Below are 288358 nucleotides of genomic sequence, written 5' to 3'. Positions count from 1 at the left end.
ATTTATTTTATAATTTCAATGAGAAAAATAGATTGTAATACAATGGGGCCTATTTATCAAGCCGTCAACTGTGCTGCATTCGCCAGCACCAATAAGCTCGCCTAACATCGCTGCCGCGGACCCGAATACGTTCTCCATATTTAACAAAAAAGCTGTCAAAAAGCCGCGCACCAAGTACGGGGCGATGAGCATTGGACTGTTGATAACTAACAGTCATCGATCTCGCTGCTCTTCGGCTTTTTCCCAGCTTTATTTGTATACTGTCACTAAACACCCACACTATACTAAACTGTTTAACCCCTATCCCGCCGCTCCCAGACCCCGCCGCAACTAAATAAAGTTATTAACTCCTAAACCGCCGCTCCCGGAGCCCACCGCCACCTACGTTATACTTAATAACCCCTAATCTGCCGCCCCCTACTCCGCCGTCACCTACATTATACTTATTAACCCCTAATCTGCCACCCCCTATACCACCGCCACCTACATAAATTTATTAACCCCTATCCTGCAGCTCCCGGAGCCCACCGCAACTAAATAAATGTATTAACCCCTAAACCGCCAGCCCCCCACATCGCCATAAACTAAATTAACCTAATTATCCCTAAACCTAACAACCGGCTAACTGCACATTAAATATTAACTCAACCCCATCTTATAATAAATTTAAACTTACCTTTATATTTAAATTAAACTATATTAAACTAATAATTAAACTATTCTATTATAATAAAATTACATTAAACTATATTAAACTAATAATTAACCTAATCTAACTATTATAATAAAATTACATTAAACTATATTAAAATAATAACCTGTTCTAACTATTATAATAAAATTACATTAAACTATATTAAATTAATAATTAACCTAACCTAACTTTTATAATAATATTACATTAAACTATATTAAATTAATAATTACTCTAACCTAACTTTTATAATAAAATTGGCTCAGCCATAAGGATGAAAGCTCAATCCTATTGGCTGATTGCAACAGCCAATAGGATTTTTTCAACCTTAATTCCGATTGGCTGATAGAATTCTATCAGCCAATCGGAATCTAAGGGACGCCATCTTGGATGACGTCATTTAAAGGAACCTTCATTCGTCGGTAGTCGTCGGAAGGAAGAGGATGCTCCACGTCGGATGTCTTGAAGATGGAGCCTCTCCGCGCCGGATGGATGAAGACAGAAGATGCCGTTTGGGTGAAGACTTCTGTGGGCTTGGATAAAGACTTCAGCTGCTTCGTTGAGGACTTCTTCCGGCTTCTTGGAGGATGGATGTCAGATCTTCAAAGCTGTAAGTAAATCTTCTGGGGTTAGTGTTAGGATTTTTTTAAGGGTTTATTGGGTGGGTTTTAGATTAGGACTTGGGCCTGCAATAGAGCTAAATGCCCTTTAAAGGGCAATGCCCATCCAAATGCCCTTTTCAGGGCAATGGGGAGCTTAGGTTTTTTGAGTTAGCTTTTTATTTGGGGGGTTGGTTGTGTGGGTGGTGGGTTTTACTGCTGAGGGGGTATTTGTATTTGTTATTTCAGGTAAAAGAGCTGATTACTTTGGGGCAATGCCCCGCAAAAGGCCCTTTTAAGGGCTATTTGTAGTTTATTGTAGGCTAGGGTTTTTTTTATTTTGGGGGGGGGGGGTTTATTTTCATAGGGCCCTTAGATTAGGTGTAATTAGTTTAAAGCTTTGATAATTTATTTTTTATTTTTTGTAACTTAGTGTTTATTTTTTTGTGTAACTTAGTGTTTGTTATTTTTTGTAACTTTGTAATTTTTTTAATGTAGATTTAAATTGTTTGAGTAGGGTTAGGTGTTTAAATATATATAATATAGTTAATTTAATTTGTAGTTTAATGTAATTTTAGTTTAAAAGTTAGGTTAGATTAATTATTAATTTAATATAGTTTAAAGTAATTTTAGTATAATAGTTAGAATAGGTTAATTAGTAGTTTAATACAGTTTAATGTAATTTTATTATAATAGTTACAATAGGTTAATTATTAGTTTGATATAGTTTAATTTAAATCTAAAGGTAAGTTTAAATTTATTATAAGATAGGGATGAGTTAATATTTAATATAAAGTTAGCGAGTTGTTAGGTTTAGGGGTTAATAGCTTAATTTAGTTTATGGCGATGTGGGGGGCTGGCGGTTTAGGGGTTAATACATTTATTTAGTTGCGGTGGGCTCCGGGAGCAGCGGGATAGGGGTTAATATTTTTATGTAGGTGGCGGCGGTGGCGGGGCGGCAGATTAGGGTTTATTAAGTATAATGTAGGTGGTAGCGGGGCAGCAGATTAGGGGTTAATAAGTATAATGTAGGTTGCGGCGGTGTAGGGGCAGCAGATTAGAGGTTAATAAGTATATTGTAGGTGGCGGCGGTGTCCGGGCGGCAGATTAGGGGTTATTAAGTATAATGTAGATGGCGGCGGTGTCGGGGTGGCAGATTAGGGGTGTTTAGACTCGGGGTACATGTTAGGGTGTTAGGTGTAAACATAACTTTTATTCTCCCATAGGAATCAATGGGCTATTGGGCAGCAGCGAACATAAGCTTTCGCTGCTTTCAGACTCCCATTGATTCCTATGGCATCCGCCTCCTCCAGGGCGGCGGATTGAAAACCAGGTACGCTGGGCCGGAATATTGCCAAACGTCCCTGCTAGTTATTTGTTAAGTAGCAAAAGTAGTCACATCTGTAGTGACGCAAGCATCGATCTGTGTTGTACTGAGACCGGCGGATCGTATTTTACGTCACAAAATTCTATTTTTGCCAGTCTGTAGCCTTTGATAAATAAGGCGAATCAGGCTTGCCACAATTACGCTGTGGAATTCCAGCGTATTTGTGGTTGGCAGCTTGATAAATAGGCCCCAATCTGTGGCCTTGTATTGTGAAATAATAGATTAATACCAAAGGCAAGAAGAAAAGTCAATGTATTGCAAATGGATGCTCAACTTAAATCACATACTGTATTATTAAGGAAATACACATTTTAAACCTTTAAGTATGGAGGTTGAAATGTAATAGTCATCTGTACAATGCCTTTAGTGTGATTATTGTCTATGTGTTGTCTTCCTGGGGGTGTTTCCAAGCTTATTGCCCTCCCTAGGCAAACCAGGCTGTTACAAGGTGGTCAAGTGTGTTTGACATTGCTGGGGTAATCCGATGATGCTACTGATGTTGCTACACATGGGAGTGGTTACGTCACCAAGCTCCAGAAACCCAACATGTTTCACAGGGGCAATAGATTCTTTATAAATCCTACATGTTGGAATCCTCTGAAATACACATTTTTGTTTAAGCTGAAATAAAAACTAATTACATAGATATACATATTTATAAAGTTATTAATGATGAGTTGCAAATCATCTGCTTACAAAATACACAATAAAGAAACTTTTTGGGCACTAAATTGGATCTCTTAGAATTCTGTGATGAATCATTAACAAATACCCTAATTCATTCCAATGGTTATTTTGGTTTGTAGACTGTAACGTGTCAAGGAACTCTTTTTAATACAAACGGCTAGATTACGAGTTTTGCGGTATGAGTGAAAAAGCAGCGTTATGGGTTATAACGCTGCTTTTTCACTCCCGCTGTTATTACGAGTCTTGCAGGTTTAGGGGCACCGCACACTTTTTTGGCCGTACCGCAAATTAACTTATGCAATTTGCGTAAAGTCTCTTTTCAATGGGACTTCCATAGTGCCGGCATTACAAGCTTTTTCTGGGAGGGCAAAAAGTGAGCGGTACAGCCTATCCCGTAAAATTTGTAACGCAATCTAAAGTCAGTAGTTATGAGTTTTACGCTACAAAGCTGTAGCATAAAACTCAAAACTAAAGTGCTAAAAAGTACACTAACACCCATAAACTACCTATTAACCCCTAAACCGAGGCCCTCCCACATTGCAAACACTAAAATAAAATTATTAACCCCTAATCTGCCGCTCCGGACATCGCCGCCACTATAATAAACATATTAACCCCTAAACCGCCGCACTCCGCCTCGCAAACACTAGTCAAATATTATTAACCCCTAATCTGCCGCCCCTAACATCGCCGCCACCTACCTACATTTATTAACCCCTAATCTGCCGCCCCTAACGTCGCCACAACTATACTAAATTTATTAACCCCTAAACCTAAGTCTAACCCTAACCCTAACACCTCCTAACTTTAATATAATTAAAATAAATCTAAATAAAACCTACTATTAATAACTAAATAATTCCTATTTTAAACTAAATACCTGTAAAATAAACCCTAAGCTAGCTACAATATAACTAATAGTTACATTGTAGCTAGCTTAGGGTTTATTTTTATTTTACAGGCAAGTTTGTATTTATTTTAACTAGGTAGAATAGTTACTGAATAGTTATTAACTATTTACTAACTACCTAGCTAAAATAAATACAAATTTACCTGTAAAATAAAACCTAACCTATCTTACACTAACACCTAACATTATACTACAATTAAATACATACAATTACCTAAATTACAAAACAAAACAAAACACTAAATTACACAAAATAAAAAAATAAATTATCAGATATTTAAACTAATTACACCTAATCTAATAGCCCTATCAAAATAAAAAAGCCCCCCCCCCAAAAAAAAAAAAAACCTAGTCTAAACTAAACTAATAATAGCCCTTAAAAGGTCAGCTGTTTTACCTGTAAAAAAATAGAAACAACCCCCAACAGTAAAACCCACCACCCACACAACCAACCCCCCAAATAAAATCCTAACTAAAAAAACCTAAGCTCCCCATTGCCCTGAAAATGGCATTTGTATGGGCATTGCCCTTAAAATGGCATTTAGCTCTTTTTCAGCCCAAAAGCCCTAAACTAAAAATAAAACCCACCCAAAAAACCCTTAAAAAAACCTAACACTAACCCCCGAAGATCCACTTACAGTTTTGAAGACCGGACATCCATCCTCAAGAAAGCCGGGAGAAGTCTTCATCCAAGCGGCAAGAAGTCCTCAACGAAGCCGGGAGAAGTCTTCATCCAAGCCGGCAGAAGTGGTCCTCCAAATGGTCAGAAGTCTTCATCCAGACGGCATGTTCTATCTTCATCCATCCGGCGCGGAGCAGCTTCATCTTTAAGACATCCGGCGTGGAGCATCCTCTTCTTCCGACGACTAACAACGAATGAAGGTTCCTTTAAATGACGCCATCCAAGATGGCGTCCCTTGAATTCCGATTGGCTGATAGAATCAGCCAAATGGAATTAAAGGAATAACAGGTGATTAAAGGTGAAATAATCCTATTGGCTGATGCAATCAGCCAATAGGATTGAGCTTCAATCCTATTGGCTGATCCAATCAGCCAATAGAATGTGAGCTCAATCCTATTGGATGAAGATAAAAGATGCCGTCTGGATGAAGACTTCTGCTGTCTGGAGGACCACTTCTGCCGGCTTGGATGAAGACTTCTCCCGACTTTGTTGAGGACTTCTTGCCGCTTGGATGAAGACTTCACCCGGCTTCATTGAGGATGGATGTCCGGTCTTCAAAACTGTAAGTGGATCTTCGGGGGTTAGTGTTAGATTTTATTAGGGGTTTTTTGGTGGGTTTTATGAAAACCTGTAATACCAGCGCTGTAGGAAAGTGAGCGGTGACAATAACATGCAAGTTATTACCGTACCCCTCAATCCACAAAACTCATAATCTAGCTGACTATAAACTATTAAATGTCAAAACATTACAAAAAATATACAAATCAAAATGAATAAACAAACATCTGCCCTTTATAGAACAGTTCACTCTAACAGTCTTGGAATTGTAAGACACAACTGTGACACTAGATACTTCACAAAGGTGATGGGGAATTTCTAAATTCATCAGGAAGCGTTAAGGCTTAGTCGAAATATTCAAATCATACCTCAAAAACCATCATGCAAATCCCTAAATGCCAAAGGATAGCTCTTTGTTTGCCTCTGTTGTTAAGACAAGCTGTTCTAACCAGTGTTCAGTATCCACTCTTTATGACATGAATTACTAAAGTCCATTGCATATTGATTCTCACAGAATAAGGGGCCTATTTATCAAGCTCCGTATGCCCCTGAAGGCTCGCCAGAGACACAAGTTATGAAGCAGCAGTCTAAAGACCGCTGCTCCATAACCTGACTGCCTGCTCTGAGGCGGCGGACAGACATTGCCAAAAATCAACCCGATTCAATACAATCGGGTTTATTGGCACCCCCTGCTCGCGGCCGATTGACTGCGAATCTGCAGGGGGCGGTATTGCCCCTGGTGAACTGCTGGTGCAATGATAAATGCAGAGAGCATATGCTGTCGGCATTTATCGATGTGCGGCGGACATGATCCGCAATATCGGATCATGTTCACTCGCACCTTCTTAAATATGCCCCTAAATATTATAGTGGCATAAAACCACACATTTTTATTTCATGATTCAGAAAGAGCATAAACAATTAATCAATTTTCCAATTTTCTTCTATTAGCAAATTTTATTTATTCTCTTGGTATCCTTTGTTGAAAAGCAGGGAGGTAAGCTCAGGAGCGTGCACGTGCCTGCAGCACTATTACATAGTAACATAGTAGAAGAGGTTGAAAAAAGACAGAAGTCCATTGAGTTACCTATACAAATCTAAAATACTTACAAAAAGCTCCAGTTAAGGTTAAATTTCCCACTAAAAGGTGACCCATTTAATACTAGCAATCATATCCATGAAATTTGTTTCTAGACAGAAATGTATCCAAACAATTTTTAAATGTATCTAGGGTATTGGCATTCACTACCTTCTTTGGTAATGAGTTCCACAATTTTATTGCTCTTACAGTGAAAAAATGTTTCCGTTGTAGGAGATTAAATCTCCTTTCCTTCAACCTTAAATTGTGACCTCTTGTCACAAACAATTTTCTTGGAATAAACAGAGCTTCTGCCATCTCTGTATATGGGCCTTGAATATATTTATATAAAGTAATCATGTCACCTCTCAAGCGCCTTTTTTCTAAAGAAAACAGACTCAGTTTGGCTAACCTCTCCTCATATCTTAAATTCTCCATACTCAAGGTTAGGTCTTACCAGGGATTTATATAGTGACAGAATTATGCTTTCCTCCCTTGAATCAAAGCCTCTTTTAATACATCCTAGTATCTTATTAGCCTTTGTAGCCACTGCCCTGCATTGTGCACCCATCTTTAGCTTATCTATTACTACTCCCAAATCCCTTTCCTCCTCTGTTTGGCTAAGTCTTGTCCTATTTAAATAATATTTTACTTCAAAAATATAGAATCTTGCATTTTGCTGTATTAAATCTCATTTTCCTCTTACCTGCCCATACTTCAAATTTTTGCAGATACCTTTGTAACGATAGTTCATCCTGCTCTGACCTAATGACCTTACTTAACTGTCTATTAGAGATGTTGCTATTTATTCCTTGCTCCAAGTCATTTATAAAAATATTAAAAAGATCCCTGGGGGACTCCACTGATTACCTTTGTCCAATCTGAGTATGATCCATTCACTACTACTCGTTGCTCCCTAACTTTTTTTTTTTTTTTAAAGTATATTTATTAGACATAGCCAACAACAAAACACAAGAAATAAATCAGAACAATTAACGTCACACAGGACCGAAATATATTTAAAACTTTACAGTAATATATATATATATATAAAAGAAAAAGGAAGAACCCTAAATGGTGTATATGTCTGTGACGTTGTTGGCTACATATATTTTTTTTTTTAACCTAGCACTAATATCAAACAAAAAAGGAAGGGGAAGGAAAGAGAGAAAAAAAGGGGGGGGGGGAGAAAAAGGGAAAAGAAAAAGGGGATATAAACCGGGGGGGAAAGATGGAAAGGTCCTCCCAGGAGCTGGACAGGAGAGTAATCTGCCCCCCAAAAGGGAGAAAAAAAATCACACTACGGTTTAATCAGTTTCCCTAAAGTTTCTGATCCAGGTATGAGGAAATACCTGGAGCAACACCATTTCAGCAAAGCTAATGGAGGACACGAAAGGGGATATAATCTGTCCCTGTAATTGGATAGGATATGTTTTAATAATAGGTGCCCATCCTATCAAGAACTTTTTGATTATTTTCTCTGATATCTGGTGGAGATGAAAAGATTCATATATAATCTGGGCTTGAATATCCTTAAAGATTTGAGCCAAAGTAGGGGGATGCTTGGCAATCCATTTTTTTAAAATGTTATATCTCACTATCAATATAATGGCGTTTAAAATTCATATTTTGGGACAGGCCCTAAGGTTAGAGATTAGAAAAAAATATATCTTCCAGAGAAAGAGAGAAAGCCCCTTCATGAACTCTATTAAACCAATATAAAATTTTCTGCCAAAGTTGGTATATTTTAGGACAAAACCAAAGCATGTGCGGAAGATCTGCTCTGGCATATGAGCAACGAGAACACACAAACACTTTATTCGGGTAAAATTTAGACAATTTAGAAGGAGGTAAATAATAATTATTTAATAATTTGAAATGTGATTCTCTCCAGCTAACCGAGATAAGGTAACTAGCCACAGAGGAGAGACTATAAGATATCTTTTCTCGATCTACTGTAGGAATATAGGATAGCCAAAAATTAACCAATTTATCACCCACTAATATACCTTGTTTAGTGAGCATGATATCATAGATTAAAGAAATCGAAGCATCCCCAGCTATATATTTTTGAATGCATGTTTTAACCTCGGACCACTCAGATCTAAGAGACACATGCCACTTTTGGGAGCAGATTAAGTGACGTATTTGGAAATACGCATACCGATTCATTCTAGGTAGGGAAAATTGTTGGAAAATACTCTCCCATGAGTGCACCGGATATTCACTGTCCAACATTTGAAAAATATCTCTGAGACCTTTATTCTGCCATTCTAAAAAAATGTTTTGGTCTATTCCGGGTAAGAAGAGAGGATTACCCATGATAGGCAAAAATTCGGAAAAAGAGAAATCCACTCTTAGAAGCTGGCAAAACTTTTGCCATACCTGGATTATATTTCTAAATGTATTAAGAGCAGAGACTTTCAGAGGAAGCGAATGCATAGGACAATGTAACAATGCCTTCAGCGACCAAGGAGAGACCCAATGTGAGTCCATCTCAAAGGAAGTGACCACATTAGTCTAGGCAATCCAATCAAGAGCCAATTTAAGCAGTGTGGCCCAATTTTATTGGAATAAACAGAGCTTCTGCCATCTCTGTATATGGGCCTTGAATATATTTATATAAAGTAATCATGTCACCTCTCAAACACCTTTTTTCTAAAGAAAACAGAATCAGTTTGGCTAACCTCTCCTCATATCTTAAATTCTCCATACTCAAGGTTAGGTCTTACCAGGGATTTATATAGTGACAGAATTATACTTTCCTCCCTTGAATCAAAGCCTCTTTTAATACATGCTAGTATCTTATTAGCCTCTGTAGCCGCTGCCCTGCATTGTGCACCCATCTTTAGCTTATCTATTACTACTCCCAAATCCATTTCCTCCTCTGTTTGGCTAAGTCTTGTCCTATTTAAATAATATTTTACTTCCAAAATGTAGAACCTTGCATTTTCCCATATTAAATCTCATTTTCCTCTTACCTGCCCATCCTGCTCTGACCTAATGACCTTACTTAACTGTCTATTAGAGAGAGATGTTGCTATTTAATCCTTGCTCCAAGTTATTTATAAAAATATTAAAAAGAACAGGGCCCAGTACTGATCCCTGGGGGACTCCACTGATTACCTTTGTCCAATCTGAGTATGATCCATTCACTACTATTTGTTGCTCCCTATCTTTTATCCAATTATTTATCCATGAGCTAACATTTTTAGCTATTCCAAGTTCCTTAATTGTGTGCATTAATCTTTCATTTGGCACTGTATCAAATGTCTTTGCAAAATCTAAATATATCACATCAACTGATTCCCCTTTATCTATATTTTTACTTACTTCCTCATAGAATCTAATTGGATTAGTTTGACATGATCTACTTCTCATAAAACCATGCTGATTAGAACTCATAATCTTGTTTACACAAATCTGCTCATCAATATGATCTCTTATAATCCCTTCAAATACCTTCCCCACTATTGATGTCAGACTAACTGGACTATAGCTTCCTGATCATCCCTGCTTCCCTTTTTGAAGAGTGGAACCACATCAGCTTTACGCCAATCCTTGGGTACCATGCCTGAGAATAATGAGTCTTGAAAATTAAGAGAAGAGGTTTGTCTATAACAGTACTAAGTTCCCTTAACACCGTTGCGTGTATTCCATCTGGGCCTGGAGTTTTATTTACCTTAATATTATCCATTTTTTTCCTGATATCCTCTATACATAACCTACTTAATGGTATGGGCTGGCATGTTCTAGTTTGTTCCAAAGTATTGTCCATTGGTTCCTCTCTTGTGTATACTGAAGAAAAAAACTGGTTTAGTACCTCAGCCTTCTCCCTGTCACTGTTAACCATGCTACCCTCCACGCATTTTAATGTACCTATATTGTCCTTCTTAGATTTGTTGCTATTTAAGTACTTAAAGAACCTTTTAGGGTTAGACTTAGGGGTAGATTTATCATAGTGCGAGTGGTCATAATACGATGTAGCGTATAATGTCCGCCGCACATCGATAAATGGCGACAGTATACGCTGTCGGCATTTATCATTGCACCAGCAGTTCTTGTGAACTGCTGGTGCAATGCTGCCCCCTGTAGATTTGCGGCCAATCGGCCACTAGCAGGGGGTGTCAATCAACCTGATTGTATTCGATCGGGTTGATTTCTGTCCACTGCCTCAGAGCAGGCAGACAAGTTATGGAGCAGCGGTCTTTAGATTCAAAGGAAACTGCCAGTAATTCTACGTAGAATGATTCACAATCACGCAGTATCCACAAATATGTGGGGTGAATAGCATATACTCACACGAAAGAGTTGGGTGTTCGGCACCTAATATAATCAAGCGTATCACTTGAAAGGCTAAAAGATTTTTTATTGTTCAATGCGTTTCAATGGCAACAGTCGGCCTTTCTCAAGAGCGATTAAAATCAGTAAAAGTATGTTGACAAAGTGCATATACATTTCCGCTAACACAGGCAGTTTAAATATCAATAATTTTCGCGCTATCCATGACGTCAAATTACGTAACTGGATTTACACCTGTATCTCTATCCTTGTTTCTGGTTAGCAACAAAATTCAAATAAATCAGCATCCAATATACTTACATATGCTTACCTAAAATTATGAATCAATATTGCTAGGCAGAAAACTTTATACGATCATTTAGATACTTTAAAATAACAATGTTAAACATGTATATTAACAATTGCATTACTATATAACAAGAACCAATCATATTGCTGGAAATTCATTCAGAAAAAACATTGGGCCAATCAAAACTTGAAGGCGTGTTGGTCTTACGTCGACTGTGTTCTCAATCAGGTACTAAGCAGAATTCAGTTCCCAAAAAGGTCCGTTATGACAGTTACAACACGTGTTTGGAAATATCCAATCATAACGATGAAGTCTTTTTTGTGTGAACGATGTCAAGTTATAGTCACTTATATAACCAAACACTAGATGTATAAAGAAGAGAAAACGTAAATAGCATGATATGTACAGATGTTCTAAAAAATGCTATATAAAATCCAAAGTTATGGTGCAATTACATATATATATATATTATTCTGGACATTAATATAGTGATACATCGATTAAGACTAGAGATTACTGTTATATGTTAGCTATATAAATGCTGCAATTTTAATGTCCTTATTTAGACCCAATGAGCATTTGTTTTTAGGGTGTGTATCTCCCAAAGTTCTCTTTGGTCTAGATTTTTTCCTATTTTCCCTCCCCTCCAGTGTGTAGATACTTTGAGGCCCATTTATCAAGCTCTGTATGGAGCTTGAAGGGCCGTGTTTCTGGCGAGTCTTCAGACTCGCCAGAAACACCAGTTATGAAGCAGCGGTCTAAAGACCGCTGCTCCATAACCCTGTCCGCCTGCTCTGAGTAGGCGGACAGGAATCGCCACAATTCAACCCAATCAAGTACAGTTGGGTTGATTGGCACCTCCCTGCTGGCGGCCAATTGGCAGCGAGTCAGCAGGGGGCGGCGTTGCACCAGCAGCTCTTGTGAGCTGCTGGTGCAATGCTGAATACGGAGAGCGTATTGCTCTCCACATTCAGCGATGTCTTGCGGACCTGATCCGCACTGTCAGATCAGGTCCGCAAGACCTTTCATAAATAGGCCTCTTTTTCTATTCCTAGCCATAAAAAGGATTCTTTCTTATATTATTTACCTACCTAGGTATCTCTTCAACAAAAGAATATCGTAGGACTAAAGCAAATTTAATAAAAGAAGTAAATTGGAAACTTTAAAAAAATGTTATGTTCTGTCTGAATCACAAAAGAAACGTTTTGGGTTTAATTACCCCTTTAAATTAAAACATTGATACATTACGTTTAACACCTGATTACATTTATGTGCGCTTGTAAAACAGAGTGAGGACCTATGTGCACCTGTAGCCAAACTGAAGCCCTGAATACTCTAAACTAGTGACATTTAATCAACCTTTTCCTGCTCCATTTTTGCATTTGCAAAGTAAACTCTCTCTAAGTAAAATGTTTTATTGTATTAAACTAAATTGGTCCAGTAAAATGTGCATAACTACTTGCTTTTCATATAAAATCTTTTGTGGTCTATATCCATATTTGATTGTCATTTTATTCCAGTCATTATGAGTTTTCTAAATGACATGATCTCCTTTAACAGAACACATGCGTTATTAATCTTTAGTGATGCATATGATCATCTATAAATTTGAACAATAATAAAGTCTTTTGAAATAACTAAACTGATCTTATCTAACTTCATTTAAACAATGTCACCAAATGGAACAGATCACTATCAAGCCTGTCATGCTTGTCATAATAGCGCACTTACAGAGATGACATCTCTTCCCAAGAGATATTTCTGCAAGGAACTATTCTTTTCAATGGTTTTTAACAGATCCATCCATATTTTCTAGCGCTCACTTTTATGGTGAGGACAACTGACACCTTTTGCCAGGATTCGCCATTAAGATTGAGAAGCGTTTATTCATTTCACACTTCTGTTCCTTTATTTCTTCCATATGCAAATGAATATAATGAACTGAACGCCAATGGAGGGAAAATTATTTAAATGGCGCTGTCTTTATGCTTCACATTTGTTACATATGATGCAAATATTTGTAGATTAATGCAGTAAAAAACATTGTAGCTGAAGAATGAACAAAGAAATACAGTGAAAGTTTATTTGGTGTCAAGGTCTTTACAGATACATGAAGTATCAATTTTTTTTCATGATTCAGATACAGCGTATCATTTTAAATAACTTTCCAATTTACTTCTTTCATCTAATTTGTTGTGTTCTCTTGGTATACTTTGTTGAAAAGCATACCTAGGTAATATTAGGAGCTGGGAGCTAGTTGCTGATTGGTGGATGCACAGATATGCCTCTTGTCATTGGCTTATCAATGTATTAAACTTGCTCCTAGTTGTGTATTGCTGCTCCTTTAATAAAGGATACCAAATGAATGAAGCAAAATTGATAAAAGAAGTGAATTGGAAATGTATTTATAGGATAGTCTACTCCAGAATTGTTATTGTTTAAAAAGATAGATGATTTCTTTATTACCCAATCCCCTGTTTTGCATAACAAACACAGTTATATTAATATACTTTTTACCTCTGTGATTACCTTGTATCTAAACCTCTGCAGACTGCCCCTTATCTCAGTTATATCAATATAATTTTTACCTCTGTGATTACCTTGTATCTAAACCTTTGCAGACTGCCCCTTTTCTCAGTTATATTAATATACATTTTACCTCTGTGATTACCTTGTATCTAAGCCTCTGCAGACTGTCCCTTATCTTAGTTATATTAATATACTTTTTACCTCTGTGATTACCTTGTATATAAGCCTCTGCAGACTGCCCCTTATCTCAGTTATATTAATATACTTTTTACCTCTGTGATTGCCCTGTATCTAAGCCTCTGCAGACTGCTCCTTATCTCAATTATATTAATATACTTTTTACCTCTTTGATTACCTTGTATCTAAGCCTCTGCAGACTTTTCCTTATCTCAGTTATATTAATATACTTTTTACCTCTGTGATTACCTTGTATCTAAGCCTCTGCAGACTGCCCACTTATCTCAGTTATATTAATATACTTTTTACCTCTGTGATTACAACTGTATCTAACCCTCTGGAGACTGCTCCTTATCTCAGTTATATTAATATACTTTTTACCTCTGTGATTACCTTTTATCTAAGCCTCTGCAGACTGCCCCTTATCTCAGTTATATTAATATACCTTTTACCTCTGTGATTACCCTGTATCTAAGCCTCTGCAGACTGTCCCTTATCTCAGTTATATTAATATAATTTTTACCTCTGTGATTACCTTGTATCTAAGCCTCTGAAGACTGCTCCTTATCTCAGTTATAATAATACACTTTTTACTTCTGTAATTACCTTGTATCTAACCCTCTGCAGACTGCCCCCTTATTTCAGTCCTTTTGACAGGCTTGCATTTAGCAAATCAGTGCCCTCTCACTTGTAAATCCACAGGCGTGGTCACAATGTTATCTGTATGGCACTCATGAACGTATGCCCTCTAGCTGTGAAAAACTGCCAAATGCATTGAAATAAGGGGTGGCCTTCAAGGTTTTAGAAATTAGCATATGAGCCTACCTAGTTTTAGCTTTCAACAAAGAATACCAAGAGAACAAAACAACTTTGATGATACAAGGGAATTGGAAAGTTTTTTTAAATTGACTAGACTGTCCCTTTAATATTATATGATCTATCTCAATCATAAAGAAAATGTTTGGGTTCCATTTAAAAGACTGGTGGTTTTATTCATATGGAGAGTTTTTTCACTATTGTTAGGATTATTCCCTCAGTAATCAGTTTATTCAGAGCTAAAACAAACACAAACATAGTATATGCATTAGTTCTTAGTTAAGATAAGTGATGAACCTAGATTACTTTCTAAGATGTACTGCAGTAATTTTTTACTGCTACAGTATGTGATAAAGTCAATACAAAGAAAAGAAACACAATTAAAGGGAAAGTCTAGTCAAAATTAAATTTTCATGATTCAGATAGGGCAGCGATAGGGCAGCAATTTTACACCACTTTCCAATTTACTTTTATTATCAAATTTTCTTTGTTCTCATGGTTTTCTTCGTTGAAAGCTAAACCTAGGTAGGTTCATGCTAATCTCTTAACCTTTGAATGTCGCCTCTTATCTCAGTGCATTTTGACAGTTTTTCCCAGCTAGACATTGCTAGTTCATGTTTGCCATATAGATAAGATTGTGCTCACTCCCGTGGAGTTATTTAGTCAGCGCTGATTGGCTAAAATACAAGTCTGTAAAAAGCACTGAAATACAGGGGCAGTCTGCAGAGACTTAGATACAAGGTAATTTCAGAGGTAAAACGTATATTAATATAAATGAGATAAGGGGGCAGTCTGCAGAGGCTTAGATACAAGGTAATCACAGAGGTAAAAAGTATATTATTATAACTGAGATAAGGGGCAGTCTGTAGAGGCTTAGATACAAGGTAATCACAGAGGTAAAAAGTATATTGATATAACTGTGTTGGTTATGCAAAACTGGGGGATGGGTAAATAAAGGGATTATCTATCTTTTAAACAATAACAATTCTGGAGTAGACTGACCCTTTACATAATAAAATAGAATAGACAAGGTATGGGTAGAGAGTTATAAAATGATTTGAGTGAATGTGCCTCGTTTGCTGATTTTATTATGGACATACTCCATATAACTATACACAACTAAACAGGGTGAGATCAAACATTTGCATTGTTGGTACAAGCCTTGAACAAGAGGAGTGTTAAAAATTTTTCATAAACTGTAAAGTGGAATGTGAATAATGATTCAACAATAGCTGATCCTGGCAGGAAACATTTTCATTATCTGATACAGAGAGGAAAAAAAGAAGCGTTCAATAAAAATAAAGAGGTTGCCAAAGCAGACAAATGTCAGTGAAATATAAGCTCTCGGCACATTTTTGAGAATAAAAGATACATATGGAGACTTGCAACTGTATCTAAACTGAAAGAGGTTAGTAAATGTATTTTATGTGACATTGCTAAACTAACAGAATGCAGATTTATCTGGATCATTATTTATAGGGTCTTTATTTTTTTTTTTAAAAAAGAATGTAGTCCTTGGCCCCTGTATTTTAAGGAATAGACAAACAATGATATTAACTGGGGGACCTGTATAGGCGGTGAGGGGGCGGCAGATGGTGTTGTCCACTGCCCACAGTTAAGAAATGTACAAGCATTTCCTTGTGCAACTGCCCCTGTTCTCCCCTGGCCAATTGCATGAGAGCAGGGCCTGCCAATCACCTTAAAAGAACAATCTTGGGGTGATTTATCTCCTCCACCTCAAAGGTAGTGGAGTAGTTAAAGGGATAGAAAGGTAAAAATTAAAACCTGTAAGGGTGCATTTTAATTTTTAATAGCAGAATGTTTGCAATACACTTCTATTAGCAAAAATTATTCTGGTAAAATGTATTAGTGTTTTTCCAGCGGCATACACTGTGAGGGCCTATGCACCAGTATACAAACACTATGGGGTATATTTAACAATGTGCAAGCGGACATGATACGAAGTAGCATATCATGTCCTCTGTACATCGCTGCACATCAATAAATGCCGACAGCATAGGCATCTTGTGAACTGCTGGTGCAATGCCGCACCCTGCAGATTCACAATTGGCAGGGGGTGTCAATCAACACAATCGTATTCGATCGGGTTGATTTCTGTCCGCCGCCTTAGAACAGGCGGACAAGTTATGGAGCAGTGGTCTGAAGGCTCGCCGGAAACAAGGGGCCTCAAGCTGCATACGGAGCTTGATAAATATGCCCCTATGCCTGCTCAGAGAGTCAGCATTAGCTTGTGTGACACAAATTAAGGGCCCTATGTATTAAGTGACGTGCAGACAAGGTTCTAAAACCTGCCCACAATACCTTCAAGTTCAGCCACAGCGTAACATCACAGTCTTAACAAATATGTGCAAGAAATTCAACATCACAATTCTTAAGTTGCAGAATACAAGAAGATTTATAGAACTCATATTTTCTGTTACAGGAGATCGTGACACACTTATCTAAAGGTCTCTGGTCTTGTGGGATTCTGTAAAATAATTTGTCGGTTCTATTTAGCCCATATTGTAATTATCTTAAGGATGTTTTAACCATGAAAACTGTGTCTTGAAAAAAGGGGATCCCTGCATTTATGTATGGGAAGGACATACATTACGGCTCACAAACAAAATAGAATCACCATTTAAAAAACTGTATAAAATGAATACATGAATTATTGAAATAAAAACATACAATAAAAATGGAAATCACATTTAGATTTATATAAAAAATGTCATGGAAAAAGTAAAATTTATATTGAAATTTCATAGGAAAACCATATTTCATGTACACAATAAAAATCATACTGAAACTACATGGCACATGCACAAAAAACATACTTTAAATGTGAAATTCTAAATACATTGTTTTCCTTATTGTAAAAAGAGTATCCATGCCTCAGATATTGCACTGAGCAGGGGCATTCTATGGCTGAATTTATGGCACATTCTATAAACATTTTTCCCTCTGCAGTTCTCACTATTTTATCCTGCAGACCAAAGGGTGGCTAGATTCACAAAACACTTATTCTAATAGATAACACATCCGTACTAAAATAAATGGTAATTATAAGATACTATACACTGATACTATGCACAAGATGTATTCTATTAGAAAACTCAAGTTTAATAAACTAGAGGTGATTGTAAGATACTATAAACTGGTACTATACACAGAACACTTATTCTAATAGATAACACATCCGTACTAAAATAAAGGTAATTGTAAGATACTATACACAAGACGTATTCTATTAGAAAACTCAAGTTTAATAAACTAGAGGTGATTGTAAGATACTATAAACTGGTACTATACACAGAACACTTATTCTAATAGATAACACATCCGTACTAAAATAAAGGTAATTGTAAGATACTATACACTGATACTATGCACAAGACGTATTCTATTAGAAAACTCAAGTTTAATAAACTAGAGGTGATTGTAAGATACTATATACTGATACTATATGCAAAACACTTATTCTAACAGATAACATAGGCGTACTAAAATAAAGGTGATTGTAAGATACTATACTCTGATACTATCCACAAAACACTTATTCTAATAGAAATACAAAATAAAAATGTATAAACAAAAAACACAGTGCATCAAATAAACAAAAATACGATCACCAAAAAGCCTATTATTCAGACCAAAGTCAGATTTATTCTCTATCATCTTCAAAGTTGTAACATTTTGCCAAAAGAAGAAAAGAAATAAAAACATAATGCAATAATATGGGAATGGCAACAGGTACTCACATTAGTCAGAGCCACTATAGCTCTGAGTTAAACCTTTGAACAACCTAACTGCCAATCCGGATCTCTTCTGAATTTATTTATTAAAACATGTAGCATTAAAAGAGGTATTATAGACACTAAAGGATTTAAAACCAGTAGCACAAATGTACAAAACTCTGTTATCACAATATACATCTAAAGAACCGTAATCACAAGTTCCAAGTGTAATGCAGAGTTTCTATTGTGCTTAATGCTTAACCGGTATCCTCCATTCCAAATTCCGCCCATAGCAGTGAAACACACATCGGATAGCTATGCACAGAGGAACATCGCGAGGAAGGGAGGATGAATAGAACAGTGATTTTGTGCATTACATTGAACACAGACAAGGCCATATTACATGAATCTATGATATTAGAGTATAAATAATTAATCCTCTCTTCATCTATCTTTTATAGTCCTTTACGTCTGGGCATTCCTGTCATTTGCGTATTTTATGGTTTTATTGGTTAAATACATATCTCGGAAAGCAAGCGAAAACCTCTAAAATTACAACAACAAAAAACCTGTTTGGTAAACTCATTCTTAAGAAGTTTGTGGATTAAGACTCACAATTCTGTTAAATTGCAATACTTTTGTTTTTGAAAATGCAATCACAATGATTTTGTCTTCCATGTCTTCAGTTCCAGGGTCGTCAGTCTTCAGCTCCGCCCTCTGCTCTGTGCCGGCTTGTTCCTGGAAGGAGAAAGAAGAGGTCTCCGCTTGGAAGAAGACTTCACCTCCTAGAACAGGACCTTCTCCGCCAGACTTCACCAACAGTGAGTACCAACCTGGGGGTTAGATTTATTTTATTTTTTTAATTTTTGGGGGGTTTGTTTTATTTAGATTAGGGATGGGCAATTCTTAAAAGAGCTAAATGTTCTTTTAAGGGCGTCAAAAGAGCTAAATGCCCTTTTAAGGGCAATGCCCTGCAAAAAAAAAACATTTTAAGGACTATTGGTAGTTTAGCATTAGATTAGGGGGTGTTTTTATTTTGGGGAGACTTTTTTATTTTCATAGGGATTAGGTTTAATTTTTTAATTTTTAATAATTTGTTTATTATTTTCTGTAATATTAGATTTTTTATTTTCTGTAATTGTAGCTTAATTTAAATATAGTTTTTTTAAAGTAATGTTTTTTTATCGTTAGTAATTTTAGTATTTTTTAATTTAGGTAATTTGGGTTAATTTAGGGGGTGTTAGGTTAGGGGGCTTAGTAATTCAATTATTTATTTGCGTTGTGGGCTTTGGCGGTTTAGGGGTTAATAGATTTATTAGCATTGCTTTGTGGGCTTTTGCGGTTTAGGGGTTAATATATTTATTAGCGTTGTGTAGGTTTGACGGGTTAGGGGTTAATACTTTAATAGGTTTATTGCGTTGTGGGTTAATGGCAGATTAGGGGTTAATAGTTTTATTAGGTAGTTTGCGATGTTGGGGTTGGCAGATTTAGGGGGTTAATATTTTAATTATTAGTTGTGATGTGGGTTTGATGGCGGACATAGGGGTTAATACTTTAATTATTAGTTGCGATGTGCGTTTGATGGCGGATATAGGGGTTAATATACTTTATAAGTGATTGCGGTTGGGGATTGCGGTTGACAGGTAGATAGATATTGCGCATACGTTAGGTGTTAGTTTATATTTTCAGGCAGTTACGGGAGTTACAGTGCTCACATACTCAGTGCAAGGCTTGCTGTGGCTGCTTTCGTTTGGCGAGGGGAAAATAGAGTAAAATTTCTCCATTCTCTCCACATAAGTCCTTGCGCTGAATATGTGATACTGATTTGTGACGCGGTTCTATGTTAGCTTATAGGAGTAAAAATTGCGGGCGATGGGTGAAATATACGTGCCACATTTATATGCGGCACTGTATATTGGATACCAAAACCATGTTAAAACTGGCGTCACCGGCTTTTGCGGGTGACACCGCATATGTAATGAAGCCCTCAGAGTTTTTTAAAAGATGCCATTTTCCTTCTAAAGTATCTTGTTTTGCAATCTGGTTTAACTAATTTATAGAAATCTATCATGATTGTGAAATTCATGACATTCCTTTAAAAAAAAAAAAAAAAAAATTAATAAGACTGTTTTAAAGAGGTTGTGGTATTTTTTTATTAATGTTTTTTTTTAATTTTATATATACAGGGAGTGCAGAATTATTAGGCAAATGAGTATTTTGACCACATCATCCTCTTTATGCATGTTGTCTTACTCCAAGCTGTATAGGCTCGAAAGCCTACTACCAATTAAGCATATTAGGTGATGTGCATCTCTGTAATGAGAAGGGGTGTGGTCTAATGACATCACCACCCTATATCAGGTGTGCAAAATTATTAGGCAACTTCCTTTCCTTTGGCAAAATGGGTCAAAAGAAGGACTTGACAGGCTCAGAAAAGTCAAAAATAGTGAGATATCTTGCAGAGGGATGCAGCACTCTTAAAATTGCAAAGCTTTTGAAGCGTGATCATCGAACAATCAAGCATTTCATTCAAAATAGTCAACAGGGTCGCAAGAAGCGTGTGGAAAAACCAAGGCACAAAATAACTGCCCATGAACTGAGAAAAGTCAAGCGTGCAGCTGCCAAGATGCCACTTGCCACCAGTTTGGCCATATTTCAGAGCTGCAACATCACTGGAGTGCCCAAAAGCACAAGGTGTGCAATACTCAGAGACATGACCAAGGTAAGAAAGGCTGAAAGACGACCACCACTGAACAAGACACACAAGCTGAAACGTCAAGACTGGGCCAAGAAATATCTCAAGACTGATTTTTCTAAGGTTTTATGGACTGATGAAATGGGAGTGAGTCTTGATGGGCCAGATGGATGGGCCCGTGGCTGGATTGGTAAAGGGCAGAGAGCTCCAGTCCGACTCAGACGCAAGCAAGGTGGAGGTGGAGTACTGGTTTGGGCTGGTATCATCAAAGATGAGCTTGTGGGGCCTTTTCGGGTTGAGGATGGAGTCAAGCTCAACTCCCAGTCCTACTGCCAGTTTCTGGAAGACACCTTCTTCAAGCAGTGGTACAGGAAGAAGTCTGCATCCTTCAAGAAAAACATGATTTTCATGCAGGACAATGCTCCATCACACGCGTCCAAGTACTCCACAGCGTGGCTGGCAAGAAAGGGTATAAAAGAAGAAAATCTAATGACATGGCCTCCTTGTTCACCTGATCTGAACCCCATTGAGAACCTGTGGTCCATCATCAAATGTGAGATTTACAAGGAGGGAAAACAGTACACCTCTCTGAACAGTGTCTGGGAGGCTGTGGTTGCTGCTGCACGCAATGTTGATGGTGAACAGATCAAAACACTGACAGAATCCATGGATGGCAGGCTTTTGAGTGTCCTTGCAAAGAAAGGTGGCTATATTGGTCACTGATTTGTTTTTGTTTTGTTTTTGAATGTCAGAAATGTATATTTGTGAATGTTGAGATGTTATATTGGTTTCACTGGTAAAAATAAATAATCAAAATGGGTATATATTTGTTTTTTGTTAAGTTGCCTAATAATTATGCACAGTAATAGTCACCTGCACACACAGATATCCCCCTAAAATAGCTATAACTAAAAACAAACTAAAAACTACTTCCAAAACTATATATATATATATATATGGAACAAAGAAAGGTCCAGACAGGGAGCTCAAAGCAAAAGTGAGTATTTATTTACAAAGTCAGATTAAAAGCTCCTATGAAAGTGTGCAGTAGGCAAATGGCTATGATTTACGGCAATGTGAGGGGCTGGGGTGGGCGTCTGACGCGTTTCAGCTCCTGGGGAGCCTTAATCATAGACAGAATACTGCCCTAATGCCCTGTTCTAGCTAATATAGACTATGCTGACTTGCTATTGGTTATTCTGACCTACCTGTGTTACTAGTGGACATGTTCCTATATGGGAAAACTGCCTGTGTAAATTGGGTACCAATCTCTGTTATATGCCACAAAGTAATAGTTTGTCTATAATTTACCCTACTGTTTCCTATTTATTTTGAACAAATAAATAAATAAATAAATAAATAAATAAGTGGATAGTTGAATTTCCATGCTCATGTACTCTAATAGTTGCTGCTAATCCTATCTGATCAGGTTGTATGATATATGCTGAAGAACTCAGTTAGTAATCATAAATGTTTAACCCTGTATGGGTAAATGCAACTAAATCTCTGGTACTGCTATGGACTAATGCTTATTTATTAATCAATAAACAGTGGGTTTTGTACTAAATCCATAGTACTCAATTCAGTGACAAAAATGTATTATTAATTTGAAGAGACTTTATATGCTGGTAAGCAAATGCTTAGATAAACTATTTAATAGAGGAATAAGTGGGTAAATTAAAATAAATGAATAAATAAATGGATCGTTAAATGCTTAATTTGGTCCTTTGCTGATGTGTGGGAGGGCATGTCACAAATCATAACGACAGATAATATTATAAACTGTTTTCCCTTTGACTATCCATACTTAGTTTTTGGAAATTTGGATATTATAATGTCAGTTAGTTGTTATGCCCTCTGACTAATAAACTCATGTCCCAAGTTAAATAAGCTAAATGGGTGTGCTTGAAAAATACGTGTATTTACATTTGTGTATTTGCACAGATATTGACTTCGCTCAGCTTTATTTGGGGAACAGATAAGAAGAGGAAGAAGAAGTCCTTTACCAGTGGTTGATCAGATCCGTATCAATATTGAGACCGGACGGTTGCCGGCTACCTAGGGTAAAGATCCAAAACACCACCTTTTCAAGGAGGTCCTTTGATCTATCTCCACCTCTTGGCTTTTTTCTTATCTGATCAATCACCATCCAGGTGAATCCGCTTACATCCTTGTTTTGCTCTTCCACAAAGTGTTTAGAAGCTCCAGTAGGTGTAATACCTCTTTCTATGTCATTAAGGTGAGCACGAATCCTCTCCCTGGCCTCACGGGAAGTGCACCCTACATTAAAACTGTCGCCGCCGGCTTTGCGGGTGACGCTGCATATGTAATGAAGCCCTCAGAGTTTTTTAAAAGATGCCATTTTCCTTCTAAAGTATCTTGTTTTGCAATCTGGTTTAACTAATTTTTAGAAATCTATCATGATTGTGAAATTCATGACATTCCTTTAAAAAGAAAAAAAATAATAAGACTGTTTTAAAGAGGTTGTGGTATTTTTTTATTAATGTTTTTTTTTAATTTATATATATATATATATATATATATATATATATATATATATATATATATATACCAAAAAGATGCACTCACAGGACTTTTTAAGGTGAAGTAAACAAATTTGTTTACTTTACCTTAAAAAGTCCTGTGAGTGCATCTTTTTGGTTGGTATATTGCTTGCAAGTCTGCACCCAGGCGGTTGTCTATTGTGGGAGAAGCTGGTGTTTGGATGCCTAAACAAAACAGTACACAACATGTCTGAAGTTGGGCCCCCCTTCATCACTGGTAGTTCCGCCCCTGCTTGTAACTCACTGGCTGCAGGCTACCTCCCTTGCCCTCTCTTACCTCCTGCGTGCACTGCTACACTGGGAGGAAGTGGTGGGGGAGGGGGAACCAGGAGTTCACATTTTGCCACATGTTCTCCTTTTTCAGTTCCTCCCAGCCAGCAAGGCCAGCCCTCCCAGCACAGATCTCGGAGGCCCCTGCTGCTCCTCCCACCCTCAGCCACATCAGACAGTAGCAGCCAGCATGTCTTTTGCATACAGCGACTGTGAGACAAACTTGCCAGTATGTAGATGCTCAGTCTCACAGTCACTGTATGCAAGTGTGTATCGGTCCCTGCCTCCTCACTAACAGTCAGTCCAGGCCTGCCCACTACTGTAGATTATAAATGCTGTTACAACTTTTTTCTGCAACATAATTATTTCCAACAAAAATCTTCTTGATTCAAGGCCCAAATTGCACAAAACTGAAAAACATTTAAAATGTATAATAAGCACTTTTACAGTATTATATTATCAATATATAATGTTAATGTAAAATAGACATCTCTACATATATATATGGGAAAAGATATACAGATATATATAGATATATATAGAAATATGTATTACATTGTTATTTAAGTGAAGAACATTGGAGTATGAAATATTCCTGCCAGGGAAGCGCACAAATGAGGGGTGTTAGTTGTTTTTTTTTTTTTTTCTGCACTCACCATTGACTTCTATGGCAAGAATACGTTAACACGGTCATGCATAAACCTTTTACATTCAACTCGTAATATGTGTGCTACCCGATATGTGCAAAAAGCTTCTGTCTAGCAAAGTTTATGCTCCAGAGGGAGAACTAAATAGTGCTCCACTTGTAATCTAGCCCAATATCAGAAAACGTTCAAAAGTATTTAACGCTCCCACACACTTGCTAACTCCACTAGAAGTAAGCTGTTTGCGCATGTCAAATAAAACTTGTATTACAAATTGAAAATGATCGCTTGTGCGCTAACCCTATATGTACAAAAAGCCGAACTTCAAATATCGTATTCCCCTATAGAAGTCAATGGAGCAAAAAAAGTGGAATAAATACCTAACACTCTATTCACATGACATTACAATATTAATATTTCACATTCCAATGTTCTTCACATAGCAGAATATGTTCTATGTATTCATAAATACATATTTCTACATATATCTGATAGTAGTTTGGTGCAATATATATCTATACCTATATATATATATATATATATATATATATATATATATATATATATAAAAATATAGATGATTATATATAGATATAGATCTATACAGACATATAGGAATATCTATTTTAAAATACTTAGAACATACTCTGCTATGTGCAGAACTTAAAGGGACATGGAACCCAAAACATTTGTTTGATGATTCAGATAGAGAATACAATTTTAAACAACTTTCTACTTTATTTCTATTATCTAATTTGTTTCATTCTCTTGGTATTATTTGTTGAAGGAGCAGCAATGCACTACTGGTTTCTAACTGAACACATGGGTGAGCCAATGACATCGGTATATATATGAAGCCACTAATCATTAGCGAGAACCTAGGTTATTTGATGCTCCGAGCTTATCTAGATAAACCTTTCAGCAAAGGATAACAAGAGAAGGAAGCAAAATAAATAATAGAAAGAAATTGGAAAGTTGTTTAAAATTGTATTCTCTATCGGAATCATGAAATACAAATTTTGGGTTTCATGTCCCTTTAAGAATATAAAATATTTACAGTAAATAGAAACTATAACACTTTATTAAATATGAATATAGGCATATATACATAGATATACATATTTAGACATGTGCATGTATTTATCTCAATATAAAAGCCCTTTTCCTGCCTTCTTTTTTCTAATACCTGAGACCTCATATCTTTGACCGCTTATAACTTTTTTTGTGCAATATCTGTAATAATTTTATTAGATGGTGTTATTATGAGTGTGACTGTACTTTGTATTTTTGATGTGTTTTATGAGCCCTGAAGTCACACTAACCTGACACCTGTTAACTTCAATTACGCTCAAGCGATTACGTTTACTTTTAACTTATACTAGCGCTACACCCAACGTGCACAAACAGCCATGAGATAAACCCCTTTTCACTTACGTGTAACTGTTAGTGCCCCACTGGTAAATATCGGAAGAAAATATTGTCAAAATTTAAATTAGCGCAATTATTTTGTACCACCCATATCCTTCTCTTGTTATTCACACTAGTCAAACCTCATCAAAACCTTCATCAGAAATTTTGATGACGGATCTGTAAAAATAACAAAGACAATAATTAATGGAAATAAATTATTGGTACTTATCATAATAAATGTATAAATTGCATAATAACTACATCCCTTAATTTTCTGACTTAAAATGACTGGGCAAGTTGAAAATCCACAAGAAGAACACAGTATAGACCTATATTGACAGAGTGAAATATTTTTCAAATTGGCACTTGTAATGATTAGACTGGCAATAGTTATATATTTTATTCCAGTTTGATAATAAAGGACACTTTGTATCCTGTGAATATCAGCTTCTCCTTACTTTTTTTTTTTTTTAAATTATACAAGATAATGGCAATTTCTGCAGTTTCCTGCAAGTCTACAAAAATTGAGGAGCCTTAGGAATAGATAGGTCTACTGATTTATTATGGCAAAGTCAAACTTTTATAAGATGACAGCAAGAAAACTTTCTGAAAATGAAACGCTGGCCTCTCGACACTAATGTTACAGGAATTATTTTACCGGCAGATTTTCCAGGGTTGACAATAATATTCATACAAAAGTTGCGTGCTAAGCTCAGGGAGTCATTTGCAGCAATGAAAAAGATGCTGGTATAATGATATTTGCATTTTGTGAGTTGCTTATTGATAGACAGCATATTTCTAGTGAGTATAGAATTCAGGAAGGATGTTCTGAATCCCAAAACTGATCAGTTATCAGTAGCTAGAAAACCAAAACATTCAATAGCATTGTTCAACATATTACACAGCCCCGGGAAGCTGTAATCAGCCCATAAACATGATTAATAGTCAATATGATAGTGCTCCTATCTGAAAAACGTAGCGTTAAGAATCTCAAAGGCCTCTTCTTTTGAACGTAAACCAGTTTCGTGGAGAATTGGGTTATTTAATAAAATCTAGATTCTTATTCTCTTGATCAAAGAGTGCTTACAGGATAGTATGCATCACAAATAGAGATTTATAAAAAAAAACAAGTCAAATGATGACTTGTCAAATTCAGGAATATACAATGTTACAATTTTACAGGATATTTTTACAACATTTTGTTGACTTTTTAAAATTCAACAACTTTGACAATGTGGAGTTTTTTTTAATGTTTTATTTTCAATTCATAAGTTAATAAAAACAATCATTTTTTAGTTTAAAGGACCAGTCAACACATTAGATTTGCATAATCAACAAATGCAAGATAACAAGACAATGCAATAGCACTTAGTCTGAACTGCAAATGAGTAGTAGATTTTTTATAACAAATTTCAAAGTTATGTATATTTCCACTCCCCTTGTACCATGTGATAGCAATCAGCCAATCACAAATGCATATACGTATATTCTGTGAATTCTTGCACATGCTCAGTAGGATCTGGTGACTCAAAAAGTGTAAATATAAAAGACTGTGCACATTTTTTTTAATGGAAGTAAATTGGAAAGTTGTTTAAAATTACATGCTGTATCTGAATCATGAAAATTTAATTTAACCTGAGTGTCCCTTTTTTTTTTATTTCTCAGATCACTTTTTTACATTTAGAAACTTCGTCCAAATTTAAACACACTCATCAGCATGTTATTTTTACACTTCAATGTTTAGCTAATAAAAATTTGTTAATTATAAAATTTCATAAAATTATATATAATTAGTAAAAGCTTCTTTAGTAGTAATAAATACTATTAATTATAAAAAAAATAAAATGTTAAAATATTATACTATTATAAGTAAACATAAAACAAAACAGGTGAATTAGAAGAAATACCAATGGCACTGCATATGTATACAAGACCTGTCTTATCTTTATTTGGCCTGTGTGTACGCCTTAATGTGGGTGCTATGTGTATAGAATTGACTACAAGCTAGAGAAAAAAGAATACACTTGTTAAGCACTCCCAGGTCGATTACAGAAAGTATCTGTATAAATTGTGATAACTCTATTCAATCCAAGAATAGAAATAGGGAAACAAGATAATTGACTAAAATTAAAACATAGCTTTTATTGGGGTCCAAAATAAAATAGGAAAAATAATTAAAAACACTCATAAGCGCCGACTGTAGTAGGAAGAGATTGGCGTAATATGATATTAATCAACAGTAGTGCACCCAAGAAATAATTCTATTCAAGGGTATCACCAATGTTGGCTACATATATATGGGTCAGCAGTTAGTTACTGACCCAGAAATTATCAATTATTATTAGTTTATGACCACTTTGTAGCAAATGATAGCTCAGTGAGCAAAAGAGCGGAGTATTACTCGTGTGTGAAAGCGTGCACAGAGAAAATTGGTTGTAATGGGTCAAATATAAATGTGATTAAATACTACCCATATATTGTTGGTAAATAACAAAAAAAGTTATACTAATAGAGAATAAGACTGGGTTAAGCACTGAGTTTAGACAGTAATGCCAAATACGTCCCTAAAAATGATTGAATCACTAGATAGGGTAAGGAGGTGAAATTGTGTTACTTACACCTCTAATTACTGATAGGTTACCTGAGTATAGAAGGTACCTGAGCGGGTTAGTTGGCACTTATGGTAGTGATGTGTTCTAGGGTCCTATATCATGCCCAATGAAAGTAAGGTAATATCAGTAACCATATAATACTAGTAATGCTGCTAAGCATCCCGTATATATCACGATGTAGCTTGCTTGGGTTTAATGGATAACACTGGAGTTATATTATACCATTAACACGGTGATCCTGGATAAGGTTAAATTTTTCAGACAGCTCAACAAACGTTATGAGTAATGGTTGTATCATATGACTCTGATGATAATATAGTGCACTATTAAACAGTGGTCGAGTGTTGTTATTGGAACTTCTTGCTAGCCCTTGTGTCCCACAGGATAATTCAAAGGGGTTTAATAAATCACACCTAATAATCTTGTTCGTTAATAAAAGTAATCATAGATAAAAAGAAATTCCCCAGGCAGATCACCATACGATCTAAATAACAATGATCAAATATAAAACTGTTTATAGTAAGGTGCACTAGGGTCCTGTATCGTGCCGAATGGGAGTGGATTAGTAAAAGTGATTCAGTGTTACCGTTAAATCTTCGTGATAGCTTATGTATATTGTAAGATAACTGGATGGGATTCAGCAGATAACACTTATATGGTATGGTTCGTTTGTTAAGGTGATATTTAAATGACATGAGATTCCCTCGACAGGACACCAAACGATCTAAGTGACGGTTCTATAATGTGACTGACAGTCATATAGTCACTTCAACAAAACTCGATTTGTGAGTCAGATAACCTCTCGTAAAAATGTAATATTTATGTATTTAACCTTGTATTTATAGTTGCTACTATGTTTTATCGGTAATGGTTTAGTGCCTAAGTAAGAATATTATCTCCCAGCTTCGGTGGCTTTTTATAAATTATTCATAATAGGTTATCACTTGCGATTACTAGAATGTATTTAGCTGTGTCTTAACACCAGAGTAACGATTGTGGAGTGTAGTATATCTCTCCTTGCATTCGGACATTAAATTCAGATAGATACCCTTGTATGATTAGCATGCCAGGTGCTTACATATCAAGTAACCTATGTGTCTTTAATAACAGATACAATTGTTACTGAATTCAATTGCTGAGAATCATTAGCATAGTATCAACAACCTGAGTTAAAGGGCCACTAAACCCAAAATCTTTCTTTCATGATTCAGATAGAGAATAGAAATTTAAACAACATTACAATTTACTTCCATAATTTATTTTGCTTCATTTTGTAAATATCCTTATTTGAAGAAAAAGCAATGCACATGGTGAGCCAATCACACGATGCTTCTATGTGCAGCAACCAATCAGCAGCTAGTGAGCATATCTAGATATGCTTTTCATCAAAGAATATCAAGAGAATAAAACAAATTAGATAATATAAGTAAATTAGAAAGATGTTTAAAATTGCATTCTCTTTCTAAATCATAAAAGAAAAAATGTGGGTGGCATGCACCTTTAAGTATAGTAAGTATTGCTCTCAACCCTATTACACCCAGTTAAATAGGGAGCTAAGTAGACCAACGGCTTGGATATTAATAATCTCTGATTGTGCAGCACATATAGATTTGTTTATATTAGCTTCTTAAGTTTGAGAAAAAGTGCAGTAAATTTACTTAAACAATGCCAACGGGTTTTAAGCTCTCTGTCAGCGCACTGTTAAGTGCTAGCGAGTACAAGGTGATTATTAATTATGTATTGTCACAATCGTGTTGTATAACATTAACACCTTTATACTACTCTGTAACTTTACTTAATTGCACCCTACTCCAGGCACGTTTGAAATCAACATTAGAAGGCTTTAAGCCGTCTGTGTTCCCACTCTCTCAAGTCCCAACTCATACACGGTAGTTACTAGCTATATACTGTTGCGATCGTACTGTTTAGTCATTGACACGTATGTATTCGTGTCTGGCTATGTGCCATAATATACGGGCACACGTTACCCGTTGTACATATCTTGAGAAATGACTTGAGTTTGGTCGGATTTACTGAATAAGATATATGGTGTACTTAGGATCCTTACACAACCAAAGTCATTCACGCTAAGTAATCAGGTTAAATAAATATCATATTCCATACACGCTTATGGGGGGGGGGAATTTAGTGTCATTCACACGCTTGCTCTAAATTATTCAGGGTTAAATACTGAGTACCGGTAGTTTGTAATTTGCCAATCATAATGTATTAGGCTATGTAATTAGTTACTGTTTGACAGGCATAGCCAGGAAAAATGTTAGACTACAGTAAATTGTTCGGCAGCTTAAGGCTTTCTAAAAACACAGGAGCTCCTAGGACTCCTCACCATTGCCCTAACGTCCCTAACATGTTTCGCCACTTAGCATGGCATTTATATTTGACCCATTACAACCAATTGTCTCTGTGCACGCTTTCACACACGAGTAATACTCCGCTCTTTTGCTCACTGAGCTATCATTTGCTACAAAGTGGTCATAAACTAATAATAATTGACAATTTCTGGGTCAGTAACTAACTGCTGACCCATATATATGTAGCCAACATTGGTGATACCCTTGAATAGAATTATTTATTGGGTGCACTACTGTTGATTAATATCATATTACGCCAATCTCTTCCTACTACAGTCGGCGCTTATGAGTGTTTTTAATTATGTTTCCTATTTTATTTTGGACCCCAATAAAAGCTATGTTTTAATTTTAGTCAATTATCTTGTTTCCCTATTTCTATTCTTGGATTGAATAGAGTTATCACAATTTATACAGATACTTTCTGTGCTTAACAAGTGTATTCTTTTTTCTCTAGCTTATAAAACAAAACAGATTTTGTAAAACAGCAAATAACCAACTTATTTCTTTGCTAAATGAGCACTCATTTCTCATTATAGCCCCTGCCCTCAGGAAGATGAGAGTGGAGACATCTTTTGAACTTAGGTTGCATTCTGCCTCATTTGAGCATTAGCAAAACAGACTTATTGTTTATCTAGTATTATCTGAACAGTAAACCAGCTCAAGGTACTCTAGAAGAGTTATGCTATCAAGCTAGATATGCCTTCCTGTAGAGACCCCGGCCCTTTGGCTGTAACTGAAAGTAATTGGCACTACACAGGTTCAGTTAAAAATAAAATTAAAAGGCAAAATACTTTTAAAATTATGAATAATACAAATTGCAGTGATTTATTTTAAGTATTACCCAGGGCTTATTGTTGTTTTTTAAATTATTATTATTACTACAACAATGAAACAGGCTATCCCTGTTGGACAGTCAAGTCCAACATAAACTTTCATGATTCAAATAGGGCATGTAATTTTAAACAACTTTCCAATTTAATTTTATCACCAATTTTGCTTTGTTCTCTTGGTATTCTTAGTTGAAAGCTAAACCTAGTAAGGCTCATATGCTAATTTCTTAGACCTTGAAGGCCGCCTCTTATGTGAATGCATTTTGACAGTTTTTCACCACTATAGGGCGTAAGTTCATGTGTGTCCTATAGATAACATTAAGTTCACGCACGTGAAATTACATATTAGTCAGCACTGATTGGCTAAAATGCAAGTCTGTCAAAAGAACTAAAATAAGGGGGCAGTCTGCAGAGGCTTAGATACAAGGTAATCACAGAGGTAAAAAGTATATTAATATAACTGAGATAAGGGGCAGTCTGCAGAAGCTTAGATACAAGGTAATCACAGAGGTAAAAAGTATATTAATATAACTGAGATAAGGAGCAGTCTGCAGAGGATTAGATACAAGGTAATCACAGAGGTAAAAAGTATATTAATATAACTGAGATAAGGGGCAGTCTGCAGAGGCTTAGACACAAGGTAATCACAGAGGTAAAAAGTATATTAATATAATTGAGATAAGGGGCAGTCTGCAGAGGCTTAGATACAGGGTAATCACAGAGGTAAACGTATATTAATATAACTGAGATAAGGAGCAGTTTGCAGAGGCTTAGATACAGGGTAATCACAGAGGTAAAAAGTATATTAATATAGCTGAGATAAGGGACAGTCTGCAGAAGGTTAGATGCAAGGTAATCACAGAGGTAAAAAGTATATTAATATAACTGAGATAAGGGGCAGTCTGCAGAGGCTTAGATACAAGGTAATCACAGAGGTAAAAAGTATATTAATATAACTGAGATAAGGGGCAGTCTGCAGAAGCTTAGATACAAGGTAATCACAGAGGTAAAAAGTATATTAATATAACTGAGATAAGGAGCAGTCTGCAGAGGATTAGATACAAGGTAATCACAGAGGTAAAAAGTATATTAATATAACTGAGATAAGGGGCAGTCTGCAGAGGCTTAGACACAAGGTAATCACAGAGGTAAAAAGTATATTAATATAATTGAGATAAGGGGCAGTCTGCAGAGGCTTAGATACAAGGTAATCACAGAGGTAAAAAATTTATTATTATAAAAGTGTTGGTTATGCAAAACTGGGGATTGGTAATAAAGGGATTATCTGTAATATCCCTTTAATGTCTTTTTGTATGCACTATTTATAGGACCACTCAATGCAGTATAATTACATTATTAACAAGTGCATAATAAAAAGACAATGATTTAACACCTACTCTGAATTTCACATAAGCAGAAGATTTTTTTCTGACAAATTAATTTTTTCTCCCATTTTGCCGGGCCCCCTGTATCATGTGACAGTCAGCAGCCAATTTCATACTAATTTACGCATACCCTGTGAGCTTCTCAGTAGGATCTTGTTCCCAACAAAGTGTGAATATAAAAAGATTGGGCAAAATGTGATAATGGCAGTAAATTGGAAAGTGTCTTAAAATCGCCTCCTCTTTCCGAATCATAAAGGTTTATTTTGACTTGAGTGTCCCTTTAACTTCCAAACTCATCTCAAAATAAAATGATATTTTCCCATAAACATTCTTATAAAAATGAATGTTACATTTCAAGTAAAAAAAAATAAATAAAATTAATAAAATTCTACCTTACTGGAATATATTCAGTGTCTGATATTATGCACTTGTATTATAATGGTTTCTTGCTACATTAAATTGTGATAATAGATGTATTATGATGTTTTGTTCTGGAAAAGTAATGAATTACAGACAGACAATATAGCACCTTTGTTTTATTATGTTCATGAGACATGCAGGTAAACTATTCTTCCTATCAATATTAAATCACCTTCATTTTAACTGATGTTAATATACAAAATAAAATGTCAGATTTATATTATGGTTTATTCCTCTCATAGCTAAAGCTGTTAATTATGTGAAACAGTGAGATGTTCTCCTGACTTTTACATGAATATAATGACTAGTTGGAAAACACCTAATTATTTTTTTACTGACAATATATAATTAGCTTTCGTATCATACCAGGCAATTAGTGCTTATAACATTATGGAACTTAAAATAAAATCCATTGACAGTTAAATTCAGACAAACATATTCAGTGAAGACGAAGCGTTAACATCAGGATTGACTTGGGTTGTTTTATATATATTCTTAGATATGCATGTACGTTGTCAAGGTGACATTTGTTGTCATTTTACTGTTAAATGTTGAGACAGAAGAGAGAGTTAATAACTAGTCATACATTCAGAAGGTTTACATGATGAGAATAACGGGCGATGAATCTACAGATTGCTCTTCCAATCAATATGCATAGAGAAGCTACTCTTGCGGAGCGAAGATATCCTATTAAAGTCATACCTACCTGCACATTTCTGGGCATATTGTGAAATCACAATTTCTTCTCACATTCCTGACATAATAATTGGCCTCATGTGTTATATTTATTGTAATTAGATGGTTTTGTCTAGGCAGGAGGGATAATAATGCATTTTGACTCTTTCCATCCTGACTATGCTAGGATTTGAATTTAGTATATTTCAGAAATATCTTATCGTCTAATTTACAACAGAAGTAAGGGACCGATAAGATCCATAAGTGTCATCAAACTGCATTTTAGTATTATTATTTTAATCTGGGCTGACGAAAGTATGATAATGCTGCCATCCCTTTGCCCAACTTCCAAGGGCACTTACGTGCTCATTCTTTCTTTTACATTTGTAAGCACATACACTATGCATCAAAGTTTGTAAGATACTGTATAGGGCACCTACCAGTCTGGAATTCTCCTTGGGTAGTGTAGGCAACTGCCTATTGTGCTTTTCAAAGATAGGAGCCTTCCTTGTTTATCAGATAAAAAAACTTTGCAATACTCTCCTTACAGTCTTGCATTATGCTCTACACAGTTGAAACTTTATTTCACATTCCAACGTTCTTAACATACAAGAATATGTTCTATTTATTCATAAATGCATATTTCTATATACAGTTTATATGATTTTTTTTGGTACACAATATGGCCCCTATTTATCAAGGTCTGGCAGACCTGATCCGACAGTGCGGATCAGGTCCGCCAGACCTCGCTGAATATGGCGAGCAATACGCTCGCAGTATTCAGCATTGCACCAGCAGCTCACAAGAGCTGCTGGTGCAACGCCGCCCCCTGCTGACTCGCGGCCAATCGGCCAACAGCAGGGGGGTGTCAATCAACCCGATCGTACTCGATTGGGTTGATTTCCGGCGATGTGTGTCCGCCTGCTCAGAGCTGGCGGACAGGTTATGGAGCAGCGGTCTTTGTGACCACTGCTTCATAACTGCTGTTTCTGGCGAGCCTGAAGACTCGCCAGAAACAGGGGCCATCAAGCTCCATACGGAGCTTGATACATATGCCCCTATATCTATACCTATATATAGATGATTACATATAGATATATACAGATATATATATATAGGAATATCTATTTAAAAATACATGGAACATATTCTGCTACGTGCAGAACATTGGAATGTGAAATACAGTAAATACACAGTATAACACTTTATTAAATATGAATATTGCATAAATATGTTTTTACATGTTTTCATCTACTTAACTGCAAAGGGCTCCAATGCACTTATGTATATGTCTACATGTGTCTAAATGTGTGTAAATATGTATTTATGTGTTTATATGTGTATATACATATGTACACAAATATATACATACTAGTCCTAAAGCCCGTTCACACGGGCCGTGTGGTTTATTTTTATTTTTATATTCTCTCTCTCTCTGTGCCCTATCTCTCTCTCTCCCCTCTTTCTCCCCCCTGTCTCTCTCACTCTCTCCCCCCTGTCTCTCTCACTCTATCCCCCCTGTCTCTCTCACTCTCACTCCCCTGTCTCACTCTCACTCCCCTGTCTCACTCTCACTCCCCTGTCTCTCTCTCACTCCCCTGCCTCTCTCTCCTCCCCCCTTTCTCTCTCTCTCTCCCCTGTCTCTCTCTCCCCTCTCTCTCTCTTTCCCCCCCTATCTCTCTCTCTTTCCCCCCCTGTCTCTCTCTCTCCCCCCCTGTCTCTCTCACCCTCTCCCCTGTCTCCCTCTCCCCTGTCTCTCTCACCCTCTCCCCTGTCTCCCTCTCCCCTGTCTCCCTCTCCCCTGTCTCTCTCACCCTCTCCCCTGTCTCCCTCTCCCCTGTCTCCCTCTCCCCTGTCTCCCTCTCCCCTGTCTCCCTCTCCCTCTCCCCTGTCTCTCTCTCCCTCTCCCTTGTCCCCCTGTCTCCCTCTCCCCTGTCTCCCTCTCCCCTCTCTCCCTCTCCCCTCTCTCCCTCTCCCCTGTCTCCCTCTCCCCTGTCTCCCTCTCCCCTGTCTCCCTCTCCCCTCTCTCCCTCTCCCCTCTCTCCCTCTCCCCTCTCTCCCTCTCCCCTCTCTCCCTCGTCCCCCTCTCTCCCTCGTCTCCCTCTCCCCTCTCTCCCTCTCCCCTCTCTCCCTCGTCTCCCTCTCCCCTCTCTCCCTCTCCCCTCTCTCCCTCTCCCCTCTCTCCCTCTCCCCTCTCTCCCTCTCCCCTCTCTCCCTGTCTCCCTCTCCCCTGTCTCCCTCTCCCCTGTCTCCCTCTCCCCTGCCTGTCTCCCTCTCCCCTGCCTGTCTCCCTCTCCCCTGTCTCCCTCTCCCCTGTCTCCCTCTCCCCTGTCTCCCTCTCCCCTGTCTCCCTCTCCCCTGTCTCCCCTCTCTCCCTCTCTCCCTCTCTCCTGTCTCCCTCTCCCCTGTCTCCCTCTCTCCTGTCTCCCTCTCCCCCTCTCCCCTCTCTCCCTCTCTCCCTCTCTCCCTCTCCCCTGTCTCCCTCTCCCCTGTCTCCCTCTCCCCTCTCTCCCTCTCTCCCTCTCTCTCTCTCCCCTGTCTCCCTCTCCCCTGTCTCCCTCTCCCCTGTCTCTCTCACCCTCTCCCCTGTCTCCCTCTCCCCTGTCTCTCTCTCCCTCTCCCCTGTCTCCCTCTCCCCTGTCTCCCTCTCCCCTGTCTCCCTCTCCCCTGTCTCCCTCTCTCCCTCTCTCCCTCTCCCCTGTCTCTGATCAGCTGCTTTCAACGGCTATTTGCTAAGTGGGTTGTCAACGGCTAGTGCGAGGGTGTGATAGGCGGCTAGGCTAGTTGCGTGCGCGTGGGTTCGCGTGCGCGTGCTCATTGTGTGATAGGCTAGTAGGCTAAGTGGGTTGTCAACGGCTAGTGCGAGGGTGTGATAGGCGGCTAGGGTTCGCGTGCGCGTGTGCGTTGGCTCAAATCAGTTTTGTGAGTGTGCGTGCGCAGCAAAGGGGGTCAAAGTGCTAACAAACATGCTAAGTGGGTTGCGCGTGCGATCAACAGCTGGCCAAGGGTGCGCGTGCGATCAGCGGCAACAGTTTGTCTGAACTGCGCATGACGGCTTCAGACAAACTCTTGTCTTTTATAATATAGGATATACATATCATTCTGTAGAAATATGTATGTATGTATCTCTATGTTAAAGCCCCTTTTTTTTTAGATCTCATTATCTTTGAGCCTTTATAACTTTTTTGTGCAATATTTTTATTAGACAGTGTTATTATCAGTTTAACTACTTTTAAAGTATTTTTGAAGTGTTTTGTGGCACATTTTTGTTTCGTGAAATAGCTAACTAGAGCTCTAACCCAACGCACGTTAACTTCAATTGCGCTCAATTGTTCGCGTTAACTTTCAACTAATAATATGGGTGAAAAAACCTGGTGTGCACAAATAGCCATAATAAACCCTTATTGTTCGCTCTGAACTTTTAATGCACCACTGAGAATCTGACCCACAGTGGGCTGATCTTGTAAGAAGAGAATACCTAATTATCAGCAAGATTACAAGCAGCGCGTTTTGACTTTTCCATGCCTGATGTGGTCTTTACCCAATCAATTTCCATTGCGCAGGTACTACAAGTCTTGAACAGCTGTAGTTAACATCTTTGTGCAACAAAAAAGTTTCAAAAAATACTTCCAAAATAATTTACAAAGTACAGTTACACTCAGATTAACACTGTCTAATAAAAAAATATTAAAAAAATATTGCACACAAAAGTAATATGGGCTCAAATATACGAGAAAACACATTCTTAAAAATAAAAAAACACCCCATAAAAGGCCTAACTAACCTCAAAAGTGGTACCTGTATGGGGATGATGTAGGTGATTATTGTTAGTTAGTATTTGTTAGGCTTTATCCCTTGGAATATTTTGCAGACTCGTAGCATTTTTGATCATTGGGCTTGTGTGAGACACTCCAGCCTTTCTGCATGCAGTGGAAAAATCACAAGGTAAATTACATGCTAAGCAGGCAAACATAAATAATGAAAATACATTTCAAAGTATATTGTATGGGAATTTATAATTTTTATTTATTGCCCCCAATCGATGTCAACCTAAACCCCGAAATTATATATTTCAAGCTATTTTTTTTTTTTATATTTGTTCATATGTTTAAATATTCTTCAATGAATAAATATGTTATATTTACAATAAAAATAAACACAAATAAATGGGTTCACCTCAAAGAATTTCTACTTTAGAATATAATATTATATTTTGTTTTACAGTTGTGGATTTGTATTATTACAAGTGGAACAGTGGAAAAAAGTTAAAGGGACGGTAAAGTTAATATTAAACTTTCATGATTACGATAGAGCATGAAGTTTTAAACAACTTTCTAATTTACTTCTGTTATCTAATTTTCTTTATTTTCTTGTTATCCTTTGTTAAAACAAATACCTAGTTAGACTCAGGAGCAGCAATGCACTACTGGGAGTTGATCGGTGGCTGCACATGTGTCTTGTCATTGGTTCACTAGATGTGCTCAGCTAGCTCCCAGTAGTGCATTGCTGCTCTATCTCACTTTCTATCTATCATTCTATCTATCTATCTATCTATCTATCTATCATCTATCCATCCATCTATCCATCTATCCCTATCTATCATCTAAAAAACACAGAGAAATGTACACACACCCAAACACACACACTTACTTTACACACACCCATATACACACTCACATTACATACACATATAAACACGCACACACATAAACACAAAAACACACACATATATACATAAACACACACACATAAATACACACTCTCATATATACTTACACACAGATAAACACACACACTTACATTACACATACATATAAACAAGCACACACATAAACACATAAAAACACACACACATATATATACATAAACACAAACACATAAACGGACACACTTACATTACACACACACACATATATAAACACACACTCTCATATACACTTACACACAGATAAACACACACTCATATACACTTACACACACATAAACACACACACATAAACACACATAAACACGCATACACATAAACACACACACACATATATACATAAACACAAACACATAAATGCACACACTTACATTACACACACACACACATATAAACACACACTCTCATATACACTTACACACACAATCATATATACTTACACACAGATAAACACACACACTTACATTACACACACATATAAATAAGCACACACATATATACATAAACACAAACACACACACACATAAATGCACACACATTACACACGCACATGCACACACATGTATACGCACACAAACACACATATACACACGCACATGTAAACACACACACATGTACACATACACACTCATATACATAAACACACACAAATATACAAATGCACACGCAAACACACACACGTATACACAGACATGTACACACACACATATACACACACACACACACCTTTTACACTTATTTTATGTTTTGTATTGTACAAATGATGCTGCTATTGAATTTATAAGCAATGATTTTACTATTTATTTGAGCTCCTTTTTGTTTATACGGTTTATTTTAAATTTTCATATTTTCAAGTACATGAGATGTAGGTAGTTCAATATGCAGCTTGCTATGCGAGTCAATCTACCCAATTTGTGTTAAGTCTCTGGTGATGGAATATTTATTTTACAGCCTGTACACAGCAAACAGCTGACCCGCTAATGCAAAGCTAACTTTGCATATATTTACAGTCCTAAAGAGTTTAAATAATCATTAAATAAATATTTTAAACACAATTGGGAACTCATTTGTAATTCAAACAATGATGCTCCAAATTCGTTATTTGCAGTTGCATAATGAGTCAGATATTCATTCCTCTAAATCACACCATTCGTTTCTGACAAAAACAATATCCTGCTGCGCAACATTTATTAACAAGAATCCTATATGGAGAAATAGGGCAATGAGGATTTTTTGAATAGATAGGATAAAGGTCTTTATAATTAGGTACTTTTCTACAAGTCTAAAGTTATGTTTGAATTAATGGCCTGTTCTTTGTTCTTAATGTCAGCAGAAACAGAATATATTGTACTCACGTCTGAGCTCTTGAGATAATGAAAATGTAGCCTGAGTACACAAGTACACAAAAATAAATAGATCCCAGTCCTTGTAATGTTATATATCTAATGATCATTCATTTAGACTAGAATGGTGTTTTCCTAAATAATTTGCATTATACAACATGATTGATAACTCTAGATTTTTATGTATATAACTTTACATCACTGCTTTCCCTAATGATGCACTTAGGACCACTTGAATTATATTTACTGTCCAAACCAAAGAAACATAAGAATCCATCTATTACTCTTGTTAGGGAGTAAAGCGACTGTTTGTTGAAGCTCTGATTGATGTGGCTGTTTGAAAAGAAAAGAAATTGGTGAATGAAATATTGTGTTACCTTTTCTTATATCTTTTCCTCTTTTGGTGTAGTTGGCACTTTATCATAAATAATTATGGCTTTGATCATTATCAACTGGGAGGTGCATTTGTTTTTCTGGCCAAAAAAGGCTACTAATCGATTTCACACAAACACAATAGCAAAATTTTGACTCTTTCTCAGACTAAAAAATGGGTTTTCTGACTTTCAAAGAAGCCCTATTTACACGATGGAGCCGATAACATCTCAGCAATCACAATCTGTTTTAAGCCCAGTTTGGACATAGCTTGAATGGAAGCTTTTCCCCTATAAAAGCTGTTCACAATTGCTCAATTTTGTTTAAGGGTTTTTACAATGATAGTAAGCAGCTGGGAAGCAAGGTTGATATTTACAAAGAAGTAAAATAAAGTTATTATAAGCCTTTTGCATAGAAACTCACAGTCGCCATTTTGTATATAGTTCTTGCCAAACCAAGGGTGCGGATGGAAACGTATTGCAATAGGTAACTCTGAAAGTCGAGATTATCGGATTTCTTTCCTGTAAAAACACACTTGTACTGTTTGTGACAATCATGACAGTGCAAGTGTGAAATACAATTATATATGACCCATTTGTAGATATTGTGGCCATGAAATGACAGCAGAAGTCTGTCCATCCTGCCAAGATACAAATGGTATTTATATGGATACTAAGTGTTTAGGATGTCTTGTGAGGACAACAGGTTAATGTCACACAATAGAGTTTTGTTCTTTGCGAGTGAACAAAGGGGTTTCATGAATAGAGCTTTGCTGTAACCTTAAGAGGTGTGAATAGGTTATTGTATGTGTCAGTTTTGGGGGATCTACCAGTTTTTATTTAGGAAACAGGCACTTAACACTGAAAAAGTCCTTTTCAAGAGCTTTTCGGATGAAAGCATGTTTATGGCCGAGGATTTTAAACTACCGATACAATATAGCATTGTGATCACTTGAGAAACTCTGCTCCAAGGTTGAATTTATTATCAAGAGCCAATAGCGGGCTAGATTACAAGTGAGCCATGAATGGTTTTTCGCTAGCGTAATCATGTTTTGGTGAACCATTTTCAATTTGCTGATATTACAAGTGAAGCAAAATCGTGATTGCATTAGCGCAATCGCCCTTTACGCTTCAATCCTTTCCACGATCTCACAGCTGTGGTTAACTGTTTTCTGAAACTAAAAACATATAAGTGCATTATATCCCTTTGCCATTAAGCAGATAAAAACATTATGAAACATATTTACGCAATAATCATATTTAATAAAGATTGTAACTATGTATTTTCTGTAAATATTTCACATTTACTAAAGTGACTATGCTATGTTGTATGCACGATGAGTGTTTATTGGTTTTTTTCAACATTTTTTTTTTCTCCATTGACTTCTATGGGGAATGCGAAAAGGCAATGGCGTTTTCAGGTGTTAGATTTTTTCTCCACTTTTTTTTCATTTTGATCATTATGGGGGAATACATTCACGCGCATACAGAAAATTAAGTTTGTTTTTCGCACTATTTGGGTTAATGCTAGCACAAAATACGTCTTTTTTGAATATTGTCATATGAAGGCAACACCGCAAGCGCAAAAATAAAAATCCAAAAATGAAAATACTGTGCCACTTGCAATCTAGCCCAGAATGTGATTGACCCCTCTGTTGGCAAAATATAATTGAAGACATTGTGGATAGTGCATTCGGCTTAAAATTGCTAAAAATACCCCCCAAAAAATACAGCACACAATAATCTGTCTCAAAAGTTAAAAAATAAATAAAACGATATCTGTTTAAGACAGAACTTATAGATAATATAATAGAAAAATAGAAAAACAAATGAATTGAAAGTCTCAGTCAGTGCTTCCAAATACCATGATAATGGAAAGAGCAGGATATTTGGTAATGATCCCCAAATGGCTGTGTGCAGCAGCGCTGCTAGTCTATACAACCAAACGCCTAGATTACGAGTTCTGTGTTAGCCTTAAAAAGCAGTGTTAAGGGGTCTTAACGCTGCTTTTTATCTAACGCTGGTATTACGAGTCTGACAGGTACAGGCTCACCGTTCACTTTTTTTCTGCGACTCGAGGCTACCGCAAATCCCCTTACGTCAATTGCATATCCTATCTTTTCTATGAGATTTGCCTAATGCTGGTATTACAAGTCTTGGAAGAAGTGAGCGGTAGACCCTCTACCGCCAAGACTCCAACCGCAAAAAAAAGTCAGTAGTTAAGAGCTTTATGGGCTAACGCCGGAACATAAAGCTCTTAACTACAGTACTAAAAGTATACTAACATCCATAAACTACCTATGAACCCCTAAACCGAGACCCCCCCACATCACAAAGCCTATAATAAAATTATTTAACCCCTAATCTGCCGACCGGACATCGCCTCTACCTACATTATGCCTATAAACCCCTAATCTGCTGCCCCTAACATCTCCGACACCTACATTATATTTATTACCCCCTAATCTGCCACCCCCAATGTCGCCGATACTATAATAAAGTTATTAACCCCTAAACCTAAGTCTAACCCTACCCTCCCTAAGTTAAATATAATTTAAATAAAACTAACTAAAATTACTATCATTAAATAAATTAATCCTATTTACAAATAAATACTTACCTGTAAAATAAACCCTAATATAGCTACAATATAACTAATAGTTACATTGTAGCTATTTTAGGATTTATTTTTATTTTACAGGCAACTTTGTATTTATTTTAACTAGGTACAATAGCTATTAAATAGTTAATAACTATTTAATAGCTACCTAGTTAAAATAATTACAAAATTACCTGTAAAATAAATCCTAACCTAAGTTACAAATACACCTAACACTACACTATCAATAAATTAATTAAATAAATTAACTACAATTAGCTAAACTAAAATACAATTAAATAAACTAAACGATAGTACAACCCCCCCCCCCACAAAATTACAAAAAATAAAAAATTATTACAATAATTTTAATCTAATTACACCTAATCTAAACCCCCTAATAAAATAAAAAAGCCCCCCAAAATAATAAAATTCCCTACCCTATACTAAATTACAAAGTAATCAGCTCTTTCATCAGCCCTTAAAAGGGCTTTTTGCGGGGCATTGCCCCAAAGTAATCAGCTCTTTAACCTGTAAAAAAAAATTCAATCCCCCCCAACATTACAACCCACCACCCACACACCCCTACTCTATAACCCACCCAATCCCCCCTTAAAAAAACCTAACTCTACCCCCCTGAAGATCACCCTACCTTGAGCCATCTTCAGCCAGCCGGAACACTGATGGAACAGAAGTGGACATCCATAGCAGCAGAAGTCTTGATCTGATCAGGGCAGAAGAAGTCCTCCAAGCGGCAGATGTCTTCATCCAAGCGGCATCTTCTATCTTCAATCAACCGGAGCGGAGCCATCTTGAATCCAGCCGACGCGGAGCCATCCTCTTCTTCCGATGTCCTAAGTCCGAATGAAGGTTCCTTTAAATGACGTCATCCAAGATGGCATTCCTCGCATTCCGATTGGCTGATAGGATTCTATCAGCCATTTGGAATTAAGGTAGGAAAAAGAAGTTCAATCCTATTGGCTGATTGGATGAGCCAATAGAAAGCAAGGTCAATTCTATTGGCTGATCCAATCAGCCAATCAAATTGAACTTCAATCCAATTGGCTGATTACATCAGCCAATAGGATTTTTCCTACCTTAATTCCGATTGGCTGATAGAATCCTATCAGCCAATCGGAATGTGAGGGACACCATCTTGGATGACGTCATTTAAAGGAACCTTCATTCGAACTTAGGACATTGGAAGAAGAGGATGGCTCTGCATCGGCTGGATTCAAGATGGCTCCGCTCCGGTTGATTGAAGATAGAAAATGCCGCTTGGATTAAGACATCTGCCGCTTGGAGAACCTCTTCTGCCCCAATCAGATCAAGACTTCTGCCGCTCCAGATGTCCACTTCTGTTCCATCGGTGGCTGGCTGGCTGAAGACGGCTCAAGGTAGGGTGATCTTCAGGGGGGTAGAGTTAGGTTTTTTTAAGGGGGGATTGGGTGGGTTTTAGAGTAGGTGTGTGTGGGTGGTGGGTTGTAATGTTGGGGGGGGATTGTTATTTTTTTTACAGGTAAAAGAGCTAATTACTTTGGGGCAATGCCCCGCAAAAAGCCCTTTTAAGGGCTGGTAAAAGAGCTGATTACTTTGTAATTTAGTATTAGGGGGTTTAGATTAGGTGTAATTAGATTAAAATTATTGTAATATTTTTAAAAAAATTTGTAATTTAGTGGGGGTTTTTTGTACTATAGGTTAGTTTATTTAATTGTATTTTAGTTTAGCTAATTATAGTTAATTTATTTAATTATTTTTTTGATAGTGTAGTGTTAGGTGTATTTGTAACTTAGGTTAGGATTTATTTTACAGGTAATTTTGTAATTATTTTAACTAGGTAGCTATTAAATAGTTATTAACTATTTAATAGCTATTGTACCTAGTTAAAATAAATACTAAGTTGACTGTAAAATAAATATAAATCCAAAATAGCTATAATGTAACTATTAGTTATATTGTAGCTATATTAGGATTTATTTTACAGGTAAGTATTTAGTTTTAAATAGGATTAATTTATTTAATAATAGTAATTTTAGTTTGTTTTATTTAAATTATATTTAACTTAGGGGGGTGTTAGGGTTAGACTTAGGTTTAGGGGTTAATAACTTTATTATAGTATCAGCGACATTGGGGGCGTCAGATTAGGGGTTAATAATTGTAGGTAGGTGGCGGCGATGTTAGGGAGGGCAGATTAGGGGTTCATAGCTATAATGTAGGTGGCAACGGTGTTCGGAGCGGCAGATTAGGGGTTAATAATATAATGCAGGTGTCAGCGATAGCGGGGGCAGCAGATTAGGGGTTAATAAGTGTAAGATTAGGGGTGTTTAGACTCGGGGTTCATGTTAGGGTGTTAGGTGCAGACATAGAAAGTGTTTCCCCATAGGAAACAATGGGGCTGCGCTAGGAGCTGGACGCTGCTTTTTTGCAGGTGTTAGGTTTTTTTTCAGACAGCTCAGCCCCATTGTTTCCTATGGGGAAATCGTGCATGAGCACGTTTAGCCAGCTTACCGCTACCGTAGGCAACGCTGGTATTGAGAGTTGAAGTGGAGCTAAATTTGCTCAACGCTCCCTTTTCTGAGGCTAACTCAGCCATTCAGACAACTCGTAATACCAGCGTTGGCTTAAGGGTGCGCTGGAAAAAAAAGGCTCGTTAGCACCTCGGGTCTTTACCGACAAAACTCGTAATCTAGGCGTAAGTGTTTCCTATCCTCAACAATATAATAATCTGAAACAACAAATAAACAGGGCATCTCTAATTCACAGCAAAGTATTTCTTGGTTAAAAATCTCTGTTAACAAATATTCACTTATCAGATAAAAACCGGAGCTGCGAGCACAACCATATGCGCGCACAATTCAGGATTAACTTCTTCTCCCCAAAGACTTTAAAGAAACTGAATCTAAAAAAAACTAACACTTATCGCTCACGTGCTAACCCAACGCCATATTAAAGGGACAGTCAACTCAATTTGAGTTATTGTTTTAAAATACAGATAACCCCTGACTTGCATTTTATCTGTGTTGTACAGAACCCACGGGTGTGAGCACAATGGTATCTACATGGCCCACATGAACTAGCAGTCTCCTGTTGGGAAAAGCAAATAAAAAGGCATGTGATTAAGAGGCTGTCTATAGTGGCTTTGAAACAGACAGAAATTTAGAAGTTCAAATGTTATAAAGTAAATTAATATAACAAAGTTGGTTGTGCAAAGCTCGGGAATGAGTAGTAAAGGCATTAGCTATATTTTTAAAAAGAACAATTTTAGTGTTGACTGTCCCTTTAAACCCACAGAGCTATTCCCGACAGGAGTTATTAATATTTCACATTCCAAATTTCATCACATACAGGAAAAGTTTAATTTTATTTTAAATAGATATTTTTTTTTAAATCTATATATACCTGTATCTACAGTATATTCATATAAATATAGGTATAGATATATATTTTACATTAGCATAATCAGATATATAAATATATATTAAAAAGGAAAAGAAAATTTTCTTCTATGTGAAAAACATTGGAATGCAAAATATACATAATGTGCCTCGGGTTTCACACTGTGGGCGATATCTATCAAGCCGTCAACCGCAAATACGCTGGAATTCCCGCAGCGTAATTATGGCGAGCTTGATTCAACCTAGTTATTAAAGCCTACAGACCTGCAAAAGTTGAAATCTATGACGTAACATATGATCCGCCGGTCTCAATCCGACACAGATCAATGCTTACGTCTATACAGATGTTCCGAATACACATTCGGCACTATTTGACACTTTTTCAAAGTTATCAAATAGTTAACAGGTACGCTTGCGGCTATTCAGGCCCAGCGTACCCGATTTTTAATCTCCCATTGATTCCTATGGCATCCACGGCCTCCGGGGTGGCGGATTAAAAATCGGGTACGCTGGGCCTGAATAGACGCAAGCGTACCCAATTTTTAATCCGCCACCCCGGAGGCCGCGGATGCCATAGGAATCAATGGGAGTCTGAAAGCAGCGAAAGCTTATGTTCAATGCTGCCAGATATCCCATTGATTTATATGGTAGAAAACAAGTTACGTTTACACCTAACACCCTAACATAAGCCCAGATTCTAAACACCCCTAATCTGCCGCCTGACATCGCCGCAACCTAAATAAAAGTATTAACCCCTATCCCTCCGCTCCCAGACCCCGCAACCACTAAATAAATGTTTCAACCCCTATCCCGCCGCTTTCGGACCCCGCCGCCAGTAAATAAATTTATTAACCCCTATCCCGCCGCTCCTGGACCCCACCGCCACCTAAATAAACGTATTAACCTCTAATGCTCTGGCCTCCCACATCGCTACCATTAACTAAACCTATTAACCCCTAAACCGCCAACCCCCACATCGCCATAAACTAAAATTAAGCTATTAACCCCTAAACCTAACAACCCGCTAACTTTACCTTAAAATTACAACATCCCTATCTTATAATAAATTAAAACTTACCTTAGAATTAAAATAAACTATATTAAACTATTAATTAACCTACCCTAACTATAATACTAAAATTACATTAAACTTGCAAATTAACTACATTACATATTAAAAAAACATAATTCTACTCAAATTATTTAAATCTACTATTACAAATTACTAAATTGCAAAAAATAAATAAACGCTAAGTTACAAAAAAAAAAACCCCCATTAAGTTACAAAAAAATCCCCACCTAATCTAATAGCTTTATCAAAATAAAAAAGCCCCCCAAAATAAAAAAAAAACCTAGCCTACAATAAACTACCAATGGCCCTTAAAAGCGCATTTTGCGGGGCATTGCCCCAAAGAAATCAGCTCATTTACCTGTAATAAAAAATACAAACACCCCCCAACAGTAAAACCCACCACCCACCCAACCAACCCCCCCAAATAAAAAGCCTATCTAAAAAACCTAAGCTTCCCATTGCCCTGAAAAGGGCATTTGTATGGGCATTGCCCTTAAAAGGGCATTTAGCTCTTTTACCTACTCTAAAAATAAAACCCACACAAAAAACCCTTAAATAAACCTAACACTAACCCCGACGATCCACTTACAGTTTTTGAAGTCCCGCTTGAAGGATCCATCCAGCCGGCAAGAAGTCTTCATCCGGGGCGGCATGAAGTCTTCATCAGGGCGGCCTCTTCTATTTTCATCCATCCGGCGAAATCTTCATCCATGTGGCCTCTTCTATCTTCAGCCATCTGGCGCGGAATGGGTCCATCCTGAAGACATCCGGCGCAGAGCTCCTCTTCAATACGGTCACCACCATAAACTGGAACTTGAATGCAAGTGACGTCATCCAAGATGGAGTCCCTTGCATTCCTATTGGCTGAAAGGTTCCAATCAGCCAATAGGATTAGAGCTGCTAAAATCCTATTGGCTGTTCCAATCAGCCAATAGGATTTAAGCAGCTCTCATCCTATTGGCTGTTCCAATCAGCCAATAGGATGAGAGCTCAATCCTATTGGCTGGATGAAGATAGAAGAGGACACATGGATGAAGACTTTGCCGGATGGATAAAGATAGAAGAGGCCGCCCGGATGAAGACTTCTTGCTGGCTGGATGGATCCTTCAAGCGGAACTTCAAAAACTGTAAGTGAATTGTCGGGGGTAAGTGATAGGTTTATTTAAGGGTTTTTTGGGTGGGTTTTATTTTTAGAGTAGGGTTTGGGCAGGTAAAAAAGCTAAATGCCCTTTTAAGGGCAATGCCCATATAAATGCCCTTTTCAGGGCAATGGGGAGCTTAGGTTTTTTAGACAGGCTTTTTATTTGGGGGGGTTGGTTGTGTGGGTGGTGGGTTTTACTGTTGGTGGTGTTGTATTTTTTTTTTACAGGTAAAAGAGCGGATTTCTTTGGGGCAATACCCCGCAAAAGTCCCTTTTAAGGGCCATTGGTATTTTATTGTAGGTTAGGGTTTTTTTTTATTTTGGAGGGCTTTTTTATTTTGATAGGGCTATTAGATTAAGTGTAATTCGTTTTTATTTTTGATACTGTGGTTTGCTTGTTTTTGTAACTTAGTGTTTGTTTGATTTTGTAACTTAGCGTTTATTTTTTTGTAATTTAGTAATTTGTAATAGTAGATTTAAATAATTTGAGTAGGGTTAGGGTTTTTTAATATAATGTAATATAGTTAATACAATTGCTAGTTTAATGTAATTTTAGTATAATAGTAAGGGTAGGTTAATTAATAATTTAATTTAGTTTATTTTAATTCTACTGGTAAGTTTTAATTTATTATAAGATAGGGCTGTTGTAATTTTAAGGTAAAGTCAATGGGTTGTTAGGTTTAGGGGTTAATAGCTTAATTTAGTTTATGGCGATGTGGGGGGCTGGCGGTTTAGGGGTTAATAGGTTTAGATAATGGTAGTGATGTGGAAGGCCAGAGATTTAGGGGTTAATACATTTATTTAGTGGCGGCGGGGTCCGGGAGCGGCAGGCTAGGGGTTAAAAACGTTATTTAGTTGCAGCGGGGTATGGGAGCGGCAGGATAGGGGTTAAACATTTTATTATAGTGGCGGCGTTTAGTGACAGGGTATAAATAAAATTGGTAAAAAGTCGAATAGCAGCGAGATCGATGACTGTTAGTTAACAGTCCGATGCTCATCGCCCCTTACTTGGTGCGCGGCTTTTTGACAGCTTTTTTTTTTATAAATATGGAGAGCGTATTCAGGTCTGTGGCCGCAATGTTAGGCAATGTTAGGCGAGCGTATTGGTGCCGCCAAATGCAGTATAGTTGAGGCTTTGATAAATATCCCCCTGTAGGTCTAACATGGTGTGAAGTTAGTACACATGAAGAATTAGTTATCTTAAGACACGTTATGTAAATATGACATATCAATATTTAAGAGTGGACTGTTTCATATAGGGTGGACTGCTGTTTCAGATAGAGTATATAATTTTAAACAACTTTCCAATTTACTTATATTATCAAATTTGCTTCAATTTCTTGGTAACATCTAGGGATGGGAAAATGTGATGAAGGTGCAATTAATTTGGTAGAATGCTCCTGTTGACATTCCTTTTGGACAATCGAATGTTGATACGAATGAAAAGCCATTAAAATTCGGTAATTCAATGTTATATCCGGTTTTGGATATGCTATTTTTGTTTTTGAATTTTCATGATTAGATTAAATATCCACAATTGAAATTTTGAATGTAACATTAAATTTAACAAATGCTATTCAGAAGTTTCATAGTTCATGTGGTAGGGAATTTAGTAAATTGATACATAATAGATACAAATATATTGATTCAAATTTTTCTATTTCAAATATTACATAATTTTAATATTACATTTAAAGAGAGCTTTAGAAATACTATTACAAATATAATTTGAATTTTTCTAATTCAAAGATTGTATAATTCGATTCAAATTATGCAATATTTGAATGAAAAAAAATATAATTGAATATTGCATTTAAAAAGAGCATTAGAAATACTATTACATTAAACAAATGTTAGAATGTTGTACAAACAATCAAATGAACAAACAAATATGTTAAAATTTGTTTCATTTTTCAAATGTTGGAAAACATTTGCCCATCTCTAGTAATAGCTAGTGATGTTGCAAACCTAAAAATGTGGGTTTGCGAACTGCGAACGCGAACTCCCGCGTTTGTGAACCGGCGAACCGAGCGAACCCCATAGACTTCAATGGTCAGGCGAATTTTAAAACCCACAGGGACTCTTTCTGGCCACAATAGTGATGGAAAAGTTGTTTCAAGGGGACTAACACCTGGGCTGTGGCATGCCGGAGGGGCATTCATGGCAAAACTCCCACGGAAAATTACATAGTTGATGCAGAGTCTGGTTTTAATCCATAAAGGGCATAAATCACCTAACATTCGTAAAATGTTTGGAATAACGTGCTTTAAAACATCAGGTATGACAAGATATGAGTGGTGGCACTGGGCAAGTGGGCACAGTATACGCTGTGAGCCTGACACAAAAAAGCAGACTGATGTTTCACAGTCCAAAAAGTTTTTTTTTTTTTTTTAAATGTACACTTACACTACTATTAAACAAGATATGAGTGGTGGCACTGGGCAAGTGGGCACAGTATACGCTGTGAGCCTGACACAAAAAAGCAGACTGATGTTTCACAGTCAAAAATGTTTTTTTTTTTTTAAATGTACACTTACACTACTATTAAACAAGATATGAGTGGTGGCACTGGGCAAGTGGGCACAGTATACGCTGTGAGCCTGACACAAAAAAGCAGACTGATGTTTCACAGTCCAAAAAGTTTTTTTTGTTTTAAATGTACACTTACACTACTATTAAACAAGATATGAGTGGTGCCACTGGGCAAGTGGGCACAGCATACTCTGTGAGCCTGACACAAAAAAGCAGACTGATGTTTCACAGTCCAAAAAGTTTTTTTTTTTTTTAAATGTACACTTACACTACTATTAAACAAGATATGAGTGGTGGCACTGGGCAAGTGGGCCCAGTATAAGCTGTGAGCCTGACACAAAAAAGCAGACTGATGTTTCACAGTCCAAAAATTTTTTTTTTAAATGTACACTTACACTATTATTAAACAAGATATGAGTGGTGGCACTGGGCAAGTGGGCACAGTATACGCTGTGAGCCTGACACAAAAAAGCAGACTGATGTTTCACAGTCCAAAAAGTTTTTTGTTTTTAAATTTACACTACTGTTACACCAGATATGAGTGGTGGCACTGGGCAAGTGGGCACAGTATACGCTGTGAGTCTGGCACACACGCTGGCAGGCAGGCAACTGTAATTAGATTACAAAAGCAGACTGATGTTTCACAGTCAAAAAAGTTTTTTTTTTTTTAATTTACACTACTGTTACACCAGATATGAGTGGGGCCACTGGGCAAGTGGGCACATTATACGCTGTGAGCCTGGCACACATGCTGGCAGGCAGGCAACTGCAATTAGATTACACTAGCAGACTGATGTTTCAGTCAAATTTTTTTTTTTTAAAATTTACACTACTGTTACACCAGATGAGTGGTGGCACTGGGCAAGTGGGCCTGGCACACACACTGGCAGGCAGGCAACTGCAATTAGATTACACTAGCAGACTGATGTTTCACAGTCAAAAAAGTTTTTTTTTTTTTAAATTTACACTACTGTTACACCAGATATGAGTGGTGGCACTGGGCAAGTGGGCCTGCCACACACGCTGGCAGGCAGGCAACTGCAATTAGATTACACAAGCAGACTGATGTTTCACAGTCAAAAAAGTTTTTTTTTTATAAATTTACACTACTGTTACACCAGATATGAGTGGTGGCACTGGGCAAGTGGCTTGGCAGGCAGGCAGGCAACTGCACTTAGATTACACAAGGAAAAAAAAATAAAAAAAAATGATGTTCTATCTCTTAAAAGGGATTTTTGGGGTGCTGTCCTTACAGCAGAGATCAGATGAGTCCTTCAGGACTGTAGTGGACACTGAATACACTAGCCTAGCTATCAATTTCCCTATTAAATCACCAGTAGCTACACTGTCCCTCCTCTCACTAACAATGCAGCTTCCGAATGAATCTAAAATGGCTGCTGTCCAGGAGCTAGGAGGGTCTGGGAGGGAGGGTCTGCTGCTGATTGGCTGGAATGTGTCTGCAGACTGTGAGATACAGGGTCAAAGTTTACTCAATGATGACGAATAGGGGGCGAACTGCGAACGCGAACTCCCGCGGCGAACGCGAACATGCTATGTTCGCCGGGAACTATTCGCCAGCGAACTATTCGTGACATCACTAGTAATAGCGCTCACTGAGTATAGGACATGCTAAAAAAAAGTTTCAACTGCATTAAAGGGAAATTAAACCCAACACTTTTATTTCATGATTGAGACAGAGCATACCATTTTAAATGTTTTCCCAATTTACTTATATTGTCAATTTTGCTTAATTCTCTAGGTATCATTTATAGAAGGATGAGCAATTCACTGCTGGGAGCTAGCTAGACACATTGGTAAGCCAATGACAAGATGCACCTAACCTACCTGTAGGCTGCCAACATATATTAGAAATCCCCTTACATTGCTTTAGAGAGTCAAAGGAAGCAAAGTCTTGAGATCACCACCCATTGCCTTCTGGTAGCAAAATTGTAACCAACTCCTAAACCGCCACCCACCCACATCGCTACTACTATAATAAACCTATGAACCCCTAAACTGCCAAACCCCCACATCGCAAAACACTAAATTAAACTACTAACCCCTAAACCTAACACCCCCTAACTTTAAATTAAACTTACAATTTAACTATATTAAAATAAATAAAAACTTACCTGTGAAATAAAAAAACAAGATAAAACTACAAATTAACCTAACATTACTATTCCTTACTCTTCTTCACATAGTCCAGGGACGTGCTATCCTGCGCTAAAGGAGAAGGTCCTATAGCGCAGGCTCTGGGATCCGCCATGCTAAGCTTTATATTAGTGCGGCGCTGTGCTCTGTGAAGACGATTAGTGCAGCTCCCCCAGTGAACTACAGCGCTATAGGTAAGTATAAAACTGCAGGTGATACTTTGTCACCTTCTGTAAAGCAACATTTACATTTGTTTTCTTATAAACAAATTTGTTACTGAATATTCAGTATTGCTTTTGTTTTAAACTACTGAATAGTGCAGCAAATGAATATTCTGAAAAACAACATTTTTACAATATTTGTTCTGAATGATTGGTCAGAAACTAATTTTTCAGTGCTACACAAGTCTAAATTATACTTATAGTGCTCAAGATACCTCAGTTTGCTCTAATGGAAGGAAATAAGTTTCAGGATACCAAAAAAGATAAATACATTTTATAAAATGAATAAAATTGAACATTTTATAAAATGGAACGTTTTATTTGTCTTCCATATTCCTATAAAACATATAAAATTAGTAAAATAATGATAAATGCAGAGAATGTATCTAACATTCCGTATTTGTTTGTATTTAGCTACTTAACTCTTTCACTACCAGAAAGGGCAACCCAGTGTGGGCAGCTAAGGATTTAAATGCTTACACAATTTGTGCTTATTTATCTTGAACTTAAGTGGAATTGTTCAGACATTTCTAAGCCACTAACTTTACAGCTCTATTCTGTGCATTAGTGTTTGATTTCCCTGGGTGAATTCAGATTGCTAGAACAGTATAGAAGGTTAGAGCTGAAAATACAGAAGAAGTCTGATCTTTTCTGTTCATGTCTTCATCGCATATATTCTGATCACTTTCTCATTTTCTGTCTACACTGGAGACTTCAAGTGCATATTGCAAAATTCTCTGAGTACTAACAAGCACAAATCCTACTGTTACCTTCTGAAAGGTCAGTTCATGAAATCTGATTACCAAACTTTATCCTCAAATCTCTGTCCTTGTTATAAGTGTAGTCATAAATGTTCCACACCATTTAAGATGTAAATATGTAAATGAGTGATAGATGTTTTATGGTTTGTGTACGTGATCGTCATGGCAACAAAATGCAATGTCTTGATTAAACTTATGGTTACATAGCATAGATAGGACAGTTACAAAAAGAGGAAGTAATCTTATTGATTGTATCATTACAGGGATTCACTCTTAAAGGATCAATTCTTTTTTTATCTGGTAAAGATATTCCAGACCTTTTTACAGCTCCTACTGCTAGCCTGGAGTTTCTGTTCGCTGCTAGGTGTCATCAATCAATCAATCAATCAATCAAATCACTTTAATTTAACCAAAACAATGTATATTTCACACAACTTCCACAATTCCAATAGAATCCTAAGCATTTGTCAAGTTAAAATGATGATCTTAAATACCAAACTTTATTGTAAAAAAATTAACCCCCCGGGTTTAATGCATTTCGGCTTTTCTTTGCTGTAATCTTAGACCTTCTGACCCCATCCAATCTAGATTCCTTAAAAAACACATCTATTCTGGGATTGTTTAAAATAAAAATTGCACTCATTTTTTGATAATAATAAATTAACTCCTTTATGTCAATTACATAAAATTCATAGTTATATCTGTGCAGTACTTGTTTAAAAACCTAATAAATTTTTTGTCTACTTAAAGGTACAGTCTTAGTTAAAATCTAAACCTAGGTAGGCTCATATGCTAATTTCTAAGCCCTTGAAGGCCGCCTCTTTTCTCAGTGCATTTTGGCAATTTTTCATAATTAAGACACTGCTATTTTATGTGTGCTATATAGATAACATGGTGCTCACTCCCATGGAGTTACTTATGAGTCAGAACTGATTGGCTTAAATGCAAGTCTGTCAAAAAAACTGAAATAACGGAGCAGTCTGCAGAGGCTTAGATACACGGTAATCAGAGGTAAAAAGTGTATTTATATAACTGAGATAAAGAGGTAATCTCAGAGGTAAAAAGTGTATTAATATAACTGAGATAAGGAGCATTCTGCAGAGGCTTAGATACAAGGTAATTACAGAGGTAAAAAGTGTATTAATATAACTAAGATAAGGAGCAGTCTGCAGAGGGTTAGATACAAGGTAATCACAGAGGTAAAAAGTTTATTAATATAACTGAGATAAGAGGCAGTCTGCAGAGGCTAAGATACAAGATAATCACAGAGGTAAAAAGTATATTAATATAACTGAGATAAGGGGCAGTATGCAGAGGCTTAGATACAAGGTAATCACAGAGGTAAAAAGTATATTAATATAACTGAGATAAGGAGCAGTCTGCAGAGGCTTAGATGCAAGGTAATCACAGAGGTAAAAAGTATATTAATATAACTGAGATAAGGGGCAGTCTGCAGAGGATTAGTTACATGGTAATCAGAGGTAAAAAGTATATTAATAAAACTGAGATAAGGGGCAGTCTGCAGAGGCTTAGACACACGGTAATCAGAGGTAAAAAGTATATTAATATAACTGAGATAAGGGGGCAGTCTACAGATGCTTAGATACAAGGTAATCACAGAGGTAAAAAGTATATTAATATAACTGTGTTAGTTATGCAAAACTGGGGAATGAGTAATAAAGGGATTATCTGTTTAAATAATAAAAATGTTGTCGTAGACTGTCCCTTTAACAGACTTAACTTACTACCTCGTCTTGGAGGACATTGCACATCTTCTAATGCCCTCGAAACAAAGGAATTTTAATCTTGATTGTGCTTATTAATAAAATGTTTAGAGAACTGAGCATGGATTGGTATTAGTTATTTAACATAAATTCACATATATAAATCCTAACGTCTTGTACCATCCCCTGGAAAGGGAACATTCTATAAGATATATTACATATACCTAATATAGCTACAATATAACGAATAATTATATTGTATCTATTTTAGGGTTTATATTTATTTTACAGGCAACTTTGTATTTATTTTAACTAGGTACAATAGCTATTAAATAGTTAATAACTATTTAATAGCTACCTAGTTAAAATAATTACCAAATTACCTGGTAGAATCAGCCAATAGAATGCGAGCTCAAACTGATTGGCTGATTCAATCAGCCAATCAGATTTTCTTACCTTAATTCCGATTGGCTGATAGAATCCAATCAGGCAATCGGAATTCGAGGGACGCCATCTTCATTCGTCGGTAGTCGTTGGAAGGAAGAGGATGTTCCGCGCCGGAGGTCTTGAAGATGGAGCCGCTCCTCGTCGGATGGATGAAGATAGAAAATGCCGCTTGGATGAAGATGTCTGCCGGTCCGGATGTCCTCTTCTGCACAGATAGGATGAAGACTTCTGCCACTCCGGATGTCCTCTTTTGGTCCATCGGTGCCCGGCTGGGTGAACACGACTCAAGGTAGGGAGATCTTCAGGGGGGTAGTGTTAGGTTTATTTAAGGGGGGTTTGGGTTAGAGTAGGGGTATATGGGTGGTGGGTTGTAATGTTGGGGGGTGGTAACTTTTGTAATTTAGATTAGGGTAGGGATTTTTTTTTATTTTGGGGGGCTTTGATATTTTATTAGGGGGCTTAGAGTAGGTGTAATTAGCTTAAAATTCTTGTAATTTTTTTTTACTTTTTGTAATTTAGTGTTTTTTTTTTTTTGGTAATTTAGTTTAGTTTATTTAATTGTAGGTAATTGTAGGTACTTGTAGTTAATTAATTTAATTCATTTATTGATAGTGTAGTGTTAGGTTTAATTGTAACTTAGGTTAGGATTTATTTTACAGGTAATTTGGTAATTATTTTAACTAGGTAGCTATTAAATAGTTATTAACTATTTAATAGCTATTGTACCTATTTAAAATAAATACAAAGTTGCCTGTAAAATAAATATAAACCCTAAAATAGCTACAATATAATTATTCGTTATATTGTAGCTATATTAGGGTTTATTTTACAGGTAAGTATTTAGTTTTAAATAGGAAGACTTTAGTTAATAAGAGTTAAATTATTTAGTTAGATTAAAATTATATTTAATTTAGGGGGGTGTTAGGGTTAGACTTAGCTTTAGGGGTTAATACATTTATTATATTAGCGGCGAGGTCCGGTCGGTAGATTAGGGGTTAATACTTGAAGTTAGGTGGCGGCGATGTTAGGGAGGGCAGATTAGGCGTTAATACAATTTATTCTAGGGTTTGCAAGGTGGGAGTGCGGCGGTTTAGGGGTTAATACATTTATTAGAGTAGCGGGGAGGTCCGGTCGGCATATTAGGGGTTAATAAGTGTAGTTAGGTAGCGGCAACGTTGGGGGGGGCAGATTAAGAATTAATAAATATTATGTAGGTGTCGGCGATGTTAGGGCCAGCAGATTAGGGGTTCATAGGGATAATGTAGGTGGCGGCGGTGTGCGGTCGGCAGATTAGGGGTTAAAAAAAATTATTATAGTGGCGGCGATGTGGGGGGACCTCGGTTTAGGGGTACATAGGTAGTTTGTGGGTGTTAGTGTACTTTAGAGCACAGTAGTTAAGAGCTTTATTAACTGGCGTTAGCCCAGAAAGCTCTTAACTACTGACTTTTTTCTGCGGGTAGAGGGTCTAATGCTCACTTCAGCCAAGACTCTGCCATATGTGGCCAAAGCTTAATTAAATTTTAATTAAAACAACAACAAAAAAGTCCAAAAAAAATTCCCCCCCATGTAATGCTATGGAGAGGCAGGTACAGGAACGCTTCTCTCCATTGCAGTACATGGGTCAAAGGAAAAACTGTGCTGCAGCGCCACCTGTGTTCTGTCAATATATTAGCAGCAACAATTGGGACCAATAGGAGGCACCCCTCTTGATGCCTCCTAGCAAGTGAAGGATATATAGATTAATTAGAAGGAGATGCAGTGAGCAGGGTCATGTGACACAACTGGAAGCTGAGGTAAACTAAGAACAGATGACACCAAGCAGAAGAGTAAAGTAGTATTCTACATCTCTTGTGATTCACAAATTGTGTTCAGATACAGCTCATTAACAGGGGGGGCAGTAAGTGAGCATAACCCAAAACTGACAGGAAGTCAAAGGGTCAATTCAAATTTAAATCCATAATCCATAATTTAAAAACCCAGAGTTTGAAGTTAAGTGTGCAGTGTCCACATTATTAAATTAAAGTTTTTGACATTGAATATTGCTAAGCCTCCCTTTTTCATGGTTATTTGATTTAATTAGGTACAAACTCAATATATGTTATGTCTGTTCAGTCAGAGGATGCAGTATCTATTTTTATTTTTCTCTGTGTCTCCATTTATTTAAAGACTGCTGTTAACTTGTAATTCACAAATCAATTGAAAGCTGTTGCATTGTGTTTTTAATATGTGCTGCTTTTATACAAGTTTATGTTAATAAAAAGGAGATAATGAGTCATTTAAAAAATATATGTAATTATTGCAGTTAAATATTTTTAGAAATAATGTCACTGTAAAGTAACTGGTTAAACACAGTCAAAGGGAGACATTTAAAATTAAACTTTCATGATTGAGGTAGAGCTGGCCCCATGTCAGCAAATCAAATTAGTTTTTGAAAGGAACATGAATAATCATTCAGATAGAAATTGCACAAAAAAATAAATAAATAAGCTTTATATTTTACTTGTATTATTATGTACTTTATTCTTTTGGTATCCTTTGGTGTCCTTTGTTGAAGAGCATACCTAAGTGGGATGTGCACGTGTGTTTCTTGAACACCATATTGCAGCAGCTGTGTTGGCAGTATTGATAAGTTGTCCTTTGTGTAAAACTTGTATGGTAAATTATTTCTATTTTTACAATACAGTAGTGAGTAGAGAAGAGATTGTGTATCATTCTATTTGCTTAGTAACTGGCACTGTGCCACAGAATTGTGTGAGTGTGTATGTGAGCAGAGTGTGTGTGGGTGTCAGTTAGCAGAGTATGTGTGCTTTATTCTCCAGGTAATCAATACATTTCCGATGAGCTGGTGCTTTAGTGCAGTGTTTCTCAACAATGGTCCTCAAGTACCCCCAACAGGCCAGGTTTTCATTATAGCTGAATCAGTGCACAGGTTAAGTAATCAGCTAATCAGTAACTCAGTGGCTACTAACTTGCTCTCATCCATCACCTGATTATGTCACCTGTGCACTGGTTCAGCTATCATTTAAACCTGCCCTGTTTGGGGTACTTGCGGCTCTCTGTACATGTTTTTCTCCGGCGTATCATATCTAGTGCCTCACCAGCCTCTGACCTCACTGCGCGTCACTGTACACAAAACACGGAAGGGGACTGCACTTTCAAACTGGACTGGGTACACATCTCATGACCCTGCAACATGCTCAGCCCTGAGTGCTATTGCACTCTCAGGATACTGTGCTGTCTCCAGAGTCACAGGCAGTTAACCCCCAGACAAGCCTGGGTGCAAGGCCCATAGGGGAAATTACAAAATTAAATAATACAACACACAGAGAAAGTCCAGCACTCGCTTACAAGCTCTCAGCTAAGATTAAAAGCAAAACTGGAAGAGTTAGTTACCGCATCTAGCCAAATGGGACAAGCACAGGTACCACGTCAAGGTCTCTTCCAAAGCCTGGGAGCTTGTAAGGGAGTGCTGGACTTTCTCTGTGTATTGTATTATTTAATTTTGTAATTTTCCCTATGGACCTTGCACCCAGGCTTGTCTGGGGGTTAACTGCCTGTGACTTTGGAGACAGCACAGCTTCCTGAGAGTGCTATAGCACCCAGGGCTGAGCATGTTGCAGGGTTATGGGATGTGTACCCAGTCCAGTTTGAGAGTGCAGTCCCCTTCCATGTTTTGTATATGTCTAGGGAGATTACATGGGTCTGTGAACCCTAACTTGTTCCCAGTTTGTTTGGTTGAGAGCTGGCATTTGTATGGCTGTATTAGGGACCCAGGTTTTGGAAGAGACCTTGACGCTGCTTCCGACCCACTCAGCTTCAGGTCCGCTTGAAGCAGAAGTTAAGAAGCAGCGGTCATAAGACCACTGCTCCTTAACCCGCCTGCCACTCTGAGACGGCGGACAGCAATCAACGTGATCCGATACGATCGGGATTATTGACACCCCCTGCTAGTGGCCGATTGGCCGTGAATGTGCAGGGGGCAGCATTGCACAAGCATTTCACTAGAAATGCTTGTGCAATGTTAAAAGCCGACAGCGTATGCGGTCTGCATTTATCAATGTTCGGCGGACATGATCTGCTACAGCGAATATTGTCCGCTCGCACATTAGTAAATCGGCCATATAATCTAGCTGAAAATATGTCACTTCTTTTCCAGATTTATATAAAACAAATAAATCATCTAATAATCTCTTAAAGAGGAACAAAGATATGAGTTATTATCTCCTTTTCATAATTCTGAAAAAAGCAATTAATGAATTCAAATGAATAATATATTTATTATTTATTTTGCTTGATTTTGCTGTAAAATGTTTTACTGTTCCTTAGAGAGGCTATATATTAGATGTTGTACTTAAAGGGATATGAAAGTCATTTAGCCATTCCTAATTGGCTACATCCAAGGATAAAGGCTATGTGGTTGGTTCATTCAATTCACAATATTTTGCAGCTGTGGTTGGTTACAGAATTAATCCTCTTTAGAAAATGTGATCTAAACACAATTTATATAGCAAAAGGAGCGTTAGTTTAAAAAACAAAATCATCTAGATTGAGAAAAAATTGTATGCAATAACCATGTTATATGGTGTTACACTGAGCGCCTGCTACTAGGGAGACCCTTTGCTCTAATAAATTGACCCCTAGCGGTCAAATGCAAGTGGAAAATCAGAAATAAAAATATCAAAGCGCCAAATAACAATGGCAGGGTCTAGAAAATATCAAATATGCAGTCAATTTTATTCAAACAGATGCATTATATAAAAAATAACAGATAAAACAATTAAAACAAATAAAACTAATAATCAAGGATCCAAGATTTTACAAAAAGTTTAAAAGCCCAAATTCTTGGGAATCAACAGATTGGTTCTCATGTGACAAGACTTAAACTTGTAAGTAAGATGTCTAGCTGTGTGGTCAGTGAAAAATAAGTTATGTAGTTTAAGTGTGGACCTTTGGTCGTGATGAGACGGTGGTCTTACTGATTGTTTTGTTGTTAATCGAACCTTATATCTAAGTGGTTAGTTGGTATGTCTTCTCGTTATAAATTGCCAAAAGATTTGCAACAGGGATGGCCTGTGAGATAAAGTGCAAATAATTCAGTGAAAATAAACTTGTGTGTCAAAAATTACTTGTGTATCAAAGTCAATGGTGTGTCAAATAACAAAAAATGACAATAGTGAAAAAACAACACTTAAAAACGATAGGCAAAGAACAGTGTGATAACAAAAAATTCCGAATTAGTACATATTGTGTATACAATCTGTCTTAATAAACAATAAACAGTTGAAATGCAATCTTCACAGTTGTGCAAATACCATCCAGTGGTCAGATAAAAGAGATATAATCCATAGTGATAAAAGAAAAAATATCCAAGTGAAAAAAGAAACAAAAAACTTAGTTCTGAATAGGTGTGAAACAATCACACAGCCAATAGTAATGTCAGGTTGAGATATATGTGTAGTGGTTTTTCTCCCAGTATTAGGGTACCCTAGTGGTTTTTCTCTCAGTATTAGGGTACCCTAGTGGTTTTTCTCCCAGTATTAGGGTACCCTAATACTGGGAGAAAAACCACTACACATATATCTCAACCTGACATTACTATTGGCTGTGTGATTGTTTCACACCTATTCAGAACTAAGTTTCTTTTTTCACTTGGATATTTTTTCTTTTATCACTATGGATTATATCTCTTTTATCTGACCACTGGATGGTGGACAGATAAAAGACAGACATCTTACTTACAAGTTTAAGTCTTGTCACATGAGAACCAATCTGTTGATTCCCAAGAATTTAGGCTTTTAAACTTTTTGTAAAATCTTGGATCCTTGATTATTAGTTTTATTTGTTTTAATTGTTTTATCTGTTATTTTTTATATAATGCATCTGTTTGAATAAAATTGACTGCATATTTGATATTTTCTAGACCCTGCCATTGTTATTTGGCAATAACCATGTTATAAGGGTTTAGTCATTTCCTAGAACAGTTTCCTATTGGTTGCCTATATTTTCCTTTTGACCAACAAGAATAACAGATAATTTATCTACACATTCTGTTAACATAGTCTGCATGTTTCTAACAGTTTAATTTTTTCTTTCATATTTTACTTTACAGTTTTATAAAGTGATATAGACACATGTTAATTGCAATAAACTGTATTGGTTAAATATAAGCTAATAATAATAAGTTAATTTAAACCAAACATCTGAAGATGTTACCTTCCATTTAAAGCACAAGTTGAGCTTTTGGTAATTTGATTCACCGCAAGATCAGAAAGTGTATTGATTTATTGACTTTTAACAGAGAACAAATTTAAAAAAAAATAAGAAAATAGGATGATCAGTGCTTAAAGGGACATTAAAACTTTGAGATTGCAATAAAAATGATAATTTGTATATAAAAATACAATAACTTTGCAATATACTTTCATTATTTATTTTGTCCTCTTTTCCTGAAATTTCATTCTGACAACCGTGAGCTTTTCAGTTCCTGTTAGAAATAGAAGTGCAAAACACTGTTATATTTCACACAGTCATTGGCTGCACACTCTAGTGACCTATTTATAACTGACTCTAACTGACCTCAGCAGCAAAGGTAACCTAAATTAAAGCACCACTTGCTTTATAGAGGCAAAACATGTTTTATTTTGCCAATATTTAAACAACCAATTCAACTTTGAAAAATGTAATTAACATGTTACTAAAGTGTTCCATTTTCTTCACGTAGAGAAATATGTTTTATATCTTAAATATACATGTATATATATATATATATATATATATATATATATATATATATATATATATATATATATATATATATATTTATATATATATACACACACACACACACACACACAGTATATATATATATATATATATATATATATATATATATATATATATATATCTGTATATAGATAATCTCTAAAAAAAAAAAAAAAAAATGTATATATATATATATATATATATATATATATACAGTATAAAGATAGATAGATAGATAGATAGATAGATAGAGATATATAGATAAATATAGGTTTAGATATATATTTGACCAAAAAAACATCAGATATACAGTATATAGAAATATTTATTTATGAATAAATAGAACATATTCAACAATGCGAAGAACATTGGAATGAGAAATATTATTATTTTAATGTCAGGTTAGCAAACTTGAGAATATGTGATCAGGTTTGCGTGCAAGTAGGGTGTTTTTTTTCCAACTTTTTATGCTAAATTGAAGTTCATGTGAAAATATGTTAAAGTGATCGCAATATTCAAAGTTTGACTTTTTGCACGTGTTGGGTTAGTGAAAAAAATTTCTTTCAATTTCTTATATGCGCTATCCGACATTCACAAAAAATTTAGTTCTAGTGAATTTAACACAAGAGTGGGAGTGCTAAATAGTGCACAACTTGTAATCTAGCCCAAAACAGTCCTTTATTTGATCAAACAGCATCAGAATTGAATTATTTGAAAGCCTGAATGTCTGCACTATCTAACCGTCCATTAGAGCTTCCAGACCACAACTGGGCAAAAACAATTTGGGAACCCTTATGCATCATCTATGACTGACACTATCATAACTTTGCTCCAAAACAAGTCATGTTCTATATGGCACCTTTTAAGGAGAATGGTTTCTGCAGCAGAAAATAGCAGAACGTCCATCTCAAAACACAATTTTTGTGTCTGAGGACACGTCTTCTCAGTGTCAGGTGGAGTGCTGCTGTTTCAAATGTAACAAGTTGGAATCAATAGCTTAAAGGCTTAGCTCACCACAAGCCCTTACTGATGCACTGAATATTAACACAGTGTTTCAAAAGAGGCCAGGGGTAAGAGAGGAATTAATCTAAACTTAGTATTTGAGCTCAGCTCCTACAAAACCAACAACAATTATGTACTAGAAAGTCATTGTAATGTATAATTTTGAATATCAAAGAAAGACATACCTTTGTAAAAGGTTAGTCTTGCGATCCAGATTAATATAAACTTGCATAAGATACTTAAATGCAGGTCTCCTGATAGCAGAGGAATCTAGAGTAAAGGTAAACTAAGTCTGAGAGTTTGGTTCTAGGTTGAACAGGGAAAGCAGAACAAAATGATTTAAAGGGACAGTCAACACCAGAATTTTTGTTGTTTAAAAAGATAGATAATCTCTTTATTACCCATTCCCCAGGTTTGCATAACCAACACAGTTATAATAATACATGTTTCAAAGTAGAACAATTTCAATTGGTATAGTTGTATCTATTATGTATCAAATTACTAAAATCCAATCAGCCAATAGGATTGAGCTCACATTCTATTGGCTGATTGGAACAGCCAATAGAATGCGAGCTCAATCCTATTGGCTGATTGGATCAGCCAATAGGATTGAACTTCAATCCTATAGGCTGATTAGATCAGCCTATAGGATTTTTCCTACCTTAATTCTGATTGGCTGATAGAATCCTATCAGCCAATTGGAATTCAAGGGATGCCATCTTGGATGACGTCATTTAAAGGAACCGTCATTCGTCGTGTAGTCGGTCTGGATGGATGCTCCACGTCGGCTGGCTTCAAGATGGACCCGCTCCGCTCCAGATGGATGAAGATAGAAGACGCCGTCTGGATGAAGACTTCTGCCCGTCTGGAGGACCTCTTCTGCCCGGATCAGATAAAGACTTCTGTCCCGCTGGAGGACCACTTGTGCCCGGCTGGGTGAAGATGTCTCACGTTAGGGTGATCTTCAAGGGGTTAGTGTTAGGTTTTATTAAGGGGGGATTGGGTGGGTTTTAAAGTAGGGTTGGGTGTGTGGGTGGTGGGTTTTAATGTTGGGGGGGTATTGTATTTTTTTTTACAGGTAAAAGATCTTATTACTTTGGGGCAATGTCCCGCAAATAGCCATTTTAAGGGAATTTGTAATTTAGTATAGGGTAGGGATTTTTATTATCTTGGGGGGCTTTTTTATTTTATTAGGGGGATTAGATTAGGTGTAATTAGTTTAAAATTCTTGTAATTATTTTATTTTTTTCTGTAATTTAGTGTGTGTTTTTTTCGTACTTTAGTTTATTTAATTTAATTGTAATTAATTGTAGGTAATTTAGTTAATTTATTTAATGATAGTGTAGTGTTAGGTGTAATTGTAACTTAGGTTAGGGTTTATTTTACAGGTAAATTTGTACTTATTTTAACTAGGAAGTTATTAAATAGTTAATAACTATTTAATAACTATCGTACCTAGTTAAAACAAATACAAACTTGCCTGTAAAATAAAAATAAATCCTAAAATAGCTACAAATGTAACTATTAGTTATATTGTAGCTATCTTAGGGTTTATTTTATAGGTAAGTATTTAGTTTTAAATAGGAATAATTTAGTTAATGATAGTAATTGTATTTTGTTTTATTTAAATTATATTTAAGTTAGGGGGGGTTAGACTTAGGGTTAGACTTAGGTTTAGGGGTTAATAAATTTAATATAGTAGCGGCGACATTGGGGGCGGCAGATTAGGGGTTAATAAATGTAGGTAGGTGGCGGTGATGTTAGGGACGGCAGATTAGGGGTTAATACAATTTAACTAGTGTTTGCGAGGTGGGAGTGCGGCGGTTTAGGGGTTAATATATTTATTAAAGTGGCGGCGATGTCCGATGTGCGGGGGGGGGCTCGGTTTAGGGGTTAATAGGTAGTTTATGGGTGTTAGTGTACTTTTTAGCACTTTAGTTAAGAGTTTTATGTTACGGCATTAGCCCATAAAACTCTTAACTACTGACTTTTAAATTCAGTAGGAATCTTGAGAGGAGAGGGTCAGGGGCGGACTGGGCCAGGGGGCAGAGAGGCAATTGCCCCCCAGGCTGCCCTAAATCATGTTAAAACGGCTGCTGCTTTTTTTTTTTTTTTTTTAATTGTAATTTTAATAACGGCCAGCAGGGGGAGCAGCTGTACACACATAGGGGGGTAGTTATCAAGCCGTCTACTTTTCTGGCTTCGCCGGCCCAATACGCCCGCCTAAGCTCGCCTACCTTCGCCGCCGCGGACCTGAAAAAATACGCCTAAGTTATCAAATAAAGCTGTCAAAAAGCCGCGGGGCGATGAGCAGCGGACTGTGACAGTTATCACTCATCCGATCTCGCTGCCCTTCGGCTTTTTCCCAGCTTTATTGCTAGCCTGTCACTAAGCACTCACACTAAACTACACTGTTCTACCCCCTATACCGGCGCCCCCGGAGCCTCCCGCAACTCAATAAAGTTACTAACCCCTAAACCGCCGCTCCTAGACCCCGCCGCAACTCTTATAAATGTATTAACCCCTAAACCGCCGCTCCTAGACCCTGCCGCAACTCTTATAAAGGTATTAACCCCTAAACCGCCGCTCCTAGACCCTGCCGCAACTCTTATAAAGGTATTAACCCCTAAACCGCCGCTCCCGGACACCGCTGCCACCTACAGTATACCTAGTAACCCCTATCCTGCCCCCCCTATACCGTCGCCCTCTGTAATAAAATTATTAACCCCTATCCTGCTGATCCCGCACCTCTCCGCAACTAAATAAATAGTTTAACCCCTAAACCGCCGCTCCATGAACCTGCCGCAACCTATATTAAACCTATTAACCCCTATCCTGCCCCCCCCTACACCGTCGCCACCTATAATAAATTTATTAACCCCTAATCTGCCCCCCCTACACCGTCGCCACCTATAATAAATTGATTAACCCCTATCCTGCCCCCCACTACGCCGCCGCCACTGTAATAAAATTATTAACCCCTAAACCTAAGTCTAACCCTACCCCTAACGCCCCCCTAACTTAAATATTAATTAAATAAATCTAAATAAATTAACTCTTATTAAGTAAATGAATCCTATTTAAAACTAAATACTTACCTTTAAAATAAACCCTAATATAGCTACAATATAAATAATAATTATATTCTAGCTATTTTAGGATTTTTTTTAATTTTACAGGCAACTTTCAATTTATTTTAACTAGGTACAATAGCTATTAAATAGTTATTAACTATTTAATAGCTTACCTAGCTAAAATAAAGAGAAATGTACCTGTAAACTAAAAACTAACCTAAGTTACAATTACACCTAACACTACACTATACTTTAATAAATTATTCCTATTTAAAAATAAATACTTACCTGTAAAATAAACCCTAAGATAGCTACAATATAATTAATAATTATATTATAGCTATCTTAGGATTTATATTTATTTTACAGGTAACTTTGTATTTATTTTAGCTAGTTAGAATAGTTATTAAATAGTTATTAAATATTTAATAACTACATAGCTAAAAGAAATACAAAATTACCTGTAAAATAAATCCTAACTTAAGTTACAATTAAACCTAATACTACACTATCATTAAATTAATTAAATAAATTAACTACAAATAACTACAATTAAATACAATTACATAAACTAACTAAAGTACAAAAAATAAAAAAAGCTAAGTTACAAAAAATAAAAAAATAAGTTACAAACATGTTACAAATATTACAACAATTTTAAGCTACTTACACCTAATCTAAGCCCCTAATAAACAAACCCCCCCAAAATAAAAAAATGCCCAACCCTATTCTAAATTAAATAAATTTCAAAGCTCTTTTACCTTACCAGCCCTTAAAAGGGCCATTTGTGGGGGCATGCCCCAAAGAAAACAGCTCTTTTGCCTGTAAAAGAAAAATACAACCCCCCCCCAACATTAAAACCCACCACCCACATACCCCTAATCTAACCCAAACCCCCCTTACAAAAACCTAACACTAATCCCCTGAAGATCATCCTACCTTGAGTCGTCTTCACTCAGCCGAGCCACCGATGGAACTGAAGAGGACATCCGGAGCGGAAGAAGTTAATCCTCCAAGCGGTGCTGAAGAAATCTTCCATCCGATGAAGTCATCATCCAGGCGGCGCTGAAGAAAAGTCTTCGATCCGGCCGATGTCATCTTCAAAGAGGCGCTGAAGAGGTCTTCTATCCGGGCGAAGTCATCTTCCAAGCCGGGTCTTGAATCTTCCTTCCGCCGACGCGGAACCACCTTCTTCACCGACGGACTACGACGAATGACGGCTCCTTTAAGGGACGTCATCCAAGATGGCGTCCCCTCAATTCCGATTGGCTGATAGGATTCTATCAGCCAATCGGAATTAAGGTAGGAAAATCTGATTGGCTGATGGAATCAGCCAATCAGATTCAAGTTCAATCCGATTGGCTGATCCAATCAGCCAATCAGATTGAGCTCGCATTCTATTGGCTGATCGGAACAGCCAATAGAATGCGAGCTCAATCTGATTGGCTGATTCCATCAGCCAATCAGATTTTTCCTACCTTAATTCCGATTGGCTGATAGAATCCTATCAGCCAATCGGAATTGAGGGGACGCCATCTTGGATGACGTCCCTTAAAGGAGCCGTCATTCGTCGTAGTCCGTCGGTGAAGAAGGTGGTTCCGCGTCGGCGGAAGGAAGATTCAAGACCCGGCTTGGAAGATGACTTCATTGGATGGAAGATTTCTTCAGCGCCGCTTGGAGGATTAACTTCTTCCGCTCCGGATGTCCTCTTCAGTTCCATCGGTGGCTCGGCTGAGTGATGCCCCCACAAATGGCCCTTTTAAGGGCTGGTAAGGTAAAAGAGCTTTGAAATTTATTTAATTTAGAATAGGGTAGGGCATTTTTTTATTTTGGGGGGGTTTGTTATTTTATTAGGGGGCTTAGATTAGGTGTAAGTAGCTTAAAATTGTTGTAATATTTGTAACATGTTTGTAACTTATTTTTTTATTTTTTGTAACTTAGCTTTTTTTATTTTTTGTACTTTAGTTAGTTTATGTAATTGTATTTAATTGTAGTTATTTGTAGGTAGTTTATTTAATTAATTTAATGATAGTGTAGTATTAGGTTTAATTGTAACTTAAGTTAGGATTTATTTTACAGGTAATTTTGTATTTCTTTTAGCTATGTAGTTATTAAATAGTTAATAACTATTTAATAACTATTCTAACTAGCTAAAATAAATACAAAGTTACCTGTAAAATAAATATAAATCCTAAGATAGCTATAATATAATTATTAATTATATTGTAGCTATCTTAGGGTTTATTTTACAGGTAGGTATTTATTTTTAAATAGGAATAATTTATTAAAGTATAGTGTAGTGTTAGGTGTAATTGTAACTTAGGTTAGGATTTATTTCACAGGTACATTTCTCTTTATTTTAGCTAGGTAAGCTATTAAATAGTTAATAACTATTTAATAGTTATTGTACATGGTTAAAATAAATCGAAAGGTACCTGTAAAATAAATATAAATCCTAAGATAGCTAGAATATAATTATTATTTATATTGTAGCTATATTAGGGTTTATTTTAAATGTAAGTATTTAGTTTTAAATAGGATTCATTTACTTAATAAGAGTTAATTTATTTCGATTTATTTAATTAATATTTAAGTTAGGGGGGCGTTAGGGTTAGGGTTAGACTTAGGTTTAGGGGTTAATAATTTTATGACAGTGGCGGCGGCGTAGTGGGGGGCAGGATAGGGGTTAATACATTTAATATAGGTTGCGGTGGGCTCCGGGAGTGGCGGTTTAGGGGTTAATATGTATAGAGTAGCTTGCGGTGGGCTCCGGGAGCGGCGGTTTAGGGGGTAATAACTTTATTTAGTTGCGGCGGTGTAGGGGGGGTCAGATTAGTGGTGTTTAGACTCGGGGTACATGTTAGGGTGTTAGGTGTAGACAGCTCCCATAGAAATCAATGGGATGTCTGTCAGCAGAGAACTTGTACTTTCGCTATGGTCAGACTCCCATTGATTCCTATGGGATCCGCCGCCTCCAGGGGTGGCGGATTGAAAACCAGGTACGCTGGGCCGTAAAAGTGCCGAGCGTACCTGCTAGTTTTTTGATAGCTAGCAAAAGTAGTGAGAATGTGCCGCACTTGTGTGCGGAACATCTGGAGTGACGTAAGAATCGATCTGTGTCGGACTGAGTCCGGCGGATCGATGCTTACGTCACAAAATTCTACATTTGCCGGTCTCGAGCCTTTGATAACTAAGGCGAATCAGCCTCGCCACAAATACGCTGCGGAATTCCAGCGTATTTGAGGTTGACGGCTTGATAACTAGGCCCCATTAGCTGCAGTGGAGCAGCCTTTCTCTCTATGGCACTGAAACTGAAAGGCCATGTGCTGAGGGGGAAGGGCTTAGTGCAGGCTTTCCCTAGTCAAACAGAGCGCAGTCTCAATGAATGGAGGGAAAGGCATCAGTGTGAGCTGCTAGATCATGTGTGGCCACCTCTACTAAACAGTAAGTACATAAATGTGCTGTCAGCAAGTGTGTGGGGTTTCTTCAGGGGCCAGGCTGCAGTGAAATCCTCATGTAGAATACAGCTAATACTGTGGCTGTGCAGTAAGATCCTCATGTATAATACAGCAAATACTGTGCAGCTTTTATTTTAGCTGAAGCATTGGGATAAGACATTTCAGTTTATGTTGTATCCTACATGGGGAAATAATAATAATAATAATGTTTAACTGTAGGTAACAGTCCCTTGCTAGGCTGCACATTTATATACAGTTCTGCAATGGGAGTGTATTGTATGTGTACCCCAGAGCTAGTGAGCAGGGCTGCATGGAAATATGGAAGCATATTATCTTTTAAAAGCATTTTGTGTTATTGTTAATAAAGATAAACTGTGTCTATGCTGTGTTTTTTTCTAAGTTAGTAATTTCATGGTTTCTAGGAGGAATTAGCTAAAAAACAGGCTTCCTGAATCATTTTTATTAAAGGGACATGAAAACCATCATTTTACTTTCATGGTTCAGATAGAGCACACAGTTTTAAACAACTTCTTAATTTACTTTTATTATCTAATTTGCTTAGTTCTCTTGGTATCCTTTGCTGAAAAAGATAGATAGGTAAGCTTAGGATCTGGGAGCTAGCTACTTATTGGTGGCTGCACATATATATCTATTGTAATTGGCTTAACAATGTGTTCAGCTAGCTCCTAGTAGTACATTGCTGCTCCTTCAATAAAGGATACCAAGAAAATGAAGCAGCATTGATAATAAAAGTACATTGGAAAGATGTTAAAACTGTATGCTCTATCTGAATCTTAAAAGAAAAAAATGGGTTTCATGTCCCTTTAAGTTATTAAACATGTACATGCATTGTGGAGCTTTTAATTGCATTTGCATTCTTGCGGTATTATTAAAGGGACATGAAACACAAAATTTGTCTTTCATGATTCAGACAGAACATACAATTTTAAACAACTTTACAATTTACTTCTATTTTCTAATTTGCTTTATTCCTTTGAAATGATTTGTTGAAAAGCATATCTAGATAGGCTCAGGAGCTTGGAGCTAGCTGCTGATAGGTGGATGAACTTGTATGTCCATTTTAATTGGCTTACAAATGTGTTCAGCTTTCTCCCAGGAGTGCATTGTTGCTTCTTCAATAAAAGATACCAAGCAAATAAAGCAAAATTGATTAGAGAAGTAAATTGGAAAGTTGTTTAAAAATGTATAATCTATCTGAATCATGAAAGAAAATGTTTGGGTTTCATGTCCCTTTAATCTGTAACTTTAAGGGACATGAAACTCAATGTTTTTTTTCATGATTCAGATAGAGCAAACAGTTTTAAAAAATTATTCCAGTGGACTTACAGTTTTTTTTTTTATCAAATTTGCTTCATTTTCTTGGTATCTTTTCTTGAAGGGGCAGAATTTCTCTACTGGGAGCTAGATAAACACATTAGGTGAGACAATGACAAGAAGCATATATACAGCCACCAATCAGCCGCTATCTCCCAGTAGTGCATTGCTGAGCCTGAACAAGCACATAAGCATACAAGCCCAGCTGCTTTATAGATCACCTTCATGAGAGCTGAATTGCAACAGTGCAACTCTTGGTAGGCCCCCTACCCATTTGTCTCATAAAAATGAATTTTGTCTCTTAAAAATGAATATTATAGCTATGTTTATAGGGCTGCAGAATATGTTGACGCTCTACAAATAATAATAATAAAGGATACCAAGAAAACAAAGCAAATTTGACAATATAAGTAAATTGCAAAGCTGTTTAAAATTGTAAAAAAATGGGTTTCATGTCCCTTTCAGTGTATTAAGATTAAACTAAAGGACTCTTGTTTACTATATGTAAAATATATATATATATATATATATATATATATATATATATAGTAATTTAAATAGGAAAGCAACATGGCTTTAGGTGTACATGAGGGCTGCACACACTCCATGCAGCATGAAAAATAATAGGTAATGTGTGATCGCTCTAACTGTAGCTTATTTAGTTTAGAATAAATTTGAGATGTTTTTTTATTTAGTTGTTAATCTGGTGTGTACACACCTACAATTCTACCAGCCTATATGGTCACCATATTTTTAAAGAGGCAATGAATGTGCTAAAAAAAACATTTAAAAAAATCAGTGGTTTAAAGTCATTGCAGAAAAAACTGCTCAAAAGCTTTCCTTTAACCCCTGGAAAAAATCCCCATGGCTGGCACATTCCACCAGCCCACATTTTTTAAGGAATGTAAACACTTTGAGAATACAACATTTTAAATAAAGTCTAGTAAAACACCTTTGCAATAAACTTTCATTATTTTGCACCATTTTCTGCAAATACACTTTGAAAACAAAGTTTTTTTTTTCTAATTCCAAGAATTGTAAGTGATCATGCACTATCTAATCCCAGTTGGCTTCAGTAAAGGTTATTCCTGCTGGGTCCTGCTGGCTATGGGTCCTGTGGTGGGTCCTGCTGGCTGTGGCGTGCTGTGGGTCCTGTGGCTGTGAGCTGATTTGTTGGTGCAATGGGCCACTTGACTGGATTTGCCCCTCAGGCCTAAGGCTGCCAGCCCTCCCCTGGAGAGGGTCTACCGCTCACTTCTTCCAAGACTCGTAATACCGGCGTTAGGCAAGTCCCATTAAAAAGATAGGATACGCAATTTACGTAAGGGGATTTGCGGTAAGCTCGAGTCGAGGAAAAAAAGTGAGCGGTAAACCTGTACCTGCCAGACTCGTAATAACAGCGGGCATTAAAAAGCAGCGTTGGGACCTCTCAACACTGCTTTTTAAGGCTAACGCAAGACTCGTAATCTAGCCATTTAATTGAAGAGGATGCTCCGCGCCGGATGTCTTGAAGATGGAGCCGTTCCGCGCAGCATGGATGAAGATAGAAGATGCCGTCTGGATGAAGACTTCTGCGGGCTTGGATGAAGACTTTGGCCACTTGGATGAAGACTTCTGCGGGCTTCAATGAGGACTTCTGCCGCTTCATTGAGGATGGATGTCGGGTCTTCAAAACTGTAAGTGGATCTTCGGGGGTTAGTGTTAGGCTTTTTTAAGGGTTTATTGGGTGGGTTTTAGTTTTAGATTAGGGCTTTTGAGGAATTGAAGAAGAGCTAAATGCCCTTTTAAGGGCAATGCCCATCCAAATGCCCTCTTCAGGGCAATGGGGAGCTTAGGTTTTTTTAGTTAGGTTTTTTATTTGGGGGGTTGGTTGTGTGGGTGGTGGGTTTTACTGTTGGGGGGTGTTTGTATTTTTTTTTACAGGTAAAAGAGCTGATTTCTTTGGGGCAATGCCCCACAAAAGGCCCTTTTAAGGGCTATTGGTAGTTTAGTTTAGGGTAGTTTTTTTTTTATTTGGGGGGGGGGCTTTTTATTTAGATAGGGCTATTAGATTAGGTGTAATTAGTTTAAATATCTGATAATTTCTTTTTTATTTTGTGCAATTTATTTTTTTTTTTTGTAATTTAGGTAATTGTATTTAATTTAGGTAGTTTATTTAAATTTAGTGTAAGGTTAGGTGTTGGGGGGTGTTTGTATTTTTTTTTACAGGTAAAAGAGCTGATTTCTTTGGGGCAATGCCCCACAAAAGGCCCTTTTAAGGGCTATTGGTAGTTTAGTTTAGGGTAGTTTTTTTTTTATTTGGGGGGGGGGCTTTTTATTTTGATAGGGCTATTAGATTAGGTGTAATTAGTTTAAATATCTGATAATTTCTTTTTTATTTTGTGCAATTTAGTTTTTTTTGTAATTTAGGTAATTGTATTTAATTTAGGTAGTTTATTTAAATTTAGTGTAAGGTTAGGTGTTAGTGTAACTCAGGTTAGGTTTTATTTTACAGGTAAATTTGTATTTATTTTAACTAGGTAGTTAGTAAATAGTTAATAACTATTTAGTAAGTATTCTACCTTGTTAAAATAAATACAAACTTGCCTGTAAAATAAAAATAAACCCTAAGCTAGCTACAATGTAACTATTAGTTATATTGTAGCAAGCTTAGGGTTTATTTTACAGGTAAGTATTAAGTTTTAAATAGGAATTATTTAGTTATTAATAGTAATTTTTATTTAGATTTATTTTAATTATATTTAAGTGAGGGGGTGTTAGGGTTAGACCTAGGTTTAGGGGTTAATAAATATAGTATAGTGGCGGCGACGTTGGGGGTGGCAGAGTAGGGGTTAATAAATGTAGGTAGGTGGCGGCGATGTTAGGGGTGGCAGATTAGGGGTTAATATTTAACTAGAGTTTGCGATGCGGGAGTGCGGTGGTTTAGGGGTTAATATGTTTATTATAGTGGCAGTGATGTCCGGAGCGGCAGATTAGGGGTTAATAAGTATAATGTAGGTGTCGGCGATGTCGGGGGCAGCAGATTGGGGTTAATAAGTGTAAGATTAGGGGTGTTTAGACTCGAGGTTCATGTTAGGGTGTTAGTTGTAAACATACATTTTGTTTCCCCATAGGAATCAATGGGGCTGTGTTACTGAGCTTAACGCTGCTTTATTGCAGGTGTTAGGCATTTTTTCAGCCGGCTCTCCCCATTGATGTCTATGGGGAAATTGTGCACGAGCACGTACAACCAGCTCACCGCTGACTTAAGCAGCGCTGGTATTGGAGTGCGGTATGGAGCTCAATTTTGCTCTACGTTCACTTCTTGCCTGTTAACGCCGGGTTTATGAAAACCTGTAATACCAGCGCTGTAAGGAAGTGAACGGTGACAATAACTTGCAAGTTAGCACCGCACCCCTCATAACGCAAAACTTGTAATCCAGACGTATGCATCTATACAAAAAACTATGCATCTATAAAAAAATGTAGTTTTTACATTTGTTTCTTAAAAGGATATAAATCCCATTTTTTTCTTTCATGATTCAGATAGACCAGATAGACCACCAATCAGCAAGCACTACCCAAGTGTTGAACTAAAAATGGGCTGACTCCTAAGCTTAAATTTCTGCTTTTAAAATAAAGATACCAAGAGAATGAAGAATATTTGATAATAGGAGTAAATTACAAAATTGCTGCTCTTTCTGAATCATGAAAGAAAGACAAAAGTAGGTTTCATATCCCTTTAAGTTCATAAAAATGATTATAGCCTTTAACTTACCCACTTATTAGTGAAAAGACAGAAAAGTTCTATTATGCTGTCAAAAAGTAAATTATAAACAAAACAATTTGTGTTGCAGGAAACAATTCTTTACATTTCTCATCTATAAAATAAGAATTGATGAATCCTTAATGCAGGCTATTAATTACCTAATTCGTATGGGCCATAAAACTTGTTAGTGTATGAAATTTTATTTTGTCAGCAAAAAAAAGTTTTATAAATTGCATTACTCAGCAATAAAGATCAATAGAGATTAAGCTCAAATAATATTATTCAACCAGATATTAGTGTGGAAGGGATACCAATTAGTTTGTAGATAATTATATAAGGCATATAAAATGTCTCATATTTTCATATGCACACATAAATCAAATGTCTTACTAAAAAATGACCCTCCAAATGTTTCTTGGTAATAAGGATTTTTCCTACAATTGTCAAAACATAAAAATAAATCAAATAATATAAATTTGTCTACTGCAATTTTTCACATACTTCACATACTTGTAACTCCTTCTTCTGTTAGGATTAAAAATATTTAAGAACCTTGAAATTACAAGATTTTCTGTTGCTGAGTAATTGATTAACAAAGCAGAATGTGAAGAATTGTAAAACCCACCACAAATTATTTAGTGAAGCCAATCTGGGTGTGAAATGTATTAAGTCCTGGATTGTTTTATAATTTATCTAATAAATTCCACTGAGACCCATTAGGGGCAGATATGTATCAGGGTTAGGCTTGTGAGAGCTGCAGTGCACACTTCCCAGTCATAGGGGTAGATTTAGCAAGCAGCGGATGCTGCAATCTACCCCCGAAGTTTCATGTCCGTCTGAAACTTAAGTTAAGAAGCAGCGGTCGTAAGTCCGCTGCTCCTTAACTCATTGCCACCTCTAGAGGTGGCGGACAGCAATCAGCATGATCAGATACGATTGGGATAATGGACACCAGAACTGCTTGTGCAATGATAAATGGCGACAGCGTATGCATTTAGTGATGTCCGTTTGACATTTGATAAAACTACCCCATAGAATTGGGGATAGGGGACAAAATAAATAATGAAAGTCTATTGCCAAGATGTTTATAATGTGTAATTTAAAATGGTTTCAAACACAAAATACTTACTGTGCCTTTAATCAACATTTTACGTTTAAATCATTTTTATTAAAGTTTTACACAGTCTATACATATCTTTGGCATCCATATTTTGCATATTACATATTCCAACGGATAAATTATGGAGCAACAAAAAAAGAAATAAAAAAATTGTTTTCTAAAAATAAAACACTTTCCAGGTATGTAAATCTTAGAAAGACATAATCTTAACAGTAGTGCTTAGGAAATGTGATACATAATAAAAAAAAAAACATGGGTCGCTTATATAAAGAGAATGGAAGGAAAAAAACAAAACATCTCCCTTCAAACAGTAGTAAGTACATAAGGTCGGTGACTCCAAACAATTGTGTGAGGGGGAGGGGAGGAACAATTGGGGGAAAGTGACAACACATTGAATGCAATAGAGTATATTTTTCAGTATCAAGGTTTGCAGTGCCCGACTAAAGCTGGTCTAGAGCCCCTGTGGGGTAAGCCCTAACCTGGGTCCTCTCTGCCTATCCAGTAGTACCAGATCTGGAGAAATGTGTCTCTGTTGTTTAATATCCCCGATGCCAGTTCATACATATTATATGTATGTTGTATTTTGTTGTATATTTCAGTCCATGTAGCAGTACCTGTCTTCCAATGTCTTGCAATACATGTTCTCGTGATAGTGCTAAGAATGTTGAGAAAGGTGTTAAGGTGTCTGTTAAGTGTAGTATTACGGTCATGTAAAAGAGCCTGTTGGATAGTTAGATCAATCTCCTCTCCTATCAATTGGCTAATAAAGGAGGCTAGACATTTCCAGATCGCATTGACCTCGGGGCATTCCCACCACATATGTCGGTATGAGCCAACTTCACCACATCCTCAGTAGCATAATCTGCTGCCCTGTGGGTGCATATGTGCGGTTTTCACCGGTGTCAAGTACCACCTGAAAAGTGTTTTAATGACATTTTCCTTTAGGTCTACACTCAGGAGGCCACTATCGGCAGATTGAAATGTTAGGTCCCAGTCTCCTAAATCTTTAGTAATATTTAGGTCTCTTTCCAAGGCTAGCATCACCGAGGATTTTGTCTTGTGTGGGCCGGATTAAATAGTCAAGTACAGTCTGGATATAGTATGTTTGGAGCTTTGGGGGCTACTACAGATAGATTCTAAAACAGTGGGGGTCTCCCCATGGGCTCTCCTGAGAAATGACCTCACGAGGAACTGAGCTGGAGGTACAAATTCCAGTGCAATTTTAACGGGTCTATTTTCTCTTGTAACTGGCTATAGGAGAATAGTTTCCTGTTTTCTATTATATCAGCTACCCTGTATAGTCCCTTATTTTCCCACTTCTTAATCTGCGACCACAACTCACTAGGCAACAGGTACTGAATTGGGCATAGAAAGGAAAGTATTGGTAACAAAGCTCCCCTCACCACCACCCTCGACCATGTGTGAATGGTAAGCTCCAAAGTGTAAGGTAGTGTTTGAGACGCAGCAAGCCGCAACGTTTTGTTGTCCCATAAGATTGAGTCTGGCACACTCCAGCCCCCCATCTCTGCCTCCATCTTAGGCCACAGCGCATCTTTTGACCTTTGTAGAAGCATTTTATCTTGTGCTATTCTAGCTGCTCGGTAGTATTCCATTAAGTTCGGGCCTCCCATACCTCCCAATGTTTTGTGTCTGTTTATTAAGGATTTCAACACTCTTGCTGATTTGCTCCCCCTAATGAAGGATAGTAGCTCAGCCTGTAGTTTCTCTATATCTGCGTTAATGATCTTAATAGGCAGTGTTTGAAAAAGATATAGGATTCGTGGTAAGATGGACATTTTGACAGCTGCAAGTCTCCCTAGCCATGAGAAATTAAAACTCCTCCACTTCAATAAGTCTCTTCTTGTCTGTTTGAAAAGAGGGATGTAGTTGAATTTATATAGAAGATGAATTTGTGGTGGTAGGTGTATCCATAAGTATTTAAGTGTGTGTTTCATCCATTTCAAATCCAAATTAGACTCCAAGAGTTTTTGAGTCTGGGTGGGATAGCTATAGGTAGGGCTTCACATTTATCTGAGTTTATTTTAAATCCCGAAATAGTCGAGAAGGTGTCTAGGACCCCATAGAGGTTAGGGAGCGAAACCAGCGGTCTAGTTATAGTTAACAGAATGTCGTCTGTAAAAAGTGCAAGTTTATATTCTGAGTTTGCCACTCGGACTCCAGTTATATCTGGGTGCAATCTAATTCTGGCTACCAGTGGTTCGATGCATAGTGCGAACAGAAGTGGCGAAAGAGGGCACCCCTGTCTCGTACCATTCAGGATTGGGAAGCTTTTGGATCTGTAGCCCGCAGAGCTGTTATAAATGTACCGTCAAAACCCATTCTCCAGAGGGTAGTAAACATGTAACGCCAGTCTACTCTATTGAACGCCTTCTCCGCATCCAGAGACAGGAGCAGAGAAGGCGTCCGAGACCCGTCCAACCAATGTATTAGGTTGGTCACCCTTCAAATATTGTCTGGGGCCTCCCTATCTTTTATAAGTCCCACCTGATCCTGATGCACCAGGTGGGGAATAATTACTTTAAGGCAGTTCGCCAGAATCTTCGTAAAGATCTTTAGGTCTTGGTTTATTAGGGATATCGGGTGATAGTTTTGACAGAGTTTGTGGTTTCTCTCTGGTTTGGGAATAACCACAATTTTAGCATATAAAAGATCTGACGGGACAGGGTTGCCCTCCATAATATGGTTACAGAATTTTTTAAGATGGGGGACCAATGAGGATAAGAATAATTTGTAATATTCCCCTGGGAGTCCATCTGGACCCGCAACTTTACCCGGTTTAAGACCCCGGATTGCTCCCAACACCTCCGTAGCAGTGATTGGAGCATTAAGAGCCTCCCTGTGTTCCTCAGATATAATAGGTAAAGGCAAATCTGCAAAAAATTCTCTGGTGATGGTTTCGGTTGCTATATTGTGAGTGACTTTGTCTCCATTATACAAGTTCCCATAAAATGTAGCAAATGTATTGACTATTTCCTGTGGGTGTGAGGTAGTAGTGCCCTGGGAAGTTTCAATTAGAGGAATAGCAGAAGCCCTACATCTCTCCCTGATTTTGTATGCCATGAACTTGTCTGGCTTATTTGCATATATGAAATATCTAGATTTTAGTCTTTGTATAGCCCTAGTTGCTTGCGAGGTGAGTAGTGACGTCAGTGTGTTCCTTTTAGTATGGCTAGCCTGTAAGGTAGAGGTCAACTTCGTCAGCCTATGTTGTTTCTCTAGATGCTCTATTTCCCTATATAGCTGTGCTAGGTGATCCTTGTGCTGTTTATTATGGATTGCCTTTTCTTTTATAAGTAGTCCTCTAAGCACCACCTTGTGTGCCGCCCAGGTGTTGATTGTGTTCAACGTGGAGCCAGTATTAATTCTCCAGTATTCTGCCAATGCTTTCATGATGTTTGCATGTATCTGAGGGTTTTTAAGGGTAGTCGGGTCATATATCCATGTCTTACTTCTTGATGGGTCTGTCAGTCCGTTTATCTGTAGAGAGACTATAGAGTGGTCTCGCCACACACATGTATGTATATCTGACTTCCGTATCAGGGTTGAAGGATTTGGCTAACGAATATATAGTCTAGTCTTTTGTATGAGTTATGTGCTGCCGAGTAAAACGTGGTATCTGTGGTTACTCCATATAACGTTTTCCATGTTTCGATCAGGGAATGGGGTGACAGATGTTCATGAATCGATCTAACTACTCGGTTATGTCTATGTTGTTTATTTGTCAATAAATGATTAGGTTTAGGATTTACGGGGGTCATGGTGATATTAAAATCCCCTGCCAGGATGATCTTGGTTTGTGACCACTGTGTCAGTAAATGGGCTATATGTTGAAAGAAAGTGTGCTGGTTCTAATTGGGGGCGTAGGCATTACAGAGTGTGACTTCAGTATCCAAGATTCGGCCTTTAACTATAAGGTATCTCCCCTCTGGGTCCTCTATGGGGTATTCCTGTGTAAAGTTAATAGAGGAGTGGATTAAAATTGAAACTCCTCTTTTTTTAGAGTTTGCCGTAGCATGATAGTGTGTGGTAAAGTGTCTCGCCCAGTATCTCGGGATATTTGCTTTAAGGAGATGGGTCTCCTGTAAGAATAATAAATTTGCCTGTAGAGAAGTGTATTGGGACATCGCCATCTTGTGTTTAACATCATTGTTTAACCCCCTGACATTATGGGAGAGTTATATTATCTTAGGGATCATTGAGATGTATTATTGTGTGTGTTAATGATATGTGATCTGGTATCTTTTTATTCTGAATCCAAACTCTGATCTGGGGTTCCAATAGAGTAATATTAACTGTACCTTCGGGCACTGCAATGTCGTCACTAGAATGGAGGAAAGAACTGGGAAAAAAGCAACATGTTTTAACAATAAAATAAAATAAATAACAATTTCCCAACTATGGAATAATCCAACTGGGAATAACATTGAAACCATGAAACAATAGTTAGTGTTTAACATAGTGAGGGCGGAGCACCTCCTCCCCTGCCCACACGTGAAGGTAGGCCACAAATGAGTTCAGATTTGTCCCTGGTGTTGACCCCACATAGTTCAGGTTAATGTTTGGTCTCATGGTATCACACGGGGCAGCTCACCAGGGTATAGAGTATATCAGTTCAGTGGGTTCTCTGATTCTTCAGATGTCTTGGCATCTCAGAGAGGGCCTTTAGGCCCCATCCCCTGAGCCAAAAAAAAATTCACCGTGACACTCTGTCACTCTCTCCTCTTTCCTCTTTCCTAGGAGGTTAGGTTCCATTTTCTCTGGATTCTTCAGTCTTCTTCCTTTTATGATTGATTTTCTGCCATGTTTTGTGGTGTCTAGGCTGGTTAGGTGTAGAGCTGCCAGCTGAAAGAGATTCTAGGGATGGTATTGATGGAATTTCTAGATTCAAGGTGTTACATACTTCAAGGATGTCTTCCCGTTCTTTGATAATTATTGTTTTAGAGTCTTTGGTAATGATAAGAGCAAACAGGAACCCCCATTTATACGGTCTCAGGGCACTTCTGCGTTGTAAAGTCTGTAGACTTAAGTCTTGATAGAACTGGATTATGTTTCCCTGAAACTTAAAGGTGGGGTTTTTCCTAGAAGCTTGTAGTATTTTTTCTTTGCCGGGAAAAAGGTCAATTTAATCACCACATCCCTGGGAGGAAGCCCGTTTTTAGGTTTCGCCTTTAAAGCTCTGTGAGCCCTCTCCACATGAAAGACATAGTCTGCTGGAGTTCCTGTGATTTGGCTGAAAAGTTGGGATAGGTATGCTGGTAATTCTTTATTAGTTACTTCTTCTGGGATTCCCTTTAGTCTGATATTATTTCTCCTTCCTCTATTTTCAAGATCCTCTAACTTGTCTTGAAATTCCACCAAAAGTTGTTGTTGTGAGGAGATCGTCTGTGACATTTCGTCCACATTACTCACTATGGAATCCTGCTGGTCCTCTAAGGTCTTGATTCTTCCCCCCATATCTGTAAGATCTGATTTAATCTCTGATAAGCTGCTAATGACCGATGTATGGATTGAGTCAATCTTTTCCCACAACCTTTCGAAATTGTCCGCAATGTCCTTTTTAGAGACAAGTGTGCGCAGATCTGCCCTTGTTAAAGGAATGTTGTCGTCTGGTAGTTGTGGGGATTCTCCATTTGAGTCTTCCTTTATGTCTGTGTCTTTTGGGGCCTTGCAGGATTGGGAGGTTTAAAGAAGGTAGACATATTCGGGGTCTTAGATAGTTTGTCTCCCTTTACAGACCGCTGAGAGGCCATATTTTAGTTGCTGGTGTAACGTCTCTACCTTACTTTTGCCGCCTGTGAGCCCTTCAGAGAAGGGAGAAAATCCCAATTAGTTATTGAAGTTAGGTTTTTAGTCCGGTGTTAGTGCCAAGTCATACCTATATTATTAAAAGTATTATGGAACCCAAGAGTCTCTTCATATGTCTAGGGTGATAGCATTAAATAGGGAGAGAGTGTGAGGCGATGAATGGATATATAAAGAACATCTGAGACTATATTATAAAGGTTAGTGAGCCGGTAGGTCCCCCTTTTCAATTTATAGGTTTACATTATCTTTCAAGGGTCAGGGAGTGTGATTGGATGATGCCGTCCCAATCTATGGATTTTAGGGTGATCCCTAGTAGGGGAAGATGGGTCCCAGCAAACTACCCCTTCTATTGCTCTCAAGAGTTACACCTCAGCTCTCAGTGGTATCCGGATTTATATTGTTATGTCCCAGATCTATATATAGGTAGGTAAGGTGAGTAGATGTATCCAAGTCCAACTGTTTAAGTTAGTTTAAATGTCCCCAATGTGTGCAGCTCATCTGTTGCGCACTTACTTTTTGGGGCAAGATGGCATCGTCCTCCTCCTTGTACCTCGGTCCCCTGAGGTTATGTTCACTATTATATTGTAGTTTCTCAGAGCCTAAACCTCCTCTGCAGGGTGTAAAGTGCTGCCCACCTATATCAATTTAATTTCTGGCAGTTTCATTCACTTCCTGGTGGTTAAAACTGCCGGGGTAGGCCGAAGCCCCAGACTTTCCTGATGGTGCTCTGGTTCTCTATGTCCGGTATACCGGAAGTCCCCTCAGAGTTGTTCAAAAGTAAAACTGAGAACAGCAATAATGTGTGGGTATTGCTCCAGGGGCTTTTTGATCCAATGACCCCCAAATTCTGTCTCTATAAGGCACAAATTGATTATTTCTGCACGGAGCTCTGCTATAGTGCTGCTGCCTTGGTTGATGGCTAACTCTGAACCCCCTAATCAACATTTTAAAGGGACATGGAACTAAATTTTTTTTTTTCATGATCCAATAGAACATACAATATTAAACAACTTTCCAATTTAAAGGGACAGTCTAGTCAAAATTAAACTTGCATGATTCAGATAGGGCATGTCATTTGAAACAACTTTACAATCGAATTTTATTATTAAATTTGCTTTGTTTCCTTGGTGGTATTTTTGAAAAGCTAAACCTAGGTAGGATCAAACTGATTTCTACACCGTTGAAAACCTCTTCTTAGTTCAGAGCATTTTGAAAGTTTTTTACAGTTACACATTACTAGTTCATGTGTGTCATATAGATAACAGTGTGCTCACTTCCGTGGAGTTATTTAGGAGTCTGCACTGATTGGCTAAACTGCATGTCTGTCAAAAGCACTGAGATAAGGGGGCAATCTGCAGAGGCTTAGATACAAGGTAATCACAGAGGTAAAAAGTATATTAATATAACTGAGTTAAGGGGCAGTCTGCAGAGGCTTAGATACAGGGTAATCACAGAGGTGTAAAGTATATTAATATAACCGAGATAAGGGGCAGTTTGCAGAGGCGTAGATACAAGGTAATCACAGAGATAAAAAGTATATTAATATAAATGAGATAAGGGGCAGTCTGCAGAGGTTAAGATATAAGGTAATCACAGAGGTAAAAAGTGTATTAATATAACTGCGATAAGGAGCAGTCTGCAGAGGGTTAGATACAAGGTAATTACAGAGGTAAAAAGTATATTAATATAACTAAGATAAGGGGCAGTCTGCAGAGGCTTAGATACAAGGTAATCACAGAGGTAAAAAGTGTATTAATATAACTGAAATAAGGGGGCTGTCTGCAGAGGCTTAGATACAAGATAATTACAGAGGTAAAAAGTATATTAATATAACTGAGATAATGAGCAGTCTGCAGAGGCTTAAATACAAGATAATCAGAGGTAAAAAGTGTATTAATATAACTGTGTTGGCTGTGTAACCTGGGGAATGGGTAATAAAGGGATTATCTATATTTTTAAACAATAACAATTCTGGTGTAGACTGTCCCTTTAAAGGGATGGTAAACTGAAGCTCCTTACTAATCGCAACTGTATGCAGACTAAAACAATAATAGGACTTTATTTCATACATTTTCAATATTTTACACTATATCAAATAAAAATATACCCTACTTTACAGTGTTGTCCACCGTCAGCTCCGACGTTTCTGTTTCAGTTAGCGACGTCATGCTTTTTTTTTTGTTATGACTCGCATATGCACAGTTGATTCTTGAAGACACACATGCCCTCAGTTCATCCCAAAAGACACGGACCGCATAATTGGAAAAATTGCCTCGTAAATATAAGTTTTAATCACTGGATGCGATCTAAATTAGATGGATTCAAGGATTTTAACAGTGATAAAATATTGATTAATGGCAAAATATTGAATTTAATAATTATTAACTTATAAAAAAATTAATATTAGAAAAAAACAAAACAAGGAGGTTTATGGTGGGCGAAGTTTATTAGAAAAGACGGTTAGAAAATAAAATTTTAAATTAGCGACTAGCAACAACATCTATTGATAAACGTAAATTGATGCTCTGAGATGGTAAAATGTACCATCACTTTAATTATATTTTTAAATTTTGTTTGTTCTCTTAGTCTCTTTTGTTGAAAGAACATCAATGCATTCCTGAGAGATAGCTGAACACATCAGGTAAGCCAATGAAAAGCGGTATATATGTGCAGCCACCAATCAGCAGCTTACTCCCAGGATTGCTTTGCTGCTAAGCCTACCTAGGTATTCTATTCAACAAAGGATAGCACGAGAGTCAAACAAATTAGAAAATAGAAATACATTGGAAAGTTGTTTAAAATGAAATGCTCTATCTGAATCATAAAGAAACACTTTGTGTTTCCTATCCCTTTAAGAACCTATTTACTTTGTTAAAAAGACACATGAAGGACTTTCTATATCAAACAATACAAGCACAAATTTGTTATCTTTACCAATACCCATCCGAGCTTATTAAGGTCACATAGAAGAGCTTCAACACCCGCATATTCTTAAATAATGACTCATAGAAAATCAGTAGATAAACTTTTATAAAGGATTGTGATCAAACCTAATGTGTTCACCCCCCACAAAGGTTTTAACTTTATATAGGAACAATTCTCATATGGAAGCTGCAAGTACAGCAGCTCCTGAGCTGACTATTTGCATCTGGTGCTTCTGATTGGCTCAACAGTCATGTTGTGCTTTTGTGCAGCAAGACTTTACCTATGTGTTTAATCCCTCTCTGAGGCTTAAACCCATGGGCTACATTACAAGTGGCACAATAAGCAATGTTGCGACCTCACTAACCTGCGCGCATATTACAACTTGAAAGTAAATGGGTGCGCTCAAGTGCAAACCGAATTTACACTCATCAGGATAGCCCAACTGAAAATCTAGTGTAAGGGGTAAAAAATGTTTGCACCAAACGCAAGATAAATACATTTAATAAAGTGTTACACTGATATATACGGTTTCTGATAAAAAAAATATTTACATAAATATTAATAAAAATGTTAATATTTAATAATGTGTTTTAATGTGTTTTTACTGTAAATATTTAATATTCCAATGTTCTTCACTTAGAAGAAAATGTTTTTGTATTTGTAAATATATATTTCTATATACTGTAGATATCTGTATATAACTATATCTGTAAATATTCATATAGATATATTGGTATAGATATATATTTGACAAAAAATAATCATATATATATATATATATATATATATATAAATAAAAATAAAATGTTCTTCTGGAATGTAAACTATTCATAACTACCTTTCGGCCAGATTACGAGTCTTGCGTTATGAGCTGTGCGGTGCTAGCGTGCAGTTTCTCACTGCTCACTTACCTACAGCGCTGGTATTACAGGTTTTTACAAACCCGGCGTTAAAAGGCAAGAAGTGAGCGTAGAGCAAAATTGAGCTCCATACAGCACTCCAATACCAGCGCTGCTTAAGTCAGCGGTGAGCTGGTCGTACATGCTCGTACACGATTTCCCCATAGACATCAATGGAGAGAGCCGGCGGAGAAAAAGTCTAACACCTGTAAAAAAAGCAGCGTAAAACTCAGTAGCGCAGCCCCATCGATTCCTATGGGGAAACAAAATTTATGTTTACACCTAACACCCTAACATTGAACCCCGAGTCTAAACACCCCTAATCTTACACTTATTAACCCCTAACCTGCCGCCCCTAACATCGCCGACACCTACATTATACTTATTAACCCCTAATCTGCCACTCCGGACATCGCAGACACCTACATTATACTTATTAACCCCTAATCTGCTGCCCCCAACATCGCCGACACCAACATTATACTTATTAACCCCTAATCTGCTGCCCCCAACATCGCCGACACCAACATTATACTTATTAACCCCTAATCTGCTGCCCCCAACATCGCCGACACCTACATTATACTTATTAACCCCTAATCTGCTGCCCCCTACATTGCCGACACCTACATTATATTTATTAACCCCTAATCTGCCGCCCCCAATGTCGCCGCAACCTACCTACACTTATTAACCCCTAATCTGCTGCCCCCAACGTCGCTGCCACTATATTAAATGTATTAACCCCTAAATCTAAGTCTAACCCTAACCCTAACACCCCCTAACTTAAATATAAGTAAAATAAATCTAAATACAAATTCCTATCATTAACTTAATTATTCCTATTTAAAACTAAATACTTACCTGTAAAATAAACCCTAAGCTAGCTACAATATAATTAATAGTTACATTGTATCTAGCTTAGAGTTTATTTTTATTTTAAGGCAAGTTTGTATTTATTTTAACTAGGTAGAATAGTTATTAAATAGTTGTTAACTATTTACTAACTACCTAGTTAAAATAAATACAAATTTACCTGTAAAATAAAACCTAACCTAAATTACACTCACACCTAAACTTACACTATAATTAAATACATTTGCTACATTAAATACAATTAAATAAATTAAATAAAATTAGCTAAATAACAAAAAAACAAAAAACACTAAATTACAGAAAATAAAAAACAAATTACAAGATATTTAAACTAATTACACCTAATCTAATAGCCCTATCAAAATAAAAAAGCCCCCCCCCCCAAATAAGAAAACCCTAGCCTAAACTAAACTACCAATAGCCCTTAAAAGGTGCTTTTGTGGGGCATTGCCCTAAAGAAATCAGCTCTTTTTCCTGTAAAAAAAAAAAAAATACAAACACCCCCCCCCAACAGTAAAACCCACCACCCACACAACCAACCCCTCAAATAAAAGTCTAACTAAAAAAACCTAAGCTCCCCATTGCCCTGAAAAGGGCATTTGGATGGGCATTGCCCTTAAAAGGGCATTTAGCTCTATTGCTGCCCTAAGCCCTAACCTAAAAAATAAACCCGCCCAATACACCCTTAAAAAATCCTAACACTAACCCCCGAAGATTCACTTACCGGGAGAAGTCTTCATCCAAGCAGCAAGATGTCCTCAACGAAGTTGGCAGAAGTGGTCCTCCAGACGGGCAGAAGTAGTCCTCCAGATGGGCAGAAGTCTTCATACAGACGGCATCTTCTATCTTCATCCTTCTGACGCAGAGCGGCTCCATCTTCTAAACATCCGGCGTGGAGCATCCTTTTCAAACGACTTCTTCTTCGGAATGAATATCTCTTTAAGTGACGTCGTCCAAGATGGCGTCCCTTAGATTCCGATTAGCCAATCGGAATTAAGGTAGAAAAAATCCTTATGGCTGATGCAATCAGCCAATAGGATTGAGCTGGCATTCTATTGGCTGTTCCAATCAGCCAGTAGAATGCGCGCTCAATCCTATTGGCTGATTGGATAAGCCAATTGGATTGAAGTTCAATCCTATTGGCTGATTGCATTAGCAAATAGGATTTTTTCTACCTTAATTCCGATTGGCTGATAGAATCTAAGAGACACCATCTTGGATGACGTCACTTAAAGAGATATTCATTCCAAAGAAGACGTTTGAAGAGGATGCTCAGCGCCGGATGTCTTGAAGATGGATCCGCTCCGCGTCGGAAGGATGAAGATAGAAGATACCGTCTGGATGAAGACTTCTGCCGGTCTGGAGGACCACTTCTGCCCGTCTGGAGGACCACTTCTGCCTGTCTGGAGGACCACTTCTGCTGGCTTCGTTGACATCTTGCCGCTTGGATGAAGACTTCTCCCGGTAAGTGAATCTTCAGGGGTTAGTGTTAGGATTTTTTAAGGGTGTATTGGGTGGGTTTATTTTTTAGGTTAGGGCTTTGGGCAGCAATAGAGCTAAATGCCCTTTTAAGGGCAATGCCCATCCAAATGCTCTTTTCAGGGCAATGGGGAGTTTTGTTTTTTTAGTTAGGCTTTTATTTGGGGCGTTGGTTGTGTGGGTGTTACTGTTTGGGGGGTGTTGGTTTTTTTTTTACAGGTAAAAGAGCTGATTTATTTGGGGCAATGCCCCGCAAAAGGCCCTTTTAAGGGCTATTGGTAGTTTAGTTTAGGCTAGGGGGGGGGGTTATTTTTTTATTTTTTTTTATTTTGATAGGGCTATTAGATTAGGTGTAATTAGTTCAAATATCTTGTAATTTGTTTTTATTTTCTGTAATTTAGTGGGGTTTTTTTGTAATTTAGTCAATTTATTTAATTGTATTTAATGTAGGGAATTTATTTAATTATAGTGTAAGATTAGGTGTTAGTGTAACTTAGGTTAGGTTTTATTTTTACAGGTAAATTTGTATTTATTTTAGCTAGGTAGTTATTAAATAGTTAATAACTATTAAATACCTATTCTACCTAGTTAAAATAAATACAAACTTGCCTGTAAAATAAAAATAAACCCTAAGCTAGCTACAATGTAACTATTAGTTATATTGTAGCTAGCTTAGGGTTTATTTTATAGGTAAGTATTTAGTTTTAAATAGGAATAATTTAGGTAATGATAGGAATTTTATTTAGATATATTTTAATTATATTTAAGTTAGGGGGTTTTAGGGTTTTGGGTTAGACTTAGGTTTAAAGGGTTAATAAATTTAGAATAGTGGTGGCGACGTTGGGGCAGCAGATTAGGTGGTTAATAAATGTAGGTAGGTGGCGGCGATGTTGGCGGCATCAGATTAGGGGTTAATAATATTTAACGAGTGATTGCGAGGTGGGAGTGCGGCGGTTTAGGGGTTAATATGGTTATTATAGTGGCGGCGATGTCGGGAGCGGCAGATAAGGGTTTAATAATTTTATTTTAGTGTTTGCAATGCGGGAGGGCCTCGGTTTAGGGGTTAATAGGTAGCTTATGGGTGTTAGTGTACTTTTTAGCACTTTAGTTATGAGTTTTATACTACAGCGTTTTAGTGTAAAACTCATAACTACTGACTTTAGAATGCGTTACGGATCTTGTCAGTAGAGGCTGTACCGCTCACTTTTTGGCCTCCCAGGACAAACTCGTAATACCGGCGCTATGGAAGTCCCATAGAAAAAAGGCTTTACGAACTTTACATAAGTCGGTTTGCGGTAAGGCCAACAAAGTGTGCGGTACACCTATACCTGCAAGACTCGTAATAGCAGCGGGCATACCTTAACACACAACTCGTAATCTAGCCGCATAGGTTTTGCGCTGTAGGTCTTAATGAGGTGTCGCTTTACCATGTAAGCGATAAGTGTTAGTTTTGTTTTTAAAGTGTGCTCCATTGAAGTATATGGGGAGAAGAATTTGACTAGGTTGCGATATCCGAAGTCCTGACTTTAGCGTTTATCGGGTTTCGCTTGCACACAAACAATTTACTTTCAACTTGTAATACAAGCCCTAACCTACCCATGTTAAAAGATTACTTTGAGCAGTGTTTAATTGCGAACAAAAAAATTATTTAGCGCGCCACTTTTAATCTAGCCCACAGAAAGCTAGGATCAGTAATTGAAAAGACTGTCCCTTTAAGATTCATTCCTGGCAAAGGGTTGTGGGTACAATAATTAGCACAGATACATTTTTCTATATAAAGTTATTATCTCACGTTCAGTTCATTGTTAATAAGAAAGTTATAAACTTAAATAATATTCAGTTTTTTGCAACCAACTCATTATCTGTGTTTCTGTTTTGTCTTTTCCCTTTTTACAGTTGCCTTGCTCTTTATTTACTGTCATTTTTCTGTCACTTTTGTCTGCTATCTCTTTCCAAGCCTCCCTGCTACTTCCCCCTTATCATCGTACCATGTGCAACAGCCCAGCAAATCCTGCTGTTTTTATCTCCCTCACGGTGCCACTGTGACAGCTCTTGGGGTTTTATGAAGTGCTCAGAAATCCACAAGTCAGGGCAGAACAGCAGCAGAAATCCACATTGGGGACAGAAAAAAAGTGGTTATTTATAATGAACCTTATTTAGCAGAACATAACAATTACCAAGACAGATCAGACAGCTTTAATCATGCAATTATTATTATTATTATATTAATATTGTTTATTTATAAAGCACATCATATTATGCAGTGCTGTACAGTAAAACCGTTGTGGAGTAAAATCAGAAGGCGTTTACATGAATTATAAAGGGTAGAGGACATTGTCCTTGAGTCACCGTAAGCGGTAAACCATCTCTGCATTAGACGATCAACAGGACAGGTGGACTCATGGGGGCCAAATTATGAAGCAGTTATGAAGCAGCGGTCTGGCTGATTGACAGACACCCACTGCTAGCAGCCGAATGGCCGGAATCTGCAGGAGGTGGCATTGCACAAGCAGTTCTAGTGAACTGCTTGTGCAATGTTAAATGCCGACGGCGTATGCTGTCGGCATTTAGCGATGTCTGTCGGACATGATAAGCTACAGCATATCAAGTTGGACAGACATTGATAAATGGGCCCCATGCTCTTACATTCTACTTATTTATATTAAATAATTGAATACCTTAGTATTGTCTTTGTTTCAATGTGACACACATTATCTGATACAGCCCAAAGGATAGAGTAGGTCCAATTTCTTTCTACGATTCTTTATAAGCTGACATTAACTTCGGTTTAAATGAAGGTTCTGGGGCCTATATATCAAAGTGTCAACCTAAGAAATGCTGGAATTCCGCATCGTAATTGTTGCGAGATTGATCCGACCTAGTTATCAAAGCCTCAAGATCGGCAAATGTTGAAATTTGTGATGTAACATACAATCCCGCAATCTCAATCCGACACAGATCGATGCTTACGTCATTACAGATGTTCCAAATACACATTCAGCTCTATTTGATACTTTTCCCCATTTATCAAACTTGTAACAGGTACGTTTGCATCTTTTCTGACACAGCGTACCTGGTTTTCAATCCGCCACCTTTGAGAGCGCGGATGCCATAGAAATCAATGGGAGTATGAAAGCACCGAAAGCTTATGTTTAATGCTGCAAGAGAATGAAGCATACCCCATTGATTTCTATGGTAGAAAAAAAGTTACGTTTACACCTAACACCCGAACATAAACCCCGAGTCCAAAACACACCTCTTCCTCCGCACCCTGACAACGCCGCCACTAATTAAACTTATTAACCCCTAAATCTCTGGCCTCCCACATCACCACCACTAACTAAACCTATTAACCCCTAAACGGTCAGCCCCCCACATCGCAAACAACTAAATGAAGCTATTAACCCCTAAACCTAACAACCCCTTAATTATAAATTAAAATTACAACATCCCTATCTTCAAATAAATTAAAACTTACCTGTAGAATTAAAATAAACTAATTTTAAACTATTAATTAACCTACCCTAACTATTATACTAAAATTACATTAAACTATATTAAACTATTAATTAACCTACGCATACGATAGTCTGGGGAAGTCATGTTCCTTGTTCAAAGGAGAATTGCCTGGTATTTCGGGGCTGGACTAACCTTACTTGGCGGGATCAAACTGATATACTTCAGGAAAGTTTTCCTTTGTGAAAAGCACAACTGGGCTAAAAGAGGCTGCTCCTAGGTGGTAACTCGCCACAGAACAAGCTACTGAGCTGTTGTTCGTTCCTGGTAGAGTGCTTCTCTCTTTGTATGCAAATTATTATGACCCTGGGGAGGTCTCCCTAAGGGTGATGGGGGAAATCAGACGTGGACTCCTTGCCCAGTGTGCTTAGAGGAATATGGCTGCACCTCACTGACGAGGCCCACAGAAGGCCGAAACGATCATCTGGGGTTGTCATGTTCCTTGTTCAAAGAAGAATTGCCTGGTATTTCGGGGCTGGACTGACCTTACTTGGCGGGATCAGACTGATATACTTCAGGAAAGTTTTCCTTTGTGAAAAGCACAACTGGGCTAAAAGAGGCTGCTCCTAGGTGGTAACTCGCCACAGAATAAGCTACTGAGCTGTTGTTCATTCCTAGTAGGGCGCTTCTCTCTTGGTATGCATATTAACCTACCCTAACTATTATACTAAAATTACATTAAACTATATTAAACTATTAATTAACCTACCCTAACTATTATACTAAAATTACATTAAACTATATTAAACTAATAATTAACCTACCCTAACTATTATACTAAAATTACATTAAACTATATTAAACTAATAATTAACCTACCCTAACTATTATACTAAAATTACATTAAACTATATTAAACTAATAATTAACCTACCCTAACTATTATACTAAAATTACATTAACCTATATTAAACTATTAATTAATTTACCCTAACTATTATACTAAAATTACATTAAACTAAAAATTAAATTAACCATATTACATATTTAAAAACCTAACCCTACTCAAATTATTTAAATATACAATTAAATATTTCTAAATTAATTAAAAAAAAAAAACACTAAGGCCTAGATTTAGAGTTGGGCGGTAGCCATCAAAACCAGCGTTAGAGGCTCCTAAATCTGGTTTTGGGCTACCGCTGGTATTTGGAGTCAGTCAGGAAAGGGTCTAACGCTCACTTTCCATCCGCGACTTTTCCATACTGCAGATCCCCTTACGTCAATTGCGTATCCTATCTTTTCAATGGGATCTTTCTAACGCCGGTATTTAGAGTCGTGGCTGAAGTGAGCGTTAGAAATCTAACGACAAAACTCCAGCCGCAGAAAAAAGTCAGTAGTTAAGAGCTTTCTGGGCTAACGCCGGTTTATAAAGCTCTTAACTACTGTGCTATAAAGTACACTAACACCCATAAACTACCTATGTACCCCTAAACCGAGGTCCCCCCACATCGCCGACACTATATTTAAATTTTTTAACCCCTAATCTTCCGCTCCGTACACTGCCGCCAACTACGTTATCCCTATGTACCCCTAATCTGCTGCCCCTAACACCGCCGACCCCTATATTATATTTATTAACCCCTAATCTGCCCCCTCAACGTCGCCTCCACCTGCCTACACTTATTAACCCCTAATCTGCCGAGCCGACCGCGCCGCTATTATAATAAAGTTATTAACCCCTAATCCGCCTAACTCCCGCCTCAATAACCCTATAATAAATAGTATCAACCCCTAATCTGCCCTCCCTAACATCGCTGACACCTAACTTCAATTATTAACCCCTAATCTGCCGACCGAATCTCGCCGCTACTGTAATAAATGGATTAACCCCTAAAGCTAAGTCTAACCCTAACACTAACACCCCCGTAAGTTAAATATAATTTAAATCTAACGAAATAAATTAACTCTTATTAAATAAATTATTCCTATTTAAAGCTAAATACTTACCTGTAAAATAAACCCTAATATAGCTACAATATAAATTATAATTATATTATAGCTATTTTAGGATTTATATTTATTTTACAGGTAACTTTGTATTTATTTTAACCAGGTACAATAGCTATTAAATAGTTAAGAACTATTTAATAGCTAAAATAGTTAAAATAATTACAAAATTACCTGTAAAATAAATCCTAACCTAAGTTACAATTAAACCTAACACTACACTATCAATAAATTAATTAAATAAAATATCTACAATTACCTACAATTAAACCTAACACTACACTATCAATACATTAATTAAATACAATATCTACAAATAAATACAATGAAATAAACTAACTAAAGTACAAAAAATAAAAAAGAACTAAGTTACAAAAATAAAAAAATATTTACAAACATTAGAAAAATATTACAACAATTTTAAACTAATTACACCTACTCTAAGCCCCCTAATAAAATAACAAAGCCCCCCAAAATAAAAAAATGCCCTACCCTATTCTAAATTAAAAAAGTTCAAAGCTCTTTTACCTTACCAGCCCTTAAAAGGACCTTTTGTGGGGCATGCCCCAAAGAATTCAGCTCTTTTGCCTGTAAAAAAAAACATACAATACCCCCCCCAACATTACAACCCACCACCCACATCCCCTTAATCTAACCCAAACCCCCCTTAAATAAACCTAACACTAAGCCCCTGAAGATCTTCCTACCTTATCTTCACCTCGCCGAGTATCACTGATCGGTCCTGGCTCCGAAATCTTCATCCAACCCAAGCGGGGGCTGGCGATCCATAGTCCTGCGGCTGAAGAGGTCCAGAAGAGGCTCCAAAGTCTTCATCCTATCCCGGAAGAAGAGGCGATCCAGACCGGCAACCATCTTGATCCAAGCGGCATCTTCTATCTTCATCCGCTGAGGAACAGCTCCATCGTGAAGACCTCCAGCGCGGATCAATCTTCTTCCTCCGACGTCCAACTGAAGAATGACGGTTCCTTTAAGGGACGTCATCCAAGATGGCGTCCCTCGAATTCCGATTGGCTGATAGGATTCTATCAGCCAATCGGAATTAAGGTAGGAAAATTCTGATTGGCTGATGGAATCAGCCAATCAGAATCAAGTTCAATCCGATCAGCCAATAGAATGCAAGCTCAATCTGATTGGCTGATCGGATCAGCCAATCGGATTGAACTTCATTCTGATTGGCTGATTCCATCAGCCAATCACAATTTTCCTACCTTAATAAAACCCACCCAAAAAACCCTTAAAAAAACATAACACTAACCCCCGACAATCCACTTACAGTTTTTGAAGTTCCGCTTGAAGGATCCATCCAGTCGACAAGAAGTCTTCATCTGGGAGGCCTCTTCCATCTTCATCCAGCTGGTAAAGTCTTCATCCATGCGGCCTCTTCTATCTTCATTCATCCGGGAGGAGCGGGTTCATCCTGAAGACATCTGGCACGGAGCCGATCCATCCTGAAGACATCCGAAGAGGAGCTTTTCCAATCAGCCAATAGGATTTGAGCATCTCTCATCCTATTAGCTGTTCCAATCAGCCAATAGGATGAGAGTTAAATATGTTAGGGTGTTAGGTGTAAACGTTTTCTACCATAGAAATCAATGGGATATCTGGCAGCAGCAAACATAAGCTTTCGCTGCTTTCAGACTCCCATTGATTCCTATGGCATCTGCGGCCTCCAGGGTGACGGATTGAAAACCAGGTACGCTGGGCCGGAATAGCCGCGAGCGTACCGGTTAACTATTTGATAACTTTTAAAAAGTGTCAAATAGTGCCGAATGTGTATTCTGAACATCTGTTATGACGTAAGCATCGATCTGTGTCGGATTGAGACCGGCGGATCGCATGTTACGTCACAGATTTCAAATTTTGTCGGTCTGTAGGCTTTGATAACTAGGTTGAATCAAGCTCACCACAATTACGCTGCGGAATGTATTTCAGGTTGACAGCTTGATCAATATCCCCCTATGGCTTATAGTCTAATATTCATCCATACAAATTTTAATTATTACTTTTTAGAGATTTGCATTGAGTCGATGGGGCCGAATTATCAAGCTCTGAATGAAGCTTGAGGCCCCTGTTTCTGTGCGAGTCTTCAGGCTCGCCAGAAACAGAAGTTATGAAGCAGCGGTCTAAAGAACGCTGCTCCATAACTTGTCCGCCTGCTCTGAGGCTGCAGACATCAATCATCCTGATCCTATACGATTAGGCTGATTGACACCCCTGCTAGCGGCAAATCTGCAGGGGGTGGTATTGCACAAGCAGTTCACAAGAACTGCTTGTGTAATGATAAATGCTGACAGCTGTTGGCATTTATCGATGTGTGGCGGACATGATACATTAAATCGTATCATGTCCGCTCGCACATTAATAAATTGGCCCCAATTAGTACAATACTAATCTTTAAGAATCACCATTCAAATGTTACATTTGAATCTAAAAGCTGTATGTAGCACTTTCATTGAAAGCACTGATTCTGTGTAAGTCAAAGAGAATTACATTGGAATTTGAATGAAAGAACTGTAGCATTCATAATCTTATAGACTTAAAAGCACTGATTCAATGAAAGACTGAAATTAAATGAAAGAATTAAATTAACATTCAAATCCAAACTCTTTGTACACGTCTAATGCTTCCTGTAATGTTTAAAAATATTATTCAGAATTTCATTCATGTGTGAACATTCTAAATTTAGTGAAGAGTTTTGCCTACTGTGGGCCAGATTACCAATGGAGCGCAAAGGTTTGCGCACAAGCGATAAGTGGTTTATTGCGAGTGTTTCTGAATGTCAGGTTTATTGCTCGTATTACAAGTTGAAAGTAAATGTGATCGCTTGAGCACAGTTCAAGTTTATGCTCGTCGGGTTAGTTAGTGCGTCCTCAGAGCAATGGTTAACTATTTTGCAAAACAAGAAGTTTTCAAAAAACACATCAAAAATACATTACAAAGTACTCTTACACTCATAATAACAACATCTAAAAAAGTATTTAAAAAAAATATTGCACAAAAAGTTATAAGGGCTCAAAGATATGAGGTCTCAGGTGTTAGAAAAAATGCAGGAAGGGACTTTAACATAGAAATACATACATATACATTTGTAAAGATGTATATTTATGTGTGTGTATGTATATATATATATATATATATATATATATATATATATATATATATGTGTGTGTGTGTGTATATGTATTGAGCAGCTCTCATCCTATTGGCTGTTTCAATCAGCCAATAGGATGAGAGCTCAATATGTTAGGGTACATACACATATAAACACATAAATAAATATATACACGTATATTGACATAAATAGAAGAGCATTAGAACCCTTTGAAGTTAAGTAGATGAAAACGTGAAAAAACATTTATGCAATATTCATTTTTAATAAGGTTTTACTATGTATTTACTGTAAATGTGTCACATTCTAATATTCTGCACAAAGCTATTTCTAAATAGATATTCCTATATTTATCTGTATGTATCTATATATAGGAATAGATATATATTGTACCAAAATACCATCAGATATATGTAGAAATGTTATTTATGAACCAATAGAACATATTCTACTATGTGAAGAGTATTGTAATATGCAATATTCATATTTTCATGTCGGGGTAGAGCACATGAGAAAATGCAATCGGGTTTGTTTGCGCACGAGTGAGGTGTTTTTTTCCACTTTTTTTTTCCATTGACTTATGTAGGGGAATACGTCAAAGTGCACGCTTTTTGCACTCATCAGGTTAAAGCAATCAAAAACAGTTTACTTTCAACTCATAGTTTAAGCGCAACCCTACATGCGCAAAAAGATTACTTCTATCTCAGTTAACGCTGGAGCGGGGGTGTTAAATAGCGCTCCATTTGTAATCTGGCCCCGTATGTTTACTCAAAAATGACAATGCAATACAATTGCTCATTCTTTCTACATTTCTACAGAACCCCAGAGGTGTAACACAAGATTTTTTTTATAAATCGTGAGCACATTTTGCTAAATCGTGAGCACATTTTGCTAAATTGTGAGCACATTTTGCTAAATTGTGAGCACATTTTGCTAAATTGTGCGCACGATTTATAAATAATTATAATCATGCTATTCCACCTTAAACATGAATAATCCCACTAAAAGATCAGCCTGCTCAGCAGCTAATCGTACTCCAGTGTGTCATTGAGGATCATGAAAAGACATACTGGTGAGCAACTGCACCTCAGCTTCAGTCACATGGATTTCAAAAAGCCCAGTGTTAGCATTATGTTATGAGACAAACAATACATTTAGCTTTGCAATGCTCACAAAACATATTTATCCTTTCACAATACAATAACATTCTATTCAAATAATTGGAGGTGAAATAGGTGTATATAAATTATATTTTATCTAAAGTATATATTGAACAGAAATTAGTTAATTATTTAGGTTAAACAATGGTTTCTTAAAACAAAATAGTTTTGCTCCCTGTAAAAAATATGAATTGTACAATTTCAAATACATATTTTTCTTTGTCATTTCTCTATAAAATATTGTTGCATCCTTGTGTCTTTTTTTAAGCAGGGTAATGTTGGCAATTCATTTTTTATTAAAATTATGGAAACATCCAATTTGATTCCACTACCTAAAGAAAAAAATGGCAGTGTGAACTGTATACAATACATTTTCATAATGCTCTGTGCTCAGTAGAATCATGGAAGACACAATGAGGCCTATTTATCAAGCCGTCAACTATGATGCATTCGACGGCACCTATATGCTCGCTTAACATCGCCTAACATTGCGGTCGCGGTCCTGAATACGCTCTCCTTATTTATCAAAAAAGCTGTCAAAAAGACGCGCACCAAGTACGGGGCGATGAGGAGCGGACTGTTAACTAACAGTCATCAATCTCGCTGCTATTCAGCTTTTTCCCAACTTTATTTATATCCTGTCACTAAATACCGCCACTATACTAAAATGTTTAACCCCTATTCCACCGCTCCTGGACCCCGCCGCAACTAAATAAAGTTATTAACCCCATCCCGCTGCTCCTGGAGCCCACCGCAACTAAATAAAGTTATTAACCCCTATCCTGCTGCTCCCGACACCGCCACAACTAACTAAAGTTATTAACCCCTATCCCACCGATCTCTGAGCCCACCACAACAAAATAAATGTATTAACCCCTAAATTCCTGGCCTCCCACATCACTACCACTTACTAAACCTATTAACCCCTAAACTGCAAGCCCCTCACATCGCCAGAAACTAAATTAAGCTATTAACCCCTAAACCTAACAACCCGCTAACTTTACATTAAAATTACAACATTCCTATCTTATAATACATTTAAACTTACCTGTAGAATTAAAATAAATGATATTAAACTATTAATTAACCTACCCTAACTATTATACTAAAATTACATTAAATTACATGAACCTACCCTATTATACTAAAATTACATTGAACTAACAATTACATTAACTATATTACATATTTAAACACCTAACCCTACTCAAATTATTTAAATCTACTATTAAATATTACTAAGTTACAAAAAAATAACAACTAAGTTACACAAAATAAAAATGTATCAAATATTTAAACTAATTACACCTAATCTAATAGCCCTATCAAAATAAAAAAGCCCCCCAAAAATAAAAAAACCCTAGCCTACAATAAACTACCAATGACCCTTAAAAGGGCCTTTTGCTGGGCGTTGCCCCAAAGAACTCTTTTACCTGTAAAGAAAAATACAAACACCCCCCAACAGTAAAACCCACCACCTACACAACCAACCCCCAAAATAATATCCTATCTAAATAATCTAAGCTCCCTATTGCCCTGAAAAGGGCATTTGGATGGGTATTGCCCTTAAAAGGGCATTTAGCTCTTTTTCTGCCCAAAGTCCCTAACCTAAAATTAAAACCCACCCAATAAGCCCTTAAAAAAAACACTAGCCCCCGAAGATCCACTTACAGTTTTTGAAGACCCGACATCCATCCTCAATGAAGCGACAGAAGTCCTCAGCGAAGCCGGCAGTAGTCTTCATCCAAGCGGGCAGAAGTCTTCGTCTAACCGGGCAGAAGTATTCATTCAGGGAGAAGTGTGGAAAACAGCACCAAGAGATATGTGGCTTATGGGGCACGGAACCCAGGATCTGCCTTATCCTGCAAGCACTCCAAGCAATGAAATAATTTGTTCCAGCCACCAATAATTGAAAGACCTTTATTTCTTCATCAACTGGGGTCTTAGACAAACATACAACGTTTCAGACCTGCTATAGGTCCTTAGTCATGTAAGGGCCTATAGCAGGTCTGAAACGTTGTATGTTTGTCTAAGACCCCAGTTGATGAAGAAATAAAGGTCTTTTAATTATTGGTGGCTGGAACAAATTATTTCATTGCTTAGAAGTATTCATTCAGACAGCATCTTCTATCTTCATCTTCAAGACATCCGGCGCAGAGCATCCTCTTCTTCTGATGTCTTCTGAAGAATGAAGTTTCCCTTTAAATGACATCATCCAAGATGGTGTCCCTTACATTCCGATTGGCTGATAGAATTCTATCAGCCAATCAGAATTAAGGTGGAAAAAATCCTATTGGCTTTTGCAATCAGCCAATAGGATTTAACTTTCATCCTATTGACTGATCCAATCAGCCAATAGGGTTGAGCTTACATTCTATTGGCTGATTGGAATAGCCAATAGAATGCGAGCTCAATCCTATTGGCTGATTGGATCAGCCATTAGGATGAAAGCTCAATCCTATTGGCTGATTGCAACAGCCAATAGGATTTTTTCCACCTTAATTCTGATTGGCTGATAGAATTCTATCAGCCAATCGGAATGTAAGGGACACTATCTTGGATGACGTCATTTAAAGAGAAACTTCATTCTTCAGAAGACGTCGGAAGAAGAGGATGCTCCACGCTGGATGTCTTGAAGATGGAGCCGCTCTGCGCCGGATGGATGAAGATAGAAGATGCTGTCTGGATGAAGACTTCTGCCGGCTTGGATGAAGACTTCTGCCGGCGGAATAGGGGTTAATAACTTTATTTAGGTGCGGCGGTGTCGGGGAGCGGTGGAATAGGGGTTAATAACTTTATTTAGTTGCGGTGGGCTTTGGGACCAGCGGGATAGGGGTTAATAACAGTATGTAGGTGGCGGCGGGGTCCGGGAGCAGCGGAATAGGGGTTAATATATTTTATATAGGTGGCGGCGATGTCGGGGCGACAGATTAGGGTTTAGACTCGGGGTACATGTTAGGGTGTTAGGTGTAAACGTAATTTGTTTTCTACCATAGAAATCAATGGGATATCGGTGCTTTCAGACTCCCGATGATTCCTATGGCATGTGCGGCCTCCAGGGTGACGGATTGAAAACCAGGCTGGAATAGTGGCAAGCATACCTGTTAGAAGTTTGATAACTTGCAAAAGTTGTCAGATAGTGCTGAATTTGTATTCAGAACATCTGTAATGATGTAAGCATTGATCTGTGTCGGACTGAGACCGGTGGATCGTATGTTACGTCACAAATTTCAACTTTTGCCGGTCTGTAGGCTTTGAAAAATAGTACAGTGTAAAGTATAAAGGGACATTATGCACTAGATTTTTCTTTGCATAAATGTTTTGTAGATGATCCATTTATACAGCCCATCTGGGTTGGTTTTTGTAAAAATGTTTAGTTTTGCTTATTTTTAAATAACATTGTGCAGATTTTCAGACTCCTAACCAAGCCCCAAAGCTTTAGATGTATACTGATGTATACAGACTTCAGACTGCTTCTGTTTGTATTCATATACAGGGGAGGTTCTGCTATCAGCCCCTTTCAGTGGGTCTCCCAGGCTCATTAACAGTGTTAAATTGGGAGCTTCTAAGTAAGTTTTTTAAAAGTTTTACACTGGATTTTTATATCAGTATCTGTGCATCTTATTCTTTATATTACTGTCTATTACAGTGTTTCTCAACAGCTGGGCCACGGCCCACTACCGGGCCGTGGCGGCCCTACTGGTGGGCCGCGACCCGACATAGCCTCCAGACACTCGCCTTTACATATTTCCGATATTTTGGATGGGCCTTTCAGAGTGCCACTGCGCATGATATATATATATATATATATATATATATATATATATGTATATATCTATATACTGTATATATATGGTTTACAGTGGGTTAATTATATGATAATTCATTGGTGTCAGTGGGATATTTATATGGATCCCACTGACACAAATTAATTATTACATAATTAAACCATTGTAAACCATATATATATATATATATATATATATATATATATATATATATATGCATACACATACAGTATATAGATAGATAGATATATAAAAATAGATTTATATATATATATATATATTTCTTCTGAACCTACTCCAACCCACTCCCAATGCTTACTGGACATGTCATGCTAAAATTTACCGGGCCTGGAGGTCACTTAGGTTGAGAACCACTGGTCTATTACATGCAGTTGAATAAAAATTGGTGTATACTGCCCATTTAAAGAGACAGTCTACTTCAAATTTTTATTGTGTGAAAAGATAGTTAACGCCTTTAATATCTATTCCCCAGCTTCGCACAACCAACATTGTTATATTAATATAATTTATAAGAACTAAAATTCATAGAATTTTCTGTGTTTTTCACAGCAAGACAAAAGTTAGTTAATGTGTACCCTATAGATAACACCAAGCTGACTCTCGTGGAATTTTGAGTGATCACTGATTGGCTAAATTCAAGTATATACACACCTCTGAGATAAGGGGGATTGGTGCAAAGTCTTAGATAATAGGTAATCACAGATTATTTAGCATTGTTTTGTGAAAGGATAAATATTATTTTTGAGTAGTGCAAAGCTAAATGTAGTTTGTCACATGACATAATGCTAACATTGAGCTTTTAGAAATCCATGTGACTGAAGCTGAGGTGCACAGTTACACAACAGTTTGTGCTGATCCTCACTGACACATAGGGCTCGATTTATCAATCAAGGGTGGACAGGGACAAATATGTATGCCCCTGTCCAGCCTTGATTGATACCCTCTCTCCTCTGGTTGGCAGCAATCCACTTCCGGAATTTAACATTAGACACAAGTGCTATTTTGCACTCACATGCAATCCCGCTAACTGCACACACACACAGCCAATCACGTGCCGGCAGGAAGTGTCAGTCTTCCCGGTCAACGAGGGATATTGAAATGATCCATCTCTTGTGAGAGCCTGCAGTCATATGGAGAAAAAGGTCTTGATAAATCAAGCACATTGTGATGTCCAGTTCATAAACAATGCAGTAGAATTAAATAATTAACAGGTACATCATAAAAAAGCAATGCAAAAACACATACTCTGAATTTAAAATAAGCAGTAGATTTTTTTTCTGACAAATGTATTTTTGCTCTCATATTCCGGCCCCCTGTATCATGTGACAGACCTCAGCCAATCACAGACTAGTATACATATATCATGTAAGCTTGTGCACATGCTCAGTAGGATTTTGTTCCCCAGAAAGTGTGACTATGAAAAGACTGCACAATTTGGTAATGAAAGTAAATTGAAAAGTGTTTTAAAACTGCTGCTCTATCTGAATCCTAAAAGGTTATTTTGACTTGAGTGTCCCATTTAACTAACTCCTTTGCAATGAATCACTAAGTTAACAGTACACTAATTCAAATATCATATCTCAGCAGTTCTCAATAGACCCCTGCCTTTCCCCTAAATGCACCTTAAATTAACATTTACTGTTCCATACTATAAATACTCCTCACCATAACTTAACCCTAAGGACTCCTGTTAACCCTAAATTAACCCCAAGAATTGCTGTGGAGCTGACAAGCATAGCATATGTCTCACTGCACTTAAAGGGACTTGTATGCTTATATGTATGTTTGAGTGTGAGTATGTATATGTATGTGTGTATGTATGTGTGTGTATATATATGTATGTGTGTATATGTGTATGTGTACGTTTGTGTGTGTGCGTGTGTATGTATGTGTGTGTGTGCTCGTCTATGTATGTGTGTGTATGCATGTGTATGTATGTTTGTATGTGTGTGGTTATGTATGTATGTATATATTTGTGTGTGTGTGGTTATGTATGTATATGTATGTTTGTATGTGTGTGGTTATGTATGTATATGTATATATATGTGTTTGTATGTGTGTGGTTATGTATGTATATATATATATATATATATTTGTATGTGTGTGGTTATGTATGTATATATATATTTATATGTTTGTATGTGTGTGGTTATGTATGTATATATATATATATTTATATGTTTGTATGTGTGTGGTTATGTATGTATATATATATATATATATATATATATATATATATATATATATATATATATGTTTGTATGTGTGTGGTTATGTATGTATATGTATATATATATATATATATATATATGTGTTTGTATGTGTGTGGTTATGTATGTATGTATATATATATATATATTTGTATGTGTGTGGTTATGTATGTATATATATATTTATATGTTTGTATGTGTGTGGTTATGTATGTATATGTATATATATATGTGTGTTTGTATGTGTGTGGTTATGTATGTATGTATATATATATATATATATTTGTATGTGTGTGGTTATGTATGTATATATATATTTATATGTTTGTATGTTTGGGGTTATGTATGTATATATATATTTATATGTTTGTATGTGTGTGGGTATGTATATATATATATATATATATATATATACATTTATATGTTTGTATGTGTATGGTTATATATGTATATGTATGTTTGTATGTGTGTGGTTATGTATGTATATTTGTATGTGTGTGGGTATGTATGTATGTATATATGTATATATGTATATATATATATATATATATATATATATATATATATATATATATATATATATATATATTTGTATGTGTGTGGTTATGTATGTATATGTATGTTTGTATCTGTGTGGTTATTTAGGTGTTACTAGAAAATAAAAGACACTGGCCCGTCAATAATGTGCAGCATATCAACAATGAAAGAATCGGTGTGAATCTGTGTGAGTAAAAACTGTCAGTCCGTAGACTTCACTGTTCTCAACTGGATTTACAAGTAGTTCTACTGGCTGCAGATGATCTGGTGCAACTTTGTACCCACTCCTTCTCTACGTGTTTTGTCTGGGCTTAATGCAGGCTTTATCAAGAGATCCGGGTGTTGAACACACCGGATCAATCAGTCAAGCAGTTTGTAAGTGACGTTTGTAATGTGTGGTATTCAATAAATTATATGCTGCTTGGAATTAGAGGTGTGCTCTGTTTTTTTTTGCAGATTTGAATTTTGTGTGATAAGCGCCTACAACAGCGTATTGACATATAAGCAGCACCTTCTACATTATGCAGCCCTGTAGACTGACGGACACCAGTATTTTACAGCTGTTTGCAACCTCAGAAGCACTATCAGTCTAATATTTCTATCCCCAGTTCATGTAAAGGTACCCATCTGGGTTTAATGTGTTTTCAATGCAGTTTTAAGTGCTCTATTAGTTTTCATTGTTATATTTTAACTTTTTTATCACCATACTAATATTTATATTATATTTATATTTAGTGAAAAAGTGTTCTTTATTCATTTTTTAATTGTAATTCCTAACATCAACCAATATGGCACCAGGTAATTTCAGTGTGCTCTACTCATGACAAACAAAAATCAGTTATATTTGAATGTATTTTGGGATAAAAAAGCGTCTTCTAGGGTTTATGACTTTCTTTACTCTGTGAAATATTCCAATCATTTTTTTCTTTCATGATTTAGGTAGAACATACAATTTTAAACAACTTTCCAGTTTACTTCTATTATAAAATTTGCTTCATTCTCTTGGTATCATTAGCTAAAGGAGCAGCAATGCATTACTGGTTTCTAACTGAACACATGTGTGAGCCAATGACAATCAGTATATACACTATATATGCACCCACCAATCAACAGCTAGAACCTAGGTTCTCTGCTGCTTATGAGCTTTCCGAGATAGACCTTTTAGCAAAGGATAACAAGAGAAGGAAGCAAATTAAATAATGGAAGTAAATTGGAAAGTTGTTTAAAATTGTATGCTCTGCCTAAATCATGATTACCTAATTATGCCTTTACTGTCCCTTTACGTATTGAGCGTTTAGATTGTGATTACCTAAACAGGACCCGCACATGTTAAGTGTAGGGGCATTTTTCACAAAACTGATAACGTAAAAATAATGAAAATGTCTGATTGTGATTAGTTTGCAATCAAAGAAAGCACATCAGCGGCCGTTAATATGCTGATAATTATCAAACTTTAGATTGTGACCAATACCTTAATAAAATGGTTTATAAAGAATATCTGAGTTGCATATCCCTTTAAACTATTAGTAATCAATGTACCCTGTACGTCTGTGTTCTTTAAGCGTTTTACTTGCACAGCTTCACTGACAGTGGCGAGACTTACTTCTGGAGGCATGCACATATTTCTGGCGCATTTATGGGGGTATGTGAACGACCGCCAATGTATAGGGAATGTTGGTGGTCGTTAAGGGGTTAAAGTTACGTTTTCCTCACTGTATTTAAAACTTTATTATTGCATTAATTGAGGAACTTAGAAACTGAATTACAAAATCTATATTCCTTTTTTCAGAGTCTCTTATGACTGCTCAACTTGCTCGCGATGTTCAATATAGAATAAAGATAAAGAATTGATTAAGACTATGCAGAGAAATGAAAAGCAATGTAAACGGCTTTTGGGTTGATCAAGAGATGGATAGAAGAGCTTAATCAAACAATAAGCGCTAATACATAGAAGAATGATGATCAAAAAACCTTCCATGCAAAGAGTAATCGGAAATAGACACCAGTGCACTAATCTACTGACTCTGAGTTAGATTACAGAAGACAGGCACATAGACAAAAGCATTTGTCTTTCACCAATTGTTTGTCATGAATTTTTTTGTCACAGTTTGGTTAACCCCTTATTTCATATGGGGAACATCCTTAGGCCAGCAGCAGCTGGATAGCATCTTAAACGGAAATTAAAAGTAGTACGTAGTGCTAGTGCTACAAGTTAGCAGCATATATATTTTTTTATGGGGTCAAAAGTGGCCAAAAACAAAACTGAGGTGTACATATTTGTTGGCTGACACATGAATCAATCTACTGACAATGAAATTGCAAGATGTAGTTAATAAATAGTATAAATTTAAGCTCCTAAAATCTTTACCAATCTTTTAACCAATCAGAAAGTTGGTTACATGTACACACATTGGAGCCTTCCCTCACATATCCCCTTTTAAAACATTTTTATAAATTATGAACTTTACATTGAAAAGTTTATCGCCTAGATTTAGAGTTTTGCGTTAGCCGTCAAAATCAGCGTTAAGGGGTCCTAAAGCTGGTTTTGGCCGGCCGCTGGTATTTAGAGTCGTGTAGGTAAGGGTCTAACGCTCACTTTCCAGCCGCGACTTTTCCATACCGCAGATCCCCTTACTAAAATTGTGTATCCTATCTTTTCAATGGGATCTTCCTAACGCTGGTATTTAGAGTCTTGGCTGAAGTGAGCGGTAGAGCCTCTACCGACAAGACTCCAGCCGCAGAAAAAAAGTCAGTAGTTAAGAGCTTTCTTGGCTAACGCCAGTTTATAATACTGTTAACTACTGTGCTCTAAAGTACACTAACACCCATAAACTACCTATGTACCCCTAAACCGAGGTCCCCCCACATCGTCACCACTATAGTAAATATTTTTAACCCTTAATCTTCCGACCGCACATCGCCGCCACCTACATTATCCCTATGAACCCCTAATCTGCTGCCCCTAAAATCGCTGACCCCTATATTATATTTATTAACCCCTAATCTGCCCCCCAACATCGCCGCTACCTTACCTACACTTATTAACCCCAAATCTGCCGACCGGACCTCGCCGCTACTTTAATAAAGTTATTAACCCCTAAAGCGCTGCACTCCCGCCTCACAAACACTATAATAAATAGTATTAACCCCTAATCTGCCCTCCCTAACATCGTCGCCACCTAACTTCAAGTATTAACCCCTAATCTGCCGACCGGACCTCGCCGCTACTATAATAAATGTATTAACCCCTAAAGCTAAGTCTAACCCTAACACCCCCTAAATTAAATATAATTTTAATCTAACGAAATAAATTAAATATTATTAACTAAAGTATTCCTATTTAAATCTAAATACTTACCTGTAAAATAAACCCTAATATAGCTACAATATAACGAATAATTATATTGTAGCTATTTTAGGATTTATATTTATTTTACAGGCAACTTTGTATTTATTTGAACTAGGTACAATAGCTATTAAATAGTTATTTACTATTTAATAGCTACCTAGTTAAAATAATTACAAAATTACCTGTAAAATAAATCCTAACCTAAGTTACAATTAAACCTAACACTAAACTATCATTAAATAAATTTAATTAATTAACTACAAGTACCTACAATTACCTACAATTAAATAAACTAAACTAAATTACAACCCCCCCCACTAAATTACAAAAAATAAAAAAAGATTACAAGAATGTTAAGCTAATTACATCTACTCTAAGCCCCCTAATAAAATAACAAAGCCCCCAAAATAATAAAGGTCCCTACCCTATTCTAAATTAAAAAGTAACCAGCTCTTTTACCAGCCCTTAAAAGGGCTCTTTGTGGGGCATGCCCCAAAGTAAACAGCTCTTTTGCCTGTAAAAAAAATCACAATACCACCCCCCAACATTACAACCCACCACCCACATACCCCTACTCTAACCCAAACCCCCCTTAAATAAACCTAACACTACCCCCCTGAAGATCTCCCTACCTTGAGTCGTGTTCACCCAGCCGGGCACCGATGGACCAAAAGATGACATCCGGAGCGGCAGAAGTCTTCATCCTATCCGGGCAGAAGAGGACATCTTGACCGGCAGACATCTTCATCCAAGCAGCTTTTTCTATCTTCATCCATCCCACGAGGAGCGGCTCCTTCTTCAAGACCTCCCGCGCAGAACATCCTTCTTCAACAACGACTACCCGACGAATGAAGGTTCTTTTAAGGGACGTCATCCAAGATGGCGTCCCTCGAATTCCGATTGGCTGATAGGATTCTATCAGCCAATCGGAATTAAGGTAAGAAAAATCTGATTGGCTGATTGAATCAGCCAATCAGATTCAAGTTCAATCGGATTGGCTGATCCAATCCAATTTACTCCTATTATCACATTTTCTTCATACTCTTGGTATCTTTATTTGAAAAGCAAGAATGTAAGTTTAGATGCCGGACCATTTTTGGTGAACAACCTGGGTTGTTTGTGCTGATTGGTGGATAAATTCATCCACCAATAAACAAGTGCTGTCCAGGGTTCTCAACGAAAAATTAGCTTAGATGCCTTCTTTTTCAAATAAAGCTAGCAAGAGAACAAAGAAAAATTGATAAAAGGAGTAAATTAGAAAGTTGCTTAAAATTGCCTGCTCTATCTGAATCACGAAAAAATTTTTGGGTTCGATGTCCCTTTAATGTGAATTAAAACATTTCTATGCAAAACTATGTTAAAACATTTTATTTCTGCTATTCAGTATCCTACTGGATTATACAAAATAACTGTTAAATATCCCTAAATTAAAAAGTAACCAGCTCTTTTACCAGCCCTTAAAAGGGCTCTTTGCGGGGCATGCCCCAAAGTAAACAGCTCTTTTGCCTATAAAAAAAATCACAATACCACCCCCCAACATTATAACCCACCACCCACATACCCCTACTCTAACCCAAACCCCCCTTAAATAAACCTAACACTACCCCCCTGAAGATCTCCCTACCTTGAATCGTGTTCACCCAGCCGGGCACCGATGGACCAAAAGATGACATCCGGAGCAGCAGAAGTCTTCATCCTATCCAGGCAGAAGAGGACATCTTGACCGGCAGACATCTTCATCCAAGCAGCTTTTTCTATCTTCATCCATCCCACGAGGAGCGGCTCCATCTTCAAGACCTCCGGCGCACAACATCCTTCTTCAACAACGACTACCCGATGAATGAAGGTTCCTTTAAGGGACGTCATCCAAGATGGCGTCCCTCAAATTCCGATTGGCTGATAGGATTCTATCAGCCAATCGGAATTAAGGTAAGAAAAATCTTATTGGCTGAATGAATCAGCCAATCAGATTCAAGTTCAATCGGATTGGCTGATCCAATCCAATTTACTCCTATTATCACATTTTCTTCATACTCTTGGTATCTTTATTTGAAAAGCAAGAATGTAAGTTTAGATGCCGGACCATTTTTGGTGAACAACCTGGGTTGTTCGTGCTGATTGGGGGATAAATTCATCCACCAATGAACAAGTGCTGTCCAGGGTTCTCAACGAAAAATTAACTTAGATGCCTTCTTTTTCAAATAAAGATAGCAAGAGAACAAAGAAAAATTGATAAAAGGAGTAAATTAGAAAGTTGCTTGAAATTGCATGCTCTATCTGAATCATGGGGGAAAAAAAGGGTTCGGTGTCCCTTTAATGTGAATTAAAACATTTCTGTGCAAAACTATGTTAAAACATTTTATTTCTGCTATTCAGTATCCTACTGGATTATACAAAATACCTGTTAAATATCCCTTTAACGTACAATCATATAATGCTTAAGGCTTATGTTTTATACTGAGCTCAGTATAGCTTTAACATTTTTATTAAATTTCATTATGCCTTTTAAATATATTTATTTAGATATATTTATAATATTAGCTTTATAAATTGGCTTTAATTCCAAGTTGATGAAAGAAGTCTGGTTATGAAGCTGCATCTAAAAAAAAGCAGAAAAAAGTGATAGCCATATTTTTCTTTTTTTTCTTTCCCTTTTTTTAACTTGATTTTCCAACTTTTTCAATACAGAAAGGAATACTAATATTGCTCAGAGACTTGCATTTACAGGTAAAGTACACTCTGTCTCTATATTTTCCTGCTAGAACTTAGATGTTCACTAATATGAAAGCTAGGATCCAAAAGAATCCGTAAGTGGTTCTCATTCAAAGGCTGCCTTGTACAAAGTTTAAAATACCCAATACAGCAGTAACGCTTCTATATTTTATCTGCTCTCTGACATTGTGCTTTGACACTCTCATAAAATTAAGCATGAATTTCAAAGGCTGTATATTTTTGTGAAACATTCATTTCGAATATGAAATAGATCAGAAAACTTTTTGATTTTTGACCAAATTATCCAAGACGTAGCTGGACTGATCAAAAATCCTGACTGTCCTATGACTTCCACTGCCATTAACAATCGCAGCTCACTATAGGGTTGGGTTCTACTGACACAGAATAGTGGCTGGATAGAGAAACAAGACAAGACAACAAAAGCCTGAATGTATCTTTTTAAGATTTATTTAGCCAAATGGCAGGCAAGTATATTCCATGGAGTAGATTTAATAAGCAGCGGATGCTGCTATCTATGCCCGTAGTTTCCGTTTCACTTGTGTAATGTTAAATTCCGACAGCGTATGCTGTCAGCATTTAGCGATGACAGGCGGACATGATTCGCTACAGTGAATCATGTCCGCCCGGCATTTAATAAATTCACCCCTATGGCTCATTAGAAACATAAGTTAAAGGGCCACTGTAAGTAAATATTTTCTATGCCTGTTACTAACTAACTACCCCAAATACGCTTTTTATCAATAGCATTTCATTAACATATCTCTACCGTATATCAGAAATCAAGTCTGCAAATTTAATTGTTTTCCAAACCCACTCTGTGGGTATCCTTTGGTCTGTACCAATCCGTTTACAATACCTAGGTTTCAAAATGGCACTTTAAACACAAAGTTATTGGTTTAAGTATTTTGAACACTCAGTGCTGAAAATAGTGGGCAGGATAACGTGACATCATCGGCGAATAAAAGATATAACTTTTAGAACGTTATGAAACTTCGTTTTGGAGAAAATATAGGTCAGTAGGTTTTAATTAATGTTTATTAACTTTAATATGTTAGTTGTTTAGCTTAAAAATTATAACGGAAAGTAATCCTTTAAGAAGCAGCGGTCTTTAGACCACTGCTCCTTAACTTGTCCCCCACCTCTGAGGCGGCAGACAGTAATCACCCCGATCAGATACGATCGGGATGATTGACACCCCCTTCTAGCGGGCGATTGGCCAGGAATCTGCAGGGGGCGGCATTGCACAAGCATTTCACAAGGAATGCTTGTGCAATGAGAAATGCCGACAGTGTATGCTGTCAGCATCTATCGATGTGGGGCGGACATTATTCGTTATAGCAGATCATGGCCGCACAACATTAATAAATCGGCCCCTATGGCTTCACTGACATCTTCTATATTTCTTTTAAACAACAGATATCATTTTATGGAGGAATTAGGGTCTTCTCCTTTGAAATACCTATCACATCATATGCTTAGTCATTTAAAGGGCCAGATTAGCCTTAAAGAGATATAACTGGCTTATTTTTTATATGCATAGTATATATTAGATAAGCACAGACATAAAATTTATTTTGGACGCATTGTGCATCACAAATTTTTTTTTAGTTTTGCCCAATAGTCTTTTAGAATTTGTTTGTGGAAAAAAATCTGTTTCTCCACTATTTCCTAAGGGGCCATTTTCAGAGCATCTGGACAGTAGCTTAAAAATAAAGTTAAAGTAGTAGCTAGTGATACTGTTGCAAGTCAGCAACCGCACACAAATTCTCATTTTTTCTACATTATGCAACATGGGAATGTCCACAGCACAATTTGCTTAAAAAAGTATCTTTATTGACAAAAGATAGAGCGACGTTTCGTGACTACTGTCACTTAATCATGCTATTAAGTGACAGTAGTCACGAAACGTCGCTCTATCTTTTGTCAATAAAGATACTTTTTTAAGCAAATTGTGCTGTGGACATTCCCATGTTGCATATTGTTATAGTGGAATTGGGCAGATTTCCACGGTCGACACGAGCACAGTATTTTGCCTGGCAGCTGTTCTACATATTGCTGAGGATTTTTTCTACATTAACAGATCATCTTTTTGTCAAATACATTTTTGTTTTTCTTAAAGAGACAATAAAAAATAAATAGTATATATGTATATATATATATATATTATAAGCATGATATTGAGGAAATTCTCCGTCTCTCTCTAGTCATGGGTGCCGTCATATTGAAATCTATATTTCACTAAGAATATGAAACAAAATTCAATTCCTACTGCATATGTCTAGCATATATCAGCAATTAAGCACTGCATTGCAAAAGATATGCATAGAAAAATAATGTTTTAAAAGACATTAAAACAGTCATTCTGTTAGAATTTCTTTTATGACTTTGCAGTCTTGAGACAAACCACTTGATAACCCATTTGAGTATGTTTATCTTATTTCTTCTGCTGAGACTAATTTGTGGCAGATATAAATTCACCATATAGTAAGCAGTAGGGTGATGACTCTAAATCATGCAAGTTTAAGTCTATCTTGGGCAGCACTCGCTTCTCATACACTTTTCATAGTTTTAAATTCTATGACAAGAGACAAAATGTAAAAAAAAATTCCTTTGTAATATATTTATTTGTTTTTTTTTTATAATGCACAAATTACATTTTATGAGGCTGGGTAGTAATGATCAGCTGATTATTTTTATTTGCGTTCTAGTTTACAAATGTGAAGCTAACCACAAACCTCTGCTGAAATTAAGATTTAATAAAACAAAAGGATTCTTTCTCGTTTACAAATGTGCTAACCACAAACCTCAGCTGATATTAAGATTTAATACAACAAAAGGTTTCTCTCTCACTGTAGATTATATCATTGATATTATGGTATGCTCAAAAGTGTGAAAAACCACAGCCAAAAACTGCAATACCTCACATCAAAAACAGCTTCTTTCACAAAGAAATGAAGGCAATCAGGTAAATAATTAGCCTAAGCAATGAAATGCATTGCTGGATTAAAGCAGTGATAGCTGCATAATTTGCACTAAAAAAAGTCTACAGCTTTAAGTAGTGAACCTTGCAGAACTTGCAAAAGCAATGAAGGGTGTTTTTGACAAAGCCACTATGCAAAAATAGTAATATTAAAATAAATGGTTAAAGGGGTATTGTATTGCAAAAATAGCATACTCTAATATTGCACAGTATGACATTGATTTTTTACTTGCAGTGGAACTCAAGTGGCCCCAACTTACCAAACACCACCCGGCACCCGGGTGAGTCATATCTGCATCTGCTGCTTGCACTTATCATTGGACAAGCAACTGCTTGTGCAACATTGTGCTCCTTGCTCTTGTGTAACCAGTTGCAGATTACATAAATAAAGCCACAGCTCCTGAACCTAACACAGCAGATTATTGGTGGGTCATGTGACTGACACTAATGGTTGTCTCACTGTCTTATTCCTGCTCTCCACCAGCAGGTCTCTGCTGCTACTACAGTAGGTGAGACTTTGGGTTCGATGATTGAAAGCTCTCTGGGATGGCGAGATTTTAAAGAATGCTGCCAGTCCTTCTATTTCCCTGGTGGAATGATCTAAAGCCACTGTTTACCCTGAAAACAGGGTGTCTCGCTAAGGGGCGTATACTGAATTTTCATATGAAAAATGCACAATTAAATTTGTATTTTATACATCATACAAAACAAATATTTGAAGCATTCACACAAAAATAAGCAGGGAAAAATTGTATCGCTAAGGTGCTTCAAAAATCGTAACAAAATCTTTCCCCAAAAATCGTATTTTAACAAAAACGTAAAGTTTGTATAAAATTTAAACAGGAATAAATCACATTAAATATGCACAGCATAAATCGTAATTTTAGTACACTCGATGTGCAAAAATCCCACAGAAATTCATACTTATAAATACAAAATACAAAGTGTAATTGTTGTTTTTTCGTAAAATGGGCTGAACATGGGCGTTCCATGGGCGTATATGAAAATGTCTCTCTAATCCCAGCGTAATTCTATAAAGATTTTCGCACTGCAGATCTCACAGTTATTTCTCACCAACTAAATGGTGGCAAGCTTTTCTCAATACACTCAAAGGGGCCGAATTATCAAGCTCCGATTGGAGCTTGATGCCCCTGTTTCCAAGCGAGTCTTCAGGCTCGGCGGAAACAGCATTTATAAAGCAGCGGCCTAAAGACCGCTGTTCCATAACTTGTCCGTCTGCTCTGTGGCAGCGCACAGAAATCAACCCAACAGAATATGCTATTGGCATTTATCGATGTGCGGCGGACATGATATGCTACATTGTATCATGTCTGCTCGCACTATGATAAATTGGCCGCAAAATACTTTTGGTAAAAATGGGTAGCACTCTTTCAGCTAGAGCAGTTTGTGTCTGCAACGCATTTTGTGACATATGTTAGATGTTCTGGTTCTCTTGTGATTATGGTTTTAAAACTGGCTAAATTGAAAGTTTGTTTTTAATTATACAAAGACATAAATAGATACAACATAGAAAACACTTCTCTGTGGGAATGTGCAGCTTGCCAAAGTCTCTCCCCGGACTTGTTCAAAAATTCATGGATGTGTAGCTGATGGTGCTTTAATTTCTGGAATTCTTGCAAATCTCAAAAGACCAAAGTCACAATAGTGAAGTAACGCAAACACCAAAGAAAGCACTAGTTGTAAAGTACTCACAAGATCGGTGCAGTTTTATTTGAGATTATTGCATCTTCAATCAATGAAGCCGTATCAACTCCAAAAGCAAGACGCTTATAATCTTCATTTAATTAAAAAGCTTACAATTACACCATGTGTAATAAATACAGTAGATAGTTATTGATAGCTCAATGCGTTTCAGCAGCTGACTGCCTTTCTCAAGAGCAAATTAAAAAATACCAAATGAGCTGAAATCCTACTGTTACACAAATAAATGTAAAAAAAGACCAAGTAAATAGAATTATAAAAGTATATTAAAAATTATATGGAACAAATTTAATAAAAAAATGTAACACTCAAAAATTGTTAACAATTAAAACTATTTATTTTTTTCATTTATTATTTTTAGGTCAACAATTTGTTCAATATTTTTTCATATATTTTCATATAATTCTATTTAGCGGCATGCTTTTTCGCAACAACCATAGACTTTGTTTTCACAGCTTTCAATTATGGACCAGATAACAAGTGGTGCGCTACATTTTTCTCCAACATTGGTGTGTCCGGTCCACGGCGTCATCCTTACTTGTGGGATATTCTCTTCCCCAACAGGAAATGGCAAAGAGTCCCAGCAAAGCTGGTCACATGATCCCTCCTAGGCTCCGCCCACCCCAGTCATTCTCTTTGCCGTTGCACAGGCAACATCTCCACGGAGATGGTTAAGAGTTTTTTGGTGTTTAAATGTAGTTTTTATTCTTCTATCAAGTGTTTGTTATTTTAAAATAGTGCTGGTATGTACTATTTACTCTGAAACAGAAAAGGATGAAGATTTCTGTTTGTAAGAGGAAGATGATTTTAGCAGACAGTAACTAAAATTGATTGCTGTTTCCACACAGGACTGTTGAGATGAAGTAACTTCAGTTGGGGGAAACAGTTAGCAGACTTTTCTGCTTAAGGTATGACTAGCCATATTTCTAACAAGACCATGTAATGCTGGAAGGCTGTCATTTCCCCTCATGGGGACCGGTAAGCCATTTTCTTAGTCAAATATAAAAGAATAAAGGGCTTAAAAAAGGGCTTAAAAACTGGTAGACATTTTTATGGGCTAAAACGATTGCTTTATTGGGGCATATTATGCAGATTCTAGCTAATAATTGGCATTATAATCTTGGGGAACGTTTAAAAAACGGCAGGCACTGTGTTGGACACCTTTTTTAGTCTGGGGGCCTTTCTAGTTATAGACTGAGCCTCATTTTCGCGCCATTACTGCGCAGTTGTTTTTGGAGAGCAAGGCATGCAGATGCATGTGTGAGGATCTAAGAATCACTAAAAAAGCTTCTAGAAGGCGTCATTTGGTATCGTATTCCCCTCTGGGCTTGGTTGGGTCTCAGCAAAGCATATAGCTGGGACTGTATAGGGGTTAAATTTGAAAACGGCTCCGGTTCCGTTATTTTAAGGGTTAAAGCTCTGAAATTTGGTGTGCAATACTTTTAATGCTTTAAGACACTGTGGTGAAATTTTGGTGATTTTTGAACAATTCCTTCATACTTTTTCACATATTCAGTAATAAAGTGTTTTCAGTTTGAAATTTAAAGTGACAGTAACGGTTTTATTTTAAAACGTTTTTTGTGCTTTGTTGACAAGTTTAAGCCTGTTTAACATGTCTGTACCATCAGATAAGCTATGTTCTATATGTATGAAAGCCAATGTGTCTCCCCATTTAAATTTATGTGATAATTGTGCCATAGTGTCCAAACAAAGTAAGGACAGTAATGCCACAGATAATGATATTGCCCAAGATGATTCCTCAAATGAGGGGAGTAAACATGATACTACATCATCCCCTACTGTGTCTACACCAGTTTTGCCCACACAGGAGGCCCCTAGTACATCTAGTGCGCCAATACTTATTACCATGCAACAATTAACGGCTGTAATGGATAACTCCATAGCAAATCTTTTATCCAAAATGCCTACTTATCAGAGAAAGCGCGATTGCTCTGTTTTAAACACTGAAGAGCAAGAGGACGCTGATGATAACTGTTCTGACATACCCTCACACCAATCTCAAGGGGCCATGAGGGAGGTTTTGTCTGATGGAGAAATCTCAGATTCAGGAAAAATTTCTCATCAAGCTGAACCTGATGTTGTGACATTTAAATTTAAATTAGAACATCTCCGCGCACTGCTTAAGGAGGTGTTATCTACTCTGGATGATTGTGACAATTTGGTCATTCCAGAGAAATTATGTAAGATGGACAAGTTCCTAGAGGTTCCGGTGCCCCCCGACGCTTTTCCTATACCCAAGCGGGTGGCGGACATAGTAAATAAAGAGGGGGAAAAGCCCGGCATACCTTTTGTTTCCCCCCCTATATTTAAGAAATTATTTCCTATAGTCGACCCCAGAAAGGACTTATGGCAGACAGTCCCCAAGGTCGAGGGGGCGGTTTCTACTCTAAACAAACGCACTACTATTCCTATCGAAGATAGTTGTGCTTTCAAGATCCTATGGATAAAAAATTAGAGGGTTTGCTTAAAAAGATTTTTGTACAGCAAGGTTACCTTCTACAACCAATTTCATGCATTGTTCCTGTCACTACGGCAGCGTGTTTCTGGTTCGAGGAACTAGAAAAGTCGCTCAGTAAAGAATCTTCGTATGAGGAGGTTATGGACAGAGTTCAAGCACTTAAATTGGCTAACTCTTTTGTTTTAGATGCCGCTTTGCAATTAGCTAGATTAGCGGCGAAAAATTCAGGGTTTGCTATCGTGGCGCGCAGAGCGCTTTGGCTAAAGTCTTGGTCAGCGGATGTGTCTTCCAAGACAAAATTGCTTAACATTCCTTTCAAAGGTAAAACATTATTAGGACCTGATTTGAAAGAGATACGCCCTCCCACAGGATAGGTCTTTTAAGGCTAAAAATAAGCCTAATTTTCATCCCTTTCGCAGAAACGGACCAGCCTCTAATTCTGCATCCTCTAAGCAAGAGGGTAATACTTCACAACCCAAACCAGCCTGGAAACCAATGCAAGGCTGGAACAAGGGTAAGCAGGCCAAGAAGCCTACCACTGCTACCAAAACAGCATGAAGGGATAGCCCCCGATCTCTTTGCTCAGGCTTGGGCAAGAGATGTTCAGGATCCTTGGGCGCTAGAAATAGTTTCTCAAGGTTATCTCCTGGAATTCAAGGAACTACCCCCAAGGGGAAGGTTCCACAGGTCTCAATTATCTTCAAACCAAATAAAGAGACAGGCATTCTTACATTGTGTAGAAGACCTGTTAAAAATGGGAGTGATACATCCAGTTCCAATAAGAGAACAAGGAATGGGATTTTATTCCAATCTGTTCATAGTTCCCAAAAAAGAGGGAACATTCAGACCAATTTTGGATCTGAAGATCCTAAACAAATTTCTCAGGGTACCATCGTTCAAAATGGAAACTATTCGAACGATCCTACCTACTATCCAGGAAAATCAATTTATGACTACCGTGGATTTAAAGGATGCGTACCTACATATTCCTATCCACAAGGAACATCATCAGTTCCTAAGGTTCGCTTTTCTGGACAAGCATTACCAGTTTGTGGCACTTCCATTCGGATTAGCCACTGCTCCAAGGATTTTCACAAAGGTACTAGGGTCCCTTCTAGCGGTTCTAAGACCAAGGGGCATTGCAGTAGTACCTTACTTGGACGACATCCTGATTCAAGCGTCGTCCCTGTCAAAAGCAAAGGCTCATACGGACATCGTCCTAGCCTTTCTCAGATCTCACGGATGGAAGGTGAACAAAGAAAAAAGTTCTCTGTCTCCGTCAACAAGAGTTCCCTTCTTGGGAACAATAATAGATTCCTTAGAAATGAGTTTTTTTCTGACAGAGGTCAGAAAATCAAAACTTCTAAGCTCTTGTCAAGTACTTCATTCTGTTCCTCGTCCTTCCATAGCGCAGTGCATGGAAGTAATAGGATTGATGGTTGCAACAATGGACATAGTTCCTTTTGCACGAATTCATCTAAGACCATTACAACTGTGCATGCTCAGACAGTGGAATGGGGATTATACAGACTTGTCTCCGATGATTCAAGTAGATCAAAAGACCAGAGATTCACTCCGTTGGTGGCTGACCCTGGACAATCTGTCACAGGGAATGAGCTTCTGCAGACCAGAGTGGGTCATTGTCACGACCGACGCCAGTCTAGTGGGCTGGGGCGCGGTCTGGAAATCCCTGAAAGCTCAGGGTCTATGGTCTCGGGAAGAGTCTCTTCTCCCGATAAACATTCTGGAACTGAGAGCGATATTCAATGCTCTCAGAGCTTGGCCTCAACTAGCAAAGGCCAAATTCATAAGGTTTCAGTCAGACAACATGACGACCGTTGCATATATCAATCATCAGGGGGGAACAAGGAGTTCCCTGGCGATGAAAGAAGTGACCAAGATAATTCAATGGGCGGAGGATCACTCCTGCCACTTGTCTGCGATCCACATCCCAGGAGTGGAAAATTGGGAAGCGGATTTTCTGAGTCGTCAGACATTCCATCGGGGGGAGTGGGAACTCCATCCGGAAATCTTTGCCCAAATAACTCAATTATGGGGCATTCCAGACATGGATCTGATGGCGTCTCGTCAGAACTTCAAGGTTCCTTGCTACGGGTCCAGATCCAGGGATCCCAAGGCGACTCTAGTAGATGCACTAGTAGCACCTTGGACCTTCAACCTAGCTTATGTATTCCCACCGTTTCCTCTCATTCCCAGGCTGGTAGCCAGGATCAATCAGGAGAGGGCCTCGGTGATCTTGATAGCTCCTGCGTGGCCACGCAGGACTTGGTATGCAGACCTGGTGAATATGTCATCGGCTCCCCCATGGAAGCTACCTTTGAGACAGGACCTTCTTGTTCAGGGTCCATTCGAACATCCGAATCTGGTTTCCCTCCAACTGACGGCTTGGAGATTGAACGCTTGATTTTATCAAAGCGTGGGTTTTCAGATTCTGTAATAGATACTCTGATTCAGGCTAGAAAGCCTGTAACTAGAAAAATTTACCATAAAATATGGAAAAAATATATCTGTTGGTGTGAATCTAAAGGATTCCCATGGAACAAGATAAAAATTCCTAAGATTCTATCCTTTCTACAAGAAGGTTTGGAGAAAGGATTATCTGCAAGTTCTCTAAAGGGACAGATCTCTGCTTTATCTGTTTTACTTCACAAAAGACTGGCAGCCGTGCCAGATGTTCAAGCATTTGTTCAGGCTCTGGTTAGGATCAAGCCTGTTTACAGACCTTTGACTCCTCCCTGGAGTCTAAATCTAGTTCTTTCAGTTCTTCAAGGGGTTCCGTTTGAACCTTTACATTCCATAGATATTAAGTTACTATCTTGGAAAGTTTTGTTTTTAGTTGCAATTTCTTCTGCTAGAAGAGTTTCAGAGTTATCTGCTCTGCAGTGTTCTCCGCCCTATCTGGTGTTCCATGCAGATAAGGTGGTTTTGCGTACTAAGCATGGTTTTCTTCCGAAAGTTGTTTCCAACAAAAATATTAACCAGGAGATAGTTGTACCTTCTTTGTGTCCGAATCCAGTTTCAAAGAAGGAACGTTTGTTACACAATTTGGACGTAGTCCGTGCTCTAAAATTCTATTTAGAGGCTACTAAAGATTTCAGACAAACATCTTCCTTGTTTGTTGTTTATTCTGGTAAAAGGAGAGGTCAAAAAGCGACTTCTACCTCTCTTTCCTTTTGGCTTAAAAGCATTATCCGATTGGCTTATGAGACTGCCGGACGGCAGCCTCCTGAAAGAATCACAGCTCACTCCACTAGGGCTGTGGCTTCCACATGGGCCTTCAAGAACGAGGCTTCTGTTGACCAGATATGTAAGGCAGCGACTTGGTCTTCACTGCACACTTTTGCCAAATTTTACAAATTTGATACTTTTGCTTCTTCGGAGGCTATTTTTGGGAGAAAGGTTTTGCAAGCCGTGGTGCCTTCCATTTAGGTGACCTGATTTGCTCCCTCCCTTCATCCGTGTCCTAAAGCTTTGGTATTGGTTCCCACAAGTAAGGATGACGCCGTGGACCGGACACACCAAAGTTGGAGAAAACAGAATTTATGCTTACCTGATAAATTACTTTCTCCAAAGGTGTGTCCGGTCCACGGCCCGCCCTGGTTTTTTAATCAGGTCTGATGAATTATTTTCTCTAACTACAGTCACCACGGTATCATATGGTTTCTCCTATATATATTTCCTCCTGTCCGTCGGTCGAATGACTGGGGTGGGCGGAGCCTAGGAGGGATCATGTGACCAGCTTTGCTGGGACTCTTTGCCATTTCCTGTTGGGGAAGAGAATATCCCACAAGTAAGGATGACGCCGTGGACCGGACACACCGTTGGAGAAAGTAATTTATCAGGTAAGCATAAATTCTGTTTTTTCCCCGCTCACATGCCCTATTAGCGTGCATTATACATATTGAAAGTAAATTGTTTGCGTGCGAGCAAAACTCGATGGGTGCTAACTTCAGGATTTCAGATATCACAACCATTTTAACTTCTCCTCATTGACTTTAATGGAGTGTGCTGAAGAAGAAAAAAATCGGTAACATTTAACACTCGCGCGCTAACTCGACACTGTGTTAGACCTACAGCGATAAGCCTAAAGGTAGTTTTGAATATTTTAAATTCCAATGTTCTTCACATAAAAATGTTCTTTTTATTTTTAAGTATATATATATATATATATATATATATATATATATATATATATATATATATAGATATAGATAGATAGATAGATAGATAGATATAATTTATTTTTGTAACATTGATATCTACAAATAAATATCTAAATTATTATATACTGATATGGATACATTTTTAAAAATAAAAATATATTTTTTAAGTGAAGAACATTGGAAAGTAAAATATTTACAGTAAAACAAATGACTAAATATTAAAAGTGTTAAAAAATGATTTTTCAACTTTTAGGTATTTGAGTGAAAATGGCTCTTATATATGTATTAGTAATAGTATTATTAGTATTATTAGTATTAGTATCAGTATTATTAGTATTAGTATTAGTATTAGTATCAGTATCAGTATTAGTATTAGTATTATGCGCCATCATATTCCGCAGCACTGTCCATTGATACAGTTCGAGGAGGTTATAGTCGCAGATGCAAGGAGCAGGTCATTGTTGGATCTTAGTGGGCGGGCTGGAGTATACTTGTTGATTAGAGAGGATATTTAGAGGGGAGCGGTGTTGGTGAGCGCTTTGTATGCAAGGGTGAGAAATTTGAATTTCATTCTGCTGTGTAAGGGGAGCCAGTGAAGGGACTCTCAGAGAGGTGCAGCAGGTACAGAGTGACGGGAAAGGTGGATAAGCCTGGCAGAGGCTTTTAGGATGGATTGAAGGGGGGAGATGTGGGAAAGAGGAAGGCCAGTAAGTAGGTTATTGCAGTAGTCAAGTCGGGAAATAACAAGGGAGTGGATTATTTGCTTTGTGGAGTTAGCACACAGAAAAGGTTGAATCTTGGAAATTTTGTGTAGATGGTTGCGGCAGGATGTAGAAAGTGATTGGATATGGGGGGCGAAGGATAGATTTGAGTCAAGTGTAACGCCGAGGCAGCGGACTTGGGGCGATGGAGAAATGGTGATGCCGTCAACAGGGAAAGAGAAGTCACAAGTCGGCGTAGAGCTTGAGGGGGGATAAGAAGGAGCTCAGTCTTGGACATGTTAATCTTTAGGTGGTGAGAGGCCATCCAGGAGGAAATACCAAATAAGCAGTCGCTGACATGAGAAAGGACAGAGAGAGAGAGAGAGCAAGGGTGGAGAGGTATATCTGGGTGTCGTCAGCATAGAGGTGATATTTGAAGCAATAACTGTTGATAAGTTTACCCAGTGAAGAAGTATAAATGGAGAAGAGTAGAGGACCCAGAACAGATCCTTGAGGTACTCCAACAGACAGAGGCATTGGAGAGGAGGAGTTGCCTGCAAATGACACAGAAAAAGACCTGTGAGAAAGATAAGAGTGAATCCGGGAAAGAGCAGTGTCACAGAGGCCAAAAGAGCTAAGGGTCTGTAGGAGGAGGGGGTGGTCAACTGTGCTAAATGCAGCTGAGAGGTCAAGTAAGATGAGTATGGAGTAGTGGCCAATATTTTTAGCAGAGTGAAGATTGTTAGTAACCATGGTAAGGGCAGTCTCAGTTGAGTGTTTGGGGCGGAATCCGGATTGCAGGGGGTTAAGTAAGGAGTTGGCGGACAGGAAGTGGGTTAGGCGATTGTAAACTATTTTTTCAAGGAGTTTTGATGTTAGTGGGAGCAGTGATATCAGGCAGTAGCTTTCAGGAGAATTAGGGTCAAGGGAGGGTTTTTTGAGTATGGGAGTGACTTTTGCCTGTTTGAAAGATATATATAAATATATATATATAAAAATAAGAAAAAAGAAAGGGAGGCGCAAACACCTCTAAATGCAGACTGTATGTACAAGGTATAATTTATTAGGGTATTAACGATGTAACACTCACACTCAGAACCCTCAAACATATGAGGTATGTAAAATGACAGCAAATACAAGGCACTCAAATGCTCCATAACGATGTGTACGTTCCAGCAAAAACAATCCTCCCTCAGTGATCAAATGTTCAATAAGCCACAAAGGATGATGATTAGTTCAATGTAGAAGTACATATGCGAGTCTATAAACAGGTATTAAAAATATCGCCAAAAGCCCATACTGCACCAAACTGTCAGGATGAAAAAAGCCGGCTCTCCTACAGCTGGTGTATAGGGCGTGGCGTGAAGACGGTGGGCGGTGCCTAACGCGTTTCGTAGGACGTCTTCCAACTTCGTCAGAGGCTGCCCACACTCAGCCTCCGCCGTCTTTTATTTACCATATCAATCCTTCATTCAATCCTATTGGATCTCTGCAAGCGGTTGTTAAGGTGATACTTGACAACACAAAAAATACACTATATAATGTGTGAGTCATTTATGTTTGACATATAGGAGAAACTCTTCCTATAACCTAAGCAATATAATTTTATTTTAACACCATTTTAGATGATTCAGTTTAAATACACACACATGCATTACCCGGTCAGGAAATAATATTTCTATGTGTCAATCTCATTTCATAATGCACTTTATATTGACCACAGTTTGGGCTATTATCATGCTGGTAGATAAGCTAATCTATTCAAACAATTATTTAATTCATTTGATGCCATTTTCTAAAAAATATTATTAAAACAATTTTTGATTTATATAAACACCAATAAAAAGCAATACATATAAAATTAATACTAAAATTACAATTAAAATCCATATACAATTGATATGACTTTAAAAAATACACACACACACACACACCTACAAATAAAAATGTACCTTCTGTATGGATAATTAATTATCCTAGTCTGTTATTAGGCATATATGTACAATGTCAGTAATAAACCTCAAAAGGATACACATATACATATACATTGATCTAATAAAATCAACTTGTGTATAAACTTTATATGTGTGTGCCCCCATGCTATTTAGGTTTTCACTATACTACTCATCAATTAAAAATGCTGCGAGGTCAATTTCAGCCCAGGGTATGAATCCAAAATGTTTCTCTACGCCTCAATGTGATTAATCTGTTGCCCCCCCTTTTGTCAAGTGGAACCCTTTCGATTGCCTTAACTTTTAGGCCACTAGGATCTCTATTGTGGACCAGATTAAAATGAGCTGAGACCCCATGATTGAGGATACCTTTCTCTATATTAGTCAGATGTTCTCTTAATCGAGTTTTCAGACTGCGTTTGGTTCTCCCTATGTAAATTTTCTCACATGAGCATGTTAACTGATAGACAACATAGGTACTCTTACAATTGATGGTCTCCTTAATTTCATATTGTTTCTTATTGTCTCTTAACGATTGAAAGCTAGTGTTACAGGGGTCATAATGTGCACAACTCACACATCCCCTTCTTCCACATCTAAAAAACCCTTTTGACCATCTTTGTAACCAATTTACTTGTCTGTCTACTTCTCTTAATTTACTGGGTGCTAAAATACTCTTAAAATTCTGATTCTTCCGAAATATTACATTGGGTCTTTCTGTTAGAACATCTTTTAAAACAGAATCCTATAAAAGGATTGGCCAGTGTTTAGCTATACTCTTTTCTATCTGCCTGGAGGCTCTGTTATATTTCGTCACAAATAAAGGTTGGTCTTTCATAGATTTTTTGTGTTGTTTTTTCTGTAATAAGTCGGACCTATTGAGGTTTCTCGCTCTTGTATAAGCATTTTGTAAAAGCTGAGCAGTGACGTGCCCTCATTAGAGGCAGGTGAGGCAGTGCCGCACCTGCAAATGTAAGAAGAAAAGTTTTAATAATAATAAAATTAAAAAAAGCTCATTTTTTTGTACATGTGCATAAATTTACACACCATGTTGCGCAATGGAGAGGCTGTGAGCCGTTCAGCTGCCCTCCATCGTGCAACATGGATTTGTGTATCAGCGAGCAGAGGGAGTTAGCGCCACCCAGTGGTACTGCTTATGACTAGCACCTTGAGCGGCCCATTGTGCTCCAAGAGGCTTTTTTCCAAGCAGCCTCTGGACTCGTGTAGCCAATCAGGTCCGGAGTGTGATCACATGAAGAGACGTGATTGGTGCACTCTGGACTGGAGGCGTGTTCCTGTTCCACTTCCTTCCTAGTACTGCGGCAACCGGAGCTTCAGCCTGGCGGGAAGGAAACGTGTGACACTGTGGCTGTGTCTTTGAGACTGCGTGGATTGTGTTTGAGGAGAAGAAGGAGTAAATGCCTGCTACACTCTAAACTGCCTGCAGTGTACTTCTGGTGCTGCGGTCTCTACAGACTATGAAGATCAAGAGCAGGTGACTGGGACAGATTGCGTGCGGGTAGAGGGGGTGCGACTCTGGGGGCTGTTTACATGAGGCAGAGTGAGAGCAGGAGCTGTAACTTCAAGTGTGAGAGGTAATTTTGTGATATTTTCCAATTGAGACTCTTATTTACTTGCAACGGATTCTCCTGTCAGTGCACCATGTGTGTGAATGGCTCATACCTGATCTTGTATATATGTTTAAATAAAATATATATAAGATCATGTAGGAGCCGTTCACACACATGGTGCACTGACAGGAGAATCCGTTGCAAGTAAATAAAAAAGTGATTGAGTTGCGTCTACAGTTGTTAAGCATGTTCTGGGCTCACAGCTCTATATGAGTTGCATTGTGATTTTGTTATAGCCTGCTGTCTGGCTGTGCCGTGCTTGTGACTGGTGGTTGGCTGCAGGGAGGAACATAAGTGGGTGTGAATGCGGGTTAAATTGCTTGCTGGAGCTGAGGTATTGTAGGAAGGGTTACAAAATAAGTCAATAAGATTAGTGAGTGCAGGCACTAGGACACCCTCTGAAAGATGAGAACTTAAGTTGGAGCAGGATAAGCTGTCCGGAGTTACTTGCATTTGTAAGTTAGGGCTCAAGTATTCAACTTCAGCATAATGTCGCCAAAAGCTGCTTTGATTCTTCCATCCAATGTGAGAGGTGCAGGGCTGACATCTTCACAACTTCCATGTGTGCTGTGTTTACTTCCGTTAGAGCCACTTCACATATACTGTCTGCAGTGTACTCCATCTACAGGATGTTTACAAGTAGCTCACTGTTGCCTGTATTACTGGTACTAGGAGAAAATAGGTTATAAAAACACGTACCAATTTAAGTGCCCTCAATCTGACCTGCAGCCTGAACATTCTTTTAATGTCAGCAATTGCTCTGAACACAGGATGAGTGATGGGGCAGCACAACTCTCAGCTAGCACTTCCTTGTTATATCTTCAAACTGCGGGCAATGTGCTCCAAGACTAACAACCAGTTGCTGGGGGGGGGGTCTGGTGTCTGGTGTCACTGATTACCCTGCCTATATAAATGATAGTTTTCAGTGCTTGTTTAGCTTTTTCACACATTAACCCTTTTGGCTGCCAGAGTGATGTTGTAGTAAGTTAGTAAGTGATGTGTTTTAGCCCTGTCTGTCATCTAAGGGTTAAATTAATAGTAGTTGTCTTTATTATGCAAAGCAATAATAAACATGGACACTAGATTTTTCAAACCCCCCTTTCCATGTTTTAAATATTGTAGTATATTTGCTGTAAAAATATATATTTTTTTGTGTCTTCATGGGGGAAAAAAAATAAAAAAAATAGATTTTTTTGTGCAACACCACACACACAGTCCATACATACACATATTGTATTGTAATTTTTTGTTTTATTATGCCTATTCTTCTTTAAGTCTACCTTGCACCCTGATTGTGAGTATATTTTTAGTACTCTGGTGGCTGGTCTAAGCTGGAGGTGTGAGCTACAGGCCTTCTCTGCAATGGCGGTATGGTGTGGGTTAAAGTTTTGATGACTGTCTGGTGTACAGTAGGGAACTTTAACTTCTTATGATCCATATTTATTTGAAATTATAGAACGCCCCACAAGTCTCAGGGATTTATTGGAAGAATTACTCAGAGTTCTTACCACTTTCTACAGTATTATCCTGGAATTTGGGCTCAGGCTTCATCATATAGCTATAATGGTATGCTAGGTCATATATTTTTATTGGCTAGCATTATTAGCTTTACACCTAGGGGTTAGTGAACATTTTATTATGTGATGATTTATAGATCTGATAGTTATTTTCGAATTAGTCCTATATCTATTAACTCCTATACCATACTTCATTCTTATTTGTGTACATATATTACACTAGATATAATTTGGCAGCTATATTGCAGTTAACTATCCTTGCAAATGTTATGTGTGATGTGATTTAAATATAAGCAGAAATGAGCTGCCCTATTAGTTGGGACTACTGAACTAAATATCTATTATAATATATGAACACTAAATCAACCCTTTGTATTTTTACCAGTGCAGCTTTAAATAAAAAAGCAATTGAATATAACATCACTATAGTGATGTGTGAGTGAGAGAGTGTGTGAGAGAGGGAAGGTGTGAGAGAGGGAAGGTGTGAGAGAGGGAAGGTGTGAGAGGGAGAGTGTGATAGGGTGTGAGATTGAAATTGTGTGTGAGAGAGAAAGTGTGTGAGAGAGAGTGCATGAGAGAGAAAGTGTGTGAGAGAGAAAGAGATATAGGTGTGTGAGAGAGGGAAGTGGACTATAACTAGAATTGAATTGGTTTCTTACCTGTATGCATGTGTTGTAAAGAATGCTAATAATTGTGCAACCTACCAATTTAATTGTAAATTTAAGCTACCTCTATTGGGTTCATATATGTGCTTCTCAGGTGTATCATAGCCACTGCCTCACTAGCCTCTGACCTCACCGCACGTCACTGAAGCTGAGCCTCATACCCTTTACTTAAAAATCTGTTCATTAGGATCTCAGATTCTTTTATAAAAGTATCCTCATCCGTACAGTTCCTCTTTACTCTCTGGAACTGTCCATATGGGATGTTCTGGATCCACTTATGATGATGACCACTTTTTGCATGCAAATATGCATTTGTGTCCGTTTCTTTTCTAAAAAGACTCGTGATGATTTCACCATCTCTATGTGACAGATTTTAATCTAAAAATGTGATACTCTCTTTGTTGTGAGATTCAGTAAACCTTAGATTCAATAAATTGTAATTGACATAAGTGACTAAATCATTTATACTGATCTCAGGTCCCCGCTAGATGATCAATATGTCATCTATGAAACAACACCACTTTACTATATGGGGGGTGAGAGGATTTTATTTAAAAATATACATCTCCTGTCACCACCCCATATACAAATTAGCAAAGTTAGGTGCGAATATCGTACCCATGGCGGTCCCTGTTAGTTGTAAATAAAATTCACTCTTGAAAAGAAAATAATTCTTCTCCAGAATGAACTTTATACTCTCTTTTATAAATTCTCTTTGTGTCACATCAATATAATTGGTCTTCCTAAAATAGTACTCAATTGCTTGTAGACCCAAATCATGTGGGATTGAGGTATAAAGAGAAGCAACATCTAAAGTAATCCACATATAACCATCCTCCCACTCAATTTGGGATGACTGTGTGATTACATCCGTGCTATCCCTTGTGTATGACTGTAAACAAGGCACCATAGGTTTCAGGATATTGTTTACATATTGAGACAATTTGGTTGTGAGAGACCCTATCCTGGATATTATGGGCCTCCCCGGGGGATCAATGAGCTGTTTATGAATTTTTGGCAGGTGGTAGAAAATCGCAATACGCGGTTCCACCACCTGCAAAAATTCAAACTCAGATTTATCAAGAACATGAGATTCCTTAGCCTTCCTGATCAGTAAATTATATGCCTCTAAAAAGGCTGTTGTAGGATTCTGTCCAAGTTTGGTATATGTCTTTTTGTCCTTCAACAAACGATAGGCTTCTCTCAAATAATCATCCCTATCTTGAAGGACAATACCCCCTCCCTTGTCCGCATTTCGTATCACCAATGTATTATCTCTTCTCAGACTTTCTAAAGCTTTTTTCTCATTCAAGCTCGTTATTTTCATTTTTATTATATTTCCTTTTACAGATTTTTTCCAATTCTTGAGAAACAAGACTATTAATTACTGGAATAAAATTTCCTTGAGCCTGTCTGGGAAAAAAAGTAGATTTTGACCAGCAAACCTGGTGTAACAGTAGTGTAAATTTAAAAAAAAAAACTTTTTTGACTGTGAAACATCAGTCTGCTTGTGTAATCTAATTGCAGTTGCCTGCGGGCCAGCATGTGTGCCAGGACCACTTGCCCAGTGCCACCACTCATATCTGTTGTAACAGTAGTGTAAATTTAAAAAAAAAAAACTTTTTTGACTGTGAAACATCAGTCTGCTAGTGTAATCTAATTGCAGTTGCCTGCCTGCCAGCGTGTGTGCCAGGCTCACAGCGTATACTGTGCCCACTTGCCCAGTGCCATCACTCATATCTGGTGTAACAGTAGTGTAAATTTAAAAAAAAAAACTTTTTTGACTGTGAAACATCAGTCTGCTTGTGGAATCTAATTGCAGTTGCCTGCCTGCCCGCGTGGGTGCCAGGCCCACTTGCCCAGTGCCACCACTCATATCTGGTGAAACAGTAGTGTAAATTTTAAAAAAATTACTTTTTTGACTGTGAAACATCAGTCTGCTTGTGTAATCTAATTGCAGTTGCCTGCCTGCCAGCATGTGTGCCAGGCTCACTTGCCCAGTGCCACCACTCATATCTGTTGTAACAGTAGTGTAAATTTAAAAAAAACAAAAAACTTTTTTGAGTGTGAAACATCATTCTGCTAGTGTAATCTAATTGCAGTTGCCTGCCTGCCAGCGTGTGTGCCAGGCTCACTGCATATACTGTGCCCACTTGCCCAGTGCCACCACTCATATCTGGTGTAACAGTAGTGTAAATTTAAAAAAAAAAAACTTTTTTGACTGTGAAACATCAGTCTGCTAGTGTAATCTAATTGCAGTTGCCTGCCTGCCAGCATGTGTGCCAGTCTCACAGCATATACTGTGCCCACTTGCCCAGTGCCACCACTCATATCTGGTGTAACAGTAGTGTAAATTTAAAAAAAAAACTTTTTTGACTGTGAAACATCAGTCTGCTAGTGTAAACTAATTGCAGTTGCCTGCCTGCCAGCATGTGTGCCAGGCTCACAGCGTATACTGTGCCCACTTGCCCAGTGCCACCACTCATAACTTGTTTAATAGTAGTGTAAGTGTACATTTAAAAAAACAAAAACTTTTTTGACTGTGAAACATCAGTCTGCTTTTTTGTGTCAGGCTCACAGCGTATACTGCGCCCACTTGCCCAGTGCCACCACTCATATCTTGTTTAATAGTAGTGTAAGTGTACATTTAAAACAAAAAAAACTTTTTGACTGTGAAACACCAGTCTGCTTTTTTGTGTCAGGCTCACAGCGTATACTGTGCCCACTTGCCCAGTGCCACCACTCATATCTTGTTTAATAGTAGTGTAAGTGTACATTTAAAAAAAAAAACTTTTTGGACTGTGAAACATCAGTCTGCTTTTTTGTGTCAGGCTCACAGTGTATACTGTGCCCACTTGCCCAGTGCCACCACTCATATCTTGTTTAATAGTAGTGTAAGTGTACATTTAAAAACAAAAAAAACTTTTTGTACTGTGAAACATCAGTCTGCTTGTGTAATCTAATTGCAGTTGCCTGCCTGCCAGCATGTGTGCCAGGCCCACTTGCCCAGTGCCACCACTCATATCTGTTGTAACATTAGTGTAAATTTAAAAAAAACTAAAACTTTTTTGAGTGTGAAACATCATTCTGCTAGTGTAATCTAATTGCAGTTGCCTGCCAGCGTGTGTGCCAGACTCACTGCATATACTGTGCCCACTTGCCCAGTGCCACCACTCATATCTGGTGTAACAGTAGTGTAAATTTAAAAAAAAAAACTTTTTTGACTGTGAAACATCAGTCTGCTTGTGTAATCTAATTGCAGTTGCCTGCGGGCCAGCATGTGTGCCAGGACCACTTGCCCAGTGCCACCACTCATATCTGTTGTAACAGTAGTGTAAATTTAAAAAAAAAAAACTTTTTTGACTGTGAAACATCAGTCTGCTAGTGTAATCTAATTGCAGTTGCCTGCCTGCCAGCGTGTGTGCCAGGCTCACAGCGTATACTGTGCCCACTTGCCCAGTGCCATCACCACTCATATCTGGTGTAACAGTAGTGTAAATTTAAAAAAAAAACTTTTTTGACTGTGAAACATCAGTCTGCTTGTGGAATCTAATTGCAGTTGCCTGCCTGCCCGCGTGGGTGCCAGGCCCACTTGCCCAGTGCCACCACTCATATCTGGTGAAACAGTAGTGTAAATTTTAAAAAAATTACTTTTTTGACTGTGAAACATCAGTCTGCTTGTGTAATCTAATTGCAGTTGCCTGCCTGCCAGCATGTGTGCCAGGCTCACTTGCCCAGTGCCACCACTCATATCTGTTGTAACAGTAGTGTAAATTTAAAAAAAACAAAAAACTTTTTTGAGTGTGAAACATCATTCTGCTAGTGTAATCTAATTGCAGTTGCCTGCCTGCCAGTGTGTGTGCCAGGCTCACTGCATATACTGTGCCCACTTGCCCAGTGCCACCACTCATATCTGGTGTAACAGTAGTGTAAATTTAAAAAAAAAAAACTTTTTTGACTGTGAAACATCAGTCTGCTAGTGTAATCTAATTGCAGTTGCCTGCCTGCCAGCATGTGTGCCAGTCTCACAGCATATACTGTGCCCACGTGCCCAGTGCCACCACTCATATCTGGTGTAACAGTAGTGTAAATTTAAAAAAAAAACTTTTTTGACTGTGAAACATCAGTCTGCTAGTGTAAACTAATTGCAGTTGCCTGCCTGCCAGCATGTGTGCCAGGCTCACAGCGTATACTGTGCCCACTTGCCCAGTGCCACCACTCATAACTTGTTTAATAGTAGTGTAAGTGTACATTTAAAAAAAAAAACTTTTTGGACTGTGAAACATCAGTCTGCTTTTTTGTGTCAGGCTCACAGTGTATACTGTGCCCACTTGCCCAGTGCCACCACTCATATCTTGTTTAATAGTAGTGTAAGTGTACATTTAAAAACAAAAAAAACTTTTTGTACTGTGAAACATCAGTCTGCTTGTGTAATCTAATTGCAGTTGCCTGCCTGCCAGCATGTGTGCCAGGCTCACAGCGTATACTGTTCCCACTTGCCCAGTGCCACCACTCGTATCTGGTGTAACAGTAGTGTAAATTTAAAAAAAAAAAAAACTTTTTTGACTGTGAAACATCAGTCTGCTTGTGTAATCTAATTGCAGTTGAATTCCTGCCAGCGTGTGTGCCAGGCTCACAGCGTATACTGTGCTCACTTGCCCAGTGCCACCACTCATATCTTGTTTAATAGTAGTGTAAGTGTACATTTAAAAAAAAAAAAACTTTTTTGACTGTGAAACATCAGTCTGCTTTTTGTGTCAGGATCACAGCGTATACTGTGCCCACTTGCCCAGTGCCACCAGTCATATCTTGTTTAATAGTAGTGTAAGTGTACATTTAAAACAAAATAAAATTTTTGTACTGTGAAACATCAGTCTGCTTTTTTGTGTTCTGCTCACAGCGTATACTGTGCCCACTTGCCCAGTGCCACCACTCATATCTTGTTTAATAGTAGTGTAAGTTTTTAACACAGGACACCCAATCTTCTATAACTTCCGCTCCGAACCTTGACGCACCATCCTCCTCCAGCTTATCTTCGGGCACCTCTCAAGTTACCACTCGCCCGCCTGCCGCCACCACCAACACTAGCACCACAGCCGCTTCACTTGATCTGTCAGAGGAGTTTTTTACACATCAGTTGGAAGAAATGAGTGATGTGCAACCATTATTGACAGAGGATGTAGATAACAGTGATATGTCTCATTCAGGCAGCATTACAGACATGGACGTACAGTGTGATGATGATGATGTTGTACCCGCTGATGCTTCCTTTGTTGATTTGTCAGATACAAGTGAAGCGGTTGATGATGACGATGCGTCCGTGGATGTCACGTGGGTGCCCGCTAGAAGAGAAGAAGAACAGGGTGAAAGTTCAGATGGGGAGACATAGAGGAGGTGGAGGAGATGAGTTGGAACCAGGGGGAGGTGGTCGCAAGGAGCTAGTGGCACAGTCAGACAGCATGCATCGGCACCCGGGGTCAGCCAGAAAGCACACCAATCAATGCATGCTGTTGCCACCACCAGAATGCCGTCATCGCAGAGCTCAGCAGTGTGGCATTTTTTGTTTGTGTCTGCCTCTGACAACAGCGATGCCATTTGCAACCTGTGCCAAAAGAAACTGAGTCATGGGAAGTCCAACACCCACCTAGGTACAACTGCTTTGCGAAGGCACATGATTTCACATCACAAACGCCTATGGGATCAACACATGAGTACAAGCAGCACACAAATTCACAGCCACCATCCTCCTCCTGGTCCAGCATCTTCAGCCATGTCAACCACTGTTGTCCTCCTTGCCCCCACTCAACCATCTGCCACTCCGTCTCTCTTCCGGAGCATTTCCTGCTCATCTGCCCACAGTCAGGTGTCTGTCAAGGACATGTTTGAGCGTAAGAATCCAATTTCCCAAAGTTACTCCCTTGTCCGGCGTCTGACAGCTGGCTTGTCTGAACTCTTAGCCCGCCAGCTTTTACCATACAAGCTGGTGGAGTCTGTGGCGTTCCAAAAATTTGTAGCTATTGGGACACCGCAGTGGAAGGTACCCGGCCGAAATTTCTTTTCACAAAAGGCAATCCCCAACCTGTACTCGATTGTGCGAAAAGAAGTAATGGCATGTCTGGCACACAGTGTTGGGGCAAGGGTCCATCTGACCACTGATAGCTGGTCTGCAAAGCATGGTCAGGGCAGGTATATCACCTACACTGTGCATTGGGTAAACCTGCTGATGGCTGACAAGCATGGAATGCGTGGCTCTGCAGAGGAGTTGGTGACACTGCCACGACTTGCAGGCAGGCCTGCTGCTACCTCCTCTACTCCTCCTACTCCATCCTCTTCCATAACCTCTTCCTCGGCTGAGTCCTCTTCTGCTGCTGCATCTTGCTCCACATCAACGGCACCCCCCCAGCTCCCCAGGTACTATTCCACATCCCGGATACGGCAGTGTCACGCCTTCTTGGGGTTGACTTGCCTGAAAGCAGAGAGTCACACCGGACCAGCACTCCTGTCCGCCCTGAACGCACAGGTGGATCAGTGGCTGACTCCGCACAAACTGGAGATCGGCAAAGTGGTTTCTGACAACGAAAGTAATTTGGTGGCGGCATTGAAATTGGGCAAGGTGACACATGTGCCGTGCATGGCACATGTGTGTAATCTGATCGTACAACGCTTTGTGCATAAGTACTCAGGCTTACAGGACGTCCTGAAGCAGGCCAGGAAGGTGTGTGGCAAATTCAGGCGTTCCTACACGGCCATGGTGCACTTTTCAGATATCCAGCGGCGAAACAACATGCCAGTGAGGCGCTTGATTTGCGACAGCCCGACACATTGGAATTCAACACTCCTAATGTTCGACCGCCTGCTCCAACAAGAAAAAGCCGTTAACGAGTATTTGTATGACCGGGGTGCTAGGACAGCCTCTGCGGAGCTGGGAATTTTTTTGCCATGTTACTCATGCGCAATGCCTGTAGGCTCATGCGTCCTTTTGAGGAGGTGACAAACCTAGTCAGTCGCACCGAAGTCACCATCAGCGACATCATACCATTTGTTTTCTTCCTGGAGCGTGCCCTGCGAAGAGTGCTGAATCAGGCCGTAGATGAGGAGAAGAGGAAGAGGAAGAGTTGTGGTCACCATCACCACCAGAAACATCCTTATCAGCATCGCTTGCTGGACCAGCGGCAACGCTGGAAGAGGATTGTGAGGAAGAGGAGTCAGAGGAGGAATGTGGCTTTGAGGAGGAGGAGGAAGACCAACCACAACAGGCATCCCAGGGTGCTCGTTGTCACCTATCTGGTACCCATGATGTTGTACGTGGCTGGGGGGAAGAAGATACCTTCAGTGAGATCACTGAGGATGAGGAACGGGACATGAGTAGCTCGGCATCCAACCTTGTGCAAATAGGGTCTTTCATGCTGCCGTGCCTGTTGAGGGACCCTCATATAAAAAAGCTGAAGGAGAACGACCTGTACTGGGTGTCCACGCTACTAGACCCCCGGTATAAGCATAAAGTGCCTGAAATGTTACAGAATTACCGCAAGTCGGAAAGGATGCAGCAGTTCCAAAATAAATTAAAAAGTATGCTTTACACAGCATATAAGGGTGATGTCACAGCACAACGGGAATCTAACAGGGGAAGAGGTGAAAGTAATCCTCCGACTCCCACGACCACGCCGGCAAGGACAGGACGCTTTCCAGACGTGTTGTTGATGGAGGACATGCGGAGCTTTTTAAGTCCTATGCATCGCCACAGCCCTTTGGGGTCCACCCTCAGAGAACAACTCGACCGACAGGTAGCAGACTACCTCGCCTTAACTGCAGATCTCGACACTCTGAGGAGCAATGAAACCCCTTGACTACTGGGTGTGCAGTCTTGACCTGTGGCCTGAGCTATCCCAATTTGTGATAGAACTTCTGTCCTGCCCCGCTTCAAGTGTCCTGTCAGAAAGGACCTTCAGTGTAGCAGGAGGTATTGTCACTGAGAAAAGAAGTCGCCTAGGTCAAAAAAGTCTAGATTACCTCACCTTTATTAAGATGAATGAGGGATGGATCCCGAAGGGACTGACATTGGGCGTACATTCGAGTAAAAACAGCCTGATGACATGAGCTGCCTTGGGCTAAAAATGGTCCACACGCTGCTGTATTTTATCTTCAAATGCCGGATGACTTGCGTGACTTATCCTCCACCAACTAGGGTTCAAGCCGCAATGTTTTAGGGCACTTTCTGCCTGGGAAACAAACATAAATTTTTCTGGCCGCTGCTACAGCAGCGGCTGCAACAATACCTAATTTTTCAGACATGTGTACATGCCAAATTTTTCTGGCCTCTGGTGCTGCACTGTGGCTTCAAAAACCACACCACTCATATCTGGTGGCACAGTAGATTGCACGCGCAGTGCCCCAAATTTGAAGTAGGAGGACCGACCAAGCATCTTTTTCCATCTCCCAGTTCCTAAAATCCATGCCATATATACGTCCCCTGGCACCGCAACTGCCTCTGGGAACCTTACCATGGGTCCCAGACCGCACGTCTTGTAATTCTCTGTATGGGAAATTATCTATCTATCAAATCTATTTATTTATCTATCAAATCTATCTATCGTATCTATCAAATGTATCTATTGCATCTATTAATCTATCTATCTAATCTATGCATCTATATATCTATCTATCAAATCTATCTATCTCGTGGCCGGACAGTTATCTGACAGCCACTTGTGTTTCGACCATTCCATGTACATATCCATGCCATATACACGTCCCCTGATAGGGGACGTAACAGGGATTAAACTGATCAGAATAGTACTACTTAACACACACCACTCATATCTGGTGGCACAGTAGATTGCACGCGCAGTGCCCCAAATTTGAAGTAGGAGGACCGACCAAGCATCTTTTTCCATCTCCCGGTTCCTAAAATCCATGCCATATACATGTCCCCTGATAGGGGACGTAACAGGGATTAAACTGATCAGAATAGTACTACTTAACACACCACTCATATCTGGTGGCACAGTAGATTTCACATGCAGTGCCCCAAATTTGAAGTAGGAGGACTGACCAAGCATCTTTTTCCATCTCCCGGTTCCTAAAATCCATGCCATATACACGTCCCCTGATAGGGGACGTAACAGGGATTAAACTGATCAGAATAGTACTACTTAACACACACCACTCATATCTGGTGGCACAGTAGATTGCACGCGCAGTGCCCCAAATTTGAAGTAGGAGGACCGACCAAGCATCTTTTTCCATCTCCCGGTTCCTACAATCCATGCCATATACACGTCCCCTGATAGGGGACGTAACAGGGATTAAACTGATCAGAATAGTACTACTTAACACACCACTCATATCTGGTGGCACAGTAGATTGCACGCTCAGTGCCACAAATTTGAAGTAGGAGGACCGACCAAGCATCTTTTTCCATCTCCCGGTTCCTAAAATCCATGACAAATACACGTCCCCTGATAGGGGACGTAACAAGGATTAAACTGATCAGAATAGTACTACTTAACACACCACTCATATCTGGTGGCACAATAGATTGCACATGCAGTGCCCCAAATTTGAAGCAGGAGGACCGACCAAGCATCTTTTTCCATCTCCTGGTTCCTAAAATCTATGCCATATACATGTCCCCTGGCACCACAACTGCCTCTGGGAACCTTACCATGGGTCCCAGAACACACGTCTTGTAATTCTCTGTCTGGGAAATTATCTATCTATCAAATCTATCTAGTTATCTATCAAATCTATCTATCTATCGTATCTATCAAATGTATCTATTGCATCTATTGATCTATCTAATCTATGTATCTATCTATCTATCAAATCTATCTATCTCGTGGCCGGACTGTTATCTGAAAGCCACTTGTGTTTCGGCCATGCCATATACATATCCATGCCATATACACGACCCCTGATAGGGGACGTAACAGGGATTAAACTGATCAGAATAGTACTACTTAACACACACCACTCATATCTGGTGGCAGAGTAGATTGCACGCGCAGTGCCCCAAATTTGAAGTAGGAGGACCGACCAAGCATCTTTTTCCATCACCTGGTTCCTAAAATCCATGCCATATACACGTCCCCTGATAGGGGACGTAACATGGATTAAACTGATCAGAATAGTACTACTTAACACACCACTCATATCTGGTGGCACAGTAGATTGCACACGCAGTGCCCCAAATTTGAAGTAGGAGGACCGACCAAGCATCTTTTTCCATCTCCTGGTTCCTAAAATCCATGCCATATACACGTCCCCTGATAGGGGACGTAACAGGGATTATACTGATCAGAATAGTACTACTTAACACACCACTCATATCTGGTGGCACAGTAGATTGCACGCGCAGTGCCCCAAATTTGAAGTAGAAGGACCGACCAAGCATCTTTTTCCATCTCCCGGTTCCTAAAATCCATGCCATGTACACGTCCCCTGATAGGGGACGTAACAGGGATTAAACTGATCAGAATAGTACTACTTAACACACCACTCATATCTGGTGGCACAGTAGATTGCACGCGGTGCTCTGACAAAATGCAGAAGGACATTTGGCAGATGGACATTTGGCAGACGGACATTTGGCCGACAGACAGAAAGCTAAAGAATGTTCCGATTTTGGCCGAGGGCAGATATGTTCCAGAGTGCTCTGTTCTAATCAGAGCCTCAGGCACCGCAACTGCCCCTGGGAACCTTACCATGGGTCCCAGGCCACACGTCTTGTAATTCTATGTCTTGGAAATTATCTATCTATCTATCAAATCTATCTATTTATCTATCAAATCTATCTATCTATCATATCTATCAAATGTATCTATTGATCTATCTATCTAATCTATGTATCTATCTATCAAATCTATCTATTTCGTCGCCGAACTGTTATCTGACAGCCACTTGTGTTTCGGTTATGCCATATACATATCCATGCCATATACATGTCCCCTGATAGGGGTCGTAACAGGGATTAAACTAATCAGAATAGTACAAATTAACACACCACTCATATCTGGTGGCACAGTAGATTGCACGCGCAGTGCCCCAAATTTGAAGTAGGAGGACCGACCAAGCATCTTTTTCCATCTCCCGGTTCCTAAAATCCATGCCATATACACGTCCCCTGATAGAGGACGTAACAGGGATTACACTGATAGGAATAGTACTACTTAACACACCTTATAATAACGCAGAGAGAGGCAACGCAGAGAGAGGAGTCTGAAGAAGAGGAGTCAGAGGAGGAAGGTGGCTTTGAGGAGGTGGAAGACCAAACACAGCAGGTGTCCCAGGGGGCTTGTTGTCACCTTTTCGGGGACCCTTGGTGTTGTTGCTGGGTGGAGGAAGAGACCTTCAATGACATCAGTGAGGACAAGGAACGGGGCATGGCTAGCTTGGTATCCAACCTTGTGCAAATGGGGAGTTTGCGGTTGTGCAAATGGACTGTTTGTGGTTGTTTGCGGTGCGTTAAAGGGACAGTATAGGCCAAAATAGATAGAGCATGTAATTTTAAACAATTTTCCAATTTACTTTCATCACCAATTTTGCTTTATTCTCTTGGTATTCTTAGTTGAAAGCTTAACCTAGGAGGTTCATATGCTAATTTCTTAGACCTTGAAGCCCACCTCTTTCAGATTGCTTTTTAACAGTTTTTCACCACTAGAGGGTGTTAGTTCACGTATTTCATATAGATAACACTGTGCTCGTGCACGAGAAGTTATCTGGGAGCAGGCACTGATTGGCTAGACTGCAAGTCTGTCAAAAGAACTGAAAAAAGGGGCAGTTTGCAGAGGCTTAAATACAAGATAATCACAGTTTAAAAGTATATTATTATATATGTGCTAGTTATGCAATACTGGGAAATTGGTAATAAAGGGATTATCTATCTTTTAAAACAATAAAAATTCTGGTGTAGACTGTCCCTTTAAACGGGGAGTTTGGTCTGTCACTGTGAAGCGGGCATAACCCTTACACACGCTGCATGCTACAGTCCAGGTGTTAGTCCCCTTGAAAAAACTTTTCCATCACTATTGTGGCCAGAAAGAGTCCCTGTGGGTTTTAAAATTCGCCTGCCTATTGAATCAAAATCAATTGCGGTTCGTCCGTTCGCGAACAGTTGAGGAAGTTCGTGTCCGCCGTTCGCGAACGCAAATTTTTAGGTTCGCGACATCACTATTTGAGAGCAATTAAAAATGAAAAGTTTAGTATCTATTCTATTATCTCCACTGGGTAATAGATTGCTGCTTGTGGTCTTTTAAATAACAAAATAAAAGTAAAGGAGCTAATTGGAATCAATTTAATACACTTCAGCAGCTAAGATGGATCACTGAGAACCCATTAAAGGAGAGAAAAATATTACAGTACAATTACCTTTTAATGTTTATAAGCAAGACTTTTTTCCTGTATATATACAAAACACGGAAGGCAACTGCACTCTCAGACCGGACCGGGTACACATCCCATGACCCTGCAGCATGCTCAGCTCTGGGTGCTCACTGGCACTTGCAGGAAGCTGTGCTGTCCCCAGAGTCACAGGCAGTTAACCCCAGACAGGTCTGGGTGCAAGAACCATAGGGACAATTACAAAACAAATTAATACAACAGACAGACAAAGTCCAGCACTCACAAACTCTCAGCTAAGATTAAAAGCAAAAAAAGAAGGGTTAGTTACCGCATTTGGCCAAATGGGACAAGCCCAGGTACCACGTCAAGGTCCCTTCCAAAAACCTGGGAGCCTAAAACAGCCACACAATTGCAGCTCTCAATCCAAAAAACTGAGAACAAATGAAGGGTGCAAAGGCTTATGTAATCACACCAGACATATACAAAACATGGAAGGGGACTGCACTCTCAGATTGAACCTGGTACACATCCGGTGACCCTGCAACATGTTCAGCCATGGGTGCACAATGGCACTCACAGGAAGCTGTGCTGTCCCCAGAGTCACAGGCAGTTAACCCCAGATAGGTCTGGGTGCAAGAACCATAGGGACAATTACAAAACAAATTAATACAACAGACAGAGAAAGTCCAGCACTCACAAACTCTCAGCTAAGATTAAAAGCAAAAATGGAAGGGTTAGTTACCGCATTTGACCAAATGGGACAAGCCCAGGTACCTCGTCAAGGTCCCTTCCAAAAACCTGGGAGACTAAAACAGCCAAGTCTGAGGATAGGGGCAACCCTGAAAACGTTTACTACAGTAAAATTATTTACTTTTAATAACGGAGAGTGCCTTTCTTTTTAAAATATTTATGTGACTGGTTTAAAGTGCACCCCGGTGGCTAAAACAAGATAAGGGAGTGCTGGATTCGTATGGGATTCATATATACAGGGAGTGCAGAATTATTAGACAAATGAGTATTTTGACCACATCATCCTCTTTATGCATGTTGTCTTACTCCAAGCTGTATAGGCTCGAAAGCCTACTACCAATTAAGCATATTAGGTGATGTGCATCTCTGTAATGAGAAGGGGTGTGGTCTAATGACATCAACACCCTATATCAGGTGTGCATAATTATTAGGCAACTTCCTTTCCTTTGGCAAAATGGGTCAAAAGAAGGACTTGACAGGCTCAGAAAAGTCAAAAATAGTGAGATATCTTGCAGAGGGATGCAGCACTCTTAAAATTGCAAAGCTTCTGAAGCGTGATCATCGAACAATCAAGCGTTTCATTCAAAATAGTCAACAGGGTCGCAAGAAGCGTGTGGAAAAACCAAGGCGCAAAATAACTGCCCATGAACTGAGAAAAGTCAAGCGTGCAGCTGCCAAGATGCCACTTGCCACCAGTTTGGCCAAATTTCAGAGCTGCAACATCACTGGAGTGCCCAAAAGCACAAGGTGTGCAATACTCAGAGACATGGCCAAGGTAAGAAAGGCTGAAAGACGACCACCACTGAACAAGACACACAAGCTGAAACGTCAAGACTGGGCCAAGAAATATCTCAAGACTGATTTTTCTAAGGTTTTATGGACTGATGAAATGAGAGTGAGTCTTGATGGGCCAGATGGATGGGCCCGTGGCTGGATTGGTAAAGGGCAGAGAGCTCCAGTCCGACTCAGACACCAGCAAGGTGGAGGTGGAGTACTGGTTTGGGCTGGTATCATCAAATATGAGCTTGTGGGGCCTTTTTGGGTTGAGGATGGAGTCAAGCTCAACTCCCAGTCCTACTGCCAGTTTCTGGAAGACACCTTCTTCAAGCAGTGGTACAGGAAGAAGTCTGCATCCTTCAAGAAAAACATGATTTTCATGCAGGACAATGCTCCATCACACGCGTCCAAGTACTCCACAGCGTGGCTGGCAAGAAAGGGTATAAAAGAAGAAAATCTAATGACATGGCCTCCTTGTTCACCTGATCTGAACCCCATTGAGAACCTGTGGTCCATCATCAAATGTGAGATTTACAAGGAGGGAAAACAGTACACCTCTCTGAACAGTGTCTGGGAGGCTGTGGTTGCTGCTGCACGCAATGTTGATGGTGAACAGATCAAAACACTGACAGAATCCATGGATGGCAGGCTTTTGAGTGTCCTTGCAAAGAAAGGTGGCTATATTGGTCACTGATTTGTTTTTGTTTTGTTTTTGAATGTCAGAAATGTATATTTGTGAATGTTGAGATGTTATATTGGTTTCACTGGTAAAAATAAATAATTGAAATGGGTATATATTTGTTTTTTGTTAAGTTGCCTAATAATTATGCACATAGTCACCTGCACACACAGATATCCCCCTAAAATAGCTATAACTAAAAACAAACTAAAAACTACTTCCAAAACTATTCAGCTTTGATATTAATGAGTTTTTTGGGTTAATTGAGAACATGGTTGTTGTTCAATAATAAAATTAATCCTCAAAAATACAACTTGCCTAATAATTCTGCACTCCCTGTATATATACATACACACATGCATACACACACATATATATATACACACACATATATACAGTACATATACACACTGAATGGATGTGTAAACTGTTAATTATAAATTTACTTTAAATTATATGAAATAGTTTAACTAGATGCATCATACAATTATATTTTTGGTTTCAAATAGAACCTGAAACAGTAAAATATATATATATAAATAAATAAATTAATATTAGACAACCTGACTAGCTTTGAAAAAGTGAGATACGACCACAAAGTACTCTAAGAGGCCCATTTATCAAGCTCCATATGGAGCTTGTGGGCCCGTGTTTCTGGCGAGTCTTCAGACTCGCCAAAAACAGCAGTTAAACATAACCCTGTGCGCCTGCTCTGAGCAGACGGACAGGAATCGCCACAATTCAACCTGATCGAGTACGATCGGGTTGATTGACACCTCCCTGCTGGTGGCCCATTGGCCGCGAGTCTGCAGGGGGCGGCGTTGCACCAGCAGCTCTTGTGAGCTGCTGGTGCAATGCTGAATATGGAGAGCGTATTGCTCTCCACATTCAGCGAGGTCTTGCAGACCTGATCTGCACTGTCAATTGCATCTTTTAAATTTACAGAACCCATTTTAAAAAAATGTACATCCTAAGAACTCCATTTAAAAAACTGCAAGAGCTCAATGGTTTTGAATTAGATGCCATTTGAAAATCTGCTTGAAAGGTGTTTTCTATTGGATTGCAATACCTCTGTTCATTATCCCTAAAAAAGCATTGCTTAAATTAACATTTTGCTAAAACATTGGAAATCCACATAATAAGAGTATAATTTAATTTAATAGAGACGTTTATCAAGTTTTTTTTTATACAATTTTCAATTATAGGATGTTTATAGATAAATTATGAAATAAAACATTTTACTACATTAGAATATACCTACAAAAATATCTATGGTTTTATAATGGATTGGAATGGACTTGATTTTGAAAAAACTGCAAGACATTTGCATGATTCTTCTAACTGTAATAGACTCCCATGCAGGTTAGGTTCATAAAGTCATTTTTTTAATTACTTTTCTATTAAAGAAAGGACATTTTTTATTTTATGGGGTTTTGGAGGTTAGGTGTTGGGGTTTCTTGAGATGGGGGTGGGTTTATGTTGGAGGGAGGAACCCACAAAAGAGATTAGTTTTAATAAGGATATTTATAGCTGAAGAGGGGACTGTGTAGGTGGGGATTAAATACCACTAAATAGACTATAATTGAACAGTACAATATTTTATGGCAAATTTCAAAGTTAATCCAATTTTCCCTCTCCCTGTATCATGTGACAGCCATATGGAATGGATATAGTAAACCAAGCACTAAAGATGCCTAAAACTCACTTCCAAAACAGTCCCCTAGCGGACTGTGAGAAACAGTAAACAACAAGGAATGGAAGGGAGCGCTATAAGCTGAATAGGAAAAAAACAATCTAAAAAGGGTCTATTCGTAAGTACATAGAAACACTATTTTATTGGATGAGTCTATAAAAATGAATTAGAATAGAATTTGGCTAAAAATGACAGCAGCCTAAGGTTAATAAAAGCTTAAAAGTAACATGGATCCATGGTACATATAAAATAAACAATAATACAATAAACCATAAGAAATTGGATGATAAAACCAATCCTGTAAAATCCTAGGGATACTTTCTAGGATCTCCCTTATAGTAAATGCTAAACAATGAATTGCTATAAAATGAAACAAACAATAAAATGATGGATGGTGGTACAGAACACAGAGGTTAAAATACAAACTTCAGTGTCCAAAAAATATACATCAGTGTAAAAATTGAACAACATAAGATGGTTTATTGTATTATGCACAAGTGAAAAGGGTTTTATCATGGCTGTTTGCATACGTCAGGTTTACCGCTCATATTACAAGGGGTTAGCCGTGAGTTTACATTTAACTTGTAGTACGAGCGCTACTCGACACACGCAAAAAAATGACTTCTAGCAGAGGTAGAGCTCGAGTGGGATATATACTGCTCCACTCATGATCTGGCCCTAAAGGGACATGAAACCCAATTTTTTTCCTTACATGATAGAGATAGAGAAGTGATTTTAAACAACTTTCTAATTTACTTCTATTATTATCTAATTTGTTTTGTTATCTTTGTATCCTTTGTTGAAAAAGGAACCTAGGTAGGCTCAAGAGCTACTGATTGGTGGCTGCACATATATGCCTCATGTAATTGGCTCACCAAATGCATTTATCTAACTTTTGATTCTTCAACAAAGGATGCCAAGAGCATGAAGCATATTTGATAATTGGAAAGTTGTTTTGAATTGCATGATCTGTCTGAATCATATAAGAAAAATGTTGGGTTTCATACACTTTTAATTATACGGGGGGCGGGAAGGTTCCCAGCTAAAAAGTTTGCCTGATTCATTCACTATGAGTGGACAGAGGGTGCTGGTCTTTAGTCCCTGGGTTTACATGAGATGTTTACACATCTGAGTTGGCAGAGAATTTAGGAAGCAGAACTTTTGCAGCTGCAGCTTCATAGCTCACACTGGCAGTCTCATATATTTTTATTTTCTTCAATTTATAATAATGCTACCTTAACATAAAAAATTGTATTTATTCCACTTTAAATAAATGTCAGAAACTTGTTTGTGACAGTAAATGTGTGCACATTATTATACTAGAGAATATATGTAAATCCATATTAACATAAACGTTAATTTGAATAAAAACATGTATTACCGAATCACTACTGGATTTAATGAACGTTAAGGAAATATACTGGATAAATACCCATAAAACTATATAAATCATGAACAAGTTATACAGCCAAGACGATATGCAGCATATTTAAAGGGTTAAGTACAGCAGACAGAGTGGTTCAGAACATAAACAGGTCATTTGTGTTCCTGGGGCTTTAAAGCTTTTATTTTGTGCATGTGGCTGATTGTTTTGACAAACGGTAACCCTGTGCGTTTGCATATTCTGAGTAGAGCGTATTTTTACGATGCAGCAGCGGCCTACTGTCACTTCACAAAACCTTCTCCTCTTTGCTTACACTCCGAAATCTGGCATTTACAGACGCTTAGGAGCCAAGACAACACATACAAGAATTAAATATACACAGACAAATCAAAAACTTCAAAGGCATTATCCATACGCTTCTTATTTCAAGCTTTTATTTTGGTTCTCCATGAAATAAGGTCAGACAGTCAAACAAAGCACATATGTCTGAGGCATTTCCTTACACCGCCAAGCACATAAATAAGCTCAGTTATTTGTATTTTGTTTTTAAATAGCTGACACATCATAATAAAAATATTCTCCTTCAAGTCACCCTGATTATGAATCAGAATCTTAATCATGAATGATATATAGTGTATGGGTGTGTGTTTATATATATATATATATATATATATATATATATAAACACAAACACCCACAATAAAGACACTAACTAGCACTCACATACAAAAAGATTCATATACAAAAACATGAAATGGAGAATTAGTTATAGCTTTTGCCCACAATGAGATGATAAGTCCAACTGCCACTTCAGAGCACCTCCTATACCAGGGTTCCTCTAGTTTGATGTGATTTCCCTAGAAAATATATGTAAAACATGGTAACGCACTGCTCTCTCAGAGTGGGCTGGGTTCATATCCCGTGCCCCTGGAAGAGCTGTCACAATACATTGGGTGCTTTTCGGTATTAAAAGCACTTTCAGAGTAAAACTAGGTGCATATCCAGTAAAATAACTAAACTTAGAACAATAAACAAAAAGAGAGAAGCGCTCATTCTGGGAACGAACAACGATTGTGCGTTCCCAGGTTGAGCGCTTCTCTATTTTTATTTAAACTTAGAACAAACTGGGTGCAACAGTACTAGAGCTATACCACAAATATGCAAAAAAAAAAAAAACAGGAACAAAAATTGGCACTACATAGAGCTTTAAATGGACAATAAAACCACACATTTTTCTTTCATGATTCCGATAGAACATACAATTGTAAACAACTTTTTAATTTACTTCTATTATAAAAATGTTTTTGTTTTCTTGTTATCTTTTGCTTAATAGCAGGGAGGTTATCTCGAGAGCGTGCACGTGTCTGCAGCACTGTATGGCAGCAGTTTTGCTACAATGTTATACATTAGCAAGAGCACTAGATGGCAGCAGTTGTACAATGTATACATTAGCAAGAGCACTAGATGACAGCAGTTGTACAATATTATACATTAGCAAGAGCACTAGATGGCAGCAGTTGTACAATGTTATACATTAGCAAGAGCACTAGATTGCAGCAGTTGTACAATGTTATACATTAGCAAGAGCACTAGATGGCAGCAGTTGTACATTGTTATACATTAGCAAGAGCACTAGATGGCAGCAGTTGTATAATGTTATACATTAGCAAGAGCACTAGATGGCAGCAGTTGTACAATGTTATACATTAGCTAGAGCACTAGATGGCAGCAGTAGTACAGTGTTATACATTAGCAAGAGCACTAGATGGCAGCAGTTGTACAATGTTATACATTAGCAAGAGCACTAGATGGCAGCAGTTGTACAATGTTATACATTAGCAAGAGCACTAGAAGGCATCAGTTGTACAATGTTATACATTAGCAAAAGCACTAGATGGCATCAGTTGTACAATGTTATACATTAGCAAGAGCACTAGATGGCAGTAGTTGTACAATGTTATACATTAGCAAGAGCACTAGATAGCATCAGTTGTACAATGTTATACATTAGCAGAAGCACTGGATGGCAGCAGTTGTACAATGTTATACATTAGCAAGAGCACTAGATGGCAGTAGTTGTACAATGTTATACATTAGCAAAAGCACTAGATGGCATCAGTTGTACAATGTTATACATTAGCAAGAGCACTAGATGGCAGTAGTTGTACAATGTTAAACATTAAGAAGAGCACTAGATGGCAGCAGTTGTACAGTGTTATACATTAGCAAGAGCACTAGATGGCAGCAGTTGTACAATGTTATACATTAGCTAGAGCACTAGATGGCAGCAATTGTACAATGTTATACATTAGCAAGAGCACTAGATGGCAGCAGTTGTACAATGTTATACATTAGCAAGAGCACTAGATGGCAGCAGTTGTATAATGTTATACATTAGCAAGAGCACTAGATGGCAGCACTACTGCCTGTCATGTAGTGCACGCTTCCTGTCTAGATATCTCTTTAACAAAGAATAACAAGAGGACAAAGCAAATTTAATAAGAAGAATAATTAGAATTTTTAAATTGTATTCTCTGTCTCAGCCATTAAAGAAAAATGATGGGTTTCATGTCCCTTTAAATACTAGATTCATTCATTGTTAATGATTATGAAAACTGCTTTTAACATCTAAGTTCAATTCTTTTTTATTAACCATTTATATCTATCCATTGTTTGCTATTAATTATTGCATTTTATTAGCACTATTTGATAACTAACACATTTAATGGGACAGTAAAAAATGTTGTGTGTATTTAAAACAACTTTCATTATTTATTTGTTACCATTTTCATGTAAGTTAGCTCTGAATATTGTGGATTTTCTAATAATCAGAACTTGAAATGTACCTTATATACTTCTCAAGGCTGACCCTGCTACATACCTGTATCTTATTGACTTTAACAAATACCGGTAATTACAGCAAAACAATTCACTTTATTTTAACAGTCATGAATAGCTTTGTTCTTTGCAGACTAAAGCCCAGAGTAGTTCCTCAAAAGGTGAGTGGATATGTTATTCTATAGCAAGCCAACAGAAATGTCTTGTAATTATAAGGCGTTTACTATCTATTCAAACATTCAAAGCATTTTGTTTTTGGAACTTTGCTGTGTTGGAACAAAGACCCTGCTTCTTTAAAGGTACAGTCAAGTCCAAAAAAAACTTTCATGTTTCAAATAGTCCATGTAATTTTAAACAACTTTCCGATTTACTTTTATCACCAATTTTGCTTTGTTCTCTTTGTATTCTTAGTTGAAAGCTAAACCTAGGAAGACTAATAATAATTTCTAAGCCATTGAAGGCCGCCTCTTATCACATGCTTTTTTATTTGCTTTTCACAACAGGGGAGAGTTAAATCATGTAGGCCATATAGATAACATTGTGCCAACGCCCGTGGCTTGTGGCAGACATTGCACTAATTGACTAAAATGAAAGTCAATAGATAAAATATGAAATGTCATGTAATCAGGGGGCTGTCAGAAGATGCTTAGGGTAATAAAGGGATTATCTATCTTTTTAAACAACAAAAATTCTGGTGTTGACTGTCCATTTAAAGTGCCATAAAACATTGAGTTATGTGCATATTATAAAAATGTCAAATGAGGTAAAACAGTGTGAAAAAAAGTGTAAAAAAAGTATTTTAATAAAAATTCCAAAAATCTGCAAAATTACTTATACTTTAATGTAGCCTGCTCCATCCAATTATCTGTGTCTTACGCCAAACCTTGTGGTATCATTTAATAAAGTGTGCATGTGAGGATAATTTCATATGCAAGCAAGGGGGGGGGGGGGCAGCAGGTACTGCTATCGTTTGTTGCCAAGAGGCTTGCTTGTTTCCATGGGGATAAGTCACATGCTTTGCAAAATCTTCTTCATTATACTTTGCACTGCTTTAGTCCGGTATCATGTGACTATGCTCCATACCGTGCACATGCACAAGTGAATTCTGATGAAGCTATGGCCTGGATAGCACCTTCCATATATAAAAATGCCCAGGGAGGAGCTTGCTTCAATCAAAACTATGCCTGAATTAAAGGAGTTAATGGGGGTTAAAACAGAAACCATTTTGCAGGGAGGAGCTTGCTTCAAACAAAACTATGCCTGAATTAAAGGGGTTAAAACAGAAACCATTTGGCAAGTTAGCTTTGGCTGCATTATATATTTAGAAACATATGTTAGTTCGTACTGTTTTATGTCCCTTTAAGATTCAACCTTAAAAAAGTATAAATGTCTAATAATTCACCTATATCTATAGACAGTATTATATGTACATCTGGAAAAAAAAATGCTGTTGTAATTTTTTTCTTACAGATTTGCAACTAAACAACTGCTTTTTTATTGTTTCTTCCAATCTGGCACAAGTTTGGCAGCATAACTGTAGCCTTAGGGTCTATAGATTGCCTCACATGGAGCTACTATTTGTCATGTAACAAAATTTAAATGGCATTTGTGAACTTATGTCACCCGGGCTCAGCACGAGCATGCAGGTGCGCAACAATGGCTAACAGCGATATGGATTTCAATATTACAAAATACGCCTTTTTATACTAGCTGCTATGTAGCCTAAAATACACAATATTTACAAGTGTCTTGAGACACGAGATTTGTTGTATAAATACACTGATAGTAATAATAAGTAACATATTAAACATCATCTGCACAAATCAATTTAACTTGAGACAAAAGCAGTTTCTTGCAGCTGTTTCACATTTGTGGTTTTCGCTCTGGGAATTTATTTAAAGGAAGGCATGGGCACTGGAACATTTGTTGTTAGATAATGTAAATGCAAGAATCACAATAATCTATGCTTGATTGCACACTGAATCTTTCACAGGCTGATTAAAAAAATGAACGTTAATTGTCTATTTATTGCTATGTCTCCCATAGAAAAAAGGTTGTTTGTCACAGCTAGTTCACTGCATGTACTTTTAATAAGATACAAGAATTACTGTTGAATTAACAGAAGAGTGGGAAAAAAAAACTATTACTTATTTCACATTTAATACTGAAATGTTTTCTAATAATGACATAGAAAATAAATTTCACTTGTACTGTAGGAAGATTCCTAGTATATGAAGTAGCAGAGACTATTACATTATGTTCAACGTTTGATTAAAAGAAATAAATAGTGAAATTATTGTTTTACTAATATATTTTTTATAATCAACCAGTTTACAATAACATCTATATATTGCTGGATTTCATTTTCTTTACACAGTCTTGCTTTTCCTAATAATTTGATTAAAATATATTGTAATGTGAGTTGCTTATATAGAAGAGAGTGATAACTCTACATAATTCTGGAATATCCGGATAAAACTTCAGCACCACTCGCGAGGACAGAGTTCTCACATAAACCACAAAATAAACATTCAATTCAAATTAACCCTAATAAAAAGTAGAGTATTTGCTTACAATTTGCAGCAATTTGCTTTAAGCAATCTGAAGTTTTTTTTGCTTATTCTAAATTAAATTAAAATGAATACATAACCTTTAATTAAAGCAAGTTAAACAAACGTTAAGCATGGGCATGTATACTTGTTTGAAAAACGTAACAAGGCTTCCATCCTCGTCACCAAAATGTTGTGTCATTAACTTAGTTCCAGTTAGTGATATCCCGAACAGTTCGCCCGCGAACGGTTCACAGCGAACATAGCTTGTTCGCGTTCGCGTTTGTGGGTGAACACATGGCGATGTTCGATCCGCCCCTATGTGTCATCATTGAGCAAACTTTGACCCTTTATGTCACAGCCGCCTGACACATTAGAGCCAATCAACATCAGACACTCCTTCACAGACCCTCCCAGCTACTTGGAATCCGCCATCTCCCAGCTACTCGGAATCCGCCATTTTAGACTCATAACGACCTTGCTTTCTTAATGAGAGGACGTGTTGTGTTTTTGCTCCTGACATTAATAGGAAAAACATAGCTAGGCTAGTGTATTTACAGTCCAGAAGGACTCCACTCATCTCTGCTGCAAGCACAGCACCCCAAAAAGCCTTTTTAGGGCTATATTTCGTGCCGTTTTTTTTTTTTTTTCTTTTTTTTTTATTAGCATTTGTCTGGCTTTCAGGCTGTGTGTTTAAGGCTCACAGCATATGCTGTGATTACTGCCACCACTGATATCTCCCTAACAACATTAGTTTAAATTTAACTAACCAAAAAATTTAATTATTTTGCTAGTGTAATTTTTTTTTCATTTTATATCAGGCCAGTGTCACACAGCATATACTCTGGTTCATTGCTCTGTGCCAGCCAGCAGCCACCAGTGTTAATATCCGTTTATAACATTATTTTAAATAAAAAAAAAAAAAAAAAAAATTTGCTAGCGTAATCTAATTACATTTACTATCAGGCCTGTGTCTGTCAGGCTCCCTCAGCATTAATATACCTCATTTTTTTTTCAGTCTTTTGGTTAATTGGTCTGTGCCAGGCAGCCACCCAGCACTCATATCTATTCTTCTTCACCTTAATTTTAATATAAAAAAAAAAAAGTTTAAATTTGTTTGATAGTGTAATCTAATATAATTTTCTTTCCGGCCTGTGTGTTTTGCTGACATACAGAGCCTACTGTGTTTACTTGCTGCCCTCCCTAGTCTATGAGCCACGACTCATATGTGTTTAACCTTTTTTTAATTCCCCCCCCAAAAAAAAATAATTTAAATCATTTTTCTAGTGTAATCTAATAGTATTTTCTATCAGGCGTGTGTGTATCTGACTTACAGAGCCTACTGTTTTAATAGCTGCCCTTCCAAGGCTATCAGCCACGACTCATATGTATGTGCTTAACCTTTTTCTTTAAATTGCCAAAAAAAAGTCTTTAAATCATTATGCTAGTGTAATCTAATTGTATTTTCTATCAGGCCTGTGTCTAACTGTCTATCTGACTTACACAGCATACTGTTGTTAATTGCTGCCCTACGTAGCAGCCAGCCAGTGCGACCACTCATAGAGTCATATGTGCATTGCACTTCTTAACATAATTTTAATATTAAAATCTAAAATTTTAAAATATTTTGCTAGTGTAATCTAACTTAATTTTCTATCAGGCCTGTGTTTTTGTCACTTACACAGCATACTGTGTTAAATTGCTGCCCTACCTACCATCTACGACTCATATCTGCCAGCCTGTGTGCCAGGCCCAACTAGCCAATTAGTGGCACCAAACATAATTCTTGTAACAGTATATAAAAAAATAAAAATCATAATTTTTTGGACTGCAAATATTCAGTCTCCTAGTGCCATTGAATTGCATTTACCTCCTGCCTGCCACTGCCAGTCTTTTGTGCCAGGCCGTCTAGCCAACTATTTACACCAATCATAATTGTTGTCACAGACAGTATAGTTACTAATTAAAATTAAAAAAATGTTGATTGTTGATCTTAATCCTCAGTTTGCTTGTGCCCTAGAATTGCACTTTTCTACTGCCTTCCAAGCCTGTGTGCCAGGCCTACTTGAAAAATATTTACACCAATCATATTTGTTGTCACAGTATTCTTAATAATTAAAAATTAAAATTTTTGGTAATAGTTGTTGTGAATCCTCAGTTTGCTGGTGCCATTAAATTGCACTTTCCTCCTGCCTTGCAGCCTGCTGTGAGCCAGGCCCACCTAGCCAATTTTTGCCAGCAATCATATTTCTTTTAACAGTATTGCAAAAATTGTCAATCATCACTGTTTTGACTGTCAGTAATCAGTCTCCTAGTGTCCTTGAATTGCATCTACCTCCTGCCTGCCAGCCTTTTGTGCCAGGCCGTCTTGCCAACTATTTACACCAATCATAATTTTTTGTCACAGTATAGTTACTAATTAAAATTAAAAAATTCTTGATTGTTGATGATCTTAATCCTCAGTTTGCTCGCGCCCTAGAATTGCACTTTTCTACTGCCTTCCAAGCCTGTGTGCCAGGCCTACTTGAAAAATATTTACACCAATCATATTTGTTGTCACAGTATTCTTAGTAATTAAAAATTAAAATTTTTGTTAATAGTTGTTGTGAATCCTCAGTTTGCTGGTGTCAGTGAATTGCACTTTCCTCCTGCCTTGCAGCCTGCTGTGTGCCCGGCCCACCTAGCCAATTATTGCCAGCAATCATATTTCTTTTAACAGTATTGCAAAAATTGTCAATCATCACTGTTTTGACTGTCAGTAATCAGTCTCCTAGTGTCCTTGAATTGCATTTACCTCCTGCCTGCCAGCCTTTTGTGCCAGGCCGTCTTGCAAACTATTTACACCAATCATAATTGTTGTCACAGTATAGTTACTAATTAAAATTAAAAAATTCTTGATTGTTGATCTTAATCCTCAGTTTGCTCGTGCCCTAGAATTGCACTTTTCTACTGCCTTCCAAGCCTGTGTGCCAGGCCTACTTGAAAAATATTTACACCAATCATATTTGTTGTGAGAGTATTCTTAATAATTAAAAATTAAAATTTTTGTTAATAGTTGTTGTGAATCCTCAGTTTGCTGGTGCCATTGAATTGCACTTTCCTCCTGCCTTGCAGCCTGCTGTGAGCCAGGCCCACCTAGCCAATTATTGCCAGCAATCATATTTCTTTTAATAGTATTGCAAAAATTGTCAATCATCACTGTTTTGACTGTCAGTAATCAGTCTCCTAGTGTCCTTGAATTGCATCTACCTCCTGCCTGCCAGTCTTTTGTGCCAGGCCGTCTTGCCAGCTATTTACACCAATCATAATTTTTTGTCACAGTATAGTTACTAATTAAAATTAAAAAATTCTTGATTGTTAATGATCTTAATCCTCAGTTTGCTCGTGCCCTAGAATTGCACTTTTCTACTGCCTTCCAAGCCTGTGTGCCAGGCCTACTTGAAAAATATTTACACCAATCATATTTGTTGTGACAGTATTCTTAATAATTAAAAATTAAAATTTTTGTTAATAGTTGTTGTGAATCCTCAGTTTGCTGGTGCCATTGAATTTCACTTTCCTCCTGCCTTGCAGCCTGCTTTGAGCAAGGCCCACCTAGCCAATTGTTGCCAGCAATCATATTTCTTTTAACAGTATTGCAAAAATTGTCAATCATCACTGTTGACTGTCAGTAATCAGTCTCCTAGTGTCCTTGAATTGCATCTACCTCCTGCCTGCCAGCCTTTTGTGCCAGGCCGTCTTGCCAACTATTTACACCAATCATAATTTTTGTCACAGTATAGTTACTAATTAAAATTAAAAAATTCTTGATTGTTGATGATCTTAATCCTCAGTTTACTCGTGCCCTAGAATTGCACTTTTCTACTGCCTTCCAAGCCTGTGTGCCAGGCCTACTTGAAAAATATTTACACCAATCATATTTGTTGTGACAGTATTCTTAATAATTAAAAATTAACATTTTTGTTAATAGTTGTTGTGAATCCTCAGTTTGCTGGTGCCATTGAATTTCACTTTCCTCCTGCCTGGCAGCCTGCTTTGAGCCAGGCCCACCTAGCCAATTGTTGCCAGCAATCATATTTCTTTAAACAGTATTGCAAAAATTGTCAATCATCACTGTTTTGACTGTCAGTAATCAGTCTCCTAGTGTTCTTGAATTGCATCTACCTCCTGCCTGCCAGCCTTTTTTGCCAGGCCGTGTAGCCAACTATTTACACCAATCATAATTGTTGTCACAGACAGTATAGTTACTAATTAAAATTAAAAAAAATTTGATTGTTGATCTTAATCCTCAGTTTGCTCATGCCCTAGAATTGCACTTTTCTACTGCCTTCCAAGCCTGTGTGCCAGGCCTACTTGAAAAATATTTACACCAATCATATTTGTTGTGACAGTATTCTTAATAATTAAAAATTAAAATTTTTGGTAATAGTTGTTGTGAATCCTCAGTTTGCTGGTGCCATTGAATTGCACTTTCCTCCTGCCTTGCAGCCTGCTGTGAGCCAGGCCCACCTAGCCAATTGTTGCCAGCAATCATATTTCTTGTAACAGTATTGCAAAAATTGTCAATCATCACTGTTTTGACTGTCAGTAATCAGTCTCCTAGTATCCTTGAATTGCATCTACCTCCTGCCTGCCAGCTTTTTGTGCCAGGCCGTCTTGACAACTATTTACACCAATCATAATTGTTGTCACAGTATAGTTACTAATTAAAATTAAAACATTTTTGATTGTTGATCTTAATCCTCAGTTTGCTCGTGCCATTGAATTGCACTTTTCTACTGCCTGCCAGCCTGTGTGCCAGGCCCAACTATCCAATTTTTGCCAGCAATCATATTTATTTTAACAGTATTGCAAAATTTGTCAATCATCACTGTTTTGACTGTCAATCTGCAGTCTACTAGTGCCCTCCTTGAATTGCATTTTACTCCTGCCTGCCTGTGTGCCAGTCCCAACTAGCCAATTAGTGCCACCAATCATATTTATTTTAACAGGATTAGAATTTCTGTTAATCATAACTGTTTTGACTGTGATTCTTTAGTCTCCTAGTGCCATTGAACTGCAGTTTCCTTTCTCCCAGCGTGTGTGCCAGACAGGCCCATTTGCCAACTAGTGCCAAACAATCATATTTGTTGTCACAGTACTTGTAATATTTTAAAAAATTAACAATTTGTGATTTTTAAAACATCTGTCTTTTTTGTTGTCAGTCTCACAGCGTATACTGTGCCCACTTTCACAGTGCCACCACTCAATTGGTGTAATAGTATTGTTAGTGTCCATGTTAAAAAAAATGACAGGCAGAGGCAGGCCACCCCGCAGGTTCCGTGGTCGTGGTGCTGTGATTCCTTTAGACCCTACAAATATGCACATTGTTCAGACGCCGGGTGCCAGGGGGGACGCAAAAACTTCTGAGGAGGACCTAGTTGAATGGCTAACACAGGACACCCAATCTTCTTCAGCTTCCGCTGCTAGTCTTCCTAACCTTGACGCACCATCTACGTCCAGCTGTGCTTTGGGCAGGTCTCAAGTGACCAGTGACACTCCCCCGCCTGTCGCCACCACCAACACTAGCACCACAGCCGCTTCACTTGATCTGTCACAGGAGTTATTGACACATCATTTTGAAGAAATAAGTGATGCGCAACCATCATTGACAGAGGATGTAGATAATAGTGATCAGTCTCAGTCAGGCAGCATTACCGACATGGAGGTACGGTGTGATGATGATGATGATGTTGTACCCGCTGCTGCTTCCTTCCTTGATGTTTCAGATACAAGTGAAGTGGTTGATGATGATGTGTCGGTGGATGTCACGTGGGTGCCTGCTAGAAGAGAAGAAGAAGAGGGGGAAGTTCAGATGGGGAGACAGAGAGGAGGAGGAGACGATTTGGAAGCACGGGGAGGTCGTCTCAAGGAGCTAGTGGCACAGTCAGACAGCATGCATCGTCACCAGGGGTCAGCCAGACAGCATGCCGACGCCCATCAACGCATGCTGTTGCCACCACCAGAATGCCGTCATTGCAGAGCTCAGCAGTGTGGCATTTTTTTTGTGTGTCTGCCTCTGACAACAGCGATGCCATTTGCAACCTGTGCCAAAAGAAACTGAGTCGTGGGAAGTCCAACAGCCACCTAGGTACAACTGCTTTGCGAAGGCACATGGTCTCCCATCACAAAGGCCGATGGGAAGAACACATGCGTAGAAGCAGCACACAAAGTGAAAGCCACCCTCCTCCTCCTGCTCCAGCATCTTCAGCCACGTCAACCAGTGCTGTCCTCCATGCCCCCTCTCAACCATCCTCCACTCAGTCTCTCTTACGTAGCAGTTCCTGGTCATCTGCCCACAGTCAGGTGTCTGTCAAGGACATGTTTGAGCGTAAGAAGCCAATTTCTCAAAGTCACCCCCTTGCCCGGCGTCTGACAGCTGGCTTGTCTGAACTCTTAGCCCGCCAGCTTTTACCATACAAGCTGGTGGAGTCTGATGCTTTAAAAAAATTTGTATCTATTGGGACACCGCAGTGGAAGGTACCTGGCAGAAATTTATTTTCACAAAAGGCAATCCCAAACCTGTACTCTGTTGTTCAAAAGGAAGTTATGGCATGTCTGGCACACAGCGTTGGGGCAAGGGTCCTTATGACCACGGATAGCTGGTCTGCAAAGCATGGTCAGGGCAGGTATATCACCTACACTGCGCATTGGGTAAACCTGCTGACTTCTGACAAGCATGGAATGCGTGGCTCTGCAGAAGAGTTGGTGACACCGCCACGACTTGCAGGCAGGCCTGCTGCTACCTCCTCTACTCCTCCTACTCCATCCTCTTCCATAACCTCTTCCTCGGCTGAGTCCTCTTCAACTTCTGCGTCTTGCTCCACATCTATGGCACCCCCCCAGCTCCCCAGGTACTATGCTACATCCCGGGTACGGCAGTGTCACGCCGTCTTGGGGTTGACTTGCCTGAAAGCAGAGAGTCACACCGCACCAGCACTCCTGACCGCCCTGAACGCACAGGTGGATCAGTGGCTGACTCCGCACCAACTGGAGATTGGCAAGGTTGTTTCTGACAATGGAAGTAATTTGGTGGCGGCATTGAAATTGGGCAAGTTGACACATGTGCCGTGCATGGCACATGTGTGTAATCTAATTGTACAACGATTTGTCCATAAGTGAAAAGAAAGAACAACACGGAAGGGGCGCCAATGGTGCAGATCAATGGAGGTTTCTGGAGGTGTACCAATGTACTATGATAACAGGGTACTCACAATAAATGGAGGCATTCAGTTATGCCAATAGAGGCAGGCTGGATTTTAGCAGCAATCCAGCTGGCTGAACGGGTAGGCAGCTCTCTATCGGTATCCAAACGGAGGTAAACTAGAGATGTGAGACAAAGTACAGAGGCGCCAATTGTGCAGATCAATGGTGATATAAGGCACAACAACACCCCAATATGCACAGGATACTCACATGTAGTGAAGGCAATCAATTTTGCCCATAGAGACAGGCTGGATTTCGCAGCAATCCAGCTAGCTGTTCCAAGGTGGAGTAGCGGATGGGTGGGTGTCAGAGTATTAAATACTCTAAAGTAGCATAGCAACAGGAAGTATCAATTATAACACTAAGAGTGGATTTGATATAAAAGTAAATTTATTTAAAAAGTATAAAAAATAGTAATAATAATACCACTCATCTCAGTGTTAAAAATGTATCTTATACATAAGGAATACATGCGACGCGTTTCTCAGATATACTGTTTCCTCAGGCATGTTGTTAAACAATTCTTAACATCCTTATATAGGGCTATGCTACTAGGAAAACACCCACAACCCACCCCCACCAATTATCAGATTTCAAACCAATCAAGGGCCATCATTTAACAATGATGCCGCCCCTGTTATGATATACTGCATAAATTCTCTATGTGTGCTCTATTAACCTTTCAAACAAGTGAATAAACTGAATGTTTCTAAATTGGTGTTTTTATATATGTTTGTATTTTGCAAAAACCTAACATTTTATAATGAACAATTTGTAATTTATGTTGTTCGTAATTCTTAGAATCTCATAGGGTGACTAGGCTGTCTATCATTTTGTAGTTGGATAGTTCGCAAAACTAACTTGCTAATTCGTCTATGTGGCTGTCAATCAAATAAGATATTCGCGCTCAATCTCCTATTACCATTCTGACTATTTCTATGTTGTCATTCAGAGTGCGCATATCCAATCAGAGCACTGACTAGGGGCGCGCCTCCATTACCAATGCGTGACGTTTTGTGCCATAATTAGCATACACTGCTAAGACGATGGTAAACAAAGTCTCCCATTGGTCTTGCCTCTGGTCACATGGTAGAGGGGGGCCCGTGTCTCTACTACGTGTATTACAGGCTGTTAATTTAACTTTGGGAAGTATAGTGATTGGTGGCAGCCAGCCGTAAACAAAACCTCCCATTGGTCCTGCCTGTGTTCGTATTAGACAGGTTGTGACTATTAGTCCGTGGGGGGAAAACCAAAACCGGGATATGTGCCGTAGTTAGACCCAATTGCTCTAAGTGTAATTGTTCCGCTATATGGTGTTATTGCGATCATGGGAGCTGTTTACATAGTGGAACACCCATTCTAAAGGAATACTAATTCTTAAATAGACGAAAAATTTATTGTGTTGACATATGTCAGATGTAATGTCAGTTGTAATAGGTATATATGTCAGATGTAATAGGTGTATGTTTATATATATCAGTGTCTAAATATATTCTTATATATACACAGACGCTGCTAGTGCCGTAACGATATATGTGATAAATTAAAATACCAAGTGTGGTAGACAAAATATATCTATAAAATATTCTAGTGCAATTCTAAAGCCTAATCTACAATAATTAGGAGAGGTGCTATTTAATAATTATAATATGGTGAATGTGAATCCAATAGTGAATAATAATATGTTCCCTCTATATGGGGACAGTGTGCCTAGGTACATTATAGTAATATACGATGACTCCCTTTAGCGGAGTGTGGGTATGTGTATAATATTATAATAACAATGACTCCTTTATCTGGAGTATCAGTGTAAATAGAGACTAATAGTGATGCATAAAAATAGCAAGTGATATTGATCCTGATACACAGTGTTGTGGTATTACAACACTGTACAAGGACTCCCTTTAGCGGAGTATGAGTATGTGTCTAAAATTATAATAACCATAACTCCCTTATCTAAAAAGTGATATTAATCCTGGTCCACAGTGTTATGATAAATATAAACTAAAACTAAAATTAGAAGGCTACATGGGAATTAGCAATACCCCTCTAGGGGCAGTTAGGATGCAAAATACAAAATATTGAAATAATACAAGAAACATGGTGATGGCTAGAGACTGGGGTCCCTACTATTAAAGATTGAAAACTGGGAATAGATAGGACGTAAGTCCGACTAGACAAATGCTATAGAGTCAATTACTTCATTAAGCCCAGTGGGAAACAATGTTTGGAATTTAAATATCCAATATGTTTCCCTTTGTCTCAAACTGGTAAATCTGTTGTAATGATGACTACTTGGGATGCTTTCTAGTGGTGTAATACTAAATTGGCATCCACCTTGTGTGATTTTGGTGCACTTATGCCTAGAGACACTATGTTTAATCAAATTTTTGGTTATATTCCTTTTATGTTCCCCCCATCTCAGTCTCACCTTCCTGGAGGTGCGTCCAATATACTGGACCCCACATGCACATGTAAGTGCATATACGACATAACCAGAATTACATGTAAGATGTTCAATAATCTGGTGTTCTTCTCCTGTCGTATGAGCTATTATGGATTTCTTTCCATGTGTGATAAATTTGCACATGTGGCACCGTCTATGTCCACATCTATAAGTCCCAATGTTATTATCATTCCTCCCCATCCTTTGATCATGATTCCTGGACCCGTTTTTATTATATTTAATATGTTTTCTAGTCATAACCACCTTACTGGGTGCCAACTTTTGTTTCAAGGTTGGCGCCCTCCTATACACTACCTTGGGATGAGGAGCCAACACTTTCTTTAGGATGGGATCCCTGAGTAAAATGGACCAATGTTTTTTGATGATCCTATTAACTGCCCTAAAGTTGGAATTATATTGGGTGACAAATAGGGGTTGACCCTGGGGAACTGAGTTTTCTATCTCTTTTTCGGATTTGTCACCACCAGATAACAGGTTATTTCTATCTAGTAATCTTGCTCGGTTATAGCCATGTTCTATTAGACTCTTGGGGTAACCTTTTTCCCTAAACCTGTCCTTTAGTATGAGGGACTGTTCATCATATTTGTTAATGGAACTACAATTACGCCTGATGCGGCAAAACTGGCTGTAAGGAATATTAATTTTCCAGTTATTATAATGATTACTGGAGTAATCTAGAAAATTATTACAGTCTACTGACTTAAAATACGTGGAGGTACAGATGTTTCCACTTTCCCCCCATGTCAACATTAAATCCAAGAATTCAATTGTATGTGTCTGAATGTTAGATGTGAATTATATACCCATATTGTTATCATTGAGGGAGTCTACAAAAATTTGTGCCTCTTCACAGGATCCCTCAAACACAAATAATAAATCGTCTATGTAACGGCCATAGAACACCAGACTGCCCCTCCACTTTGTATTGTAGATATAAGTTTCTTCGAAAAACCCCATAAAGAGGTTAGCAAAGCTAGGGGCAAATCTGGTGCCCATGGCCGTTCCCTTAGTCTGTAAATAAAACTGGTCCAAGAATTGAAAAATAATTGTGTTTGAGGATAAAATCTATGAGAGTGATCAAATATTCTTTCTGTTCGTCAGGCATATATATATCCCTATCCAAAAAAATTGAAGTGGTTCTAAGTCCCCACTCATGTGAGATATTTGAGTATAGTATAGTGCTCCCACATCACACGATAGCCATAAATAGTTGTTTTTATACTGTATCTGTGTTAATTTTTGCAGCAAATCTGTGCTGTCTTTAATGTAAGAGGGGAGATGTTGTACGTATCTTTGTAGATAAATATCTACATATTCACTTAGCCTATCAGTTATACTATTAATCCCCGCTATAATAGGACGCCCTGGTGGTTTAAGAGCGTTTTTGTGCAATTTTGGAAGATGGTAGTAGTAGGGCACACCAGGATGGTCAGGAAGCAAGTATCTTTTTTCTTTCTTGCTTAGGATACCCATTTTACTACCATCTTCCAAAATTTTAACCAGTTTTTCGGAAAATGTTCGGGTAGGGTCTTGGTTTAATTTCCTATAGTAATTTGTATCATGTATGATGCGTTCAGCTTCTTCAATATAATCAGAATAATTCTGAATAACTATCGCCCCACCTTTATCAGCCTGGCGGATGACAATAGTTTCGTCACCCGTCAGGCGTCTCAAAGCTCTCTCTTCGTTGGGCCAAATTTTCTTATTGCCAATGATATGATTGGGAATTTTCTCCCAATCATCCAATACTAACTGCTGGAATAGGTCTATGTATGAAACATCCTCTTTAGGTGGATTGAATGTTGATGCTGGTGTAAGTGAGGTGTGAATAACAGAGTCGAAAAGTTCCTCTGCAAGCAACTCTGGTTCACAATATACTATAGGAGATGTGTTTCTATTGGGTAGACTATCGAGAAGTATAGGTGTGCCCTCAATGTTGTTTTTCCTGAGTGACTTTAGAGCATCTCTGTAATGACAATTTCCTTGTATATTTGTTGAGGTCTACAAAGAGATGAAACAAATTATGTGTGTTAGGGGGGCAATAGGATAAACCCCTACCCAGGATCCTTATCTCATCATTGGTTAGAACGTGTGTGGACAGATTATATATCCCCTTTTTGAGTATATCTAATTTCTCTTTTTGTTTGGTTTTGCCTCTGCCTCTCCGTCCCCGTTTGGAAAAGGTCTTTTTTCCCCATTTTGGTGATTGTTAGTCTTAGTATGCACTAGTGGGGCTTTTAGACCTGTGTTATAATGCTTTCATCTGCTGAAAGAAATCAACGTAGACTTAGCCACCAACAAGGTAACAACTATATAGATTCCCCTCCCAATTCCACACCTAATATTAATGTGGAAAATGTATTCTCTAAATTAGAAGACCTTTTGAAAACAGAACACAGACATTGGTGGGACATAGATTGTCTCAAGAAGTATAAGGAGAAGAAACAAATACCTAGGGGTTTGAGGCTTTTTAAGAATTGTTCATTTAAAAATGACTCTGACCTCTTAGCCAAATGGTATGAGGCCCTGGATGATTGTTCCTTCCACCTTATTGACCTCCTCATCAGTCATAGGGAAAAACTAATAGCAGAGGTATCCCTTCAGATAGATACTGTACAGAAGGATTTAGAGCCCTTGAAAGAGAACTCTGAATATTCTAAACTAAATACCCAAACTATAAAAGCAGTAGATGAATATCAAATCATTGCTAATAAAAACAAAAAACTAAAGAGGGATGAAGAGGATTATAATAAGGAAGAGGTACATAATTACACTCGTAACAAGAATAGTGATAATTGGACCACAGTATCTTATGGAAGGAACAACAACAAAAAATCCACTGGTCAGCATGTGAATCAGGGCAATAACAATCGCTCCCATAATACTAAGACTAACAATCATCAAAATTATGGTCAGAGTAGGAATCATCCAAATATGCAGTTTGAGAAACGACAAAGCAATGAGAATCATCAGGCCAGGGGCTATAAGAATAGACAGCCATCCGAACGTGGTAGCTACATGACTTTGCACCACCAAGATAATTATATCGCTCCTCAACAACCTAATACACATCATAATTATGATAACCCCAACATGATCCCTGTACACAATAGGTTCGCAGTCTTTAATTCCGAGAATAATATGGGACAATATGGGAATAGTAATAATTCAATCCCACACTTTGAGAATCAGGCCACTACCTCTAATGAGGTTTTTTTAGGAACACCCAACCTCGCTCCACTTTGGAGGAGGAACCAGCAGCCGCCCTCCAAACAGCCCCAAAATGGGAAAAAAGACCTTTTCCAAACGGGGACGGAGAGGCAGAGGCAAAACCAAACAAAAAGAGAAATTAGATATACTCAAAAAGGGGATATATAATCTGTCCACACACGTTCTAACCAATGATGAGATAAGGATCCTAGGTAGGGGTTTATCCTATTGCCCCCCTAACACACATAATTTGTTTCATCTCTTTGTAGACTTCAACAAATATACATAGAAATTGTCATTACAGAGATACTTTGCTCTAAAGTCACTCAGGAAAAACAACATTGAGGGCACACCTATACTTCTCGATAGTCTACCCAATAGAAACACATCTCCTATAGTATATTGTGAACCAGAGTTGCTTGCAGAGGAACTTTTCGACTCTGTTATTCACACCTCACTTACACCAGCATCAACATTCAATCCACCTAAAGAGGATGTTTCATACATAGACCTATTCCCGCAGTTAGTATTGGATGATTGGGAGAAAATTCCCAATCATATCATTGGCAATAAGAAAATTTGGCCCAATGAAGAGAGAGCTTTGAGACGCCTGATGGGTGACGAAACTATTGTCATCCGCCAGGCTGATAAAGGTGGGGCGATAGTTATTCAGAATTATTCTGATTATATTGAAGAAGCTGAACGCATCATACATGATACAAATTACTATAGGAAATTAAACCAAGACCCTACCCGAACATTTTCCGAAAAACTGGTTAAAATTTTGGAAGATGGTAGTAAAATGGGTATCCTAAGCAAGAAAGAAAAAAGATACTTGCTTCCTGACCATCCTGGTGTGCCATACTACTACCATCTTCCAAAATTGCACAAAAACGCTCTTAAACCACCAGGGCGTCCTATTATAGCGGGGATTAACAGTATAACTGATAGGCTAAGTGAATATGTAGATATTTATCTACAAAGATACGTACAACATCTCCCCTCTTACATTAAAGACAGCACAGATTTGCTGCAAAAATTAACACAGATACAGTATAAAAACAACTATTTATGGCTATCGTGTGATGTGGGAGCACTATACTCAAATATCTCACATGAGTGGGGACTTAGAACCACTTCAATTTTTTTGGATAGGGATATATATATGCCTGACAAGCAGAAAGAATATTTGATCACTCTCATAGATTTTATCCTCAAACACAATTATTTTCAATTCTTGGACCAGTTTTATTTACAGACTAAGGGAACGGCCATGGGCACCAGATTTGCCCCTAGCTTTGCTAACCTCTTTATGGGGTTTTTCGAAGAAACTTATATCTACAATACAAAGTGGAGGGGCAGTCTGGTGTTCTATGGCCGTTACATAGACAATTTATTATTTGTGTTTGAGGGATCCTGTGAAGAGGCACAAATTTTTGTAGACTCCCTCAATGATAACAATATGGGTATAGAATTCACATCTAACATTCAGACACATACAATTGAATTCTTGGATTTAATGTTGACATGGGGGGAAAGTGGAAACATCTGTACCTCCATGTATTTTAAGTCAGTAGACTGTAATCATTTTCTAGATTACTCCAGTAATCATTATAATAACTGGAAAATTAATATTCCTTACAGCCAGTTTTGCCGCATCAGGCGTAATTGTAGTTCCATTAACAAATATGATGAACAGTCCCTCATACTAAAGGACAGGTTTAGGGAACAAGGTTACCCCAAGAGTCTAATAGAACATGGCTATAACCGAGCAAGATTACTAGATAGAAATAACCTGTTATCTGGTGGTGACAAATCCGAAAAAGAGATAGAAAACTCAGTTCCCCAGGGTCAACCCCTATTTGTCACCCAATATAATTCCAACTTTAGGGCAGTTAATAGGATCGTCAAAAAACATTGGTCCATTTTACTCAGGGATCCCATCCTAAAGAAAGTGTTGGCTCCTCATCCCAAGGTAGTGTATAGGAGGGCGCCAACCTTGAAACAAAAGTTGGCACCCAGTAAGGTGGTTATGATTAGAAAACATATTAAATATAATAAAAACGGGTCCAGGAATCATGATCATAGGATGGGGAGGAATGATAATAGCATTGGGACTTAGATGTGGACATAGACGGTGCCACATGTGCAAATTTATCACACATGGAAAGAAATCCATAATAGCTCATACGACAGGAGAAGAACACCAGATTATTGAACATCTTACATGTAATTCTGGTTATGTCGTATATGCACTTACATGTGCATGTGGGGTCCAGTATATTGGACGCACCTCCAGGAAGGTGAGACTGAGATGGGGGGAACATAAAAGGAATATAACCAAAAATTCGATTAAACATAGTGTCTCTAGGCATAAGTGCACCAAAATCACACAAGGTGGATGCCAATTTAGTATTACACCACTATAAAGCATCCCAAGTAGTCATCATTACAACAGATTTACCCATTTGAGACAAAGGGTAACATATTGGATATTTAAATTCCAAACATTGTTTCCCACTGGGCTTAATGAAGTAATTGACTCTATAGCATTTGTCTAGTCAGACTTACGTCCTATCTATTCCCAATTTTCAATCTTTAATAGTAGGGACCCCAGTCTCTGGCCATCACCATGTTTCTTGTATTGTATAATTATATTGTAGTATATTTTGTATGTTGCATCCTAACTGCCCCTAGAAGGGTATTGCTAATTCCCATGTAGCCTTCTAATTTTAGTTTTAGTTTATATTTATCATAACACTGTGGACCAGGATTAATATCACTTTTTAGATAAGGGAGTTATGGTTATTATAATTTTAGACACATACTCATACTCCGCTAAAGGGAGTCCTTGTACATTGTTGTAATACCACAACACTGTGTATCAGGATCAATATCACTTGCTATTTTTATGCATCACTATTAGTCTCTATTTACACTGATACTCCAGATAAAGGAGTCATTGTTATTATAATATTATACACATACCCACACTCCGCTAAAGGGAGTCATCGTATATTACTATAATGTACCTAGGCACACTGTCCCCATATAGAGGGAACATATTATTATTCACTATTGGATTCACATTCACCATATTATAATTATTAAATAGCACCTCTCCTAATTATTGTAGATTAGGCTTTAGAATTGCACTAGAATATTTTATAGATATATTTTGTCTACCACACTTGGTATTTTAATTTATCACATATATCGTTACGGCACTAGCAGTGTCTGTGTATATATAAGAATATATTTAGACACTGATATATATAAACATACACCTATTACATCTGACATATATACCTATTACAACTGACATTACATCTGACATATGTCAACACAATAAATTTTTCGTCTATTTAAGAATTAGTATTCCTTTAGAATGGGTGTTCCACTATGTAAACAGCTCCCATGATCGCAATAACACCATATAGCGGAACAATTACACTTAGAGCAATTGGGTCTAACTACGGCACATATCCCGGTTTTGGTTTTCCCCCCACGGACTAATAGTCACAACCTGTCTAATACGAACACAGGCAGGACCAATGGGAGGTTTTGTTTACGGCTGGCTGCCACCAATCACTATACTTCCCAAAGTTAAATTAACAGCCTGTAATACACGTAGTAGAGACACGGGCCCCCCTCTACCATGTGACCAGAGGCAAGACCAATGGGAGACTTTGTTTACCATCGTCTTAGCAGTGTATGCTAATTATGGCACAAAACGTCACGCATTGGTAATGGAGGCGCGCCCCTAGTCAGTGCTCTGATTGGATATGCGCACTCCAAATGACAACATAGAAATAGTCAGAATGGTAATAGGAGATTGAGTGCGAATATCTTATTTGATTGACAGCCACATAGACGAATTAGCAAGTTAGTTTTGCGAACTATCCAACTACAAAATGATAGACAGCCTAGTCACCCTATGAGATTCTAAGAATTACGAACAACATAAATTACAAATTGTTCATATATAAAAACACCAATTTAGAAACATTCAGTTTATTCACTTGTTTGAAAGGTTAATAGAGCACACATAGAGAATTTATGCAGTATATCATAACAGGGGCGGCATCATTGTTAAATGATGGCCCTTGATTGGTTTGAAATCTGATAATTGGTGGGGGTGGGTTGTGGGTGTTTTCCTAGTAGCATAGCCCTATATAAGGATGTTAAGAATTGTTTAACAACATGCCTGAGGAAACAGTATATCTGAGAAACGCGTCGCATGTATTCCTTATGTATAAGATACATTTTTAACACTGAGATGAGTGGTATTATTATTACTATTTTTTATACTTTTTAAATAAATTTACTTTTATATCAAATCCACTCCTAGTGTTATAATTGATACTTCCTGTTGCTATGCTACTTTAGAGTATTTAATACTCTGACACCCACCCATCCGCTACTCCACCTTGGAACAGCTAGCTGGATTGCTGCGAAATCCAGCCTGTCTCTATGGGCAAAATTGATTGCCTTCACTACATGTGAGTATCCTGTGCATATTGGGGTGTTGTTGTGCCTTATATCACCATTGATCTGCACCATTGGCGCCTCTGTACTTTGTCTCACATCTCTGATTTGTCCATAAGTACCCAGGCTTACAGGACGTCCTGAAGCAGGCCAGGAAGGTGTGTGGCCATTTCAGGCGTTTCTACATGGCCATGGCGCACTTGTCCGATATCCAGCATCGAAACAACCTGCCAGTGAGGCGCTTGATTTGCGACAGCCAGACACGGTGGAATTCAAGACTCCTAATGTTTGACCGCCTGTTCCAACAAGAAAAAGCTGTTAATGAGTATTTGTATGACCGGGGTGCTAGGCCAGCCTCTGGGGAGCTGGGGATATTTTTTCCAAATTACTGGACGCTCATGCGCAATGCCTGTAGGCTCATGCGTCCTTTTGAGGAGGTGACAAACCTTGTCAGTCGCACCGAAGGCACCATCAGCGACATCATACTATTTGTTTTCTTCCTGGAGCGTGCCCTGTGAAGAGTGCTGGATCAGGCAGTAGATGAGCGTGAAGAGGAAGCGGGAGAGTTGTGGTGTCCATCACCCCCACAAACAGCCGAATCAGCATCGCTTGCTGGACCTGCGGCAACGCAGGAAGAGGATTGCGAGGAAGAGGAGGAGGAGGAGGAATGTGGCTTTGAGGAGGAGGAGGAGGAAGACCGAGCACAACAGGCATCCCAGGGTGGTCGTTGTTGTCACCTCTCTGGTACCCGTGGTGTTGTACGTGGCTGGGGGGAAGAAGATACCATCAGTGAGATCAGTGAGGAGGAGGAACGGGACATGATTAGCTCGGCATCCAACCTTGTTCAAATGGGTTCTTTCATGCTGTCGTGCCTGTTGAGGGACCCTCGTATAAAAAAGCTGAAGGAGAATGACCTGTAATGGGTGTCCACGCTCCTCGACCCCCGGTATAAGCATAAAATGCCTGAAATGTTACCAAATTCCCGCAAGTCGGAAAGGATGGAGCATTTTCATAATAAATTAAAAGCTATGCTTTACACAGCGTATAAGGGTGATGTCACAGCACCACGGGAATGTAACAGGGGAAGAGATGAAATTAATCCTCCTCCTCCCACGACCACGGCGGCAAGGACAGGATGCTTTTCATGAGTACCTTTTTAACTCCCATGCACCATCAGAGCCTTTCGGGATCCAGCCTTAGAGAAAGACTCAACCAACAGGTAGCAGACTACCTAGCTTTAACTGTGGATCTCAACATTCTCAGGAGCGATGGACCCCTTGACTACTGGGTGTGCAGGCTGGACTTGTGGCCTGAGCTATCCCAATTTGCAATGGAACTTCTGGCCTGCCCCGCTTCAAGTGTCCTGTCCAAAAGGAATTTCAGTGCAGCAGGAGGTTTTGTCACTGAGAAGAGAAGTCGCCTAGGTCAAAAAAGCCTTGACTATCTCACTTTTATAGAAATGAATGAGGGCTGGATCTCAAAGGAACTGACATTGGGCAATACATTTGAATAAAAAAGGCCTGATGATGAGATGAGCTGGCTTGGGCTACAACTGGTACACAGGCTGGCCTTTTTTTTTTGTTATAAAGCCGGAGGACTTGCTTGACTTATCCGCCAACAACTAGTGTTCAAGCCACAAGCTTTTAGGGCACTTTATAAATGTTTTACAAACATCAATTTTTCTGGCCGCTGCTGCAGCAGTTGCTACAACAATACCCAATTTTTTCAGTCATTTGTACATTCCTAATTTTTCTGGCCTCTGCTGCAGCTCTGTGGGTACAAAACTCAAATAAAAAAAATAAGGCACATAACACTAGTGATTAAACTGTTACGAATTGTACAACTTAGCACACCACTCATATCTGGTGGACCATTAAATTGAACGCAAAATGCCACAAATTTTAAGGAGGAGGACCGAACAAGCATCTTTATCCGTCTCTTGGTTGCTCTAAATTATCTCCGTGTTCCATCTATGCCATACCTGTACTCTATTGTGCAAAAGGGTGGCATATGTGGTGTTTCATGCTGTTGTGCCTGTTGCGGGTCGTGGCCCATGGTATAAAAAGGCTGAAGGAGAACGACCTGTAATGGGTGCCCCATCAAATTTTTAGAAAAATGTTCCTGGTTCCTCTCAATTATCTCTGGGTTTCTAAAATGGATGCCATACCTGTACTCGCTTGTGCAAAAGGATGGCATATGTGGTGGTGTTTCCTGCAGTTGTTTCTGTTGAGGGTGCTGGACCCTCTTATAAAAAAGCTGAAGGAGAACGACCTGGAGTGGGAGTCCAAGCATGGTTTTTGGGGCTATTTCACTTTTCCAAACAATTATCTTTGGGTTTCTAAAATCAATGCCGTACCAGTACTCTATTGTTCAAAAGGATGCCATATGTTCTCTTTCCTGCTGGTATTTTGGTTGAGGGTCCTGGACCCTCTTATAAAAAGGCCTAAGGAGAAAGAGGTGTACTGGGTGTCCACTCAATTTTTTTTTCTATTTCACATTTGACCAAAATTATCTCTGGGCTTGTAAAATCAATGCTGTACCTGTACTCTATTGTTCAAAAGGATGCCATATGTCATCTTTCCTGCTGGTGTTTTTTTGAGGGTCCTGGACCCTCTTATAAAAAGGCCCAAGGAGAAAGAAGTGTACTGGGTGTCCATCGAATCATTTGTTTGATTCAAATTCCGGTTGCAACAAATTATCTCCGAGTTTCTAAAATCAATGCCTTTCCTGTAATCTAATTTTCAAAAGGATGCCATATGTCCTCTCTCCTGCTGCTGGTTTTGTTGGGGGGCCTTGAGCCTCTGCTAAAAAAAGGCCTAAGGATAAATAAGTGTACTGGGTGTCTAATCAATGTTTTTTTAGATTTCACGGTTGCAAAAAATTATCCCCGGGTTTCTAAAATCAATGCCTTTCCTGTAATCGATTATTCACAAGGATGCCATATGTCCTCTTTCATGCTGTTTCTGTTGAGGCTCCGACTGGGAGCCTCTTATAAAAAGGCCTAAGGATAAAGAAGTGTACTGGGTGTATAATCTAATTTTTTTTAGAATTCATGGTTGCAACTAATGATCTCTGTGTTTCTAAAATCAATGCCTTTCCTGTAATCTAATTTTCAAAAGGATGCCATATGTCCTCTTTCATGCTGCTGGTTTTGTGGAGGGTCCTGGAGCCTCTGCTAAAAAGGCCTAAGGATAAATAAGTGTGCTGGGTGTCTAATCAATCTTTTTTTAGATTTCACGGTTGCAACAAATTATCCCCAAGTTTCTAAAATCAATGCCTTTCCTGTAATCTATTAGTCACAAGGATGCCATATGTCCTCTTTCATGCTGTTGTTTCTGTTGAGGCTCCGGGAGCCTCTTATAAAAAGGACTAAGGATAAAGAAGTGTACTGGGTGTATAATCTATGTTTTTTTAGATTTCACGGTTGCAACTAATGATCTCTGTGTTTCTAAAATCAATGCCTTTCCTGTAATCTAATTTTCAAAAGGATGCCATATGTTTTGTGGAGGGTCCTGGAGCCTCTGCTAAAAAGGCCTAAGGATAAATATGTGTACTGGGTGTCTAATCAATGTTTTTTTAGATTTCCCGGTTGAAACAAATTATCCCCGGGTTTCTAAAATCAATGCCTTTCCAGAAATCTATTTTTCAAAAGGATGCCATATGTCCTCTTTCCTACTGCTGGTTTTGTTGAGGGTCCTGGAGCCTCTGCTAATAAGGCCTAAGGATAAATAAGTGTACTGGGTGTCTAATCAAGGTTTTTTTTTTCCCGGTTGCAACAAATTATCTCTGGGTTTCTCAAATCAATGCCTTAAATGTAATCTATTGTTCAAAAGGATGCCATATGTCCTCTTTCCTTTTTTTTTTTTTTTCTCTGTATTTTTGTTTATTTTAGAAAATGTAATGCACTTATAGGTTCTTATGACTTTGCACACTGCCATTTTCCATGCAGCATTTTGACATGTCGTGTGATATAAAAAAAAAAAAAATTAATTTAACTTGAGTTAATAACTGAAGCATGACTTCAGGAGTCAAGTGTGGTCATAGGTAGTGGTTGTTAGCAGATTCTATTTAATGCAAATTGCAATTGCCACAGCGTGCATAAAATGTGCGTCACTAGTCCAAATCTTACCTTTTTTTTTTTTTCAGGGGTGTCCGGCGCCATATTGGAAACGCAAAAAACAGGTCTCCGTACCCGTTGATATAAGGGGTGACTAGTGCTTTTCCTTCTCTTTGTCAATAGTTGTGATTAACAAGTTGTCCAGTTACTATAGAACTGGTTTGATAACCCAGGGTCCTGGGGGGGATATTGGCGGCAGCTTTGACAGCACTATCAGGCTAGAGAGGCCTCTCAGTGTCGCGGCTAGCTGTAACGCAGTCAGCTGAGGAACATAGGTAAGCCGATATGAGTAAGGTATCTCCAGGCTCCTCTTGGATAGCCCCAGAAAGTGTGACTATGAATCCCAAAAAGAAAATTAAATTAAGGTTGAAAACTAACTCCAAAGTAAATTGTAAGACCTGGAGCTCCTCAAACACACGTCCTACCGCAACAGCTATAGGCTCCGCCCCCAAAACAACAACAATAAATAACATGTGCGTCACCACAGTCTTCGAAGCTGTTGTCGGATGTATACAAAAACACTGATAAAGTATTCCTTTCGGGTCGCAAAGAGATGGCTACCGGAACACTCCAGGAACTTCCCAAGAGTTGCTGTCTTGTGTTTCTGGTGATGTTGGAGACATCTGGGTAGTGTACAGGGAGGCCCAAAATCCTCTCCATCTCTGTGCACCACAGGACAGGACGTCCTTGTCATCCATAAGCACATGAAATTGCTTGCATTTTCCTTGGTTCAAGAAGTTCAGCTTTTGTGGTGATAGTACAGAATTAAATAAACTTTGGTTTCCTACCATACTCAAGACAATCTTGTAGTTCAAGCTTCGGACTTGCTGTGTGAAACAGTGGCCTGTCCATACCAGGAAGATGATTTAGACAGAAGTAACGGGCTCTGATTGCAGGTGACACATGTTTATCGTCAATCATCAAAGGGGTTGCGTGCAGAATATGGCTGATGGCCCCTTATTCACATGTTTTTCAAGAGCCACAACATTTGCAAACAGCCAGAAGAAAGGTCGGTTGAGCTTGAATTACCAAATGCTGATATTCAAAAAATAGACAAACAGTGCCTTAAAAAACACATTTGCAATATGGATTCACCAGAGCAAGGTCATTGCAAGTACTTCCCACGATAACAAAATTAAAATGCCACAACTCCGCAATCTTCCCCTTCACATTATTATTGTCACACTCCATTGTACTCCTATGCCCACCTCCCTGCTCTTGTTTTTGTTGAGGGTCCTGGAGCCTCTGCTAAAAAGGCCTATGGATAAAGAAGTTTACTGGGTGTCTTTTCAATGTTTTTTTAGATTTCCCGGTTGCAACTAATTATCTCTGTGTTTCTAAAATCAATGCCTTTCCTGTAATCTATTATTCAAAAGGATGGCATATGTCCTCTTTCATGCTGTTGTTTCGGTTGAGGCTCCGGGACCCTCTTATTAAAAAGGCCTGAGGATAAATAAGTGTACTGGGTGTCTAATCAATGTTTTTTTCTATTTCCCGGGTCATATAAATGATCTCTGGGATTCTAAAATCAATGCCTTTCCTGTAATCTATTATTCAAAAGGATGACATATGTCCTCTTTCATGCTGTTGTTTCGGTTGAGGCTCCGGGACCCTCTTATTAAAAAGGCCTAAGAATAAATAAGTGTACTGGGTGTCTAATCAATGTTTTTTTCTATTTCCCGGGTCATATAAATGATCTCTGGGATTCTAAAATCAATGCCTTTCCTGTAATCTATTATTCAAGAGGATGACATATGTCCTCTTTCATGCTGTTGTTTCGGTTGAGTCTCCGGGACCCTCTTATTAAAAAGGCCTAAGAATAAATAAGTGTACTGGGTGTCTAATCAATGTTTTTTTCTATTTCCCGGGTCATATAAATGATCTCTGGGATTCTAAAATCAATGCCTTTCCTGTAATCTATTATTCAAAAGGATGACATATGTCCTCTTTCATGCTGTTGTTTCGGTTGAGGCTCAGGGACCCTCTTATTAAAAAGGCCTGAGGATAAATAAGTGTACTGGGTGTCTAATCAATGTTTTTTTTCTATTTCCTGGGTCATATAAATGATCTCTGGGATTCTAAAATCAATGCCTCTCCTGTAATCTATTATTCAAAAGGATGACATATATCCTCTTTCATGCTGTTGTTTCGGTTGAGGCTCGGGGACCCTCTTATTAAAAAGGCCTAAGAATAAATAAGTGTACTGGGTGTCGAATCAATGTTTTTTTCTATTTCCCGGTTGCAAATAATGATCTGTGGGTTTCTAAAATCAATGCCTTTCCTGTAATCTATTATTCAAAAGGATGACATATGTCCTCTTTCATGCTGTTGTTTCGGTTGAGGCTCCGGGACCCTCTTATTAAAAAGTCCTCAGGATAAAGAAGTGTACTGGGTGTCTAAACAATGTTTTTTTCTATTTCCCAGTTGCAAATAATGATCTCTGGGATTCTAAAATCAATGCCTTTCCTGTAATCTATTATTCAAAAGGATGACATATGTCCTCTTTCATGCTGTTGTTTCGGTTGAGGCTCCGGGACCCTCTTATTAAAAAGGCCTAAGAATAAATAAGTGTACTGGGTGTCTAATTAATGTTTTTTTCTATTTCCCGGGTCATATAAATGATCTCTGGGATTCTAAAATCAATGCCTTTCCTGTAATCTATTATTCAAAAGAATGACATATGTCCTCTTTCATAATGTTTTTTCTGTTGAGGCTCCGGGAGCCTCTTATAAAAAGGCCTAAGGATAAAGAAGTGTACTGGGTGTCCAATCAATGTTTTTTTTTCTATTTCCCTGGTCATATAAATGATCTCTGGGATTCTAAAATCAATGCCTTAACTGTAATCAATTGTTCACAAGGATGCCATATGTCCTCTTTCATGCTGTTGTTTCAGTTGAGGCTCCGGGAGCCTCTTATAAAAAGGCCTAAGGATAAAGAAGTGTGCTGGGTGTCCAATCAATGTTTTTTTTTATTTCACAGTTGCAAAAAAATTATCTATGGCTTTCTAAAATCTATGCCTTACCTGTCTTCTATTGTTCAAAAGGATGCCATATGTCCTCTTTCCTGCTGTTGTTTTTGTAGGGGGTCCGGAACACTATTCTAAAAAGGCCGAAGGAGAACAACCTGTACTGTACTTGGTGTCCAATCATGTTTTTGTTTTCAATTTCACTGTTCATAATAAATATCGCCGTGTAACTAAAATCAATGCCATACCTGTACTCTGTTGTTCAAAGGGATGGTATATGTGGTGTTTCATTCTGTTGTGGTTGTTGAGGGTCGTGGCCATGGGACAGCGTATAAAACGGCTGAAGGAGAACAACCTGTACAGCCTTGCTCCTCTTTTTAGGCAGGCCAGCTCTTTGCATACATACCCACAGACTCTGTAACGCATGCCTCTTTTAGGGAGAGGTGCAGCCATAATGCAGGGTCAGAACCTCTGCCTGCAACTGTTATACTCGATTTTGCGAAAGGAAGTAACCTTACCATGGTTCCCTGCACGCACGTATTGTTGTTATATTTTGGTGAGGGTAATTATGATGGCCATGTAGACCACCACCACTGAGAGTCCTGGAAGTAACAGGGATGAGATGAAAGAGCTAAGAATAGTAGAACTTGAAACAACAGAGTTAGCCATGGGTGTTAGTGCAAGACCGCTTGGCTTTTTTTTGGCTTTGGGTGCGGCTATTCATGCAGGCCATATAGAGCTGCCACCATTCGGTGTTGTATCAGGTATTAAACTAATAAGAACAGTACTACCAAAATACAGTCAATGAAGGGCCTTAGGAAGACTGAGCCAAGGTTGGATTGTAGTATTTGGTTAGGCTAATCATGATGGCAATGTAGACCACCACTGAGAGTCCTGGAAGTAACAGGGATGATGAGATGAAAGTGCTAAGAATAGTACTACTTGAAACAACAGAGTTAGCCATGGGTGTTAATCCAAGACCGCTTGGATTTATTTTTGTATTGGGTGCGGCTAATCATGCAGGCCATATAGAGCTGCCACCATTCGGTGTTGTATCAGCTATAAAAATAATAAGAACTGTACTATCAAAATACAGACAATGAAGGGCCTATGAAGACTGAGCAAAGGTTGGATTGTAGTATTTTGTTCGGCTAATCATGATGGCCATGTAGACCGCCCGTAACAGGGATGAAAGTGCTAAGAATAGTACTAATTGAAACAACCGAGTTAGCCATGGGTGTTAGTCTAAGACCACTCGCCTTTTTTGGGGGTTTGGGTGCAGCTAATCATGAAGGCCAGATAGACCTGCCACCATTTGGTGTTGTAACAGGTATTAAACTGCAAAGAACAGTACTACTTAACACAACCTACTTACCATGGGTCCCAGAGCATATGTTTGGTTATTATATTTTGTAAGGGTAATCATGCAGGCCATATAGACCTCCACCGATAGGGTGAGTATGAGTAACAGCTATTAAAATGCGAAGGACATTACTAATTAACACAACATAGTTACCATGGGTCGCAGACCAAAAGCAGATGTCTTATTATTATATTTTGTATGGGTAATCATCCAGGCCGTATAGACCTCACCAAATAGGGGGAGTTACAGAGATTAAAGTGCTAAGAATGGTAGTACTTAAAACACAACCTAGTTAAAATGGGTACCAGACCGCATGTCTTATTATTATATTTTTTCAGGGTAATCAGGCAGGCCATATAGAACACCCCCGATAGGGGGGGGGGGGACAGGGATTAAAGTGCTAAGAAAAGTACTAATTAACACAAGCTAGTTATCATGGGTCCAACACCGTGTGTCTTGATGTTATACTTTGTCAGGGTAATCATGCAGGCCATATAGACCTCCCTTGATAGGGGGAGTAACAGGGATTACAGTTATAAGAATAGTACTACTTAAACACAACCTAATTACCATGGGTCCAAGACCAGATGTTTTATTATTATACTTTGTCAGGCTAATCATGCAGGCCATATAGAGCTCCAACAAAAGGGGGGGTAAGAGGGATTCAAGTGATAAGAAAAGTTTTACTTAACACAACAAAATTACCATGGGTCCCAGACCGCGTGTCTTGTTGTTATACTTTGTCAGGGTAATAATAACCGCCATATAGACCTCCACCAATAGGGGGAGTTACAGGGCTGAAAGTGCGAAGAACAGTACTACTTAACACAACCTAGTTGGGTCCAAGAACGCATGTTTAATTATTAGACTTTATTAGGGTAATTATATATCTAACAAATCTATCTATTTCTCTTCTATCGATTCTATCTAACTATCAGTCTATGTATATCTATCTATCCTATCTATCAATCTATCTTCTGTCCGGGATGTTTTGAGACAGCCACTTTGGAAATGTTAGTTGATTTAGGCCCATTATGGCTTAAAAGCAGACTCTGCATAAACTATGTAATTTTCCATGGGAGTTTTGACAGGGATCCCCCTCCAGCATACGACAGTCCAGGTGTTAGTACCCTTGAAACAACTTTTCCATCACTATTGTGGACAGAAAGAGTCCTTGTAGGTTTTAAAGTTCGCCTGCCTATTGAATTCAATACCGGAAGTTCGAGTCTGCCGTTTGCGAACCGAAAATTTTAGGTTCGCGACATCACTAGTTCCAGTATGATTCCAAATAAGATCTTTATTACCTTTTAGCTGCTTAATTAAACTGGTGCATAACTGATACATCTGTTGGCTTAGAACAACAGACAAGGCCAACTGTTACAGTTAAGAAACTACATCTCCCAGCAAGCAACGTTTACTACAGGTAAAGCAAAAGCCAGGTATGTAACTACAGGGGTCTCAGTGGTCTCAATTGAGGCTGGGTCCTCACATCTATGGGGCCCATCTGGCCCTGCTATTGCTTTAGAGGAACCTGGCACGCACCTTCTTCATTCTCAGCCTCACTGTGTGCCCCCCCTGCAAAACTGAGCTCCCATTTTAAATAAACGTGAATGGATTAACTTTTACAAATAGGGTGGTAGGGTTTCCAAGAGTTGCAGTGTGGCAGTAAGGAAAAAACTGCCATCATATATGTACAGGAAGACTATGCAGGTACATATCTTGTAATGTGGACTCGCTAATAGGGTTGGACAACTCCAAATCACAAAGTAGCAGCTCCCTTTGCGCCTATGTGGCTGGCTGCTGCTCAGAATAACGGGCACTGAAATAGGAGTCACTGTCATAGTATTTGCTTCAGAACCTAATGAGGTTCAGTTACGTCCCTGCCTAAAACATAACATATTGCTGCTTATAAACCACATAACAGTTTTGTTATAGAAATATTTATTAAAAATATTAAAAAAAAATGTAAAAAATTGTTAATGAAAAAATCACTGTAATACAATACACGTAGATCCTTTTTTTACTATATCTTGGCTGTAGATGAAACCTGAACATAAAAAGACACTGTACTGAAAATGTTCTCATTGCTCAAATGCTCATTGTTGAAATGCACTGACTGCTAATTTCCATTGGTTGATAGGTAATTCCTGCTAATGCTCATTGGTTGATAGGTAATTTTCTGCTAATGCTCATTGGTTAAGAGGTAAAAATGGTATTTCATATGGATGACAGCCTTTTTAGTACAGTGTGCCTTTAATAACTGTCTTCCCACATAACCCTTCAGACTTGTAGCAATACAAATTAATTTGTGGCTCTCATGCCTGGGGTCACTAAACATGGACAGAACAAACAAAAATGAGCTCAAGACGATTTCTAAGTATGATGCCCTAAGTATAACTCGCAGAGATACTTTGTCAATAAAGGATAATAAACTGACCTAAAACAAATCCATATTCTTGTCTAAATCATTATGATTATATTAGTAGTTAAGCAGATTTTAAAAAGAAGAAATCACAAAAAGTTTACAAAGTTTAAAAAGACAAAGTTTAATTTAATTACCTTGTACCCATTAACACGTCACCACCATCAGTCAGTCATAGGCCCATATTTATCAAGGTCTGTTGGACCTGATCCGACAGTGCGGATCAGGTCCGCAAGACCTCGCTGAATACGGAGAGCAATACGCTCTCCGTATTCAGCATTGCACCAGCAGCTCACAAGAGCTGCTGGTGCAACGCCGCCCCCTGCAGACTCGCGGCCAATCGGCCGCCAGCAGGGGGGTGTCAATCAACCCGATCATACTCGATCTGGTTGATTTCCGGCGATGTCTGTCCGCCTGCTCAGAGCAGGCGGACAGGTTATGGAGCAGCGGTCGGAGCTTGATAAATATGCCCCATTGACTCCTGTAGGTATATAGACTGTGAACGCTTGCACATCTTAGTTCGAGATGGTACCTTTGAAAGTGTGCACGTAAAAAAGACCATGCTCACTCCTTCAAGAATGAACAACTGTCCTTTTAAAGTTGTTTGTTTGCACTGGCTTTGTTACAGACAAAGGCTTCTGTCAGACTTTATTAGCTAAACAGACAACTTCGCCAAATGTATAAAAAAATAATGAAACTGTGAAGTGAGAAAATTAATTAATTCTCCCTTCCATTTTCAAAGTAGACCTAGATATGCTCAGGAGAGTACATGTGTCTTGAGCAGTCTACTTCAGTAGTGTTTGCAACAATATATAATATTGTTACAAAGATTGTTGCACATTTCCAAGTCAGCCAACGTATGATCTTCAACATAGGATACCAAGAGAAAAAGAAAAATAAGTACAATATTAGCCACCATGCTTTACTATTGCATGGGCCATCTGTATATACTGATATACTAGAAATGGAAACGAAATGCGCTAACCCTACATGAAAATATTAATATTCACTTCCCAGTGTTCTTCACATAGAAGAATATGTTCTGTTTATTCCTAAATAAATATCTATGCAATTTTTTCTAAATAATTTTTATTAGACAGTTGCATTGTGATTGTAACTTTACTTTAAAATGTATTTGTGATGTGTTTTTTTACAACTTTTTTGTCTCAAATAACAGTTAGCTAGAGCTCTGAGGTCACTCTATGCTGACATGCTTTAAATTCAATTGTATTAAAGATAACGCATTTACTTTCAACTTGGAATACCCCGCTACTTCCAACGTGCGCAAAGAGCCACGATAAAACCCCTTTTTGCTTGTGCGCAACAGTTAGCGCCCACTCATAATCTAGCTAATAATCTCTTTTTAGTGCACATTGGTCTATATTTGTAGCCTCATTATGCTTGTTGTTCAGGTGAGATCGTGTTTGAAATTCATTGAGGATTATAGCGCCTAGATTTTTTCTAGACTATCCCCAGTGGGTGTTCTTGCTATTAAAGGGACATGAAACCCCACATTTTAATTTGTGATTCAGATAGGCCATATATTTTTAAATTATTTTCATATTTACTTCTGTTACCAATTTTGTTTAATTCTCTTGGTATACTGTAGCCATGTGCGTTCATTTTCATGACATTGATTTTCAAACTAATGTAGAACGAAATGTAAAGAAAATGAATAAATACTGTCTAAATTCGTCAGTGTTCATTTGTTTCCTTTAAATTGTCTTACAGGGTTAAAATATTAAAGATTTCGCCAAACCAAAAATTTTGCCCCATGCTCACCTCTAGTATCCTGTGTAGAAGGCGCAGCAATGCATTACTGGGTGCTAGCTGAACACATTGGGGTATATTTATTATGGTGCAAGCGGATATGATCTGATATACCGTATCATGTCCTTTGCACATCGATAAATGCCGACAGCATACACTCTCAGCATTTATCATTCCACCAGCAGTTTTTGTGAACTGCTGGTGCAATGCCGCCCCCTGCAGATTCACGGCCGCTAGCAGGGGGTGTCAATCAACCCGATCGTATTTGATCAGCATGTGGCTGCCTTATTGAAACAAGCTGTGCATAGTATTGGGATGGAGCAGTGAAGTTGCCTGTGCACCTAGTGGGGGTAAAATACACTTTTTACGGAGGTTTGCATTAAAGGAAATGCTTGAATTCCATTGCAACAATATTTTACATTTCTCACCATTTTATGTTATATACATATTTTTTTCCTTAGAATATAATAAGAGCAAAGAAATAAGCCCCAGTAAACATTATGGGCTGTGAGTCTGTGACACCTTCAGTAGTCTCACTGATATGATAATAAAAAGACTTAGCGCTGCACGCAGAGGTGAGATTCCAGCAAGATGTGAGAAACCTGACTGGGTTTCCTGACGCACGGAGTACTTCTCTTTATTTAGTTATATTTAGCTGCCGTTGGTATTGTCTTTTAAGATGGGATGTGCCATATACAAATAAATACTCATTTTTATTCGACTAGTCTTGAAAATGTTATATTCACTTTAAAATATATTTTATAAATTATTTTTTACTTCAAATGTGATTTGATTATGGTTATCTCTCTCTTTCTCTCTCTCTGTCTCCCTCTCTGTCTCTTTCTCTCTTTCTCTCTCACTTCTCTCTCTTTCTCTCTCTCTGTCTCCCTCTCTGTCTCTTTCTCTCTTTCTCTCTCACTTCTCTCTCTTTCTCTCTCTCTGTCTCCCTCTCTGTCTCTTTCTCTCTTTCTCTCTCACTTCTCTCTCCCCCTCTTTGGGGCAAATTTATTAAAGGCCTGTCTGACATGATCCGATCAGTGGATCATGTCCGACAGACCACGCTGAAAGCAGAGAGCAGTACGCTCTCCGTATTCAGCATTGCACCAGCAGCTCTTGTGAGCAGCTGGTGCAACGCCGCCCCCTGCAGATTCGCAGACAATCGGCCACCAGCAGGGGGTTGTCAATCAACCCGATTGGGTTGATTTGTGGCGATGTCTGTCCGCCTGCTCTGAGGAGGCGGACAGACATCGCCACAAATCAACCCGATTGAGTATGATCGGGCTGATTGACAACCCCCTGCTGGTGGCCGATTGGTCTTTAGACCGCTGCTCCATAACTTGTCTGAAGACTCGCCAGAAACACGGGGCTTCAAGCTCCATACGGAGCTTGATAGATATGTCTCTTTCTCTCTCTCTCTCCCGCTCCTTCTTTGTCTCCTTCTCTCTCTCTCTCTCTCTCTCCCTCTCTCCCTCCCTCTCCCTCTCTCTGTGTCCTTTCTCTCTCTCTCTCCCTCTCTCTCCTTCCCTCTCTTTCTCTCACTCTGTCTCCCTCTCTCTCCCTCCCTCTCTTTCTCTCTCTCCCTCCCTCTCTTTCTCTCTCTCCCTGTCTCTGTCTCTCTTTCTTTCTCTTTCTCTCCCTCTCTTTCTCTCTATGTCTCTCTCTTTATCTCTCTCTCTTTCTCTCCCTCCCTCTCGTTTTCTCTCCCTCTTTTTCTCTTACTTTCTGTCTCTCTCTTTTCTCTATATGTCTATATCTCTCTTTGTCTCTCTCTCTCTCTCTCTCTCTCATCTCCTTCCCTCTCTTTCCCTCTACATCTCACCCTTTCTCTGTCTGTCTCTCATCCCCCTCCCTCTCTTTCTTTCCCTCTCCATCTCACCTGTCTGTCTCATCTCCCTCACTCTCTCTCGTTCCTTCTCCATTTCACCCTTTCTTCTTTCTTTCCCCTCTTTCTCTCATCTTTTTTCAACTCCCCATCTCATTTCTCTCTCGCTTCCATATGTACATATAAACATATAAATATACGCATGTAGGTATTTAAGGAACATTGTGTATGAGATATTGCAAATTCTATAGAGAAAAAGTACAATCACAGCTTTATATGAACAAGTAATCCCATACGTGTTGTTTTTCCAGATGTTACGGTTTTAAACAGTAACAAGAGAAAAGACAAAACAATTAATGTAAAACGGTGACCCCTGAATGTTAAAAATGTTTAACCCTATTCTTGCTTGACTCAGTATCAACACAGTGTACATGGAAGGAAATGCTGTAAAAGTGATCTGTATAAAACACGCGTGCAGGATCTGTATAACACACGCGTGCAGGATCTGTATAACACACGTGTGCAGGATCTGTATAACACACGTGTGCAGGATCTGTATAACACACGTGTGCAGGATCTGTATAACACATGTGTGCAGGATCTGTATAACACACATGCAGTATCTGTATAACACACAAATGCAGGATCTGTATAACACACATGCAGTATCTGTATAACACACGAATGCAGGATCTGTATAACACACGCGTGCAGGATCTGTATAACACACGTGTGCAGGATCTGTATAACACACGTGTGCAGGATCTGTATAACACATGTGTGCAGGATCTGTATAACACACATGCAGTATCTGTATAACACACGAATGCAGGATCTGTATAACACACATGCAGTATCTGTATAACACACGAATGCAGGATCTGTATAACACACGCGTGCAGGATCTGTATAACACACGTGTGCAGGATCTGTATAACACACGTGTGCAGGATCTGTATAACACACATGCAGTATCTGTATAACACACGAATGCAGGATCTGTATAACACACATGCAGTATCTGTATAACACACGAATGCAGGATCTGTATAACACACGCGTGCAGGATCTGTATAACACACGCGTGCAGGATCTGTATAACACACGTGTGCAGGATCTGTATAACACACGTGTGCAGGATCTGTATTACACACATGCAGGATCTGTATTACACACATGCAGGATCTGTTTAACACACGTATGCAGGATCTGTATAACACACATACATGCAGGATCTGCAGGATATGTATAAAACACGTGCAGGATCTGTATAACACACGTGCAGGATATGTATAACACACGTGCAGGATCTGTATTACACACATGCAGGATCTGTATTACACACATGCAGGATCTGTTTAACACACGTATGCAGGATCTGTATAACACACATACATGCAGGATCTGCAGGATATGTATAAAACACGTGCAGGATCTGTATAACACACGTGCAGGATATGTATAAAACACGTGCAGGATCTGTATAACACACGTGCAGGATATGTATAACACACGTGCAGGATATGTATAACACACGTGCAGGATCTGTATAACACACGTGCAGGATCTGTATTACACACATGCAGGATCTGTATAACACACGTGCAGGATCTGTATAACACACGTGCAGGATCTGTATTACACACATGCAGGATCTGTATAACACACATGCAGGATCTGTATAACACACATGCAGGATACGTTTGCATTGATGATTTTGAGGTACAAAGTGTTGCACTATTTGCCTCTGTACAGCGTTATCTTCTGTTTTTCACTAGGATTACATTTGTCCTTATCCTGTACATAAAGCACTATTTGAGGCAGTAAAGCCCTGGGAACGTATCATACGAAACACTAACAAATTGTGTTTTTTTTCCACCCAGCTTACTGTGCCATATTGTATGTTGAACTGCAACAAAACATTTTTTTTGTTATTATTATTAGATTTTTTTGTGTGGATTTTATCCCTCTCTGAGATTAAATAAAAAACTTTTTAAGATGCTAATTGTAATTTATTTTATACTAATACTTTGCAATCACAAGACATCCTGTTGTGTTGCTAAAGAATAACATATCAGCCAAGTCTTAATGATTTAAAGCAAACTAACATCCTTTTTATTTTGTATCAATAGCTAAGCTCCACTAACCATTTGCCTTATTTCGACGATCCAATCTGGGGGCGTGATTACATATACGGCGCAGGCTTCAGCGCAAGCGCTGCAACCTGCGCCGCCCGTAATTTCACCTCGCACATCGGGCTATTACATATACGGGGCCGGCAGTTCATAAAGTGCCGTAAGTCTGATAAAATTAGGATGTCCAAAAAAAAGCGTAAATACAAATTTCTGGAGTCGCCAGTGACTTACGGCACTTTAGAAAATGCCGGTGACTAAGAAAAGTAAAGAAAATATCAAATCTACCCTTAACAGTCTAACACGCCTCATAAAAATAAGCCTGACACGTAAAAACCCCTATATCCGCAATCTCCCCTCTCACTACTACTACTAATAATAAATGTATTAACCCCTAGACAACCCCCCACAACGCAATAAGCCTAATTAAACTATTAACCCCTATATCCGCCATCAAACCCACACAACAAGTAATTACTAAATTATTAACCCCTAAATTTGCCAACCCCAACATCTCGAACTACCTATTAAAACTATTAACCCCAAATCTGCCATTAACCCACAACACAATAAACCTATTAAAACTATTAACCCCTAAACCGCCAAAGACCACAACAGAATAAATAAATAGCCAGAGGAGGGTTGGTTATAGGGTCAGTGGTATCTGCATCAGTATAATAACACCCAGCACTATATAATGACACAGTAGTGACACTGGCACATGGGTATAGCCAGAGGAGAGCTGGTTATAGGATCAGTGGTATCTGCATCAGTATAATAACACCAAGCACTATACAAAGACACAGAAGTGACACTGGCACATGGGTATAGCCAGAGGAGGGCTAGTTATAGGATCAGTTGTATCTGCATCAGTATAATAACACCCAGCACTATATAATGATACAGTAGTGACACTGGCACATGCGTATAGCCAGAGGAGAGCTGGTTATAGGATCATTGGTATCTGCATCAGTATAATAACACCCAGCTCTATACAAAGACACAGAAGTGACACTGGCACATGGGTATAGCCAGAGGAGGGCTAGTTATAGGATCAGTGGTATCTGCATCAGTATAATAATACCCAGCACTATATAATGACACAGTAGTGACACTGGTACATGCGTATAGCCAGAGGAGGGCTGGTTATAGGATCAGTGGTATCTGCATCAGTATAATAATACCCAGCACTATATAATGACACAGTAGTGACACTGGTACATGCGTATAGCCAGAGGAGGGCTGGTTATAGGATCAGTGGTATCTGCATCAGTATAATAATACCCAGCACTATATAATGACACAGTAGTGACACTGGCACATGGGTATAGCCAGAGGAGAGCTGGTTATAGGATCAGTGGTATCTGTATCAGTATAATAACACCCAGCGCTATATAAAGACACAGTAGTGACACTGGCTCATTGGTATAGCCAGAGGAGGACTCATTATAGGATCAGTGGTATCTGCATCAGTATAATAACACCCAGCACTATATAATGACACAGTAGTAACACTGGCTCATGGGTATAGCCAGAGGAGGGCTGGTTATAGAATCAGTGGTATCTGCATCAGTATAATAACACCCAGCTCTATACAAAGACACAGTAGTGACACTGGCTCATGGGTATAGCCAGAGGAGGGCTGGTTATAGGATCAGTGGTATCTCCATCAGTATAATAACACCCAGCACTATATAATGACACAGTAGTGACACTGGCTCATGGGTATAGCCAGAGGAGAGCTGGTTATAGGAGGGCTGGTTATAGGATCAGTGGTATCTGCATCAGTATAATAACACCCAGCACTATGTAGTGACACTGGCACATGGGTATAGCCAGAGGAGAGCTGGTTATAGGATCAGTGGTATCTGCATCAGTATAATAACACCCAGCTCTATACAAAGACACAGAAGTGACACTGGCTCATGGGTATAGCCAGAGGAGAGCTGGTTATAGGATCAGTGGTATCTGCATCAGTATAATAATACCCAGCACTATATAATGACACAGTAGTGACACTGGCACATGGGTATAGACAGAGGAGGGCTGGTTATAGGATCAGTGGTATCTGCATCAGTATATTAACACCCAGCACTATATAATGACACAGTAGTGACACTGGCTCATGGGTATAGCCAGAGGAGGACTCATTATAGTATCAGTGGTATCTCCATCAGTATAATAACACCCATGGCATCAGTATAATAACACCCAGCTCTATACAAAGACACAGTAGTGACACTGGCTCATGGGTATAGCCAGAGGAGGGCTGGTTATAGGATCAGTGGTATCTGCATCAGTATAATAACACCCAGCACTATATAATGACACAGTAGTGACACTGGCACATGCGTATAGCTAGAGGAGAGCTGGTTATAGGATCAGTGGTATCTGCATCAGTATAATAACACCCAGCTCTATACAAAGACACAGAAGTGACACTGGCTCATGGGTATAGCCAGAGGAGAGCTGGTTATAGGATCAGTGGTATCTGTATCAGTATAATAATACCCAGCACTATATAATGACACAGTAGTGACACTGGCACATGGGTATAGACAGAGGAGGGCTGGTTATAGGATCAGTGGTATCTGCATCAGTATATTAACACCCAGCACTATATAATGACACAGTAGTGACACTGGCTCATGGGTATAGCCAGAGGAGGACTCATTATAGGATCAGTGGTATCTCCATCAGTATAATAACACCCAGCACTATATAATGACACAGTAGTGACACTGGCTCATGGGTATAGCCAGAGGAGAGCTGGTTATAGGATCAGTGGTATCTACATCAGTATAATAATACCAAGCACTATAAAATAATGTTTTAAATTTCAAATGTACCTTGGTGTCCTTCACTAAGCTCTGTACTTTGGAAAATGTCTGCCACAGCCTTTGTCTGTGCCTATCCCTGTGTATAACACGTATGCAGGATTAGTATAACACACACATGCAGGATCTGTATAACATAAACACACACATGCAGTATCTGTATAACACACACATGCAGGATCACTGTATAACACACGCATGCAGGATCACTGTATAACACACACATGCAGGATCACTGTATAACACACACATGCAGTATCTGTATAACACACACATGCAGGATCACTGTATAACACACACATGCAGGATCACTGTATAACACACACATCCAGGATCACTGTATAACACACACATGCAGGATCACTGTATCACACACACATACAGGATAACTGTATAACACACACATGCAGGATCTGTATAACACACACATGCAGGTTCACTGTATAACACACACATGCAGGATCTGTATAACACACACATGCAGGATCATTGTATAACACACACACGCAGGATCTGTATAACACACACATGCAGGATCACTGTATAACACACACATGCAGGATCACTGTATAACACACACATGCAGGATCTGTATAACACACACACGCAGGATCTGTATAACACACGTGCAGGTTCTGTATAACACACGTGCAGGTTCTGTATTACACACGTGCAGGTTCTGTATTACACACGTGCAGGATCTGTATGTCACACATGCAGGATCTGTATTACACACATGCAGGATCTGTATTACACACATGCAGGATCTGTATAACACACGTATGCAGGATCTGTATAATACACACACATGCAGGATCTGCAGGATCTGTATTACACACGTGCAGGATCTGTATGTCACACATGCAGGATCTGTATTACACACATGCAGGATCTGTATTACACACATGCAGGATCTGTATTACACACATACAGGATCTGTATAACACACGTGCAGGATCTGTATAACACACGTGCAGGATCTGTATAACACACGTGCAGGATCTGTATTACACACATGCAGGATCTGTATTACACACATGCAGGATCTGTATAACACACTTGCAGGATCTGTATAACACACGTATGCAGGATCTGTATAACACACACACATGCAGGATCTGCAGGATCTGTATAACACACATGCAGGATCTGTATAACACACGTATGCAGGATCTGTATAACACACACACATGCAGGATCTGCAGGATCTGTATAACACACGTATGCAGGATCTGTATAACACACACACATGCAGGATCTGCAGGATCTGTATAACACACATGCAGGATCTGTATAACACACATGCAGGATCTGTATTATACACATGCAGGATCTGTATTACACACATGCAGGATCTGTATTACACACATGCAGGATCTGTATAACACACATGCAGGATCTGTATTACACACATGCAGGATCTGTATAACACACATGCAGGATCTGTATAACACACATGCAGGATCTGTATAACACACATGCAGGATCTGTATTACACACATGCAGGATCTGTATTACACACATGCAGGATCTGTATAACACACATGCAGGATCTGTATAACACACATGCAGGATCTGTATAACACACATGCAGGATCTGTATAACACACATGCAGGATCTGTATAACACACATGCAGGATCTGTATAACACACATGCAGGATCTGTATAACACACATGCAGGATCTGTATAACACACATGCAGGATCTGTATAACACACATGCAGGATCTGTATTATACACATGCAGGATCTGTATTACACACATGCAGGATACGTTTGCATTGATGATTTTGAGGTACAAAGTGTTGCACTATTTGCCTCTGTACAGCGTTATCTTCTGTTTTTCACTAGGATTACATTTGTCCTTATCCTGTACATAAAGCACTATTTGAGGCAGTAAAGCCCTGGGAACGTATCATACGAAACACTAACACATTGTGTTTTTTTTCCACCCAGCTTACTGTGCCATATTGTATGTTGAATTGCAACAAAACATTTTTTTTGTTATTATTATTATTATTATTATTAGATTTTTTGTGTGGATTTTATCCCTCTCTGAGAATAAATGAAAAACTTTTTAAGCTGTTAATTGTAATTTATTTTATACTAATACTTTGCAATCACAAGACATCCTGGTGTGTTGCTAAAGAATAACATATCAGCCAAGTCTTAATAATTTAAAGCAAACTAACATCCTTTTTATTTTTTATCCATAGCCAAGCTCCACTAACCATTTGCCTTATTTAGAGGATCCAATCTGGGGGCGCAATTACATATACGGCGCAGGCGTCAGCGCAAGCGCTGCAACCTGCGCTGCCCATAATTTCACCTCGCACATCGGGCTATTACATATACGGCGCCAGCAGTTCATAAAGTGCCGTAAGTCTGATAAAATTGTGATGTCCAAAAAAAGCGTAAATACAAATTTCTGGAGTCGCCAGTGACTTACGGCACTTTAGAAAATGCCGGTGACTAAGAAAAATAAAGTAAAGAAAATATCAAATCTACCCTTAACAGTCTAACACGCCTCATAAAAATAAGCCCGACACGTAAAAACACCTATATCCGCAATCCCCCTTCTCACTACTAATAATAATAAATGTATTAACCCCTAGACTGACAACCCCCCACAAAGCAATAAGTCTAATTAAACTATTAACCCCTATATCTGCCATCAAACCCACACCGCAAGTAATTACTAAATTATTAACCCCTAAATCCGCCAACACCAACATAGAAAGTGCAGGGCAAATAGCCCAGAACGTAGCTAAGGGTTAAGGCCTGGAGGAGTGAGTGCTGCTGTGTGTGTGTGTTAGTTACAATGTTGCATTGTGTGGGGAGGGGTCTACTAACCTTATAAAAGAGATGTGCAGGGATTCCACTTCCTCTTTGTCCCTGTGGACTTCCAGAAGATCTTTCAGCATAGCAGCTGGCAGCATTTCCAATGGAAGGGGAATCTGGAGAATGGGAAGAGATGGAGTTAGAGGACGTTGATTGGGTCGCACCATCCCCATCAGGAAATATTGCGGTGGGTCAGGGCCATGTGTCTGGGCTGTGTCTGCCCATTTCTCCCTCAGGGGGGGAGGGTAGCCCTGTTTTATTTTCTTCTCCTGCACGGGAGAATTTAGTGGGGGATGGTGGGCCCAGGCAGGCTTATCAGCCTGTCGGGTTAGAGTGTAGGCCTCAGGGGGATGCAGGGCCTGAGGGGCGAGCAGGCGCGCTAGGAGGGTCAAGCGTAGGGCCTAGGGGGTCCCAGGGTAGTTCCGGTTTCTGCTCCGGGGGTCCCGGTGATGCACCCGGGGGTTCTGGAGTGGGCCTGAGGCAGGGGCCTATAGTTGCTGGGCCCAGTGAGGACATAAGGGGTTCAGGTACCTCTGGGGAGGGTTCCGTTGGCGTCGGTAGTGGGAGCAGTGCGGCCTTACCTGCGTCGGTGGTCCTCTCCGGGGAATCTGTGGCGGCGGCGGTTGCCCTCCTGCAGTCCTTAGTGTCGGTCCTCGCGGGTGCGTCTTCGGGTGCGGCGGTACTTCAGGCCCAGGCTTCGGCCCATAGTAGTGTGCAGGCCTCCGGTTCGTCACATGAAGCATCCAAAATGGCCACCGTGTCGACTTCTGGTGGCGTCGCGCATCCTTACGTCACTTCCGGTGACGTCACTTCCGCTCGTGGCACTCGCAATCTGGCCAGCGACAAGAGCGGATCGTTCCCCCCTGGATCCGGAGGTAAGAAGGGAGCACCTCGGCGGGGGGACACCTGCTCTTGGGGGCAAGATTGTTAGGCCTCAGGAGGCCGAAGGGGCACATGGTAGGCCAGAACAGGGGGCAGCGGCGAGGAGTCAAGGGGCAAGTGAGAATGAGGAAGAGGGGCAGCAAGGCCCCTCGGGGGGCACTCCGGGGGTGGCGCAGCAGGGAGTGTGCACAAGGGCCTCAGCGGGAGCAAGCAATAAAGGAGGGGATGCCGAAAGGGCACCCTCCTCACGCTCGCGGCCTACGTTAGGAGGAGGCAAAGCCAAGGCGGCTCCCGCACGCGCTGCGGCACAAAGTAAAGTAAAGGCCCCCGCGGCTAAAACCGCGCATAAGGGGGCCAGTGTGGCACATAGCTCAGGGGGTGATGCCACGGTAGCGGAACCCCAGGAGCAAGGCCTGCAGGGTATGTTAACGTCCAGCAGGACCTCCCCAGCATGGTCGGGGCAAATAGCCATGAGAGGGGCTGTAAAAAGGGGGCATGCTAGCATTAGCGATGGCCCTGGGGAAGGCCTAGAAAGCCCCGGGAGGGGGGCGGTGAGACAGGCCAGAGGATTGAAGTTTCAAAGTAGGGGTAGGACAGTGAGATTTCAGGAGGATTATACAATCCACCAGTACGGATGATGATGGGAGTTTGGCATGCGGTGTGAGTGATAGCGACCGGGAAGGGTATCAAGAATTTGGGGAAGGGGGGGATAGGGGAGAGACGGCTGGCTCTTTCCGAGGTACTCCCCTCTTGGCTTCTATTTTGCAGGTACCCAGGGCATCCTCATCCAGCAGGGACATGGTGACTCAGAGTTCCGGAGCTCTTGTGTCTAGAGGCGTCAGCAGTACTTCTGGACAAGGCCAGGCCGCATCGGGTGCTTTTTCTGGTGAGTTACAAATTGGTCTACCCAGGGGGCGGTGTGATTCCTCCAGCTCTAGCGGGTCAGGATCGGGGTCTGAGATAGACGGGTCTCTGGGATTGCACACGAAAGGGCATAGGAGGATGTACAGAATGTTGAGAAAGATGAGTACGGGCAATCATGGGGATGGCAATGCCTGTAGTGTGGCGCAGTCATCTCAACTCCTGGGGGTTGCCGGGGGGTCACCACAGGCAGTGAACAGGAAAGCAGCAGTACATGGGGATACTTATTCGTGCCAGGTACACAGTTTGCATGCACACCTCAAGTCTAAGATGGTGAAGCGTATCCAGAATGGTAAGTATGTAAGCATGTTCAAACTGTCTGCAGAGGCATTTAAGTTTAAGGAAATGGCAGAGGATGGTACAGGCCCTAAGAAATTTAGGCGACCCGATATACTTGAGGAGTGGCATCGGTGTTTTCGTGTCTACGCCACCTGCTACTTGGAGAGGTTTCCCGACCAGGGGAACGCCCTCTTTAAGTACATCGACACCATTAATGCAAAACATAGAAAGTTTGCTGATGGCGCGTGGAGAGAGTACGATATGTTATATCGTAAGAAGAATGTGGGCAACCCACTACTTGATTTCGGCACAATGGATTTGCACCTATGGGCGCATCTTGATGCGGAAAGGAGGGCGCAGGGAGGCTCAACGGCGGTATCGCCAGGGAGTAGGCAACCATTGCGCTTTCGACGGCGGCAAGGGGGTGTGTGCTGGCGATATCAGGACAAGGCGTGCGAGCGGGGCACATAGTGCACGTTCAAGCACGTCTGTAAGTTCTGCAGCAGACAACACCCTGATTGCTCCAAGAAGCGAGATTCCCAGACTCATCGGTTCGGGGGCAAGGGAGGCGCTGGGAGTAAGGCCCCTTAGGGTCCAGGTTATCAGCAAATGGTTGAGCAGGTACCCAAACAGGATGGCTGCTCAGCTGTTGGATGGCGGTTTGCGTAAGGGTGTTCTTATCCGGATAGTGGGTCGGGTAGTGGGAGCCAGAGACAGGAAGAACCTGAAATCGGCTTCTCAGTACAGAGAAGTTGGGAAAAGAAGTGTCCTTGGGTAGGGTTGCAGGCCCGTTCAGGGAATTACCAATGCCGGATTTAGTTATTTCCCCGCTGGTGGTTGTTCCCAAAAAGAAAACGGGTAAGTTCTGGCTCATACAGCACCTCTCTTATCCGAAAGGGCAGTCGGTGAATGACGCCATTCCGGAGGAATTGAGCTCTATACATTACCAGTCGTTTGATGACGCTCTGGCTATCATCAGGGAACGGGGCCCTGGAGCCTTGATGGCGAAGTTAGACATAGAATCTGCGTTCTGGCTTCTTCCGATTCACCCATCATCCTTCAGGCTGATGGGGTGTTGGTTTGAAGGGGGTTATTATGTTGACCGTTGTCTGCCCATGGGCTGTTCAATATCCTGCACGTATTTCGAAGCATTCAGCACTTTCCTACACTGGGCTGGGTCTCGGTGGAAGTGACAGAGTTGCGCACTATCTGGACGATTTTCTCCTGGTTGGGGCAGCCAACTCGCGAGAATGCGCCTCATTAATGAAAGTCATGAGGTTCATGATGGCCAGGTTTGGGGTTCCTCTGGCAGAGGATAAGACGGAGGGACCGTGCACGTGTTTGACGTTCTTAGGCATCGAAATTGATTCGGTGGCAGGGAAGTGTAGGTTGTCTAAGGAAAAGGTTGCCAAGATGTTGGTGACAGTCCGTGCTATGGTTTCGTCACAGAAATGCTCGCTTCGGGAGCTGCAGTCGCTCCTTGGTCTCCTTAACTTCGCGGGGAGAGTTATCCCGTGGGGTAGGGTGTTTAGCAAGCGGTTAGAGCAGTGCTTGGGCGGAGGTAGGGCTCCAGCATCGCGCATTCGAATCACGAGGGATCTCGTGGCAGATTTGCAGGTCTGGGAGAGGTTTCTCCAGGACTTTAATGGCATCTGCATGTGGCATGTGGCATCCAATATCTAACCAATCACTGCATCTGTTCACGGACGCCGCTGAAGCATCCGGGTATGGGGCTTACTTTGAGGGGGCATGGAGTGCGGAGCCCTGGCTGACCGAGTGGGCAGGCCGAGGGCTTACACGCAATCTTTGCTTTCTGGAACTGTTTCCTATACTGGTGGCAGTGGAACTGTGGGGTCACCTGTTTAGTTACAGGGCTGTGATTTTCTGGACGGATAATCTTAGTGTGGTGTTTGCTATTAACAGACTTTCAGCTTCATTGCCTGTGGTGGTGCATTACCTGCGACACCTGGTGTTGAGATGTTTGCAATGGAACATTGACTTTAGGGCCCGGCATGTGCCAGGGGTGCAGAATATAGTTGCTGATGCATTGTCTCGCTTCCAGGGGGAGGCATTTAGGGCTGCGGCACCGGCCGCGGCTCCTAATGGTCTTTCTTGCCCTCTCTTTTTGTGGCAGATGGCGAAGGACTACAGCAACTGATTCCCCTGTTGCAGGCTTCGTTGGCACCCAGCACATGGTCAGCATACGTGAGGTACTGGAGCGAGTGGGTAGGTTTCTGCGACCTACATTAGTTCCCCTCCTGTGAAGGAGAACAGGGGTTTCTGTTGCACTGGCTGGCTGACCTGAGAGGTAAGCGAGCAAAAAAGGGGGCGGTGGTCGCTAGGCTATCGGCTGTGGCTTTCTTCTGTAGGTTATATGCTTTTAAAGACGAGTCACGCTCCTTCCTTGGGAAGCAGCTTATTAGGGGGTGGGGCCGTCTGGAAGTTCCACGACGGGACGCAAGGGAGCCCATTACGGCGGAACGGCTGGTAAATTTGCTGGCAAACCTACCAGAGATATGTTCCTCGCCTTTCGAGGTCCGGCTCTTCGGGGCAGCCATCGGCCTGGCGTTTCACGGCGCATTAAGGGTGGACGAGTTGGTACCGAGCGCCAAAACGGCGGTCACAGGGGGGTCATGCACAATCATGTTAGGTTGGTGGATGACTCTGTGCTATTGTTAATTCCCAGGTCAAAAACCGACCAGGAGGGCCGTGGGGCTTGGCTTTCCTTGCCGGGGCAGCCTGGTGTTACCTTTTGCCCAGTACTGCTGGTGTCATCTTACCTGGAAGTGTGGCCAGGAGGCTCCTCCAGGTTTTTAATACATGCCAATGGAGATCCGCTGACCAGATACCAGTTTGGGAAGGTTTTAGGTAGGGTAGCACAAACAGCTGGTCTTGACGGGTCTCGGATTGCCCCACACTCCTTCCGAGTGGGGGAAGCGATGACGGCAGCAGAGCTGGGTTGGTCCTTGGATCGCATTCGCTCATTAAGGCGGTGGAGGTCGCAGCGGTACAAGTCCTATGTTAGGCCGCTGTATGCTTGAGAACGGGGGTCCATGTGACAAGGGTGCAAGGGTTTGGGGGCTTGCGGGGGTGATACCTAAAGAGTAATGGGCCAAGGTTTGTTGAGTATCTGGTCCACTGCAAGCGGGCTAACTCTTGTTTTCTTTATTTTCAGAAACACGTCCAGGTCCTGTACGGGTGTGGATCGATGGCCATTCTTATGTGCACTGGGCCACAATTAGAGCTGCAGCCATGCCAGGAGGACAGCAGCTAGGATTTCCTTCGTCCAGGGCTGTGTTACGTTGGCTAGGGTGCAGAGGCTTGGCCTGGGCAGATCTGCCTGCATTGCTCCAGACTGCCGCGAGAAGGTGGGAGAAACCCCACATTCTGATACTTCATGCCGGCGGCAACAATGTGGGGGCCATTCCCACATTGGATCTAATTCGGGCAATGCAGTCAGACCTGAGGCAGTTCAAACTCTGGTTTCCAGGTGTGCGAATCGGGTGGTCGAATGTGATCCCTAGATTAAGATGGAGGCACATGGTGTGTCATAAGGCGGCTTTTCAGGTCAGAAAAAAAGATCAATAGGGACCTGAGGAAGCAGGTAGTTGAACTCAAAGGGTTTTGTGATAGACCACGGGAACATCTCGGCAGCCCATAAGGGTTTGTATAGGCAGGATGGGGTTCATTTAGAACCGGCAGGAGTAGATTTGTTCTTGCAGAACATCAGGCAGGAGTTACTCCTAAGAGTATTGGGTGGCGGCAAGAGTCAGGACCATTGAATATGCAGGTCAGTCTCTTGTGGCGGGTGGTCAGGATCACGGCTGCAGATTGGAAGGAGGTTTGAGTAACGGCCATTTCGGTCAGGGTGACGTCACAGGCTTGGTATGCTTGGGCGTGCTCGGGCTGATTATTGTTGGGCCGAGAAACCCCTAAATTTAAAGCTGCGTGAGTATCTCCGCCTTGTGGTCTGCAGCGGTGTCCCTTGGCCATTTTCTAGAAGGGGTTATTCATAGTTAGAATGTAGGCCCCGATTGCCGCCACCCGTGGTTAAGTTACCTGCCAGTTCCACGGCTGGTATCAATAAATGCGACCCACGGGTCTTTCACCCACAAACTGTGTTGTGTTGTTATTTATATGTAATAAAGTTTTGGTAAGTGTAAAGTTATAGTTAAATTAGGTTACAAGCAGACACTCAGGAGATGTAGGGCATTTAATCCCTTAAGAAAGTGCAGGGCAAATAGCCCGGAACGTAGCTAAGGGTTAAGGCATGGAGGAGTTAGTGCTGCTGTGTGTGTGTGTTAGTTACAATGTTGCATTGTGTGGGAAGGGGTCTACTAACCTTATAAAAAAGATGTGCAGGGATTCCACTTCCTCTTTGTTCCTGTGGACTCCCAGAAGATCTTTCCCCACCCTCCCATCCCTGTTATGCACTGTTGTTGAATTTGTTATGCACTGTCGTTTTGATTTTGTTATGCATCATTAATTGGATTCATTATGCATTACGGATTGGCACTTGTAATGCATTATTGATTTGAATTTCTGCATTACTGATTGGAAATTGTAATGCACTGTTGTTTCGGTTAAGTATATAAAAGGCGGCAATCGGTTTTCGTAGGTCTCTATTCGAGACTAGGTGTCTGAGGCTGGAAGAGGGTTACTCGAACTACTTCCATAAATCCAAAGACAGTAATTTTGAGCTCCCCAGTTATTGACATGCTGTTCGTCAAGTCAAGGCTGGACCTACTGGTATGGAGTTTCTAATGTTTGCACCCTAATCTGGCGGGTGGTCAGGATCACGGCTGCAGATAGGAAGGAGGTTTGAGTAACGGCCATTGCGGTCAGGGTGACGTCACAGGCTTGGTATGCTTGGGCGTGCTCGGGCTGATTATTGTTGGGCCGAGAAACCCCTAAATTTAAAGCTGTGTGAGTATCTCCGCCTTGTGGTCTGCAGCGATGTCCCTTGGCCATTTTCTAGAAGGGGTTATTCATAGTTAGAATGAAGGCCCCGATTGCCGCCACCCATGGTTAAGTTACCTGCCAGTTCCACGGCTGGTATCAATAAATGCGACCCACGGGTCTTTCACCCACAAACTGTGTTGTGTTGTTATTTATATGTAATAAAGTTTTGGTAAGTGTTAAGTTATGGTTAAATTAGGTTACAAGCAGACACTCAGGAGATGTAGGGCATTTAATCCCTTAAGCAAACTACCTATTAAAACTATTACCCCCTAATCCGCCATTAACCCACAACACAATAAACCTATTAAAACTATTAAACCCTAAACCGCCAAAGACAACAACTTAATAAACCTATCCCCTAACCTAACCCCCCCTAACCTAAAACCCACTAATGAACCCAAATTACCTAATTTACAAAATACTAAAGTTACTATTAAATTAAAAAAAAACTAACACTACTTTAAAAATACAAATAAACTAAGTATAAATTAAAGGGACAGTCTAATCAAAATTCTGGAGTAGACTGTCCCTTTAAGCTACAATTACAGAAAATAAAAAAATCTAAGATTACATAAAATAAAAATAAAAAATAACCAAATTTAAAAAAATTATTCCTAATCCCTATGAAAATAAAAAAGCCCCCCCAAAATAAAAACACCCCCTACTCTAGGTAATTTGGGTTAATTTAGTGGGTGTTAGATTCGGGGTGTTAGGTTAGGGGTTAGGTTTATTGTGTTGTGGGCTTTGGCAGTTTAGTGGTTAATAGTTTTAATAGGTTTATTGCGTTGTAGGTTAATGGCGGATTAAGGGTTAATAGTTTTAATAGGTAGTTTGCATTGTGGGTTAATGGTGGTTTAGGGATTAATAGTTTTAATAGGTAGTTTGCGTTGAGGGTTAATGGCAGATTAGGGGTTAATAATTTAGTTATTACTTGCAGTGTGGGTTTGATGGCGGATATAGGGGTTAATACACTTTATTAGTTATTGCGGTGGGGAATTGCGGTTGACAGGTAGATAGACATTGCGCATGCGTTAGGTGTAAGTTTATTTTTGCAGGCATTTTCAGGTGTTACGGTGCTCCCATACTCAGCGCAAGGCTTGCTACAGCTGCCTTTTATGACGAGGTAAAAATGGAGTAAGATTTCTCCATTTTCGCCACGTAAGTCCTTGCGTTGAATATTGGATACCAATTTGCGATGCGGTCCCATGTTAGCCTATGGGAGTAAAAATTGCGTGCGACAGGTGAAATATACGTGCTGCATTTATATGCGGCGCTGTATATAGGATACCAAACCTGCACAAAACTGGTGTCGCCGGCTTTTGCGGGCGACGCCGCATATGTAATTGGGCCCCTGGGCTTTAATCTGCAGACAACAAGGCTAGCTACAGTCATAAAGTTAGTAGTATAAAATGCTTTGTTTTGCAGTTGTTTTCTTATAAAGTTACTTAAGAACAGACATGTAGCAGAATTAGCCTTGATAAGTTAGCAGGTGCAGTTTAAGTTCTGGGAATTACAAATTGCTAAATTTTCAGAGCTCAATTACATGAAAAGAGTGCAAAATAAATAATGGTGCTACCTTCATCTCCGCCACACAAAAAACAAATATATTTTAACATATTTAGTAAACTATATCATTTTCAGACTCCTATGTTTGGTGTAATTAATATATTTTCAATATATTTTTCTTTATGGTTTAACCCTTTCAGTGCTAATGACGGCTCTGAGCCGTCACAGAGTTTCTCACTCTGGTGCTAATGACGGCTCAGAGCCATCATGAGCACTCTCCCACCTTGAGGGAGATTTGGGGGCTCCTTGCTGCTCCTACCCCGGCGATCGTGCCTGTAGAGTGACAGGCATCACCGGGGGTTCTCGTGATGCGCCGTGACGTCACGCACAATTACGTGATGACGTCACCGTGCAACTTTATTTATACTTAACAATGTTAAGTATAGGAGGAGGGGGCATGCTGCTTAGAAGCCTGTATCTCAGGCATCTAAGCAGCTACAGACCCCCATGACCCATTGTTGAAAAGGTAATCGCCTAACCTTTCCAACAGTGTAAGTCTTGGGGGTCTGTAAAAAAAATAAAAAAGTAAAAAAAAAAAGTTTTCAAAAATTGCAAAAATAATAATAATAATAAAAAATATTAGCACCCAGATGGGAAATGGCCTAGCAGCCAAAGGGTTAAACAATATTTTTCACATTTGTAATACTAGTTGTAATGGTCATTTTGACTCTTTGCACAGAGTAGAGGAAGCAAGTAACTTGAGTCCATTAACGTCAGCATGCAACAAGCTAAAAATCATTACTGGGCTTAGTATAATAAACTGCACAAACTATATTCTTGGTTTAACGGTAGCTAAACTATCTTCTGCTGATGCACGTTAGTGAACACAAAATGAAAATCTGACAGCTTTGTAGCTATCAGATGGTGTTATCTTCTACAGCAGCATTTTAACAGCAATGCTGCAGCCAAAGATGATTAACACTATAAATTAGATGTGTGCATTTGGATTTGGATGAAAGTTAAAAAAAACAACAACTAAATTTGTGTTATTTATTGCACGTGTCTGAAAACAATAAATTAGTTGTTCATTTAACAAAAAATGCCCGAGGTAAAATCATTTGTTGTCTTTTTCATGCAGTTAAAACTGTTACCCTAGAAGTCAGAAAGGTTATTCTGCAGGTGGGGAAGGGAAAGTTACACTATTCAATAGCAATGTCCTTGTTAGTTAATTGGTTCCAGCGTCAGCCAATAGGTACCTAAAGTTGGTCGTAGTTTGGTTTTTAGGTACACACCCTGCATTAGCCACAAGTAGAAATATTATATATTATTATTATTATTATTAATATTATCAAGCTGCAACCACAAACCTAAAACCACAAGTGGTGGTGATCTTAAACACTGCAGACCAGGGATGTGAATTCAGCAGTTTTGTTAGCTGTCAAATGAGGAAGAAGGTGAATGCTCCCCAGCTTTGGCTCAATTCAGAACCAGATTTCTTCTTGTGAAAGTGCAACACACTAATATCTGGATTTGCACAGAACTTAGTGTGTTTTACTCCGAAAAAAGCCAAAGGCCACAGGCGTCTACCATTTTCTGCTTCTACAGCTAATCAAGCGGCTGAGTGCACATCCCTACTGCAGACTGAGTCATGCAGGATAGTTGACAATGACAAATCCTGCTGAGAATAGGAAACCCGCCTGTGCAAGCACTTGCTTTTTCAATGTGTTATGTGGGTGGCGGATGCTGCTTTGCTTACATGGTTGAACAGGGTCCCTTGGCTGGGAGCATTGTCCATCCACCCCTTGTTAAATGGGGCACATTGTGTGATTGGGAATGTGAATTCATCATTTTGCAACCTTGTAACCTCCTAACTTGGGCAGATTCTAATTAAACACTCTTTCTCTCTGGTAAAAGGTTGGGGTGTTTTCTTTTTATGTAGCCCAGTAAACTGCACTTATATAGAAGCTTTAGATGGAGGGAGGAGGTGATAAAGATTAAGAAAAGGGTGGTGGTACTTTAGATGCTTTATAACCACCCATAAACCACCCAGAGGATAATTAGATCCCATTTTATAAAGATGAGAGCATCCGGTTTCTGGTGTTGAGGCTCATAAACCTGTCCAGACCGAGTATATTATCCCTTTACTGAAAGCAGTTTCCTATGGTTACTTTTTGTGTACCAACAGAGGCATCCACTGTTGCAATCTAATAAATTACTGCTAAAATCCTACAAAACCATGGGATAGCTATACTTGTTTTTATTTTGTTTTTAATAAAACAGATGACTTTTTTTTTTTTTGCTTAGTTTTGTCCTTTTGTTCATCTACTGAAATCAACCAGCTCAGTCCAGTCAAATGAGTCAAATTTCTTCCTCATATATACTTTGTAAGGGGTCAGCTATGTGGGACATTAATGTCTGTAACCATGTATAAAACACAATATCAGTGGCACTTTCGGGCAAGTTAAAATTCAATTAATCAAAACAACTATTCACATAGAGAGCTCCTTCTAAAATTGACATTTAATATAAGGTGAATATTTCACATTCCAATGTTCTTCACATAGACGAATATGTTCTGTTTATTCATAAATATATAATATATATATATATATATATATATATATATATATATATATATATATATATATATATATATATATCAAAATAACAAGAGTATTGCATTGAGCAATGATACTTTTTTTATTGGACTAACTATACATTTATAAGTTGACAAGCTTTCGGAAGAGTTCCTTCCTTTGTCAAGTCTAAAGAGTATTGCTTTAGACTTGATAAAGGAAGGAACTCTTCCGAAAGCTTGTCATCTTATAAATGTATAGTTAGTCCAATAAAAAAAGTATCATTGCTCAATGCAATACTCTTGTAGTGATGTCGCGAACCTAAAAATTTTGGTTCACGAACGGCGGACTCGAACTTCCGTGACTGTTCGCGAACCGGCGAACCGCCATTGACTTCAATAGGTAGGCAAACTTTAAAACCAACAGGGACTCTTTCTGGCCACAATAGTGATGGAAAAGTTGCTTCAAGGGGACTAACACCTGGACTGTGGCATGCCGGAGGGGGATCCATGGCAAAACTCCCACGGAAAATTACATAGTTGATGCAGAGTATGGTTTTAATCCATAAAGGGCATAAATCACCTAGCATTCCTAAATTGTTTGGAATAACGTGCTTTAAAACATCAGGTATGATGTTGTATCAATCAGGTAGTGTAAGGGTTACGCACGCTTCACAGTGACAGACCAAACTCCCCGTGTAACGCACCACAAACAACCACAAACAGTTCATTTGCACAACCACGAGATAGATAGATTTGATAGATTGATACATAGATTACATAGATCAATAGATGCAATATACATATGATAGATACAAATTACATAGATCAATAGATGCAATATACATTTCATAGATACGAATTACATAGATCAATAGATGCAATATACATTTGATAGATACGAATTACATAGATCAATAGATGCAATCTACATTTGATAGATATGAATTACATAGATCAATAGATGCAATATACATTTCATAGATACGAATTACATAGATCAATAGATGCAATATACATTTGATAGATACAAATTACATAGATCAATAGATGCAATATACATTTGATAGATATGAATTACATAGATCAATAGATGCAATATACATTTGATAGATACGAATTACATAGATCAATAGATGCAATATATATTTGATAGATATGATTGATAGTTAGATAGATTTGATAGATAAAAAGATAGATTTGATAGATATATAATTTCCCAGACAGAGAATTACAAGACGTGCGGTCTGGGACCCATGGTAAGGTTCCCAGAGGCAGTTGCGGTGCCAGGGGACGTGTATATGGCATGGATTTTAGGAAACCGGGAGATGGAAAAAGATGCTTGGTCGGTCCTCCTGCTTCAAATTTGGCCGAAACACAAGTGGCTGTCACAAAACAGTCCGGCCACGAGATAGATCGATTTGATAGATAGATACATAGATTACATAGATCAATAGATGCAATATACATTGGATAGATACAAATTACATAGATCAATAGATGCAATATACATTTGATAGATACGAATTACATAGATCAATAGATGCAATATTATATACATATGATAGATACGAATTACATAGATCAATAGATGCAATATAAATTTGATAGATACAAATTACATAGATCAATAGATGCAATATACATTTGATAGATACGAATTACATAGATCAATAGATGCAATATACATTTGATAGATACAAATTACATAGATCAATAGATGCAATATACATTTGATAGATACGAATTACATAGATCAATAGATGCAATATACATTTGATAAATACGAATTACATAGATCAATAGATGCAATATACATTTGATAGATGCGAATTACATAGATCAATAGATGCAATATTATATACATATGATAGATACGAATTACATAGATCAATAGATGCAATATAAATTTGATAGATACAAATTACATAGATCAATAGATGCAATATAAATTTGATAGATACAAATTACATAGATCAATAGATGCAATATACATTTGATAGATACGAATTACATAGATCAATAGATGCAATATACATTTGATAGATACAAATTACATAGATCAATAGATGCAATATACATTTGATAGATACGAATTACATAGATCAATAGATGCAATATACATTTGATAAATACGAATTACATAGATCAATAGATGCAATATACATTTGATAGATGCGAATTACATAGATCAATAGATGCAATATTATATACATATGATAGATACGAATTACATAGATCAATAGATGCAATATAAATTTGATAGATACGAATTACATAGATCAATAGATGCAATATAAATTTGATAGATACAAATTACATAGATCAATAGATGCAATATACATTTGATAGATACGAATTACATAGATCAATAGATGCAATATACATTTGATAGATACAAATTACATAGATCAATAGATGCAATATACATTTGATAGATACGAATTACATAGATCAATAGATGCAATATACATTTGATAAATACGAATTACATAGATCAATAGATGCAATATACATTTGATAGATGCGAATTACATAGATCAATAGATGCAATATTATATACATATGATAGATACGAATTACATAGATCAATAGATGCAATATAAATTTGATAGATACAAATTACATAGATCAATAGATGCAATATACATTTGATAGATACGAATTACATAGATCAATAGATGCAATATACATTTGATAGATACAAATTACATAGATCAATAGATGCAATATACATTTGATAGATACGAATTACATAGATCAATAGATGCAATATACATTTGATAAATACGAATTACATAGATCAATAGATGCAATATACATTTGATAGATACCAATGATAGTTAGATAGATTTGATTGATAAAGAGATAGATTTGATAAATATATAATTTCCCAGACAGAGAATTACAAGACGTGCGGTCTGGGACCCGTGGTAAGGTTCCCAGAGGCAGTTGCGCCGCCAGGGGACGTGTATATGGCATGGATTTTCGGAACCGGGAGATGGAAAAAGATGCTCGGTCGGTCCTCCTGCTTCAAATTTGGGGCACTGCCCGTGCAATCTATTGTGCCACCAGATATGAGTGGTGTGTTAAGTAGTACTATTCTTAGCAGTTTAATACCTGTTACTCCCCCTATCGGGGGAGGTGTATATGGCATGGATTTTAGGAACCAGGAGATGGAAAAAGATGCTTGGTCGGTCATCCAACTTCAAATTTGGCCGAAACACAAGTGGCTGTCACAAAACAGTCCGGCCACGAGATAGATAGATTTGATAGATAGATACATAGTTTACATAGATCAATAGATGCAATATACATTGGATAGATACAAATTACATAGATCAATAGATGCAATATACATTTGATAGATACGAATTACATAGATCAATAGATGCTATATAAATTTGATAGATACGAATGATAGTTAGATAGATTTGATAGATAAATAGATAGATTTGATAGATATATAATTTCCCAGACAGAGAATTACAAAGACGTGCGGTCTGGGACCCATGGTAAGGTTACTTCCTTTTGCACAATCGAGTACAGGTTGGGGTCCGGGATTGCCTTTTGTGCAAAGAAATTGTGGCTACATTTGATAGATATGAATTACATAGATCAATAGATGCAATATACATTTCATAGATACGAATTACATAGATCAATAGATGCAATATACATTTGATAGATACAAATTACATAGATCAATAGATGCAATATACATTTGATAGATATGAATTACATAGATCAATAGATGCAATATACATTTGATAGATACGAATTACATAGATCAATAGATGCAATATATATTTGATAGATATGATTGATTGATAGTTAGATAGATTTGATAGATAAAGAGATAGATTTGATAGATATATAATTTCCCAGACAGAGAATTACAAGACGTGCGGTCTGGGACCCATGGTAAGGTTCCCAGAGGCAGTTGCGGTGCCAGGGGACGTGTATATGGCATGGATTTTAGGAAACCGGGAGATGGAAAAAGATGCTTGGTCGGTCCTCCTGCTTCAAATTTGGCCGAAACACAAGTGGCTGTCACAAAACAGTCCGGCCACGAGATAGATCGATTTGATAGATAGATACATAGATTACATAGATCAATAGATGCAATATACATTGGATAGATACAAATTACATAGATCAATAGATGCAATATACATTTGATAGATACGAATTACATAGATCAATAGATGCAATATTATATACATATGATAGATACGAATTACATAGATCAATAGATGCAATATAAATTTGATAGATACAAATTACATAGATCAATAGATGCAATATACATTTGATAGATACGAATTACATAGATCAATAGATGCAATATACATTTGATAGATACAAATTACATAGATCAATAGATGCAATATACATTTGATAGATACGAATTACATAGATCAATAGATGCAATATACATTTGATAAATACGAATTACATAGATCAATAGATGCAATATACATTTGATAGATACGAATTACATAGATCAATAGATGCAATATTATATACATATGATAGATACGAATTACATAGATCAATAGATGCAATATAAATTTGATAGATACAAATTACATAGATCAATAGATGCAATATACATTTGATAGATACGAATTACATAGATCAATAGATGCAATATACATTTGATAGATACAAATTACATAGATCAATAGATGCAATATACATTTGATAGATACGAATTACATAGATCAATAGATGCAATATACATTTGATAAATACGAATTACATAGATCAATAGATGCAATATACATTTGATAGATACCAATGATAGTTAGATAGATTTGATTGATAAAGAGATAGATTTGATAGATATATAATTTCCCAGACAGAGAATTACAAGACGTGCGGTCTGGGACCCATGGTAAGGTTCCCAGAGGCAGTTGCGCCGCCAGGGGACGTGTATATGGCATGGATTTTCGGAACCGGGAGATGGAAAAAGATGCTCGGTCGGTCCTCCTGCTTCAAATTTGGGGCACTGCCCGTGCAATCTATTGTGCCACCAGATATGAGTGGTGTGTTAAGTAGTACTATTCTTAGCAGTTTAATACCTATTACTCCCCCTATCGGGGGAGGTGTATATGGCATGGATTTTAGGAACCAGGAGATGGAAAAAGATGCTTGGTCGGTCATCCAACTTCAAATTTGGCCGAAACACAAGTGGCTGTCACAAAACAGTCCGGCCACGAGATAGATAGATTTGATAGATAGATACATAGTTTACATAGATCAATAGATGCAATATACATTGGATAGATACAAATTACATAGATCAATAGATGCAATATACATTTGATAGATACGAATTACATAGATCAATAGATGCTATATAAATTTGATAGATACGAATGATAGTTAGATAGATTTGATAGATAAATAGATAGATTTGATAGATATATAATTTCCCAGACAGAGAATTACAAAGACGTGCGGTCTGGGACCCATGGTAAGGTTACTTCCTTTTGCACAATCGAGTACAGGTTGGGGTCCGGGATTGCCTTTTGTGCAAAGAAATTGTGGCCGGGTACCTTCCACTGCGGTGTCCCCTATCAGGGGACATGTATATGGCATGGATTTTCGGAACTGGGAGATGGAAAAAGATGCTTGGACACCCAGTACAGGTCGTTCTCCTTCAGCCTTTTTATACGAGGGTCCCAGACCCTCAACAGGCACGACAGCATGAAAGACCCCATATGCCATGACTTCCTTTTGCACAATCGAGTACAGGTATGGCATCGATTTTAGGATACCGGAGATAATTTTTAGGAACCGGGACATGGAAAAAGATGCTTGGACACCCAGTACAGGTCGTTCTCCTTCAGCCTTTTTATATGAGGGTCCCCGACCCTCAACAGGCACGACAACATGAAAGACCCCATATGCCATGACTTCCTTTTGCACAATCGAGTACAGGTATGGCATCGTTTTTAGGAACCCGGAGATAATTTTTAGGAACCGGGAGATGGAAAAAGATGCTTGGTCGGTCCTCCTACTTCAAATTTGGGGCACTGCGCGTGCAATCTACTGTGCCACCAGATATGAGTGGTGTGTTAAGTAGTACTATTCTTAGCAGTTTAATCCCTGTTAAGTGCCTTTTTTTTGGTTTGGGTTTTGAAGCCACAGTGCAGCACCAGAGGCCAGAAAAATTAGGCATGTACACATGCCTGAAAAATTAGGTATTGTTGCAGACGCTGCTGTAGCAGCGGATAGAAAAATTGATGTTTGTTTGACAGTTAGAAAGTGCCCTAAAATATTGCGGCTTGAACCCTAGTTGTTGGCGGATAAGTCACGCAAGTCATCCGCAATTCAAAGATAAAATACAGAAGCGTGTGGACCATTTTTAGCCCAAGGCAGCTTATCTAATCAGGCCTTTTTTACTCAAATGTATCACCCAATGTCAGTCCCTTCGGGATCCATCCCTCATTCATTTTAATAAAGGTGAGATAATCAAGACTTTTCTGACCTAGGCGACTTCTCTTCTCAGTGACAATACCTCCTGCTGCACTGAAGGTCCTTTCTGACAGGACACTTGAAGCGGGGCAGGCCAGAAGTTCGATTGCAAATTGGGATAGCTCAGGCCACAGGTCAAGCCTGCACACCCAGTAGTCAAGGGGTCCATCGCTCCTCAGAGTGTCGAGATCCGCAGTTAATGTGAGGTAGTCTGCTACCTGTCAGTTGAGTCGTTCTCTGAGGCTGGATCCCGAAGGGCTGTGGCGATGCATAGGAGTTAAAAAGGTCTGCATGTCCTCCATCAACAACACGTCTGGAAAGCATCCTGTCCTTGCCGGCATGGTCGTGGGAGGAGGAGTATTACTTTCATCTCTTCCTCTGTTAGATTCCCGTTGTGCTGTGACATCACTCTTATACGCTGTGTAAAGCATACTTTTTAATTTATTTTTGAACTGCTTCATCCTTTCCGACTTGCAGGAATTCGGTAACATTTCAGTCACTTTATGCTTATACCGGGGGTCTAGTAGCGTGGACACCCAGTACAGTTCGTTCTCCTTCAGCTTTTTTATACGAGTGTCCCTCAACAGGCACAACAGCATGAAAGACCCCATTTGCACAAGGTTGGATGCCGATCTACTCATGTCCCATTCCTCGTCCTCACTGATCTCACTGAAGGTATCTTCTTCCCCCCAGCCACGTACAACACCACGGGTACCAGATAGATGATAACAACGAGCACCCTGGGATGCCTGTTGTGGTTGGTCTTCCTCCTCCTCCTCCTCCTCAAAGCCACATTCCTTCTCTGACTCCTCTTCCTCACAATCCTCTTCCTGCGTTGCTGCTGGTCCAGCAAGCAATGCTGATAAGGCTGTTTCTGGTGGTGATGGAGACCACAACTCTTCCTCTTGATGCTCATCTACGGCCTCATCCAGCACTCTTCGCAGGGCACGCTCCAGGATGAAAACAAATGGTATGATGTCGCTGATGGTGCCTTCGGTGCGACTGACTAGGCTTGCCACCTCCTCAAAAGGACGCATGAGCCTACAGGCATTGCGCATGAGCGTCCAGTAACGTGGCAAAAAAATCCCCAGCCCCCAGAGGCTGTCCCAGCACCCCGGTCATACAAATACTCGTTAACAGCTTTTTCTTGTTGTAGCAGGCGGTCGAACATAAGGAGTGTTGAATTCCAATGTGTCGGGCTGTCGCAAATCAAGCGCCTCACTGGCAGGTTGTTTCACCGCTGGATATCTGACAAGTGCGCTATGGCCGTGTAGGAACGCCTGAAATGGCCACACACCTTCCTGGCCTGTTTCAGGATGTCCTGTAAGCCTGGGTACTTATGCACAAAGCGTTGTACAATCAGATTACACACATGTGCCATGCACGGCACATGTGTCAACTTGCCCAATTTTAATGCCGCCACCAAATTACTTCCGTTGTCAGAAACCACTTTGCCGATCTCCAGTTGGTGCGAAGTCAGCCACTGATCCACCTGTGCGTTCAGGGTGGACAGGAGTGCTGCTGCGGTGTGACTCTCTGCTTTCAGGCAAGTCAACCCCAAGACGGCGTGACACTGCCGTATACGGGATGTTGAATAGTACCTGGGGAGCTGGGGGGGGGGTGCCGTTGATGTGGAGCAAGACGCAGCAGCAGAAGAGGACTCAGCCGAGGAAGAGGTTATGGAAGAGGATGGAGTAGGAGGAGTAGAGGAGGTAGCAGCAGGCCTGCCTGCAAGTCGTGGCGGTGTCACCAACTCCTCTGCAGAGCCACGCATTCCATGCTTGTCAGCCATCAGCAGATTTACCCAATGCACAGTGTAGGTGATATACCTGCCCTGACCATACTTTGCAGACCAGCTATCAGTGGTCAGATGGACCCTTGCCCCAACACAGTGTGCCAGACATGCCATTATTTCCTTTCGCACAATCGAGTACAGGTTGGGGATTGCCTTTTGTGAAAAGAAATTTTCCACTGCGGTGTCCCAATAGATACAAATTTTTTGAACGCCTCAGACTCCACCAGCTTGTATGGTAAAAGCTGGCGGGCTAAGATTTCAGACAAGCCAGCTGTCAGACGCCGGGCAAGGGGGTGACTTTGGGAAATTGGCTTCTTACACTCAAACATGTCCTTGACAGACACCTGACTGTGGGCAGATGAGCAGGAACTGCTACGGAAGAGAGACTGAGTGGCGGATGGTTGAGAGGGGGCAAGGAGTACAGCAGTGGTTGACGTGGCTGAAGATGCTGGACCAGGAGGAGGATGGCGGCTTTGAGTTTGTGTGCTGCTTCTACTCATGTGTTCATCCCATCGGCGTTTGTGATATGAGATCATGTGCCTTCGCAAAGCAGTTGTACCTAGGTGGGTGTTGGACTTCCCACGACTCAGTTTCTTTTGGCACAGGTTGCAAATGGCATCGCTGTTGTCAGAGGCAGACACACACAAAAAATGCCACACTGCTGAGCTCTGCGATGATGGCATTCTGGTGGTGGCAACAGCATGCGTTGATTGGCGTGCTGTCTGGCTGACCCCGGGTGCCGATGCATGCTGTCTGACTGTGCCACTATCTCCTTGCGACGACCTCCACTGCTTCCAACTCGTCTCCTCCTCCTCCTCTCTGTCTCCCCACCTGAACTTTCCCCCTCTTCTTCTTCTCTTCTAGCGGGCACCCACGTGACATCCACGGACACATCATCATCAACCGCTTCACTTGTATCTGACAAATCAACAAAGGAAGCAGCAGCGGGTACATCATCATCATCATCATCATCACACCGTACGTCCATGTCTGTAATGCTGCCTGACTGAGACATATCCCTGTTATCTACATCCTCTGTCAATGATGGTTGCGCATCACTCATTTCTTCCAACTGATGTGTCAATAACTCCTCTGACAGATCAAGTGAAGCGGCTGTGGTGCTAGTGTTGGTGGTGGCGGCAGGCGGGCGAGTGGCACTGGTCACTTAAGAGGTGCCTGAAGCTAAGCTGGAGGTGGATGGTGCGTCAAGGTTCCGAGCAGAAGCTGTAGAAGATTGGGTGTCCTGTGTTAGCCAGTCAACTAGGTCCTCCTCAGAACTTTTCGCGTTCATGGTATGTGGCCTCTGAACACTGGTCATTATTGTAGAGTCAAAGGGAATCACAGCACCACGACAACAATGGCACCTGCGGGGTGGCCTGCCTCTGCCTGTCATTTTTTTTTTAAATGTAGACTTACACTACTATTAAACAAAATATGAGTGGTGCCACTGGGCAAGTGGACACAGTATACGCTATGAGCCTGACACAAAAAAGCAGACTGATGTTTCACAATACAAAAAGTTTATTTTTTTTTAAATGTACACTTACACTATTATTAAACAAGATATGGTACGTGGCCTCTGAACACTGGTCATTATTGTAGAGTCAAAGGGAATCACAGCACCACGACCACAACGGCACCTGCGGGGTGGCCTGCCTCTGCCTGTCATTTTTTTTTTAAATGTAGACTTACACTACTATTAAACAAAATATGAGTGGTGCCACTGGGCAAGTGGGCACAGTATACGCTATGAGCCTGACACAAAAAAGCAGACTGATGTTTCACAATACAAAAAGTTTATTTTTTTTAAATGTACACTTACACTACTATTAAACAAGATATGAGTGGTGGCACTGGGCAAGTGGGCACAGTATACGCTGTGAGCCTGACACAAAAAAGCAGACTGATGTTTCACAGTCAAAAATGTTTTTTTTGAAATATTTACACTACTGTTACAACAAATATGAGTGGTGCCACTAACTTGGCAAGTGGGCCTGGCACACACGCTGGCAGACAGGCAACTGCAATAAGATTACACTAGCAGACTGATGTTTCACAGTCAAAAAAGTTTTTTTTTAAATATTTTCACTACTGTTACAACAAATATGAGTGGTGCCACTAACTTGGCAAGTGGGCCTGGCACACATGCTGGCAGGCAGCCAACTGCAATAAGATTACACTAGCAGACTGATGTTTCACAGTCAAAAAAGTTTTTTTTAAAAATATTTACACTACTGTTACAACAAATATGATTGGTGCCACTAACTTGGCAAGTGGGCCTGGCACACACGCTGGCAGGCAGGCAACTTCAATTAGATTACACTAGCAGACTGATGTTTCACAGTCAAAAAAGTTTTTTTAAAAAAATATTTACACTACTGTTATAACAAATATGATTGGTGGCACTAGTTGGCAAGTAGGCCTGACACACACGTTGGCAGGCAGGCAACTGCAATTAGATTACACTAGCAGACTGATGTTTCACAGTCAAAAAAGTTTTTTTTAAAAAATATTTACACAACTGTTATAACAAATATGAGTGGTGGCACTAACTTGGCAAGTGGGCCTGGCAAACACGCTGGCAGGCAGGCAAATTCAATTAGATTACACTAGCAGACTGATGTTTCACAGTCAAATTTTTTTTTTTTTAAATATTTACACTACTGTTACAACAAATATGAGTGGTGCCACTAACTTGGCAAGTGTGCCTGGCAAACACACTGGTAGGCAGGCAACTTCAATTAGATTACACTAGCAGACTGATGTTTCACAGTCAAAAAAGTTTTTTTTTAAATATTTACACTACTGTTACAACAAATATGATTGGTGGCACTAGTTGGCAAGTGGGCCTGGCACACACGCTGGCAGGCAGGCAACTGCAATTAGATTACACTTGCAGACTGATGTTTCACAGTCAAAAAAGTTTTTTTTTAAATATTTACACTACTGTTACAACAAATATGAGTGGTGCCACTAACTTGGCAAGTGGGCCTGGCACACACAATGGCAGGCAACTTCAATTAGATTACACTAGCAGACTGATGTTTCATAGTCAAAAAAGTTTTTTTTTAAATATTTACTCTACTGTTATAACAAATATGATTGGTGGCACAAGTTGGCAAGTGGGCCTGGCAAACACGCTGGCAGGCAGGCAAATTAAATTAGATTACACTAGCAGACTGATGTTTCACAGTCTAAAAAGTTTTTTTTTTAAATATTTACACTACTGTTATAACAAATATGATTGGTGGCACTAGTTGGCAAGTGGGCCTGGCACACACGCTGGCAGGCAGGCAACTGCAATTAGATTACACTAGCTGACTGATGTTTCACAGTCAAAAAAGTTTTTTTTTAAATATTTACACTACTGTTACAACAAATATGAGTGGTTCCACTAACTTGGCAAGTGGGCCTGGCACACACGCTGGCAGGCAAGCAACTTCAATTAGATTACACTAGCAGACTGATGTTTCACAGTCAAAAAAGTTTTTTTTTTAAAATATTTACACTACTGTTATAACAAATATGATTGGTGGCACTAGTTGGCAAGTGGGCCTGGCACACACGCTGGCAGGCAGGCAACTGCAATAAGATTACACTAGCTGACTGTTTCACAGTCAAAAAAGTTTTTTTTTAAATATTTACACTACTGTTAGAACAAATATGAGTGGTGCCACTAACTTGGCAAGTGGGCCTGGCGCACACGCTGGCAGGCAGGCAACTTCAATTAGATTACACTAGCAGACTGATGTTTCACAGTAAAAAAAGTTTTTTTTTTAAATATTTACACTACTGTAATAACAAATATGATTTGTGGCACTAGTTGGCAAGTGGGCCTGGCACACACGCTGGCAGGCAGGCAACTGCAATTAGATTACACTAGCTGACTGATGTTTCACAGTCACAAAAGTTTTTTTTTTAAAATATTTACACTACTGTTACAACAAATATGAGTGGTGCCACTAACTTGGCAAGTGGGCCTTGCACACACGCTGGCAGGCAAGCAACTGCAATTAGATTACACTAGCTGACTGATGTTTCACAGTCAAAAAAGTTTATTTTTTAAATATTTACACTACTGTTACAACAAAAATAAGTGGTGCCACTAACTTGGCAAGTGAGCCTGGCACACACGCTGGCAGGCAGGCAACTTCAATTAGATTACACTAGCAGACTGATGTTTCGCAGTCAAATTTTTTTTTTTTTTAAATATTTACACTACTGTTATAACAAATATGATTGGTGACACTAGTTGGCAAGTGGGCCTGACACACACGCTGGCAGGCAGGCAACTGCAATTAGATTACACTAGCTGACTGATGTTTCACAGTCAAAAAAGTTTTTTTTTAAATATTTACACTACTGTTAACACAAATATGAGTGGTGGCACTAACTTGGCAAGTGGGCCTGGCACACACGCTGGCAGGCAGGCAACTTCAATTAGATTACACTAGCAGACTGATGTTTCACAGTCAAATTTTTTTTTTTTTAAATATTTACACTACTGTTATAACAAATATGATTGGTGGCACTAGTTGGCAAGTGGGCCTGGCACACACGCTGGCAGGCAGGCAACTGCAATTAGATTACACTAGCTGACTGATGTTTCACAGTCAAAAAAGTTTTTTTAAAATATTTACACTACTGTTACAACAAATATGAGTGGTGGCACTAGTTGGCAAGTGTGCCTGGCACACACGCTGGCAGGCAGGCAACTGCAATTAGATTACACTAGCTGACTGATGTTTCACAGTCAAAAAAGTTTTTTTTTAAAATATTTACACTATTGTTACAACAAATATGAGTGGTTCCACTAACTTGGCAAGTGGGCCTGGCAAACACACTGGTAGGCAGGCAACTTCAATTAGATTACACTAGCAGACTGATGTTTCACAGTCAAAAAAGTTTTTTTTAAAATATTTACACTACTGTTACAACAAATATGATTGGTGTCACTAGTTGGCAAGTGGGCCTGGCACACACGCTGGCAGGCAGGCAACTGCAATTAGATTACACTAGCAGACTGATGTTTCACAGTCAAAAAAGTTTTTTTTTTAAATATTTACACTACTGTTACAACAAATATGAGTGGTGCCACTAACTTGGCAAGTGGGCCTGGCACACACAATGGCAGGCAACTTCAATTAGATTACACTAGCAGACTGATGTTTCACAGTCAAAAAAGTTTTTTTAAAAATATTTACTCTACTGTTATAACAAATATGATTGGTGGCACAAGTTGGCAAGTGGGCCTGGCAAACACGCTGGCAGGCAGGCAAATTAAATTAGATTACACTAGCAGACTGATGTTTCACAGTCTAAAAAGTTTTTTTTTTAAATATTTACACTACTGTTATAACAAATATGATTGGTGGCACTAGTTGGCAAGTGGGCCTGGCACACACGCTGGCAGGCAGGCAACTGCAATTAGATTACACTAGCTGACTGATGTTTCACAGTCAAAAAAGTTTTTTTTAAAATATTTACACTACTGTTACAACAAATATGAGTGGTTCCACTAACTTGGCAAGTGGGCCTGGCACACACGCTGGCAGGCAAGAAACTTCAATTAGATTACACTAGCAGACTGATGTTTCACAGTCAAAAAAGTTTTTTTTTTTAAATATTTACACTACTGTTATAACAAATATGATTGGTGGCACTAGTTGGCAAGTGGGCCTGGCACACACGTTGGCAGGCAGGCAACTGCAATAAGATTACACCAGCTGACTGATGTTTCACAGTCAAAAAAGTTTTTTTTTAAATATTTACACTACTGTTAGAACAAATATGAGTGGTGCCACTAACTTGGCAAGTGGGCCTGGCGCACACGCTGGCAGGCAGGCAACTTCAATTAGATTACACTAGCAGACTGATGTTTCACAGTCAAAAAAGTTTTTTTTTTAAATATTTACACTACTGTAATAACAAATATGATTGGTGGCACTAGTTGGCAAGTGGGCCTGGCACACACGCTGGCAGGCAGGCAACTGCAATTAGATTACACTAGCTGACTGATGTTTCACAGTCACAAAAGTTTTTTTTTTAAATATTTACACTACTGTTACAACAAATATGAGTGGTGCCACTAACTTGGCAAGTGGGCCTTGCACACACGCTGGCAGGCAAGCAACTGCAATTAGATTACACTAGCTGACTGATGTTTCACAGTCAAAAAAGTTTTTTTTAAAATATTTACACTACTGTTACAACAAAAATGAGTGGTGCCACTAACTTGGCAAGTGAGCCTGGCACACACGCTGGCAGGCAGGCAACTTCAATTAGATTACACTAGCAGACTGATGTTTCGCAGTCAAATTTTTTTTTTTTAAATATTTACACTACTGTTATAACAAATATGATTGGTGACACTAGTTGGCAAGTGGGCCTGACACACACGCTGGCAGGCAGGCAACTGCAATTAGATTACACTAGCTGACTGATGTTTCACAGTCAAAAAAGTTTTTTTTAAAATATTTACACTACTGTTAACACAAATATGATTGGTGGCACTAGTTGGCAAGTGGGCCTGGCACACACGCTGGCAGGCAGGCAACTGCAATTAGATTACACTAGCTGACTGATGTTTCACAGTCAAAAAAGTTTTTTTTTAAATATTTACACTACTGTTACAACAAATATGAGTGGTTCCACTAACTTGGCAAGTGGGCCTGGCACACACGCTGGCAGGCAAGCAACTTCAATTAGATTACACTAGCAGACTGATGTTTCACAGTCAAAAAAGTTTTTTTTTTAAAATATTTACACTACTGTTATAACAAATATGATTGGTGGCACTAGTTGGCAAGTGGGCCTGGCACACACGTTGGCAGGCAGGCAACTGCAATAAGATTACACTAGCTGACTGATGTTTCACAGTCAAAAAAGTTTTTTTTAAAATATTTACACTACTGTTAGAACAAATATGAGTGGTGCCACTAACTTGGCAAGTGGGCCTGGCGCACACGCTGGCAGGCAGGCAACTTCAATTAGATTACACTAGCAGACTGATGTTTCACAGTCAAAAAAGTTTTTTTTTTTAAATATTTACACTACTGTAATAACAAATATGATTGGTGGCACTAGTTGGCAAGTGGGCCTGGCACACACGCTGGCAGGCAGGCAACTGCAATTAGATTACACTAGCTGACTGATGTTTCACAGTCACAAAAGTTTTTTTTTAAAATATTTACACTACTGTTACAACAAATATGAGTGGTGCCACTAACTTGGCAAGTGGGCCTTGCACACACGCTGGCAGGCAAGCAACTGCAATTAGATTACACTAGCTGACTGATGTTTCACAGTCAAAAAAGTTTTTTTTTAAATATTTACACTACTGTTACAACAAAAATGAGTGGTGCCACTAACTTGGCAAGTGAGCCTGGCACACACGCTGGCAGGCAGGCAACTTCAATTAGATTACACTAGCAGACTGATGTTTCGCAGTCAAATTTTTTTTTTTTTAAATATTTACACTACTGTTATAACAAATATGATTGGTGACACTAGTTGGCAAGTGGGCCTGACACACACGCTGGCAGGCAGGCAACTGCAATTAGATTACACTAGCTGACTGATGTTTCACAGTCAAAAAAGTTTTTTTTTAAATATTTACACTACTGTTAACACAAATATGAGTGGTGGCACTAACTTGGCAAGTGGGCCTGGCACACACGCTGGCAGGCAGGCAACTTCAATTAGATTACACTAGCAGATTGATGTTTCACAGTCAAATTTTTTTTTTTTTAAATATTTACACTACTGTTATAACAAATATGATTGGTGGCACTAGTTGGCAAGTGGGCCTGGCACACACGCTGGCAGGCAGGCAACTGCAATTAGATTACACTAGCTGACTGATGTTTCACAGTCAAAAAAGTTTTTTTAAAATATTTTCACTACTGTTACAACAAATATGAGTGGTGCCACTAACTTGGCAAGTGGGCCTGGCACACACGCTGGCAGGCAGGCAACTTCAATTAGATTACAGTAGCAGACTGATGTTTCACAGTCAAAAAAGTTTTTTTTCTAAATATTTACACTACTGTTATAACAAATATGATTGGTGGCACTAGTTGGCAAGTGGGCCTGGCACACACGCTGGCAGGCAGGCAACTGCAATTAGATTACACTAGCTGACTGATGTTTCACAGTCAAAAAAGTTTTTTTTTTAAATATTTACACTATTGTTACAACAAATATGAGTGGTTCCACTAACTTGGCAAGTGGGTCTGGCACACACTCTGGCAGGCAGGCAACTTCAATTAGATTACACTAGCAGACTGATGTTTCACAGTCAAAAAAGTTTTTTTTTTTTAAATATTTACACTACTGTTATAACAAATATGATTGGTGGCACAAGTTGGGGCAAGTGGGCCTGGCACACACGCTGGCAGGCAGGCAACTGCAATTAGATTACACTAGTTGACTGATGTTTCACAGTCAAAAAAGTTTTTTTTTTAAATATTTACACTACTGTTACAACAAATATGAGTGGTGCCACTAACTTGGCAAGTGGGCCTGGCACACACGCTGGCAGGCAGGCAACTTCAATTAGATTACACTAGCAGACTGATGTTTCACAGTCAAAAAAGTTTTTTTTAAAAAATATTTACACTACTGTTATAACAAATATGATTGGTGGCACTAGTTGGCAAGTGGGCCTGGCACACATGCTGGCAGGCAACTGCAATTAGATTACACTAGCTGACTGATGTTTCACAGTCAAAAAAGTTTTTTTTTAAATATTTACACTACTGTTACAACAAATATGAGTGGTGCCACTAACTTGGCAAGTAGGCCTGGCACACACGCTGGCAGGCAGTTAACTGCAATTAGATTACACTAGCTGACTGATGTTTCACAGTCAAAAAAGTTTTTTTTTAAAATATTTACACTACTGTTATAACAAATATGATTGGTGGCACTAGTTGGCAAGTGGGCCTGGCACACACGCTGGCAGGCAGGCAACTGCAATAAGATTACACTAGCTGACTGATGTTTCACAGTCAAAAAAGTTTTTTTTTTTAAATATTTACACTACTGTTAGAATAAATATGAGTGGTGCCACTAACTTGGCAAGTGGGCCTGGCACACACGCTGGCAGGCAGGCAACTTCAATTAGATTACACTAGCAGACTGATGTTTCACAGTCAAAAAAGTTTTTTTAAAAAAATATTTACACTACTGTTATAACAAATATGATTGGTGGCACTAGTTGGCAAGTAGGCCTGACACACACGTTGGCAGGCAGGCAACTGCAATTAGATTACACTAGCAGACTGATGTTTCACAGTCAAAAAAGTTTTTTTTAAAAAATATTTACACAACTGTTATAACAAATATGAGTGGTGGCACTAACTTGGCAAGTGGGCCTGGCAAACACGCTGGCAGGCAGGCAAATTCAATTAGATTACACTAGCAGACTGATGTTTCACAGTCAAATTTTTTTTTTTTTAAATATTTACACTACTGTTACAACAAATATGAGTGGTGCCACTAACTTGGCAAGTGTGCCTGGCAAACACACTGGTAGGCAGGCAACTTCAATTAGATTACACTAGCAGACTGATGTTTCACAGTCAAAAAAGTTTTTTTTTAAATATTTACACTACTGTTACAACAAATATGATTGGTGGCACTAGTTGGCAAGTGGGCCTGGCACACACGCTGGCAGGCAGGCAACTGCAATTAGATTACACTTGCAGACTGATGTTTCACAGTCAAAAAAGTTTTTTTTTAAATATTTACACTACTGTTACAACAAATATGAGTGGTGCCACTAACTTGGCAAGTGGGCCTGGCACACACAATGGCAGGCAACTTCAATTAGATTACACTAGCAGACTGATGTTTCATAGTCAAAAAAGTTTTTTTTTAAATATTTACTCTACTGTTATAACAAATATGATTGGTGGCACAAGTTGGCAAGTGGGCCTGGCAAACACGCTGGCAGGCAGGCAAATTAAATTAGATTACACTAGCAGACTGATGTTTCACAGTCAAAAAAGTTTTTTTTTTAAATATTTACACTACTGTTATAACAAATATGATTGGTGGCACTAGTTGGCAAGTGGGCCTGGCACACACGCTGGCAGGCAGGCAACTGCAATTAGATTACACTAGCTGACTGATGTTTCACAGTCAAAAAAGTTTTTTTTAAAATATTTACACTACTGTTACAACAAATATGAGTGGTTCCACTAACTTGGCAAGTGGGCCTGGCACACACGCTGGCAGGCAAGCAACTTCAATTAGATTACACTAGCAGACTGATGTTTCACAGTCAAAAAAGTTTTTTTTTTAAAATATTTACACTACTGTTATAACAAATATGATTGGTGGCACTAGTTGGCAAGTGGGCCTGGCACACACGCTGGCAGGCAGGCAACTGCAATAAGATTACACTAGCTGACTGTTTCACAGTCAAAAAAGTTTTTTTTTAAATATTTACACTACTGTTAGAACAAATATGAGTGGTGCCACTAACTTGGCAAGTGGGCCTGGCGCACACGCTGGCAGGCAGGCAACTTCAATTAGATTACACTAGCAGACTGATGTTTCACAGTAAAAAAAGTTTTTTTTTTAAATATTTACACTACTGTAATAACAAATATGATTTGTGGCACTAGTTGGCAAGTGGGCCTGGCACACACGCTGGCAGGCAGGCAACTGCAATTAGATTACACTAGCTGACTGATGTTTCACAGTCACAAAAGTTTTTTTTTTAAATATTTACACTACTGTTACAACAAATATGAGTGGTGCCACTAACTTGGCAAGTGGGCCTTGCACACACGCTGGCAGGCAAGCAACTGCAATTAGATTACACTAGCTGACTGATGTTTCACAGTCAAAAAAGTTTATTTTTTAAATATTTACACTACTGTTACAACAAAAATAAGTGGTGCCACTAACTTGGCAAGTGAGCCTGGCACACACGCTGGCAGGCAGGCAACTTCAATTAGATTACACTAGCAGACTGATGTTTCGCAGTCAAATTTTTTTTTTTTTAAATATTTACACTACTGTTATAACAAATATGATTGGTGACACTAGTTGGCAAGTGGGCCTGACACACACGCTGGCAGGCAGGCAACTGCAATTAGATTACACTAGCTGACTGATGTTTCACAGTCAAAAAAGTTTTTTTTTAAATATTTACACTACTGTTAACACAAATATGAGTGGTGGCACTAACTTGGCAAGTGGGCCTGGCACACACACTGGCAGGCAGGCAACTTCAATTAGATTACACTAGCAGACTGATGTTTCACAGTCAATTTTTTTTTTTTTAAATATTTACACTACTGTTATAACAAATATGATTGGTGGCACTAGTTGGCAAGTGGGCCTGGCACACACGCTGGCAGGCAGGCAACTGCAATTAGATTACACTAGCTGACTGATGTTTCACAGTCAAAAAAGTTTTTTTAAAATATTTACACTACTGTTACAACAAATATGAGTGGTGGCACTAGTTGGCAAGTGTGCCTGGCACACACGCTGGCAGGCAGGCAACTGCAATTAGATTACACTAGCTGACTGATGTTTCACAGTCAAAAAAGTTTTTTTTTAAAATATTTACACTATTGTTACAACAAATATGAGTGGTTCCACTAACTTGGCAAGTGGGCCTGGCAAACACACTGGTAGGCAGGCAACTTCAATTAGATTACACTAGCAGACTGATGTTTCACAGTCAAAAAAGTTTTTTTTAAAATATTTACACTACTGTTACAACAAATATGATTGGTGTCACTAGTTGGCAAGTGGGCCTGGCACACACGCTGGCAGGCAGGCAACTGCAATTAGATTACACTAGCAGACTGATGTTTCACAGTCAAAAAAGTTTTTTTTTTAAATATTTACACTACTGTTACAACAAATATGAGTGGTGCCACTAACTTGGCAAGTGGGCCTGGCACACACAATGGCAGGCAACTTCAATTAGATTACACTAGCAGACTGATGTTTCACAGTCAAAAAAGTTTTTTTAAAAATATTTACTCTACTGTTATAACAAATATGATTGGTGGCACAAGTTGGCAAGTGGGCCTGGCAAACACGCTGGCAGGCAGGCAAATTAAATTAGATTACACTAGCAGACTGATGTTTCACAGTCTAAAAAGTTTTTTTTTTAAATATTTACACTACTGTTATAACAAATATGATTGGTGGCACTAGTTGGCAAGTGGGCCTGGCATACACGCTGGCAGGCAGGCAACTGCAATTAGATTACACTAGCTGACTGATGTTTCACAGTCAAAAAAGTTTTTTTTAAAATATTTACACTACTGTTACAACAAATATGAGTGGTTCCACTAACTTGGCAAGTGGGCCTGGCACACACGCTGGCAGGCAAGAAACTTCAATTAGATTACACTAGCAGACTGATGTTTCACAGTCAAAAAAGTTTTTTTTTTTAAATATTTACACTACTGTTATAACAAATATGATTGGTGGCACTAGTTGGCAAGTGGGCCTGGCACACACGTTGGCAGGCAGGCAACTGCAATAAGATTACACCAGCTGACTGATGTTTCACAGTCAAAAAAGTTTTTTTTTAAATATTTACACTACTGTTAGAACAAATATGAGTGGTGCCACTAACTTGGCAAGTGGGCCTGGCGCACACGCTGGCAGGCAGGCAACTTCAATTAGATTACACTAGCAGACTGATGTTTCACAGTCAAAAAAGTTTTTTTTTTAAATATTTACACTACTGTAATAACAAATATGATTGGTGGCACTAGTTGGCAAGTGGGCCTGGCACACACGCTGGCAGGCAGGCAACTGCAATTAGATTACACTAGCTGACTGATGTTTCACAGTCACAAAAGTTTTTTTTTTAAATATTTACACTACTGTTACAACAAATATGAGTGGTGCCACTAACTTGGCAAGTGGGCCTTGCACACACGCTGGCAGGCAAGCAACTGCAATTAGATTACACTAGCTGACTGATGTTTCACAGTCAAAAAAGTTTTTTTTAAAATATTTACACTACTGTTACAACAAAAATGAGTGGTGCCACTAACTTGGCAAGTGAGCCTGGCACACACGCTGGCAGGCAGGCAACTTCAATTAGATTACACTAGCAGACTGATGTTTCGCAGTCAAATTTTTTTTTTTTTAAATATTTACACTACTGTTATAACAAATATGATTGGTGACACTAGTTGGCAAGTGGGCCTGACACACACGCTGGCAGGCAGGCAACTGCAATTAGATTACACTAGCTGACTGATGTTTCACAGTCAAAAAAGTTTTTTTTAAAATATTTACACTACTGTTAACACAAATATGATTGGTGGCACTAGTTGGCAAGTGGGCCTGGCACACACGCTGGCAGGCAGGCAACTGCAATTAGATTACACTAGCTGACTGATGTTTCACAGTCAAAAAAGTTTTTTTTTAAATATTTACACTACTGTTACAACAAATATGAGTGGTTCCACTAACTTGGCAAGTGGGCCTGGCACACACGCTGGCAGGCAAGCAACTTCAATTAGATTACACTAGCAGACTGATGTTTCACAGTCAAAAAAGTTTTTTTTTTTAAATATTTACACTACTGTTATAACAAATATGATTGGTGGCACTAGTTGGCAAGTGGGCCTGGCACACACGTTGGCAGGCAGGCAACTGCAATAAGATTACACTAGCTGACTGATGTTTCACAGTCAAAAAAGTTTTTTTTAAAATATTTACACTACTGTTAGAACAAATATGAGTGGTGCCACTAACTTGGCAAGTGGGCCTGGCGCACACGCTGGCAGGCAGGCAACTTCAATTAGATTACACTAGCAGACTGATGTTTCACAGTCAAAAAAGTTTTTTTTTTAAATATTTACACTACTGTAATAACAAATATGATTGGTGGCACTAGTTGGCAAGTGGGCCTGGCACACACGCTGGCAGGCAGGCAACTGCAATTAGATTACACTAGCTGACTGATGTTTCACAGTCACAAAAGTTTTTTTTTTAAATATTTACACTACTGTTACAACAAATATGAGTGGTGCCACTAACTTGGCAAGTGGGCCTTGCACACACGCTGGCAGGCAAGCAACTGCAATTAGATTACACTAGCTGACTGATGTTTCACAGTCAAAAAAGTTTTTTTTTAAATATTTACACTACTGTTACAACAAAAATGAGTGGTGCCACTAACTTGGCAAGTGAGCCTGGCACACACGCTGGCAGGCAGGCAACTTCAATTAGATTACACTAGCAGACTGATGTTTCGCAGTCAAATTTTTTTTTTTTTAAATATTTACACTACTGTTATAACAAATATGATTGGTGACACTAGTTGGCAAGTGGGCCTGACACACACGCTGGCAGGCAGGCAACTGCAATTAGATTACACTAGCTGACTGATGTTTCACAGTCAAAAAAGTTTTTTTTTAAATATTTACACTACTGTTAACACAAATATGAGTGGTGGCACTAACTTGGCAAGTGGGCCTGGCACACACGCTGGCAGGCAGGCAACTTCAATTAGATTACACTAGCAGATTGATGTTTCACAGTCAAATTTTTTTTTTTTAAAATATTTACACTACTGTTATAACAAATATGATTGGTGGCACTAGTTGGCAAGTGGGCCTGGCACACACGCTGGCAGGCAGGCAACTGCAATTAGATTACACTAGCTGACTGATGTTTCACAGTCAAAAAAGTTTTTTTAAAATATTTACACTACTGTTACAACAAATATGAGTGGTGCCACTAACTTGGCAAGTGGGCCTGGCACACACGCTGGCAGGCAGGCAACTTCAATTAGATTACAGTAGCAGACTGATGTTTCACAGTCAAAAAAGTTTTTTTTCTAAATATTTACACTACTGTTATAACAAATATGATTGGTGGCACTAGTTGGCAAGTGTGCCTGGCACACACGCTGGCAGGCAGGCAACTGCAATTAGATTACACTAGCTGACTGATGTTTCACAGTCAAAAAAGTTTTTTTTTTAAATATTTACACTATTGTTACAACAAATATGAGTGGTTCCACTAACTTGGCAAGTGGGTCTGGCACACACTCTGGCAGGCAGGCAACTTCAATTAGATTACACTAGCAGACTGATGTTTCACAGTCAAAAAAGTTTTTTTTTTTTAAATATTTACACTACTGTTATAACAAATATGATTGGTGGCACTAGTTGGGGCAAGTGGGCCTGGCACACACGCTGGCAGGCAGGCAACTGCAATTAGATTACACTAGTTGACTGATGTTTCACAGTCAAAAAAGTTTTTTTTTTAAATATTTACACTACTGTTACAACAAATATGAGTGGTGCCACTAACTTGGCAAGTGGGCCTGGCACACACGCTGGCAGGCAGGCAACTTCAATTAGATTACACTAGCAGACTGATGTTTCACAGTCAAAAAAGTTTTTTTTAAAAAATATTTACACTACTGTTATAACAAATATGATTGGTGGCACTAGTTGGCAAGTGGGCCTGGCACACATGCTGGCAGGCAACTGCAATTAGATTACACTAGCTGACTGATGTTTCACAGTCAAAAAAGTTTTTTTTTAAATATTTACACTACTGTTACAACAAATATGAGTGGTGCCACTAACTTGGCAAGTAGGCCTGGCACACACGCTGGCAGGCAGTTAACTGCAATTAGATTACACTAGCTGACTGATGTTTCACAGTCAAAAAAGTTTTTTTTTAAAATATTTACACTACTGTTATAACAAATATGATTGGTGGCACTAGTTGGCAAGTGGGCCTGGCACACACGCTGGCAGGCAGGCAACTGCAATAAGATTACACTAGCTGACTGATGTTTCACAGTCAAAAAAGTTTTTTTTTTAAATATTTACACTACTGTTAGAATAAATATGAGTGGTGCCACTAACTTGGCAAGTGGGCCTGGCACACACGCTGGCAGGCAGGCAACTTCAATTAGATTACACTAGCAGACTGATGTTTCACAGTCAAAAAAGTTTTTTTCTCCAACATTGGTGTGTCCGGTCCACGGCGTCATCCTTACTTGTGGGATATTCTCTTCCCCAACAGAAAATGGCAAAGAGTCCCAGCAAAGCTGGTCACATGATCCCTCCTAGGCTCCGCCCACCCCAGTCATTCTCTTTGCCGTTGCACAGGCAACATCTCCACGGAGATGGTTAAGAGTTTTTTTGGTGTTTAATTGTAGTTTTATTCTTCTATCAAGTGTTTGTTATTTTAAAATAGTGCTGGTATGTACTATTTACTCTGAAACAGAAAAGGATGAAGATTTCTGTTTGTAAGAGGAAGATGATTTTAGCAGACAGTAACTAAAATCGATTGCTGTTTCCACACAGGACTGTTGAGATGAAGTAACTTCAGTTGGGGGAAACAGTTAGCAGACTTTTCTGCTTAAGGTATGACTAGCCATATTTCTAACAAGACCATGTAATGCTGGAAGGCTGTCATTTCCCCTCATGGGGACCGGTAAGCCATTTTCTTAGTTAAACATAAAAGAATAAAGGGCTTCAAAAAGGGCTTAAAAACTGGTAGACATTTTTCTGGGCTAAAACGATTGCTTTACTAGGCATATTATGCAGATTCTAACTAATAATTGGTATATAATCTTGGGGAACGTTTAGAAAAACGGCAGGCACTGTGTTGGACACCTTTTTCAGATGGGGGCCTTTCTAGTTATAGACAGAGCCTCATTTTCGCGCCATTAATGCGCAGTTGTTTTTGGAGAGCAAGGCATGCAGATGCATGTGTCAGGAGCTAAGAATCACTGAAAAAGCTTATAGAAGGCGTCATTTGGTATCGTATTCCCCTCTGGGCTTGGTTGGGTCTCAGCAAAGCATATAGCTGGGACTGTATAGGGGTTAAATGTAAAAACGGCTCCGGTTCCGTTCATTTAAGGGTTAAAGCTCTGAAATTTGGTGTGCAATACTTTTAATGCTTTAAGACACTGTGGTGAAATTTTGGTGAATTTTGAACAATTCCTTCATACTTTTTCACATATTCAGTGTTTTCAGTTTGAAATTTAAAGTGACAGTAACGGTTTTATTTTAAAACGTTTTTTGTGCTTTGTTGACAAGTTTAAGCCTGTTTAACATGTCTGTACCATCAGATAAGCTATGTTCTATATGTATGAAAGCCAATGTGTCTCCCCATTTAAATTTATGTGATAATTGTGCCATAGTGTCCAAACAAAGTAAGGACAGTAATGCCACAGATAATGATATTGCCCAAGATGATTCCTCAAATGAGGGGAGTAAACATGATACTACATCATCCCCTACTGTGTCTACACCAGTTATGCCCACACAGGAGGCCCCTAGTACATCTAGTGCGCCTATATTTATTACCATGCAACAATTAACGGCTGTAATGGATAACTCCATAGCAAATCTTTTATCCAAAATGCCTACTTATCAGAGAAAGCGCGATTGCTCTGTTTTAAACACTGAAGAGCAAGAGGACGCTGATGATAACTGTTCTGACATACCCTCACACCAATCTCAAGGGGCCATGAGGGAGGTTTTGTCTGATGGAGAAATTTCAGATTCAGGAAAAATTTCTCATCAAGCTGAACCTGATGTTGTGACATTTAAATTTAAATTAGAAAATCTCCGCGCACTGCTTAAGGAGGTGTTATCTACTCTGGATGATTGTGACAATTTGGTCATTCCAGAGAAATTATGTAAGATGGACAAGTTCCTAGAGGTTCCGGTGCCCCCTGACGCTTTTCCTATACCCAAGCGGGTGGCGGACATAGTAAATAAAGAGTGGGAAAGGCCCGGCATACCTTTTGTTCCCCCCCCTATATTTAAGAAATTATTTCCTATAGTCGACCCCAGAAAGGACTTATGGCAGACAGTCCCCAAGGTCGAGGGGGCGGTTTCTACTCTAAACAAACGCACTACTATTCCTATCGAAGATAGTTGTGCTTTCAAAGATCCTATGGATAAGAAATTAGAGGGTTTGCTTAAAAAGATTTTTGTACAGCAAGGTTACCTTCTACAACCAATTTCATGCATTGTTCCTGTCACTACGGCAGCGTGTTTCTGGTTCGAGGAACTAGAAAAATCGCTCAGTAAAGAATCTTCGTATGAGGAGGTTATGGACAGAGTTCAAGCACTTAAATTGGCTAACTCTTTTGTTTTAGATGCCGCTTTGCAATTAGCTAGATTAGCGGCGAAAAATTCAGGGTTTGCTATCGTGGCGCGCAGAGCGCTTTGGCTAAAGTCTTGGTCAGCGGATGTGTCTTCCAAGACAAAATTGCTTAACATTCCTTTCAAAGGTAAAACATTATTTGGACCTGATTTGAAAGAGATTATTTCAGACATCACTGGGGGAAAGGGCCACGCCCTCCCACAGGATAGGTCTTTTAAGGCTAAAAATAAGCCTAATTTTCGTCCCTTTCGCAGAAACGGACCAGTCTCTAATTCTGTATCCTCTAAGCAAGAGGGTAATACTTCACAACTCAAACCAGCCTGGAAACCAATGCAAGGCTGGAACAAGGGTAAGCAGGCCAAGAAGCCTACCACTGCTACCAAAACAGCATGAAGGGATAGCCCCCGATCCGGGACCGGATCTAGTGGGGGGCAGACTTTCTCTCTTTGCTCAGGCTTGGGCAAGAGATGTTCAGGATCCTTGGGCGCTAGAAATAGTTTCTCAAGGTTATCTCCTGGAATTCAAGGAACTACCCCCAAGGGGAAGGTTCCACAGGTCTCAATTATCTTCAAACCAAATAAAGAGACAGGCATTCTTACATTGTGTAGAAGACCTCTTAAAGATGGGAGTGATACATCCAGTTCCAATAAGAGAACAAGGAATGGGATTTTATTCCAATCTGTTCATAGTTCCCAAAAAAGAGGGAACATTCAGACCAATTTTGGATCTAAAGATCCTAAACAAATTTCTCAGGGTACCATCGTTCAAAATGGAAACTATTCGAACGATCCTACCTACTATCCAGGAAAATCAATTTATGACTACCGTGGATTTAAAGGATGCGTACCTACATATTCCTATCCACAAGGAACATCATCAGTTCCTAAGGTTCGCTTTTCTGGACAAGCATTACCAGTTTGTGGCACTTCCATTCGGATTAGCCACTGCTCCAAGGATTTTCACAAAGGTACTAGGGTCCCTTCTAGCGGTTCTAAGACCAAGGGGCATTGCAGTAGTACCTTACTTGGACGACATCCTGATTCAAGCGTTGTCCATGTCAAAAGCAAAGGCTCATACGGACATCGTCCTAGCCTTTCTCAGATCTCACGGATGGAAGGTGAACAAAGAAAAAAGTTCTCTGTCCCCGTCAACAAGAGTTCCCTTCTTGGGAACAATAATAGATTCCTTAGAAATGAGGATTTTTCTGACAGAGGTCAGAAAATCAAAACTTCTAAGCTCTTGTCAAGTACTTCATTCTGTTCCTCATCCTTCCATAGCGCAGTGCATGGAAGTAATAGGATTGATGGTTGCAACAATGGACATAGTTCCTTTTGCACGAATTCATCTAAGACCATTACAACTGTGCATGCTCAGACAGTGGAATGGGGATTATACAGACTTGTCTCCGACGATTCAAGTAGATCAAAAGACCAGAGATTCACTCCGTTGGTGGCTGACCCTGGACAATCTGTCACAGGGAATGAGCTTCCGCAGACCAGAGTGGGTCATTGTCACGACCGACGCCAGCCTAGTGGGCTGGGGCGCGGTCTGGGAATCCCTGAAAGCTCAGGCTCTATGGTCTCAGGAAGAGTCTCTTCTCCCGATAAACATTCTGGAACTGAGAGCGATATTCAATGCTCTCAGAGCTTGGCCTCAACTAGCAAAGGCCAAATTCATAAGGTTTCAGTCAGACAACATGACGACCGTTGCATATATCAATCATCAGGGGGGAACAAGGAGTTCCCTGGCGATGAAAGAAGTGACCAAGATAATTCAATGGGCGGAGGATCACTCCTGCCACTTGTCTGTGATCCACATCCCAGGAGTGGAAAATTGGGAAGCGGATTTTCTGAGTCGTTAGACATTCCATCCGGGGGAGTGGGAACTCCATCCGGAAATGCCCAAATAACTCAATTATGGGGCATTCCAGACATGGATCTGATGGCGTCTCGTCAGAACTTCAAGGTTCCTTGCTACGGGTCCAGATCCAGGGATCCCAAGGCGACTCTAGTAGATGCACTAGTAGCACCTTGGACCTTCAACCTAGCTTATGTATTCCCACCGTTTCCTCTCATCCCCAGGCTGGTAGCCAGGATCAATCAGGAGAGGGCCTCGGTGATCTTGATAGCTCCTGCGTGGCAACGCAGGACTTGGTATGCAGACCTGGTGAATATGTCATCGGCTCCACCATGGAAGCTACCTTTGAGACAGGACCTTCTTGTTCAGGGTCCATTCGAACATCCGAATCTGGTTTCCCTCCAACTGACGGCTTGGAGATTGAACGCTTGATTTTATCAAAGCGTGGGTTTTCAGATTCTGTAATAGATACTCTGATTCAGGCTAGAAAGCCTGTAACTAGAAAAATTTACCATAAAATATGGAAAAAATATATCTGTTGGTGTGAATCTAAAGGATTCCCATGGAACAAGATAAAAATTCCTAAGATTCTATCCTTTCTACAAGAAGGTTTGGAGAAAGGATTATCTGCAAGTTCTCTGAAGGGACAGATCTCTGCTTTATCTGTTTTACTTCACAAAAGACTGGCAGCTGTGCCAGATGTTCAGGCATTTGTTCAGGCTCTGGTTAGGATCAAGCCTGTTTACAGACCTTTGACTCCTCCCTGGAGTCTAAATCTAGTTCTTTCAGTTCTTCAAGGGGTTCCGTTTGAACCCTTACATTCCGTAGATATTAAGTTATTATCTTGGAAAGTTTTGTTTTTGGTTGCAATTTCTTCTGCTAGAAGAGTTTCCGAGTTATCTGCTCTGCAGTGTTCTCCGCCCTATCTGGTGTTCCATGCAGATAAGGTGGTTTTGCGTACTAAGCCTGGTGTTCTTCCGAAAGTTGTTTCCAACAAAAATATTAACCAGGAGATAGTTGTACCTTCTTTGTGTCCGAATCCAGTTTCAAAGAAGGAACGTTTGTTACACAATTTGGACGTAGTCCGTGCTCTAAAATTCTATTTAGAGGCTACTAAAGATTTCAGACAAACATCTTCCTTGTTTGTTGTTTATTCTGGTAAAAGGAGAGGTCAAAAAGCGACTTCTACCTCTCTTTCCTTTTGGCTTAAAAGCATTATCCGATTGGCTTATGAGACTGCCGGACGGCAGCCTCCTGAAAGAATCACAGCTCACTCCACTAGGGCTGTGGCTTCCACATGGGCCTTCAAGAACGAGGCTTCTGTTGACCAGATATGTAAGGCAGCGACTTGGTCTTCACTGCATACTTTTGCCAAATTTTACAAATTTGATTCTTTTGCTTCTTCGGAGGCTATTTTTGGGAGAAAGGTTTTGCAAGCCGTGGTGCCTTCCATTTAGGTGACCTGATTTGCTCCCTCCCTTCATCCGTGTCCTAAAGCTTTGGTATTGGTTCCCACAAGTAAGGATGACGCCGTGGACCGGACACACCAATGTTGGAGAAAACAGAATTTATGCTTACCTGATAAATTACTTTCTCCAACGGTGTGTCCGGTCCACGGCCCGCACTGGTTTTTTAATCAGGTCTGATGAATTATTTTCTCTAACTACAGTCACCACGGTATCATATGGTTTCTCCTATATATATTTCCTCCTGTCCGTCGGTCGAATGACTGGGGTGGGCGGAGCCTAGGAGGGATCATGTGACCAGCTTTGCTGGGACTCTTTGCCATTTTCTGTTGGGGAAGAGAATATCCCACAAGTAAGGATGACGCCGTGGACCGGACACACCGTTGGAGAAAGTAATTTATCAGGTAAGCATAAATTCTGTTTTTTAAAATATTTACACTACTGTTATAACAAATATGATTGGTGGCACTAGTTGGCAAGTGTGCCTGGCACACACGCTGGCAGGCAGGCAACTGCAATTAGATTACACTAGCTGACTGATGTTTCACAGTCAAAAAAGTTTTTTTTTAAAATATTTACACTACTGTTACAACAAATATGAGTGGTGCCACTAACTTGGCAAGTGGGCCTTGCACACACGCTGGCAGGCAAGCAACTGCAATTAGATTACACTAGCTGACTGATGTTTCACAGTCAAAAAAGTTTTTTTTTAAATATTTACACTACTGTTACAACAAAAATGAGTGGTGCCACTAACTTGGCAAGTGAGCCTGGCACACACGCTGGCAGGCAGGCAGGCAACTTCAATTAGATTACACTAGCAGACTGATGTTTCGCAGTCAAAATTTTTTTTTTTTAAATATTTACACTACTGTTATAACAAATATGATTGGTGACACTAGTTGGCAAGTGGGCCTGACACACACGCTGGCAGGCAGGCAACTGCAATTAGATTACACTAGCTGACTGATGTTTCACAGTCAAAAAAGGTTTTTTTTTAATATTTACACTACTGGTAACACAAATATGAGTGGTGGCACTAACTTGGCAAGTGGGCCTGGCACACACGCTGGCAGGCAGGCAACTTCAATTAGATTACACTAGCAGACTGATGTTTCACAGTCAAATTTTTTTTTAAAATATTTACACTACTGTTATAACAAATATGATTGGTGACACTAGTTGGCAAGTGGGCCTGGCACACACGCTGGCAGGCAGGCAGGCAACTGCAATTAGATTACACTAGCTGACTGATGTTTCACAGTCAAAAAAGTTTTTTTAAAATATTTACACTACTGTTACAACAAATATGAGTGGTGCCACTAACTTGGCAAGTGGGCCTGGCACACACGCTGGCAGGCAGGCAACTTCAATTAGATTACAGTAGCAGACTGATGTTTCACAGTCCAAAAAGTTTTTTTTCTAAATATTTACACTAGTGTTATAACAAATATGATTGGTGGCACTAGTTGGCAAGTGTGCCTGGCACACACGCTGGCAGGCAGGCAACTGCAATTAGATTACACTAGCTGACTGATGTTTCACAGTCAAAAAAGTTTTTTTTTTTAAATATTTACACTATTGTTACAACAAATATGAGTGGTTCCACTAACTTGGCAAGTGGGTCTGGCACACACGCTGGCAGGCAGGCAACTTCAATTAGATTACACTAGCAGACTGATGTTTCACAGTCAAAAAAGTTTTTTTTTTTTAAATATTTACACTACTGTTATAACAAATATGATTGGTGGCACTAGTTGGGGCAAGTGGGCCTGGCACACACGCTGGCAGGCAGGCAACTGCAATTAGATTACACTAGTTGACTGATGTTTCACAGTCAAAAAAGTTTTTTTTTTAAATATTTACACTACTGTTACAACAAATATGAGTGGTGCCACTAACTTGGCAAGTGGGCCTGGCACACACGCTGGGAGGCAGGCAACTTCAATTAGATTAAACTAGCAGACTGATGTTTCACAGTCAAAAAAGTTTTTTTTTTTTAAATATTTACACTACTGTTATAACAAATATGATTGGTGGCACTAGTTGGCAAGTGGGCCTGGCACACACGCTGGCAGGCAGGCAACTGCAATTAGATTACACTAGCTGACTGATGTTTCACAGTCAAAAAAGTTTTTTTTTAAATATTTACACTGCTGTTACAACAAATATGAGTGGTGCCACTAACTTGGCAAGTGGGCCTGGCACACACGCTGGCAGACAGGCAACTTCAATTAGATTACAGTAGCAGACTGATGTTTCACAGTCAAAAAAGTTTTTTTTAAAAATATTTACCCTACTGTTATATCAAATATGATTGGTGGCACTAGTTGGCAAGTTTGCCTGGCACACACGCTGGCAGGCAGGCAACTGCAATTAGATTACACTAGCTGACTGATGTTTCACAGTCAAAAAAGTTTTTTTTTAAAATATTTATACTACTGTTACAACAAATATGAGTGGTTCCACTAACTTGGCAAGTGGGCCAGGCACACACGCTGGCAGGCAGGCAACTTCAATTAGATTACACTAGCAGACTGATGTTTCACAGTCAAAAAAGTTTTTTTTAAAATATTTACACTACTGTTATAACAAATATGATTGGTGGCACTAGTTGGCAAGTGGGCCTGGCACACACGCTGGCAGGCAGGCAGGCAACTGCAATTAGATTACACTAGCTGACTGATGTTTCACAGTCAAAAAAGTTTTTTTAAAATATTTACACTACTGTTACAACAAATATGAGTGGTGCCACTAACTTGGCAAGTGGGCCTGGCACACACGCTGGCAGGCAGGCAACTTCAATTAGATTACAGTAGCAGACTGATGTTTCACAGTCCAAAAAGTTTTTTTTCTAAATATTTACACTACAGTTATAACAAATATGATTGGTGGCACTAGTTGGCAAGTGTGCCTGGCACACACGCTGGCAGGCAGGCAACTGCAATTAGATTACACTAGCTGACTGATGTTTCACAGTCAAAAAAGTTTTTTTTTTTAAATATTTACACTATTGTTACAACAAATATGAGTGGTTCCACTAACTTGGCAAGTGGGTCTGGCACACACGCTGGCAGGCAGGCAACTTCAATTAAATTACACTAGCAGACTGATGTTTCACAGTCAAAAAAGTTTTTTTTTTAAATATTTACACTACTGTTATAACAAATATGATTGGTGGCACTAGTTGGGGCAAGTGGGCCTGGCACACACGCTGGCAGGCAGGCAACTGCAATTAGATTACACTAGTTGACTGATGTTTCACAGTCAAAAAAGTTTTTTTTTTTAAATATTTACACTACTGTTACAACAAATATGAGTGGTGCCACTAACTTGGCAAGTGGGCCTGGCACACACGCTGGGAGGCAGGCAACTTCAATTAGATTACACTAGCAGACTGATGTTTCACAGTCAAAAAAGTTTTTTTTTTAAATATTTACACTACTGTTATAACAAATATGATTGGTGGCACTAGTTGGCAAGTGGGCCTGGCACACACGCTGGCAGGCAGGCAACTGCAATTAGATTACACTAGCGGACTGATGTTTCACAGTCAAAAAAGTTTTTTTTTAAATATTTACACTGCTGTTACAACAAATATGAGTGGTGCCACTAACTTGGCAAGTGGGCCTGGCACACACGCTGGCAGACAGGCAACTTCAATTAGATTACAGTAGCAGACTGATGTTTCACAGTCAAAAAAGTTTTTTTAAAAAATATTTACCCTACTGTTATAACAAATATGATTGGTGGCACTAGTTGGCAAGTTTGCCTGGCACACACGCTGGCAGGCAGGCAACTGCAATTAGATTACACTAGCTGACTGATGTTTCACAGTCAAAAAAGATTTTTTTTGAAATATTTATACTACTGTTACAACAAATATGAGTGGTTCCACTAACTTGGCAAGTGGGCCAGGCACACACGCTGGCAGGCAGGCAACTTCAATTAGATTACACTAGCAGACTGATGTTTCACAGTCAAAAAAGTTTTTTTTTTAAATATTTACACTACTGTTATAACAAATATGATTGGTGGCACTAGTTGGCAAGTGGGCCTGGCACACACGCTGGCAGGCAGGCAACTGCAATTAGATTACACTAGCTGACTGATGTTTCACAGTCAAAAAAGTTTTTTTTTTAAATATTTACACTACTGTTACAACAAATATGAGTGGTGCCACTAACTTGGCAAGTGGGCCTGGTACACACGCTGGCAGGCAGTTAACTGCAATTAGATTACACTAGCTGACTGATGTTTCACAGTCAAAAAAGTTTTTTTTTTAAATATTTACACTACTGTTACAACAAAAATGAGTGGTGCCACTTACTTGGCAAGTGAGCCTGGCACACACGCTGGCAGGCAGGCAACTTCAATTAGATTACACTAGCAGACTGATGTTTCACAGTCAAAATGTTTTTTTTTTTTAAATATTTACACTACTGTTATAACAAATATGATTGGTGGCACTAGTTGGCAAGTGGGCCTGGCACACACGCTGGCAGGCAGGCAACTGCAATTAGATTACACTAGCTGACTGATGTTTCACAGTCAAAAAAGTTTTTTTTAAATATTTACACTACTGTTACAACAAATATGAGTGGTGCCACTAACTTGGCAAGTGGGCCTGGCACACACGCTGGCAGGCAGGCAACTTCAATTAGATTACACTAGCAGACTGATGTTTCACAGTCAAAAAAGTTTTTTTTAAATATTTACACTACTGTTATAACAAATATGATTGGTGGCACTAGTTGGCAAGTTTGCCTGGCACACACGCTGGCAGGCAGGCAACTGCAATTAGATTACACTAGCTGACTGATGTTTCACAGTCAAAAAAGTTTTTTTAAAATATTTACACTACTGTTACAACAAATATGAGTGGTGCCACTAACTTGGCAAGTGGGCCTGGCACACACGCTGGCAGGCAGGCAACTTCAATTAGATTACAGTAGCAGACTGATGTTTCACAGTCAAAAAAGTTTTTTTTATAAATATTTACCCTACTGTTATAACAAATATGATTGGTGGCACTAGTTGGCAAGTTTGCCTGGCACACACGCTGGCAGGCAGGCAACTGCAATTAGATTACACTAGCTGACTGATGTTTCACAGTCAAAAAAGTTTTTTTTTTAAATATTTATACTACTGTTACAACAAATATGAGTGGTTCCACTAACTTGGCAAGTGGGCCTGGCACACACGCTGGCAGGCAGGCAACTTCAATTAGATTACACTAGCAGACTGATGTTTCACAGTCAAATTTTTTTTTTTTTTAAATATTTACACTACTGTTATAACAAATATGATTGGTGGCACTAGTTGGGGCAAGTGGGCCTGGCACACACGCTGGCAGGCAGGCAACTGCAATTAGATTGCACTAGCAGACTGATGTTTCACAGTCAAAACATTTTTTTTTAAATATATTTACACTACTGTTACAACAAATATGAGTGGTGCCACTAACTTGGCAAGTGGGCCTGTCACACATGCTGGCTGGCAGGCAACTGCAATTAAATAATACTAGCACAGTATATGCTGTGAGCCTGACACACAGGCTGGCAGTGGCAGGCTGGCGTGGCAACTAAAATTAAATAACACTAGCAGACTGATGTAAAAGTTTTTTTAAAAAAAATTTACACTAATGTTACAACAGATATGAGTGGTGGCACTGAGGAAGTAGGCACAGTATATGCTGTGAGCCTGACACACAGGCTGGCACTAGTGGCAGGCTGGCCTGGCAACTAAAATTAAATAACACTAGCAGACTGATGTAAAAGTTTTTTTTTAAAAAAAATTACACTAATGTTACAACAGATATGAGTGGTAGCACTGAGGAAGTAGGCACAGTATATGCTGTGAGCCTGACACACAGGCTGGCACTAGTGGCAGGCTGACCTGGCAACTAAAATTAAATAACACTAGCAGACTGATGTAAAAGTTTTAAAACAAAATTACACTAATGTTACAACCGATATGAGTGGTGGCACTGAGGAAGTAGGCACAGTATATGCTGTGAGCCTGACACACAGGCTGGCACTAGTGGCAGGCTGGCCTGGCAACTAAAATTAAATAACACTAGCAGACTGATGTAAAAGTTTTTTTAAAAAAAAATTACACTAATGTTACAACAGATATGAGTTGTGGCACTGAGGAAGTAGGCACAGTATAGGCTGTGAGCCTGACACACAGTCTAGCAGTGGCAGGCTGGCCTGGCAACTAAAATTAAATAACACTAGCAGACCGATGTAAAAGTTTTTTTTAAAAAAAAAATTACACTAATGTTACAACAGATATGAGTGGTGGCACTGAGGAAATAGGCACAGTATATGCTGTGAGCCTGACACACAGGCTGGCACTAGGGCAGGCTGGCCTGGCAACTAAAATTAAATAACACTAAACAGTAAACCCAGAAATTCTTATTGCAGCAATAGAACATTTGTAATCCAAATATTAATCGACAAAAAAAAAACTTGAATATTTAATCCTTTCCAAGTACTCCGTGATTCTCATTATTCATGTTGAATCACAGAGGGAATGAATCAGAAGCGCACACATGTGTAGCACATTGACATCTATAAATGACTACTAACACCACTATTGTATATCTCTTATCATTCAAATTGGTGTCGCACTTTAGTGCTTCATAGAACTACAGGGTAATTTATGCATAAATGTGAGTCTCTATACGAAGTAAGTTATTGTTATCAAGTACTGCTGTATGAGCTTTATATAATTACTCTCTGTTCAACTCTTGTGCCGTCTGAAAGACGTTGCTCAAATTCTCTGTGCTGTATTGTGTCAGCATTCCTAACTCCGCTGGAACAGAGTTATTCATAGAGAGAGCAAATTTACCTGATTCATTAAAGGTACAAATTGCGCATGCATTCAGAAACAAGCATGCATAAGCAGAATTATTCAAATGAACCATTAACTAAAGCGCAGTGATTGGCCTTAGTCAAATTATGTCCTACCCAGAATTTTAGGAGGCTGTCTTCAGTTTGGTAAACGTAAATATTTAGACAATTTTTAAGTAAGTGATTATGCTATAATATAATATTTTATTAAGTCATATGCACATGCATTGTGTTCATTAACAATGTACCAATGAGATATGCTTGTAAAATGTATTATAAAAAACAAAATTTTACTGGTCCTTTAAATATGAATATTGCATAAATATGAATTTACATCTTTTCAGCTACTTGACTGCAAAGGGCTCCAATGCACTTATATATACATCTATATATGTATACGTATGTATTTATGCGTTTATATCTGTATATATGTCTGTAAATACATATATACACATAAAAACATAAATGCATATGTACACACACACACACATATATATATATATATATATATATATATATATATATATATATATATATATATGGAAAAAAGAGAGCAAATCTTGGTAATTCAGCGCAACTAAATACAAATAAAGGTACAAGTATAAGTACAAAATTATAGTAAGGAGTCAATGGCAAATCTAAGAATTAGTTCGAAAATATCAGTTCAAAACATTCTTAAATACGTTCCACGTAGGTGCAGGAGTCAAATTGATAGTATAGTAAATGAGTGGATGTCCCCTTACCGTAAAATACCTCAATCATATGAGGTAATGAATGGTCATGTAAGGAGTATAGGCTGTCCCTTCTTAGCTTAGCAAGTTGGAGTGCCTCAGAGCTGTGGTCTTGGGAATAGGTTGTTCTGGGGTCCTTCCCTGCGAACTTGTGTATGGTCCTTGTCTTGTGAAAACTTCCAGAGTTTTGTAGCTTATATACAATATTTTTCTGATTTCTGGTGCGGCTTCGTTGAAGGTTGTGATCATAGTGATGTTTTGAGATTTGGATTTGCTATTTACATTTTTCCCATTAAGTAAACTATTTCTCTCGAGTGATCTGACCTTCTTTTGAGAATTCTCTATAAGTTGTTTTGGATATTTCTTTTGGATAAATTTTTTATTAATAACTCAGATTCATTGTTGTAGTCACTGAGTTTATTGCAATTTTTTTGAACCCGTTGGAACTGTCCATACGGGATGTTGGTAATCCAGGGTTGGTAATGACCACTGTCTGCTTGCAAATATCCATTGCAGTCAGTTTCCTTGGTATAAAGTTTAGTCAGTATATTGTTGTTTTCATGGAACAATATCAGATCCAGGAACTCTATTTGGACATCTGAAATATTTGAGGTAAAGCAGAGATTTAGCTTATTAATGTTTAGAAATTCGATAAAATCTTGACAAATTTTCTCTTCTCCATCCCATATGACTACAATATCATCTATGTACCTGCCCCACCACATAATGTTATTGTAGAAAGGGTTATTGGTATAAATGTGTGAATCCTCCCATTCTCCCATATATAAATTAGCATAACTGGGGGCCATCGTGGTCCCCATGGCCGTTCCGCTTGTTTGTAAAAATATTTTTTTATCGAATAGAAAGAAGTTCTTCTCCAAGACAAATCTAATGCTATCTAGGATAAAGAGTTGGTGAACTTCAGTAAGTGTAGTTTTCTTTTTCAACACTTGTGCCATCATTTGTATTCCCAGATCGTGTGGGATACAAGTATATAAGGATGACACGTCTAGTGTCACCCATCTGTACGTATCTTTCAATTGTAGATTACTAAATTTTACTATAAGGTCCGTGGAATCTCTAATATATGATGGTAATAGAGTTACCAGTGGCTTTAGGAAGTAATCCACATATTCTGATAATCTTGAGGTTAGGGAATCGATTCCGGACAATATAGGCCACCCCAGAGTTTTTTTATTATCTTTATGGATCTTCGGTAGGTGGTAGGAGATCGCTTTTCTTGGATACGGGTGAGTAAGATATTTGAACTCATTAGTATTTAGTAATTTATTGAAGTTTGCTGTGTCGATCAAAGAATCATATTCTTTTTGAAAAATGGTAGACGGGTCCCCTCTGAGGCATACATAAGAAAGGGGATCATTTAGAAGCCTATAGGCTTCAGCAATGTAGTCCGATTTGTTTTGGACGACTAAGCCTCCTCCCTTGTCTGCCTCCCTGAGGACTATGTTATCCATATCCATAATGGATTGTAGTGCCTCTTTTTCCTTTTTACATAGGTTGTCATTTTTTATTTTGAAATTGACACACAGGTTTTCAAGTTCTTTAGAGACTAAGTCACTAAAAGTGGGGATGAAATTTCCCTTAGATTGAGTGGGATAAAAGATGGACGTGGGTTTTAAGTTGGAGTTTCTTCTTTTGTCTAGATTTGTGTCTCTCTGGTAATTTTCACTTTCCCGATTTAGTTCTTCAAGAATGTTCAATGTTTCTGTGTCTATTGTAGTAAAGTTGTCGCTGGTATTTTCGACTTGTTTTTGTTTTACTTTTTCGTAATGTCTGCAAAGCGTCAGTTTGCGGATAAATTTATTAAAGTCGATAAATAAATTAAAGGGGTTTGGCCCTCGGGTAGGGGCGAAACTAAGTCCCTTGGATAGTACTTCCATTTGAATATTTGAGAAGGATGATGAGGAGAGATTAAATATTTTTAGTAATTTATCTCCTGTTTCCCCCTCTTTGGGGTTCTTGGTATTTCGTTTCCTCGTTCTTTTTCCCACCATACCTCTTCATCTTCCTCCTGTGGTCTCAGATTTACTTCGTAGTTTGGTGAGTCTATCGGTGTTGGTGGTGGTATCTCTGTAAAATTTGGTATATCTTGAGGGTAATGGTTTCCTGTCCATTCTCTCTCTAAAAAAATCTGTGTATGACCTCTATGTTGGGGTGGTTGATATGTTTTCTCCTTGTGTTTTTGTGTTGTGTAATAACTTGGCCCAGAATTAGAGTGTCTCCATTCTGGTTTGTTATCCCTCGGGTGGGGGTTATTGTGGTTGTGGTATTGGTGGTGTGTTGGATTTGGTCTATTATATTGCTTTTTTGTGCGAGTGGGATTTTTTTGAAAATAGTCTTTATTATTGGAGTCTTTGTTACAAGAGACTTGTTTTGATGGAGGTCGATTTTTGTTTCCCTTATTCCAATCTTGATGGTCATGGAATTGCCTTGTGTTAGAATTTTTATTGGAATTAGTACAACTATGAGTGTTGTTTGCATAAGAATTACTGTGTTTTCTGTTTGAGATAGGTGCTTGAGGCTTAGGGTATATGCGAGTGGAGGTCTTATTCTGTTTAGGAATGTGTGATGTGCTTTTGGTACCTTTGGATTTATTTTCATTTTATTATCTAGAGGTTCTGATGTAGTAATGTCTTCCCATATATCTTCCTCTCCCTCTGTGTTGTTTGACTCCTCACCTTCCTGCATATCTAGATAATCCCTCAAAAACATTTTTCTCTTTTTTGCTTCTAGAGTTAATTTGAATCTAGATATTTTATCTTTCTTTTTCTTGTCTAGTTCTTTAAACACTTTTGAAAGGTGCACTGTTTAGATATGAACTTTGGCTCCCCCATCCCTGGAACATTGTCCATCATTCAGAATTTGAGACACAGCATTCTGAAACAAACTACCTATATTCTACCTCCAGTTTCACTACTATTACCTGTGTGATTTATCGGCTATGTGTTTACATCATTTTATGTGCTAAAATCTTACCTCATTATGGATTAAGGGTTTTACATGTGAGTGCATATCTTACCACTATTGCTCTTAATAAATGTATTGCATATACAGTATCACGCTATGTACTCTTTTCTTTTTGGTGTGTGTTAAATTCAATTGCGCTCAAACGGGTTTACTTTCAACTTGCAATTTGCATGCAAAGAGCCGTGATAAACCCCTTATCACTCGTGTGCCTTTGTAATCTAGCTCATAATGGGTATTCTGGGTTTAACAGACTTTTAGGAATTTTAGGTATATAATACAATATTAGTACTTTCGGAAACTTTACCTTCACAAATTTGAACTCTCTCTGATTAAGAATTCCTGTCGCTTTTGCTTTTCAAATAGGGGTTCTAATTTTGAAACAAATTTCCTAGTAGGGTCAAGTTAATTCCATATAGGTAGTCTGATCACTTAATGGGACACTAAAGTCAGAATTAAACTTTCATGATTCAGATAAAGTACGCAGATTTAAGAGACTTTCTAATTTATGTTCATTATCATATTGTGCAGTCTTTTTATATGCAGACTTTCTGAGGCACTAGCTCCTACTACCATGTGTAAGAGTTCACAGTGTATATGTTTACAAGTCTGTAATTGGCTGATGGCTGTCACATGATAATGCAAAAAAGGATTAGACTGTGGGATTGGTAGGGAATGTAGCTCACCTTTAAAACGTTATCCCAAAAGTTTCAAAGTAAATGTAATATAAGGTGTCGCAACTTAGCTTGCTATTCCCAAAGTGTCTTTCAATTTTTCTCTTGAGGAAGTCTGAGCGTCCTCAGACGAAACGCGTAGAGACTCTATCATTGCTGGTCAAACACTCCAGTTACATTATTAGTGCCTATCCGGTCATACGGGTAGCCTATTGGTATCACTGGTTCCTGCCAACAAGCCGGGCCGTCAGTCTATACAGAGGACATCTTCTTTTACACAAGTGAAGCACAGTCTGGATGTAAAGACCTTTTTATATGCTGTTTTATTCCTTCTATCTTGTAAGTAGCCATTTGTATGTGTGCACTTACACTTAATAAAATTTACTACACTTGAATCGGGCTGTGCCTGTCTCTGCTTTCTGCTTATAGCTTATTCCCAAAGTGTAAATATCAATTGTTATAATTGCTTGGACGTTATGGGTCAGTTATACACACCAATATCTGTATGCTCATATTAGCAAATATATATACACACAATAATGAAATAAAATGCAATTTATTGTTTACAGGTGGCCCTCGTTTTACAACGATTCAATTTACACCGTTTCAGAATAACAACCTTTTTTTCCAGTCATGTGACTGCTATTGAAAAGCATTGAGAAGCAGTGCATTTATTAAAATAGTTAAAACATATGTTTAGATCGAGTGCCACGGATTGACCTCAGGCTGGTATACAGAGACCTCCTAGCTGGTCTGGAAAGAAAGTAGTCGAATAAGGGAGTGTATACAGCGCCTATAGAGGCAAGAGGTGGTGGGATCAGTGATAGAGACTTCTGAGGTAGTTTAGATGTGATAAATGTAAACTAAATTTACTAAACTACATTTATCACATCTAAACTACCTCAGAAGTCTCTATCACTGATCACACCACCTCTTGCCTCTATAGGCGCCATTTATTAAAATAGCCAGTAGGTGGAGCTGTCCTCTTGTATTGCAGCAAAGCCAAGCAAGCTGAAATTAATCAGTTTAACCAGACCTGAGCTATCGAGCAGATTTCAAAGGAACAAGATCTTCCTGTCTATAAATCCGTCCAGATTGGAATGCATAGAAAGAACTGTTTGCAGAAAAAAGCAAGTGAAGGCTGTGTTGTGTAATTATTTTATTAGGTTTATAATGCTGTTTAGCATTTAAAGTCTTCATTTCAAAGCTTAAAAATAATGTATTAGGTGTTACTTATGACACTTTTGAGAGGGGCCTGGAACATATCCCCCTCACTTCCCATTGACTTACATTATAAACTGGGTTTCAATTTACAACGGTTTCGATTTACAACCATTCCTTCTGGAACCTAGCCCCGGCGTAAACTGAGGGATACCTGTATATGATTAAAAACATAAAATCTGCAATAAGCAAGATCGTCAAAACATAACATATATGTGTAAATTATAAAACTGGACACCGATGTCTGATAAAAATCAATAAAAATAAAACTCTATTGTTTCTCAAATATAACCAAAATTATATAGATTGTTACTATTTGAGTCCAACAATGTAACTAACAAAAATTGGCAACTTGACTTGCTGTTAAGTGCCTGCTCGCTTGATATTATTCTCTGTCTTATTGCGGTCTCTTAATAACCGCTTCCTGCAGGTTTGTGTTCTTTGCTCAATCACTTAGGTGCTTATGTGATGTCTCCTTTACCTTGATGCGGTCTGGTACCTTGCCTCTTACTAAGGTGGTCTTTGCTTGTTTTTGATGGGGTATCAGATGTAGCTGTATGTTGACTACTTTGGTGGTGTCCTCCGGTTTCTTCTTGCGGTCTGTTAATAACCGCTTCTTGTTGGTGGTATCAGCTTCTGCTAGATGAACCCCTAAAGTATTGGGGTGACTTCTTTCTCCTCAATGCGGTCAGATTTTATACCGCTTGTTGGATAAGGGTGGCGGTTTAGCTTACCGGACCCTTTGAAGATTGTGGATGTATCCAGGAAATGAAAACAGCTCTGTATTGTCTCTGCTCACCTGTCCACACACTTCAATTGGTGTAGCAGGTGTATCTGGTAGAAGATACACCTGCTACACCAATTGAGGTGTGTGGACACCGATTGAGGTGTGTGGACAGGTGAGTATGTAGATCAGCCCATGGTAAATCTCTAATCATTTATTGTACATCCTAAAAATGATAAAATGTTACACCAATCAAATGACTAATATCTTTTGTTCAATTATATCATGTCATGTAAATAATACATTAGTTCTCATTTGTGTAAAATGTCCTACATGCACTTTATTACTATATATTTGTGTATTTTGCAGCTTGAAGATTCAGGGAAAAGAGTTTCTATGGATAATAAAATGCAATTAGTTCTTGCAATTCCACACACACACACAAAAGGGCATTAAATGATGTTTTTTTATTTATATATGACTGTTATATACCAGCATTTGAACCCTGTATTGCAAAAGATCTGCATGCAAAATAAGGGTCAGTTTACAAGTGGAGAATAAAATGTAAACTGATTAAGTGTAATCATTGCTGGAGCGCAATCTATTTCACTCACATTAATGTGCTGGTATCACAGAATCATGGTGAATAGTAAAGTAGTATAGCTCATGCTACAATAATCAGTGCATACTGCAGGTGGGTCATTTTCCTTAGATAATAGATTTCTATGAGGGTTTGAGCTGAAATTCCTATCAGATAACAAAATGATGTAAATGCCCCTTTCAAGAAACTTTCTATTGTGCATTGGAATTCTCTCAATGTATTATTAAATATTACATGATGAGAAAACACTGGAAAAGTACAGAATAAACTATATATTTTACTCAGATTACAATCGCCTGTATATCCTTAAATCGATATGTGCTACATATTAATATCAGCACAGTCACATCAAAGAATACATGTGTTTTATATGAAAAGTGTTAAGAGTTTTCTTGTCATAATACACAGTGGAAATTAAATGATCACCTCTTGAAAAAGTAGCATTTTGTAGTAATTCTACATTCAGTAGAGCATTAAATTATTCAGTGAAGTGTATAGAACATCTGAACAGTTTGAGCCTTACAGCTTTTCTCCTAACAACGAAAAAGTGCTAAAAACAGGCAAGGAAAGCTTAGCATTTCATCTTGGAAGCAGCTTATTGAATTAATAAGACAAGTCAATTAATGTAATGTTCTGTTGCTTAGGGATAAAACATGGAAATGAAAATATAGTCACATTTATTATTATACAAAAATAAGACAACTAAAAGAAAATAATCTTTCACATTAGGAAAAGATGACATAAGCAAGTCTTCTGCTGAAGAACGCTATATTCTGTTAAACACTTTATGTTGTGTCTTGGGTTGCGGATCACAACAGAACTATGATCCTTACAGTCTGTGCTACGCTGTTTGTATACTTTAGAAACAAATCATACAGAGTAGACATGTGCGATTCGATTTGGTCCGAATCGAAATTCGGACAAATTTGTCAAATTCGGAGATTCGGATCAATTCGAATTTCCGAATTGCGGTAGTGTCGAATCTACCTAATAAATCCAAATTGATTCGAATTTATTCGGTAGATTCGGATGGATTCGGATGGCCGTGTATTGTACAGTATATTAGGTTTATCACTCTGCTATGGGTTAAACCTAATATACAGTACATAATACACTTACCGAAATTCCGAATTGATTAGAACCGAATCGAACCAAATTTTTCACGAATCCGAAAGAATCCGAATGAATCCAAAACAAGTTCATTCGATTTCTTCCGAATTCGAATCGGTCCGAACCGAAATTTGAATCGATCCTAACCGAATTTTTCGAAGCTGCACAAGTCTAATACAGAGTTCTATATGTTTGCCAACTTATAGGTAAAAAGTTGAAAGAGTATATAATAGATAACTGCCAATGACAACCAGGTAAGAACACGCCTCAGCCAATAATTTTGATATAAAATAAGGTTTGCTATTAATGTTAGATTTAACTCCCTGATCCCAGAGAGGGATGCAAGACAATTGTTTTCAAATAGTTAACCATTAGGGCCTAGTGTTCAAAAACTTGCTGGCATAGATAGAACTCTTAGAGATTTTTTTTAGACCTTATATTGTAAGGTAGGAGTCTTCCGTAACATTCAGAGCCGCGAATGGCGAGATAAACAGCTCTCAATCTACAGTTTATAAATATCTCCAAACCATGGTTCTACAAACCGTCAGCCTCTCAGCTGTTCACAGTTCCACTATCAGACTTTTGTGTTCCATGATATTTTGTAAATACAGATAAATACATGAAAAAGATCTGCTTTACATTGTAGAAAGTAGTGATGGGCGAATGTGGTGAAAGGGAAATTTGCTTGGTAGAATGTATAGTCCTGTGGACATTCGTTTTAGTCAATCAAATAAAACAAAATGCATTCAAATTTGGTAATCGAATGTTTTTCACATTTTATGAATGTTACTTTCATTTTCAAATGTTCATAATTAGATTGAATATCCACATTTGAAATTTCGAATGTAGCATTCGATTTAACAAATACTATTCAGAAGTCCAATACTTATATATAGGGAATGCATAATTTGAATATTATATTTAAAAAAAAAAAAAATTAGAAATACCATTACATTAAACAAATGTTAGAATGTTGTGCAAACTTTCGAAACGAATAAACAAATGTGTTAAAATGAATTTCCTTTTTCGAATGTTGTAAAACATTCGCCCATCCCTAGTGGAAAGCAGGCTCCAGCAATGACTTAAAAGCAACATTCGCTGTTTAATACATTGAGCTCAAAGACTTCCTTGCTTTTGTGAAATATCTTTGGTCATGTATCGTTATTTCAAAGCTGACTAGATTGATTTCTCTTTAATCATTTTCAAATTTTCTTTCATGCATATGTTTGAGTAGACTATTTTATTGAGGAAGGTTAATTTTATTTTATGATGCCATCGCCCTTCACAGTGTAGCTGTGTATTAACGGTCACAAGATAGATGCTTTTTCTTGCAGATGCCAAAAGGAACAGGTACAAATCTTTATGAAATACACAATTTTCCAGTTTGCAATATTGCATTGAGTTTTTTTGTCAGATTCGGGAACTGGTTTTATTAAACTTATGCTGAAAAATTAAGTATTTTGTTGAACTCCAAATAATGAGAGTTTGGTTCAGTGTAGTTTTTTTTTTTATTTCATAGTAGCGAAAGTGTGAAAACTAGTTAATGAATTTAAATCTTTATCAAATCTCTAACATTCGATAAATTAGATTTAATACAAGAACTAAAATGATTGTCTACTTCTTTATACCAGAGTGAACTCACTTTACAATGCAGAAATATAGAGAATGACCCCAAGTAAGTTACCGAGTTTATCATGGGATTTTAACCTTTATGTACATCACATGGGGAATTTCAGCTTAGCAGCTGGATCAAAATAAAAAGTTGAATTAATCTATCTCTTTGTTGTTTCTCTAAATGTCTTTATTTTACTAAATGTATTTATTCTTAGCTCCATATAACAAATTGTATTTATTTATTTATTTTCATTTAAAAGCTATCCAAGTAACAAGTAACATTTAATAGAAAAAAAAACATCAGACTATGAAAAATGTAAGGTTTAATTTCGTCTGTCACTAACAACCGCTCTCAACAAAAATTTCACATCATTTTATATTAAAATGTTTGTCATATAAGAAACAGAAAAACAGATTTTGATGGCAGAAGCATGGGTCTAACAAGGGGACCATATTTCTTGTAAACAGTTAAACACAGCTCTGGGGACATGCTAACCCAACAAGCGTTAACTTGAATTGCGCTCAATCGATCACTTACTTTCAACTTGTTATACCAGCGCAATTTAATCTGCACTCAAACAAACTCGAAAACTTGATATTGCTTGCGAGCCTCACTTGCAATTTGGCCCTATGTGTTTTAGATAGATAGACAGATAGATAAATAGAGTTCTTCTTGAAAACCAAAAGCATTGCACTGACTGCAGAGAACAAAGATGTAATTGGTAGCTGCATTCCACTAACTCTGTTGACTGGCTCACCAGCAATATTCTGCTCAACAGCTTTAAATCTTTAAAGAGATTAACTCCATAGTAAAGTAGGGTCAGTAATGCATCAGACTGTCCCTTTAAGGTACTGAAAATGCCACACTGATTCTACTGTACCCATGACGTTGATTTAATATAGAAGACAGATCCCTGATGATAAAGCCTCAATGAGCTTGTGGCATTATGAGACTGAGATTTATAAAGAAAATGGGTCGAGTCTCAGGGGGACAGTACATAGAAACTAATGAGCCTTATATGCTTTGCCCTATAATGATGAATACAGTTGGCTGTAAGATTTACTGCAAACAAATGTATCTGTATACAATACAATTGCAATGATAAACAATAAAAACATTACTGAAATCACCTGGATATTCAGTCTGCTTACATATAACACCCTTGGTAAGATCTTTTTGTGTGATATCACCATCTTATTAATGGGGAATCTGAAAGTTTCTTTTGGTTCAAGGAGCAATAGAGTTTTTTTGCATTTGACTCAGAACTCAGAGACAACTTTTAACATGTTCAAAGATCCACTTACTGACTCTCTTAAGCGTATCATAAAATTGCAAATAGCATTTAATTATTGTACCGCTGCTTTTATATAACTATGTGAAGAGATTAAATACATAGTTAAATTTAAAGGGATATGATACCTAAATGTTGAAACACATAATAGTGATGCCGAATAGCTGTAAAGAGCTGACTAGAAAATATCACCTGAACATCTCTATGTAAAAAAGGAAGATATTTTACCTCAAAATATCTGAAGTATTCACACTCATTGTAAAGAGACTTTAAGCAGCCAATCATGATGTTTGTCCCAGGACAAGCTAATCTGTCATGTGCAGGCACAGTCATGTTATTTTCCTTTTCAGTTTAAATAAGTTCTATGAAATCTCACGAGAACGCAGCAAAGGCAAAGCATTACCTCAGCACTGCTGATGTTGTTTGGCTGTTTTTATTGCTTTCAATTTGCAACTGAACAGCAGTTAAAGTACAACTGTTTACACAGAACTTACTCTAGTGACCTGAATGAATTGTGAGGTAAAATATCTTCCTTTTTTTAAATAGAGATGTTCAGAAAATATTTTAATGTCAGCTTTTTACAGTTCTGATGCATCTCTTTCAAGTTATTTAGCATATGAGTATTATATCCCTTTAACATAAAAAAGCAATGCACTAGTGGGAGCTTGCTAAACACATCTGGCGAGCCAATGATAAAGGGCATATGTGTATAGTCACCAATAATCAGCAAGCTCTGTGTAGTGTGTTGCTGCTCCTAGGTATGCTTTTCAAAGCATTGCAAGATAAAAAATAGGCAATTTGATGATAGAAGTAAATTGAAAAATCTTTAAATTGCTCTGTCTGAATCATGAAAAGTAAATGTGATGTCTGTTTAACATTGCAAACATTAGGAATTTATGTATATATTATTTGTATATTTTAGTTGTATTATGTACTCCCTTATAAAATAAAATTCAAAATCTTAAAGTAAATACAACTTTGTTTACATTAAATATTGTATTAAACTGAGAGGTTTATTAACTTTAAACATCATAATTCATATTTTATTTTAGAATAGTGTACATAAAAAATGTATTTAAATATAACAAAATTAAATTCCTATTCTTTGCTCCATTACACATTCATAACATGAAAGGGACATAAAAACCAAAAATCTTTCTTTCATGATTCAGATAGAGGATACAATTTTAAACAATTTTCTAATTTTCTTCTATTATTTAATTTGCTTCCTTCTCTTGTTATCCTTTGCTGAAAGGTTTATCTAGGCAAGCTCAGGAGCAGCAGAGAACCTAGGTTTTAGCTGTTGATTGGTGGTTGCATATATATATTGATTGTGATTGGCTCACCCATGTGTTCGGTTAGAAACCATTAGTGCATTGCTGCTCCTTCAATAAATGATACCAAGAGAATGAAACAAATTAGATAATAGGAGTAAATTAGAAAGTTGTTTAAAATTGTATTCTCTATCTGAATCATGAAAGAAAAATTTGGTGTTTAAGTCTAAAATGAGAAGCTCTTTTCAAAAACAAACTTTAATTAATCTTTTCCAAGCATTTATATGTACAAACAGGTGTTCTCTGCGCACTCAGCAATTACCACATTTACCCTAAAACACCTCAATTACTGAAGCTGAAGCAGTGATAAACACAGAAACAAATTGTAATTTTATAAAATATGATTTCAATGTTAATCAAGACAGCTCAAATGTATGATCTACTCAAAATATGCAAATCTCCATCCATCTAAGTTTCATATTCTACATAAAGAAGGCGTCTGATTGGCAAACAGCTCTAGTTCTTGCAAAAGATTAGTGGCTTTTCAGAGCCAATACTTAAGAATTAAAATGTCTAGAATATGTTAAAAAACAGCTATTTTAAATGCTGACATAAAGATAAAGAAGCTATTTGTAAACAATTTAATACACCCTAGCAGGTAAGATGGATAATTTGGAACAAATTAATGGAGAGAACATTTTACAGTATACTGTCCCTTTAAGCTGTGACACGGCAGCCATCAGATACCATACAAACTGTCACAATGGAGAAATCAGAGCACATTTCCTGTCACTCAAAACAAACAGTGAAAATTTATTTTAAAACCCTTTCGAATCACAATGTGATTGACCCATTAAACTTTAAAGAAAAGAAAGAAAAAAAAACAGTAGGAGAGGTGCAGAAGTCCACTCTGCTTTGTATAATGGGGCTGCGTTCATGCCATTTTGTTAGTTGTACCTTTCACCATGTCACAAAACACCAGGATCGGTTGGGATATACACAATTTTAACACCACTATTTTTACCATGCAGTGCCAAACAATTCTTTGTTTATTTTCTCTTTGAGAGCAAAAGATATATTAAAGAGTAACTGAGCAAAAAATATTTTGTCAGACATTTGAAAGAGCAACAATTGAACATATCAAGTCTGCATTTCTGCATTAACCGCTTCCCGTCCGGACTTATTTGTTTACATCAAAGTTCAGATGTAAACAAATAAGTTAAAAAGTGAAATCACCTGAACGTTCATGAGATCGCGTGATTTCAATAATGGGATAGTGTCTGGGGGGAGTGCCTATGATGCTAGGCACGCCCTCCAGCCCGCAATCCTATCCAGGGAGCGCCTTTGGCTTAAAGGGAAACTGAACCCAATTTTTTTCTTTCATGGTTCAGATAGAGCATGCAATTTTAAGCAACATTCTAATTTGCTAAATGTATCCACCAATCAGCAAGTGCTACCCAGGTGCTGAATCAAAGTTGGGCCGGCTCCTAAAGTTAAATTCCTGCTTTTTCAAATAAAGATACCAAAAGAATGAAGAAGATGTGACACAACAGAAGAGCTAGAAAAAAAAAATACTTTCCCTTAAAGGGACATGAAACTCAGAACATTTTTTTCTTGATTCAGATAGAGAATGCAATTTAAAAAAATTGTCTAATTTACTTCTACAATCAAATTTAATTCATTCTCTTGTTATTTTTTTTGAGGGATATCTAGACAACTAACGATAACAAGGAAAGTAAGAAAATGTGTTAATAAAAGTAAAGTGGGAAGTTGTTTAAAATCACTGCTTTGTCTGAATCATGAAAAAAAAGTGTGTCCCTCTAACTGTACAGAAAATATTTGCAATTGGCTGTGGGTATTTTACATAAAATGGAAAATTCAAGAACAAGGGGTCATGAGCTCAAGCTAAAGGGTAGTAGATTCAGGAGTAATTTGAGGAAGCACTTCTTTACAGAAAGAGTGATTGATTTATGGAATAAACTTCCTCAAGAGGTAGTAGCAGCAAACACTGCATAATGCACGGGACAAGCATAAGGCTATCCTACAAACTAGATAAGTTTATACTGTTAGGTAAGGTCGGGCAGACTTGCTGGGCCTATGGCTCTTATCTGCCGTCAATATCTATGTTTCTATGTTTCTAATTTTACATAATTATCAGGATAGTGCTGCTATAACCTCAGCTCTTCGTTTTAATTTCATAGCAAAGTGTATTTTCAGGGTTGGATATATAATAAGACAGAGTAGGTATGTGCCTATGGGCACCTTCTATAGAGGGGCGTCTGTCTCTGCCTATTGTAAATACCACTCAGCCGGTGACCTTAACTAAGATGGCCGCCAGCAGTGAAATAACAGCACAGACCGTCTTTGCTGTCACTGCAAGTATACCCAAGTACGGCATCCAGCTTCTTCCTCCATGCTCAATGCTTGTGGTGTACTTAACAAAGATGGCCGAAGCACACACACGCAGTGCTGTTATTTAACTGCCGGCGGCCATCTTAGATAAGGTCGCTGGCACCTGGGCTGTAAATATGGCCTTGTGCATTCTGCATATAAAACATAAATAAACTGTATTTATGTCATCCATTACCTATATTCCAATTACGGAAAAGAAAAAGCTTACATTCTTGTAAAGCATGTTTTCTTTCTGTTCTTGGTATGACAAGGGACATCTGGGATGAAGTTTGAAAGTTGGCAATGATACATAGTTGTTACTATAGTAACTACAATACATACAAATGTATTAGTGCTTATTGGCTTAGAGGATCTGCTCATACAGGTATATTAGTTATTATTGCTTGGAAAGTAAAATTCCTAAAGCTTTATTAGTTTTCAATGGCTGACAGGGGCAACCTATATAGCTTAATAAGTGCTCACTACTGACAAAACTTCTACAGTAACATTAGTGCTCACTGGCTGACAAATACAACCTCTACAGGTGTATTAGTGCTCATTGGCTGACTGAGACAACACATACATATGTAAATAACTCAGCTGAGAAAAACAACTCATGCATCTGTATTAGTTCTCATTAGCTGATAACGACAACCCATACATCTGTGTTCATTGGCTGACATTAAAAAAACAACAACTTTATGGCTGTATTAGTGCTATACAAGTATAAGTTTGCAGACGCACGATAAATAATTTTATAAATGTCCACCAAATGCCCCCAAAATCAAGTGTAATATACTTTATTAAAAATGAAAATAGCAGCATCTTTATTTTTTTTTTTTTTTTTAAAGTAACCGCACTTAGCAGTTTTTTGTGGGATAAAGTTATTGGCTATAGGATTTTAGGGAGAAAAAAAAACAGCACTGAAAAGGACCTTTATATTGCAGTCTATGGGAACTGTGTGTTCCCTGTAAATAAATATGCATATGCTTATATACATATATTTATAAGTGTTAATATGTGTATGTACACATATTAATACTGAAATATATACGTATATATTCATATACTGTACATATATATTTACAATTTGCTGCCATTGCTGTACGACTTACCCCCTTCTATGTGCTAGTTCTTTGTGCGCTGATATTACTCAGTGGAGTGCAAATATCTATTTGGTGAAAGCGTTATTTTGTGTTCCACTTGTAATCTATCCCTAAATGTACTTTTAAACTGCCTAGAATTTAAAAACTCTGTAGTGCATTTAAAAACTTTATATTGAACAAAGAATAATATTTTCACTGTTTTTGTGAATAAACTATATGGGGCCAATTTATCAAGTGTCTGTCCTACATGATCTGCCCAGCGGATAATGTCCGACAGACATCGCTGAACGCCGACATTTTTTAACAGTGCACAAGCAGTTCTAGTGAACTGCTTGTGCAATGCTGCCCCTGCAGATTTGCAGGTGCTAGCAGGGGGTGTCAATCAACCCAATTGTATACGATTGGGCGGACTGATGTCCGCAGCCTCAGAGGAGACTTACGAGTTCAGACCGCTGCTTCTTAACTGCTGTTTCCAGCGACCCTGAAGGCTCGCGCGGAAACAGCTGCATTAGGGCAGATTGCTAGCTTGTGAAATCAGCCCCTTTGTCTTTCACTGAAATCATGAATGATTTACATGACATTAATGCTTTTATTTCTGATTCATATATATATACTAATGTATCCAGATGAATCCCAACTAAATGAGAATGATAAACTATACTTATCCACGGAAGAAGCAAAATGTATTTTAAGGTTGAGTAAGATAAATTTGCCTTTAATTATGAACAATTCTTTGACCCCTGTAACATTTGTATCAATTACATAAACAGAGTGACTCATAAGAAAATGAATTGATTCTTAGTCAAATGGGCTTTAGGAATTGCAATGTCAAATTTGATCTGGCACGAGCCATGGTTAATCATTCTGTAATTATGAGAACAGCAAGCAATAAAGTGCTGCATGTGTGTTTTGATTTTGTAAACATCAATCAAAAGATTTGATGAAAAAAAAAATTACTGGCATGTTTAATCTTTCTGAAACTAATCTAAATGCTTAGTAGTAGGCCTGGCATTGTTGTTTTTAATAGTGAATACAAATACATAATTATGCTTATGAAGAGTGCAAGGATTAAGTTATGGTTTGAAATTCCCTCTTCAGTAATTGGTTTTGCTGATTTATCTCAGGAATAATGCAATACTGTTTGATGTGCTATATTATTCTCCTTAAGGCTTCAATTGCCTCAGTTTATGAAGCTGATGATGCCCTTGATACATCTGTGGTTAACAAACACTGCTTTTACACAATTGGTTGCCTGAAAGCAGGAGGAGGGATTGCCCAAGTGTGTTCTTGTGCAGTCATAAATTCTGTCCCTCCCTGCCTCTTCTCCTCCCACCTCCGGATTCCCATGCCTGCCTTGTTCTCTTATTCTCCTTAATTCTCTACTACTCAGCCATCACCTACTGCCTTGAGAACAGCTACATCCATGGGATTTAAGGTGCTATCCAGAGTGCTGAAAGAGTGTTCATAAAAATCAATATTCGTTACCTGAACTAACATTTCCTTAGCAGTGCCAATAAATGCTGTGTTTTAAATGCTTCCATTTCTTTAAATGCAGCAACAAAATAATTATTTTAGTTATTTAAAGGGATATAGGCATGATGCATGTAGTTTAATGCTCCAATTCCAGTACCCCCTGCAATGCTTTATAAGTAAAACATCATTCTGCAGGTTAAAGGGATACTGTAGTGTAAAATTTCCGCTTTAATGGGTTCTCAGTGATACATTTTACCTGTTTGGGTGTATTGAATTGTTTACGAATAGCTCCTTTACCTTTATATTTTTATTTGAAATAGCATTTTTGGCTATTAAAACTGCTCCCTATAATGAATAGCTCAGTGCTACAGTATTGTCTGTAGAAAAACTATTTGAACAAGAGACATCAGAAGACATCAACTTCCCAGTGGACAGTGGGAGAGAAAGCCGAGGCTATTTTAAGGGTGTTCCTGTGTCTGCTTTTAATACAATAAACTATTATCAGTAGCTTGCCTGGGTATGTTATATATAATAAGATCATTTTAGTTACATAATTATACTCCTGTAGACAGCTCCAGGCCAATTTCCCAACTGTTTTACTTTTCTTCTTTAATTCCTTTTAAATACAAGGAAAATTAACCTACGTGTGTTATGTGTTGTTTATCGCCTTAGGGATGACTATAGAGGGCTATGATTAGCAAAAGGGAGCGAGCACACGTGATACAATTCTTGGATTCCACAAATGCAGCTGGCTGTAAATCTATTCATATCTGATATAGTTATTTAAAAAAAATAATAATGAATGATTGCAGTGGTCTCAGGCAGCCCTCTAAAAAGGATGATTATTTCATTGGAAATAAATAGTATTATATAACAGAAGAAATACTTTGTTATAGTACAAAATATTTTAATATATTTTTGTTATTTAGCAATGTGAGAGTTTTTTTTTGGTTAACTCAAAAAGATATGGTGTATAAAAAGAAAAAAGAAAATTACACATTAACCAAAGCGTTTTTAAGAGTATCCATTAAACATAAAATATGTATTTTTTCTAACATAAAAGCCCATCAAGTACAAACAAATTAGAGATTACCAATAAAGGGTTAAAAAAAGTCAGCCATACTCATTTTGTTCACTCAGGGAATTTAAAGGATAGGAAGGTCAAAATTGAAATGTGCATGGGTACATTTAAATTTGAAATAAAAGCCTTTTTACATTCCATTAGCAAAAGTGTTCCTAGTAAAGGTTATTACTTTTTTTCATTGACATATGCACATATTCTGTGAGGGCCCTGGCACCAATATTAAAACACCACACCTTCTTAGAGAGTTAGCATTGACAGATATGTCACAAATTAAGTCTTCACAAGCATAATACACAGCACTGTCAACTCTATGAGCAGGAATAGTGTTGAAATATAGAAGAAAGAGAGGGGTGCCTCATGTGTAATCAAAAAAGCCAAAGCTTATGCACTGGAGCCAAATTGGTACTCACATTTAAAATAAGCACCCCGATGTGCTAATGGAAGCAGACTGACATAATATGGTGTGTCAGTACCAGGATATCCCCGCCAGGTGTAATGTCCAATTGCACACCTATGTGCTGGTAGATGCAGACTGATCATTTTAGGTTAGGGCGTATCAGCTCACCCACTCCAGCTGTTACCAACGATATGGTCCAAAAACAGGATAAATGCACAAACAGACGAATATTGGGAAATGAGAGGTAAGGTAAAAACCACTATACTTGTGTTATAGTAAAATACATTTTTATTAAAAAAAAAATGAAAACAAAAATTTAAATTTAAAAATTAAAATATTAAAAGAATACAATAACAACAAGTAGAGGTCAAGGGGATAATCCCCTCTAATGCAACGTGTTTCTCGGCACTGAAGTTCCGTTTCCTCCGGCATGTATACACCTTACCTCTATCCTGCTATTTAATCCTTTATGCTACCAATACACAATTTATTAAAGAACAACACCCACAATGGGTGTGTCCATAAGACACATGTTCAGCATTAATCCAAACAAACCAAACATATTATTCTTATACATAAGGCATTGTGTTTCAAATACATCATCATCATCATCCTGTTAGTTAGTTAAACTTTAGGTTGCAACCATATCCCTCTCCACCATACTGAATTTCTCTGTTAACACAGTTACATTCCCTATTTTTTCTATATTGTTGTTTTTATTAAAATGTACCTATCAGTTTGGTGTCCTATATTGACTGAGTGTTCTGTATTTCAATAAAATTGTCTCATTTTAAACAGTCATCATTTGATGTTATAAATTTTAAATCCGTTTTGAGCTCTCTTCGTTTTCATGTACCATAATTGTTTGTTATGATTTTAACTACATTTTATGGTTCCATCCTATTTATAAAACAAAAAAGGATTTGATTTTTACCTTAATGATGTCCATAATGCAGGATTCAGATCTTCCATGATATCTCTCTAAATAATTATTGATCAATTACATGTATTCTACAAACAAACAAACAAAAAAACAAAAAACTACACTAGTAGCCAATCCTCACAAACTACACTCTCTGAACAGGTCATATCTACCAATCATGGGCAAGTTCTCATTTTAACAATTGTTTGTGATTGGGTAGACCGTTTTAATAGGTAACCAAAATCTTACACTTCCTGCTATACTTCTATAGTTAATGACTAGTAACCAATCCTCATAGACTACACTCTCTGAACAGGTCATATCTACCAGTCATGGACGAGTTCTTATTTTAACAATTATTTGTGATTGGGCAGACCGTTTTAATAGGTAACTAAAACCTTACACTTCCTGCTATACTTCTATAGTTAATGACTAGTAACCAATCCTCACATAATTCACTCTCTGAACAGGTCATATCTACCAATCATGGATGAGTTCTCATTTTAACAACTCTTTGTGATTGGGCCGACCGTTTTAATAGGTAACCAAAACCTTACACTTCCTGCTATACTTCTATAGTTAATGACTAGTAACCAATCCTCACAGACTACACTCTCTGAACAGGTCATATTTACCAATCATGGACGAGTTCTCATTTTAACAACTCTTTGTGATTGGGCCGATCGTTTTAATAGGTAACCAAAACCTTACACTTCCTGCTATACTTCTATAGTTAATGACTAGTAGCCAATCCTCACAGACTACACTCTCTGAACAGGTCATATATACCAATCATGGACAAATTTTCATTTTAACAATTGTTTGTGATTGGGCAGACCATTTTAATAGGTAACTAATCCCTGGGACTCTATTCTTCTGGGAAAATATCACTAATCAAATGAAAAAAAAAATGATTATGTGTTCCAGTATACATAAATATACCCTTTGTGTGTATATAACCATAAATCTGTATATGTATCCTCTGATACTGTATGCCATCTATACTCATAATATATAATAATTAATTCCAGTATAATCAGTCAATGAGTCCATACATATGGCATATCCAGATTGTGGAGAGGGATAGATACAGGTGCAACTAGAAAGACTAAAGCAAATCCTACAATGACACTCAGAAAGCTGCTAGATCTAGAACTTTATTTAGGACAGAGGGAAATAAAGACTGGAAATGATATATCCAATATGTCTCCTTCTGGCGCAAACAAGTGTACCTATTATAGCCCACAGCACTAGGGATGCTCTCAAGAGGCGTGATCTTGAAACTATGGTAACACCCATTGTGCTGTGTTGTACTATGTCTGGAGACACTGTGTTACATTGAATGTTGTTTGATATTTCTCCAGTGTTCACTCCATCTAGTAAACACTGGAGAAGTATTGTAGACCACACCTGCAGGTTAGAACATAGATGATAAAATTATTGCCACAGTTGATGTAGCTCTTTAGAGCTATAGTCTCTCCCGTGGCATGACATACCACTGACTTACTCCCATGCGTTACATATTTGCACATGTAACATCTGCTTTTATTGCATCTATATCCTTATTGTAGCTCTTTAGAGCTATAGTCTCTCCCGTGGCATGACATACCACTGACTTACTCCCATGCGTTACATATTTGCACATGTAACATCTGCTTTTATTGCATCTATATCCTTATTGAGATGTGCAAGATTTTTCTTACGTGTATTCATCCTTTTGCTATTACTACCTTGATTGGGGCTAATTTTTGCTTAAAGGGCCATAATACCCAAATGTTTAAACAGTTGAAAGTGATGCAGCATAGCTGTAAAAAGCTGACTAGAAAATATCACCTGAATATCTCTATGTAAAAAAGAAAGATATTTTACCTCAAAAGTTCCTCAATAGCCACCTTCCATTGTAAATGATTTCTAAGCAGCATATTAGTGTGTCTGTCCTGGGACAGCTTAGGGGTTGAGCCTTGTGCACTCTCATATTATTTCCCTATTCAGTTTAAAGGAAGTTTACAATGAAATCTCATGAGAGTTAAATCAAATTTCATGAGATCACAGAAAAAGAGTTCATGAGCTCAGCACTGCTGATGCTGATTGGCTGCTGTTCATTTCTTCATTTTTTTTTTTTTTACCTGCAGCTGGGAGCAACTGAGTATAACTTTTTACACAGAACTTACTCTGCTGAGCTGAGGAAATTGTGAGGTAAAATATCTTCCTTTTTTACATAGAGATGCTCAGGTGATATTTTCCTGTCAGCTTTTTACAGTTATACTGCATCAGTTTCAAGTGATTGTCCTTTTAAGAGTAGGTGCTCTATGAAACACCAATCTTTTATTATTTTCGAGTATATTTTTAAGATACGGATCTTTTAAGATTATGGGCCAATATTTGTTCAAAATTTGCCTGATCTGTTTATGTTCCGAATTATATTGTGTGATAAATGCTGGATTATTCAAGTTTTTCCTTTAATTTTTAATAATAGATTCTTCCTCTATTGAAGGAGGAAAAAGAATTTCAGCTCTATTGATATTTCTGGCTCTCAAATAACTGTCATTGATGAGCCCTTGGGGGTATCCTTTTTCTTTGAATCTAGTAATCAAAATTTCAGACTGTGTGTCATATTATTCCATTGTCCAAAAATTTCTCCTTATACGTCTGAATTGACTGTAGGGAATGTTTGTCTTCCAGCTATTTAAATGATTACTCAAAAAATGAAGAAAGTTGTTGCTAACAGCACTTTTAAAATAAGTGGAAGACAAAACATTCCCCTCATCAGTCCATTCCAATGTTACATCCAAATATTCTATTTTAGTCAGTTGCAAATTGTAAGTGAAGGAAAGGCCCATAATGTTAGTATTTAAACTCTCAATGAACCTATTAGCTGTATCCACAGAACCATTCCAAATAAAAATTAAATAATCTATGTAACGGCCGTAGAATACCAGGTTTGCCCTCCAGTCTGAGCTGTATATGTATCTTTGACTAACTAACAGGATGATGATGATGATGGTGATGTATTTGAATATTCTAAACACAATGCTTTATGTATAAGAATATTATGTTTGGTTTGTTTGGATTAATGCATAAAATGTGTCTTATGGACACACCCATTGTGGGTGTTGTTCTTTAATAAATTGTATATTGGTAGCATAAAGTTTTAAATAGCAGGATAGAGGTAAGGTGTATACATGCCTGAGGAAACGGCCCTTCAGTGCCGAAAAAAACGCGTTGCATTAGAGGGGATTATCCCCTTGACCACTACTTGTTGTTATTATATTCTTTTAATATTTAAATTTTTACATTTCAATTTTTGTTTTCAGTTTTTTTTAATAAAAATATATTTTACTGTAACACAAGTATAGTGGTTTCTACCTTACCTCTCATTTCCTAATATTGGGCTGTTTGTGCATTTATCCTGTTTTTGGACCATATCGTTGGTAACACCTGGAGTCTGTGAGCTGATACGCCCTAACCTAAAATGATCAGTCTGCAACTACCAGCACATAGGTGTGCTATTGGACATTACACACCTGGCGGGGATATCCTGGTACTGACACACCATATTATTTCAGTCTGCTTCCATTAGCACATCGGGGTGCTTATTTTAAATGTGAGTACCAATTTGGCTCGAGTGCATAAGCTTTGGCTTTTTTGATTTGGTGATTCTACATATGAGGCGCACCTCTCTTTCTTCTATTTTACAGTTTTTCCAGTATCTTCTGTGAAGAGGAGTGCAGCCATCATTCGCACTGAGGACATACCTGATTTTGTGCTCTATCATAGTGACTTTCAACATGAGACTGTGATATAATTGTATGTTAATTTGTACAAGTGCCATATATTGAATGAGCTGTGTATGTTGTTTTTTGAGGTTGTACAGTGCATATATAGTGTATGCGCCCTCTCTTATTTTTTATATTTTTGGAATAGTGTTGAATACTGGTGCACGGCTGTCACAGCAAATGTGCGTATGCCACTGAAAAACAGTAATGGTTTTTAATAGAAGCATTTTTGCTAATGGAAGTATATTGACAAATTGTTTCAATTTCAAATATAAATGCACTCATGCATTTTTTTTATTTAGACCTTTCTATCTCTTTAATGATTGTCTAGATAGAAAAACATAAAATACCTAGGGCCGGATAACCAACAACTCTCATGGCATGGAGAGAAATCCCTCATAATATTTGGGGGGCTTTTTTGAGTATTATATTGAAGTGTAGAAGTGTCTCATTCACACCCAGAACTGTATAGCAAGATAAACAGCTCTTAATCTAAAAAAAGTTTTCTAAAATTCACAGTTCTGAAATAAAAGAAAAAAGAAAGACCCATAGGGGTCTATTTAAGATGCTGCCTCCAACCCACTCAGCTTCAGTTCCGGCTGAAGCGGAAGTTAAGAGGCAGCGGTCCTAAGACCACTGCTCCTTAACTCATCTGCCACAAATATGATCGGGCTGATTGACACCCTGCAGGGGGTGGTATTGCACCAGCAGTTCACAAATAACTGCAGACAGCGTATCCTGTCTGCATTTATTGATGTGCGGCTGAAATAATCCACTATATCGGATCATGTCCATCCGCACATTAATAAATGGACCCTCTAGTTAGCTCTTAAACAGTGAGACATGATTATGAGATGAATTACTTCACAGGGGTAAAAAGTCTTTATGAGTTCCTCATTCTTGGCATTAGCGTAGGTAAAACATTCCAAACATGCCCACTCTCAGCCCCTGGTTCATGCCTGAAATGTCTAAGAGACACCTTTTGTTCTATGTAATGAGACTTATTTACCATAACAAAAGAGATATCTCAAAATTTCACAATGGCAAACGTAAGCATAAACCATTTTGGCAAGTGTTTTCCAAGTGTTGCGGTTGCAAGTATAGTTTTTCTGCATTGCTGGCAAGATATTGGTGCATGCAACTATACATAGAAGTGTCCATGAATCTAGGTCAATGCATGCAGATTGAAAGAATGATAGTCAAATAGATAGATAGATAGATAGATAGATAGATACTGTAGAAAGATACTGTGGATATATACTGTTAATAGATGATAGATATATAGATACTGTAGATAGATATTGTGGATATATACTGTGGATAGATAGATAGATAGATGATAGATAGATAAATAGATAGATAGATGATAGATAGATAGATGATAGATATATAGATGATATATATAGATAGATAGATAGATAGATAGATAGATACTGTAGATAGATATTGTGGATATATACTGTGGATAGATAGATAGATGATACATAGATAAATAGATAGATAGATGATAGATAGATGATAGATAGATAGATAGATAGATAGATAGATAGATGATATATAGATGATAGATAGATAGATAGATAGATAGATAGATACTGTAGATAGATATTGTGGATATATACTGTGGATAGATAGATAGATAGATGATAGATAAATAGATCGATAGATAGATAGATAGATAGATAGATAGATAGATAGATATAGACAGGCAGACAGATGGATAAATTGACAGAGTGTGCATTATTTACTTTTGTATGAGACAGAATTGCTCCATCTCTTAATGCAAACATGAAGATGTTTGTGAGGTACCAACACAAGCCATAAGGTATAAACATATATATATATATAATTATTTTTTTTCTACACATTAAAATAAATATAGTTTTTGACATGACTGTAACAGATTTACCCTCAAAAAATGTTTATTCAAACTAGAATAAAGTGGCCTGAAAACAATTGTGTGGGAGTGTTGTTTTTTTAGACTTTAACATCAGATGCATAATTGTTTCACATTCGGTGTTAATTGGACATTCCATAACTGCAAATTCAGGAATTGTTGAAATAAACAAAAAGCAGTAATTAAAGGAAATTATGAAAAATACTCGTTTTTTTGTCAATGTTGCACCAATCCCTGCTTCAGCCACAACAAAGTATACCATTAACCCTTAGGGCTCCATTTAAAAAGCAACAGATGCCCATCGTTTCTTGCTCGCCTGAAACAGAAGTTAAAAAGCAGTGGTCATAAGCAGCAGTCGTAAATTACTTTGGGTAATTAATGATCACTGTGATAATAGCAGCAGAATTTTAGCAACTCATTGAACGGTTTTATTATGTTTACGTGCTTTTATGTGTGTCTGACATGAATGAGAGCTCAGTAAATTTGCAACAAACATATACAAGGTACATATTAGATAAAATTGGTGGCGCTGGGGTTTTGGGGTACAGCAGATGAATATATGCTGTGTATATATATATATATATATATATATATATATAAAACACATTTTTCAACACAACACATAGAAAGTCTGGCACTCTCTTGAAAGCACACAGCTAGATTAAAAGCAAAATGGAAGAGTTAGTTACAGCATTTGGTCAAATGGTTAACAGTAAAGGCCCAGGACCACTTCAAGCGCTCTTCCTCCCATAACCCACAGCTATGCAATGCATGCCTTCAACCAAACACACTAAGATAAAAAACAAACAAGACCCTTGTAATTTCCCTAGACACATGCAAAACATTGAAATTGACTGCACTTTCAAACCAGACTGGGTACACATCCCATGACCCTGCAAAAGACACAGCCCTTGCTGCTCACCGGCACTCACAGAGTACTGTACAGCTTTCAAAGTTCAAAGCACTGGTGGTTAAAATATCTGACCAAACTTTTCTTTAATTAAAATTTATAAATTTTTGTGCGAGGGGACATAATTATTTTTAACCCCTATCTCTCAAATAAAAATTCAAACCAATAAAAAGATGTAAACAAAATAATATATGTTATAAATGTCAATAAAATGATGTTATTTAATGCAAATTGTAAGCTATCTTTCAAAGAAAAAATGGCAAACTTTCGGCTAGATTTAGAGTTTTGTCGGTAAGGACCCGCGTAGCTAACGCCGGCTTTTTTCTGGCCGCACCATAAAAATAACTCTGGTATTGAGAGTCCACATAAAGGCTGCGTTAGGCTCCAAAAAAGGAGAGTAGAGCATATTTAACGCAGCTTCAACTCTCGATACCAGAGTTGCTTACGGACGCGGCCAGCCTCAAAAACGTGCTCGTGCACGATTCCCCCATAGGAAACAATGGGGCTGTTTGAGCTGAAAAAAAAACCTAACACCTGCAAAAAAGCTGCGTTCAGCTCCTAACGCAGCCCCATTGTTTGCTATGCGTAAACACTTCCTAAGTCTGCACCTAACACCCTAACATGTACCCCTAGTCTAAACACCCCTAACCTTACACTTATTAACCCCTAATCTGCCGCCCCCCGCTATCGCTGACCCCTGCATATTATTTTTAACCCCTAATCTGCCGCTCCGTAAACCGCCGCTACTTACATTATCCTTATGTACCCCTAATCTGCTGCCCCTAACACCGCCGACCCCTATATTATATTTATTAACCACTAATCTGCCTCCAACAACGTCGCCTCCACCTGCCTACACTTATTAACCCCTAATCTGCCGAGCGGACTGCACAGCTACTATAATAAAGTTATTAACCCCTAATCCGCCTCACTAACCCTATAATAAATAGTATTAACCCCTAATCTGCCCTCCCTAACATCGCTGACACCTAACTTCAAACATTAACCCCGAATCTGCCGACCGGAGCTCACCGCTATTCTAATAAATGTATTAACCCCTAAAGCTAAGTCTAACCCTAACACTAAATCTCCCCTAACTTAAATATAATTTTAATCTAACGAAATAAATTAACTCTTATTAAATAAATTATTCCTATTTAAAGCTAAATACTTACCTGTAAAATAAACCCTAATATAGCTACAATATAAATTATAATTACATTGCAGCTATTTTAGGATTAATATTTATTTTACAGGCAACTTTGTAATTATTTTAACCAGGTACAATAGCTATTAAATAGTTAAGAACTATTTAATAGTTACCTAGTTGAAATAATTACAACATTACCTGTAAAATAAATCCTAACCTAAGTTACAATTAAACCTAACACTATACTATCATTAAATTAATTAAATAAAATACCTACAATTACCTACAATTAAACCTAACACTACACTATCAATAAATTAATTAAATACAATATCTACAAATAACTACAATGAAATAAACTAACTAAAGTACAAAAAATAAAAAAGAACTAAGTTACAAAAAATAAAAAAATATCTACAAACATAAGAAAAATATTACAACAATTTTAAACTAATTACACCTACTCTAAGCCCCCTAATAAAATAACAAAGACCCCCAAAATAACAAAATGCCCTACCCTATTCTAAATTACTAAAGTTCAAAGCTCTTTTACCTTACCATCCCTGAACAGGGCCCTTTGCGGGGCATGCCCCAAGAAGTTCAGCTCTTTTGCCTGTAAAAAAAACATACAATACCCCCCCCAACATTACAACCCACCACCCACATACCCCTAATCTAACCCAAACCCCCTTTAAATAAACCTAACACTAAGCCCCTGAAGATCTTCCTACCTTATCTTCACCATACCAGGTTCACCGATCCGTCCTGAAGAGCTCCTCCGATGTCCTGATCCAAGCCCAAGCGGGGGGCTGAAGAGGTCCATGATCCGGCTGAAGTCTTCATCCAAGCGGGAGCTGAAGAGGTCCATGATCCGGATGAAGTCTTCTATCAATGGCATCTTCAATCTTCTTTCTTCGGGAGCCATCATCTTCCATCCGATGCGGAACATCCTCTTCTCCCGACGCCTACTAGCCGAATGAAGGTTCCTTTAAGGGACGTCATCCAAGATGGCGTCCCTCGAATTCCGATTGGCTGATAGAATCCTATTGTTCTGATCAGCCAATAGAATGCGAGCTCAATCTGATTGGCTGATCGGATCAGCCAATCGGATTGAACTTGATTCTGATTGGCTGATTCCATCAGCCAATCAGAATATTCCTACCTTAATTCCGATTGGCTGATAGAATCCTATCAGCCAATCGGAATTCGAGGGACGCCATCTTGGATGACGTCCCTTAAAGGAACCGTCATTCTTCAGTTGGACGTCGCCGGATGAAGATGGGTCCGCGTCGGAGGTCTTCAGGATGGAGCCGGTCCTCATCGGATGAAGATAGAAGATGCCGCTTGGAAGATGATGGTTGCCGGTCCAGATCAACTCTTCTTCCCAGATAGGATGAAGACTTTGGAGCCTCTTCTGGACCTCTTCAGCCACCGGATGATGGATCGCCAGCCCCCGCTTGGGTTGGATGAAGATTTTGGAGCCAGGACGGATCGGTGATACCTGGTGAGGTGAAGACAAGGTAGGATGATCTTCAGGGGCTTAGTGTTAGGTTTATTTAAGGGGGGTTTGGGTTAGATTAGGGGTATGTGGGTGGTGGGTTGTAATATTGGGGGGGTATTGTATGTTTTTTTTTTTACAGGAAAAAGCGCTGAACTTCTTGGGGCATGCCCCGCAAAGGGCCCTGTTCAGGGCTGGTAAGGTAAAAGAGCTTTGAACTTTAGTAATTTAGAATAGGGTAGGGCATTTTTTATTTTGGGGGTCTTTGTTATTTTATTAGGGGGCTTAGAGTAGGTGTAATTAGTTTAAAATTGTTGTAATATTTTTCTTATGTTTGTAAATATTTTTTTATTTTTTGTAACTTAGTTCTTTTTTATTTTTTGTACTTTAGTTAGTTTATTTCATTGTAGTTATTTGTACATATTGTATTTAATTAATTTATTGATAGTGTAGTGTTAGGTTTAATTGTAGGTAATTGTAGGTATTTTATTTAATTAATTTAATGATAGTATAGTGTTAGGTTTAATTGTAACTTAGGTTAGGATTTATTTTACAGGTAATTTTGTAATTATTTTAACTAGGTAACTATTAAATAGTTCTTAACTATTTAATAGCTATTGTACATGGTTAAAATAATTACAAAGTTGCCTGTAAAATAAATATTAATCCTAAAATAGCTACAATGTAATTATAATTTATATTGTAGCTATATTAGGATTTATTTTACAGGTAAGTATTTAGTTTTAAATAGGAATAATTTATTTAATAAGAGTTAATTAATTTCGTTAGATTAAAATTATATTTAAGTTAGGGGGGTGTTGGTGTTAGGGTTAGACTTAGCTTTAGAGGTTAATACATTTATTAGAATAGCGGTGAGCTCCGGTCGGCAGATTAGGGGTTAATGTTTGAAGTTAGGTGTCGGCGATGTTAGGGAGGGCAGATTAGGGGTTAATACTATTTATTATAGGGTTAGTGATGAGGATTAGGGGTTAATAACTTTATTATAGTAGCGGTGCGGTCCGGTCGGCAGATTAGGGGTTAATAAGTGTAGGCAGGTGGAGGCGACGTTGAGGGGGGCAGATTAAGGGTTAATAAATATAATATAGGGGTCGGCGGTGTTAGGGGCAGCAGATTAGGGGTACATAGCTATAATGTAGGTGGCGGTGCTTTGCGGTCGGCAGATTAGGGGTTAATTATTGTAGGTAGTTGGCGGCGACGTTGTGGGGGCAGGTTAGGGGTTAATAAATATAATATAGGGGTCGGCGGTGTTAGGGGCAGCAGATTAGGGGTACATAAGTATAACATAGGTGGCGGTCGGCAGATTAGGGGTTAAAAAAATTTAATCGAGTGGCGGCGATGTGGGGGTACTCGGTTTAGGGGTACATAGGTAGTTTATGGGTGTTAGTGTACTTTAGAGTACAGTAGTTAAGAGCTTTATGAACCGGCGTTAGCCCAGAAAGCTCTTAACTACTGACTTTATTCTGCGGCTGGAGTTTTGTCGTTAGAGTTCTAACGCTCACTTCAGACACGACTCTAAATACCGGAGTTAGAAAGATCCCATTGAAAAGATAGGATACGCAATTGACGTAAGGGGATCTGCGGTATGGAAAAGTCGCGGCTGAAAAGTGAGCATTAGACCCTTTTTTGAGTGACTCCAAATACCGGAGTTAGCCTAAAACCAGCGTTAGGAGCCTCTAACGCTGGTTTTCATGGCTAACGCCAAACTCTAAATCTAGGCCTTTGAGAGTAAACAAAGTAAAACAACTACTCTTCTCACTTCCAGGACTTCTTTTTTATATTATAAATGACATATTTATGACATCACACAGCATATGATGTCATATATAGTATCAATATTAACAAGATAACAAATTAAATTATGTAGCAACATCAACCAACAGGGTCTGCAAGTCATCGCATTGTTACAATAGAGTTGTGCTGAGAAAACATGTATTACGAAGGATAGATTAGTGGCAAAACCATGGGGGGTTAGGGAGGGCACAGGCACCCCCCCAGCTTAAACCCTTACTTTCCCCCTCCACTCTGCCTAAGCTTTACCCATGACAGGGACGCCCCCCATAGCATGCCCCAATCACTGGTGGACAACCTGGAAGTTCCCCCCCGACCAATATAATATTGGGAGATGCCTCTGAGATTCAGATATACAAAAGTTGACCATATTTATTCATTGTAAACAACTGTCATTTGTTTGACAAATATTTATAATACATTTTTTGGAGGCAAATGTTGTTTCTTGTTAAAATAAATGTTACATTATACTATATAGAATTCAATGTGAAATTTAAAAATAAAATCACTTTCAAAATACTGCTATCAAATGTTGATTCTCATAGATTTAGCATCATTTCTATATATTTATTTTTAATTAAATGTTACATCAGAAATAGAAACAAGTTACAGTTGCTTTATATGAACCTTTTAATGTTTGAAGAAAATTCCATGGGGGGATTAGTTTAATAATTTGAATGTCAATCAAACAAAATTCCATATGCTGAGTCATACCTAATAATCCCCCAACACTGACATTGCATTAAACACAATGAAGTAGATTTTATTCCACTTGCTAAATTTAGAACTAACACCAGAAACACAAATCTTCATAAAAATATATGTTGTTTTTTTGATATTTTACAACTGAAAGGGAGTGTGCTCGTTATTAATATTATGCGTGTCATGCAGAACTAACATGTAATTGATCAACTTTACTGTTAAGTGATCATAGCCACTCATAATAGTGATCTAATCTATGTTTTTTCTAAAATTTGACAAAACTGAAATAGAATCTAATACTTCTGTAAAACACTGGCATCACATTGCTGTATTGTCAGCTTAAGGGGACATTAAACACCTTATGATAGTAATATTAAATGGTTACTTGTATGTAGTAAAAAAACTTTGCAATATACTTTCATTATTTGTTTTGTTCAGTTTTCCTGTAATTTAATTCTGGATACTGTGAACTCAAATTCCTTTTAAAAGTGCAGACACAGCTGTAATCCACAGTCACAGTCATTGGTTGCACATGTATAACTGTCCCTAATTAGAAGAAAAAGAAACTTAAGTTACAATATGGCGACAACCACTCCATTTATGGACTTTAGAATGTTACCCTTATTTTTTCAATATTTAAAAAAACCCTGTCATTTTAAAAAATGCATGTATAGACTATTCTCACTCAGGCTAATATTTGCCCTAAATACATCATTCTAACAATGATTTATTTAAGACAAGATTACGAATGGAGCACTATCATTTGCATGCAAGCGATAACAGGTTTCTGCGTCTGCGCACAAGTTAAATTGCGCTTGTATTATAAGTTAAAAATAAACGCAATTGCTTGAGCGCAATTGAAGTTAAAGGGACTGTCTACACCAGAATTTACCTGGTGTAGATTACCTTCATACCTTGTGTCTAAGCCTCTGCAGACTGACCCCTTATTTCAGTTCTTTTGACAGACTTGTGAGTTATCTATATGGCACACATACACTAACGCCCTCTAGTTGTGAAAAAATGTCAAAATGCATTCAGATAAGAGGAGGCCTTCAAGGGCTAAGAAATTAGCATATGAACCTCCTAACTTTAGCTTTCAACTAAGAATAGCAAGAGAACAAAGCAAAATTGACGGTAAAAGTAAATTGGAAAGTTGTTTAAAATAACATGCCCTATCTGAATCATGAAAGTTTATTTTTGACTAGACTGTCCCTTTTTTTTTCTTTTTTTCTCCTTTTTTCTTTTCCCTTTTTTCCCTTCTTTTTTTTCTTTTTTTCCCTCGCAAAATGTCTTATATGTGTCCTAACATGCAATAAATCAAAAGAAAAAAAGAAAAAAGAAAAGTAAAAACGTGCTTGTAACAATGAGCAACTACAGTATAATTCAAACAAATCCTTCTGTACCATGATCTAGCTACAATACAAAACAATTCCTTAATGACCCTCATACAAATACAAAACAAAACATAAACGGCTAGATTACGAGTTTTGCCTTAGCCTTAAAAAGCAGCAATGAGAGGTCCCAACGCTTCTTTTTAACGCCCGCTGGTATTACGAGTCTGGCAGATACAGGTGTACCGCTCACTTTTCTTCCGCGACACGAGCTTACCTAAAATCCCCTTACATAATTGCGTATCCTATCTTTTTAATGGGATTTGCCTAACGCCGGTATTACGAGTCTTGGAAGAAGTGAGCGGTACACCCTCTCCTGTCAAGAATGATACCGCATTTAAAAGTCAGTAGTAAAGAGTTTTATGGGCTAACGCCATAACATAAAACTCTTAACTAAAGTTCTACAAAGTACACTAACACCCATTAACTACCTATTAACCCCTAAACCGAGCCCCCCTCCCCCACATCGGAAACACTTAAATAAAGTTTTTAACCCCTAATCTGCTGACCGGACATCGCCGCCACTGTAATAAATATATTAACCCCTAAACCGCCGCACTCCCGCATCGCAAACATTAGTTAAATTTTATTAACCCCTAATCTGCCGTCCCTAACATCACCGACACCTATCTACATTTATTAACCCCTAATCTGCTTCCCCGTCACCACTACTATATTAAATTTATTAACCCCTAAACCTAAGTCTAACCCTAAGTCTACCCCCCCTAACTTAAATATAATTTAAATTAAACAAAATAAAATTACTACAATTAAATAAATTAATCCTATTTAAAACTAAATACTTACCTATAAAATAAACCCTAAGATAGCTACAATATAACTTATAGTTACATTGTATCTATCTTAGCTTTTATTTTTATTCTACAGGCAACTTTGTATTTATTTTAACCAGGTAGAATAGTTTTTAAATAGTTATTAACTATTTAATAGCTACCTAGTTAAAATAAAGACAAATTTACCTATAAAATAAAACCTAACCTAAGTTACAATTACACCTAACACTACACTATCATTAAATTAATTACCTAAACTAACTACAATTAACTACAATTAAATTAAATAAACTAAAGTATGAAAAACCCCCCACTAAATTACAGAAAATAAAAAAATTATTACAAGAATTTTAAACTAATTACACCTAATCTAATCGCCCTAATAAATTAAAAAAAGCCCCCCAAAATAAAAAAATTCCCTACCGTATACTATATTACAAATAGCCCTTTTTTTAATTCCGATTATCAGCCAATCGGAATTAAGGTAGGAAAAATCCTTTTGGCTGATTGGATTGAGGTTGATAGGATTGAGGTCATATTCTATTGGTTGATTGGAACAGCCAATAGAATGCAAGCTCAATCCTATTGGCTGATTGGATCAGCCAATAGTATTTTTCCTACCTTAATTCAAAGGAATTCAAGGGACGCCATCTTGGATGACGTCATTTAAAGGAACCTTCATTCTTCGCTTGGACTTCGTTTGAAGAGAATGCTCTGCGTCGGCTGGATTGAAGATGGACCCACTCCGCTCCGGATGGATAAAGATAGAAGATGCCGCCTGGATGAAGCCTTCTGCCCATCTGGAGGTCCTCTTCTGCCCGGATCGGATGAAGACTTCTGCCCCTCTGGAGGTCCACTTGTGCCCGGCTGGGTGAAGACGCCTCAAGGTAGGGTGATCTTCAAAGGGGTAGTGTTAGGTTTTATTAAGGGGGGATTGGGTGAGTTTTAGAGTAGGGTTGGGTGTGTGGGTGGTGGGTTTTAATGTTGGGGGGTATTGTATTTTTTTTACAGGAAAAAGGGCTGATTACTTTGGGGCAATGTCCCGCAAAAAGCCCTTTTAAGGGCTATTTGTAATTTAGTATATGGTAGGGAATTTTTTTATTTTGGGGGGCTTTTTTATTTTATTAGGGGGATTAGAGTAGGTGTAATTAGTTTAAAATTCTTGTAATTATTTTTTTATTTTCTGTAATTTAGTGGGGGGGGGGGTTCGTACTTTAGTTTATTTAATTTAATTGTAGTTAGCTTAGGTAATTAATTTAATGATAGTGTAGTGTTAGGTGAAATTGTAACTTAGGTTAGTATTTATTTTACAGGTAAATTTGTCTTTATTTTAACTAGGTAGCTATTAAATAGTTAATACCTATTTAATAACTATTCTACCTAGTTAAAATAAATACAAAGTTGCCTGTAAAATAAATATAAATCCTAAACTAGAAACAATGTAACTATTAGTTATATTGTAGCTAGCTTAGGGTTTATTTTACAGGTATTTCGTTTTAAATAGGAATAATGTTTTTAATTGTAGTTATTTTATTTAGATTTATTTAAATTATGTTTAAATTAGGGGGTGTTAGGGTTAGGGTTAGACTTAGGTTTAGGGGTTAATAACTTTATCATTGTGGGGGCGACGTTGGCGGTGGCAAATTAGGGGTTAATAAGTGTAGGTAGGTTGCGGCAACGTTGGGGGGCAGATTAGGGGTTATTAAATATAATGTAGGGTTCGGCAATGTTGGGGGCAGCAGATTAGGGGTTCATAGGGATAATGTAGGTGGCGACGATGTCGGGGATGGAAGATTAGGGGTTAATAAGTGTAAGATTAGGGTTGTTTAGACCCGGGGTTCATGTTAGGGTGTTAGGTGTAGACATAAAATTCCTTTCCCCATAGGAATCAATGGGGCTGCGTTAGGAGCTGAACGCTGCTTTTTTGCAGGTGTTAGGTTTTTTTTCAGCTGAATCTGCCCCATTGATTCCTATGGGGAAATCGTGAATGAGCACGTTTAGCCAGCTTACCGCTGACTTAAGTAACGCTGGTATTGAGGTGAGATGTGGAGCTAAATTTTGCTCTATGCTCACCTTTTTAACGCTGGTTTTAAAAAAACCTGTAATACCAGCGTTGTCTTAAGGGAGCGGTGAAAAAAAGGCTTGTTAGCACCGCCGCACCCTTGTTACCGCAAAACTCGTAATCTCGCCGAAAGGTCCTTATTTGATCATAATACAAACAAAAAGATGTGTACCAAAAATCGCAAACTTGAGTCTAAGATTTATACCTTCGACCAAAATACACTGTTGGGATGTTTTATATATTAAATAAAACAAAACAAAACAAAGCAAAAAATAAATAATAAAAAAAAAATTAATTACTGCCGTCTACTCAGCTCCAAGCCGAAATACTAGGATATTCATTCCTTTCAATATCATAGGTCAAAAACTATGACCCCCTAAAGGGCAGAATTAAACGTATTTGCTCTTCTCTAGCAAGTGATTGTATAAATTTCCTCCATTTGCCAAAGAAACATTTTATTACGCTTTCTGAATTTAGAGAGGTATCAAATTGTTCCAATATTAATTGTCCTTTGATTTTATTAATGCATTCTGCTAAATTAGGGCTCTTCTTAAACTTTCAGTACTTTAATATTAACGATCTACCAATTAAAATTGCCGTATTCACAAACTTATTACTTACTTGCTATTTGCTCTCCATGTAGAAAAAGAATATGTTCCTCTGTTATTATAATCTCTTTTTTATTAATTTTGTTTAACCAATAATTAAACTTCTTACAAAACTTTTGAATTTTGGGACAACTCCAGAAACAATGTAAATCCGCTGCTAAAAAACTACATTTATGGCATTTATTATTTATTGATTTGTCCCATTTTATTTTCAAAGCCAGGGTAATATACATTCTGTTTAGAATTTTCGTATGGGATTCTTTCAAAGCAGCTGAGAGTGTTGCTTTGTCTGTTAGTTGTAGACTTTTTTGTATTCTCTCTACTGATTGTTGCCAATTAAATGCTATTTTGCCTATATTCTCTTTACCCTGCAAAGTTTTAAGTGACTTGTAAAAGACGGAAATAGAGCGATTCTCCAATTTGTAAATATTTAAGACTGGTCCTAAAAGTTTCCATGAGCTATCTTTGGGATTTTCTCTAACCATCTTATTAAAAAAGTGTCGAACTTGCAGATATGCAAACAATTCTTTATCTGACAAGCTAAATTAACATTTTACATATTGGAAAACTTTGTAATTTCTAGATTCTTTTTCTTTTAATTGTTGAAGATAGATAAGTCCTTTCAACTTCCAATCTTGGAAGACTCTCGATCTTAATGCCGTTTCAAAGTTAGGATTACCTACAATTGTAAGATATTTGGACCACCACAATGTAATAAAGCGTTAAGGGCATAAGACCTAACTAATTGTTCTTCTAAGCTCAAGATTGTAAATTGTTCTACATCTGTTATCCAATCCATTGCAATTTTCCCCATACAGACTAGATTATATAATTCTATATCTGGGAAGGGCATTCCTCCTTCTTTTCTGAAAAAAGCCATTTTTTGGAGTGCCAATGCCCTGCTCTTTCCCCCCCATAAAAACCTCACACATTTTTGTTTGAATAACAGTAGATCTTTACGCTTGACAAATAAGGGTAGGTTTTGTAATAGGTAGAGTAACTTTGGGAATACCACCATTTTAATCAGGTTAATTTTACCAGATAACAATAATGGAAATTTAGCACATGTTGCAAGATCATTAAAAAATGTCACAAATATTTGGGGATAATTTAATGTGTACCATTTATTAGGGTCTCTGGCTAGCTTAATACCCAGATATTTTAGTTTGTCCTTTGTTTCTTTAAATGGACAGTTCAAATAACTATCTCTGCTTTTACAGATCCAAAACATTTCTGATTTATTTACATTTACTTTGTATCCTGAGAACACGCTAAACTTTTCCAGAGCTTGTATTAAGATTGGAATATTTTTCTTAGTGTCCCTCACGAAAACTAGTAAGTCATCTGCATACAGTAACAATGTAATTTTCCTTTTTTTCCAACCAAATACCCTCCACTTCCTTTCTAATATAGATAGCAAGTGGTTCAATGGCTATATTGAACAAGTATGGGGATAGTGGGCACCCTTGTCTAGTTCCTTTCTGCAGATGAAAGCTAGGCATACGGCATCTATTAACTGATATATTCGTTGAGGACTTTTTATATATCAATTGTATCATTCTAAGAAAATGCCCGGTAATCCCAAATTTTCCTATTACCGTAAACAAGTGGTTCCACTTAATCATATTGAACGCTTTTTCTGCATCAATTGATGTAATAGCCATATCTAATTTATGTATAGTGCCATTTCTACTTATTTGGTGCCAATAATAATCAATTGTCAATTGTAATTTCCTCAGATTAGTTGTTGAATTCCTTCCTGGCATGAAACCCACTTAATCTTTGTGTACTAGTGGGCTCATGAGTCATCATTATCTTTAATCTTTGTGCAATAATACTCATAAATATTTTGTAGTCATTATTTAATAGTAAGATGGGTCTATAAGCATTTAGGTCTTCTGGGTCCTTATCTTTTTTTAAATTAGTGAAATTGTTGATGCAGTGAAATACTTAGATTGTAAATTGTCTTGAATGTAAATTGAATTGAATAGATCTTCAAGCGTTGGGCTTATTTCTTCTCCTAACATTTTATAGAGCTCTATCAGGATCTGGTCTGGGCCAGGCACTTTATTCGCTGCTATTACTTTAATTACTTTTTTAATCTCTTCTTGTGTTATGGGACTATTTAATGTCTCAAGATTTTCTTTATCTAGTTTAGGTAACCTGATCTTCTCCCAAAAATGTGCTTTTGTTTCCTGGCATACAGTCCCTTCTGCAAATTTTTTGGTAATAATCAAATACATGTTTGCTTATCTCCTTAATATTTACGTATCTCTCATTTCCCACTTTAATTGCTTCAATACATTGTTTTTTCTTTTTGAGTTTAACTAGGTTGGCCAGGAATTTTCCCACTTTACAACTATGTCTATATTAGAAGGCTCTTGTTAATAATTCTTCCTGTCTCATTTTTTGAGTAAGGATTTCTCTCTCCCTTTTTGTCATAATATAATTTTTCCATAAGCTATTTGAGGAGTCACTTAAAAATGCATTATAACAATTACGCATATGACTAGATAATAGTAATTCCTTACGTTGTAGTTTGCGTTTTTTCCCAATTAAATATGACTTTATTTCGCCTCTGATCACTGATTTAAAAGTTTCCCAAAATATTTCATACCTATCTTTATATTCCTGATTGAAAAAAACAAAAATAGCACAATTTATGTCTTAACCAATCTTTAAACTGAGTGTTTGATGATAAATAAGTAGGAAATTAAAATTTAGCGAAATTGTTAATATTGGAACTTTTCATCTGTACCTTAAGGGATAAAATAGCATGGTTGGATAAAATAATTTCTTTTATGTCTGTTAACATCTCCATTCCCAGTAAATTTTCAGATACTAGAAATGCATTAATTCTTTACATTGTTTTATGGCTTTGCGATACGCAAGTGAATGCTCTTAAATCTGGATTTTGAATTCTCCATATATCTTTAAGTCTTAGAAACTTACAAAAATTCTTAGTAGTTTTGCTTCTTGTCTACTTTTATTATTTAAAAATAGTTTTAATCTGTCAAGAGTTGGATGCATAACCATGTTCAGATCCCTCACCAGGATAATGTTTCCTAGGCTATAATTCATTAATTTAATTTGAATTATTTTCCAGAAATCCCTGTCCAAAGTGTTAGGTCCATTAATATTACAAGATAAACACATACAAATGGTGTACAATATGGGTAAATACTTTCCCTTTAAATCCTGAACCACAGCCGTCTCACAGTCTCTCCTGAATACTGTGTGTGTGGATATAGTGTGCTTAGTAGAGGCGCTAGTTCTTTGTTATCTGCTCCTTTTTCACTCTTTTCTCCTCAGTTGTCCTCAATTTCTAGATATGAGGAACAGTGCTGAGACATCAAATTGAAGCATCTGAAATAAGGCGTATATCTACTCACAGTAAATATTCCAAATATCCGGCTCCCTCCTGTTGCAAATAAACGATTGCACAGATTTTTCAATAAAAAGCTGTATTTTATTAAGCTCAACGCGTTTCCATGGACCCAGCCGTCTTTATCAAGAGCAGTAAAAATATAAAGTGCTTTACATACCAAAAAGCATACCTTACCGCTACACAGGCGGTCTTTATCTACATAATTGGTAACGATACCTGATGCCCCATTGGAGGAGAAACAGGCTTACACACGTTAAAATAATAATCATTCTAAATATGTTATCAGAGATAACAATTCATTTAAACTAACATAAAACATTATTAGCATATATGTAAAGCATTTAAAAATTATCTTATACTTCTTGGAATCGCTATTTCACCGATTTGCAGTTCCCTTTCGAGTTGAAACCATGTGACATAGATCGGACCTGAATGGGAACTGATAACACGGAACAACTCGAAAGGGAACTGCAAATCGGCAAAATAGCGATTCCAAGAAGTATAAGATAATTTTTAAATGTTTTACATATATGCTTATAATGTTTTATGTTAGTTTAAATGAATTGTTATGTCTGATACATATTTAGAATGATTATTAATTTAACGTGTGTAAGCCTGTTTCTCCTCCAATGGGGCATCAGGTATCGTTAACAATTATATATATAAAGACCTCCTGTGTAGCGGTAAGGTATGCTTTTTGGTATGTAAAGCACTTTATATTTTTACTGCTCTTGATAAAGACGGCAGGTCCGTGGAAACGCGTTGAGCTTAATAAAATACAGCTTTTTATTTAAAAATCTGTGGAATCGTTTATTTGCAACAGGAGGGAGCCGGATATTTGGAATATTTACTGTGAGTAGATATACACCTTATTTCAGATGCTTCAATTTGATGTCTCAGCACTGTTCCTTGTATCTAGAAATTGAGGACAACTGAGGAGAAAAGAGTGAAAAAGGAGCAGATAACAAAGAACCAGCGCCTCTACTAAGCACACCATTAATATTACAGAGGACCAGTTATATTCCAAAGACTTATTAAAAAGAATCACAACTCCTTTTTTCCTATCAAGACATGGTAATTACTTCCCCCACCCACCCCATTTTAAGTTTATTAATTTCTTGTTCTTTTAGGTGGGTTTCTTGGAGCATAGCAATGTCTGCCTTATGTTTTTTAATATGTTTTAAAATAGTCTTCCTTTTAATTTGGAGGTTATCCCCCCTACATTCCATGAGACCAAATTAACTTGTTCTTTCATTTTATGATATTGTTAGTCAAAGAAGTGTGGGGGAATATCAATCTCTAACCATTAAGCATACATGGCATGCAGAAAACACAACATACACGGCAGCGCAAAAGAAAAAAAAAAAACAGATAACCAACATAAAACAACAATTCCCCCCCTACAGAGGGGCATGTCCCATATCTATATAAACGTAAGGAGAGAATGTGCATTATAGTTCAATTTAAGTCCCCAACTTAATTATATTGTATATCATACAGGGAAGCAAAGTATATCAACCCTGTGTAAAGAGAGTCAATCTCTTAACTAATTAATAGGCAGGGGGGTGCTCTATATCCTAGCATAAACATAGATAAATATGAAGAGAAAATGGATATATCAGAGCACACAGTAGCCACAAATTAAAGTGATGTGTAAGTGAGTTGGCTGGGTGCGAGCCAAGTGTAATAAAATATAACTTTTAATATTACATATTAAAATAAAGTTGGTGAAAAACCTTCACACATATACAGTGCAAGGTTAAAAACAATTAAAATTGAAAACTGAATGCTGAGATGCCCAGGTAACCACCTATAATGTGAGTTAAATGAGAGAGTCTGGCAGGGAGGCACCACAAAATGCTCACGGATTGCACAATAAGCTAAGCTATAAAGAGGATTGACCTCACACAATAATATATCTATCTAGTGCAATGCTGGAGCAGTGCCTAAGCCTGTCAGAGTCCCAATCTATAGTATGTCAGGTTGTGTAGTAATTGGCAATACTCGAATATCAAATGTTGGGCTAATAGTAAATAGAGCCCATATCAAATACCGGACTAATATACACTTGATTCAGTAATAGCTACGTACACCATTCCCTATAAAGTACCAATTCACAAAATAACCCACAAAAGGCAAATAATTAAGCATTCATAGAGAGCGCCTGATGCGCATTTCGCCACGCTAGTGGCTTTGTCAAAGGCTAACCCGACTCGCGCCGATCTCACTGTTAAAATAGTGCTGTTAACCAATCAGGAGTGAGTAATCATACACACCCCTATGGTAATAGCCAATCGTTAGTGACCCATCCGATTGGGTAGTCACCTGTCACATGACTTCTTTGGCAGTGACGTACATTTGAAGGCGTGTATTGTTAACGCCTATGTGAACACTCGTTTTGAGACAGGACTTGTATATCGGTAACTTCCTAACATTGATCTCAGCTCGAATGAGCTATGCTGCAGATCAACTGCTTAATACGGAACATAACCTCCTCAAACATAAACATTATCCATATCTCATGTATCATGAAAGATGTGTACACCACTATGTTAGAATAACTATCAATTGCGGCAATCCAGTATGTAGCGAGTCGCTTGTGAATATTATATCTTATTTTCGATAGTTACCATAACCATTATGTTCCATTCTCATTATAATTGTGATTATACAGCAGGGTAAGAGGTACTGTCAATAATCGCGTATAAGATTATAATCAAAAGATATTGATATCACATAAGGAGGTAAATTCATCAAAACTCCAGGACTATCCATTATCCTATATATTCCATTTCAAATCCAATTGTATTTATTGATGGAATATCACGTAGGAGCTGACATGTTGTACAGTTTGTTTATACTGTTAAACGGACCGATTGTACACATGAGACATGTTGATAATCTCTTAGTATCTATGTGTCATAACTTCTCAGATAACAGTAGGAGAAAGGGGATATTGTTATCAAATTTTATTATTTATTATCAAATTTTTTGAGTTTTCACAACACCATAGTACTCATATTTGCACCTAATAGTTAGTTGTGTTGATAACCAATGATAATGTTACCATGCTCCAATTACATTTTCATAATCATACACACAGGGATTCATATGGGGATATCAATAACCATCTGTTCGTTAATCCCATAAATGGAATGCAAGGATGTATAATATTACTGACATTTTATGTTGGATTGACAACAGTAGTATCCCATGTAATTAATTTCAAGAGGAGAAATTAATTAGCAAGAAGGAGAGAGAGAGAGACAAAAAGAGGCTTTGTTCTTTGCTATCTTTGGTAGATGTTATATACATAACATGTATAGCTATATATCTCTATTATGCCAATACAGCTGTAATACCACATCTGTTTATAGAAAATTGAACACTCATATGTATTAAAATATTTCTATGTGTAAGTTCTTAATTCAATAGTCAGAGGAAAACAGCGTACGCAATGATTTACTGAGTATATAAAGAAGATTTGTAGTATAGCTTAATTATATCCTTTTATATATTACGTTAGTAATTGTACTATTAGGATTATATATTATAATCTTATAATTAGATGTTAGGGGCATTGATATATACAAGTATTTCCTTAACATATATTAAGTTACCAATTGGATATTTAGTCCCTCTTAAAAGATACCAATCCTAAGTCTCTTGTTTGAATAAGATTTTGCCAGATATCTGTGATAAGTGCTTATGGATATAATGGTCTTATAAAAACAAATTATATCCATCTTGTTCGTTAAGACCTACTGGTGCCAAAGTGTTCAACCAGAATATCCAACGGCATTCTGCCTGGAGTAGCATGCTCTCCACATTTCCTGCTCTAATTCCAGGTTTAATCACCTGAAGTACTGAGACCTTTAAGTCTGGTTTGGTACCATGATTCTTGGCATAATGCTTAGCTACTGGGGTGAGAATTTTGCCTTTCTCTTGATCTTTAATGCAGTTCTTAATACTATTCACATGCTCCCCTAGTCGCGTACGTAATTCTCGGGTCGTTATACCAATATACCTCTTTCCACACTTACACAGTAAGCAATAAACCACATTTTTAGTTTTACAGTTGGCAAATCCAAGCATCCGCTTTGTACCTCCAGTACGAGTGGTGAACTCTCTCTCATTAGATATGAATTTGCAAAAGCTGCATGTGCCACAGGTGTATGTTCCACATACATATTTACTGCATTTTCTCTTGGTAAAATGACTTTTGACCAACATATTGCCAATAGTTGGCGCTCTCCTCCAGCTGGTTTTTATTTTGTCACCTATAAAGGCTGACAAATCTCTGTCAGATTATAAAATACCACTGTGTTTGTTTAGAATATCAGTAATTCTATTATGATTATTTTAAGTGGTTACAAATCTGACCTCCCTGTCAACAGTTTTGTTTTCTTTTTAGGAATTAACAATGACTCCCTTGGTGTTCTTTTTGCTCTTTGGTACGCTTTTCTGATTATTTTGTGAGTGTACCCTCTGTTTTTTAATCTTATTTTCAATTCTTTTGCTCGTTCATTAAAGATTTGAAAATCACTGCAGTTTCTTCTTATTCTTAAGAACTCCCCTGTGGGGATTGCATTCTTAGTACCCCTGGTGTGGCAGCTATCATATTGTAGGATTGAATTAGTAGCCGTGTCCTTTCTAAAAAGATCGGTTTTAAGACAATTGTTCTCATCTTTATGAATATGAAGGTCCAGGAATTCCACTGTACTCTCACTTATACAGTAAGTCAACTTCAAATTCATATCATTTTGATTCAGAATAGATATGAATTCTTTAAATAGTTCTGCACTACCCGTCCATATTATGAAGAGATTGTCTATGTACCGACACCACAGATTTATACAGTCAGTATATTTGGACATACTTTCATTGAAGACGAATTCTCTTTCCCACCACCCTAAGTAGATGTTCGCATATGTAGGTGCGCAAGATGACCCCATGGCGGTGCCCTGAATTTGCAAATAGAAGTTGTCATTGAAAACAAAATAGTTGTGTGTAAGTACAAACTGCAACAATTTGATTATAAATTTATTTCTTTCAAGTTTATCATTAGATTGCATGTTCAAGAAGAATTCTACTGCTTTTAGTCCAAACTCATGTTTGATAGAAGTATACAATGATTCGACATCACAAGTGATTAAGAGGCAATCTTTATCTATTGTTAGATCGTTTATTTTACTTAAAATATCCATAGTATCGCGGGTATAGGATGGTAATTCCCATACTATCACTCTTAAGTATAGATCTAGGAATTTACTCCCCTGTTCACACAAGCTATTTATACTGGAGACAATTGGTCTACCCGGTGGTTTCTCTTTATTTTTGTGGATTTTGGGTAGAAAGTATATAGTAGCTATTCTTGGGTTCTTAACCTGTAAAAAAGACCATTCTTTTTGACTAATTAAATTGTCTTTTTTAGCATTATTAATCAGATCAGAGTAATTAGTTAAGAACTGAGAGGTGGGGTTGGAGAACAGGTGTTTGTAGCATTTGCGATCATTTAATTGTTTATTAGCTTCATAGACATATTCATCTTTTCCCCAAATGACTATATTACCCCCTTTATCTGAGGGTTTAATGATTACATCATCCCAAGAATTGATCATTTTAAGCGCTTCCTCTTCTTTTTTACTGATATTTCTGATTATAGTATCAGGTAATTCAAGGAAATCATGTATGACCATTTTTAAGAAAACCTCAATTTGGGGTACTTTCGATGTGGGTGGCATGTATTTAGATTTTAATTTAATCTGTTTGTCTAGAAATTTTTCCACTTCTACCACCTCATTTTCCTCATTTTCGGTTGGTAAATCAATTAGTGTGTCTAATGTTTGAAGATCACTTGTGGCATTATCATCATTAGTACTGTATATTTTCTTTAATAAAAGTTTTCTACAGTAGAGATGTAGATCTTTTATTAGTTCAAATTTATTTAAACGGGGGGAGGGGGAGAAAGACAGACCTCTAGATAAAACTTGTTGTTGAGTCTCAGTAATAATTCTGTTGGTTAAATTAATAACCTGCAGTTTATCATTATCATTATAGTCATTCACCATTTTGGTCGTTTCCCCCAGTCCTCCCTCCTCCTGTACCCATTGTCGGTCCTGTAACCCCACCTCGTTCGGTCTCGCAAGGTTCTGTTTTCCTTTCCCCCTTCTTGTGGGTCTCGCGTTTCTTTGTCGAGATGTGTTGTATCTCTCCCTAAAAAACTGCTAGTACTGGGTCTACTGACATTGCTTTCTGAGTCACTGTCTTCTATTGCCGAAGACTCACAGTACAATTGATGTGTATTTTTAGGTGGTGGTAAACTATTTGGTGGCCTTCGTCTAGACTGTTTATCGTCCCACGTGAATATTTTTCCTTTTTCGAAATCTTTAATGTCTCTTTTCATTTTGGAACATTTGGTCTGTATAATGTCTTTTTCCCTTTTATCTAGTTCTTCTCTCATCTCTTTGTAAGATTGTTTAAATTTTTCTAGTGATTCAAATTTTTGTAATTTCACATTATAATCACTAATTTCTTTATCCAACTCTGACATGACCTCTGTCTCATAATCCGATAAAATTGCCACCAATATTTCTGAACAATTTATCAGTGCTTGTTCCCATCTGTCTTTATAAGTGTCAATATGAAAAGAGAAAGTAGGAAACAGACGTACTCTCAGTCCTCTAGGGATAATATATTTTGCTAGATATTTATCATACGCGCTCTTATTCCAAAAAGAGTGTGTATATTTCCTGATTAGATAATTTAGAGATTTCAGGCCATCTTCCCAGTTATCTATTTCAGTGTCTAGAGTATTTTCAGTATTGCATGCTAGTGTGAATGTCTTATCTATGTCCCTTAATCTTTGGTCCTGTCTGTTTTTGAAGTCTTGTGACAGATTATGTGTCATTTTTGTGTTACTTTGTTTATATCTTGTGATTGGCTATACCAAAAGTTCTGTACATTGACAGAAAAAAAGAGAGTAATTTACCTCAGACTGCTGTCCTAAACAGCTGATAGACGTTCAATAGTTATATAAACGTAAGGAGAGAATGTACATTATAGTTCAATTTAAGTCCCCAACTTAATTATATTGTATATCATACAGGGAAGCAAAGTATATCAACCCTGTGTAAAGAGAGTCAATCTCTTAACTAATTAATAGGCAGGGGGGTGCTCTATATCCTAGCATAAACATAGATAAATATGAAGAGAAAATGGATATATCAGAGCACACAGTAGCCACAAATTAAAGTGATGTGTAAGTGAGTTGGCTGGGTGCGAGCCAAGTGTAATAAAATATAACTTTTAATATTACATATTAAAATAAAGTTGGTGAAAAACATTCACACATATACAGTGCAAGGTTAAAAACAATTAAAATTGAAAACTGAATGCTGAGATGCCCAGGTAACCACCTATAATGTGAGTTAAATGAGAGAGTCTGGCAGGGAGGCACCACAAAATGCTCACGGATTGCACAATAAGCTAAGCTATAAAGAGGATTGACCTCACACAATAATATATCTATCTAGTGCAATGCTGGAGCAGTGCCTAAGCCTGTCAGAGTCCCAATCTATAGTATGTCAGGTTGTGTAGTAATTGGCAATACTCGAATATCAAATGTTAGACTAATAGTAAATAGAGCCCATATCAAATACCGGACTAGTATACACTTGATTCAGTAATAGCTACGTACACCATTCCCTATAAAGTACCAATTCACAAAATAACTCACAAAAGGCAAATAATTAAGCATTCATAGAGAGCGCCTGATACGCATTTCGCCACGCTAGTGGCTTTGTCAAAGGCTAACCCGACTCGCGCCGATCTCACTGTTAAAATAGTGCTGTTAACCAATCAGGAGTGAGTAATCATACACACCCCTATGGTAATAGCCAATCGTTAGTGACCCATCCGATTGGGTAGTCACCTGTCACATGACTTCTTGGGCAGTGACGTACATTTGAAGGCGTGTATTGTTAACTCCTATGTGAACACTCGTTTTGAGACAGGACTTGTATATCGGTAACTTCCTAACATTGATCTCAGCTCGAATGAGCTATGCTGCAGATGTACTGTCAATAATCGCGTATAAGATTATAATCAAAAGATATTGATATCACATAAGGAGGTAAATTCATCAAAACTCCAGGACTATCCATTATCCTATATATTCCATTTCAAATCCAATTGTGTTTATTGATGGAATATCACGTAGGAGCTGACATGTTGTACAGTTTGTTTATACTATTAAACGGACCGATTGTACACATGAGACATGTTGATGATCTCTTAGTATCTATGTGTCATAACTTCTCAGATAACAGTAGGAGAGGGGGGATATTGTTATCAAATTTTATTATTTATTATCAAATTTTTTGAGTTTTCACAACACCATAGTACTCATATTTGCACCTAATAGTTAGTTGTGTTGATAACCAATGATAATGTTACCATGCTCCAATTACATTTTCATAATCATACACACAGGGATTCATATGGGGATATCAATAACCATCTGTTCGTTAATCCCATAAATGGAATACAAGGATGTATAATATTACTGACATTTTACGTTGGATTGACAACAGTAGTATCCCATGTAATTAATTTCAAGAGGAGAAATTAATTAGCAAGAAGGAGAGAGAGAGACAAAAAGAGGCTTTGTTCTTTGCTATCTTTGGTAGATGTTATATACATAACATGTATAGCTATATATCTCTATTATGCCCATACAGCTGTAATACCACATCTGTTTATAGAAAATTGAACACTCATATGTATTAAAATATTTCTATGTGTAAGTTCTTAATTCAATAGTCAGAGGAAAACAGCGTAC

Source organism: Bombina bombina, chromosome 7 (genome assembly GCF_027579735.1).
Source record: "Bombina bombina isolate aBomBom1 chromosome 7, aBomBom1.pri, whole genome shotgun sequence".
NCBI classification, from domain to species: Eukaryota; Metazoa; Chordata; class Amphibia; order Anura; family Bombinatoridae; genus Bombina; species Bombina bombina.
The sequence above is the reverse complement of the archived record's forward strand: the minus strand, read 5'-3'. Positions refer to the sequence as shown.